The following is a 234,547-nucleotide window of genomic DNA, read 5'->3' as shown; positions in this document are numbered from 1 at the left end:
CTTCCAGCGCTCCCACAGCGCCCCCTGCCGACCACAACCAGGTACTGAAGGTCCTGCACCTTTCAGCGATCCCACAGCGCCCCCTGCAGGCCACAATTGGGACTGTGCTAAGGGACAGGAGGGTATTCATTTAGAATTCTTGTTGTTATTGTTGTTTTCTGGTTACTGTTTTTTTGCTAACATTTATATATATCTTTTTAATAAAGGGTTGTTACTTCTTCTGGTTTTTTTTTTTTCTTTTTCCACATTTTCCTCGAGTAAAGCCCCTTAATTTGACATTACAATTGCAGAGAGAGAGAGGAGTTTGGTCTATCTCATAACTCATCCTCTTTAGCAAACAGTCCAGTTTCATTTAAACTGCGACAGGTAGTCATGGTGGTGACAGATAGGCATTTGCTTCCTTGCAGTTTGACAAAAAGTCTTTCTATGATTTTGACAATGTTTAAGACATTAACAACATTTCAGTCCATCACAGGATCCTGGTGGACAACAAGCTGTCCCTGAGCCAGCAGTGTATCCCGGGGGTCAAGGAGGCTGATTATGAAGACCATTGCCAGCAGGTCAGAGTGGTGACCCTGACCCTCTGCTCAGCCCTGGTAAGGTGTGTCTGCAGTGCTGCGTCCAATTCTGGGCTCCTCAGGACAGGAGAGACATGGAGCTCCTGGAGTGGGTCCTATGAAGATGATGAAGGAACTAGAGCATCTCCCTTATAAGGAAAGGCTGAGGGAGCTCGGGCTGCTCAACCAGCAGAGATGACTGAGAGAGGACCTCATCCATGTCTGTCAGTGTCTGCAGGGAGGGATTAGGAGATGGACTGGGCTCTGCTCAGTGGTGCCCAGCAATGGGACAAGAGACAATGGGCAGGAACTGATGCACACAAGTTCCACCTAAACATGAGGAAGAACTTTCCTGTGGGAGTGACTGAGCCCAGAGAGGGTGTAGAGTCTCCCTCACTGGGAATATTCCTTAGCAGTCTTGATGCATGTGCCATGTGCTCTGGGATGACCCTGACTCAGCAGGGAAGTTGGACAAGATGACCCACTGTGGTCCTTCCAACCTGACTCATTCTGTGATTTACTTTGGTCCTTTCTATCTAAATGGAAATGCCATTTCTAACTTCAACAGCACAAAGTCCCTGACATTTTAAAGGATGTTAGCTAAATCCTGTTTGGAACAGGACCTGCTTGCTGGGAGATAGAAACATGTCACACAGTAACACTGCAGCACAGGTTTAAGGCTTCCAGACCATCTCTGGCTGTGCTTGCAGAAAACATTGTCTAGATGGAAGAGGTCCAAAGGAGAATGAGCACACAGAGCAGTTGCAAGTTGGTGTTATATGAAACATTACCGACAGTGTTTTTCCAAAGGGCCTACCTAAAAATTCTGTTTAATTTCACACAGAATATTCTGAGTTGGAAGGAACCCACAAGGATCAAAATAATAGCAAAGAAGACTGAGCATGAAACCGCTGCAGAAGTGAAGCTGAATATAATTGAGTGGGTAACGGGTAAGCATAAGCTGGTAGCACAGAAATTGTTCTCCAAGTAACTGTGTAACAGGCATGAGCAAGAAAGGACGCTCATCTCTTGCCGAACATTTTCCAGTATAAAGCCTCTCAGCATAGAATCACAGAATGGTTCAAGTTGGAAGGGACCACAGTTGATCATCTGGTTCAACCTCCCTGCTTAAGCAGAGTCATCCCAGAGCACATGGCACAGGATTCTGTCCAGAAGGTTCTGGAATATGTCCAGTAAGCGAGTCTCCACAGCCTCTCTGGGCAACGTGTTCCAGTGTTCTGTCACCTATAGAGTAAAGAAGTTCTTCCTTATGTTCAGGTGGAACTTCCTGTGTATCATTTTCTACCTGTTGCCTCTTGTCATTGCTCAGCACCACCAACAAGAGCGTGGCTCCATCCTCTTGACACCTTCAAACACATTATGGGTACTGCCTAACACTGACAAAGAGAAGGTTCTTGCACAAGATTGCTCTGACCACCTGCAGGACCAAATGTCTACACAAGACAAGACCCAAGCAAACATCTGTTAAGAAATTGGTTTTATCATAATTACAGTGGGACACTTAATTCAAGAAAAGATTGCCCTAGTAACACCAAGGAAGTAGTTAATGGCTATAACACTTCCTCACTGATAGAGGTGCACTTTTTGTCAAAGGATAATAAGGTGCACTTATTATCCTCCTAGATAGTGAGCTGGAACACGGATATTTCCTGTATTTCCTTATTTGCTCATAGTGGGGAGGAATTGTGCAAAGTTTATGATTACTCTTCACCAATTTCACAGCCAGTGAAGTTACTAAATGCCTAACAACGCTATTTGCAATAACATCATTGCACGAATTCTTCATGACTTATGTAACAAAATAATCCCTTTGAATCCAGAGAGTTGCGCGCAACACTTTTCTAAACATTTTTAGATGTGAAGCAAAAATAAACATGATCTTAAAGACAGAAATGAAAATTGTGAAGTTAGTTGTTTTCCCTTGGAAAAAGAAACCAACAAACCCTGTGTATTTGTTTAACACAGAGTAGATGTGCTGGACCTATGGAAGTCACAAAAATATCAGTTTAGTTAACATATGTAATAATGTGCTACAGATTTGAGATTTTTCAGGTCTTGAACTAGTTTTGTAAGGCAACTCCACTAAAAGAAATGACACATACCAAGCTACTTCAGGGCATATGCTCATTATCAGAGGAAGAGTGACAAGAGTGACAACCCTACGGCTGGATCAGGGGCTGAAATGATCCCAAACCGAGATGTGATTTCTGATCTCCTGGTGTTTCCCCAGGTAAATTAACACGTCACCCTCAGGGCGGCTTCCCCTCTGCAGACGGAAGCAATCTCTGATTCCCACAGGTTTGCAATACAGGGGTTCACGGCCGAGCTGAGCCGGGAAAAGCCGCAGGGAGAAGAGCGGCAGCGCTGTGTCAGCCCGGGTACGCGGAACCGAGCTCGGTCCGCCAGCGCTGCATCGGAGAAGGGGGAAACTCGCTCTGCAGCTCCCGGAGTCCCGGCCAGCTCCGCACCAGAGGGGCGGGAGAGGGCAGGGCAGGGCATCACATCCCGCCCCGGCCCTGCCAAGCCGGGGGCTGCCCGAGCTGCCGGAGGTGCTGGGAGCCGGTCCCCGCTGTCCTCTTCGCCTTGCCGGTAAGTGGACGGCGGACGGGCAAAGGGAAGAGAGAGCTGGGGTGAAGGGGAGCTGCGGCATCCTCGGCTGGGGAGCGAGAGGGGAGATTGGAGGCTTGGGGAGCGCTGGGGGCTCCTCGGTCCCCGCTCGTCCCAGCCGAGACAGGCAGCGATAGCGCTGAGCACGGGGAGGAGCGCTGGGGGGGAAGAAAGCAAGCAAGAGCAAAACAGCTCACCGGCACACTTCGGGTTTGACGCTTCCCAAGCACTGACTGAAAACACTTTGCAGAAGTAGGCTGCTCCTTATCGGGTTCCTGCCAGCTGGCAGCACAGCCCAAAAGAGCAGACGGGTCTACAGGCTTGGCGGCGAGCAAAGAATGCCACGTAGGGGCAAACAAAGCTGAGGAAAAAAGACAAAAGGTTCTTCGATACACTCTAAGAAGCTCAGCCAACTTTCTTCCCCAGAGGACACTTGTCCAAGCTGCAATCCTGGCAGCACCAAAGGGTGCGCCTGTCTGGCACCCAACAGCCCCAGCTGCTCAAGGGCTCCCGGTCCTGCCTACTGCTCCAGGAGCAGAGAGGAGCCCCAGGCCAGCAAGGGGCAGAGCATGAAGGTGATGTTCATGTGGAAGGGGAAAGGAAGGGAAGAGAAACAGATGGATAAGGTCCAGATTCTCCACTGTACTTAGTGGCCACACTGACCACTTGAATAAAGATGGTTAGGGTGAGTTTCTGTCTACCTGCAAAATATATTTACGCTCTTATTTTAAGCATTTTCCTCTTGACAAATGATAACTTTCCATGAAAGAGTACATGGTTGAGAGAAAGCCAAGGAGGGGTTGGTTCTGTGTTTTAAGGATGAATAGTGCCTTGGCTGAAGAAAGAGAAAGGTATGCCTGAATATCCTCATCCCTTTCTGAAGGAATTGTGCTCTTGCATGTGCGGAAAAAATCATAGATGCATTAATTTCCATACAGATCTTGTCCATCCAGCACACCTGAGGGGGGCCAATGGGAATGGGGGCTATAGTAGGGACGTAACCTGCTCTAAACCTATACCGTAGGCAATTCTTGAAGTAGCCTCCCCAGGCTTTCCTTTACAGACACTGGGTAGGAATGATGGAGAGGAATCGGGCTTCTTGGACAAGCTGCTTCTAAACTGTTCACTTGCAAGGCGCCAAGCTCTTGAGCTGTAAGAGACCTTGTGCTCCATCAGTGCATCTCAGTCATCTGTTTAATTCAACAAGAAGCAGCAAAACTGCCTGGAGAAAAGCTGGAGGTTATTTAAATCAGATACGTATTTTTATAAAGGAAAAAATTTGTATATTCAATGACTTATTGCTAAAATATGAAGGAATTCATAATACCAGAAGTTTAAAGAGATTGATAACTCAATATACATTCCAAATTAGAGACCCAAAAAATTATTTGTACATTAACATATCTAAGTGACCTGAAACCAAACCTTTCAGTAGCAGGGTTTACTTTTATTAACAGCACAAGGCCCACTAGGATTTCTTAATTTGTGCATTTTTGTGATGAAGTCTTTCATACAGCTTCAAAGCACCAGAAGTTCACTTGAGCTGAATTCAAGTTCATTTTGATAAATCCCCAAAGAAATTTCAGAGTGATCAGCCTCAACATTGAAAGAACTAACAGCTCTTGTTTTACATACATTATTTTTTACTTTTGTGAGTGGTGACTTACCAAGTCACTTGGAAAGAAGCAGATCTTTATATTTGAACGACAGGTGGAGTTACATTTTTAAAAGTTGACTGCATTTCTGATGCAGAAGCATTAAAGCCAGCTGGTTTTACAGCTCATCAAGGGTTGCAGTAAGTAGTAGTAGCACGAGGTGGAATTGAAAAAATTCTAAAGAATTTTTGCTATCCCTGTATGAAAGCTGTCCTGTTTTAGTGAGCTGGAATAATGGATTCCAAAAACAGAATAGATCCTCAGTGAAAAGGCACACAAAGGCTACTCAGCTTTAAAGGAACCACATTACTGGGAAATTCCCCTTGTTTCTAAGAGATTTTACAGCTCATGGTTTTGTTTACTACATCAAAACACAAAGGACAACAACACCAAAAGTGTCTTTTTACATACAAGTAATGGAGTAAAGAAGATAAGACTTCTCCAGCACAGCACATTTAAATAACATTTAAATATTGTTTTGCTGAGAGATCCCATTGACTACAAAGTAGATGATACAGATAATGTTTACTCTAGCAGGGAAAATTAATACCATATCTGGGCTTTAGGATTGCAGTCATGGTGGGGATTTCCGCCTTGTCTCTGTGCAAAAATAATTCATATATGGGAGATACTACCACAGGAATAAGACTTTAGTATGAATTAAACTAGAAAGTTGAGCCACTGGAAGAAGAATTTCATAGAAGTCTGAGCTTCTATGAGGGGATGACATATATTAACAATATGATGAACGACATATATTAACATATATTAACACATATTACATATATTAATATATATTAACAATAACAAAATTATTGTTATTACATTTTGAAGGCCAGAATATTCTTTGGAATGTGTCCATCATCTGTAAGTTTTTTGGTTTTAATGCTTATGAAATATAGGCCCATTTTTACAGAGAGCTTTAAAAAATGCCAACCAGAGTTAAAAAAGTATATATCTACCTCTTGATAATTTCAGGTTAAGGCACAAACTTAAAAAAAAAAAAAAAGCATCATAATACAGTGGTACCTAGAAAATTGTTTAATTAAATAGTTGGTTATACTGCTAAATACATGTATATATTACCAACAATGTCAACTTAGGAAGGTTCAGTATTAATATATAAAAATGAAGCTCAGCCCTCAGAAGACAGCAGCATGACAAAGCTGGGGGGTTGGGATCAGGCAGGACACCAGGATAAAACAGAAACACCCAGACATCCAATAAATTTCCAAGTCTCACTTCATACATCCAGCACTTGAAAGAAGTGAAGCTACACTTTCAAACTATCCTGGTTTAGGAGACACTGTTGGAAATTAAAACATGATATCAAGATCTCTGCCTACTAATATTGATTCTACTACTCCACACTGAATATAAAAACACCCTCTGCTCCTGGTATTCCACATCATGGATTAAAGCTGTCCATGATAAACATTCATCAACAGAAGTCTTAAATAAATAAATAAATAAATACATCAGCTCTCAAGTGGCTAAAACTAAACAATTTATCTGAGGATTCTCCAGAAGGGTTTCATTTTAAACTCTTATATATAAAGAGAAAAAGCAATAATATATCTGCATACAGCCAGATATTGGCTGCTACCAGGTTAGATGAGATTTTTAGGCTGCTTGTTGGATGATTTTTGGATGTTCATTATTCACTGATTCAAAGGACATGGTACTCTGATACATGAACAAGAAGAAATTCAAGTTGATTATAATATTCAGTATAACTTGATAGCTTTCTTTTTTTATATGCTCCTTCTGGAACTCACTGTTCCATTTGTGGGCTTCCCTACCCTCCTCTGTTCAGCTGTAGGGTTTTTTTTTCCTTTATTTTTCCATTTCCTAAGTTGTTTTCAGAGGGTTCCTAAACAAACAGCATGTAAGTTACTGCATTCACTGGTTCTGGTGAGAAGCTATGTGCCTGCAGCTCTATTCCTGTAAATTAAGGCTTTCTGGATTATGAATTGCATCCAGACCTTTTTTTTTTACTTTTTTTTTTTAGGTGTTTCCCTAGCCAAAGTTCTGTCAGTAACTGAATTGTCAGGGGATGTTTAATAAGTTTTCCTGATACTATTCCTGTAGATCTCATGAATCATACAGGTAGGTTTTTAAGTTCTCCTCCAGCTAGAAGACAGGCCTGAGGAAATATGAGGAAAGATCTGGTAAAGGTCAGGGGACCTGAAGTAGAGGACTGAAAAAGGAGACCATGAGAGCCTTGGCACTCAGTAGGATGTATTGAAACGCACAGGAAAATACCCTTGCTCATACTCTTTCTTTGCTTTCCATGTAAAAAGTAGTTTTCAACCACTGATTTATGTGTTCAGGAGTTACACAACACTGTTGAATATGCAGCAGCATTGGAACAATGAAAATTCAAATGAGCAGAACATGATTTGGAGCACAAACCTCGGTGCAGAGATATCAAAGACACTGATGCTCCGTTCTTCATTATGCATTGAAAAATAATGCTCTCAAACAATCAAATCTCAGCCTAAAAAAATATTGAGAACCCAGAACAATGTTATGGATTAGTAGCTACAGTGTGAGCCTGCATAACTCTGTAGTTCACTTAGGTTAAAGAGAAGAAAGATAAGAAAGAGATGACATGCAAAGAAATTAGTACCATAAAAACACCAAGGAAAAACAATTCTGAAGGGACTTAAACAGCATGTGAAATCTGGGAGTACTAATGATAAACTGCTTGTGGATAAGAGCATACCCATAAGTAACAGTGAATGTCACAAATGGTATCCAGCCTTTAAAGAAGAAAATATTGTTAGAAGTACCTTTTCCCTTCACTACTACTCACTAGCCTTTGACTAGTTAGGTAGGTTTTAGGAGAGTGTTTCAGCTCCAAACCACTCAATAACAAGTTGAACTTTGTGAAACTGAATTTGGTTTGGGTGTTTAGCTTCCTTTCTTGGTGTGGCAGTTCAAAACTCCCAAGAATCTAATTTTTAAGTTCAAGCCCCCCCTCCAACAGTTTGCTCCTATGAGCAGGGTTTAGTGATGGTATAGACTTGATATCTTTTTCACCCCATGTGGAGAGTTTTCAGACAAAACACAACCATTCGTTATTGGGGGTAGGGGAAAATATTTACAAAGGTTTATTTACACCCACATATATATTTACATTAAATTAAATTTATTCTCTTCTTCAATAAAAGTCCAAGAAGAAAAGAGAAAAGTCTTTCTATCACTTCTCAGGCCACAGTTCCTTCATTTCAGTTTTTTGTGGCACTGGTTAGTGTCCTTCATTTTCCTGAGGCAGCAGATTTACATATGGCAGTCAGGATTTTTGTTCTTACTTTGTGGAAATTTCAACCCTGAGCCCGAGCCTTTGGGGGATTTCCTTGTAGATCTTCACTCCTCTTGGGTTAGAACATTGAAGGCAGCTTTCAGTTCAGTCTTACCAATGCTCTTTTGCTCTGTCCCAGCTCGACAGCTTGATAGAAATAGCAACAGCAGCAGCAGAGGGCACGGCCACCTCCTCCGCATTCCGTCCTGGCTCAGCTCTCAGGACAAACTCTGGGTTTTCAGCTCCTTTCTCCCTCTCTCTTGCTGCTGCTGCATTTCGGGACTCCCTAAGGGTTTGGAAGTCCACCCCTCCTCTTCAGAGAGTCTCTGGTTTTTGGGAAAATAATACAGTCTTACCCCAAACCAGCTCTGTTGAGTTTACCTCTGTTTTGTTGCCAGCTCTCCCTCCTGCAGGAACATCTCTGCGTCTCTCAGCCGGCTTCACGTTATCTTGTTGCTACTGGCTATCCTTTGGCTTTTAGCCATCGCTGTCTCTGTTCAGGACTGCTCTGCTGCCACTTTCAGTGTCTTCTGCTGCTGCTGACAGTAAGGAAACTTTTCCAGCTCTTGATTATGGGACCTGGTCCAGTTTTGACACTATAGTGGGTCTCCCGTAGCCTTGGCTGGGGGCTGGGAGCCCTTGGCCCCCAGAGGGGCTCACTGGCCCCCTACCTCCTCATGGCTCAAATCATGGCTACCTCTCTTCTAAACTATCTTCACCACCTTCTCTTCCGTTTCTGTAGGCATGTAATTTCCGTAGGGCGCACGTGGACTATTGATTGGTCCAATAAGAGTATTATCAGTGGGGCAAACCATTACTACCTCAAAAAAGGTTTTTCAAACCACCACACTTGACATGACCTCTTCATATTTAGAAGGAAGTATTGCTTAGCACTAAATTGTATGTTCACCTATGCCAATTAATTAGGACATGCATGCTCATTTAATCAAATTATGCTATTGCCAGTCTTTCTGCTCACACAAGGATTTCTCTACACAGGAAAGCATTTTAGATGCACATTAAGCTTTACTTCTTGGGTACTGGTACCTCTCCTTTTTGAGCCAATATTTGATATTTTTCTGTATATTGCATATTATTAGTTATGTGGACATTTCCTAAGACTAATGTGTCTGTATTTTGGATTTAATTTCCACTTCTGACATATTACTGCTGCTCCCAGAATATTGCCTTCCGAGCAGCACTTTCTTGGCTTTAGTGGTGGGTTTTTGAATACAGTAATGAACACCTAAAATATACTTCCAGGTTCACATATGCTCAGCATCATATAGGAACCATACAGTAAAAGTTGTACTTCTTGTCATCCTGGGAGATCAAATAATCAACTTGATTTAAAAAAAAAATAAAATTCAGAACATGGAAATACAGGAACACATAGCAAATATCAAAACCAGAATGAAGTTTTCCCTTGTTTCAGGAAAAAGAACTTTGTGTTCTGGTTACTACTAATGAGAGCAAGAACTTCCAGAGGAGTATTTCTTCGATCATTCTTTGCTCAAGAACTGGCCCTTACAGTGAGTCTAAGTTTGGAAATTGAATTCTTGTGTTTGGCAGTGCCCAAGAACAGAAACAGAAGACTGAAAGGGAGGATGCAAAGTTAGATTGAGCTGAAGTTAAACACCTGGGTTGGATTAGCTTTATTTCAGTTTGTCCATATAGACAAGTCATAAGCAGGTAGAAAATTAAGCTCTTAATGTCAAATGACTTCAAATCATCATCCTTGTGTAGCCACAACTGAAGTAATAAACTCCTCAAACTTTGCATTGCTTGAGTGTGAAGCTGCATTTGTACCAAAGCTCCATTTGTACCATAAGCTTCCATATTTTACAGAAATAATTTGCTTTTGACAGGTTGTTATAGTTTGTCTAGTTCCCTTGCTGTGATGTGCATTCATAACTGTGTATAACACAATATCTCAATTAATCTGCGAAGTGACTGAGTACCCAGCCATGCCGTGGAAGTACCTATCAAACTCTGGGACTGAATCCCCTCCATGAACATACTGTGAAAATAGCACAACATGCTATTTTAAAGTGGAAAGAGTATAAGATCAGCAAAAGCACATTGCTACAGTATTGCAAACAGAACTGCCTATACAGTTGTTTTGAGTTTTGGGGTTTATTAATTTTTTTGGTTTAATCGCAAAGTTTCGTATTATTGTTATTACAGTATTTTTAAATGACCCCCGAGAAATGTCTGCAAGGCTGCACTCCTGCTCTAGCCTAAGTTGTTTCCTCGGGGGATTTAAGGATAATGGCACCCATCCTTGTGGAGAAACACAGGGAGGTATGTTCTCCCGACCCTTCATCCATTTCTCCTTTGGGTTGCTACAATTGCTTCTGGGAAGTTTAAATTCTCTTTAGATGTCAGAAATGTCTTACTCTTTGGGCTTTGTGTGCAAGTTTGTGCCATTATGGCATACCTAATATATGAAGCCAGGGCCAGGAATTGTCAAGAATGCGTCCAGAAGCCCACCTCAGCAGTGGGAAACCTCGAGTAGCAGGGGTTATGGGAGGATATGGGTAAATTCTCGGAGAACTTTTCTGCTCGAACAACATGGAAGTTCACCCTTGAACAGCTCCTAAAGCTCATGAAAATAATGAAATCCATGAGGGAGAGAGGTTGTGGTAGACCCATGGAGAGGCAGCTCACAGTTGCACGTGGAGTTTTGGCCACTGCCCACCGGCAGCTGCTCGGTGTGGTGCAGCACTTCTGTGCAGCAAGGGAAAGGAAAAAGACAAGAGTAAAATGCCTGATCCCATGGGGACTCAGGATATGGCCAAACCAAAAGAACAGACCAAGCCAATGGAGGTTGCCTCTATCCAAAAAAGGAAATATGAGACCAATTGACCAGTTGATGATGGCAGGGAGGCAGGACCCTCACAAGCAGCAGGCCCAGAGCCAGAGATCATCACAGAGGCCTTGTCATATAACAACCTCCGGAGCTTGTTATTTGTCACTCAAATGAGCCCATTCTGACCTGGATGATCCGAGTTTGGGACTCTACAGGTAAGGCCATAAACCTTGATGCAGTGAAGCAAGGTTCTTGATGTCTATTGCCCAGGGTGCAAGTATCGAGGAGGTGTTTGTGAAAGAATCAAAGTCCCTTTCTCTCTGGACATGACTTCTGACCTGTGTGAGGGAGAGGTTCATTTACAGAGAACCCTTGCAGGAGCACCATTATTCAAAGGGCTGGAAGACCATAGAGGAGGGGATCCTACACCTGAGGGAACTGGCACTGTTAGAGGTACTTTTTGGATGGGACCCTGACAGAGTTAGGTGGACACCACAGATGTGGTGGAGCCTCACACACATGGAGCCATCTGCACATGCCAGTTACCTGACACCATTGCAGGCTGGGGAAAACTGAGAGCCAGGGAGCTCTACAACAAATAAACTTCGGATGTACGACAGCATGATCAATGGCCCGCTACAGGCCTGCATCCCCAGCGCAGAGACGTTGATTGAGGGCCTCAAGACACTACACAGGCAAAGGATGGACAATAAAAACTGAGAGAGAAGATTGAGGTAGACTATTTCCATGTCTTGGCTGCAGGAGCTGAGGAAAAAAAACCTCCAAAGCAATTTAATTGGAGATGAGATAAGAAAAGGATTTAATTAAGTAACAAGATGCCCCTCTGTACAGATGTTACAATTTATAATATTGGTTGTCCAATCCCAGGTTTCATCCACCCACTGGCTTTTGCCCTGGTCCACCCCTGGCCTGCCCGTGGGGAATTGAGGCTGGGGGCTTTTTGAGACCACTTCTTCATCATCTTCATCTTCTTCAGAGCACAAAGGGTACATGGTCACCCAGTTTTTGACTGTATCCTGCGGTTCAGGCCAGGGTACAAGTGTTCTCTAAACAAAATAGGCCTACTCTTAAAGAGAGACTAAACATTTTCTACTGGAATTCAGGGGATATTGATATGAGAGCATGGAATGGGGTGATGGGGTAGGGGAATGTGTAAGCTACTGTGCTGAAGGGTGAGTGAATAAGGGTTGCTGCTTCTAAAATCTACTTCTACTATATAGAAGATTTATAGAACTACTTATAAAGCTGGATTTTGGGGTTCTCAAACCATGACAAAAGCTTATAAAAATTAGGAAAATAAGAAAAAAACAGATGGACCTAAAGGCATCCTGTGGCACCGGTGTGAACCAGACGCCTCCCAGCTAGAGAGAGAGGACAGACCTCACAAACCAAGGTGTGGAAGTCCTAGAGGACCACGGAGAAGACATGAGGCAGTGGAACAGGAAACCCACCCGTGCTCCAGCAGCCTGAGTACAGGAGCTGAAGGAGAGAGAAAAAGGGAAGTCAATGAGAGTGAGTGCAGTACTGGTATCCTATGGGCAGGGATCTGACCCACTAGAAAGTACCTCCCATATGTATTCACAGGGAAAAACATGTGATTGACAGAACCAAGAACAGTTTTAGGGGATTTTGTTCTGTTACCTACATTTTTTAGTAAAGAACTGTTATTTTCTTTTCCACACCTTTTCGACTGGAGCCTCTTAATTTCAAAGTCATAATTACTCAGAGGGAGGAGCTTGGTTTTTTCTCATATCCCACCCTCCTCAGCAGACGTTCCTGTCTCGTTAAACTGAGGCAGTGGTAAAATGAGCATGTTTGTTCTCACTGCACAAAATTCAAAGCTGTTTTTCCTTCCCTGTTCCCCATTCCCCCGAGATCCAACAGCATCACATATCCTTAGTAGTTACTCAAGGATATCAGACTGCAAAGCAGAGAGATGATTAAAGATGGGATACAGTACAATATTAATCCAACGCAATGAACAGTACACCAGTAAGAGGGAGGTGGGGGGAAGGTCAGCACACCAGAAGAGATGGTTATTTCTGACAGAGACCAGTATTTTCACAAGCAGACACAGTACAGCATCTTGATCAAGAGTTGAGCTCAGTGGTGCCTCAGATTCAAGTACTCAATTTCCTCACAAAGTTCACAGGCCTTGGGATCCATGCGTGCAAATAGGGATAGCATGGCTATATTGATTTGTGATCTTCATGCTAAAACTTCAGAAGGCTCTGGAGGTCTACAGTTTTTGCTGGTAGAGAGCTAAAACTAACCAGTTTCTTTCCTATTGAACCAGGCCCCTCACCCAAATAAAAGCCTAAAGATCAGCAATCAGCAAAATCTGTGTTGAGAGTAGCATGTAGTCTGCCAATCTGATCACTGCGTGAGGCTGCAGAACCAACTGCTGTGATTCTATAAAAGCTAAAACCCAAAAATATCAAATACAATCAAGTCAAGCATCATCTACAAGCCTGAAGCTGAGCTTCCACTTATATTTTCTAAATTTTCAGCCAGCACAAATGTTTTCTTGCTCTTTGAATTATGCTTCACTTTAAATATCTCCATGTAATATTTCCTCAATTAAATAAAAGCAGAAGTATTTGTCTGCAATCCTGACAGCCTGTACCCTAATATCCAAATACACCAATTAAAAAAAAAAAGAGTGATAGTACAGTAGAATCACTGGACTGAAAAGAAAATAGCCCTACATAAGCCAGTTACAAATTCAGTGTATCATATTTTCATAATAATAAATACTTTTTTCTCCTTGAAAGACTTCATAAAGTAACTCAGAAACGTCAATTGTCCTTCACAATAGGCTCTGCATTCCATTTTTTTGTTGTTCACAAGGTCTGCTTGTTATGCTTAGAACATCAACATCCAAGTTAGAGAAATAAGGGTAAATTTAAAATCACAGAACAGACCATTCACAGGGTACTGCACACTCAGAACAGCTGGATAAATGAATTCAAGGAGCCTTCAGCTAAAGTATTTTAAAATCATTTGTAATGTGTATTGCTAGAGATAATTGAATAAATGTCTTAGGAGCGTGGATGTAACCACACTCTATTCTGCTTTGTTCTTGCTCTAAACCTATACAGCCTATTGAAAATATTTTTTAGACAAGTGACAGAATAAGGAGGGATAAAAAGTGCATCAATTACAGCATTGGACCATCGAATCTCCTTGGAAGTGAAAGTGAGGAGAAGGCTTCAGAACCAGCCTCCTTGCCCTTCCCCTGCCCAAGAAGAATACCTTTCCCAGTCACCACTGGCACACTGAAGGCCTGCATCATTTTGCGGAGCATCCAGCTCCTAAATCAGCATGTAGATCTTAAACCCAACAACTCAGACAGCAATTTTCTCTGCAGTCTAGTCTGTAAAGTAGATTTCAGCACATCTGCTACATTAGTTCTGGCCTCATTTATTCCCCAAGACAGCATTTACTTCAAGAACGACTGAAAATCCTCTGCCACCAAATGCACACAATGCAAGTTAATGCAAAACAAGACAGTCAGATGCCCAAATCTGTTGTTAAGGAGTTTCTCCACACAAAGGAAGAGTCATAATAAAAACAAGGAATGAAAGTATTTGTAAGTCAGACTGGCTTGTTTGTTCACATAGTAAGAGATTTATTTATAACTCTCACTGCCCTTTAAAATAGGTATCTGAGGGGAAGAAGACAATCCAGCAGGACTGACAAACTTTGACTGGTCAGACACTAAAGCTTCAGATTACGTATCTTTTCACTTCAGACTACCTAGGAGAGACAACTCAAGGACAGACGAAATTCAGTCTTTCCTTTGATAGTGGAAGACACTTTTCTGAGGAAAAAAACCCAAACAAACAACCAAAACCCAAAACAACAAACTTGTGTCCTCCCTGGACTGAGACAGTGGGAACAGCAGGCAAGTTATCAAGGTTTTTCATCTACTTTTTATCAAAAATATTCCTTGAATATTGGCAGGCATTGAATAGGGAATGTTTCCTTACAGAGAAATAAATGAGTCTTTCGAGAGGGAAATTAATCAAACCTGTAGCACGTTAAAAGTTTCAACACCTAAAGAATAATTAAAACAAATCACTAGAAACAAACAGGTTTCTCAAGTATAACATAATGAAGACAGGTCATTTGAAATCAAATTTTAGCTTCTAACTTGAACTTAGTCCGATGAAAAAAAATTCAGCTCTAGCCCAGCCCTTTCCTGTTGGAGCTGTAGTTTCTTAAAAACTCATCCATAAGAGATATGCTGGCATCTGTTTCTAGAAACTTCCTCCTACTTAGTCAGGGCTTAATAGATTGCACCTGCACTAATGAGTCAGTAAGATATCCACTCAGCATCTCCCAGTAGATATAGTTCCTTATAACTGTGATACAATAACAAACAAACCATGATTACTGGTTTTCCTTGTAGAAAAAGCTCTTTACAGACTGTAAAAATTAGAGAGGCATTTCATGGTGAGGTCAGGGTTCAGAAATTCCAAAAAGCAATCCAAAACCTTAGACTGACTGTTTTCTTTAAAATCTGTTTAGTATTAGTGAACTTTGTCTTGGTGTAACTCTTCAAACATTAAAACCCATTTATTCAGTATCATTACTGTTCCTCTACTGGGAACTGAGTTACAGATAAGGAATTAAACCAGTAGCTCCTGAACAGGGGTACATATACCACAAGCAGCTTACAGACACTGCCAAATGGTGTGTGCCTCAAGGAAGAGCAAGGAACTGCTATTGCAAATCACAGGGGTGCCACCATGACTAACTGCTGATGATATTTGGTACCATCACTACTAATGGTGATGGGAGGAAGTTTAAGAAGGAAATTTGTAGACTACAATCTTCCTTAGAGCACAGAAGACGTGAGTGGTGAATTTCACAGTATGGAGAAAGGCTTATTGCTTTCTAATTAGCTTCCATTGGACAAAATGGTGTGGCAAAATGTACTAATTCCAACAAAGAGTGCCAAATGTAGCAGTTCAATATAGCCTTAGTGGGTAAGAGAGGGCAAAGGCTCTGAATACAGTGTGGTATTGGAGGGCACTGAGTAGTAACATAACATTTCTGCAAATGAAAGGAACTTCACTGCATGCTATTTTGTGTGCAGTCACCTTCACTTCTGAGGGGAACCTGACTCGTTTCTCTTGCACTGTTCTGCTAGTCTGCGTAGAAAAGGGAGATGTGGGCCCTCTGTAACTAACTCCTTGTTGAAAGGGTACGGACACTGATGAGTGCAGGATGTACAGTCTCCTGCGTTGGAAGCCTTCTTTGGCCCCCAGAAGACCCAAGAAGGACACCAGATTATTTTTCGTGTACACACATAAGTGTGGGACTATGGTATGTCTGATATGATGCCAAATGCCTACCAGAATTTAAGGAGAATTTCGCACGATCTGAAAAATCTAAGGCAGAAACAGCAGCAGCACATGTTGTGTGCTAGGAAATGCAAAGAGACAGTTGCAAGGACTAGATCATACAAAGGCAACATTGCATTTCTGCTCTACTTTAAGCATTTTGTGCCCAATTCAATCCCTTGATACAACTTTTTAATGGATTCAGAGGTACAGTTTGGCTTCAGATTAAACTAAAGGATTCAGAAGCATGTGCTGGTATATAACTTTCGTGAAAAGGGTATGGAGACCCTCCTCCAGTTATGTCTTTAGTGGCTTCTTTCTTATCAACACACTCCAAAACCTAAATCACTCAGAGCCTTAAAGTACTGTCTTTGGTGGGAGAATACTCCCAAAATCAGGGTTGTAAAAGATCATCTGTGAAATCCACAAATTGTTCAACAGGAAAAATACAGTGTTACTGTAAAGCTTTCATATCCTAATCCAGCTTCAGATCTACTCACTCTAGACTAGGGCAAATGGTTCTTGCAAGCTCATTTCAGTAATTAATACTGTAGGTGTTTTTTACTGGGTATAGTCCCACTCATAGCCATATTAAACCTATCATATAAGTGGACTTATTCCAATGGAAGATGTCAGAAGATCAAAGTCAGACTAGGTTGCTTGCACTGCATTGAAGTTTAAAAACCCCCTAATTTCAAAGTCTAGATTGCTTATCTAGAGTGTCTGAAGAAGTACAGACCAAAAAAAGTCTAAACAGAAAAAATCAGTAAGTAGTCAGGACATTGGCTGGTTTTAGATGTATGATGTTTGCCAGATCACTTCAAGCTGTTCCTCAATTTCACTTTAAAATCTAATAGTACATAGCCAGCTCTCCAAAAAGCTGAGAAGATAAGATACATGAGGGACTATGAATTGCTCAAATGATACTGTGATGAAAATTACATTATAAGACAGAATTATTATAAACATGAAGTACCACTTAGCATGTGTATTTTTTAAAGAGCAAGTGCATTACCCTGAATTTTTCTTGTTCTTAGCATTTTCAAATTATTTTCATCTCCTGACATAATTTTTGGATTCTTTTAGCTTGCATAAGCTCTTCCAAAACAGAAAAGTAATCAAGCTTTGTAATGTAATAAAAGACATTTTAATAAAAGGGGAGTGTGAGTTGAAAACTTGACCTTCATGCCTTCTTTGGAGCACAACTCCAGATCAAGTTCTGCAAGTTGCTTTCTAAATTCTACCCTATCTCACCACAGCAGTGCTAAGCAGAAAGTTTGGGAAGCAGTCAACAAAATTTACTGAATTCTGCTCTATGTTTTGTTCACAAAAGCACAGAATTGTTAGGGTTGGAAGGGATCTCTGAAGGTTGTCCAGTCCAACCCCATACGCATATATATTCCATATACAGTTCATAAATAACAAAGGAGAGCTGTCTAACCAGATAACTTTCTTTGCTGCTATTTTTAATGTTGAAGACTCAGTTAAAGTTGCCTTCTCTCCCTTTATTTTACCATATATTTAAATGAAAATACGTGAAGATCAGTCATTTCTTTATGGGGTCCCTGAAGCAATGAACATAATTCCTTGACCTGAGCACATACTGTACACTCACACCCAACGAGGAGGTCACAGTGTTTAGCTGTGGAAAGGACAGAGTGGGATATAATAATTTTCCATCACCAGACATACTGGTTTCAAATCCAAGGAGTAATTTCTGTTCTCATTCTCACACAGGAGATGCTTGAGGCCTCTGATCTGCTGACATCTGTGCCAGGCTGCCACTGAGGACCTGTACCTGACAGAACCTGAATATACAGAATACAAAATATATGGAATATACAGAATATACATAATATACATAATACAAAATATACAGAATACAGAATATACAGAATACAAAATTCCAGAGCACAGCTGTCAAGCTCACACCCCATGGTGTCCCTATTTCCTCTGCCTATGGATGCTCCTGCTTCCAAGGACACATCTCAACACCAGGCATTTGTAAGTAAAGCCTAAGGAAGAAGGGATTTGACCTCTTACAAGAAAGCACACAAACATTTTAGTTTCAAACCTGATTTCTGGAATAAGAAAGATAAAGTTAGCACGAAACACTGAATTATTGAATTTCAATATTAAACATTGATCACTGAATAATCTATTGCATTGTATTGTTTAGACCTTGTTTAGAACTCTGAGGATGAGAAATCCCATATATATCTCAGTGCTAGCTGTGTAAAAACTTTGGGCTAATATCTTTACAATCTGTTTCTTTCCTCATTCGTTTAAGAGATTTACCAGAACATAAACTCAGACAAGCTCTATAAAATGGCACAAAAAGTGTATCACCCTCACAGACATTTTTCTTCTATGTCCTGAAGACAGAATCTGGTCAATTGACCATACGCTCCAAGACTTAAAATATTATTAATCACTTTTTGGACTTTATATCAATGCATGAAGCTAGCAGTTGGGAAGTAGATTCTTAATAATCCTAAAAAATTCTATTATTTTGCGCTTGATTTAAAATAAGAATAGCATCTTTAAATGTTTGAAATCTGTGTAAGCCTAAATTGTGTAGGAATAGATTACTCATTACCTATAATTTGAATGATTGCTTCTGGCTGTTAACTGCTGTATTCTCAAACTATTAGGTGTAGGTTGTAAATCACAGGTTTGTTTAAATTTTTTAGTACAAAACACGTTAATATGCCTTTTACTACCACTTTAAATTGGTTTGCCAGTATGTAGTTTATGTTTTGGTTTGTGATCAGCTATTTACTGAGATATAATGAATTAAACCAGTGAGGACTGAAATTTCTTCTCCAGATTCTGGGGTCAGAAATATATAAAGCCCTATGAAACACCTCTGCAAACCATTTTGGATTGGTTAGTGGAGCTTGCTCCAGTACTTTTCATAGAACACATCTTTTATTACCTTGTGGGCCCCTTCCAACTCAGAATATTCTGTGAAATCTGTGAAACCTATATGTAAAATGTTGTAAAAATTCATTACTTAGGAAAGCCCTAAAACGGACAGTGATAAGGTGAAGCACAGATAAGCTTTATTATTTTATTTTATTTTAGTACTACAGTGATTAAGCACGTTTCTTTTCCTTTCCCTAGTTCTGGAAATAAAAATCACAAAGCAATCCAACACATTTTCATCCAGAAGTGTAAACCAAGAGTGACTTTCCAAGGCCTGGACATTGGCCCTGATTTTCATTCTGTGGGCCTATGAAAAAGATGTCAAAAAACACAACAGATAATTCAACTAACCCTCACTCAGCTCTTCTAGGCCTGTTCCTGGGAAGCATTTCACTGATCACTATTGTCATGAATATATTAGTACTATGTGCTGTGAAAACTGAGAAGAAGCTGCAGACAGTTGGCAATTTATACATTGTCAGCCTATCTATCGCAGATCTTATAGTTGGTGCAGCTGTCATGCCCTTGAATATTGTCTATCTTCTAAGTCCAGTGTGGCCTCTGGGCTTACCAGCCTGTTTATTCTGGCTGTCCATGGATTATGTGGCCAGCACTGCCTCCATTTTCAACCTCTTCATATTGTGCATCGACCGCTACCGGTCAGTTCAGCAACCACTGAAATATCTCAAGTACCGAACAAAAACGAGAGCATCGCTCATGATTTTGGGGATCTGGTTGCTCTCTTTCATGTGGGTCATTCCAATCCTAGGATGGCACCTTTTTGCTAACAATGGGGAAAGGAAAGTAAAGAAAAACAAGTGTGAGACGGAATTCTCTGAGGTCACCTGGTTCAAAGTGTTGACGGCCATTGTCAACTTCTACCTACCCTCGATCTTGATGTTGTGGTTCTATTATAAAATATTCAGAGCTGTTCGAAAACACTGCCAACACCGAGAGCTCACCAATGGATCAGATGGGTCTTCCTCAGACAAAAACTTCATACAGCGTAGCAAGATGAAGGACAAGGAAAATGTTTGCCTCCAAAAGCAGATCTTAGATGAGAACACCCCGCCCAAAGACAAGCAAAGCTCCCCACAGCCTGAAAATGCGGAGGCAGAACTTCATTTCAGTAATCCTGACAAGTCTTCAAAGGCATTTGATGGCAAGAGTAACGGGAAAGTCTTTAAATGGAGGTGTTTTCCTCTCAGCACTGTCCAGTCTGAGCGAGGCCTGGATAAAGCAGGAAAGAACTACATGTGTGCAATGAAAGCGAGTGCAAAAGAGAAGGAGCCCTGTTCACAAGACAGTGACTCAAGTGTTGCATCAGACGACCAGACTTACCCTGAGGTGGTACCATGTGGAGAGAACTCCAACCCTAACTCGGAAAGAGCCTGCGGTGCTCAGGAAAAGACTGAGAACAGGGATTTCAGAGGACTGACTTACCTGAGGAAAACCTGGCAAAGTCTCCATACCCATTCCAAAGGGAACATTCAGGGACTGCATGGGAACAGGGAGAGGAAAGCAGCAAAGCAGTTAGGGGTCATAATGGCAGCCTTCATGCTGTGTTGGATTCCCTATTTTGTGTCATTTATGGTAATAGCATTTCATGACCATGAACAGTTTTCAAAATTACATATGGTCACTGTATGGCTCGGCTATGTGAACTCCACCTTAAATCCCTTCCTGTATCCTCTTTGTAACCAGAATTTCAAGAAGACATTCAAACAGATCCTTCACATTCACTGATATTGCTCTGAATTTTTGAGCTCAAAAGCAGCTCAAGAGGTCAAACAAACATAATCTTCCAGTCTCAAAGAAAAACACCAAAAAAGTTGTAATTTATAAGCAAATGTTAGTAAAAGTGGGAAATATGCATTTAACAGTTTTACCCATATTTGAAGAGAGCTACTTCAGATCAGGAATCTGAAAAATTCATGGTCAACCTCCAAACTGTTGGACTGTTGTAAATCATTTACAATTTGAGATGGCCTCTTTCATCATGCAGAACAAAACTGGAGGTATAAATAGAGATCTTCAGTGATTATAAATTATTCAGCTACAGAAAAGGAAGAAATAGAATAACACTTCTGTGATTGGCCAAATATATTTTTCTCTTTCAACTTACTCCATTAAACACAGGAACATATTGCTTGCAAAGTGGGATTTGCAAGTGGAGGTACTCTGCATAGTCAAAGAACTTTCAACTGTTTAAGAAAGTCTACCGTATTTATTTAAAGCTTCCCCAAAAATCATAAACTTTTTAAGAAATGTCAAGTCATATTGTACCCTACTGTATCTCTTTGATATCATGTTTGCTCCATTTATACCTGTACACTGACTTTGCTGAAAAATTAGTATTTTTATGTCCTAGAAATTTTGCTAAGACTTTTCATGCTGTCACTATCTGTTCAAGAACAGTGTGCTGCTGTTTCCAGGCTTGCAGTTGATTATACATGAAGTATGTTTACCTTTTCTTTCCTTTATATTTAATTGCATTTTATAAATCTTGTTGTAAATGCTGTAACATATTTCAGGAGAAACTCACAATAATAGAATACTCTGTATTTGAAGAGATCTCAAAAAAAAAAACTAAGTACAAGCTACAGCTGAAATCTGGGCTGGCTTTTACATTACATGATGTTGCTCAGGGCCTTTGTCCACAACTTCAAATCATAGAATAATAGAATCTGATGCCTTAAGCCTCTAATGGTTTTTATTTTTCTAATACTTGTAAGTTTTATAAGTAGTGGAAGTAGATTCTAAAAGCAGCATCCCTCACTCCCTCCCTTTTCCCTTTCCCTGTAGCACCCTTGTTTACGCATTCCTTAACCCTCTTACCCCACTCTATGCTCCCTATACCACTCATAGCCCCGAATCCAGTAGAAATGTTTAGTCTTTTGTCAAGGCAAGGCCTAGATTGTTGGCAGAACAGCATATCAGGGCCTGAACAACAAAATGAAGTCAAGAATTAGGTAACTATGTACCCTTTGTGCTCTGATGATGGTGAAGGTGATGAATAGGGGGTCCCGAAATGCACCCCAGACCCATTTTCAGGGGGTGGACCCGGGGTGGACCAGAGTAAAGGCCACGGGGTGGACACATCTGGGATTGGATGGATGGTATTATAAAATGGAACCTCTCGGGCACAGGGGCGCGTGTCTTGTAACATCTTTAGCCTTGGCAAAATAAACCCTTTCTTATCTCACCCCTAATTAACTGCTCTGGGAGATTTTTTCAGCACCATAAATCCCATGGCAACAAATCAACCAGGTTGGAAAAGTCTTCTGAGATCATCAATAACAACCCTTGAATGACAAACATCTGTAAAACCAGCTTCATGTGGAAAAGCTGGGAGGCAGCCTTGACAGATGAGGTTCATTCCACCAACCATGAGCATTCACTTCCTCAGCCACTGATTTAACTAAGTATTGACTAATTCTCAGAACCAGGTATGCCCTGTTACACAGCAGAAATCAATTCCCTCTTCCTAAGTGCAGTCAAGTATAGATTAGTTCCTGTTATAAGTGATCTAAAGAAATTTGCTGTTCAAATAATGAAGAGTTAATAAAGTTGTTATATTGTGTTAGCTGCTTTGTTAGAATCACAAGTTAAGGTGTTGTGCAATCCCTAACCACACGTTCTGTAAGCTGCGGAATGATTTAACACAACGCAATGATGATTTAGCAATTTATATGTTAAAAGATGCTTGTTCTAAGCACATTAATAGAAACCAATATGGAGGGGTCGACCATGAGGAGCCCGGGTGATCAACCGTCATCCTGATGGAAATTTCCAGGACCACGGCCTAATAGAAACTAATGACTTTAAAATTATTGGTGGACAACCCTCAGCAACGGTGACAGCCTGCGAAAGGAGGAACCAACCCAGAGTTGGCCCGCGAAGAGGGAACCAAGCAGGATGCAGCCCGCGAAACCTCCACCAATGGACTGATGACGTGACTTTGGGGGGAGGTGACAACAGAGGGTATAACAAGTGCTGTTTCTGTTCCTCTTTGTGGACCGCGGCAGGAACTGAGGTTTCCTCCGGTTGCCTGGCTAGCCATTTTTCCTTGTTGGCATTAATAAATTTTTTTTTTTATTACCTTGCAACCAAAATTTATAGCCTTGTTACTTATCACAGTTCCCAAAGGAAGAACACACAGTCCCTCAGCATAGAATGGTTTGGGTTGAAAAGGACCTTAAAGACTATCTCGTTTCAACCCCCTGCCATGGGCAGGGACACCTTCCACTAGCCCAGGTTGCTCCAAGCCCGGTCCAGCCTGGCCTTGGACACTTCCAGGGATGGGGCAACCACAGCTCCTCTGGGCAACCTGTGCCAGGGCCTCACCACCCTCATATATAAGAATTTCTTCCTTATAGCTGATTTAAATCTGCCCTCTATCAATTCAAAGCACAGTACATAGTGTCATATATCATATGAGCCAACTTATCAGGGAGCTTCCAACGTCACAGAATAATGACACCAAAATAAAAGAAGAGTGTAAAGACTGGGGAGCAAGGAGGAGAATTGAGGCAGGCTAGATCTCAGGCCCTGGATTAGCCAAGTATATCAAGATACAATAGCACCTTGTTTGTGGCACATCAGTAAAGCTTTCATTCCTATTCTGCTTCTTAGAACAAGAGATACTTCTCTATATGAGAGAGGCATTTCAAGCAAACACTGCAGAGTATGTTAGCTTTAAGAGAAATCCCAGAACCAGATAACTTCAACAGCTAAAGTCACATTTGCATGTCATGGTGAGTTTATGTAAGTATTTTCCCATACATTTTAGGAATGATGATTAAAGAGGCATCCTGAAGTTTCCAAGTAAAAAGATTGTCCTCTGATTCATTTTGTTGTGATGATGTATTTACCATATCCTGAATGTTTTCTTGCTTCTGAAATTGCTGTTAGCTTAACAACAAACTTCTGATTGCACTTGGACTCCTTCAACTGACTATTGTCCAGAGTTTGGTGGGATGAGCAGAAGGGACATTCTGTGTAATACTTTTATTACATCAGGAGCAAAAAATGGTAGTTTAATGGCAGGAGGAGAAATTCTGAAATCTATGTTCTTAATTAAAGATCTTGAGCTACTTAAGTTGCTCTGTGCCTATTAAGTAAAGTGAATATGAGAAGACTTACAGTAACAGTGAAACACTCAGGGTGACGCGTGAATGATGCTCATAAATGCTGGACATAATACTCTAAATTCAAAGTATTATTATCCTCTGTCAGCACCTCAGTGTTAATAGTTGCATTTAAAGTATTCAATATTAAATGAAGCTCTAATATACCTACATTTTAATAAATTGGAAAAATGTGTTAAAGGAATAAACTTAAATTCAGTCCATTTCAATGTATCATACAAGGTTCAGAGATGGATTGACTTTGGTTTCAAGTTGCATTTCAGAAAAACTGCATTTAGGGAACTTAAATCTAGGAGAAATAAAGGCAAAATGCAGAGACAATATAAAAGCAACAAAATTTATACCAGAATTCAGACAACTTTTTCATTGCAGGAGGAACACCTACACAAGTAATAAAATACACATTCTTTTGGAGTACAGAGCAGCATCTCTTGAAACATATGCTCCAATCCCATGGCCTTGCACAAACAATTGCAGAGATTCACAGCCATTATGATTTTTTTTCTATTGTGATACGCAACAGCAATTGTAGCCAAAATGGATGGTAATCTAGATGATCCCTGAGGAAATAAAAAGGCAGCACACTAATTCAGCTACAGTTATTAGTGCACATTGCTGAAACATGTTTACCCAAGGGCTAGTCAGAGTCATCAAGAAGTCTGTTCTCTTGAACATGACAATTGTCTTTTCTGATTTTAAAATGTACTAATACACGACAAAACAACAAAACCAAGATAATTGAAAATTTTTCTAAAAATTATAATGATCATAACAAGGAAAACCTCTAGTAAAATTACAGAACGTTCAAACACAGCACAGCTAAACCCAAGCAAATAAAGTTGCCTGAATATTTTTTATCTCACTTTATCCATGATTTTAGTGCAAATGTGTTAATAATAAAGACAGGAGAAGTAATCATGGGCTTCTCTGATGTGACAGCTATAATAGATAATAGTAAAGTAGGAGAATTTTATTTTTTTTGGTAATATCCTATTTTAAATGCCAATTATCATAGTACCTAAGAGGATTTATCACTTTACTGTGCTGAATAGGCAATTCAAATGGCTCTGGATGTAAGAGAAGGAGAGGAAAGCAAATTAGGGTAAGGAGTGGAGAAGCTTCCTACCACGTGGGGCTAAGGCTCAAGAGAGTATTTCAGGTGTGGTTTCCCGTAAAATATTTCAACGTTTTCTAGTTAATAAACAAGGTCAGAGGACACGTAGCTTTAAGAGAACATAACAAGTGTCTTGGAATGTCTTGGATTGGAGTTCTATTGTGATTAAAGTGTGGTGAGAACAACCGACCCGGCTTTTCAGAGGCAGAAGAAGCCGTTCTCACAATGTTCTCTGCGTCAGCGGTGACATCTGGTGGGTAATGAGTGAATTCCGGAGTGCTGCATGGAATGCTGTGCATTGGGAAGTTTGCCATTTAGTATTTGCTTTCCCCCATATTATTTTCAGGAAATGTCGCCCTCAGTAAAGGAAACGTAAGTGTAGGGACACAGCTGGGCTTCATTCCATCATCTAAAAGGACTCCATTACATTTTCTGTGAGACCACTTAATGATGCACTTTGTGAAAGCACAATAACTGAAAATGACTGAAAGATTCGCTTAAAAAATGCATTTCTAATGCTCAGATATTAATATAGAAACACTGTAAACACTTCTGGACAGTTCTAGAGAAGCTCCTGAATTCTGCGGATTTTCCACTGTTAACAGGGATTTTAGAGGACTAGTTCCTAACCTGGCTTAAGTTCCTACAGAGAAGGTGTAAGAATATACTTAAAAATTTCAATGCAGGCAATCCCTCCATCAGAACAAGAGTTAGTTCACTTGTAAATGCCAAATTAAGTTTAAATGCTATCCATACATATTCACTTTTGCTTATTAAATACAATGACAAAATTATTTTCATCAAATTGTGAGTCCATTTAAGAATTAGAATATAAAAACAATAATTAATGTTGACACAGTGTGAAAAATAACTCCTGAAAATAAGTTTACCCTCCTGATATTGAGTTCAAAATTATCTTAAAAAAATGCTACATACCTGACATCAAAATAAATTGTTTCTCCACTGTCATCTTAGAGTGTAAAATAGAAACAAGAAAAAAAATCAAAGGTGAGATGTACATTTTACACCCCTGCACAGACATGAGTTCACATACCAGGCTATTACAAAATTGCATTTGTGATCTCCACCAGTTAGAAAGTACAAGGGATGTACATTTGTGTGTGGCAATGGTTCAAACCATTTCGACATCTGGTAAGTTTAAGTGTTACTATTTTTAACTGTAATTTTATCCGTTATCATTTGGGTTTGTCTGCAAAGATACCTTAAAAGGACTGCACAGTACCCACTGCTACATATTGACAGGTATCCTACCTGTCAACTAATTTCATCCTCACTAGACATGAATAATCCCTAGATCTGCACAATCTCTACAACTGCTGTGCAGAAATCTAACTCCTGGAGTCTGATTTAAGGTACCCTTCTCCTTCCCACTTGTAGCTGTGCATCTTTCATTAGGACCTGCCTCCATCCTCACTCCAGACTATCTCAGACCGCCATCCAACCCCGCTCCCCTTTGCCCTCCCCACGCCCTCTCCACGCCTCCTGCCCCGCCCCCGCCTCAGGCAGAGCGCGCCCGCGTGTCGCCATCGCCCCGCGCCGGGCGCCCTGACACGTGTGAGTGGCGGGGTGACGTCACTCGATGGAGCCGGCCGGCAATGCGGGAGGTGCGGAGCGAGCGGGGCGGGCGGTGAGGGGAGTGCGGGGCGGGTTCCGGCACTGATCTTCCGCGCCGCCCCACCGGGGTGCCGGCACTGATTCTCCCTCCCGCCCCCCGTGGTCCCGGCACTAGTCCTCTTCGCCGCTCCCCCGGGGTACTAGCACTGGTTCTCCGCACCGTCCCCCCAGGGTCCCGGCGCTGGTCCCAACGCTGCCCCCGCACCGGCCCCGCACTGCACATCGCCCGCCTCAGGGTCCTGCCGACCGCGAGCTCCCGCGCCCCTGGAGATCGCGGTGTCCCGAAGCCTCAGCTAGGACTGCAGTCGCGCAGTGTGCGGTGCCGGGGCCGTGTCGGGTGCGAGGCCGGGGCCGTGTCGGGTGCGAGGCCGGGGCCGTGTCGGGGTGCGGGGCCGGGGCCGTGTCGGGGTGGGGGACCGGGGCCGTGTCGGGGTGCGGGGCCGGGGCCGTGTCGGGGTGCGGGGCCGGGAGGCGGGGCGGGCAGCGCCTGCCGGCTTGGTCAGTGTTTCGGCGGGACGGATGGCCGCCGTTGCCAGCGTAACCTTTTTGTGTGTTCATAATGGCCTTGGGCACGAGGAAGAGTTCTTTGTCCCGAGAATGGGCTTGAAAAGGGGCATGAACCCAGAAGCAGCTTCTCTGAAAATTTTTTACTCTTCAGAGAATAATTCAGGCAATAGTGATCTTCTTTGCACAGGTACCGTTGACATACCCACCTCTGGGCCGCTGAATAAAACATTTTGGAGAAAACCCTACACATGTTAGGGGACTGTGTGAATTCGGTTTAAAACCTGTAATTTCATGATAGTTTTAAATGCTGGTAAACCGGTAATCAGACTTTTACAACAGATTAATTATGTCTGTCAAGGGAAAGACCAATATTAGTAAAAGGCCTGCTGTGTTTTTCACTTAACATATTACTCCATGCGATCAGTTTTAAACGTCTGCACGTTTAAGAGCAAGAGCTAGAACTTAGGCTGGTGATAGGGCATCTCTATTTGGGGTTAAATACTCCCAAATTCTGTGACTGGCAGAATATCTAAGGCATACTGGTAAATCTTTTTATTTCAAGCACAATTTTCAACTGGGCCCTTTTGTAACTCAGGGTTGTTCCACATATAAAGTTTTGGATATATTTTTTCTACTTCTCTTTATTTATTATATTTTCCTAGTCACTTGTTACCTTTAGAGGCCGTGTGTGAATTTCTGCATGCAACCTCCACAAAATGTATACATTTCGTCTTCAGTCTTCTAAAATTTTTTGCACAGATTTACCTTGGTTTGCTGATATTGCATTAAGAATCCATGTAAGTGAATGTTTATATCAGAATACATTAAATAAGATTTTCAAGAATCTGTACATCAGAGGTGATTGCATGTGCTCTTCTGTTTGCATGTGCATCACATAGTGAGATCCCCTGTTTGTATTCCCTAAGTTGCACCATAACTCTTGAGATGCTGTAATAAAATAAGGAGGGTGTTACAATTATTCTAAGTGGATGCTTTTAGGCTGGTATTTTCGGTGTATGTTACTCATGTACATCTAGGTACTGTCACTGGTTTCTTGGTCGTGTAAAATGTTTGACAGGACACTTTAGTCTTGGGTGTGTCATGGGGGGAAAAGCAAAGTGAAAACGTTACCTGTTTGAAAAGTTGAGAAAAGGCTTGAAGGAAATTCAGAATTTTTAGTTACAATAGAGCTTGTCTGGCAAGAAAAGTGACAACTTGATCTTGTTTCAGAAAAAAAATGGGGATAGGGAACTTAGTGGATTCATATTGACTAGGCAGCTGTTGAACCTTTGAATAAAAGTTTTATTATGGAAGCCTTGGCATCGAGCACCCTGGAATCTGACTCTTATTGCTAACGTCTCTATGACAAATGATTGTTTGCTTGTTTTATGATAAGCTTTCAGTGACATACAGTTGCAAACAAAAAAATTATTAGGGCTTAAAAGCTATGTAGTAGTAAAAGTTAAATGTTTGCTGATTTATGTTACTTCTTATACTCGCAGAAGAAGAAGTTTATAAAAATGGTGAGAAAATTCCATGCAGTTAGTTGTGATGTCTACGTTTCTAGGAGTTGCAAAGGTTCAAGAAACTGATTTTTTTGGTGTTAATAAAAAGAGATAAGCTATTGAAGTTCACACTGCCATGCATTTCAGCTGCTGCTAAAAATTAAGGGAATGTTAGAAAAAGGTGGTGGAGAGGGAAGACAAAATGGTGTATTTGCAGTATGCCAGTTACAGCAAGACATCGTGACAGAACTGAAACATGTAGCTTTCACCATGATAGATATGGAAAACCTCAAACCTACACCCAAAAAACCACATTCCACAACTTAGCAGCAAGTAAAGAAAGCAGTTACAGTAAAAGGAGAAGCTAAACTGGATAAATTGAACATAGAAGGCATAGCTGGGTTACACTGAAGACTGTTTAAGGAAGTGTCTTGTAAGGAAAAGCATAACTGCCTTTGACTCAAAGTCGGATATTTGGCAGTTATTAAGAAATTAAACCCACCACTCGTTCCTTTCCCCCTGTTCCAAAGAGAGCGAAAGAAAAGCTTGTAAGCTCAGTTCATTTGCAAAAGTGACTTCACAGGATAGTAAACTTGGAGCAGTTCAATTCAATCCAAACTTCAATACAGCAAAACTATAGTTGTCTGTTGAGATTGGTGTTAGAGAACACAGCTGTGTTGGGAACCTTATTTTTGACTTTCCTGCTTTAAAATCCTAGCGTTGATTCACGTGTAAAGGTAACAGGGGTATTGTGAAGGATCAGTAACAAAAGCCAATTGCACAGGATTACATTATGCAAGCTAAAAAATAGTCTTTAAAAAATATTTAGTTGAAGGAATCATTTCAAGGTCATTTGAGTTCAGGTGGTTGATTTGATAAGCATTGGAACAGAATTGGAATCAATAACTGTTGACCTCCCTTCTGGACTTGGAAAACAGCAGTTGCTGGCTTGGCAGATGGATGTGCTGTGAGAGAGATACGAGCTTATGTTCATGTCTTTGTGAGGAGTTTTAAAACTGATATTTTAAAATCTTAGTTTTAATGTGTAACAAATCCTTGTTTTGCAGCATTTATGCTTATCTTAGATAATCACAGGCTTTCTTCACTTTAATCCAACAAAATATGTTAAAAAGTAGCTGTGAGTAGTCATAGGTGATACACTCTATTGAGTATATACTTATCAGGCATATCTGCTCTTACAGAATTCTGTTTAACAGTGATCATCAGCTAAAATTATGGCCACTGCCAGTGGTAAGGTGCACCATCCTGTAGATCCTGGAATCTCAAAGCTGCAGTTTGCTCCCTTCAGTAGTGCCTTGGATGCAGGATTCTGGCACGAACTAACCCAGAAGAAACTCAATGAATACCGACTGGATGAGACCCCCAAAGTTATCAAGGGATACTATTACAATGGTAGGTGGAAGCTGCACATCTTCCTTAGCAGTTCAGGTTTCTCCTGTCATAGTCTTCTAAGTATTTGTGTAACATAATTTAGGTGTTTGGCTGAAACATTAGAAAATATGGCTGAATGAGCTGAGAATTCTTCGTGGGTAATTTATAACTTAGGTTAACAAAAAAAGGGTAATTCATCTGTGTATTTCAGTTTAAAAGAAGCATCTTGCTGCTTTTTGTCCAGGTGATCCTTTGGGTTTGCCGGCTCGCTTGACATTGGAGTTTAGTGCCTTTGATATGTAAGTACATACTGTGGTTTACCTTAATTCCTGCATGAAGACACTTTCCTTGCATAACAGTTACACGTAGGTATGTAATATTAGACAAACTCTACATGAGAATAAATATACCTTTTCGCGAACTTTATAACAGTGGAGAGACTGCTTTCAGTTGCAAACACTAGCTCCTTGTGTCTGAAGTAGTATATTGATCTGAACGGCCGAGTTTAAAATACGGTGGTAAGTCTCAAATTCACTCAATGTTTGTATATATGTTTATAAAATACCACTTTTCCCATTTCTTCAGTTTTTCTGTGTAAAGAAGGCTATTTCAGTCATCCAATTTCAAATTTTTCCTTAGATCTTTATTTACTGAGGGATTCATCGTTGCAATCAGAATTTCAAAATAGTTTTTACTATCCCTGGTTGTTACATTGCAGTCTTTTCCAAAATATTTTAACATTTCTGACTGGAATTTTGTAGTTTTACCTTCATCTCAAAGTGAAAGGTAAATCAAAGTTGCCTCAGTGTACAGAGCTGATATGGTTTGAAGCTGGCTCCCTGCCAAGTCTCCAAACCTTACCACAAGAGTTCCCCTCCCCCCCAAACCTCAGGGAGAAGAGGGAGAAAAAACAACCAAGAAAACCCGAAACGAGAGAGAGACAGCTAAAGTGATATAAATATATTTACACTTATATTACAATTATATACAATTAAAATATATACAATTTCACAAGGGAAGGGGAAGGGGGAAGGGAAAGGGAACAAAACCAAAATAAAACATATATATATCTCCCAATCAGTAGCCCGAGATCTAGTAACTAAAGAGTTAGCAAAGAAATATCCCACCACTCTCCTTGGGACAACCAAGAGTCGCTCCGGGACGATCGCTGGCAACCTCCGCCTCCCAAGGTCGACAAGGCCTCACCAGGCCTCGCTCCCCAACACGGCAGACTCAACAGCAGGGAACCTGCACCTCCAAGCTGCCGGAAGGAAAGAAAATGAAGGCCTTCCCTCCTTTCTTCTTATAGTCTGGTTTACGTAAAAATCGTAGGGAATACTGGGTAAATCTGGGCCCTTCCTTGGTTACAAACTGGTCACCAAGGAAGGCCTAACCCAAACTACCACAAGAGCAAAAACGAGATGAGAGGGAAAATATTTTTTGTTGTGGTTTTAATTTCCAGCAATGCCTAAGTTAGTATAACTAACATAGGAACAGATGTCTTCATAGTTAGTGTCTTGCTTGTTTTAAAGTGGTGGATTATAGATTGTAAATCACAGTGTGCCTTGCTTGGTGAGGGTGTTAGGAGCCTGCTGAGGCTTTGTGCATTTTGAGATAATTTCCTAAGAGATATTATCCCATTAATTCTTACGTAAGAATGTTTAGGTAAAATACTGAAGACTTATGCAGCAAAGTGCAATTGGAAGACAGCTGTGACATTGGGAACAGGAATTGCAGGTTAGGAAAAAAGGGATGGTACCATGGTGTTTGAGCTCACAACCATTAGGACAAAAATAAAATAATGAAACGTCCACTTATGTAGCGTTTAATTGTTCCTTCTACTATAGTAATTTTCTGTACCTTATGTAATCAATTTAGGGGATCATGAAGAAGTGCCTTTTAGCTTTAAAAATTTTTGGAAACTACATCATGTGTATTTATGATGTAACTTAAACATTTACTGTATTTAAATTTTAGCAATGGCCAGAAACCTATCAGTTTGGGAGAAGAATGTTAAAAAGGAGTCAATGATCAGATCTATAAATAAGGGAATATTGTAAGGTTTTACCTAATTTATCTCAAAAAACCCCTCTGTATTTGCAAACAGCAGTTTTTCCACTTAATCTTTTGTCTGCTTTAGACTTTCTTTGGGACATATTTTAAACATAAAATTTTAACTGAGTAACTCTTTATGTGAATACAATACTGATGTCTAAGTTTAGCCTAAATTTTTTTTTCTAAATGAAAATCACATTTGTCATGGATAGCTTATACTTGAACAGAATTTTTAAATCCATGTTTTAGTGTCACCTTGCTTAGAGACAATACAGATGCCTCATCTGTTTTCGAAGTCATAATGGAGAGGTGTATTTGTAACCAGTCCATATTCTATAAAGCATTATGATCATAAAATTGTTTTTATTCGAGGTGTTGTTGACTTGTGTTACTGTGCCTCATCACTTGGTAATTTCAGGGCAAGTTTACACCATAGGAAGCTACTGCTGCTATCTCTGATCATGTTAAAGGTATATCCAATTCCTTCTTTTATTCAGGAATGCTTCGATACCAACCCGTTGCTGTCCTGCTTTTGGAACGTTGTATAATACCAACACTTTTGAGACGTTCAAATCCTGTGATAAGAAATCACTTCTGGAAAAAGAAGCAAATGAAGTAAGACTAAAAAATCAAATCACTGGTTATTTCCAAATCCTTTCTACCAGTTGAAGTGCCTTATAGTCTCTGCTCCAAGTATTGGAGATACTCACCCATATAAGTAGCCTCAGGATCTAACTTATTCTGGTAGGAATAGTTTGATGTTTGATTTTTACTGTTCTTTACAAGACTGAAATAAAGCAAGAAAAAGGAGGCTGTCAAAGAGGCTGGTCTGCTTGCACTGTAACTAGCTAAATTTAATGTCATGGCTTGGTAAGAAGCGAAAGTCAAACCAAAGGCAACCTTTTACTGTTTGAGACACTTCACTTTGACCAACCCTTGATTCCTTTAATTCAATTGATTGTCTGCATGCTGGCATTGAGTAGCAAAATTTTCATGCATCTCTTCACTCAAGACTGAATTTTTTGTGTTCTTGCGTCTTATCTTTAAGATCCTTTTTGCACAGATAACAGTGTGGATGAGATCAGTTAGGAAAGGATCACAGTGTATTACTGGGAGTGGTAATTTCCAGACTTTAAAGGTATAGCTTGAAGAATTAAAGCTTTCGCAGCTGTTCTCATGCTCTCTTGGTGTTTTGTTTTTCTGCCCTTTCTCTTCCTTCTTGTCCATCAATGACAGATATGGGAATCCATAAAATCTGGAGCTGCTCTTGAAAACCCCATGCTCTTGAACAGGTTCCTACTGCTGACATTTGCAGTGAGTAGAGATAATATATCTCATATTTAGAGCATTGTAGTGGAAATGATGAAGTGGTTTCTTTTAAGGAGAAATGCTGTATTACTGTTACCATATCAATGTCACCAGGATCACTCTCAGACACCTTATAATGTCTGAAAATATTTTTAAAAAAACCTAATAAACCACTCTGATGTAGAGCTATCAAATATTTTAGGATGTGTTCTTTAAAAAATGCTGGTGCCATCTCATATAGTTTCTACAAATCTGTTAGATTACCTGATGGCTTTATACATATAAGTAAAAGTAGAGCAACTGTTTCATGTTTCACAAATTGGAAGTTTTAATAAATGCTCCAGTTAATAAAAACTGAAGGATTGTATGCACATTATCTCTTTAAATCTTAAATAAAAATGTATACAGAGAAGGGAAGTTTTCTAGTATTTTTTATGGTTTTCTAAAGTCATGACACAGTGCCTTATGAGGTAAAGAGAACCGTGTTCCTGTGATTAGTATCATTGACCATCAATTATAATTAATATTCCAAACCATCATTTAGTTTGATGTATATTTTTATTATCTAATTTTACATTTCTTTTTCTAGGATTTAAAAAAGTATCACTTCTATTACTGGTTTTGTTACCCTGCTCTCTGCTTCCCCAATGGAATACATATAATTCAGAAGCCGGTGTGTCTTGGCGAGAGGTTCTCATTAAATCAGGTATTCAGAATGGTGAATGTTCTGAAGTCTGTAGTACTAAGAAATTTTGTGAGCTGCAAAACTTAGTATTTTTGGTTAGCATGTACTGAATTAATTTGAGAACCTAATTTCTTTTAAAATCTTCACTTTTCTTATTTCCAAGTGGGTGTTTTGTTTACCTCTTTTTTTGTCATTGTATATAATCTCTCAGTTTAACATTACTTCACCTTTGTTCATTTAGATGAGGCAATAATGATTCAGGCAATGAAGCAAATAATGTGGCAAACACTTCTTAAAGTGGCAGTTATGTTAATTTTTTTTTATATACAGATCAATGAATATATAGCTATGTATTTGAAACCCATTATAAAAGAAAAATACCTAACAGTCATGATCCAAAGACAGAGTTTTAACTAAACACTGAAAATGCACCTAGTGAAATAAATTAAGTAGGACTGGTTTTTTCCTAATAAGAAAGGGACAGATTTAGTTTCTAAAAAGCTTCTCTGACTATCAGGATGAGATTTTTATCTTGGTTTAATTCTTATTGCTACATCAGTTTGTGGCAATGATAATAATGCTCCTGTTTAAATTTACAGTGATAAATGCTGTTTTAGCAACTTAATTTTTTAATCTCTGTTACTGTCGTTAAAACTGTTGGTTACAGTTGTCTTTTTGCTTTTAGATTCAAGCACTTCAGAAAGCGTACGATGAACTTTGCCAGAAAGAGGGGGTTACAGCCCTGCCTTATTTTTTAATCAAGTATCATGACAATTCTGTCATGATATCTCTATTGAAAAAGTGGGATAGTTTCTTTCAAGACCAAGGGGGAAAGGTAATGAGAATTTTAAATCTTTTTATGAACTATAAATGTTTAATTTTCAAATGGTTTGAAAATTGTTTGTGATACTGAGCTGGGCACAATGGTACCATCTTGAAGGTTGGCTTTACAAGTGATTTTTATGCTGGTTTTCCTTTAATTTATTGTCTTGCTGACATGTGTCCCTTCACTTTTTGATCATTCCAAAGTGAGTACAGAATTTTGTTTTGAAAGCAAGGCTTCAGTTGATGGGCTTCTCTCATAATGGTGTTTTTAAGCAAAGTAAGGAAGGTGCATTTGCTGGAGTGAACATTGAATGTCCTTAAAGAGGCCAAACTAAATAAATGTCAAAGCTGTGGTAAATGCTTGACTGAAATCTATTGTAACTATATAATAAATATTTGTAAATATGCAAAATGTGTGTGTAGGCCTTCCCTGTCCAGAATTTTTACATTAAATATGCCAGATAACTTTTACTGTGAACTGAATTAATATATGTATGAATAGATGACTTCTCATGCAGATCAATTTTATTTGCAGGTGGCGGTTGGAGTTTATGATCCATGTAATTTATCCCAATATCCAGGATGGCCACTGAGAAATTTCCTGATCCTGGCAGCCTATAATTGGTATCTATTTTATTCTTTCACACAAAGCTAATGTATTAGTTGATACCAAATTAGGCATTTTTCTCCCCATGGCACTTTACTTGTATCACCCATCTGAGATTTTGCTTTTACCCTCGACGTGCCTCACCTCGAGTGATTCTGATTTTGTATATTATTCTGGTTTTTACTTCTGTGAGTCACAAGTTCCTATTAATCCTAATCCTCACATGAATGCATGTGGCTGGAAATACCTGCTTCAGACCTTGACAATACCCTCTAGGTGCTTCAAATATTGTTAAAAGTATTCTATGAATTTATATCATTTATTAGTGTCAAGTAATAGTGGACATCAGTTTTGAAAATCATATATTCTTAGGTTTTCTTGTAGTGTACCATCTTGAATTTTTTTTGAAATAGACAGAAATAGACAGAAGATGGGAGACAGGACAGTTTTACGCTCTGGTTTTTGGGAGAAAAAAGTATAATTTAAACTGGTTTTTGGAAAAGAAGTATAATTTAAAGGATCAAATAAATTTGTGTTGCTGTAACAAAATTGTAATTAAGCTGCACTGGCATAATTTTGACTGTCATGTTTTATTCCAAAGCATTCAGGAGAAGATGTGCAGGATTGGGTGTGTTTTCTGGGCTACCAGTGTGCAAAGATGTTGTAAGAGCCAAGGGGTTTGCATGTTCTTGGGATTCATCTTTATGAAATGGTGTTTAAAAGAAGTCCCTCTTCTATTAAAGAAGTTGCATGTCTGTCTCTATTATCTTTTTTTTTTTTAATGACAGGAGCAACATTCTCCAGACAGTGGAAGTGCTCTGCTTCAGAGACAGGACCATGCAAGGGGTGAGGGACATAACACACAGCATTATCTTTGAAATAAAACTTCCAGAGAAACCCCTTGGCCCAGGTAATCCAGTTAAAAAAAAAAAATTCCTATTGTTTTTCTCCCTCTTCAATCACTGCAGAGACAGAAAAATAAAATAATCATACCAAGTCATTGCTTATACTAAGTTATTTCAAAGGGATTTTAAATTGTTTGAATTTCTGTCAAATGTCTACAAAGGAAATGGTTCTTCAACAAAGAAAGAAGAGAGCATATTCTCTTCTAATTTTTTCCTACTTTGTGTTTCTGATTTAAAAACAAGAAAAGTCCTCCTGGTATCATATGAAATACAAAAAGCCCAGGCAATCAGTATGTTCTTGTTAAATTTGTACACCGTTCCTCAGGTAGAAAAAAATGCATATAATAGTGAATTTATATGGTGTAAACTTTCTGTATATTGCTAAAACGGTAAAAGCCTGGAGCAGAGTGAAACTGTTTCTTCAATCCCGTAGTGACATATCCAGATGTATTTTAGAGCAATACGTACGTAACGCTCAAGCATAATTTCAGAGTTAAAGGACAGTATTACAACATTACCTCATCCAAAAAGTTCTGAATGCTTTATATATATCATTTTTATGAATTGTTTAATTATATATATATATAATTCTCCACTGAATTCACAGGTAGTGTCTAGGGAACGTGAAGAAATGATTGAACTTGGCAAAATTTACTGAGTTCTGATTTATGAATTTACTGAACTTGACATTAAAGATCTGGAGGCTTGATGGGGAATGGTGCTGTCTCTTTTAGGTTTAAAGCAAGCTGAACAGGCAAGAGCAGCACAAGGGACACCTGAGGGCAAAGCACTTCTCTGAGAATCAATGCTTTCAGGTGATGAAATCAGTAATATTTGTGTAGCAACATGCACTGGGTGGTTAAGATACAGATTATTTACTTAAAAGTTTAGCATTAGTGTTTTTCCAACAATGTTAAATCCAACAAAATTTCTTTTTTATATCCTGTGATATTAAGGCTTTCATTCTTTCTTTTGTTTTTTTCTTCTTTTTTTTTTTCTCTCCATATGTCAAACAGATTGTCCAAAAGCTGTTGGTTGGGAAAAAAACCAAAAGGGAGGCATGGGTCCAAGGATGGTGAATCTCAGTGAGTGCATGGATCCAAAAAGGTTTGGTTTTTATCTTTTAAATTCCAGTAGTTTTCTTTACTTGGGCTCAATCCATAACAAGTTGAAGTGTGAAATGCAAGGAGTGTCTGTCTCTTAGGTCAGAATATCCAGTACCATATACACTGGGTATTGTTTTGGCAGTCCTTTTGGAGGGAAGAACCTTAATGGAACAGTGCACTGCCTGCAGCAGAAATCTTTGCCATTTTTAACTTCAGCTTAAAATTTCAAATGCATTGTATTTAGAATTGAGTGAGATGTAGGCCATGGTGTTACAGGCCTGTGGTTTTCACTGAATTCTATAACCTGCAGGTTGTTAATGATAATAAGCATGGAGAAAAGTTCAGCCTTTGGGAATTGTTAGAGTGTGACAGGAAAGAGCTCAGGAAACATGACTTTAGTGATTTTTATCATTCAATAATGGATTGAAAAGAGTTACAGGGCCTGTTGGCTCATCTGCTTTCACTGGCTGCACCTGTGTTCTTGACTTGGAAACACTGTAAGAGTGTGCTGATCTAATGATTCAGGTTAACCTTTTACCCATCAAGCAAAGGCATTTTTGTCTTGCAATTGTGGCAATTCTCAGTATGTTCATACTTCCTTTGAGAAAGTTCATTTCAGGACTCTTAATTATAGGTAAATGTAACTTCTTTATCTTATGCATGTTCACTTCTGTTATTTCCTACAGGGGATGTTGGTAATATGCCAGCCGTGACAGTTGCCATCTTAAATCCTTGTTGAACAAATAATTTAGTGGATACTGCAAAATTTTTTATATGATGTATAAGGGAACGAAACTTTTAGGAATCTGAGAGCTGTGATGACCTGGTTGAACAGAGTTTTAACACCCTGTGTTCTGATGAATATAAAAATCCGAAACTAGCTTGAACATGGATTTCCTACCTCATTTTCCTTCTAAAACTTCCACAAAGAACTGACCAGATTCTTTAGGGGATAAATGTAATATTTCATGTTAAGGGCAGGTGTAATTGCATACGGGAAACCAATTTAAAGAAGAAAAAATAGTTGATGGGCAAATGATCTCAACAGGAATCTTGTCTGACACACTGTTTTTATTTTCATGCTTGCATCAGTTTTGTTACTAAAATTTTAATTTTGGATTGTTACCTGTTTCAGAAGCTCTTAGAGACCTGTTCAATTCCAAAGGAAGTATGTGGCTTTAGTAGCAAGTCCAGAGTGGCCAGCTGACACCTTTTTAGTATATCCAGGCTTATGAAAGAGAACATTTTCGTAGCAAAATTTCCTGCTTAATAACCATCTTTTCAAATACCTACAAGTTATTTCTTTTAAACTTCCACTATCTTTCTACTGTTTCTTCAGTAATGATTTATTCTTCTGTTTTTAAGCAGTGCAGTCACAGCTTTTCTAAGAATATTATTGGGCCAACACGTTGGTTACAATAAGAGGTTCCTAGGAAACTGAGTATCAGGAACTGTGTGTGTATTTATTTAGAATGATTTTTGGCATCTTCTTTTTGTATGTTTTGCATGTGTCATGAGTGAACAAGGACCATAAAAAAAGTTTTTCCACTGTCCTTGCCATGCACCTTATTATTAGGTAGAAATATGCTTGGGAGACTTTTGTTTGTCGTATTACTAATGTGTTAAATTGCCAAATTCTTTCTCTCCTTTAAAAAATTAAGTCTTGAACTTCTCCAGTTGAAAAACAAGTAATTGCTCTGTTGGAGAAACACAAGAGCATTCAGAAGTGTGTTGCTATTTTTGTGGTCTAGGTTAGCAGAATCATCTGTGGATCTTAATTTGAAATTGATGTGCTGGCGTTTGGTGCCTACACTGGATTTGGAAAAGATTGTGTCTGCCAAGTGTCTGCTGCTAGGAGCTGGTACACTGGGTTGTAGTGTTGCAAGGACCTTGATGGTAAGTCCTGAGTTAATCTTAAAACTAATCTGCTGTTTCTTATAAATTCTGTGTTTCTTTTTTTTGTCCAGCTGCCATGACACATAAGAGAAAAGTTGTATTCCTGTGCATTAAAATACACATAATGCATAATTACTTGATACTATAAATTGCAGGGAAGAGGTAAGATCTGTAGCCAAAAAGTTCTGCTAATAGTAGAATAGGAGAAAGTCAGAGAACCGTGGCAGAATAGTACTTGTTTTGAATTTACATTAAAAAAGATTGAACAAGAAATTCTCATTAATTTTAATAAGCTATAAATACGCAGTATGGGTAACAAACAGGAGGAGCTGGAAGCCATTGTGCAGCAGGAAAGCTGGGATGTGGTCACCATCAAAGAAACATGGTGGGATGACTCCCATGACTGGAGTGCTGCCATGGGTGGCTACAAGCTCTTCAGAAGGGACAGGCAAGGTAGGAGAGGTGGAGGGGTGGCTCTATATGTTAGAGAGTCTCTTGACTCTGTAGAATTTGAAGTCAGTAACAATAAGGTTGAGTGCCTGTGGATCAGGGAAGGCCAACAAGGCTGACATCCTGATGGGAGTCTGTTACAGACTACCCAACCAGGATGATGAGGGTGATTCTACAAGCAGCTAGTGGATGTCTCAAAATCGCCAGCCCTTGTCCTTGTAGGCAACTTTACCCTGCCGGATGTCTGCTGGGAACTCCACACAGCGGAGAAGAGGCAGTCTAGGAGATTTCTACACTGTATAGAGAATAATTTCCTGCTCCACCTGGTAAATGAGCCTGCCAGGGGTGGGGCCCCACTAGACCTGCTGTTCACAGAGAGGGGCCGGTAGGAGATGTGGTGGTCAGAGGCCGTCTGGGGCACAGTGACCATGTGTGACCAAGAGAGTTTTCAATACTCAGGGATGCAGTGAAGGCCATCAATAAAACTTCTGCTCTGGACTTTCAGAGGGAAGATTTTGGTCTATTCAGAAGACTAGTTCACAGGGTACCTTGGGAAACAGCCCTGGAAAACAAAGGGGTCCAGGAGAGATGGACATACAAGTCTTGATAGCACAGGAGCAGCTGTCCCAGTGTGCCGAAAGGCAAACCGGCAGGGACGATGGCCAGCCTGGCTGAACAGGGAGATTTTAAAGGAAATTAGGGGAAAAAAGAGAACTTACCAACTGTGGAAAAATGGGCTGGCTACTCATGAAGAGTTTAGGAATATAGTTAGGTCATGTAGGAAGAAAATTAGAGAGACAAAGGCACAATTTGTACTCAGTCTAGCCATGGCTGTTAGGGATAACAAGAAGTGCTTCTACAAATTCATCAAAAGCAAAAGGAGGGGCAAGGAAAACCTCTGTTCTTTATTGGACATGGCGGGGAGCACAGTCATCAAATATGAGGAAAAGGCTGAGGTACTTAGCACCTTCTTTGCCTCACTTTTCAACAGTAAGACAGGTTGTCCTCGGGACATCTGACCTCTGGAGCTGGTAGACAGAGACAGGAAGCAGAACAGCCCCCTGTAATCCAGGACGGAACAGTTAGCCACCTGCTGAGCCACTTGGATCCTCACAAGTCTATGGGACCAGATGGAATCCACCCAAGGGTGATGAGGGAGCTGGCAGAAGAGCTCGCCAAGCCTCTCTCCCTCATTTCCCAACAGTCCTGGCTCACTGGGGAGGTCCCAGATGATTGGAAGTTGGCAAATGTCACGCCCATCCACAAAAAGGGCCGGAAGGAGGACCCAGGAAACTCCAGGCCTGTCAGCCTGACCTCAGTGCCTGGCAAGGTTATGGAGCAGATCATCCTGGGTGCAATCACACAGCACCTACAGGATGGACAAGGGATCAGACCCAGCCAGCAGGGGTTTAGGAAGGGCAGGTCCTGCCTGACCAACCTGATCTCCTTTTATGATCAGGTGACCCGCCTGGTGGATGAGGGGAAGGCTGTGGATGTGTCTGCCTGGACTTCAGCAAAGCCTTGGACACCGTCTTCCAAGGCACACTCCTGGAAAAGCCGCAGCCCATGGCTTGGACAGGGGTACTCTGTGCTGGGTTAGGAACTGGCTGGAGAGCCAGGCCCAGAGAGTGCTGGTGAACGGGGCTGGCTGCATCCAGTTAGGATCTGGTCACTAGTGGTGTCCCCAAGGCATCAGTGTTGGGCCAAGTTCTGTTTAATCTTTTATTGATGATCTGGGTGACAGGATTGAGTGTACCATTAGCAAATTTGCAGATGACACCAAGCTGGGGGGAATGTCGATCAACTGGAAGGCAGGAGGGCTCTGCAGAAGAACCTGGACAGGCTGGAGAGTTGGACTGATTCCAATGGGATGAGGTTCAAGCAGGCCAAGTGCCGAGTCCTGCACTTGGCCACAACAACCCCCGGCAGCCCCACGGGCTGCAGACAGAGTGGCTGGAGAGCAGCCAGGCAGGAAGGGACCTGGGAGTGCTGATTGACAGGAAGCTGAACATGAGCCAGAGTGTGCCCAGGTGGCCAAGAGGGCCAATGGAGCCTGGCCTGGATCAGGAACAGTGTGGCAGCAGGAGCAGGGAAGTGATTCTTCCCCTGTACTTGGCATTGGTGTGGCCACACCTTGAGTACTGTGTCCAGCTCTGGGCCCCTCAGTTCAGGAAGGGCATGGAGCAGGTCCAGAGAGGAGCAGCGAGGCTGGGGAAGGGACTGGAGCACAAGTGCTGTGAGGAGAGGCTGAGGGAGCTGGGGTTATTTAGCCTGGAGAAGAGGAGGCTTGGGGGAGACCTCCTCACTCTCTACAACTCCTTGCCAGGAGGTTGTAGCCAGGTGGGAGTTGGTCTCTTCTCCCAGGCAACCAGCAGTAGGACAAGATGGCACAGTGTAAAGCTGTGCCAGGGGAGGTTTAGGTTAGATGTTGGGAAGAAATTTTTTACAGAGAGAGTAATCAGACATTGGAATGGGTTGCCCAGGGAGGTGGTGGAGTCACCGTCCCTGGTGGTTTTTAAGATGAGACTGGATGTGGCATCAGTACCATGGTCTGGGAACCATGGCAGGGTTGGATCAAGGGTTGGACTTGATCTTGGAGGTGTTTTCCAACCTGGTTGATTCTATGATTCTATGATCAAATTCACAGTGAAGCACTTAAAGTAACTAATTATGCTGATAATTGCTTTCAGGGATGTTTCAGGTTTTGAGGGATTACTGTTAAATGATATATTTGGACAGACTGTATTTTCTGTTCTTCGATTTCTGCTCGAGTACAAGGTTCAAAAGCTTTCGTAGCTTGATCTTTCTAGAAAAAAAATGGACAATGTGTCTGGCATTACTCAAAAGTATTTATCTAAGGCTATTGTACTTGTCATTATTTGAACTCCTTTCTCATTTAGGGCTGGGGAGTCAGGAAGATCACATTTGTGGACAATGCAAAGATCTCCTACTCCAATCCCGTGCGGCAGCCGCTGTACGAGTTTGAGGACTGTCTGAGTGGGGGGAAGCCCAAGGCACTTGCAGCAGCGGACAGACTACTGAAAATCTTCCCGGGAGTGGTAAGATCAGTATTTTACAACATATTGATACATTGTTTGGAAGAAAACCAGGGACTTTAAATTGCTATTCCACGTGCTAGTAATTAAACATTATTATGAGTGAGGAAAAATGCTACACATGTGATATGTTGGTTACTGACAAACCTGCAAGCATTTTACTTGAGATACTCCATAGCTGTTAAACTTTATTGAGACAAATATTTGTAATCATGAAATATAAGTAAACACCATCTGAATTATCTTGTAGCTCGTTGATGGTGAAGTAAAATGTATTTCTGTCTAATATGTCCTAAGGAACTTTCTGCTCCTAAATGTGAGATCAGACATATTAATTGTCCATTTATGGGAGCAGGTCTTGAAACTGTAGTAAATGTATCATTGAGATTCTCTATTATGTTTTACACTTAAAATTTGCAGTCTTATTTGCTGTAGTCCGAAAGTGGGGGGACCGTGGCACTACACGAGTCCGGGACACAAAGGTGGGATGCAGGTAGAATGCTTTATTCACTCGTGCACCCGGTCTTTCTATCAGCTCGGGAGGGGAAGGGGCCAGAACATAGGGCAGAGCATGAGACAGACAAGCGGGGGGACAAACCAGGACAGGGACACGGGCAAAAGAGGGAGGAACCAGGGAGAGAAGGGGTGAATGGAGGCTGTCCCCTCTCTGCAGCTTCTCCAGCCAATTGGCAGAGAAACAGAGGAGCAGGGAGGTGAACAGGCCGGGACATGCACGGGAAATATAAATTCTGGGGAAGCATACAGTGTGTATATACATAATAACTGTAAAGTCTGTATCATAAAGTCCTTTCAATCACTGTACATCTTTTTCCACTTCTGAGATTTTCCCCATTCTGATTCCTGGTCCTTCACTCTTATTTAATTGATTTTCTACATTAGAAGAAAATAAGTTAATGTTTAACTTCCAGAAAAGTAGTTGGCCTATAATTTCAGAATAGACACACTCTCAGCATCCTCTATCATGAAAAAAAATTTTTAGACTAGTTTGGCATGTGATGAAAGTCATTCAGCTGTTGATAAAACAGTGTTTGTTTTGGAATTGAGACTGTCTTAGAATGGGTAGCTATAGTTACCAGAGCTCAGCTGGCAAACTGTGTAGTGAGAACACTTACTATGCAATTCTGTGTTTAAAGTGCTACTATGTTACTAGTCATAATAATGTTAGGAGTTATGAAAAGAGAAATACAGATTATGTCATTGGTGTTCAGCGTTGTGAACAACTTTACAGATAATTTCTAAACATTTTTACGTTCATTTAGTTTCAGCCAAGGAGTGCCCTGTGCTTTTATTCTTCTCTCTGTGTTGACCCTGTTATTATCCTACTACTATCATTTATGAAGTCAGCATTGCTACTAAGTAGTAATTCAGTGAATATTTGATCGCCAGTATGAAAAAATTCTGAGCATTTCAATTTCAGAACTTTTGGTAAGTAAATCAGAAGAAACTCTCTGAAAGTTTCAAGAGCTTTATTTAAGCTTGCTGCACTATAGTGTTGCTGTTACTTGGTGATACTCATTTAGTTATAGAAATATTAAATATCAAGTACAGAAGAGAAAGCATCTGTGCAGTGTCACACAGAGCACTAACAGGTTGCCCTCTAGGGCATGTGTCACATGATTTCTCACTTTTTTTACTTGAGAACTCAAAAACAGGAATATTAAGAAAGCATGAGTACTTTAATTAGAGGAAATAAAAGCTGTTTGTGGAATCCTGACTGGTACAGTTATGAGTTTTCTTGTTAGAAATAACCAAGAAAGCAAAAGACCAAACTATACCGTGGAATTGTGAGACTGTGATGAGGCTTGGGAAAAATAAAAAGGAAAAAGAAGTTAAAAGTAGCCTGGAGAAGAGCTTCTAGTAATAAAGGGGAGCCAATAACAATGCTTTAGTGAGCCTGTATTGATGATGTATATACATATATATTTGCTATACACAGGGAAAAAACCAATTTTCCTGTTTGGTAATAGCATATACAATGTGCAACCTGTACTGTGTGTAAGAAATTTTTCCTCTACTATACACCTCAAATATTCTACATCTCCCACTGTTTTTGTAGCACAGTATCCCCATTAGTGTTATGCATTCCCTGTGTTTTCCTCCTGCCATGGATGTGTCACATCTGATCAGCCTTCAGTGGGACTCACACCTGGTTTCATAGCTTTTTGGCACAAGTGAGGAGAAAGCAATTGCACAGTTCCTGTGTACCCACAGGATAGAATGTTTCTAATATTTTTTTTTTTTGTCAATCTCATTCCTGCAGTAGAATTCATGGAGAAGAGGGATCCTGTTTGAGGATCTGTAAATAAACAGAGAAACTACATGCCAGCACCAACAGGATTTAACAGGGCTTCCCAGTAAAACCTCTGGTTCAAACAGTTCATATCATGCTGGCAGCATGTGAGTCGTGAGGTTCAAGTGGCAGGCCAAGCACAGGGACTAACAATAAGTCTTTAATTAGTCAGGGTAAAATCTTGGTGCCTTGGAATGGTTTGGACAGTGAAGCTGCTGTAGCTGGAGATGTTCGTAGTCCAGTGACTGCACTGGGCTTCTCCACACGGAGCTACAGCTGTTCCTGCACACTGTGCTTTGCTTCTTACCAAAGTCCAGGTTTATCAGTATAAATGTCTTTGAAGAAAAAAGATTAGTTGTCCTGGATTTTGAGCCTTCTCATTTCTCTCATACTGAAGGAGTAGCCAAAGCTGTCTCTTGCTGTTTGGAATCCCTCCTTTCCGAGGGAATCCAATCAGCAATGCTGGTTCTGAAGGCATTTCTGAAAACTTGGGTTTACGTTTGCAGTCTAATTTACTTTCTTTGATTCAATTTTGAGTAATATTTTGCATGTAAAATGCAGTTTCTCCTGGTTGACTTTGAAATGCTTGACTGCTCTCTGTGAATTCTGCTTTATTTTTTAATTTTACATCCTTTCTAGTTGGAAGAGTAACCACCTCATCATTGCAGATGAAACAAGAAGGAATGCTTTGGCAAGGAGCTTTGATTTGTTTCATTCCACTTCTAAGATTATCATTAGCTGTAGCTTAGAGTTTTACTATAGAAAAGAAGAGAGGCCTTGGAAATAGCAGCATTTATGGATTCACAGCTTTTCTTAACAAGTAGGTAATGCGCAGAGTCATTCATGTAGCTGTTCTGTGGAATTTAACTTTCTTACCTCTCTTATATAGTCATTTCATGAACTATTCAGGCATGGAACTCCAGTGTATTTAGCATCTTATCATCCTTTATTCTGTACTGCCTGAGGGGGCCACTTTATGTAGATACTTCTCATAGAACAATTTAATGATGCCAACACCCCATTTCTTAATGTTGTATGTACCTACACACTTCTGTTCAGGTTTAATGTATTGAACACAGTTATATTCTAAGTGATCTGAGCCATGGTTTAACCAAAAATGCAGAAAGTTAATAGAAGTGAGAATAAAAATGAGAGAGAATGTTATGGTAGCATCACAAATTGCAATATTTTGGCTGTTGGCTTTAAAAAGAAATGCAAAAAACCCAAACACACTAGAGCCTTTACCACAGCTTTGGTCAGCTGTCAGTGGAAGAGTTGAAAAGTACGTTATCTTTTATGGTTTTGCACGTGTCAACATACTTCTAAAAAAAAGGAGTTCTGTGTGATTCTATGACTTTATGGGATGGTAACTTTAAAAACTTTTTTTAGTGTGAAGGTGTTAAAATCTAAGCTTTTTTTGTGAGCAGTCAAGCAAAATTCTTTTTGTCACATAGAGACTCCTGAGATTTTGGAATGAGCAAGATCTGTCTTCAGGGATATATGTGTATTTATTCTTCCTTAAAATAATATTCATGTGGCATCCCAAGCTACTCTTTGAGCTCTTTTTGCCAGCATTTGGCTGCAAAAGTGAACCTCAACCACTTTTGCTAGTGACTGGTGTCTTATTTTCAAGGGACAGTTGAAACTATTGAAGCTGCTAGACTTGTCTGTATTCCTACAGCTACAGTCACAGGATTTTTTTTTCTGAATCTGCTAAGATTTTTGTATTTTACAAACCCGGTTACCATATGCAAGTGGTGTTTAACTCGTTTACTTGTTTGTGTTAATTTATTGAACAAAAATCAACCTCCTAAGTCACCAGCAGTGTCAGTTATGCTTATGTAATAAATCAGCACTTGTGTTCAGTATGACTTAATGAGTTATCTATAAATACATTATTCATGTACAACATGGATTAAGTTTTCTGTTCCTACCACAGCTTTTTGAGGTTATAATGACCCTGAAGGTAGAACCTCCTTCAGTAATTACCCAGTGTTGTGCTGGTGATATAGAGCTGTTCTCACTGGGAAACATCTCCCTGTTGGTAGCATGCTGGGTCACTGTGGGCTCTACTTTCCTGCCCTTGGAGGTGGCAGTGAGGGAAAAAGGGAAAAAAAAAGGTATGTCCTTTGGTGTGGTTAATACAGATATTACTGAATTTTCCCCAAGCTGCTATATGTGCCTTGTTCTTTTTATCATCCTCAGGGATATTTGTGACGTTTAGAATGTATATTCACCCTTCTGGTTATTTGCCTCACCTGGCTTTATGAGTTGTGCTTGTAGTCGGTCTATACAAAAAGCACATTCCACCAACCTTCCTTTTCTCTCTTCCCATGCAATTTTATCTTTGGTTCATCCAGCTTTTAAATTTTGTCTTTTAAACTGTTGGTTGCTTAGGGCACAGTGACAGGCAGAGAGGCTTTGGCAAAGCTTATGCTTTAACATATATGAAGATCCACTTTTCTCTTACAACAGATGGCTGACAGATTCTGTTAACGTATTTCCAAATTAATGAGTTAATTGTTTGCATTGTATATGCATTGTGTATGTGCTTATTTGGCTCAGTGTTTTCTGCTTAGTATGCCTTGCCCAAGTAGGGGGTTGGAAGAGGAACATGTTTCTGCAACAGGAATACACTCTTTTCAGCATCTGCACAGTACAAGTCTCCAGACAGCCAAGCTCTAGAGTAGCAAGTCTCAGAAGTGCTTTTCTTCTATATCAGCTTCACATATGACTGGTTGAATTACAGTAAAATCACTTGAGACTAAGGAATTTAAAACAAAGAGCAGAATGTGTGATACTTCACGTGCCTTACTGTAACTAAGTCAGTATTCCATATCAGAAATGTGAACTGCATCCTGTGAACGTCACGTATGAAGTGACTGCAAAGAGAATCCAAAACAAAGATTTTATACATGTTTAACAACTGGATCATAGTCACATGTAAATGAGATTGCTTGCCTTTGTAGTGAGGATGTTTGTAATTTCTGGATTAAGAGCAATTCAAATACCTTCCTGTAGTGATTTGCTAGGCCTAAAAAGACCTTCTGAGACACATAAACAGGGTTGGTCTGCACTCGTGACCCAAACTAGTCTGTTTGCACTGAGCAGCTCTGTTCTGGATAAATACAGCAGCTGAGACTCAGAAACTTAAGCACTGCGCTGTCACACAGAGAGATGTCAAGAAGAAAGTTGCCATTCTGCCAAAGAGTAATTGAATTTGTACTCTACAATTTTGTATTGAATTTTATACTAATTCTATTCAGTCACAAGGTTATCTTTTTAACCTGTTGTTTTCTGTCTGCCTCCACCTAGAGCTCAGAAGGCTATAACATGAGCATCCCTATGCCAGGCCACCCAGTGAATTTTTCTGAGGTAACAATGGCACAGGCTCAGAAGGACGTGGCTAAACTTGAAGAGCTTATTGATACCCATGATGTTGTTTTCCTACTGATGGACACTAGAGAGAGTCGATGGCTTCCTGCTGTCATTGCAGCCAGTAAGAGGAAGGTATTGTACCATTTCTTTTCTTTCATTCTTTCCTTAATTTAAATAGATTTCTGATCCTGAACAATAGTCTTGTATGTTTATGTAGCTCAAATGAACTTCCCTTTGCCAGTAGAAAGATTGGTGTGTCTCTTTAGTGCAGACTTCACTGAACTATAACTTCAGGTGTGAGTGGGTGTAACTTGATAACTTAATCAATTCCTCCTTAATCCTCCTGTCTTCTCTGCAGTTTGCACCTGTGGTCTTTCAGCAATCTTTTAGCTGTTTAAAAAATCTCAGAAATGGCATAAAGAGTGAGTTTGCAAAGCTGGGTATTGAACTGGAAAGTACCAGCCTACTCTTCCATATGTGTGGTGGTTGGTAATTGTAAGAAATATATGCAATTTTATATGCATATTTTATATGCAGCCTGTCTGGTTCAGTCAGAATAGGGTTGTTTTAATGACCTCTAAAACCTCCCCCCACATTTGCTTAGCTAACAGTGCCCCACTACGTTTGCCTTGCAGCATTCAATTCATGTTCTGATGACAAATTTTAAAATTTCTTTGTGACACTTCTCTGTTATTCAGTGGCATACTGTGTCTGCATCAAAGTTAGTTGATTTGATAAGATCACTCTGATATGAGGAGATGGAATTCCCTATCACTGAATAAGCACAGCAGTGAAATCTCAAGGTGTCCAAACTGAAATGCTCAGTACTTCGTGCTGACATGCATCTAATGAGAGCTCTGTTTCAAATGCAATTTTGTATGATGACTGCAGATCTGAAGTACTGCAGTTTGGTCCCCAAGGTCTCAAAAAAGGCACATGGAATATGAAGAACCTAGTGAGTGAGAATGTGTGTAAAGTGCATAAAACCAGGTATGTAGGTAGAAGAAAGAGCTGGTTGTCCCATATAGTCATTCTTTGATATTCCTGCAGTCCTCTCCCCAAAACAAGCATCTTAGACCCCTCAAGTGTTAAATCCTCATGTCAGATGTTAAACCTTTGTTCCTCTTCAGCACTGGAACTTGTAAAATTTTGCACCTTTTTTTTTTTTTTAATGCGTACCAAGAGACACTCTTTACCCAAACCAGATGATTCTGGGTTTTTTTGTTAAGGGTCAATCAGTTAGATTGAAATAGTTGCGAGCCAGTAAACTGAAAAGAGGAGAAACAGCTTATTGCAGTGGAATGTTATTAATTTCTGGTAATATCAGCCATGCCATGTTACTGATATTTCGAAGGTGGAATACCATATTCAGGCTTTACAGGTAGATGTAATGAGAAGATGCAGTCTTTTAATTGCTGTAGACCTGGCCATGCTGCCACAGATTCAACAGCATGGTTCTACTTTAGAACTGAGGGGAGAATAAACTACTACGAAAGAGACTATCCAGAAATTATTTGAAATACTGAGAATGATGATACAACTCACAGGCTTGCTGCTAGGATGGCTAATTCTTCATAACTTCCCTCAGAGTCTCTCTTTTAAATAATTCCTGTGTATAAGAATGAAAAATTACGAACTGCTGCACTAGAATTTCTGTCAAAAGTATCTGTATGTGAAGCAGTGTAGAATTTTCCTTTAGATTTTACTGGCTACAGTCATTATTTTATTAATGTTATGCTTATAACATACAGAGCTCCAGATTACCCTAACACTTGCCAAAAACCAGAGAGAAAAGGGAAAATGATGACAGTGTAACTGTGTCATAGCTGCTTGTGCTCCCCACGTGACTAAGCATATGCATATGAAGACCATAAGTAATCATTAATTGCTTTCCTTACTGAGCAGAAGTGGGGTTTTTTTGGATAACAGATGGTGTTTCACTGCTTGAAGTTCCTGTTACTTCTTTGTCAGCAAGTGTGCATAGGTTTGTGTAGCAGCAAGTTGGAGTCATTAATTTGTATCAGATTTCCTTGAAAGACACAGAAAAAGGCGAAGTTTTATGCCTTTCTGAAACAGACTTTTATTTAGGTTTTGTTTCTTAGAAGCACTTGATAACTGGAATTCTGCACCTTTCAGAAACTTTACTGTTTATTACAAGGATGGTAGATATGCAGTTAATGGGTAGTTCATCTATCTACAGCATATGGGAGGTTTTGACATATACAGTTAATAAAGCCTTGAGGCCTTTTATTCCCCTCCCTTTTTGGCTCACTTAAAATCTCTTGTTCTCCCTTTATTGTTCACAGTTGGTCATCAATGCTGCCTTGGGATTTGACACTTTTGTTGTTATGAGACATGGCCTAAAGAAATCAAAACAGCAAGAGTCTGGTGATTCGTGTTTCAGCAATGCTGCTGGTCCTTCTGATCTTTTGGGATCATCACTCTTTTCAAATATCCCTGGCTATAAACTGGGCTGCTACTTCTGCAATGATGTTGTGGCACCAGGGGATGTGAGTAGAACTTTATGCAGCTGGTGATTATATATTTCTTCTGTCGTGACTTGAATTTTTTATTTCCTTTAAATGAAGTTTCATGAAGGGATTTGTTTTATGTTGATGTACATGGGATTAAGAAATGGCTCATCTTTTACTTGGAAGATCAAAGAAATTAATTGCACAGAACTAAGGTTGTTTTGTGTATCAGGACAGATAGTTACTTTTGAGTTACTTTTTTTCTTTCCTTTAGAATTGTCTGTCTTTGTAGTCCACCAGGGATCGGACACTGGACCAGCAGTGCACAGTCAGTCGCCCTGGATTAGCCATGGTAGCTGGAGCCCTTGCAGTGGAATTAATGGTTTCTGTTTTACAGCATCCAGAAGGGTGAGTCATTTCTGCACTGGTATTATCTGAGAAATAAGACAAATTCAATAAAATCTTTTGAGAAGAAGGAAGAACACACCAAGTACGACAATTCTGTAAAGTGTAGTGTTGTCTGTAGATTAATGTAATCTATAGGTCACATCTGGGGACTCCTGGTGGTCTAGTGGTTAGGATGCAGCACTCTCACCGCTGCGGCCCGGGTTTGATTCCCGGTCAGGGAAACTCCCCCGGGCAGATGGAGCTCGTCAGCCCTGTAAGGCCATCCATCTAAGAGAAGGTCACTCTAAACAAACCTACGAGGACCTCACTGCCACTGTCCAAGCTCGCTCGACCCTGGCAGATGAACCTTAGGATTAAAAGGTGGACTCAGATCAGCGCACACTGTGTCTCACCTAAAAAATCCACTGCGCAGGCTGGAAGGGTAAAGACCTTTCCCAAATCTTCATTCACCAAGACTGACCATACATACACAGGTCACATCTACTGTATTAGTGTAATTTAAAAGTGTCTGAGAGAATGGATTCATCAAATCTTGAGTTTTTCTTTTTATTTTCTCTCTGAGTTTAACAGTAGAAAAGTATTGAGAAGAAAATATTGCTGTTAGTGGATCTTGGCATTCCCTTGTTGGACAGTGTCTGAGTGTAATGAACAGCTGTTGTAACTATCTGTGTCACATGAAGGGCTTCAAGATAAGCCACATACTGCAAACCTTAATTAAAATTAAGTGGGTTTAATACAGTAATTATTCTGAAATCCTGCAATCTTGAAATCGAGGCTTTTTTTCTGTCTTTAAAATCTGTGAAAGAAAAAGTGCCATGAGCACGTTAGAAGTCTCAGACTGATTTATATCCCCATGGTGTATCTTAGTTACTCTGAAACAGACTTTCCAGATAGGTTCCTTTCCAGATTCTAAACCGTGAGCTGTAACAAAATGCCTCGAAGCTGACTGGAAATTTTGACTCTGAGTGTACTGTCTTTTTCTAATTTTCCTTCTTGAATTTTTGGCAGCGGTTATGCTGTGGCCAGCAGTAGTGATGATAGAATGAATGAACCCCCTACTTCTCTTGGACTTGTTCCTCATCAGGTAAATAATTTGTGAATAAATGCTTTTGTTTAAGACCTGGGAACTTATAAAAGACAAATGTCACAGATTTTGTCTCCTTAACAAAAACATGCAATATGCTGATTCCATTCCTCAAAGGACCGACTCTCCATGTTTGTTTAAAAAAAAACATATATGAATAATATTAATCCATCACACAGGCCAAGGTAGTTGTGTTCCTGGCATTGTGTCTGTCCTCCTTGTGGATGCACAGATTCTGCTATGTACATAGCAAGAATTTCTTTGGAGCAGGCAATATGTGAATAAGGCAACCTCTGACTGTCATGTTCCCCATCAGAGGTGACAATATGATCATTTCAAAGTGACTTTTGTTCCCTTTTTAAATCTCTTCGGAGTATGAAAAAAATTCAAATCCAGCCAACTCACAATTATTATAGTTCTCCAAAATATTCATGTATTTTTGGTACAATACAGCACTTTTTTCTTTTACTCAACCCCAACTCTAGTTACAAATGTGCTAAGGATAAAGTTTTTTCAAATTGCTGGATAGACTTGTTCTTATTTGTTATATTATACAGTCCTTCAAGAAACTGTCTCCTGATTTTACCCACAGTCGTATCCTCTTTGATATTGTCATTGGGAACTAGAATTATTCTGTGCCTCTTTCCTTATGTTGCTATCCGAATGACTGTTTGTATGCTTCCATTGTATAAATAAACCATTTGTTTCTGAGCAGTATTTTTAGGTTCTATTGTTTTTTGTGGGTTTTTTACACTAAGAATGAATCTTGATTCAGAAAAACATAAAACTACATAAATGTCTTTGCAGCATCCAAGTATCTCGGGGTCTGGGCTGTATAAAATTTTATGTAATGACCAGTATGCACACTTGGGTCATTTTATGCAGTGGGGTGCCCTAGGTTCTCCCTGGGTTCTCTCTCTCCAGTAAGTCTGGAGTCTCTTCAGTTCTTTCTCAGGAGTCCCCTGAAGTTTTTCCCCTTTTTACTGTGGACACTCAGCTTGGGACTGGTCAGGAATATCCAGTTCTTGATTGACTGGTTCAGATCCCCTCAGTACGAGGCTTTTGTCCATGCTGGCACTTTTGATCTCATCTAGAAGGGTCTCAACAATTTTCAGCTTTGGCACTAATTGATGTTTGTTGCTTTCCCAGTGTTACTTAAACTTAGTTATTCCCATATCCTATAGTGTTATCTGTAGTTCCAATGCTAATGCTGTTGTCAGTCAAGTCCAGCCCACACAAGCTGCTGAGGGAGGTATTTTGACCTCTTACATCTCAGTAGGAAGCAGAATCCAAATCTGAGTCTTGTTCATTTGCTGATCCAGGTACTGATTTATCATTGGAGAAGTTTTTGCTTTCTTAGTTGACAAACTAATGTCTGTAATTATCGGGATTAATTATCTGTTATTGTCAGAATGCCTCCTGTGATCATATGGAATGGTAATATGAAAGGCATTTTACTCTTGCTAGATCAGTTTGTTTGGGAAAATAATTTCAGTAATTTTAACAGTTGAATCTTTGAGTCTTATACAGTGATTTTGTTCTCAAATAGTGGATATGCTCCAGACCTCCGAAAAACACATCTGCAATTTGAACTTTCTCTTAGCACCTAAAAAGGGATAGTGAAGAAGTAATTTACCTTCCCCCAACAAAAACCAAGGAATATTACATAATGTAGTTAATATTTTTTAGAATATTTCCTAGGAAACTTTAGAAATTATACTGTTTCTAGTGGAAAAATAATGGCTTCTCAGTTCACGTGTTTCTGACTGATGAGAATATCAACTGTCCAGTCAGTGCTTTCTGGTTTGGTTTATATCCCTGTATGATTTTACTTGTGTTCTATCTCTGTTTTGGGGTATGCTTTCAGATATGATCCATGTCAAATATGGATTTTAACTGGAAAACTATTCATAGAATTGTGACTTCTGTCAATCCTATACCTGTTTTCACATTTATATTTAGTGACTGTTATGAATGTCTTCTCTTTTAGACATGCTAACACAAATACAGCTTCAGTTGGTATCAAGTGAAAACAGATAATATTTTTTTCAAAGAATGTGAAATCTAATCCTTTTACAAACTGCTGGTTTCTCTTAGCAGTCAGCCATCTAACCAACTGGGGAAGTGCAATATTTTCTCCAGGGGTCTATAGTTAACTGTTAGTTTTTGGGGAGGTGTTTTATGTTGGTCTTTGTTCACTTGGTGAACCCAATACTGGGGAAAAAGGGGGATAGTAATTAATGCAGCAGTCTTCTTTTTGAGAAGGTATTGCTTGGCGGATAAAAAGCATTGCACACTCATAGACTCTTGGACTGTCATAAATGAACTGGATTTATTTCCAGGAAGTGACTTGGAGTTCCTTGGATATTGGAAGTACAGAACAGTGGTACCAGAAAGGCTTCATTCTGTTGTTTTATTTTCAACTTCCTTTGTGTAAAAAATGGCTGTATTTTTGTGTTCTGATATCATGTATGGCTTGGCGTTTCTGCAAAAATACCTTTGTATTAATACTAGTTATACTGTTTAATAGTATAAATTGCTGTTGGCTTCCCAGGTCTCTGCCATTCCAACTCCATTAAATGTGTGGAGTGTATGTTGGATGGATTTCCATAACAGACTTCAAAATTAAGGCATTATTATTTGTATTACAGAGTTACTAAAGTTCTGTTCTTCATGACATCTCTTCATTGTAATAGGCCTATAAAAGCACAGAATAAAAAGGACGATCAATACTCCAAAGAGTTCATAGTCTGAATATTCAAACATGCTGCAAAGTGTTTGGTCTGGAATTTTAAATTCACCTATCAGTACTATCATATTAACATTACAGTTTAGTAATGCACAACAACTGGATTTTCAGAGTATGTTAGAAATGGGCAATAAAAGTATGTTTAACTGGTTATACCATGACTTTTTATTTTTGATCAAATTTTTGCACTCAGAAAAGGCAAACTGCAGGTGGTGCTGTGCCTCTATTTCTGGCTAAATAGTGTTGCATTTAGATAGTTGTGCCTTTATTTGCATATAGAAAAAGAGTAATATGTGTTAGTATGAATTTACTACAGCTTTTACTGAGGGTGACTGTTAGAATGTTATATACCCTAGTTATAGATTGTGTATCTTCAGTTCATGTTGAATTCTGGAAGTGTTTTAAAACAGTATTGTAATTTTCTTTCCTCTTCTAGATCCGAGGATTTTTATCAAGATTTGATAATGTTCTTCCAGTCAGCCTGGCATTTGATAAGTGCACAGCCTGCTCAGCCAAGGTAAGTCTAAGTTTGTCTGTGCTTTATTTATATGTCTTGCTCTGGGTCAGTCTTGGAGTACTGTGGACTACTTTATGTTTGACTTTTTGTCTGTCTTCCTTAGGAATTGGAATCGCTTCAGCTTGCTTCAGCTGAAGTTCTTGTGCCCTCCTACCCTTCTTTTTTTGCTGTTTTCCAAGTTTCTTTGACATCACCTATTAGCATGCTATCTCCATGTAAATGTTCTAGTCAGCTGAAGAATCCAAGAAGATAGTGGATTCTGAAACATTTCTGAAAGGTTTTTCACATAAATACTTTCAATATCTTTTAGTTTTGTGGGAAGGAATAAGATTAATATTGTTTAAGAAATTCTTTCTGATGTCTGATAAATACAACTTTTTAGCTTTCTGGAACTTAAGCAACTTTGTGTATTTGTAAAGATATTAAATTTCTGCTTTGTGATACGAAACAGACATATAAAGAACAATTGAGAGAAAAAAATTGCTTCTTAATTGAAGAGACTGTTCATTTTGGTGCTGGTGTTGACAGTCCTGAGTCAGCTCACAGTTTGCAGCTGTTCCTTGTCTCTGTGCTGTGTCCTGCCAGAACAGTGGGGCAGCTCTTGAGTTGTCTTCCTGTACTGTGGCCTGGAAAAGTTTTCTCTCACAAGTTTTCTATGGCCATGTAGTGCAAGTTCAAGAAGTTTTGAGTGGGATATCTTGATAGGAAGTTTCAGAGGTTTTGACTCGTGGTTTGGACTGCTTGGGAGTGCCATTGTTTTGGTTCCCTTTTGTGCACCTTGAGACCGACTGCAAGAAGTTCTTTCTGTTCTTTTCACTGCACTTACCCTTCTTTCAAACAGCCATCAAAAACTCCTGGGCCACTGTCATTTTTTTGAGAACTTGCACAATATCTTATTCTATAGTATTCCTCTTATTCCTCTGGGCTACCTGGGTTCATTTGACAAGTTTTGAAGGACGCTTAATGTGCATTTCTCCTCAAAAGCTGAAGCATTAAACTTGCACATTTCTAAAAATAACAACATTTTGGTCTACCCTTTTGAATAGCTGAAAGCTCAACTGTAGCTAAAATTCGATGGTGGAACCTGAGGAGTTAAACTGTTAGAATAAGCTTATTTCTTTTTTTTTCTTTTTTTTAATCTCCAATCCAAGACATACCAATATATGAAAACAATAAAAATGTACACCTATATAGATAAATGCAAGTATCAATTTTTTGTTAGCAAATAATTTCCTCTCGGAGGTCATTTAAAGAGAGCCCAGTTTTACGTAAACAGACTTGATGATTTAATAAAAACTGGCTTGGATTTTAGCAGCTGTTCTATTCCCAGAGAGATCACTTTTCATGTGGTTTGGGTATTAAATTACTTCTGTGCTGAAAAGGTTGCTTCATTGGCTCACATATTTCCTTACAGTAGAAACACAGGCTTTGTTTACTTTTCTAACTTTCTATTTATTAGCACAAGAATATGTCACCCTGCATTTTGTGGAAATCTGATGCTATTACTTTGAAATGACAAATCCAATTACAATTTAATTTTAGTCTGTATGTTGGTTTGTTGTATGGTGGTGTTTTCTTGGTTTGGTTTTTTTTTTTTTAGTATAGTAATTTAGCATAATTTCATCCTGCTCTATGTCAGATTTACTGTAGATTCAGACTTCTAGCACAGAAGTGGCTTCGCTGATATAATTGAATTTGCTGGCACCATATTCATTTTTGTTCTTTCTTACGTCAGCATTCTCTCTCTTGAGCTCTTGCCACTCCGTTACTCCTAAAACATAAAACTAATAAATTAGGAATTTTTAAAAAATTCCAGTACATTCTTAAGCCATCTAGTGTAGCTGGATGACTTAGGAGAAGCCGCTAATGATCTACAAGTCCTTTTTGGTTTGACTCACAGTCATTACTTCATCTCGCTGCTTTTGAAGCTGAGGAGACCAGACGTCCAGTAGCCAACTCTTCCATATCCAGAATTGTCCCGAACAGGCTGCATGCCAAAGAAGCTTCCCACAGGCAGTTGTTCAGGAATTTTGGGATGGTCGCAGCAGGAAACCATTCTATTTTTATTCTGGACCAAATTTTCCTTGTGTGATTTCCCCTGCTGTCTTATTCTGGTTCTGCAGAAGTGTGTGCTGGAATGTCAAATGTCCTTCCTCGGAGCTAAGGGCACTGCCCTGCCAATGGAGCTCTGAGGAGCAGGGAAAGCTCTTCTGGTGCCAAACTGGTTCTGTCCCTGAAAAGGGAGAGCCCCAAGTTCTTTAGGGTCGGTATTTATTTGTAACAGCTGCTTTACTTACAGAATGTGAATATTAAGCTTATTACTGTGCTAATTAAGCTGTCTGTTTACCCTTATGGGAGCAAAATCAGGATATTTGCTCATAATATTATGGTGAGAAGCACTGGAATTCCTTAAAAAAGCAGAGTGGTCCTAATCCTGTGCCAGTAGACTCTTGCAGACAACTGGCTAAAACCTTGACACATGAATGTTAAAATATGTATTTTAATGCAAAATTGCCAGTGTTTATATTTTAATGAGGGTAATGAACATTTTCATGTTATTGCTTCCCTTGTTGTGCATCGCAAAACAAACAAGGAGGCCTCGTAGAGTCAGAGTTTAATGTCATTAAGGAAAATTGCTACCAACCAACTTGGATACACAGATGCCCCCTCTGTTTTTACATAGATCTCACATTTCCTCCTGAGATAGGATTTATCATCCATGTGCTGGAAAGCTGGCTTGTTTTCGTTAAAGATATTTTCTCCTTCCCCTACTACAATCATTCTCATGTAATTATTTCCAGTACGAAATTTTAAAAAATCACTGTAAGTATGTCTACTAATTTTCAAGTTCTTTCTCAACTCTCCATTCAGTGTGCTGAAAACTTGAGCTGCTGATGTAGTTTTTTAACCACTGAGTAATCTCACTGACTTAGCATTAAATGTTTTTCAGTTTCATTGCATGTCAGGAAGGGACAGACACTGGGATCAGGGATGGTATTCTAGGCATTATGTTACAATTTCTGCTTTCAGTCAAGATAGTCCCCTACACTTACAAATGTTTTCCCCTTTTAACATCCCAGGAATACATTAAACACTTTTGCCGTGATGTTTACTGAGTGCCTGGGTTGTGAAAGTTGCTTGTGAGTGTTTCAGTTTTGAAATCTATCATCATGTAGACTTAACAATGCTTTCATTGTTCTCATCTGCTGACTGCTGTGCATGCATTTTTACTTTAAACTGTTCTGATCAGTTATGACAGTAACTTGCAGTATTCAACTTACTGGTGTTTTTCAGTTGACATAATTTTAATTTTGATTCCAGCAAGTCCCCTCATATTTGCCCCAACTGCACTGAGAAAAACATTCCTGTTTGCTTTCTCCCAGTAGTAGCATATTGTACAATCTGTCAGTGAAACTCTTGAAGCATTTTATATTCTACATTTCTCAATTCAAGTACTGTGCTGATGTTAGAGATGTAAAAATCACGGGGGGGAAAAAAGCCTTGGTCTTTTCCTGTACTAAAAAAAGCCAACTCTTACAGAGCTTGCAGAAATGATAAAGGAAATTAAGAAAAAACTTTGTCCTTCAGGAATTAATGTTTCAAAAATTTAAAAGAATGTTTTAAAAGAGCTAATTCTGGAGCTGTGCTGTAACATTGAGTCTGCATAACCAAGTCCATTTATAACTTTCCTTATTTCCTGAATTTACATATGTTAACATTTGGCTCATCCATTTACAGTGCAGCCTCTGTAATATTGGGCAGATTTCATTCAGACTCGAAGAATGTCTCATAGGTACACCTAGGCATATTTTCAACATACTGAGTTAAATCTAGTACTTTTCTTACTTTTAAGCTGGCATAGAAATTTGCTTTATGGTAAATGAGTTACAGAAATTCATCACTTTTGCTTTTGCTCTTTGAAAAATGTCATTTTTACTGGGGGAAGCAGGAGGCAGGATTATCTTGCCCATAACTTTTGAAATATCAGGCAGCCTTTACCTCTCTGGAAATAAATTTTAAATTAAGTGAGAGAATTGAAATAATTTATCTTTTCAAAATTAGTCACGGTGAGGATGTTTTACTGCTCGTTACCTGAAAGGTGTGCATTCTTCAAAATACTGCCTAGTCTTACTATTTTATAAATACTGAATTTTTACAATAAAGTCAACAAAATATAATATAGAGTATCCCAAGTAAAAGGATACTTACAGAATGAAGCTGTGATGTGGACTGAGAATGCCACATCACACGCTAAGAAATTATGACCATTATGGTGGAATTTTGTTCCCTTAGAGGGCAGCAAATGTGATAAAGAACCTCAGAAATCTTAAAAGTTACATTGCCCTGTTTTGTGGACAGGGAAGAGAGTGTGGAGGCTGTACAGACAGGAGAGGTGATCATTGAAAAATGGAACGTGTATGTATATATATATATATGTAATGGGACAATAACAACACTGAATCTAATAGGGTAAGAGAGAACTCATTATCTCTGTCCTATATCTGAGAAAAAAATGTATGGTTTTAATGAAGTATGTGTAGGTGAGTGGAGAAGTTACTCCTTGCTTAGTCCATCGTGATGGCTGGGAACATCATGGCTAATCCTACATGAAGACAGTAGTGCTGAACTTGCACAGAACAGCTCCTTGTGAAAGGAAGGGACATGGGGAAAGACAGAACATATTCATGTCAAATCTTAAATCGTGCCCTTTACCAAAATTCAGCAAGCAGGAGACTGTCATGTGTTGGCGCTGCTCTGGCTGGATTGCGAGTGGGGAAATGGTGGGTATTTTGCACCAGCTGTTCAGAGGTGGTGGATTCAGGTTGATCCATGTTTAATAGATAACATAAGTTGTTGACACCAAACAGCCCCCCAGTGTCAACAGAAGAGAGGATTTCTAAAAACGAAGCAAAACTTTATATTATGCTTTATATTAAGGTACTGAAGAGAAATAAGGTTATTTAAAAACTCAGGCAGCTCACAAGGATAGTTTAGAACTTTAACCAATGCTGCTGCTGGCAGCATTTACTTGTACTCTTCTACCCCACCAGACATGATGATGTTGGACGTCTTTAACGAACAATTGCTCCTAACCATTCCGTTGTTTCTGTGTTTCAACTTCTAACATGTCTGTGAAATGGCTTCTTAATCAATTTACTGTTACATTTTCTTCGATTAAGATAAATCTATCACGTATAAAAGAATTCAGGAGACTTTTTTTTTCTCTTTTTGACTACATTCTCTGTTGTAATTTAGTTGGAGTTACAGTGGGGACCAATTTCTTGCTGTTATTACTTAGGTTTCTTTTAAGGAGAAGAAATTGTGCTTCTCCACAGGAAATTGAGGAGACATTATTCCATTTCAGATTCTCTTGTTAGTGTATTGATCTGTATTAATTGACATTGTTTATACAAAGTGAAAGATCAGTTTGTGTCTTGTCATACTAAACCACCCACCCAAATACTTTCACATGGGTGAGGATCTGTTTTGTGTTCAGGGCTCTGAGAGGAGGATGCGTTTCATAACTTCTGACTTCAGGAGAGGTAGATCTTTCCCAAGGTAGCAGCTGGATATGCAGTGTCCAAGCGCTTGTTTTGAGTGTGGGTGTTTGCAACTGTCTTTAAATGTCGAAAACTGAAGGTTTGTGTCTTTCATACTTTGCTGAACAAAACCGGTTTTTATTACCCAGCCCCCAATCCAAAGATAATTGTATTTATTGTCTCCAATCCACTTGTCTTCATCAGGTAAGACTTCTCAGCATGGCAAATGAAACCATTACAATCTTAGGGAGTGTAAGTACAACTTGACATAGAAAATAACAGAGTAAACCACTTTCCTTCCCAGATCATTCTGGTTTGGGGTCTTGCCTTCACAACACAAGGGAGTGGATAGAGTGCAGGTTTACTGCAAAGTGTTTTAGGAACCATTCTTCAGTATTGTGTTCTTTGCACTAGAAGTTCTGAACTCTGCTGATTAAATAATTAAGGAGGTTTCTTGAAAGGGAAAGACAAAAAGGAAGGGAGAAAAAAAGAACAGAGAACATAAAATTCTGAAATTCATGTTATTCTCTCTTCCTTTTGCTCTAGAAAATAAGCAGTTCTGTTGTTATTACTTCTGGTTTTGGAGTAGTAAAGTTACTAGATGAAGAATCTCTTGCTAGTAAATAGGTAGCATGTTTTTACCCTTCAGAGAAGTAAACAAATTATTTTGTTGTTCTGTATTTCTTTTATTTGGTCAATTTGTTGTTTCCTGATGTTTCAGTGAAACAGCATGTCCATTCATGCTGCTGTGGCAATGTACCATGTTAGATGGTAGAATCAAAGTTATGTTGCAGAAAGTCCCAGAGTTCAGTCCAAGAAGCAGCTGGTGTGACTGATTGGTCCAAGACATTGACTCATTTGCTTGTTTCCAAGTTAAATAGCATTAAAAGTAGTAAAAATATGTTCCAGTAATTGTTCAGTGACCTTAAATGGATGTAAGATATTATTCTAAACAGTCCTGAGTGGGAGAGAGAATGGTTTATGAAGTCCATTAAACAGAAGTCTGTATTATGTGAACTAAAAGAAAAAAATGGAATTGATTGAAGTCTTGAAGTGAAAATACTTATATTGTTTCTGAACCATGAATAAAATTAATTTTCCAAAGTAAGTTAAGTTTAACTTACTTTAAAATGCTGCTTTTTAAGGGGAAGAAGAAACCTGTCACTTGTAAAAACAATGGATTCGTATTTCTGAAGGTTGTATTTCTGTTGCATTTAAATTAAATTCTGTGGGTCTTAGAAGATTGGGGTTTTGTTGTTGGGTTTTTTTCCCAATATTTATTGTTCCTTCGATTCAGTTACATTTTAACTACAATTAGTACAAAGTAAAGGTCTATCAATCTGGAAAAAGACAGCATCATTGCAGTTTTCTAGTATTAACATGTTCAATACCTAACTGTGCCTAGAATACCATTTGTAATAATTTATTCTAATGGCAACTACGGAGTGCCTTGTCAGATCTCTGTAAAGCTGCTACAGAATTCATTTTCTGTCATTTTTTGTTTAAAAACAAAACCGAACTAAAACACTTTGACTTAAAATATCTAATGCCTCCTATTCCCTTATTTATTGTTCTGTTATTCCAAGGGTTCAATGCATATTCATAGACACAGTAGACTTTTATATTTTTAATTATTATAATTGTTTCTTTTATGTTTTTCTGCATTCTTCTCATTGCAGTCTTTGGCAGGAGTGGTCTACATCAATGACTGTTTTCTTTAGTTAAACTTAAATCATCAGCCTTGCTTTACTGGAAAGCAGTTGTTTTGTTTAGAAAAGCCCATGCAGGCATTGTTGAACAGTTAAAGTTAAGTTTGACTTTTATTCAATTTTTCCACATTTCTACAGGGTTGCCCATGTCTGTGTCTCTGCAGAATTGCTTTTGTTTTCTTTGAAATTGGAAAAGAGTGAAGAAAATTTAATTTAAAAAGATGATGAAACAGTTCAAATTTATGAAATCCACTAAATACAGTTTTGAAGAAAATACTGCTGTTCCTCCAGTGTGATTTTGCATAGATATTGTACACATCCAGATAGTGAAATCCTCTGCTCTGAAGTAACCTACAAAATCTGGGGTTTTAAGCCTAGATCTGAAACTACTGAGCAGCTGCAGTTTCTGTTTGAGGCAGTGATAGTTTTGGGTGCTCAATGTCTGACAGACCATGCCTTATTGTTGAAGTGCTGATGGCCGGGGAAAGCTGGATGGAATAAATGACTTTATGTGCAGTACCCAGTGCTGGCTTTTGGCTTGCTTAAATCAACCTTCAGAGATGGACAGCTCCTGTCTTTGTATAATCAAATTGTACAGGCAGCCAAAGCAACCTTCAGCATCAGGCAGTTGCTTTTCTGTGAGAAGAATCATTTTCTTAGATGTTGGGGAAGTGCCCTTGCTTCACTCCCAGCATTAGGGAATATCTGCTGCTTCTGGACTGTCCCTTCAAGGCAAACCCCAGGATTGTGCTCTGGATGTCTGTCCCCATACATGGGATGTGTTATCCAGCCCTAAATTGTCAATGCCCTCGGATGGGACTGGGGAAAGAGAAGGGCCTTTTGAGTTGTTGTACAATAGATGGTGACTAATGCCAGAATGAACTGGAGCCAAACATGTTGTAACTGGTGAATAGCTAATCAGCATAAATTCAGGGCAGGAAGCAGAATGGGGATAAATAAAGTTGTTAATACCCATCCGGTGTAAAACATGGAGCAAACAGGAAATGGCAATTAGGTGACTTAAAGATATACCAGTGTGTTAAAAGAGGTCAGGACAGATGATCTAATGGTATTGGCTACTAGAAAACTCTTTTGTTCCTCTTTCTTCATCTCTAGAATGGAGATGTTTATTTTCTTATGCTCTCTGTTCCTCTCTCCTCTTACCTTTCTATTTACTAATGCTTTCAGGCAGGGAGTGCGTTAAACTTGTATGCTGTGCAGTAGAGTCCTTGTATTGACTGGAATCTGCAAATGCTGTTATGTTTAATTGGTGAGAAATATTTTAGAAAGGAGCTAAAATAAAAATCTTGTAGTTTTGTCTGTATTATTACTCTATCAATTCGTATCAGGAAAAATGATTACTTTTGTATAAAGCCCATCAAGGTCATTTCAGAAAAGCTCAGAATGCATGCAACTCCCAAGAACTAAATGTTGGCAAGGTCGACATATCTTAAAATTCTAAGAACTCTACTTTTTCTCCTTTTTCCTTTGTTTCTTTTTTCAGGAGAAACTGAAAAGTTCTAAGCAGAAAAAAAATCTTGTTGAGACCTTTTAGGACCAGTTCTTCAGTAAGTTAGTATTCCATTTTCTGTCCACTGTCATTCAAAATTGCTGTAGGAAATAGCAACAGACAAAACACATTTGTCTGAATACATTCCTACTCTAAATTAAAGTAGCAGTCTGTTCCTTAAATGATTTTTCAGCACATTGTACTCAGATTAGGTAAGGTTTGAGACTGATTAGCTCTCATTTTTAATACTGATTATGGGAAGGTAAGGAGAGAATTGTGTATGCAGAGGGTGTTTTAATTATTTGGACGTGAGCCAAAAATGATGCAATTTTTGCCTTGTAACTTATAACTGTCCTGTGTTTCCAGAGTAGCCTTGTTCAGAGTGGGCCTGGAGTGCAGCGTTTTTCAAAACTTTTTTCTGTGATCTTGTTCTTAAAACTTAATCATGTGTGAATGCACTTGGAGTATTATCTAAAGGTGAAGTGTTTTAAGAATCAATTTTGAGCTCAGGTAACATTATCAGATTTTTTTGTTCCAATATCATGAACTGAGTCCCTGAAAAATTCATTACCTGACTTTCACAAAAGTGCAGTTTTGTTGCATTCTTTTTCAGAGATGTATTACAGCATCACCTTATTGGACTTTTTTTTTACAACTTCTCAGTATCAAATGACAATAAAAATTGAGAACTTCATGAAAAGGCAAGAGTCTAGGAGATGAGGGTTTCTTAAGGCAACCAGAATTATGGGTCTCATTTTGAACATTAGCAGTGCTGTGCAACTGCCTGGGCCCAAGGTCCTGATGGTTCAGCTTATTGTCTTCTCATTTAAGAGGATTCTTCACAGCATTGTCATCCTTCACTAAACTTACCGTTTTAATAGCAGATACATTGAACTTTGAAGAGGGGACGTGGCAAGACTTTTACGTGTCTGTCTTATTTTCCAAGTAGCTGTTGAAACTGAAATATCTCTTTTTTCAAGCTACACGGTAGTTTTCTATTCACTCTGCTTTGCCTGCAATAACCAGATAGTTAACAGTGTGCAAAAATATATGTAGACATGTCAAATTTCTAAATAGAACATTAAATATTGTGATTTTCTTGACTCTGAAATGTTTAGTGAAGTATCTGCCCCCTTTGAAAGAGGCAGGACAGGGAGGGAAGTGTTCTGTCATCTTTGAAGAAAGTGTTTAAAGCCAGGAAGAGTGTAAAACACAGCACCCCTCATTTTGGAGGTGGGCTATGCATAGATCTTTCTTAGTGTAAACAATCCATCTAGTTTTAATAATAATTATTTTATTTTTCCTGGAAAGTAAACAACACTGTTTCAAACTCTGCAGATGCAAAATGCCTAGGAAAGAAAAAAGCCAAAGCAAATGTAAATACTGCTGAAAAGTTTTAAATTTCTGTGACAGAAATAAGGCATAATCCATGAGCCGGTTTTACATCAGTAGCCAGGTTCTTTGGGTTAGGAGCTTGTTTTTTGTGTGTTTACTTAACCAGATATTAACTTTTATGCTATAAAGCAGTGCTGGAGCCCGATTCTCTTTCTGGATGTCTTTCTACCCAGCAACTGAGACTTCTTTGTGCAGAATATTGTTAAAAAGAATATAACACAAAGGCTGCACATCTGTTTCCCGTTTCAAAACAAGTTCTTTTACTCTAGGTCTGCATTTCTTTCCTCCTACCATGAGATTTGCTTTTTTTTCCTTCAGTAAACAGATGAGTATAAAAAGGTTGCTCATGAAATGGGTTACTGGGTATTGTTTACATGGGAGACTTTGGCAATACATTAATTTGGCCCTGTTGTGATAATCCACAGCATCCACAGCTTCATTTGTTCCACTAAAATGTGGATTCTCCTGTAGCTGCTCTGAAATAGAGGACATGGTACTTTCCAGTTCTCCTCCTAAGCTCTGACAAATGACCTACAAGTAAGAAAAAAGATAAGAATGCCCTAATAAATCTTTATTGCTCCAGCTTTCCAGGCCTGGTGCTAGAATTATACCCTTCTGGTTCTTTTTGTTGTTGCTGTTTTGCAGTTTTTTTCGTCTTGAGAAAATTAATTGCTACATAGTGACATATGACTGGGTAGGGACACTTTTATTCCCAGGAAAAGTTCATGCAGGATTGTTCACATCTGCGACTAAATAGTTTGAGATCAATAGTAATAAAAATTAGAACATCTCTCAAGTATTTTCCTTCCATAAAGCTGTTATTCTGAATGATCACATTGGTTCCAAGTGTAGTGTCAGCAGCAAAGAGAATTGTTCAGAAGTGCAAAAGCAAGCTCATGCCAACTTATTAAATCTGGAAATATTTTTTAGAATTATTTTGTGTCCATTTGTTATCTTGACTGGCATTATTCCTGATGATCCACAGAGTGTCCCTATGTGGTCTCCTGGCATAGGAATCTGAGATGAATTTTATTTTTCCTCATGCTTTTTTCTTTCTGAGGTCTGTTCAGTGGCTACTGAACAAATATATGCAGTGTTACATTTATCAGAGAACAGCTGCTACTGAATTTGTGTAGTAAAGGTTAAAGGTGTTTATCCTTTTTGAGGCATTGTAAAGTTTTAATTGTCTGAACTGGGAAATAAAATCCCTAAGGGTGACAAAATGTTCTTTGAGTCACTGTGTATATATTAAAAGGATTTCATTGTAATGTATGTCTTCTTTAATGGTACCACCACTGCTCAGGCAGCAGAGTGCTGCTGCCAGGTCCTTCTTTGGCTCCTTGCTATGAATTGGGCCATGTGACTGGGATTTCAGATTTAAAAGTAGTTAACAGATACTTCTATTCAGCAGCCTGCTCCCATTATAAAAAGCAAGCAATTATAATCAGCAAGTACATTTTTCAGTAAAGCTTTTCAGGTTTCTCTGGTTGCTAGTAGAAGAAAAAATATTCTTTTTTTTTGGACTTTAAGTGTTTCAGATACTGTGGCTATACTCAAATTTGTTATCCAAACCTAAGTTTGCCATTGCAGCACTGTGGAAAGTCACTGCCACAGAGCAGGATGGCACGATGGGGTTGCTACAGGGAGAAAATAAACCAGGGCAGTTCATGCAGAGGACCCTGGCACACTGAATTCATGTACTTACTGAGGAAGCAGTACCTGGAAATTCTCACTTCAGGCCTGAGTCACAGGTTTTTTGGAAATGAGGATTAAAGCACAGTTAGCTGAGTAACAACATCAGCCAGATTTAAAGGCTGTTTGATAAATGACTTGTATGTAGTAAGGTTGCACTCAATTCCTGCCTCTGCTCATAAAATTTGCATATCCCAAGATAGTTTACATCTTTAGCAAGTTTTACCTCTGGGAAGAGACCAAAATATATTAATGTTGTTGTCCCTGCATTTCATGGATATGCTGTAAAATTTTAAAATAAGGCTAGAGTTTGTGTATAGGCTGGAAATGGTTTCAGTGTGCCATGACCTATAACCTGGCCTGCATCACCAAAAATCTGCCTCCTGAGCTCTGGATTGTGGTTCCAAACAAATGGCACCAGCAGCACACTGGAGAACACTGATAGCTTTTGGGGGATATGCACAGGCAGGGCTGTGAATACATTCTAAGCTTAGAAGTTGGCATCTGCATACAGTATTTCACAAAGAGCCAGATGCAAGAGATTTCTGCACTTCAGTTGGTATATTGTAATTTTGAAACACAGAAGAGTCATTAAATGTATGTGTCTATCCACGGTGCAATTTGACTGGGATAATGTTAAGAGGACACATCTCAAATGAAATGCTGACGTTGTACAGTTCTCTGCACTGCATTGTGAACGTTCAGATTACTTTGTTTCTCTGGAATAAAAAAAAACACAAAACACAAAGAAATGCCTCTAATAATATTTTAATATCTTTTTTCCTTTCCTTTTTTCTTTTTTGATTTCTCATTATGTTATGGGTCAATGAACAAATACACAAAACCCCATGTATGGCAAAATAAATAAATAAAACGTGAAGAACGATTTCTGCTGATTTAGTAAGAGAACACTAAGTGCTGGTTTTATCTATTTTAGGAGCATAAAGTGTGGTCAAGAAGGTGTTTGCTATAGTCACCTACATCTGTCTTTTTCATAGTTGTGTTTCTGTTGTTTCTCTTTGTGTTTTTTTGAAACCTAAGAATGCATTAGATAATTTTACTGCTAAAATGGACATTTTGCATGAAAATCTGAGTGAAGATCCTAGTCTGGTTTTATCAGTAAACTTACAATTCTGTCAGCTAAATATGAATATGTTTTTAAATGAGTTTGAATTCCTGTAGGACTCGGTGTAAAAACTCACTGGATGTGTTTTGCTGAAAAATGCTATCGGGTGGTGCAAGTTTCCACAGTTTTAAGATTTATCAATGCAAAGGTTATTTGAGACAATTAGAAATTGTTAAACTAGTGAAGAATAAGATTGTTGAGAGTAATTTGTGAAGACCAGTTGAGGAAGTTGGAGCTGTTCAGCCTGGAGAAAAGAAGGTTGTGTGGAGACCTCAGCACCTTCCAGTGTCTGAAGGGGCTACAAGGAGGCCAGAGAGGGACTGTCCATCAGGAACTGTAGTGACAGACAAGAGTGAATGGCTTCAAACTGAAAGAGAGTAGGTTTAAATTAGATATCAGGAAAAAATACTTCTCTGTGTGGGTGTTGACGCCCTGACACAGATTGCCCAGAGAACCTGTGGCTGCTCCGTCCCTGGAAGTGTCCAAGGCCAGGTTGGACAGGGCTTGGAGCAACCTGGGCTGGTGGAAGGTGTCCCTGCCCATGGCAGGGGTTTGAACAAGATGAACTTTAAGGCCCCTTCCAACACAAGTCATTCTAGGATTCTGTGATTTGGATGAGTTAGATGAATTCATAATGGAACTCTCATTTCCACTCTTCTGAAAAGCTTGCCTCTTCTGATCCAGGGTGATCCTGCTGATCCTTCTCCTGCCTGTCTAGCTCTGATGTCATTTGTATTTCTCCTTTGTATTTAAATATTGTGTGGTTTTGAGGTCCCTACATGCATCCTGCTCTACTACACAAACCTCTGTAGGAAGAGTTACTTTGGAGTCTATCAAGCTCAGTTGCTTCATCTGTAAACCTGGTGACAGCAAACCAGGGTATTAAATAATCAATGGTAGAACCTGGAACAAAAACGGGGAAACAGCAGATACTGTGTTGCTCAATCATAAGTTCCTTCCATTTTCTGGCTACCTGCTTTCACAAAACTTGTGGAATCATCTTTATCTTTGAGATTTTTCTTCTGTTCCCTTAATCTCCATCACACTGGATTGAAATCAGCCTGGCAAATAGTTTATCTAAGCTAAAGCTGTGTGAAGTAAAATTCTTCATGGTCAGGGGATTGAAATGAGCATAAGCTAAAATCTTCCTCACAGTTCTTGTAGGAGTCTGTAAAATTCTCCAAATAAAAGATAAACTGTGAAGATTAGAGCAGAAAAATAGAGACTGCTTTAAGATACAATAATCTCAGAACCATGAATCACTGGAGACTGGGAGGATGTTGGACTTGGACACCAAATTGGGGAATTTTTCAGTCTGTCCCAGCATGGTTCTGTCCCTTCAACTGATACATTGTAACAGTCTTTTACTGTGTTTTGTGTAACTCAAATGCTGCTTTCGTGACTTTGCAGGGAAGTGTTTCTTCTTGCCATATCATCTGTCTTGTTACAAGCTTAAAGGCGTGTTTAAACCAGGAAATCTTAAACCCCACTTCTGTTCCCTTTTGCCCTCACCTTTCCTCACTTTAGGAATAAAGTTGAGGAAATTTTTAGCTGCTTACAATATACAGTCATTTTCTGAGCATAAGAAAGTTTGTGCTTTTATTTTGTGAGCAAAATATGATGACGAATCATGTTATGGGTATTATATTTTAAATACTTTTCTGTTTGTTTATTTGACAGGTCCTTGAACAGTATGAGCGAGAAGGGTTTAATTTCCTAGCTAAAGTTTTTAATTCTTCACATTCCTTCTTGGAAGATTTGACAGGTCTAACTTTATTACACCAGGAGACACAAGCTGCAGAGGTAAGAAAATACAATTTGGATTTTAAGAATTAACCATGTGATTAAATGAATCGCTGATAGAATCAAGCAGTGGTATTTGATTTACTCAGTGATTTGGACATTCTCTTAAATTACTTGTAACTTTTTGTATCCTGGGTTTTCAGATACTGCTTTTAAAGGAAACAAGGGACTTGTGTTATGTGGTATAAGGAAATCAATTACCATTTTAGGTCAATTAAAATGTAATTATTATACTGCTTGAGGGATTGTAGTATGGGGAAAACAATACTGTTTGTCTAGTGACTAAAGTTGGAATGTGGGGAGAAATTGGGGTATGGTTTTGATCTCATGGGCAATAACACTGTCTAAAGAGTTGTGATAGCTGAGTGTGTTCCATAAAAAATGAAACAGGTATCAGAATCATAGAATGGCCTGGGTGGGGAGGGACCTTAAAGATCATCTAGTTCCAATCCCCCTGCCATGGACCTCTCACTAGATCAGGTTGCTCAGGTATCTGTTTTAATATTGTATTTTAGTAGTGATTAGTGTTCCCTACTCCATCTGCCAATGTCTATACCACTCTACATCATAATTTAATTTTGGCATAGTCATATCACATGGATGTTTCTGAAGTGATTATTGAGTTACTGCAGCTTGTGCAAATGGTGGAGCTGTTTTTTCAGCTGCAAATGGCTCAACAGTGTTGCTTAATAAGGTTGGGGGGGGATAATGATAACTTGGCTCTCTATTTTGTGTTTTAACCTTTTAAAATAATTGGAACAGGTGCTGGAAACATTAAACTGTAAAATACCTGATGCATTCTTAAATCAACCTGGTAATACCTAGAAAATATTTAAATATTTATATGAGAGGGATCCAAGAAAGGAGAAGAAACACCATTTAACATGTACCACTTATTAACAGTTAGAATAACTGTGGTCTGATTGCCATGCCTGACTTTTAGGCTGCTAATGTAAAATGTAAAACCAATTACAATTGCCCTAGTTAGTAATGTATTATTTTGCAGACATCAGTCAGTAAATTTCTTTTGCAGTTTCAGCGTGTCCACGGGTGTTTGTTTATGAAGTTTTAGATACTTTCTACAAAATGTAGAGTCAGGTGTGAGTTTATTGCAACTTACTGAAGTTCAAAGTTTATAATAAAAATGGAATTAGGGTGCTTTCAAAAAATCTTTTGGTTCAGCGCTGAGGTTTATGTGATGAAATCATTACTCATACGTGGAAAAACCGACATACAAAATATTTGTAGAGCTAATGCTTTCAAATTAGCCTAACTGCCATAAAACCAGTGACTTTTCTTGATTGCTTCCCTGTAGTATTGGTATATTTTTGTAAAAATTCATCTGCTTTATCAGGATTAACTAGTACAATAGTCTTGATAAAGTCTGTGTTTATGAAGGTTAAGGTCTGATAGGCAGATTATCTGCAGATTCTGGAGCATGCTTGCTTGCTTCGGATTAAAAGACCTATTCTTTCGTTGCATTTTACCGCTGTTGGCTCTTAAAATCAAAGAGGTTGTTTTGGGGTCTCCCACTACCCCCTCAGTACATAATTTGGGGCAAATTTTAATTTTTTTAGATGCACAAGAGAGTGCTTTTAATATATTTTCTGCTGAATTATTCTTGTATTTTGAGCTCATTTTTCTCACCCTGCAGTTGGTGAGTGTGAGGTCTGCAAAATGGGTTTTCAGGTTTCTGGCTACTTTGGAGCTGCTGTTGGCAGAATGTGTTCTCTAAAATGGAAGCATTAGATTTGTTAAGGTTGGTGCTCCTTAGATTGGTCTGAGATATTCTTGTTATGTCCTAAAGACTGCAGCAAAAGTACTGAGAGGTTTCATAAGACATTTATGACCTCTTTTGGTGAATAGAATATTTGATTGTTCTGTTAAGGAGTTATGTGCCTTTCAGCATGCAAACTCTTCGGAGAGATTTTATAGGTTATTGGTGGGTTTGGAGACCATAAAAATGGTTTCTAGTAACTGAAGATTTTCCTTTCCTCCAGTTTAGTAAAATTTCTCCAGTGCTATTTCTGCACTGTAAAGAAAATAGACTTGTAAAGTTAAATGTCATCCAACGTCGTATTTACTGCAGTAGCATCATAATCAGGTTGTAATTCTGTATGCAAAATCACTGATATTTGACTGATAAATTTGCATCTGATAGGGAAACAACTCGATCTTGTGCTTTTTTAAAAAGGATTGCTCTTAAAATGTTCATCCATTAAGAGGATTTAACTGAATGTTTTGCTTAGAGTGTTTTGTTGCAGTCAGCAAAACTGTCATGCTGGTCTTAAGCTTCAGCATCTTAAGTGAAATCACACACTGAAACTTTTTCTTGTTTTTTTATTTTAAATTCACCTAAATGCTTAGCTGCTTTCATGATGTGTGTATGTAATTGCTTTGATGAGAAATTGCTTCTAAATTTGAGTTGCTTAAAAGAGATTCTGCATAAGTTATGCGAGTTCCGTAGGAGTGACAGAACAGTTTTGGATGGCCTGAAGTTTCCATAAAAACTCTCCCTCCCTACATTATTAGCACAGACTGCATTTTCACAGATTAAAGCAATACAACTTGCACTAAGATATGGGAGACTTTTCACTTACTGAATATCTTTTTTACTTTCATTGTTCAGTTTCCTGTTCCAGAGCTGGACTGTTGACCCAAGTATTAATGCCATCTTGACATGCTTTACCTTGTCTTTTTAAAATGACTGATAAGAACATAATCCTAATTCAACATGCAATCAGAGTAGCAATCATAAAACAGATTTAGTTTGTGGTTTAACTTTGATACTTATTGCAGGAATTTTAGTTAATAGAGCACTTACTTCTTTGATGTGAGATGCATCAGGAAATCATGAATGTTCCACGTGACTTCCTTCATGACAATTTACTCAGTAATATTAGCAAGTGTTTCTATTCTATCTTGAAATGACAGTACATTTTAGGCATCTGCTTTTTCCACATCTGGCTTTCATTTTGGTTCTGTGGAACTTTTTTGATTCTTTTTTTTTTTTTTTTTTAATACCAGTTAGATATTTATGTACAGCTTCAGCAAGAGACTCTGATGACACACATGGCTTTGAAGGCCAATAGAATCTGTGGGAAACTCCCATGTCAGCACTTAGGTATTGTTTCCACTGGATACAGTTCATTTAGGGAGCTGCCCAAGCTCATGTAAAAACTGCACTTCTGTTTTCCAGATCACTTTGTCTCCTTGTTCCTAACCTAAACTTTTAAACTTGACACTTGTTCAATGTGTAGTCGAGTTTAATAGCTGGGCTTAAAATAGAGACAGCCTATGGATCCTTGAATTATTAGTGAGAAACTGGAGGTGTTGATTTGGAGACAGAACAACCAAGTGGATGATTTCCAGTTCAGAACTTGGCTGGGCTGGATTGTTGCATGTCAGTACATCCCTAACCCAGCTGGTTTGTTCCCCACAGACACCAGATTTAACCCTGCAAAGGGTAATGCTGTTTGCCAGGGTTGAAAACTCTTCAGATTCAGTCTAAAATTACAGCTTTCCTGATATTCACTCTCCTACTCTGTGTTAAAGGTTAATTTTTACTGATGTGACACTTCTGGAAGTAAAAACTAACACAGTTATAAAGCCCATAGCCAAGATTATTCCATAGTTGTGGAAAAACCATTCCCATTTGTAAGATTTTCTAAGAAACTTAGTTCTTTGAAGGCTGCTCGTTTCATTGTTGCCCTTTTCCTCCAGAAATAACTGCCACTGTTTTCAAGACCCAATTAAACACAGTAACCAAGCTTATCTTTGCTGGGACTTATGTAAGTGCTCTTGAAATCACCAGGAGTGAAGCATCTTATTTGAAAGGGATTGTCAATACCAGGAGTGATAATAGTGGGAAAGGGAAATTTTCGCATGAATTCACTGTAGTATGAGCAGTTGAATTTCTGTACAACCATTTTCCAACTGTATTCATTTTCAGAAGTACAGAAGCCTCATTTCTCTCTGTTCCTAGTAAGACCCAAATGTAACTATACTTTCTCTTCCTTTGGATTTCAATTCCTAAATTACTTGAGTCCTTTACTGTACTTACTGCTTTCATGAGGATGAAAGAAGATTACAGAATATATACAAGAAATAAAATTTTCACTTTGTTTTATGATCGATTAAAACACGAGAAGGCATAGAAGTCTTGTCATCTAAGGGGGTCATAAAGAGTTTTGGAAAAAAAATCAAATCCGGACCAGAGTTCGTATTTCTGAATGTGGTTATAAAGGTCAGATATTGGTGCCAGCAAAATAATGTCTGTGTTATTTTGCTTTAGTAATGTTGTAATTCAAGTTTTTTGTCTCTTACAAAAAGTGGGATCCATAGCATCTGTAATTTCTATGACAAGTTCTTGTGGTCAGTGAATGAACCCTGTTTGTTATTTGCAAAATCACTTTTCTATGCTGGTTTACTGTATCCTGAGCAAGGGTAGGATCAATTTAAAAAAAAAAAAAAATTCATGCTAGTAAAATACTCAGAGCTCTTTGACTAAGAGAAAACACAGAAAACCCTTTTTGATTCTGTTTCTGCACTTACTTGACATTTGTGCCTGACCATTTTTTCCGTCATTTCTTGAGGAACAAGGCTGAGCTGTATAATAGGCAACTGGTATTAAAAGGGAACTTATCCTAGTTTGGATGAAAATTCAGAATTTCCAGTGTGCTTTGCTATTAAAAATATCCTGTTTGTTTCTGATTCTGCATTATATTATGCAATGTATTTGATGTCGAAACAATAACATATGAATAGCCAAAAAAAATCCCAAGCAAACGGAAAAACCCAACTGCAACAATATTGTAACAGTAAGTTCTTTAGCTTAACAGGTTTTTTCTGTGAGCCAAACAGTCTTCAGAAGTTAATTTTACTTGATGTTACGAAAACTTCCTGAAGAAATCACTATTGATGGGTAGACAAAAAATAATATTTGAGACTTTTCTGTGTCTGTGAACTTTTTTGTTTTCATGTTTTTAATCTGGTGCATTTCAGGAGAAATTCACTTTGACAGATTCAGGCCTGCCCTGGAATTTTTTTCTGAAGAGATTAAGAGATTAATTTAGTTTTTTTCAGGAGGTAGGTTGTTTTTTTCTGTCTTAAGTTTTCTCATGATGTCGATTAGTGTCATCATATTTCTTCATTCATCAAGCAGTATTTCCCAGATCTTCAAATAATGGTAATTTTTTTTCTGAAAAAGAATTCCTGTTGAACACAGTCCAAGTGAGAAATGAGTCTTGGTTAGAGCAGATTTTAAAATGTGTGTAAATGTGCAGCGCCTAAAATAGATTTAGTTAGTCTGTCCTTCACACACTGTTCTGCTGAACTGATGGTATTTCTGTTCCTGACATTTTGCCAAGCGAGGTAATTGTTACATCAACACAGAACAGTTCAAACTGAGTTTTATAGCCTCTGAACGAGCCCCAGAATGGTCTTTAAGCTGATACCTTATGTTGCTGTTTGAAGATTTTAGAAATACCTGTGAAGTGTTGCCTCTGTTTGGTACCAAAACATGATCTCCTTGTCTTTCCCCTGATATCTTTACTGATAACTTCAATTATTATCCCTTATTATCATCAGCAACTGGTGTGCACAAATACTCATATGTTTCATGATATGTTTGAATAAATAGATATTCATGCCTTTAGGATGGGGAGGGGCATTTGCAGTCATTTTATTTTGGGGGAGCCAAGAGGAAGAAGGGGGAAAGACGGTTGCTTGTAGGGTTGTATGGAAGGGAAGATGTCAGGGATGAGAACCAGCCAACCCTCTGAGCTGAGTCAGAGTTACAAACATCTTTTCATCAAACAACCCTCAGTATTGTTCGAATTCTGAAGGGATTTTAAGCGAGGGCAGCTATAAAAACACTACCCATACTACTACAAATGAATAAATCTGCATTGTCATAAACATCCATTATGACATCTCAAAAATATGAAATGACCTTATAAAATGTTTTTACTTGAAAGTTTTGACTTGTAAATGATGGCATCTTTCAGTAAAAGGCACTACTGCTTAGCTCCACAGATTGATAGATTTGCTAGACTGGTACAGTTATTAGTCAGATTAAATGAAACTCTGCAAATTCAAATATAAGAATCAATTCTTGAGGGAAAAGATAGAGAAAATGCTGATTTATTCAGTATAAAGAATTTTTTTTAATTTAAGCTGATGTTGCTATCAAGTTGTCTTTGTTGTTTGAAATTTCAGACACATGGAAAAAAATTTGACAAAACTACTAAAAAATAAAATAATGGCATTTAGATTAGCAACAGATGGAAGGGTTTTTAGTATTTTTTCCCTGTATTAAACTGTCAATTGCTGTCATAGTGCCAAAGCATTGATAGGGTTTAAATCTCTATATACAGTGTCACAGTAAATCTCACATAACTATAAAATGGAAAATGCTGCTGTGAATAAATTTATAATTTCATGAGTTTTTATGTGAGAGGGAAGAGCTGTGAACAAATAGCTGTACAAAGCCATCAACCTCAGTACTCCAGCACCTTTCCAGGTGCTAGGGAACTGCTGAAGCATAAATGTGTACTTCATGTTCTTCATGCTGCTAATGCAGCTGGTGAGCACTGGATTTTTTGTCCTCTGTCTAAACAGTATTGATCAGCAGAGCTTTGTACTGTTCAATATCAGACATTCTCTACCAATAGGACTCAGTGTCTGTGCTTTTTGACGTTTCCTGTTGTAATGATAACAGCTCCTCAGGTACATTTGCAAGGGTACACTCATTTTCTTTATGAATTGTAGTAAATGATATTAAATTGTACTTTGTTTACGATTTTAGAGTAATTTTAGTTAATGATGAACATAGCACCCCAAAATTTGAAGTGAACTCCTATACTTGAGCTGTAAAATCTGAAATAGAAACTTGCTGATGTCTCTAGAAATGAGTTGTGCCTCTAAGGAACTTGGTACACCTCATTACATTTCCATAAGTCAGAAGACATAGCCCCAGTTTTCACATGTAATGATCCATCACACAGAGTTGGCATCAGTATGACAGAACAGCTTCAGTATTCTGGTATAATTTCTTTGGCAGTCTCTGAAAGTGCAAGGTGACGAAGTTGTCAATGAGTTCTGTACCTGAAATGGCTCATCCATTACTAAAAATGTTTGTTAAATTAGGATTATAACCTGGTGGGTTTTTTGTTTGGTTTGGTTTTGTTGTTGGGGTTTGGTTTTTTTATGTGTGTGGGCTACCAATTCTCTTCTAGAAAGATTTTCAGACTTAATTGGAAGGAAAAATCACCAGTAAAGAAGGGAGAAGAAAAAGAATTTAGAGGTTAAATTTCTTTCATTCCAATACACTTTGTCACAATGAAGAATGAATACACTTTTCATGATGCATTCTATTATTCTTCTGTGAAGAATAAGAAATTACACAACACAAACATGCTGATAAACTTTGTTTTATAATTAAGAACATAAATTGTACAATGTGCAGCTTAGTTCAAGAGAACAGTTGCAGAGTATATGAGTCCTTGTAGATCATTCAAGTCAAAAAAAAAAGGAAAAAGTTTGCTGTTGGACAAATTACTCCCAGATGCAGGTTTCAAGAAGCACATATTGTTGTAGCCTTGCCCAAAGGTGCTGTGAATGTCTTGAGGCAAATCTTCCTCAGCATTTCCTGAATTGTTGAATGTTGGAGTGTTAATTGAGTTACTTGTATTATGTCTGAGTGAGCTTTTATTGTGCTCAATTCATCTTATAGGCTGTTAAATGTTGTCCAAGAGTATTTAATTGTTAAAAGTGTTTGCACTCTTCTGACAATCTATATTTCCTCTGGAAATGTCTCTCAAACTTCTCTTAAAGCATTCAGAGTTGTGCAAGAGAATTTGTGCAGTCAGTTGTCACACATACTAAGGGCATTGGTGTTTTATTATTGCCAGCATCTAATTTAGACTACCTTTCTGCACAAACAGTTATGGCTTCTTTTCTAACTCTGTAAGCTTCTGACTTTCCTGTAAATATATATATACCTAGTGAATGGTAATAAGTGAAGTTGATTGCAATGTGAAGAGCAAAAAAATCTATATGATTTAAAAATCATATAGATTTAGCACAGCTTTTCTCTAATGCCAGCAGTTGCTAATTCATGTGACCATCAGAGGAAATTAAGCATCACAAATTTTAATAACAGAATATGAATTTCAGACGTACATCTATGTGGAAATCTCATATGGAAACCCATTTGTAAACTACTTGTCAGCTTAAATTTTTGCAATGTCTTAGGGTTTCTTCCTTTATGAACTACGGCATAATTTTACCAGCATGATTGTTTAAAGATTTGCATCTGTGTTGCTACGGTAATGAAAATATTGTTGGCTGAATTTTGGTTGACACTAATTTTGCAGAGATTTATAAAACAGGCAAATTTGAGTAGCCTTGAGAATTAGTACTAACCTAGCTTTTACTGGCCTGAATTTTCTTTCTGTTTGATTCTGAATATTTTCCTGGTGTTTGCACTTTAATGAACATCTCTGCAAAGTGCTGGTATTTCCTTTCTGTTACTGTATTTCAGGTTCTCTTGAAGTTTCCTTATTACGACATCTTTTTCTTGAATGCATTATAACTTGGCTTCCAGCTGAAGTCTGCCATGCAACATAGTTTTTTTTGTATGAAATTGGCTGGAGTACTGGAAAGACCACCTGATACTTTGGGATTGAGAAAAATTAATGACCAATTCCATAGTTAAACCCCAGATTTGATTCCAAGATTAGCCTATTTGTGCTTGAGAAGATAAGGATTGGTTCTCTCTTATCACTTAGCAGTGACTTCCAGTTGATTTAAGGTCAAACTGGGTGGAAAATCATGTTCTTGTAAATGAAAGTTGTGTCTGACCTCATGAAGAGACATCAAAAAAAGTCTACAGTGTTATGCATACAATAAAAAATTTGCCCAGAGAAAAGGGTTTAAGTTCAGAGAGCATCACATTTTAAAAAAAGTTTTAGGATAAGCTTCTGTTTTCTTGCTCTCTCAACGTCTAAAACCCCTGCTCTAGGTATTAACTAATTAACATGCTTCAAATTACTGATGAGTTGTTGCATTCTCTAGGTATTGAGGCTGGGACACTGAAACTATATTTATATTTAATATTTCATGAAGCAAGAGCTGCTTGTCAGTTACCGAGTTTGTTGTTATTTTTGTATACTTTTTGTTATTCTACAGGTCTGATGATGATTTTTAGCCATTTAATTGTTATGCAGCAACCTTAAAATAGTGCAGTTTTATTGGATAAGTATGAATGGGAACATGCTAGACCTTAAAATCTGACAACATACTCTTTAAATTAGGTTGAGCTGCAAGCTCTGGTAGGAAGTGAAATTAATTCATGGTTAAGATGTGATAAGGATCAAATCACAGATCTGATTTTAAGTCTGTGTGCAGCAGTTCTGCTGACATCTCTGTGTGTGAAGGTTTACATGCAGATGTCTGATTACTGAAGTGTAAAATCTCATAAAATGGCTATTTAATGGCATGTGACTGTCTAAGACAATAAGTGAATTGACTCTATTCCAGTTAAAACAAAAAATTAAATATAAAACTAGTCTAGTTGGAATGAACTTAAAGCAATGAGATTATGGAAGTAAATTTGGAGAAATACTCTGTATGTGCAAGCACATCAGTACTTCGTCATCTTAAAATAGGGGTTCTGTTTAAGTACTTACTGTACATAAAATAAACTTCTGTAATTGTAAAGTACTGACCTAAGCCTACCAGGCAGTGAATTGGATCCCCTGCAAGTCAGATGTGAAATCAAATAGGTTAATCAGTAAATACAAAAAGTACATGGTTAAGAAAAAGATACGAACTGTGATTTAGATGGAGGTAACTGCTAAGATGCTTTATTTTTTTGTAACTAAAGAAAGTAAGTCACAGAAACGGAAAAGGGATGCACACATAAACCTGGAAAGAGTTAAGTAATCACTTTCCAGCCTCTCAAGGGGATAGGGGCTAAGAGATACAGTTTTAAAAGTCTTTATGTTGTTGAAAAGTTATTTGTCTGATGTCTACTGAGACAGTGTGCCAACAACAGCAAATCCAAAATGCAAGTTAAAAAGATAAAACTACTACTGGAAGAGAATATGAAGGCATAACAAAGCTTTTTAGAATTATTACAGTGCAACAGCTGGTTTTGCTAATGTTTCTTGGTTATATATAAAAAAAAATCATCTAAGTTTTAATTCCCTTTGTCTTCTCACTTTGAGTAACTGCAGTATATGAATTTTGCCTGCCTATGACTCGTTCTTCCCACAATACTCTTTCTTTGAAAAACCCTTGTGAAAACATGCATTTTGTATTAGTTGACTTAGTTGGCATCTGTGTAGGCTTTTTTCTTCCTGGGTGAGTGATTTATATGTACTAATCTCTGGGTCTGCCTCTGCCGCACATTGTGCATGTGAGAACAGTGGTGACCCTGTGCTGTACCTGTGCTTGCTGTGCTGGCAGTTCTGAAAGAGTGCAGTTAGCTGGGACAGTGTATCAAGCACCCAAACTGGTTTAATCTCTTGCTCCACAGGCAATAATCTCATATGTAACAAATTCTGATACCTTGTGCACGTTTTCAGGGACATGCAGTCATGAAATTGAGGCTCGATTTTAAATCTTAATAGATTTGAAAGGATAAAGAACAAAGAAGACATAATTGCAAAATAAGATGTTATTTCCGGCCTCCAAAAGAAATGTCCTTGCATGAGTTTGGTTCACTATAAGAAATATGGAAGCTAAATGACTGAGGTTCATTCAGCTGAAGAATTAAAGAGCATCTGTTGTAGCTTTTGTATGTGAGTGCTGGGCAGTCTTTTTTAACTGTACCCCTGTAGGCAGCCCTGGCATTATTCTAAAGAACAGCCCTGGCCGTATTTTCTCTTGCTGCTTTCAAAGGGCTTCACATTTTCTCTTCTGCCCCAATGGAACAGGCAAGCTTCTGTGAGAGAATTCTATCCTGAATTCTGTATCCTGTGTGAGTTTGTCCAACTGTGCCAGCACACATCCATCACAGCAGCACGTGTGGAGATGGATATGGGCAGCATCCTCTCCAGCTGTCTTTGCTTCCCCAAAGGGAGGGGTGGGTGAACTGGATCAGCCTTTGGTTTGAGTCCAAACTGTAAAACACAAGCTCCCATGTTTAGATGGGTAATGAAATACTTTAAACTCTGCCTGCCTTGGAATTACAAGTTCTTTGTTGGCTGGGGCTACTTTATTTGATACTTCTGCTTTCTGGATTTAATCTAGAGTTTAGTATTTGGATCAAATTGTTTAATGCATTTAATATGCAATTTAATATGGTCTAATGTGTATTTAATATGTAGATTTATGCCTGCAGATTATATTTGGATTACTCAACAAAGTAAAATCTTGGTTGTAGCTGAAACATGTTGATAAAAGTTCAAGCAGCTGACTGTGAATTTTCTTTTTATACAGTGGAAATTAGAGATGGTTATGGGAGATTTGGGAAAAAAAAAGTAATACTGTTAAATATAATTTTAGTTACATTGAGGTATAAAGGTCACAAATTTTTTACTGAGTGAGGTTGAATTCAATCAAGGTTGGTCATTTTTTTAAAAAATGCCATTTTTTGTAGTGTAGCATTAGTAACACGTCATAGCTGGTGGAGGATGCTACAGGACTTTTCAGGACAATATTAGAAAAAAGTTAGTGTATTTGGAAGACTGCTAGGATTTAAGCTTACTTATGAAAGAGAAAAATGCTGTTTTCGTGAAGAAATTTCTAAATTGAAGAATGAATATTTTGACCATTGAGTCTTTTGTATTCCAAGGAGAATGGTATTCCCAGTTCTAGCATGAAGTATGCAATCCTTCATTCTGGTTATAAAGTGGGATTTTTCTTTACTCTCTTCAGTTTAAAAGTGAAAGGAAAGAACTTAATGGCAGAGAAAATTGCCTAAAGAATAGACTGCCCATTTAGAAATGTTATTTTAATGTGAAGGGATAAGGTAATAGAGTAAAGCAATGACCAGCAAGCTGCAATGTTTGACTCCAGTATCAATAGCAACTTCACAGTCCTGATCTTCATTGTACTTTTTTTAAAAATTGCATATCTGTTTCAGGAAGAGTATCAGGAATACTCTAATTTCATATATAAATATGGGATCTGATTAATACTTGAGGCATGCAAGGGAACTATAACATTAAGACTGTTGTTACTATAGTGAGGTGCTATTACAGACGTCACAAGACTTGTTATACAAGGAAACATGATTTCTTTGGATTAGAGAAGTTGCCAAAGGCTTGAACGATTTATAGGTGCTGCTGCTTTGAGTTATATATAACTTCATTATTTATTTTTTTTAAAAAACATTTAGATCTAGAATTAATGATCTAGAATTAATGTTGATGAAATGAATTAGCAAGTTTGACAGCTTTTAATGACACCGAGCAAATGAGGAATTTCATTGGAGCATTCCTTAGCTCTCCAAATGGCTAGATAATTTACAGAAAATCATAAATCCAGCTTCTACACAGAGAAATGAAGCTAATATCCCTTATGACTGAAGTGAGGTGCATTAGAGTTGACATGGTCAAGGTCGTTTTTCTTAAATGACTTATTATTCTTACACAAGTGGAGGAGGAAATGATCTGTCATGTTGTGGGCATGGGACAGAAAATGATGAGAGCATCTGCAAAGATGTGAGGAGGAAGCACAGATCATGCTGTGATGATCTGAGCACTGATCATGTGGGTCTGAGCAAGGCAAGAATTGAGTCCCATGAGAAATGGTGCTGTCCTGGGGCCCCCAGGGGTCCAGAGGGGCTATACAGTCCAAAGGGCTCTGGAGCTTGCTGTTAATGCCAGGTGGGCTGAGTTGGTTTTAAATATTCTGAGTTTAAGAGGGGCATCAAGGAGTTTAGAAGGACAGGGATTGCAAGCCCCAGGCAAAGAGGAAGTGGGGAAATGTGACTTTAGAAACAAAGGATTGAAATTGGCTTTTTTTTTTCTGCAGCATCTCCAAAATTTAGTCACGGTTACTGTAATGAGAAGGGACGATGAAATACAAATGTGTAACAGCACTGGGATGTGCTGGGCTCCTGCAAGGTCTCTTTTTGGGTGAATTAGGAGTTCAGTGCATATCACATCCATTTGATCATTTCATTACTCTCAGCTGTATAAAATTGGCAGTATTGTAGCATTGCTTCACTAACCCAGCTCAGAGACTAGTGTGACATCCAGTAACTTTTTCTAGACAGCTGCATTCCATACTGTGAAGTCTGTAGTACTGCAGAGATGTTTCCAAATGATTATTACTTAAACAGCCAATTAATTGCAAATTATTTATTGGGTTCTTAGAGTTAGCACAGCAGACATCATTTGCTCTTGTTACCATGACACAGAATTAGTGGTGTGGGTATTAATGTGAGTGTCAGTAAATCTGAATGAGAAATGAGCTATAATCAATGATGAAAGGCTTTTAAGTTTTGAAGTAGTCTTACAACATTTGTTTCTTACAAGCAATACCATAAAAAGAAAATATGTAATGGCAGAAATCGTTCTTGAGTTCCCTTTGACTCTCCTTCTTTAATGGAACTCAGGAATTTAGTTATGTAAAAATATGACTAAGTCTCTTTTGCCTTTGAGGTATAGACCTGGATGAGATCCAGTATGAGATTGGATATCAGTAAATTGGAAAAGTTCTTTCCTAGTCTTTTTAACTTTGTATTTGGAACAAAACTACATCAAAAGCTGGAATAGGTTCCTCATCTAATTTTTCCATGACCGGGTGGGGTTTTTTGTCTTCAGATAGTGTCTGATTACTAAATTAAGCTCTCAGCATCAATAAATCATTCCCCTGCAGAGTAAAATCTGTAATTTTTCATATATGTTGTCTTTTATACCTTTGAAATATAACTCTTAGGGCTGTGGAGCGAATCCCTGGGTAGATACAGCAAAGAGGGAGAGAGTAGAAAGGAATCCCAGTGCATAGTTTGTATAGTTTGTTAGGGTGACATGCTGAACATATGGCAGAGTATTTGCAGGTGCTGTATGAACTCCTGGGAGCAGTGGCTGGTTGGGTTATGGAGTTTATGTAATGAAGAGTCAGTGTGGTTCCTGTTACAGCCCAAATGAGGGTTTTTTCAGAAGCTTAATATGTGCTGTGGTGTGATACATCTGTCACTCCAGTGCAGTTACACTGCCAGGAAGTGTAAGGAGGTAGGGAAGCACAGAGGAGCATCATTCCTGATCCTGTATGAGCAGTGTTAAAAAACAAACCAACCCAACTTGGCGTTGGAATCTGCATTCATACTGTTTAGAGGATAAAGCAGAGTCTGCAGAGCCAAGCACGTGGAAAGAGTGTTCAGGTCTGAAGTGTTTGTACTGCCTCGCCAAGCCCGTGTTCCAAATGGCATTGGAATAGATTAGCTTTTAATTTCTCTTAATGTTATACAGGACATCACAGAGTCAAAGTCTTAAAATGCAAACAGTCCGTTTGTTCTGTGTATCAGAGAGATGGGGGACAGAAGGGAAGAATGGAAATAATCTGCTACCCATATTATTATGTTAGTGGAAATTAGGCAAAATCTGTTAGTCGACAGAAACAACAGCTGGAATTTATCTTGTCGTGCAAGCCTTCAGCTAATTTTTCTCAGTGTATCCTACCCAAAGGTATTTTTAAAACTGAATGAAGACAGTTCTTATTTTCTCCATTGTACTTTTATTGACACAGTCACAGATGTTATTACTATGCAAAGCACTATTATTATTTTTTTCTCTTAAGTACTTTCCCAGTTTCCCTTTCACTGTGACAATTTTTTTCATTGTTGTTGGGAGATGGAGCTATTTCATTCATGGGCCACAAATGTTTTCTTTTAAGTATTTGAAATGTCCCATCCTTCTATTGTGCTTTTCCAGTTTATTATAAAATGCTCCAACCCTATTCTATATATTTTTGTTTAAACCTTCCATTCCTGGTATTTTTAAAACTGTATGTGTGTTGCTTTAGTTTTTCAAGATGTATCATCACTGTCATTTTAGCAATGAAATTCTGCTGTCTCAATCACTTACTTCAATGTGATCTTTCTTTGTATTTCAGTTTATCACAGCACTTTCTCTCATCTCCTCTGTCATCCATAATTTCTCTGTTTGATTCACACCTGCTTGCAGATCTACTTTGTATCCTCTGTATGTTTTATTTTAATTGGGCATCTGCATGACTTGAAATAAAAATGTTAGTCTTTTCATCTTCCAGATTTACAAAATTATTTCATATTATTTAGTAGTAAACTCTTGGAATAAACAGTTGTAGATTCCTATTATTTTTTTATTTCACTGTAATAGTAGCTGTAAGTGGACATAGAAATGCTTCTAAAAAATTTACTTTTCAGTAATCGACTTGGTTTTCCACCAGAATGTTGTAAAAAGTGCTATTCATTAATGGTTCTTTCTTGCACTTCTGAGCATGTTGTCATGTTAAAAAAAAAATCAGAATTTTTCTTCTGTCGTTTTTTTCTTTCACAATAATCTTGGTCTGTAATGTGGCATTTATTCTATTTATGCTTGCAAACACTTTCATTTTAAAAAACTACTGGACAACTCTATTGAATTCCATCAATAATACTGTGGTGCTGTTAACTGGTTGGTATTTAAATTTATTTTTTATTTTAATATTTAAATGTATTCTTACATTTAAAGGACTGCATTGGTATTTTATTTGTTTCTTTAGCTGCTCAGTTTGTCACATGACAGATATTGTGCTTGCTGGACTCAGCACCATTGCCTTGCCTCAGCGTTTGCTCTGTTCTCCCTATAAACTCAGTTTAGTAGTCTGGTTGATTTTCCATTCCTCTTGTACAAACATGCATCTTCCAATACTTGCATTCACATTGAGCAGTAAGAAATTGTCAGTACCTGTTTTTCTTGACTGCTAAGTATCAGGTGTAATTTAACAGTCATTTTTGGGAAGTATTCTTTCAGCCCATTGCCCCTTATCAGCAACCTTCCTCAGCCGGGTGTGCCTGGGTATTATTCTAATACACAGCTCTTGCCAAGGCCTGTTACCTCCTAGATTTTGACAGTTAAGCATCAAAAGTTACACTTCAAACACTAATATTCATATTAAAAAAATACCTTGTTTAATCTTTTTTTTTTTTTTGCCCCTAGCTCCTTCACGCCTCAGACCAGTATTTGAGGTAATGCAATTTCCTGAAAATTTAAGGCTATCCACATAACAATGCTTATGGCCTAAGATGCAGAGCATCCTCTACCTTTTCTGAAAAAATATATATATTTTTTCAAAAATAGATATCTACCCTCATTAGTGTTGAGTTCAGACGTGAGCAAGTCCATCTGTTTCTGGCAGGGTTTTGTAGAGGGCTTTCTATACATTTTATTTGCATGTATCTCCTAAATAATGCTGTTATTTCACCCAAATTCCATGAAAAGAGTGCAGAGCAAATGAAAAAGCTGGACTAAATTCTTTGTATTGCAGTTTATGGAGTCTTTTGTATTAAAACTGTTGTAGATCTCTCTAAGAGATCAACAACAGTTTTAATACAAAAGACTCTTTAGCTACAAGCCAGAGCATGTTGACATTACTAACAATTTCCAAGTATGTTTTCACCCCACACACACGAAAAAGAGGAGCCCCTTCAGGTACCATTCCATGTCCAACTCCAATCTCTCCACAACTTTATGTGCTGAGCAGAAAAGCCAAGTAAGTGAAATACAAGGGAGAAGTTTGTCATCATTGTTCTCACATTGACTCCAGCACATTTAAAGTCTAGTTTTTATCTCTGGCAACTGAGTATCTGTTCACAGAAAAATACTGGAAGTTCTTGGAATTACAAACATATCGAGTCATGAGCCAAGTTTTCCCTGGCTAAGGAGTGACAAAAACTGCCAGTTGATCTGAATTTTATGTGATGTTTTTTTCTGTTGAGAACTACTGTTCACTCTGAGATCATTAAAACTTATTGCAGCTAGGATCCAATATTAGATTTTAATCATTGTTCCAGAGTTAGAATGTGAATTCTCATTATGGAACATCAATGAGTTCATAGCTGAAGTTGTTCATCTTGAAATTTTACAATTAAATTAAATTTTATCCCAGTATATTAGTAATTTTAGCAGAATGTTCTAATCCAAAATGAAATCAGATGTTCTTCATGGAAATAGGGAAGTCCAGACAATGGGTATTGTATTTAGGTTACCAGACTTGTGGGGGTTTTTTAATTTTATTTTCATTGTTTACATTGTAGGGAACACTCTTTGCTCATTTTAAGGAGTAAAGCTATTAGTTTAAAAACATTTTTTTAAAGTTTGTATCCAAAAATATTTCTCTTGAGTTGTATAAAACATTAGGTCTTCTGGAAATTCATTGCCCTCCTGAATGGACTCCTGGTGAGTGAGGCACTTTTATGACTCCCTTAAAAAACAATTGCAAGCATTCCAAAAATAAACAATACGTTGATTTGGGGGGATGTTTTAATGAGTATTTTATAATTATTTGTTCTCCCATGTTTATTTCAGTATGGTATGTTTTAATTTTCAACTTGATTTTACTGAGAATTCTCTTGTAGCAGCAGAGAGAGTAGAGCTTTGGAGCAGGAGCCAATGCTGTTTCAATTCCCGTGTGCAGAGATAGGACTGAGTAGGATATTTCACTGATTTCCATGAGTTCTGGAAGAAGAGCTGGAATAGTTCAGTTACATAGGCCAGCTGCTTTCTACTTCTTTTTGCATTTCGCAATTAGGGTTTTTTGCATTGGCAGTTTTGATCTCATTTCCTAAATTAGTTTTTCCTTCTGTGTCTTTCATTAATAAATTTCACATGTGATTTTCTTTTGTTTTATTTTTCTTCTTTTGGGGCTGTTTTTGATGAATAGTTGACCATACAGTTACATTGGATTTGGTTTTTTCCTGCCTGGGGTGTAAATTATTGCAAGTGACAATTCTTATTTTATTGGCACAATAAGCCAGTCATTCATTAAATATTCACAGAGCAGCTCTTGGTACAGCAGAAACCCTGATGTTGATATTGCAGAAGAGCTTTATTTGAAATATTGGGGTTAAGAGGGATTTCACGTCATTGGATTGCTTGATGTCCCAAGGGAACAGCAGTTGCACGCCCATGAAAGCTCTCCTTGTTACTTTTGGACAAGATTTACTTTTTACTGCTGAATCTGTAAATAATCCAGGAGATCCTGTTATCACCAGAAGTACAGCTTTTTTTTTTTCAGTTCATGTTCAGTAGCTGCAGGACTTTTTCTGATTTTAATTCCTGGCAATAACATTTTGTTCACCTTGAGTGAGCTCATGTGGAAGATGATAACATTTAGAACCTGAAAAATGTTGTGCAGCCAGTATGAACCCAGTTGCCTGGGATTTCAGACAGACTTCTCAGTCTTAATTTCCACTCTGTCAAACCTCTGTGTGTGTCACTTAATGTTCTCAGCAAGTTTTTCCTCTAGTCCTTTCATCCATTAGGTAGAAACTTTGCAGTGCTGTGCTGCCCTGGGGATGCAGCAGACCTTGCATGGCTGCAGGAGCAGGAGGGGGCTTAACAAGGACAATTGAAACACCTTCTGGATCTGCACATGAGTAGCACAAATATGAATAGTGGACCATGTTGACATGAGTACAGAGACAGAGACTGATCAGATTTTGAAGGTCCTTTCTCCTTTAAGGGAGCGTGGCAGACTTTCAAGGTTACTGCTGTTAGAAAATTATAAACTAGAAACATACAGATCAAAGATATGCAAGAACATAAAGACATTCTGTGAGAAACCAGATCACTTCTCGGTTCTCCAGAACAACACAGGGACAGCATCAGAAAGCAGCGCTTACAGATCTTGTTCTGATATTCAGGAGGCTCAGGAAGGGACATGGATGCTGTGGAGCAACACTACTCTTCTGGGATTTGCTGTCTTACAAAGCATGTTACAAACCTACTTGCAAGGATTCCTTATTTTTTTCTCTGAATCAGTATTTCTAACTGTGACAGAGTGATTTATGTCATGGCTCAGCACTGGCTTGGCCTCAGCAGAAAGATCCAAGAAAGAAATGGATGTAAGCATCAGCGCAATAGTAAGTAGGTGTGTTCAGAAGGTGAAATGAAGCTGGTTTAGTATAAGTTCAGTCTTGACTGGACTCTGTGATTTCTAATTAATTGATGAATTTTACAGAAGTTTTATTTCATTACATTAAAAAACCATTGCAAAAGATAAATATTTTTATTGTAGAGAAGCTGAGAAATTATCTTCTCTGTGTATTTCTCCACTCTGGGGTTTCTACAAAAGTCACAAATGCAGAAAGAAGGTCATTGAAAAGCAGTCTCTTACTGCTTTCATGCTCTGTTAAAAATGGTATTTGTATTTTTTAGTTGCTAAAGAATAATTTTAGTTTGGGGGATTTAGAAATACTCTACAGTTTACTGGGTATAACTGCCCTGAGTGTCAGGTGATGTTATCCCGACTCTTGGAGTGTGATGCTGCTAAACAGGCAGCAGGATGTGTTCCCACACATCCAAGGACAAGTCCAAAACCAAGGAAGTGGAACTTACTCAAAATGGGAAATTTCACATCCTCTCTGCTGACTGGGAGATGAATTGAGGAAAACTAATGTTACTAAGTGGCGTGTCAGCAGTTCCAAAGGAATTATTGGAGTGGGAAGAAAACTTGGATGAAACTTGGTAGTCACCTGTATTAATAACACAACTCTGAAACTAAGGACCTTTTCAATTTTTAGCTGCAATAACTATATTTTCCTCAACTGCATCTTAAAACTATGAGTATACTACTCTGAAATAATGTTTATATAGTTTTGAAAACTCGTTTAAAATTTTATTGTGCAACTCTCCAAATATTTCCACCCCAAAAATCCCGGCAAGTAGATTTCTTGCTGCTAAACTGTTCCACACTTAAGTCAAAAAAAGCGAGTGGATAAGTGAATTATCACAGAGAAAGCAGCATATTCACATTGTATTTTCCTCCCAAGTTCTTCACAGGACAAAATGAACGTGCAGCCTCTGTTTGAAATAATTAGTCGTGGTTTACTGGGGGAATTTGGTACTTTCATGTTGTACTTGCTTTTGATCAAAATTTTCCTCCACTGCCTTATTTAATTCTGGTCATCTGGATTAAAAGGCTCTCTTAAATACAGGTTGTAACTTTCTCATTTGGAGTGCACTGCCATAAAATTCTGTCAGATTTCCAGCTTTCTTCATTAAAGCTTGCTTTATTATGGTTTGTCATCCATTAAATGATTGTTATGCACAATGGTTACTTGATTATAATTTGCTGAAGCTGGGAATCAGTTACAGCAGTAACCCAGTTCTGTAATTAAAAGAGAACATGTTTATACCTGCTAGGATCTTGAGAGTGAGGAGAAAACCCAGTTGAAAGGCAACAATTTCTGCTAATAAGACATTTAAGCACTTTAATCTGACAGTATTTTGTACTGTGTTGTGGAAGTGTGACTTTCTGCATAATAACTATATTTGAACCAAAATTCCTGGTTGTGACAGGGATAAAAGGGCAGTTTCATTTGTTGTAAATCTTCTCACAGCTTTTATTTTTGTTTTGGGTTTAGAAAAGGGATGTACATGTCTGTTAGAAAAGAAGCAATTGGGGATCCTTGAATCCTCTCCAGGTTCTGTTTCTGCTCTTGTGTGTTTTTTGTTGGGGAGCTCAATCTCTCTTTTATTGTTTTTTACACCTGTAAAGTTTTGAAAAATTATGAGAAAATTACCAGCTTTAAAATTATTTTATGAGTTTTTTTCATAGCTGCTTGTGTCATTTACTTTTGTATTTTTGTTGTTGTGGAGTTGCAAGATACCTAAGTTTGTCTTGGCTGTGTAGTTGAACTGTTATGGACAAACAATAGCATGACATAGTTGATGGTGTAATTGAATCTGATTCTTAGCAGTATGTTACTGATAACCCAAAGTATATACATGATAAACTTAGAAAATATTTCTTTATAACTTTGAAGTTAAGTAGCACAGCTTTGCAATACTTTTTTCCCCCTAATCTGTGTCTCTCCTATCTCCTAACACTCCATCTTTGAGATGCCTTTTAGAAAATCTTCACCTAAAAAAGGTCTCTGAGAACTGAATCTGGATGTTTGGTGAGATGAAGCTGATTAATTAAATAATTTCACTTCAAATTTTGCAGGCATCTGTTTGGCTGAAAACAATTTCAGCCACAGCTGAAAACTAGAGATGCAAACACTGTGTGTGCAACAAATTCCTGTCTTGCAATTACCTATTAGTCTGCAGGGAATTGTTCATATAAGTAGGTCAGAAATGTGCTTTTTAATATCTCTCAAATTGGGTCTCTCAAAGGAAATACAATTTGCCTGTTGCACTGAAAGAGATTTTATTGTAGGCTGTGGACTAAACAAAAAAATTGAAGGAAACTTGCAGAATTTAAGTGCTCTTTCCCAAAATTTCATCACAATTGTTGATGATGTCATCAGGAGTTTTCAATCTCACTAAACAGGTGAGGAATAGAAATGAATAAATCCAGTACCTCATAATTCTGTCTTTACTCAGCATAGTGAACCCTGATGTTCTAGTGAACATACAATTGAGATATGCAAGTTTTTTGAGGGTAATTTAAATAATTTTGAAATTTAGAGTTACCTGAAAAATCCCTTCTCCTTTCAAACAAATCTTATATTTTTACGAGGGTTTTTTTTTTAAGCTTTGTTGATTTCGGAAAAAGTAGAAGGCGTTTCTTGTGAGTCTAATCTTCTCAATGGCAAGTCCTTGCACTGCCTTTGCCAATAGTTGATTTCATATTTAGTCCAGTTTTCTTTTCACATATGTGAAATAACAGTTTGGCAAGTGGTAAACAAATTATATACTGTGAAGAAAAAAGGCTTGTATTTTTTTTTAGAGTGAAAATATATTTTTTATGAAATAATCCTTTCATTGAAGTGAATAATTAAAGCTAAAATAAATAAGATCTTATAAGAGATTGTACAGTAATTATATAACTTTTAAGAAGGAAGGGTTCATGGTAATGAAGTATTTTCACTTTACTAGCTTTTTCTTGGAAAAGTACAGTGTCATGTGATGATGTGCCACAAGGTGTGAGAGTAGTTTGCTGGTACAAAATCCAAACATCACAAAGTGCTTTCCAAAGACCAGATGTTTATCAGCTGTGTCCTATGGACTAGAGCAAAATAGTTCTTATTTAAAGTTTGTTGTCTGGTTCTGCACTGTAACTCCACGGTGGGCATTCATACAGGGTGACTGGTGTATGGCCTAGAAGGGATTTGTGTTTGGAGAAAGAAAATTGTTTATGTGACTCCATAGTCAATAACCTGTTAGAACTGTGAGGAAAAACCAGCTAGAGCTATTCCTAGTTCAGGAAGTGCTGGGCATGGCTGGTTCACTATGGGCTTCTTCAACCCTTCCTTAGAGAATTAGTGCACCTTTGGTATTTAGAGAAGCCTTCCTCTTCACTTAGCAGTGTTTTTGAGAGTTATCTGGGTAGAGACACGAGGAAATTCCTCTCATTAAGGCAGTAGTTAAAATGCACAGTGTACTGGGTTTTGATAGTTTTGAACCTCTTAAGAATTTCACCCACATGTCCTATTATATTGAATACAAACTGAATCAATTCCTGTGTCCCCAGAGTGTTTATCTGACACCCAGGGACATTCTCAGGTGATATATGTTACAGTATTTATGGCATAATGTACTGTTGAGCAGCAGCTGATAACTGGTCTCTGGTTTAAATGCAGCTGCGTTGCTCTGCTCTGCTCGTTTTCATCAGAATTATACCAATATTCTCAGTGTGTGTCTGTGTGTGTAATTTTAATATAACCCCCCCCTCTGTTCTTACTAATTAATAGATGCATTGTGACATAATTGAAGGGCAGTTTCAAGTGGAAAAGTAAACTGCAGCTTGTAGTGCTTTCACCTGTTTAAATATTGTTTAGCTCATTCTTTGCTGGATGCAACATGTGCTTTGGTTCTGTACTCTGGTTTCCTATGGTGCCACTATACTCTTGCAAAGCTTAAAACAATTAATATTTTTTTTTCTTATTGTAAGTAGAAGATGCAATTATAGATATTTTATTCACATATCTGCCTGACCGCTTTCATAGAATGACTAAGACCCTTAAACTGATTTAGATACCTAATGTTACCTAAGTAACATCATAATTTCAGGGGCAAAAGGGAAAAGTTAGCAAGGCTCATTTAAAAAAATAAAATAAAAAAATAAAGAAGGCAAAGCAAAACCCAATCTCCGCTTCCTCTGTGATAGTTCCAGTTCCAAAACACTAAACTAATTATGTTGAAACTGAGCTGGGAATGCATTCTTTTACCATTTATTTCTATTGTCCAGAAAAAAAGAAATGCTTTTTTCCAATAAGCTTATTTACCATCTATTTCAACATTGCTGTGTTATCTGTGCCCAATTAGAAGTGCATATGTACTTGATTTGATGTGGGAAGTTACAGTCTGACAATAACATAACAAAAATTCATGGTGAATTAAATGATATTTTAGTTCATTTTAGTTCTGAAATTTATCTGACAATCTATAATTTTAGCAAACAACAAGAATGTTTTTATATGAACATGCAGGATCTTGTTGCTAATCAAATATGTTAAGGTCACTCCTATGCAAATATTGTAAGGGTTTGGATGGTCTTTGCACAAAGCCTTTTATCACAAAGCCCTTTGCTGAAAGAATTTTCTTTCAGAAGTTAGAATCAAATATTTACTGAGGGCTGTTGCTCTCTGAAGAATGCTCATTCAGCCTTTCCTGTTGTGGTGCATTGATAATAAAGTCAGGTTTTAAGGCATGGTCTTTACATGATTGTAACTCTAAAGCTAATTTATTCCTCCAGTTCTTTCCATAGGGCAGGCAGGATTTGCTTGTTCCTGTTATTTGTATTGAATTTAGGTATTTGTAGTAACATTCGAATACTTAGATTAGAATTTAAAGGTATTTAGTGTCATTCCCCTTTAACGTCATAAGGTACAGTTATAATATGCAGTTACTGTGCAGCCACTGTGTCATTTCAGGGGCTGTGTTTTGAACGATTTAAAACAATGCCCATATTTGCAGTTACCTTTAAAAATACAATTCCCTTTCATTTGTTCTGATGAAGAAGTGGGAAGGGAATTAGAGTAGATTACATCTGAAGTACTTACATGATGCTTACAGTACAATTGTATCTTTTTGAAGGATTAATTTGAGCAGTGAAGCCTCTGGGGTATTTCACAATAACTATCAGAATTTTCACACACACTGATCTTCTCTGAGATCTTGAACTCCTTGAAGTTACTCAATGCCAGTCAATATCTTTGGGTTATGAATTAGTTTTTAATTAACATAATTGAATTTTGACAGAAATTCATGTATTGACTTCTCGAGAGCTCTTGCTTGTGTTGCAGACTTTTCCCAGGTATCCTCCATAAATTCTCTTGGGAAAATAAGAGAAATTCAAACTTTGTGAACAAATACACAGGTATTACAAAATTTGATTCCTAATTATGTTGTCTTACACTTGGCACTTAGTCTCATTTATCATGTCTCAAGTGTAGTTGGTTTCACAGTGTTCTTCCTCTTCACAGACAGAGGAAGAAATAAATGAAAAAAATGGTATCTTCAGCAAATGGAACCCCAGTATTGTCACTTGTGCTTTAGGCCACTGACTAATGCTGTTTCTTAGGGGACTCTATCAACATTTTGCCAACTAGGAGAGAAAAAAAAGAAACTTTAGCAGTGAAGAGGTAGGTAAGAAATTACCTTTGTATTTATTCTATGTTGTGTTTTGTTGTTAAGGAAGAGATTTGAAAAATCGAAGTATCAAAGCTGTTCTGGAAGTAGTTGAAATCCGTTTTTCTCCATTTACCAGTCAAATGTCATTCCCATGTATTAAAATACTCATTTCAGATATTATGAACCGTGGGATAAAAATAGCACTAAGTGCAAATTTGGACAGTGGCTTTTGTATGCGCTTAGCTCCTGAAGTCTGCTGCTGCACAGTGCTGCCACTGACATTTTTGCTGCTGTTATTTGAAGGGGGATTTTGTTGTTAATATTTCAGCAAAACCGATAGGGCTTCATGTCTGTTAAGCCTTGTATTGTGATTTAAACAGCGTGGTTTGAGTATTTAGAAACATTAGGCAAATAAACTAAACCTGGAAGAAGCAGGTTAGCTCGGGCTCTGAGTGATTGCTTGATACAAGGGACTCAGCATTTTCTGAGTGCTGATGTTATAATTCATCGAATATTTGAATAAGAGCAGAAGAGGAGGGGTTTGGCTTGGCTTCCCAGATGTCTTCCAGCTCTTCAACAAAACAGTAGCCCTTGCTTGTCCTTGTTTCCATGGGTGCATAAGAGTCATAAGAACGCAATTTAAAAAATCAACCAAGTAAGGACATACAACTGGAAAATAAACTTCGTGCAAGACTTGCAATTAAATCATGAAAAATTTTTGCAGAAGCATCAGGCTATAGTGTTCCCTGAGATCCACGGTGTGGGATTAACCAAACCAATGTGCAGCAAATGCTTCCCTCCCTCCTCGTCCCCCCCTTGCTTTTCTACAGCAGTTTCAGACTGCCAGGGTGTGATGGAGGCTCGTTCTGCTTTGGTTTGTCTTTTTAAATTGTTGACCAAGTACCTGTGAATGGGAACTGTAGCTGTGGCTGCAGTTGGGAATGTGGTATAAAAATGGAATTCTTTGTTGGAGGGCTTGTTTTTATTTTGTATCTCTGCCTCTGTATTATATAAGATGCTGACCTAAATCTAGGATATTAGAATATATTTGCAGATGAAAAGTTAAGCTTCTACTGTATGTGGTGGTTTGAAAATTAGGAGGTAAAACCTTCTTTGAAAAAGCTCAGTAAGTGCTGGATTTTGGAAGTATTTATGCTGTCATGCTGTGTTTGTTTTAGTTATCTTAAATAAAAAATATATAGCAGTCAGAGAGTTGTTCTTTAATGTGTGCAAGTTGTCATTTGGGGCATTTTTGTAATTGTGTTGGATATTTTAATATTTAAAGCAAAAAAAATTCTAATATCATTTGAGTGTAAAAATCATCTTTTTCCTGCCAGAAGGAAAATAATCTTAAACTGTCAGCCTGTCTTTGCTTGTTTGGACTTGGTAATCTTAACTAAATGAAACAACCTCTTAACTGTTTGTTTTGACTGAATTTTTCCTCATAGTCAAAAAAGTAAGATTACACCTGTCCATTGTTTCATTTACTGTAGTGTTTATTATGGTACTGTTTAGAGGGAAGTCACAGCTTTCAATAGGTATTGAAACCATGTTTCTGATTAAGGTCAAGGTTAAACTTAAAGAAAATAGGCACTTTGCAAAACAACTCTGCTTATAAGCGATACAGGTTTCATTTGTGTGAGGCTGAACAAAACTCATTCTACTGTTGTGAAGAAAACACCTTGGGCCATAAGCATTTGTATTTTAAAAAATAAAACTCTTGTCTTCAGTTCACAAGAATTTGGTGAGTGTCGAGATTTTGACTTTAAATTGCCAATGCAAACAGAGGGACCTTTATTCTGAGGGGACTTTTTGTAGAATCCTGAGGAACAGGTTGGTTTTAAGTGATTTCATTCCACCCTTTCACACTTGTATCTGATGTAATTTAAAAAAAAAAATAATCTCCCAAACCCAGTAAGGGCACTGCACTTGGAACATTTCTGTCTTTCTAAGCAGGCAGTGCTGTCAAAGGTGGGAAAGCAAAAGGGTGAAGATGATGACATTATCCCAGACTGAGGAGACGGTTTAAAATGGGATGAATTTCCTGTACAGTTATGTGCAAATTATATTTGTGACACAAGTAAATGAGACCTCAGGAGAGAATCTTGTATTCCAGCAGACTCCTACACAATGTTCTGGAGACCTGGAGCTGTTTGGGGTTGACAGGGGAGAGCCAGTTTTGTCTGTTCTGATACTTCAAGGGTGTTTACAGAGAAAATGGAGCCATATCATTCCTGGAGGTGTCTGGTGACAGGGCAGTCATGAGAAATTATGATTTGGTATGAGGAAAAAGGTTGTGGGTTTTTTTGGTTTGTTTTTTTTTTTTTAATGAGGTTGGTTAACCAGGGACAGAAGAAACTTATGGGGTCTTCTTTCTTGGAGATACCCAAAATTTAACTGGACAAGGCTTGAGTCTCATTTCCTTGACTTTGCTTGGTGTGGGGGTTACAGTAAATGACCACCAGGTGTCCCAAACTTATTTTTTCTCTAATTCTAAGCAAAATTATAATAATTCTTAAGAAAAACACACATGATGCATAGCTCTGTCACTGTGTGCTGGTCTTGTGTTTTGCTAAGCCTGCATTTCTGAAAGCTTTAATCACATTTGAACTGCACTGAAGTCTCATATTGAGCTCGTGTTGAGCCATGCTTTTTACTTAACAGAAATAAGAGTTGCCCCTGATTGTATTGCTTAATTAATTTGCAGTATAATTTTCCTGAAGATAATTTGAAAACTTTTTAATTCATTGATTTGAATGGAATTGATGGTATAGAAGGGGAAATGGTTTTTCTACAGTAGAAACAAGCTAATTCTGCATATGACTGAACATTCAGAAACATTCTAACGTGGCTGGTTTTGGATATAGGACATGATACTAAGAAGACAGCTATTATTGTCCACATCAACTATTCATAAATCCTGCTTCTGAACTTGGGGCTCTGTTGACACATGCAAGAAAAAAACAAAACAAAGTGCTACCTTTTTGCTAAACTTCAGCTTTATAATTATTAGATCTATCTCTGGTCTACCAGACCTCCTGTCTTGCCCCATAGCAAAGCTGCTGTTTCTGTTTTGTCAGAACAAGCAGTTTTCGAAAATAATTGCTGTTCTAAATTAAATATAAAAAAAGTCCTGCTGGACAATGTTGTTCCCGTATCTGGCTTCCTTTTTGGAGAAGTAATTTCTGCTCACAGTTCTAGTGGTTTCTGCTACCAGGAAGAGACAGGGAATTTTTATAATTCTTACATTCTACTCATTAATTGAATATATTGTGTATCAGACTGAGGTTTTGTTGGAACTTGGCAGGACTGCTCAGCTCCCAGATCTCTGGATGTAGAGCTGACCATAACCCTTTTTGTTCATGCTTGTCATCAATTTTTATGCAAGGTTAATAACTATGTACCATAAACCTGGATTTTGCAAAACTTTACCTTAAGGATGATTGTGCTAGACCACGCTATTGTTGGGTTGAGACAGCTCGTTCCTGTTTTAATGCTTTCTGTCCATAGACACAAATAGCTTAAAACTGTGTTGAACAAGTCCAAACTATGTTGAAACCATGTTTAGTAATAAACACACAAAACCAGTTTCAAACAAGTTGAAAATTTTATAAGGAGGCCAAAGGAAGTTTTGCTGTTGACTTTCATACAGTGTAATAAGGTTCAAGCTTTTCTTCATCAGTGTTATGAGAAATAAAAATATGGGTTTTTTTATATAGGTGTATCGTAAAGTTGTGAGATGTCCAAGTTCCAAAAACTGGATTTAGGAACTTTTTTGGGTTTCCCTTTCAAAGTCTCACAACACAAATAATTGAAAATTGGTTCTAGCTACAGCTGCTGGAAATAGGTTATAAACCAGATTACTTTGTCTAGATCAACTGGCAATGGAGCTTTTAAAAATACAACTGGGTGTAACTGATGGATGACTTCTTTAAACTGTAGTTTAAGTTATACACAAAACATTAAAAAAAATAAAGATTATGTGTCCGAGGCTGTAATTTTTTTGTGTCTCAGTAGGAAATGGCTTTCAGATTACTTGGAAGACTTGCATTCAATAATCAGTCTGTGTATCTAAGTCCACTGCATATGCATATATTCATTTAAGTACTGTGACTCTTTTATAATCAAGTAAAATAGTGAAAAAATCATCATTTTCTGAACTGATTTTCAGCATGTGTTGCAGTATTGTGTTTTGTACTGTTGAACTCTCTAAATCTTAGAAATAGTGTTAAAATGAGTTATTAATGTATACTGTAGGCTTGCTTAAGCTGGGAATAGATATGCTGTTTTGTAGAAACAAATATAATTGACTTCAGCTGCTTTTAACTATTTGCCTCAGGCTACTAAATTAACTTTTCCATTCTCTGAATAGTTACCCTGACAAGAAGTCCCTCTTGTTTCCTGCTCTCAGTTCTTGCTCGACTATGTGGATTGAGCTGTGTGACTTAACATTAAAATGAGGTGGTGTGAGTTCCTTCCCAGCTGTAAAACATATCGCCCTGTTCCAGGAAACACCACCCACTGTTGTTTCCAAGACTTTGCAGGTCTTACGTACATTAGGTAATTTAATTGTGATACAGTAATTAAAACCAGAAGTTCTTTTGCTCCCCACAAAAAAACCCCCTGTATTATGTTTTTTTATAATATATATACAAATTTAAAAACCAAAGACGTGCTGGTTTAAAAGTAAACTGGCGGAAGAAATGAACGCAACTCCAGAGAGGTTACAAGTCACAGTTACAATCTATTAAAAAAAAAATTACAATAAATGCAATGATACAGGTAAAACTACTTTTAACCCCCAAAGACAGATGTATAACCCAGCACCCTGGCACAAGAACAGAACAGTGTTTGTTGTCCCCTGTGCTGAGCACCCACGTGGTCCCCCTGGGTGCAAAGTAAAAGGAAAGGAAACCTGTTGGTCCAGATGATGGTGACAGTCCTGTCAAAGTAATGATCACAGTATTCTTAGCTGGGATGAACAAATCCATACCTGCAGCACTTGAATATTATTTACTGATTTCTTACTAACCGTCAATTTACAGATGGTAACTTTTGGGGTTGTTTTTTTTCCAAATCAGTGTACACCTTTGACAGATTGTTTTAAATTTTGCATTTTAAGGAAAAAAATTGGTTTTGGTTAGTTCTCAAATAAAAACCATTTTCGCAATGGAAAGGAAATTTTAAGATGGGTGAAATATGAAGAATGAAGAATATATGCTAGTCTTTGTATATATGGTAGAGGCAGTAAAATGTGTAAACAGATATTTATAGAATATTTAGAGCTTTCAAAAAACTGTAGAAATTGAAATTCTGGAGAATTTGTGCAGGTAAATACTGCAGCAAGAAATAAATAAGATTACAAGGAATGTTGGACATCTGTTAATCTTTTAAAAACATGTTCATGCAAGACTTCTAAGAACTATGGAGTGGTTGTGCAAAGGATCTGCTTTCAGTTGATGTCTTCACTTGTGCACTCTGCAAATGTGTCAAATTGTGTAGATATGACAAATGGTTGCTGCCTTTTATCTTTTCCCAGGAAGGCCTCAGCTATCCTTACACCTCAGTTTCCAATTCTATCTGTGGTTCTAAAAAAAACCCTATGAAAACAGCAAATTGTGATAGTATGTTGTGTACGGAAAAGATAAGAACATGGTGATAACAAGCCACAGTGGAAAAAAAGTCTTATTTCCCACTCTAATTATTAGCTAGTACTTTTAGAAAGTAGTGGTAGTAATACCCTTAGCATTTCTTTTGACTCCTTGTTTTTCATTGAAGCAATAGAACTAATTTTTGAAAAATAAATATTATAGCTTATCTTGAAAGGGATTCTTTCTCAAGGGGAAAACCTTGGTAAGTTCATGAACTTCTTCCAACAGTAGGATCAAGATCCTGATGTGCCAGATTATCAAAGGCATTATTACATTGGTGAAGATGAGAAAGAAACTCTGAATAGTATTTCAGTACTGCCAAGTCTTCACAAGCTTCTGATTCAAATGCTTGCAGTAACAAGAATATTGTATAATGAAATCTGTAGAATGTGTTGCAGTGCTGTGGTGCCTCTGCCAAGGAGCATCAGTGTGCATTTCAGCTGAAAAAATATACCAAATACTGGGATGTCTGAGTCTAGAAATAAATATTTTGATTGGCCATATCTTTAAAATGTGTTTCAATTAATTTTATTAAGACTGTCGTTCTTCCAGAACTGCTGAACAAACACTTTGGGATCTGATCCTTCATCATTTAGATAAATGCCAAAATTCCAGTTGACTTCAAAGAGAGCAGAATTAAGATCTTAGTCCCCAAAAGACACATTCTGATTTTATCTCATAAACGGGAGGGTAACGTGTGATAGTTTGACAGAACAGAAACAAGTGCCTGAAGGGAAGTGGCAGTTGGGTAAGTGAGTCTTCTGCATTAAAATCACCACTGAAGGCCTGTGTTAGTTTGTGCCAGGGAGGCAGCCTAATATTAAAGATGTTGTCTCTCATTAGACATGCAGTTAAGCAGTCAGGTACTAGCAGCTCACACTTACCAAGCAAACTCCTTCATCAATCCAATTGTCCAAATCATTGGTTGCTTCTAGCTTTTTAAATCTGTGATTCTCCACCCTGAGTTGGTGATGTGAAACAGTCAACTAGTGATCATATAGCTCTGGCAGTCTAAGGAATAAACACAGCAAGGTTTGTAGAGAAGGAAATTCTTGTATTAGATGTACTGACGTAGTTGGAAAAGCAAAATAACCTCTTGATGTAGAATATTTACATGTCAAGAAAAAGCTGAAAAGTTTCAGTTAACTGGAGCTGAGATTGAATAGCAAAGTTCCTCCTTGGCTTCAGCATCATCCAGTCATTTCCATTTTCCTTTTTTTCCCCCTTAGGAACTGGTGTTAGATCCTGTTTAGTTTGTTCCTCAAAGGTAGATGACTTTCCTAAGCCATTTCAGAGTGCACATTCCTCCCCGGCTGTGTTGGCCATCTCTCCAAGCAGGATGAGCTGCAGTGTGGGAGCAGGCAGGGAGTGTGTTGGGCTGGTGGCTCTGCCAAAGCCGTGCTTGAATTTACCAGATGACTGACAGAGAATTAAGTGGTCAGGCTTAAATGAGGAATGTGCACTCAGTGATGGTTTGATTTGATGGAAAGAAATGGATGATTTGATGGAAACTGTCTTGTTGTTGATAACTGGATGCTTATCATATTCCAGGCAGCTTTGGCTGCTTTTGATTTGTCTTGAGACTATTGGCTGTAATACACATTGTGGAATTTTTCGATTAAAAAAAACCTGCTTAAATATAGCTCCTTGTTAACTTCTTCTTTCCAAATTCTCTGCATCTCCTATCCCTTCCTGTATCTTACTTTCTCTTCTGAATCAATGATGGCAGCTATACCCATTTATAATTTTCTAATTAAACATAATTTTCTCGCATTATACCAAGCCAGGTACCAGGATTTTTAGTTATACTGATTCACAAGATCATTATTTTGCTTCTGCATGTTACTGTTCACAACTTAGTTAATATGTGGCATCTCTAAGAAATTATCCATGTAAGAATCATGAGTTGAAGAGAAAATCATAGATATTTAACACTTTATTGGTTGATATTCTGCTCAAAATACTCTGAATGTAGAAATATGTCAATAATTAGGCAGAGCATCCTGTTTGCAGGAAGATGGAAAGCCAGGAGAGGTGCCAGCAGCAGGGAGGTGTTTTAAGGTGACTTGATGGCATCTGTGGGCAGCAAATGGGCCTTTGATGTACAGCCTGAACTCCAGAACAGATCTGTGATTGGCTTGAGCTGCCTTAGCCAATGATGGCATCGTGGCAGGAGGCCTGCAGTGCTACCTAATATAGTTATTTAATACCAGCGAGCTCTGCAGGAAAATAGTTATAAGTAATGGCAATTATAAGTAATGGCAATTTTAATGCTTTTCCTTTCTGCTGACAGTGCCTGTGTAGCTGTTTGATTGCTCCATGTAGAGCAGGAGAGGGGAGCAGGACAATGTCCTTTGAAGCCAGTCCAGTATTTGCAGGAACATGTAACACGAGGCTGAGCCTGACTTTAACCTTACCAGGTACTAATGAGGGCTGGACTCAAAGTTGGCTACTGGGGCTCAGCTTGTGACACCTTGCTCTGGTGAGTGACAGTGAGAATATATTAATATAGTCAGGATATAAGAGAATTGGGAGGTTGCTTGGTTTGTTATGTTCTTTGGTTTTATCTTGGATTTGGTCTTTGAGGTTTTTTTCAATTGGATTTTTTTTTTCAGGAACCTCAGTGTGGTTAATTGAAAACAATTTTGTTTAACAGACCTTAGCTCTACTAATTACCTCTTTCTATTTTATGATTATTTAGGAGAAGACCTAACTTTAGTAACGATAGTTAAGTCTCCCACACTCAACCTGTGGGAGACAAACTTCTTCTCTTGCATTTTAAAGTCAGAGTATACAGGTATTTGTGGAGAAGATGTGTGTAGCATCAGAAGACCTAACTTTTAGGGCTTCTCGTTTTTGGTGGCTGGCTTCTTTCTAGTTAAACAAATAAACAACAAAAAAAAGTTCTCCTTTGAGCCAGAGATGGGAATTTCATTCAGCTGTGAAGACAGCTGATGTGCCTTGGGGCAAAATGTGGGAAGAAAGAGATGGCCATAAAAGGAGAAGCACTAGGGAATAAAATAATTAAAATTGCCAAACAAGAGCTTATAAATAAAATCTGTGAAAGCTTACTGTACATAAGCAAAAATCCAATTTAAGAGTATTGCATGCTATGTTGTGTCTTAAAGGGCTCATCCAGGTAACTTACTGGGTTTGCATTCACAGTCTTGTTTTGGGCTTGGTACTATGTTGGAAATTTGTTGCCGTGTTCCATAAGGGTATGCACATCATGTAGATATAACATATATAATTTTAAATTGCATTTGGAGTTTTCTTCAGGGTATTTTCAATATATTTGTTAGAGCATTTTTTGTTCATAAAAAATTAATGACAGCATGAGGCAAAACTTAAAAATTCAAATTGGCATTGCAGTGCTGTGAACTCCCTTTGAATTTTGCAAATTCCTGAAACATGTTCTCTATAAGTCTTATGTCTCCAATTATAAATATTTCTTCTTAGGTAGGGGTGTAATTCCTCAAAATGAAATAAGTTACTCTTTAGACTTTCTATTCTGGCTCTTGGTGAACTTATGTGCATTCAACCCAGGCCATTCTATGATTCTCTGATCTTGGTCATGGTTCTAATTATTGTATTTGAAAAGTCTTATTTGGGTGTAACTTGGACATTGTTGTATGTTCCTTCTGTGGTTCTGTGATTCTTGGGAACTATGATAAGCCACTACATTCTGTTGAGGTTGTATGTCTGTCTGTCCCTAATTCTAATTTATATGCTATTAAAAAAGGTATTCTCCTTCAGAAACAGAACTTTTGTTCACTCTTTGAGGGGAAAAAAAAACTATCTCCTTACCTTGTATGTACAGGTCAGCATAAAGCATTGCATTTTGGCTTTCTCTCAGGAAATCATCTTGCTATATTTCCTCATTGGTTGTTTCTTTTCACTGTTTCTGAAAAAGGCAAATGCTGATTAAAAGCATTTGAATGTATATCAAAGATGAAGAATTGTTTCCAGGGACATGTCTTCATTTTTATGTTGCAAGAATAATTATAATGAATTCGATTTGTAATTGCTGTCAGAGCAACAGTTCTAGTCTACTCAACATACAGAAGGGTAAGAAATATGGTGGAATAAGTCTGGGCTTCAGCTGGAAAGAAAAACTCTGTTCTTACTTGCCCAGTATTAAGTGCAGAGTTCTCTCCTGCCCCCCCATTTTTCTTCCTCCCCCCACTCCTGTAGCCACAAGCACTTTGTCATGTTGACACTGGCAATTGAACTGTCTTGCTTTGAGAATGAAAGAACTACTTTTATCATTTCTAATATGCAGCCTAGGGCCAAAACAGACAAAGCAATTTTAAAGGACTAGGTTCAGGAGGAGGCTGGAATTCCCATTGTACAGCCCTTGGGAATATGACTTCAGTAACCAACTCTGAAGCAGTTACTTATCACAACTGGTTCTCTGCCTGTGCTTGGTCAGCTGAGCTCCACACTGGTGGATTGTGATGAGCTCATGGCCATCAATCCCCAAACAGCAGAAATGGTTTGTTATGCTCTGGCTTATTAGAGCTGTCAGGATACACCTATATTGTTTAATCTGGTTCTTAAACTTCAAAAATGGTAATATTCCCTATTTCTTAAAAACATTGGTCTAGATCAGTGTTTTGACACTTCAGAGGAAAACCTAATTCTTCAGCAAATGTGCCATTAATACTGATGTCTATGTTACTTTCTATCAGTAGTATCTGGCACTGATACCTTTTCACATCGGAGTTTTCTCTTTTATTTACTTTCATGTGGCACTGTTCCTCCTGTTTTTGTCTACATGTTTTACCTATGTTTTGCATTAAGAACTTTTTTTATTCTAGCACCTTTGTCCATTATATTGTAAGTCACCATAAACTTTTTGATGTTTTGATCCATGCATCTTGTGACCAAACTCTAGCTTGTCTTAAAAATGATTTTGCTTTATATCAATCTTCTTTTGAACTCTCCTCACCACTGCTGTCAGCTTTCTGACACCTTTCTTTTACTGCAGGATACTTTCAGTCTGGAGTGATACTAGAACCCCAGTTAATACCTTTTTCATCTCAGTTTCTATGAAACACTTCTAATAAATCTCCTTTAACTCATTTTTCATAGAGCTGTCACCAGTAATCAAACGTAGAGCTGTCACCAATAATTAGACAACCCATACATGTTTATCCTTCAGTCTCATTGCTACATGATTTAAGGTACTTCTAATTTCCTTTTTTTATGGATGATAAATCAGGTTGACACTGCCATTTTCTCCAAGTAAGAAATACTCCGTTTATTAATGTAATCATGCCATACTGTATAAGTCAAGGAGCATAACTCTATCACCCCTGTGACATAATCCTGCTTGTCTAATGTTCTTTTAGTCTAGTTACAAGCATGAAGAAATGCAATGGTTATCCCATTTCCCATTGTATTTTAATAACCCTTGACTCACTGCATAATTTTTCTTAAGTTTTTATGGTACTTCTAGTCTTTGTGTGAACTTTTATAATTATAATAACTTGGAACTTATTCTGCCTTTTGAATGATTTGTTTGGTTTTGACTTCTTTCTTCTCATTAGCAGCAATGCCATAACTTTAAAAAAAATTCCCCAAATGAAATAATGCGATGTGCCTACCCAGCTTTGTACTTAATCTCCATATGAATTTCATTTTTCCTTGGTGTGGGAAAAGTTCTAGTCTAGAGATAAATCCCTTTTTGATTGACTGCTTTAAATAAAGGGACAGAGTAGCTGGAGAGCAGCCAGGCAGAAAGGGACCTGGGACTTTGGATTGACAGGAGGCTGAACATGAGCCAGAGTGTGCCCAGGTGGCCAAGAAGGCCAATGGATCCTGGCCTGGATCAGGAACAGTGTGGCCAGCAGGTCCAGGGAAGTGATTCTTCCCCTGTACTCAGTGCTGGTGAGGCCACACCTCGAGTGCTGTGTCCAGCTCTGGGCCCCTCAGCTCAGGAAGGACATGGAGGGGCTGGAGCAGGTCCAGAGAAGAGCAACGAGGCTGGGGAAGGGACTCAAGCACAAGTCCTATGAAGAGAGGCTGAGGGAGCTGGGGCTGTTCAGCCTGGAGAAGAGGAGGCTCAGGGGAGACTTCCTCACTCTCTACAACTCCCTGACAGGAGGGGGGAGCCAGATGGGGGTTGGTCTCTTCTCCCAGGCGCTTCTCAGTAAGACAAGAGGGCATGGTCTTAAACTGTGCCAGGGGAGGTTTAGGTTGTATATTAGGAAGAATTTCTTTACAGAGGGAGTAATCAGGCTTTGAAATGGGCTGCCCAGGGAAGTGATGGATTCTCCGTCCCTGGAGGTGTTTAAGATGAGACTGGATGTGGCATCAGTGCCATGGTCTGGGAACCACAGCGGGGTTGGACTTGATGATCTCAGAGGTCCCTTCCAACCCATCTGATTCTATGATTCTATGAAACAGCAACTGTCTCTAAACTAATGTCACTAATGTTATCACTGCCCCAGATTAGAACGTGGAGACATCGATAGAGATATATAATTTCTTTTATTGAACCTGATCTGTTAGGGTTTTTTTCTTGTGAAAGGCAAATCCTGCTCTGTTATTTAATGAGATGTGAAGCCGGGACAGTTTTTTGACCTGAAGAGTTTAAGTTTAAACTATTTACTAAACATATTCTTATATATTAGTTAAGAATTTGGTAAAATACATATAAATAGTGTGTGTCTGTGTCACCTGCCAGGCTTAAGATTCTCCAGAATGCAAACTTAAGCTGAAGGGAAAAGTGTGTATTTCCATACAAGTATAACAAATCAAACAGAATGAATACAGCTTTGGGCTGTACTGTACCCTCACTGAGTCAGAGAGGTCCAAACGTAAGATTTGTGCTAATTTGTATATGGTTTTGTTTAATATTTTGCTGATTGTCTGGACATTAACCCAGTCTTGTGGGGCAAGATTGACTCACATTGCATAGGTCATGAAGCTACCCTTTACAGAGCTCGCACTTCACTGATGATTTCATAATCAGAGTACAGATGCATCTTAAACTGCTTCCTCCAATAAAGTGACAGAGGTAAAAGGGAGTGTATATGTTGGAAATGGAGGTACCGCTGCCAAAGCAGGGAAACACTGTTTGGCTGTTTGTAGAGCACAAAACCACACTTACTCCTTGCATAGTTATTTACATGAGATCCACCTCCTTGCTGGTTTTAAATATCATTTTGCTTCATGCAGCATGTTTTGTAGGGGAATAGCTTCTGGCTGTTTTGGAACACAGATTAAAAACCTTGCTAGAATATCTTAGAAAGAATCCTGCGTTACCCATCCCATCCTTGCATAAGTGAAGGAACCATTTGAATTCATCTCCCAGTTTGAGCTGCTGCCTATATCCTTTGCCATTCCTGAGGTGTTTTAGATCTGTCATTTCTATCCTCAGTGGGCACTGCAGCTCTGAATTATACTTGTTTTGAAATTTCACTGAGGCATACTTAGACTCTTACAAAATCCCTCCAGACATCACTGTGTGTTGACACTGCACGTCTATGAGGACGCTGAGATTGTTTCTTCGATTGCTCATTTTGAGCTTCTATTCAAAGATTCCTTGTGTGCCCACCAGGTGTACGGCCAACCAGGGGAATGGTGTCCATGTGTGCAGGGTTCTGGCTGGAGGAAAGGCATGTAAAAACAGCCTTTGAGAACCAGTTGACCGATGTGGAAACAGCCTGTGCAGATGTGTTGTAATATCCTTCTCCCCTCAGCAGACATGACTAAACAGACTTTGTCTGCTCTGAACAATTAAGATGTTTGCCAGGGTGTGCAGGGCCCCATGCAAGTTCCAGCTTGCTCCCAACTACTAGAGGACTTTTTCAATTTGTGCAAAAATACTTTAGCTGTTTGTGTTCTCTTCATTTTTGGTTTTGCTCAAGACTTCTGACTTTTCAAGGAATGCTTTAGTCTTTGACACTTCCAGTCTTCGGATTTCTGTAGGTTTTTTAATTCCCTGGAAGCAGTGCTTCACATAGCCCAAAAAGCAAATCTTGCTTTATATGAAAATGAAGTAAGAATACCCAGCAATGTTTATTCATGGCCATAACAGTTTTCCTGTCATCATGACTTACTGAAAGACTGAGAATCTCTACTCAGATTTTTGCTTTAATGTGGAGACTCTTGAGTTTGAGTTTAGAGCTCTTGCGTGATATCCCCGGGATGCAGATGGAAATGAGGACTGATGCTGTGCAACTGATGTCAGGGCAGCTTTTTGCCATTAAATTAAATAAGGTAAGGAACGGAGAAGTCACTAATAAAAGCTGGGAGAGAAATAAGATTAGGTTTATCATGCTGAATAGTGTGATCAACTCTGGCTCTTGGCCCAGGGATAAGTTATGATAGGTGGGTGATGGGACTCCACTGCCGCTGAAGGTGTGGTTTCCAGTGGGACAAATCTGTGCTCTTCTGAGACCAGTTGGAGAGTCATTTGTCTGCTGAGTTAGGCTGAAAAGTTGGATATATGTAGTTTTTTGAGAAGGCTTCATGTTCTTATGTCTCTCATGTCTATTTGGTAATTGGAGAAATCATCTGAAGCGAGTGAGTTTGAAGGATTGAATGCTGTTCAAAGAAACCATCACAGAAAATGAAGCGTACAGATCCAAACCTGAGATACAATTGTTAATGGGTTTGGATGGTTTTTGGCCCCTCAGTATTGCTGGTTAGTGTTATGGAACTTTTTTTACTGTTGACATTTTAATTGAGCTGTATAGTACAAAGACAAATGAATATAAAAGTTTCCATGAGCGGCTACTTCCTTACCTCAGCAACAGCACTTAGAGCAGTAATATTTAGGAATCAGGTTAGTGGGAAATGAGTACATCAGGCTAGGACAGCTAATCATTTAGTCCTTCAGAAACCTTCTGAACTAGAAAACAGTTCCATGGCTTTCAAAACAATAATTATAAAGGATGTTTTTGTATTAAGTATAGATTATTTGTTCTGTATTAAAATAATTAGACAGTATTTGCTTAAAACTTTGCTGCCTAGGTTTTTTCACTGGAAATTGAACTTCACCAATTGAGCAGAACGTGAAAAAGAAATGCCAACCCCTCTCTCCCACAGCAGTCTCCCCTCTGTCATGAGCAAATAAGCCTTTAAAATAAATAATATTCAGTTAAGTTGCTGAACTCATTAGAGGATTTAATTTTTCATATATAACTAAGTCATTTGAGTAATGTAATGATGTTGATACAACTGAATTTATAACACTTAACTGCCAGTTATTCAATATAGTAAGAATCCTAGAACATGGAGGCTGGAAGGGAGTTCATGGTCATCACATCCAGGTTCCTCCTCAGTGCAGGGCTCAACCCTAGGGCAGTTTGTCCCAGTGCCCCACCACTGTCACTTGACAGTGTCTCCTCATTTCCAGACAGAATTTTTCTTGCCGCAGCTTATGCTCATAGCCTTTTCCTCTTTCTGTACATGCCACTCTGATGGCAGGAGAACTGGAATGAGATGATCTGTAAGGCCTCTTCCAGCTCAAACCGTTCTATGATTCCACACCTGATTGTTTGCTGGAAGAGAGGGAGGAAATATTTTACTAGAACTTACAGAAGTATCTAACACATGAGCTTTATAGACTGTTTACTCACTGAATTTCTTAGTAAAGCTTTCTGTTCAATGCTAAAAGCTAGTTTAAATCAAAGTTCAGCAAAGCAAATTTTGAAAATCTGTCTTCATAGAGGTAATTCTGTACTTTGCTGTTAGATACAGTAACTGAAGAGACTTACTGGATGATATTTTGTCTTAGAGAAAGAAGGAATTGCTTTTTAAAAGACAGTTGTTCATTTAGGTGCAATATATGTGACTAGAAGATTCTTCCTATTTTCCCAAAGTTTGTCTTATCTAAAGAGTGCACTGACAGAGCACTAATTTTTAAAAATCACAATATTTAACAAGCATATTCTCTTGATTATAACTGTGTCTGGAATTATCTCCATTATCTAGAATAGTGTATAAAGGTTGCCTATGCCAGCTCTTGTTGACTACATAATCTTACCAGTGGAATAAACAGCTCATGACTTTGAAGATGAAGGAAAACTTTACTTAATGTTTAGTTTATTAACCAGACCATGGATCATTATATTGAATGTTGTGCAGAGGGGCAGAGAAGAAAATAGCTCCTGCTTTCAATATCCTGTTTCAATCCCCCCCCCTCAAAAAAAAAAAAAAAGAATTGCTGTCTTTGGTAGTTTGAAGCAATACTCAAAAATTCTACTTCCGCAACATCCCATCACTTGTTTCTTTGATTTCTGAATGTGATTAATTCACCTTTCGGGAATATCAAAGAATAAGTTATCAACTGTTAACATATAATTTTGGTTGAGAATTGATCCCCTGTGGATAGCTCAGTGTGGGAGAAAGCCCCACAGTAGCTGATAAAACAGATGAGTGGAAACAGAAATTTTACTTAATGCCAGAATGACATGAGGTCTGTTACTGCAGATGGGAAAGATTTCAAAGGCAGAAATGAGTGGTTCTGAGCTAACATTTCCCTGCTATGGAGCTATGGAGAAATCAAGCCTCATTTATGTCTTTTGAAACTCATTTTCTTGAATGTTGTAATTTTTGAAGTCTCTTCAACCACAGCCTGGGTATGGTATGTCTCTAATTCAGATTTAGCTCATTAGAAAATACTTTCTGTTACCTATAATTAAACAAACAAACAAACAAAATAGGGGAAAACGTCCATCTGTACTGTATAGGAAATCAAAATCTCAATTCTTAATCACAATATAAATTTTTTAGACTGTTATGAGGACAAAGGACTCCATCAATAGAAGAGAAATATCAGAGCTACATAAGAACTCTTAAATAAATTTTGTGCTAAAATAGTAGCACTTGAAAGGTTAATCCAAGAGACATGGTCAGCTTTGCAGAGAATACAAAATTCACTTTTCTGAGCTCCCAGTGAGAATGCTTTGGTGGAATATTGCTCCTGGGAAACCGTATTTTGTGTTAGATGTGTTTTGTGTGGTGGTTTGGGTTTGCGTTTTTTGAAGTCTCTGCATTACACAAGAGGTGAATGCAGTGGTGGCATTTTGTAAGAATATCCCAGTGAGCCAAAAAAATTATAAAGATTTGGTGTAGAGTCAGACAGGCTAAGGATGAGATCATTCCACATGGAGCTGCAAGTGGGAATGCAGCTCATCACTGAGCACTGTGCAGCAAAAGGGTCCCAGTTTGCACGGGGCATGATCCATATTTTGGGAACAGGATCAAAGTAAAGAGATTATCAAAATAATTCCTCTAAGATGTTTATTTTGGATAAAATAATTTCAATTTGAAGTCCTACAGTGTAGCTATTCAACACACTCATATGTTTCTCAAATTTAGACCCAAATGTTTCATAACATTGGAATGGTTTGAGTTGAAAGGGACCTTACAGATCATCATTATAAGAGTGCTCCTCGGATTTTTTTTTCAGTCTAAAAACAGGAGTTGCAAACAATAACTTAATGTTTCAATTATTAATAGAATACCTTTTTTGTTTGATTTCTCCCACATCTTCAGTTTTCCCCTATGCAATATCTCTAATCACCTGTTCCTTTTCATGGCTGGGCTTCGCGGACGAAGATTTGGGAAGGCACTACCCACGCTCGTTGTAAGCGCGTTGGTGGCTAAAAAGGCCAATATGAGATAGACATGTCCTGTTGCAAAAGGCACAGCAGGAAGACTCCCCAGGTGGTACACTCTGGAAGGCACGATTCTTTCTGCACTGTCTTTTCTCCTCAAGGGTGATCCTGCTGCGTTCTCAAAAGCGTCAGCAGCGTTATAGATAGTGTCTCTCCAGACCTCCCGATTGGAGGCCAGAGTAGACCAGTTATGTTGGTCAATATGGCCAAGGCTGAGATGTTGTTTCAGGGAGTCCTTGTATCTTCTCTTTGGGGCTCCTCTCTTGTGGCAACCAGTGGCAAGTTCACCATAAAGCAAGATCTTAGGCAGGCGGTGGTCCTTCATCCTGGAGATGTGCCTTGCCCAGCGCAGCTGTGTTCTCAGCAACATGACCTCAATACTTGTGACTGCTGCTTGTTCTAGAACAGATGTATTGGTCACATAATCTGACCAGTGGATGTTTAGGATTGTACGGAGGCAGCGTTGATGGAAGCGTTCGAGGAGTCGCAGGTGGTGGCGGTAGATGACCCATGATTCAGATCCATATAAGAGAGTAGACAGCACTATGGCTCTGTAAACACTGATCTTGGTGCTTTTCTTCAGGTGTTTATTTCGCCAGACTCTTTTATGGAGTCTTCCGAAGGCACTATATGCCTTTGCTAACCTGTTGTCTATCTGTCCATCAATCTTACCATCCGAGGAGATGAGGCTACCTAGGTAATTAAACTGCTGGACTGATTTGAGCTCTGATTGGCCAATGGTGATATGGGGATGATGGAAGACTTCCTGAGGTGCAGGTTCATAGAGAACTTCTGTCTTCTTTAAGCTGACTTCCAGCCCAAAGAGCTCAGCAGCGTCTGCAAAGCAGGATGTTAAACGCTGCAGAGCTGCTTCTGTGTGAGCGACGAGGGCGGTGTCATCAGCATAAAGCAGCTCCTGGACAGATGGTTTAAGGTCTTATTGTGGGCCTTCAGTCGCCTTAGGTTGAAAAGGCTTCCATCAGTACAGTATCAGATGTAGATACCGTCCTGATCATCGAGGTCTGCCGTGGCCCTTTGCAGCATCCTACTGAAAAAGACTGTGAATAGGGTTGGTGCAAGAACGCAGCCTTGTTTCACACCACTGGTTATTAGAAAGGGCTCAGAAAGTGCATTGCCATATCTGACTTGGCCATGCTGATCCTCATGGAGTGAGATGATCATTTTGAGGAACTTGGGGGGACAACGTAAACGTTCCAAAATCTGCCATAGACCTTTTCTGCTCACAGTATCGAAAGCCTTGGTGAGATCAACAAAGGTTACATAGAGACCTTTGTTCTGTTCCCTACACTTCTCTTGCAGTTGTCTGAGAACAAATACCATGTCTGTGGTGCTCCTGTTGGCTCTGAAACCACACTGACTTTCAGGTAGAATTCCTTCTGCTATAGTGGGTATTAGTCTGTTCAAGAGTATTCTTGCCAGGATTTTGCCAGCAATGGAGAGCAGAGTAATACCACCGGTAATTTGAGCAGTCTGATTTAATACCTTTCTTCTTATACAAAGTGATGATGACTGCATCTCAAAGGTCTGATGGGAGTTCGCCTAGTTCCCAACAGCGCACCACAAACTCATGAAATTTAGCATGGAGTGCAAGGCCCCCATGTTTCCAGACTTCAGGTGGAATTCCATCAACCCCAGCTGCCTTGCCGATTTTCACCTGCTGTATGGCCTTAAGGATTTCTCCTAAAGTGGGGGCAGTATCCAATTCGTATTTCACCAATTGTTGTGTGGTGGACTGAATAGCTGAGTCTTGGACTACACGGTTGGTACTGAAAAGAGTCTGAAAGTGTTCAGACCATCGATTCAGAATGGAGGTTTTATCTGTCAGAAGCGTTTGACCATCAGCACTGTGTAGAGGGCTTTGGACCTGGTGTATAGGCCCGTATGGTGTTTTCAGGACCTCATAGAATCCTTTGTGATCACCCATGTCTGCACATAACTGAGTTTTTTCAGCTAGACTGATCCTCCACTTGTTCTGCATGTCACGGAGTTTCTGTTGGAGCTTGCTGCATGCAAAACAAAAGGCTGTTTTTCTTGCATGACAGGATGGCAGTGCAAGGTGAGCGTCGTGAGCGGTTCTCTTCTTCCTCAACAATTCCTTAACTTGGAGTCTTCTCCTTGGGAGACTGCCCTTTTTAGATTTGATTTTGAGATTGAAGTTGAGTTTGCAGCGCACAAGCCGATGGTCTGTTTGGCATTCTGTGCTGGGCATCACGCAGGTATGGTGGACATCGCGGACATCTTTCCGTCTCACCAGGACATAATCGATGAGGTGCCAATGCTTAGATCTGCAGTGCATCCAGGTTGTCTTCAGACTATTTTTCTGCTGAAAGATAGTGTTAGTAATGGTGAGCTGTTGCTCCACACAGAATTCCAGCAGAAGTTGACCATTATTGTTGCAGTGTCCAACACCATACTTGCCTAATATTCCTCTCCATGCTTCAAAATTCTTACCTACTCTGGTGTTGAAATCACCAAGGATAATGATCTTATCATCTGCAGGCACATTTTGGGTAAGGCAGCGCAGGTCAGTGTAAAATTTATCTTTTTCAGCAGGGTCAACTTGGAGAGTTGGGGCATATATACTAAAGAGGACAACGTGTTGGTTGTAGTGTAGTGGAAGGCATAGGGGATAATGCGGTCAGAATGACTTGATGGCAGATTTTTGAGTTTAGGAACAATAGAGTTTTTGATCATGAAACTGACTCCTGAGAGATGTTTTTCGGTTCTGGGCTTACCTGACCAAAAGAGTGTGTAACCAGCACCATGTTCTCTGAGGCTTCCTTCCTCGTGAAGGCGAACTTCACTGAGAGCGGCAATGTCGATGTTGAGACGAGACAGTTCATGGGCAGTTAGGGCAGACCGACACTCAGGATGTCCACTATCCGCAGAATCGAGCATGGTTCTGATGTTCCAACGTGCTAGAGTTAATTTAGGTACACCCTTGGAGGCAGGTGCATGCCTTTGTCTTTTGATCTTTGTGCGACCGCATTGGAAGAAGATGCCCGTTGGCTTGTGGTTAATCAACCCGGTGAAGGTGGAGATGAGCTTTGTTTAGGCCGCCTTATCTAGGCCCCTCTCCGAGTGGAGCAAGCAGTGCTGTTCTTAAAAAGGCTGCTTGGTCATTCAGAGTGCTGCCCCAAGAGACTGTCATCTCCGGTCAGTCTCAAATGACCAATATCCTGAACCGCCTGCATGCAGGGTTGGGTCTGTGGCTTCCAGTGCACCTTTCACCTGCCATTTCGACCCTCACCCGACGCTACAGGACTTTTTGCATGTGGGTAGAGCCTTCAAGCCTGCGCAGTGGATTTTTTAGGTGAGATGCAGTATGCGTGGAACTGAACCCACCCTTTAATCCCAAGGTTTGTTGCCAGGGCTGAGCAAGCTTGGATGGTGGCAGCGAGGTCCTCAGGACGTAGGTTTGATTAGAGTGACCTTCTCTTAGATGGATGGCCTTACAGGGCTCATCATCTGCCCGGGTTTGGGATTAGAGTTGTCCTTCTCCTAGGATGACTGCCAGAAGGCTAACGAGCTCATCCTGCCCAATAATGTATTAAATCTGGCCCTACGGTTTTGACCTGTCTGGCATGGGCGACCCTACCGAAGGCATGGACCATCACCAGCATAGCTCGCAACCACATAGGGGTACACAGGCTATGTTCGTATTAGAATGATTCGGGCAAGTCTTTCATTTCTTACTTTACTATCACCTATCTATATACAATCTCAGGGAGATACTCAGGAACAACCCTTTGTCCTGTCCACCCTTTCAGGATGTAACAGCGCAAAGCAGATATATCCAGAACATGCTGAACCTGGGCAGTAGCCGCAGGTGAACCAGAAACAAACAGACAAACAAACAAACCAGCCGTTCTGGTCCCCGTACCCATCCAAGGCTGGGGTGCCTTTCAAGGCCCCAGCCTGGCCAGGACCCCCATCATTCTAAAAGAACCCACTATCCACCCTGACCTTATCCTTCCCCACTGTGTTACCACATAACTTCAGGTGCACTGCTCACCTGCACCATTTCATACAGGATTGCCCCGTTCTCCAACCCGCCAGTCGGAGGAGCCCCACAGCCCGCTCAACACCTTTCCCCTCTCCTCCCCTGCCTCCCCCCCCTCCCCTCCAAACCTGGAATGGCAAACCTGTCTGTGCTCCGAAGCTCCCCTCTCCTCTTCTTCGGGGGCGCAGTACCCGCCGGCAAGGCTTTCCCTCTGTCTCCTTTCTCCCGCTGTGGCTGTGCCCGGGGGCCGAACCGCGTGCGCACAGCGCGCACGGCACAGGGGCCTCCGGCCAGCCCGGGACCCCACGCAGCCCGTGTGGCAGCCCGGGGCCCCGTGCAGCATGTGCAGCGGCTTCTGGCCCACCTGTTCCTTTTAATTTCTTTTTATTATCAGTTCTTTAAAGAATTGATTTAGAAACTGAGTAAAATGAATCATTTTATTCACTAATCACGGAACACCTCTCCTATGGAGATAGTCTGAGAGAGCTGGGGCGGTTCAGCCTGGGGAAGAGAAGGCTCCAGGGAGATCTTAGAGCCCCTTCCAGTGCCTAAAAGGGCTTATAAAAAAGGGAGGGAGAGGAACTTTTTATATGGGCAGGTAGTGACAGAATAAGGGGCAATGGTTTTAAACTGAGATTAAGTTTGGTTTAGACTTTAGGAAGAAATTCCCTACTCAGAGAGTGGTGAAACACTGGAACAAGTTGCCCAAAAAGGTTGTGGCTGCCCATCCAAGGCCAGGTTGGACGGGGCTTGGAGCAACGTGGTCTACTGAAAGGTGTCCCTGCCCATGGCAGGGGGTGGAACTGGATCTTTAAGGTCCCTTCCACCCCAAACAATTCTGTGATTTTAGGAGTGTAATGTGATTTAAAATGTTTATAAATGAATATGACCTCAGCTTTGAATATTGTCCACAAAGGTGTCACTTGTGGCGTGTTGTCCAAGTGCTCCTTGGTCCTGCTCCTCTTGGCACCGAAGGGAGAGCACAGCCCGATGGAATGACAGTTGTGCTGGGGCAGGGTGCTCTGGGGTGTGTCTCTGCTGGATGGTGAGACATGGCAAGGCTCATGCAGCCTGTGGGAATCCCAGCATGAGAGGATATCCCTGAGGACCCTGCAGTATTTGACCATTCTCTGTTTGAATTAAAACACTTAATTGTTCACAATTATGCAGAAAAACCTCGTAGGTGTATTCCAGTATTTTGTTTGGGGAGAAGAGGAGGTGGTGAAATGGAAAAAAAAAAGGGATATTTAAGATAATGTAAATTTAATGCCACAAATAAGTAAAGTATGTTTTCATAGTGCAGGAGATCTGTTGCTTGTTTTAAGGTGAATTTTACGGAAAATTCCTTTAACAGCCTTGGTTTGTATTCCCATTTTGGAAACATACTAACTAATATTGGCTGCCTGCAATCAAGCTTTTAAAAGTAGCTTCTCAGGGTTGGATTAATGCGTTCTTTCTGCAGTCCCGTTGATCCCATAAACTCAGTATAGTTACAGTCCTATAATAGGCAAAAAGATCAAAGTAATCCCATAGTGGGGGGAAAGAGGAGCTGTTTGGCTTGTAAGCTTTGCTCTAGCACATCTGCCATGTCCCCAGCATTCCAGAGCTCCATGATGTACCTCCTGTTCCTGTGACACCAGGGAAGTGCTGCAACAGGGCTTTGCTAATCCTGACTGGACTTGAAATAACAGGATTGGTTTGTACCAGATAGACTAGTTTGCAGGGGGCTATGTGTATTTCTCTTCTTTTTCAGAGCACTGGGTTACAAATTATAAAGTGCAACAGAATGGGTGGGATTTGGAATTGATCAAGAATTTGCTGCACTCCAAGAAACCAATTGCTGGTCGTGCTGTCTTCTGACAGCTTTGTGCTACCAGTCTGCAAAAAGGTTCACCCACTATAAGCAGCTTTTTAAAAGATTGCTTTCTTACTGGGAATGAAAAACCAACAGCAGAGCAAGTGGGCTTCCACTTTGTTACAGCAGGTCCAGTAGGACAGATAAAGGAAGGGAATATGAGGGAATTAAATAAGGAGACTTGATAGTTAGGACACAACTGTTTGCAAACCATCTGCTAACCCAACAGATTTTGAAATTCTTTGATCGAAAGCAATTTCAAAGCAATTTTGAAGAAGGCTTACAGAATCCAGAGTCATGCAAGACCCCTCAAGCCCAAAATGTCTGCACAGGATCATCAGAATTCTTGTTTGTTCAGTTGTTTCTGTATTAATGGAAGTTTTACAGAAATAAATCTGACACTTGGACAAATTTTCAGCTGAATCTGGGTAGAATTGAAGCACTGTTACCTAAGTCACTGCATGAGGTTTGAGTGAAGCTGAGGCTGCCTCTTTTATTTAGAAAATTGTTAATGTATGGGCATAGCAAATGTACTTGTAGGGGTCTGTTACTGCTGATGCACCTTCTGCTTTTTCATGTTAGTTTTCTGTCCATTTGAAACAAAACTGAACCTTAAATCTGATCTGCCTGCTGTATTTCTAGAACATGATTACCTTACCTGTAATAACTAAATTTTTACCTACTTGTGCTTTTATACCAATGCTTTTCTGGGTAATATTATTTTTATATTATTTGATAAACATAATGGGGAAAGTGACAGGTATTATTATAATAATAATCATAGGGGAAACTGGCATGTAATATTTTAATAAATATTTATTTTAACAAAGCATTCATTAAAATAATCTATAAAATATACAATAATACTGTATAAAGTATTTATCTTTCCCAAGTTTTTGAACTATCTAACATGAAATAAATCTGATATTCCGGTATCTTTTGTGCATTTAATACTGCCAACCATGTTCCTTTATTCATTTACTTTCAACTTGTGTCTTCCGAGATTATTTTTCTAACTATATGAAAAGCATTCTTTCTGCGTAAGAGGAGAGAGGAGAGAGTTTTCCATAACTTCTGGATGCCTCCTCCACAAGATAGAAATGTTGTGCATACACCACAAGTATCTCCATGGAAGCAATGATGAGATTAGTGAGGTCACTGGATATATCAAAACTTTAATGAATTAATATTTTGATGGCTTTTCAAGTTTTGTATTACTTATGTATTGCAGACAGTGCAGGAGAGGGTCTGTTTACGGTAAAGATGTGTACAAAATACACATGTAAGATGACATAACGGCATATGGGAAATGTGTTGGGTTTTTCTGCGAAATGTTATTTTCTGATAATGGGAATTGAGCTGGAAAGGATCCCTATTATTGGAATAATGCATATCTTGCTTGCCTTTGCCAACTACTCTTCGTGAAGGTGCAGTGTGGTTGATCCAACAGGAACATGCCATAGGTGTAGGATTGAAACGTGACCCGTATCTGAGTTGGGGGACCTTCCAATAATACTTTTTATTATTATGGGATTCTCTGTCTGCTCTGAAAATGTTCTGTGCTCTTTAATCACTCAGTACAGCTTCAAGGATTTCTGTTGACCTTTTTTGTCCTTCTAGAATTTGGGGGTGTTTTTTGAAAAGAAGAGGGAGATTTTCCCAGTTCTGGAGGGTATTCATCTGGCAATCTCCTTTTGTGATATGATCTGCAAAGGCCGATCTTAGTTCCTTCTCCCACGCAAAATCTGTCTCCATGTGGGATGATGGATGTTCACACAGGGTTTCGGAGCTCACCTCCAGCAGTGTGTCCCCTGTCTGACCAGGCAGATGGTTACGATTGGAGTTGCTTTTGAATATAAGGGTTATCTGGTTTTTGGGTGAATAGAACTGTGCCTTTATAGCTCAGCAGCTTTAAACTGTTGGAAAGACTGGAAGTAGATGAGTGTGCTGTTCCTGCCAGGAAGGTGTTGCTCTGTCAGCTATGGGCAGGGGCTATAAAGAAGCATGAGGAGGAGGACGAGGAGGAGGAGGACATATTTATGGATATGTGGTAGGTATGGGCTAATCTGATAAAAATGATCCTTGTTTCAAGAGATGATTTAATCTTATGTTTGGATATAAAGTAAAACACTGGAGCAGGATTTTTAGAGAGACTGTGAAATCACAGAAATATTTAAAATTCAGCTGAACAAACCATTCTATGAATCTATGGTGATTCTATTCACAGGACCTGAGCAACTTGATTTAGTTGATCCTGCTTTGAGGGAAGGGATGGACAAAATGATTTCCAGAGGTACCCTCCAGTTGAGCTTGGTCTCTGATTCTGTGATCCTGTGTTAGAACACTGAGTGTACCTTAAATACCATGTTCTATAATCTCTTTATTGTTTCTGAATTATTTCTGCAATTCACTTGAAAAGTTCCTGTAGGTAAACTGCTGCTTATTTTTAATCAGTAACTATCAACTGTTTGATTGTGGGTCACCTGAGAGCTCATTTACAGGCCTTAGACAGCAGTTCTGCATCACCTGTGAATTAAAAAGATGCAGTGGAACATGGCAAGCTATTGATTTACAGCAGAACAAATAAAGTCTGTGCAGTTGGAATGGCATAGACTCAGGTGTATAAATTGTGTTAATTGTTGTGAAAGATCCATTTATGTTTACAATCCAGATTTCCAGTACAAGGGTGCACAACCCTTAAAAGTATATGTGCTTTTACATGTACATTGTCAGGTTTTTTGCAGGGTTTATAAATGTGATGAAAATAGACTTACACACAGCTTTATTTTTAATGGAAAACCTGGACACATCAAAGGAGGAAGATGATAGCAGAATTTGAATGTATACTTTTATATACTATAATGTTTAATTTTCATTTCAGTCAAAGGGTTTATGTCAGATCTAATCATTACTATGACAATATTTACATTAATTGTGGCTTCCTTCAAACAACTGTTCTTTTTGGATAGTTGCCTTTTGGTGATAGTAAAATGAAGTTTAAAATCCTACACAAAATAAAATAATGGCAGTCATCAAAAGTGCTTGTGGGGGTGTGTTTGTTTTCACACTAGTTTGTTTTCAGTTTTTAAGAGCCTGAAGAAAAGATTGAATAGTAGAAACTATCCTCTTAGGTACAGTCATTCCAACAACTCAAGTGCTATGCCCTGAAAATGGCCTTTTCAGCTCTAAAGCACTTTAAGGTGAGAGAAATTGGTCTTGTGTTTGCTGCTTCTATTTTTTTTTCTTTTTTTTCCTTGTAAAACAAGGAACAATGGAAGGAAGTGTGTCTGAGCCATTCTTATACCAGAAAAACCATAGTGTGCATTTTTTGTATTTTTTTTGTTGTATTGTTTCGTTAACTGTTAGTCATGTTCAAACAAAATTCTTTTTATGAATGTTTTCATATAATATTCGGATGAATATCTGTGAAAGCTGCAATAAAACTAGAAGGTACTAAATACTATCTAGTGCTGTTATTTGTGTATCTGTTTGGAACGTATTACTGGAGATATGAAAAAGGCTTTCTAGCTAAAAGTTTATTTGTAAATAAATACTTTCTTTACTGTTTACTTACCTTTTTTCGGTTTGTTCTTAAAAATAGCTTTCAAAGTGTTTGGTACCTTTAGATGCTAGTTCTATAAGATATTTAGGCAAAGGTCTGGTTTCAGGTGTGTGAGCAAAACTCAGGTGCTCAGGAGCTTCCTGCATCTGCCTTTTGCCCACCTGTTGCTCAAATGTAGGTGGGTCACACAAAGCCCATCTTGGAAAAGGATATTTTCAGAGAAAGACTTTGATCCCTCTTTCCCAGGCTCCTGGAAAACTGGTGCTGGATAAAAAGGATACAAAAATGGATAAAGAGTAAAGGGACAGCAAATAAACCTCAAGGCATTGATAGAATGGAGAACATCAGAGGAAGCAAGAAAGCAAGGAAATGTCCTGGAGGGCAATGTCAGGATTCTTAAGCAAACTGCAGCTGCCAGGATAGAAATCAGGAGGGTTGTTTTGAGAGGGTAACATTTGAGTTTTGTATGAAAAGTGAGACCACTCATGGATGGAGCTCTGAGTAACCTGATCTATTGGAGGGTGTCCCTGCCCACGGCAGAGGGCCGGAATGAAGTTTTTAAGGTCCCTTCCAACCCAATCCATTCTGTGATTCTAAGTATTGTACATCTATTAAAAAAAATTGTATGCAAGAGGAACTTGAAGAATTGTTGCTGTTGACTGAGATCAAAATGAGAATGCCCCAACACCTTGATAAACTGTGGTTATGGGCTGAAAGTTTAGAATTTTGGAAAGACTGTAAGGGTAAATCAAACATCAGTCGGGGCACCATCATTGAAAAAAAAGATATGAAGTTGATGGATTTGATTTTATTGCAAGATAGTAAACCATTCAGACAGGAAAGCCTTTGAGGGGAGAGACAGAAAAACAGAACTTGTGGAGGTACTAGGAATGCCAGGAATTTGGCAGCCAGGTCAACTAGCTAGGATAGGACCATTGTGTAAAGGGATCTGGAGAAATTATCCACTCTTTTCTCTACCTAATATTTGAATAAAGCAACTTGAAGAAAGAAATGCAGTTTTTCTAGTCCTCGAGTTTGACCTTTTTTTTAAGTTTAATTTGTTTCTGTGCATTTAAGTTTGCAATTTGTGTGTCAATGGAAGTAACAGGTATCTCATGGATAGTTCTTCAGATTATAGCCAAAGCTGACTCTAGCTGTAGTTTAATTATAGAAAGTTAGAAGCCAGTTCTGAAAAAAACAAACATGGGGGAACTACTGTGATAGTTGTAGGATAAGGTCTTGCACTGGGAGCACAGGTGGATCCTTGTTTTAAGTGCATCCCTTTGGTTCTTAGACAGCGAATGTACCTGACCGTGGAGTCAGTACATTCTGACAACCTGAGCAGGCTCTGACATGCAGTCAGGTCTAAATTCTGAACAAAGGAAAATGCTCCTGTTGGTCTAGAGCACTCTTCATGTTGTTTGTTCATTTATGGCTTTTTTTTTTTTTCCTGTGGGAAAGGGGGATGGGGAAGGAATTGTTGAATATGCAAAATGCTTGAAGTGTTTTGGGTTTTGGCAAGATGAAGGGTAATGCTCACTGTGCAGCCCAAGATGAAAGGAGCGTGCTGAACTTCATAATTATCCCCCTTGGTCTATACTGTAAAGTCTGAAAAAGTTGCAGGTTAGAACCTGCAGGTATTTAATGAATTTCAAGGTGCAATTTCATTTTTTGGGCATTCCTGAAAGATGCAGCCAGTAGACCAAGAAGAACATGGAACAGGTCATGTGAGGTATGTTCGTGCAGCCTGCTCTCTGCAGTTCGTTTCTAGTACAAGTACATTTAACCACCCATGCATAAGCTGTAAAGTAATTTAGGCTGCCCAAAGTTCTGATGTATTGTCTTTGTGGCAGAGCATAGAACAAGAACATGTTTAACCTCATATGTATCAAAAAGCTCACATTTTATAGCTATAAAATAATTTAGTTGCTTTAAATTTAAACAGATGCTCGAGTATATTCTTTTTTTCATTAAATTTCCTGTTTGTTTCTAAATCACAGACTAAGATTTGATAAGCCTTAATTGATCTGGGAAGCCATGTATTCTCATGATACTCAGCTGTGCTGTTTGATTGATGTAACATTTAATTTTCAGCCTTTACCTCTGCCCACGAATTTTACTCTTTACTCCTCACCATATCTGAAGCATTTATTAATGTAGTAAACACTGTGGTTTACATAATAAAACTATTCCAGATCCTACTAACCAGAGTGTTTTGGTACATGGGAATGTAAATGTATCTCAGTTGTGTGTAGAAAATAGTACGTGTGGGGGTTGTTTGTTTGTTTGGCAGTTTGGAGGCAAGAAACTTTTAAGAATCCCCTAAAGGTGCATTTATATTTCTTGCAAGTTTGTTTATAAGATCAACAGTTGTTATCTGTTTGAATCACATATGTTAATTCTAAGATGCAAAGCCACTACCTGCCTCACTAGGTGAACACCAATTTTGGAACCGTTGTGGAAGTTCAGTTGCAGGTACCAGGTGTTACTGTTGTATGGAAGAAATGCAAAACTCTCTGTTCAGTGGGATTTATTGGATGCTACAGTCTGGAACTGTGTAAAATCAGTCAGTGGGAACTTGTGAACAGTTAATACACAGGGCTTTTTTTCACCCCTACTCTTCCTATTACTTAAGAAAATAATGCTTGTAACTTCAAGAAAACAAGTGTGGGAATTCTGCTCTTATCCTGAATAGGCATAATTTGTATGTGAAATTTAAGAACTTCTACAAAGAATTTTGAATATAAAAGCACATATTTGAAGAAACAGGTGCATTCAGATAATCTGCCCAGAATTGTGCAGGCTGGGGTGGGGTTGACAGCTGGTTTATTATCTTGCCATTTTGTGACTTCTCCTGTCATTGCCTGTAGCTGCGTTTGGGTTTGACTCACCAGGTGTGCTCAGGACAGAGAAATGAGAACAAAATGCAGATTAACAGCTTGGTTTGGATATCAGATTCTTGCCATGACAGTCATTTTAGGTGTTAGCTTTCATGGCTTTCTGTATTTCATTATTTCCCCTCTTAAAAGGTTCACTTTGCATAGTCATAGTCTATTATAGCTTAAATGTCTTTCTTGAAACATATAGTTGCTTTTAGTTAAGAGCCTGTGATAATTTAGCTGTCACTATTGACATCTCACACAACTTCCTTTGCACAGTACCCTGTAGATTTTCTTGAAGTTAATTTGCAGTTGTTAACTTCTGTATTGAATTTTTCCCTTTTGTTTCATGTTTTCTCTTCCCTCTGCATGTCATTTATTAAGGTACCTCTAATTTGTTCTTTATGAACCATAGTAAAATTTGACACACAATGCTGTGTCCCAGTCCTGGAAGTGTTCAAGGCCAGGTTGGACAGGGCTTGGAGTAACCTGGGCTAGTGGAAGGTGTCCCTGCCCATGGCAGGGGTATGGAACAAGATGACCTTTAAGGTCACTTCCAACCCAAACCATTCTATGGTTTGATGGTTCTGACTGCTCTGATTGTTGGATGAAGTGTAAACTGTCTTATAAAACTGTCTGTTCTCCTGGAGGTGAAATAATAGCATAGTTTTCAAACATTTTAAAAAAAAATCCTCCTCAGTCCAAGATGTTTGAGTAGTGGTTAAATACCTGTGAACATCTGTTGCAGTTGTTTTGCAAATATTTTTTTTTGTTAAAAGCCTCCTAGAAAAGAGCTGTGTTTGATAGGAGAGAATTTGATTGTCATTCTTTTCACTTTTTTTAATGAACCTATATTCCTAATAGGTTGTGGATTTGTTTGGGCTGTCAGGTTCCCTGGGCCCTCCAAGGGTTGCCTGTCATACACCAGCAAACTCAGGGAAGCACTTTGTGCCCTCTAGTTCCAAGAAAAGCCCTGGCAGTGCCATTGGAGCTGCTTGCTGGGTTGGGCAGGGTGACAGAGCAGCACTGCACAGGAGACAGGAAGAGCAAAACAGCTCTTCAGGCTTTGCAGGAATCATGGAGCTGTCAGTTCCTGCACGGAAGGATTTGCCTATCACAAAATTACTGATGTAGCTGGTACCTGAACAGCCTTTCTCTCTACAAAACAAATAACCCAAGAGGGAGTGTGCTCTCCTGCTCACCCCCACTGCTTGGATCAGGACGATGATGGGACGGCTTGGAGTGGAGGAGCTGGATCCACTCCCTGGGGATCTCTTGTGGAGATAAAGGAGACTTTTTAGGGCTGTCAGCTGGCTCCTTTCACTTTGCCTTTGAATCACCTCATGGTGTATTTTTAAAAGTATTTGTTGTACTGCTGTGCCTGAGGTGTGTTTGTCAAGGTTGCAGTCTACAGGCTTTGTTTCCAGGAGATTGGAGTAGGCCAGACAAAGAGGGACTATCTGTCTAAACTTGGGATTTCTGCTTTTCTCTGGCTTGAATCATACCATAAACTCTATTTAAAGATTTTGGGGTTTGTATTTATTTTCCACATCCTTGACCCTGACTGGTGAGCTGGACATTTGTGTTTGCCTTGGCAAGCTCCAAGCTGCTCATCTAGGGCAGGATGAAAACTTTTTTTTTTTCCTTTTGTAAACAGACTGTTCCTTCAGTATTTTCCATTAGGATTTACACCACCATTTTGCAACGCTTCTAGGAATCAAGAAACTCTCGCCATTCGGAGTTTTCATTTTACACAGCTTGGAGCAAAGCAGCGAAGTGTTTGATTTTATGTTTTCCAAGTTTGGATTTGAAGAGCTTTTTTCAGAATGTTTTTTAATTCCAGAAATACTATGTTTTTTTTCTTAAAGAGATTTCTTAAAACTAAAGGTCAATAGGCATTGTTGCCTGTCTAGAAACAGGACTATTTGTATTTTTTATTGGTGTGTCCAGTGCAATGAGAACAGTGCCCCATTGTCCCAGGCACTGTATACATGTAAAATACTGCTTTGTGCCCTGAAGAATTCACAGCCTAAATAACTTCACATTCTGTTATGGGGGGGGTTCTGATGTATTTTAGTGGTCAGGATGTAAAATGAGAGAATAACTCAGCTGGCAATTTTATGCCAACACACAAGTTATGTTTTGGAACAAATTAACTAAATTTCATTTTCCCAAGGACACAGGACTGCTGCTCATTTTGTCAGGTGAGAGACTTCCTCCTCTTCTGAAAACTCTGTACTCTAGAAATTGCATTCTTCATACTCAGAAAGACTTGTCATGGTACTCCAGCAGTATTGCAGATAATTTGGGCAAGTTTGAAATGCCCCAAGTCACAGATGAAGTTTTATGTATTATAAGCTTAGTATTATGATATTTTTAAGTCCAACTCAAAACTGAGTACCCATGTTAGTCCTGAGCCTGAGCCTGCCAAGTGGAAGGAGGGTATTTGCCAGGAGCTAAACCTCCGAGAAATCATAGTCTCTTAAGTGCCCCCCTGTTTCTCTGGAAGAAGAAGCTTGTGCTATATATTCAGAATACGTTACTCCCCGCAGAATAGTTCTGCTAGCAAGTCCCTGTATTTTCCCTCAGATCTGCTGCCTGGGAACTGCTCTGAATTTCCAACATTTACCTTAGTGTGTTCACAAGGGTACCAGATTCCTTGATGGTCTATGCAAATACTCATTTCTTTCCCTCATCTATAACCTCTTACCGAACAAGGGCAAGTTGGAAAGTAAAAGTACAATCCTGTTGTACTGCAGAAAAAAATCTGTAGTTTTTAATTTTTTTAAACAATAGAAAAGTACAAATTTCCATATAACTTCTTGTCTTTAAACTGCTGTTTATGAGATTAATATTTGAGTGTAAAGTGAAGTATGGGATGTCTTGAAATTTTTCTGCAATGTTGAGTAGATTATGCTGGTTATTAAAAGTTATTACTCACATTAAGTATGTGCCAATGAGTCAGCAAACCAAAACAAAATGTCTGGTTTTTGGTCTAAGTCTTACTGCAAATGATTCTAAATAGCAAATAGCTGAAGTGACAAATGCTGAAAATTATATGTTTAAAAATATCCCAAGATGACAAATAATTAATGGTGTGTAAGTTGTTAACAGAACAGAAGAACACTGAATTTTATGGAAAGCTGCATTGGTGCTAGTTAACAGTTCATAAAATGCTATTCATTCTTCCTTTTAAAGTAATTTAAATAGTAATTTGAATTTATAAAAGTATATTAAAAGCATATTTCAAGTCCACAGACTAAAATTACACTTCCTTTTTGTTGCAGATCTGGGACATGAGTGATGATGAAACAATCTGAAATCAGCTGGATAAGGAGGAGGATGACCTGGACTGCAGCCCTGCCTTTATCTGTTACCTGAGAAGTTAATGATTGCTTACCCATTCTGACTGCTGCAAATACAGATATAATCCACATTTTGACATTAATAACTTCACCTTAAAAGCAGTCTGTTATGGACAGAACTCTCCATGTTTTCATTTTTATTTCGTAAATAACTAAAGCAGTGTGGTTATGTTTAAACTCAGTCTTCTTTTTTTTTTTTGTTAGTTTCTAAATATGGCTTATATAAAATACACTGCTTAAATAAGGTGGAGGTTTATTTGTCCCAGGTTTTATTTTGCTTGTCAGTGGACACGTGGAAGCAGCATGTCTTTTTTCATCTTTCCCAAATTTGTGCCCCTTTAATTGGAATCTGTTGTTACGACTGAGCATGTTCTGCTACTGAGAATTAAACTTCATCTTTAAAGGAGGGTGGGAGTGGGGAAGAACCCACACCTCCCGCTTCCACCACATTGCTTTTGTCTCCAAGCACATATTTAGAGTACAGTTGTTCTTGATGTGTCAGTGCAGGTGTTATTCTCTGTAAAGATCTCATCATTTCGTGCTATGGCAACAATGTAGTTTGACTTAGTTTGCACAGAAAAGACCAGAATGCAATTTTATGATGATGAAGCTTTCTTGAAGTTCAGAGAAGGCTCTGTTCATATAGTAAAAAAAAAAAGTGTTTTAGGGGGTGGATCACTGATTCAGTCAAAACTTCTAGAAAATTACTTAAATGAAATAAGAAGTTGGTATTCTGACTTTGCTGTTCTTGGATGTGGACCTCCAGTAATTTATAAGTGTTAAAAAGGAGCAATTGTGAGATTTTTTTTTTTTATTCATTTAAGTCTTTCCATTTTTACAGCATCAAGAATGGTTCCAGAGATTATGGCTGAGCACAAACAGTAGTTTGAGAATCCTCAAGTTTAACAGATAACTTGAGGAAAAGGACTTTTAAAATATCAAAGTAAATTACTACAAAATTGAATCTATTGCTTTTAACATGGAATAGGTTTTAGAAGGATATTTGAAATCTCTTTTATAGCTTTATATTGTGGGGTTTATGGGCTAACTCACTAAGAAAAAATGCAAATTGCCTTATCTGCCAAGCAGTCTCTATTTCCCATATATATTATGAAAAGTAGTTGCTCAATCCAATTATTTAGGTCCTTAAAATAAGCTCTGAATATTTTTTGTAGGGAATTTCACAGCTTCTCTCTATGCCACATCAGAAGTTCATTCAGGTCAAGGATATCTGCAACTCCCATATTCTGACCGTAAAAGAAGATTTATTGAAACATGCTGGGGTTCGCACCAAGTGTCTAAATTAGCAATTATTTGTACTTATTTTAACTATCATATTCATATATTTACATGATTTTTCATTTAGTGTAGCGTCTAGTTTAATTAACTTCATTGTAATATAAAAATATATATTAATGCAATATATTTTTGAAAGGCTAGTAATGATAGCAATCTGATCTTTTGGAGGTCAGGCACTGAACACTGAGATTGATAACATTCCATGTAAATTTTTAAAGCAGTTTGTTAAATTGTATAATTAGTTTGGAGCTCAAATGACTCCCATGTTGTTATCCATGCCATTGTCCAGCTGGAGCCATGGATTGGTAGCAGGGTAGTTTAAAGGGAATAATCTACTTTTTTATCTTTTGGAGTTACTGACCCTTGGAGCGTAAATGTCTTTGCTGAATCTGGTTATCTAAAACCTAAAAGCTGAATCTGATAAGCATCTATAATTATTTTAAATGTCTGAAACTCTGCTTATCCTGTTAAAGTTACCTTGTAGCTTTTCATTGGAAGTATCTGTTTAAGTGCAGAAGAACGCAGGAAGGTTCAAAACTCAGGGTTAATGTAATGTTTCCTTACCTCTGTATTTTCAGTAACATACAGCTCTCTGAGACTGAGCTGTTTCCTGCACATATGCTCCCCAGATGTCTCTGATGTTCAAAAACACTTCAGTTGGACTTGGAATAACTTCCGTTTTCTAACTATAATGTTGTTTTCTTTCTCCTTTTGGACCAGAATTCCTCTTATTTTGCTTTTACTCCATTTCTAGGCATTTACTGAGTGAGAAATTGTGAGAATCCATTCAAATGAATGAATGCACATTCACATACTATTAGCAGATAAACACATTTACTTGCTGGCTTGTATGCACTTAATGACAGGATTTCAACACAGTCCTCAGCTCCAGTTATTGCTGGTTAATGGAAGAAGCTAAATTTTCCCTTTCTTCATGAAGGAGGTAGGATTTTAATGTTATTTGTGCTGTCATGACGTCAGTGAAGAACCCAATGGCTACTGTGGCTTTTCAGGTGTAAAACAAATCTGTTGGGAAGAGGGAATGAGTAGTCTCAGAGGAACCTACTCATCTTCCTAAACTATCTAACAGAAATGTAATGGCATTATAGGACTGTGGGGGTGGGAACTGTGACACCTACATATCTCATCTGGGACCATTCAATACTGTTAGTAAAAGAGCACAGATCTCAGTGGAAAGCTGTTGACGCCGCCTTTGTACTTGAGTATTAAAGAAACTCACGGAATTATATCCTCTCTTTTGATGTCACACTTGTGCTGACTGGAATTTTTCTTCAGTGTCACCCCTTCGTCGTGTTTGCTGGCTGGAGTTTGGATTTTGTTACATGAATGTGCCACATTCACTGAAGTGAGGAACTTGAGATTCTGTGTGAGACTTTTCTTCCTTAAAGCCCCCACTTGCTCTCATCCTTGCTTTCACAATCTGCTGCGTCATAGTCTGTCAATCAGGAATAAATTTCCCTTAGGCCTTTGCCCTTTATGTCCTATGTAAATGCTCCCACACCATTAGGTCCAGGAGAATCATGGCCAGTACCTGCTTCAGCCCACACAAGAATCTGCTCATGGAGCGTGAGTAGTTTGGGTCTTAAGCCTTCAACACTGGGCTCTGTAAGGGAGAAAAGGCACACATTTGAAAATTTCACTTAGGTCCATGAAAAAAGATTCATGATAGCAGAGACTGGTTGGTTGAGAAAGTCATCAGGGAGTGGGACCACAGGAGTTCTATTCCTGGGAAGCTGATGACGCCCAAGAGCTAAACAGAGATTCTGCTTCAGTAGAAGTCAACAGCACAACAGGTATTTTGTCATGTCAAAGAAAAATGTAGGGACTGCTCAGGCCTTAATATCATTGAGCTTGGAAAAATGCTTTTTCCTTCCTTATATTCTGTACGGCTTCAGTATTGTGTCTTCAGAGAAGTCTTCAGAGAAAACTGTGTCTTCAGAGAAGTGATATAAACTAAAATTTCTGTTTTATCATCTTTGATATTCTTATCTCACTTCCTGTATGTCCCTGCCCATGACGGGGGGGGTTGGGACTAGATGATATTTAAGATCCCTTCCAACCCCTTAGAACTATGATTCTAATTCTGTTTCTTTGTATAAAATTTGGCTGTTCACCTTAAATATATGCATCAGAATTATTAGCAAAGTGTAATAATTCTCCCATATATGAGCACTCTATTTTACTTTCTCACTTGTGCTCTCATAGATAACTTTTACTGAAAGGGGTATTATGTATTTCTGAACTTTGCACTGTAGAATCATGGTACTTGTTTCTCCCTCTTCCTGAATTAATTCTTCCTAAATGTATGTTAACTATTATATAACTATATGTAATTATTATTGCTAATGGAATCATAGAATCATTTGGTTGGAAAAGACCTTTAAGATCATCAAATCCAGCTGTTGCCCCAGCACTGCTCTGGGACCATGTTGGGCCATGAAGAGTTCACCCAGTTCCTGACTCCCTGTTGAGTTTTCTTTCACTTTTTCAAGTCACATCATAAAACCAGTGGAATTCTGAGGTTTGACTTTGCCATCTAGAATTCTCATTAAGGCCAGTAATGTGTGAGGTCACTGAGCTGCTGATACCAGCTTTTCTGATGGTGATCAAGAACAACTGTGCATGTTTCTTACAGAGTCCTGGAGAGGTGTGACAGAATCCATGAGGTTATTTTATATAGTTGCTTATGCAACGTGGTAAACTTTAGCTGACTTCCTAAGAAACAGTCTGGAAGATATCTTGAGCCTGTTACTATTTTTCTTCTGAGTCTTTTGACGTGGCTTCATTAATTCCTTTTCTCTTTTTTTTTTGTAATTTAATTTTCAGTGCAGATGATGTGCTTGTGCATATTCTAAGTTTCAGAAGAATGAAACTTTCCCTTAAGAGGGTGTTATGCACCTTTTCTCTCTTAAAGCACCTGGATTAATTGTTTTACAAGACAAAAATACTACACTACAAGGACTTTGGACTGTCCCACCCTGGCAGTGTGTAAATTCCTAACCTATGAAAAACCTGCCTACCTGTTCCATTTCAGTTCCAGCTCTCCTTCCACTGCAGCTGCCTGGACCTCTGCTAGACCTTAACAGTGTGTAAAAATACCGTGGCACCACACAGGTAATGCATTAGGTTTGAAAATAATCTAGACTGGCCCTCTGTATTGCCACTTCAGCTTTCCAGTGTAATGGAAACAGTTTGTTGACATTGTTTTTTTTCCTCATTTCACTTTTATTGATACCCTTTTGTCCCCTACTACTGACAGTACTTGGCAAAGAATATCTATGGGGTTTATTCTCAATTATCCTGGGTCAAACTGTTGTTCCAACCTGGATTTTTTTTGCAGTATTCAAATCATGTCACGATAACCCAAGTGGGCTGTGGCTTGTGCTCATTTCTCCTCTGTACAGGAGCTGACAGTCAGAAATCCACATTCTTCCACCAGCCAGCAATTCTATCCAGGTCGTAGTGAAGTCTCTGGCATGAGTCACTTGAGGATTTTAACCTGGCCAAGGAGGTTGGCACAGGGAAGAAGAACTGAAGCTCCTCCCCAAAGAATTAATAGCAATACTCTCCAACAACAATGATGTTAAGTACCTTAAGGTATTCCATGTCTTAGGGCAGCAGTTTTTTCACCTAATTCCCCAGCCCGGATGATCTCACCCCAGGGTAAGTATGCAGATGACGACTCGCAGCCCTCATAACAGTATTAATATTATCTGCCTGTTGTGATTTCACCACAGCATTTTTTCAAATCCAGTGGGATTATTTAGGACATTTTCTAAAAGAGTTTCAAAACCCACCAGTCATTTGTCAGAACTTTGCAAATGAAGTAGCAGAGGCTCTTTCTGTTCAATGCTGTCTTGCCATTGAAGCTTCTTGCAGGCACTTCCTTGGCAGCACAAGGCAGCTTCCTTGGGCTTACAGTTAAAGGGGCAATCAGGAGTTCTAAAAACAAACATGTTGTGTTTCCTGGCTGGCACTCTCCTTCCATCTCCTGTAGCAGTGTAAATGCCTGTTTCCTCACGTTCTTTGAGTGGATGTTTATACAGGACATTGAATATAAAGTACAATGGGCTCTGTCTCTGGAACTGAAAGGCACATGCACATGCTCATTTCATTTTAAATGCTAAAAATTTCAAATTAGTTTTCAACAAAATATCTAAGCTAAGAGGGAAGGACAGAAGCATATGCACAGCACTGTACTGCTGCAAATGAAAAGCACAATTTTTTAAAAATCAGTCCTTGTAACTTCTCTCCCATCCAGTTACTCTTTGTTCTTACATTCCTTGGCTGTGAATCGCTGCTTCTGTTGCCCTCAAGCATCCAAAAATCCAGGCTTGTGTGTAACTTCAGTTTTCTTTTTGGCACCAGGACATTTGATTTTTGCTAGATCTCAGCAGAATGATTCATTGTTTCATTTGTTAATGAAATTCACTACTAATATTAATTACTAATGTTATGCACTATGGAAATAAGAGAAGAGAGATGTTATTCTGGTTTGTTTCTTACAGAGAAGGTCAGTAGTTTTTTCCTTAATTTCTCCTTTGGTCTAATGGTCCTAATGGTTTTCTAATGATGCTCATCTCTTAAGAAGCTGCAGTTGATGCATCCTGGCAAGGCTGTGCTGCAGGATCTGGGGCATGTGAAATGCAAGCTGGCATCTTGTTGCTGGAATGGTTTTGCTTTCTAAATCAAATGAACGTGGGCTAAAGCTGCCTGGAAAAATGCTGCTGGAATTGTTTCCTCGTCATGTCAATAGGCTGGGAAGGACAGCAAGGCCTGCAGAGCTTCCACATCTGCTGCACTGAATGCATTTGGACTCTGGTTTTTGGCAGTTTTTGGTGTCCTTTCCATCAGCTTTTTTCTGTCCCTGTGAGTATCTTCCCCCCAACCCCAGTGCTCGTGTCCTCACTGCTGAGGGAGGGCTGTCAGCGAGCACCCAAATGAATTTCTAGTGACAGACTTCAATTAGTGACGAGGAAACCTCTAGCAGAGGGAGGATTTGACTTGAGGTTTTTCCTTTATCTGTGAGTGTCCTCATTTCATGCTTCCAAGTCTGACTTTTACATGGTAATTCCGTAGGTGTTGCCACTTCCTCAGGAACCTGTGACTCAGGCGCCCTATGAATGCAGTGACATCACCAGCAGCTCCTGTGGAATTGCCAGTTTCCTAAATGGGGCTGTTGGCTTTGCTTTTGAGACTTGCAGCTTTGCTTTGAGGGTTTTTTTTGTCGGGGGGAGGGATTAGGGGTTTTAATTACTTAAGGCAGCCTTGCCATTCCAGGGAACCACACTGCAAGTGTTTTAGCCTTTTGAATTGTGGAAATTGCCAGTGTAGAAGTTTACTTAAAACAGGAGATCCACATTCATATACCAGTTATTTATGAATGAAATAATTGTAATTAGGCCTTCGTAGAGGTTCTGTTTTTATAAATCAGTCTTAATTCACTCCTGGTTTAGGGAGGAGTGGAGACAAGGGGAGGAAAAGGTCTGAGCATACTTTTCCATTGTTTTTTTGGAAGCAATGAAACAAAAGACGTGTGTTCATACTACAGAGTGTGAAATGACTCTCAGCAAGTGTGTATCTGCAGCACAGCAGATTCAAGGCAGATTTCAGTGTTTCCTTTCCAGTGGCAGTGCTTTGTAAGTCCATGGCTGGAACAGGAGGAGCTGCAGTAAGTTCTGGTTCTGTGGGGAGTGTCCCTGAAGCCGGCAGGAGTCGGGGTGGCAGCAGGAAGGCAGGGGCCACAGGCAGCTCCTGCAACTGTGTGTCCTTGGCCACGAGCCCCAGCAACGTCACTGCAGGCAGGACCTGGCTGGGGAACTGCTGAGAGAAATAATGTCAGGAATTCTGGTCATCAGAAGAATGTGACGAGTTGGATGTCTGTCTAGGTCATGTGTTCATGGTGTTCTTGTACAGGCTATAAAAGTGTTGGTTTATTTTTTATTGCTGGGAGCAAAGGATCCCCGTCCCTTTGTTTAAATAGTAGCATTTTGGAACTTCACAATAATTTGTGCAGCAGAGGCTTTACGTGTGACCTTTGGTTGTGCTTGGATCGTGTGGGTTCTCACTGAGCAGGCAGTGCTGTTGTGGTTGTACTTAAAGGAAAACTCAGAGAACATCCATGTATGCAGGGAGGTGGCATCAGTGGCTACCACAGATAATGGTCTTTCTTCTAATGATATCAGTCCATGTCAAAATTTGGCACTATTGAGAACCATGTAATTAAAGTTATTTTTCAGATGACACATTAAACCAAAGTCCTAAAAGAAAGTTCTAGTATCTCTTTCTACTTTCTTTCTGATAATTTATTTTCTTTCTTTCTATTTTTTTTTTAATCCTACCTTCCTGAAGCTGCTGTTGAGTTTCCTCTGGGCCCTTCATTTTCTAAGTTACTTTGTGCATACTTTTAACTAAAAACTCTCACTCAAGTTTTACCCAGTGACCAGTGGCTACTGGAGCACTAGTTGTTTATCATTATGGGCACTAAACTGGGAGTGCTTTAAGTGATAACATTGCAATTATTTGATCACACAAATATGAAGACAGTTTTCCCCTAATTAGAATGTTTGCTGTTTCGTGCCTCTTGCATGCAGTTGAACACTATTTGTCGTTTTCCTTGGGGCAGTAGTTGGGATGAGGGAGCTGTAAAAGCTCCTGCCCCACGAGCCATGATGGAGTAGCTGATGTCTGATCACACTCTCCAAACTCCTGGTACCCTCACATGGCCAGTGCTCCCCAAAATCCTGGGCTGGGGCATTCAATTACTTGCTAACTCTGTTGTGTTGAACAGGAATTCAGTCGAGTTTAGCAGTCAAATACTACAAACTCCAGACAGACTTCTTTTAACCACTGGTTTTCAAGGGAGGAAGACAGCAAGTCAGCTGGTGTGTGTCCAGTGTTGCCCTGTGGCTGGACATACTCTAGTTTCATTTTCAAAAATGATGATGTCTGTTAATTAATTTAGTTTCCTGTTGATAGTATTTGGCAATGTCATTAAGAGATTCAGATAGATAACTTCATGATATCCGATGCTTAAAAGGTCATCTGGGAACAGAGAACAACAACATACCTGTTGATCTGAGATACTGGAAAAGAATGTGACTCAAATGTCACTCGTGTGTACAGATGCCACGGGGACATGCAGCAGAACATGTTTCAGAATATGACCAAAATCCTGGTTTTAAATTATTTTGTTGATGTAGTTATAGGTGGTTGTGGCTTTAGAAATTTTGTAAGCCAAAGTGTTATTGTTATTTTCCAGCTTTCACGGTTTGGAATTTTTAAAAACATTGATTATTTAAAGGAACTTTGTCCTCTCCATAATAGTCGCATCCATGGGAAGATGGATTGAGGCAGAGGCCTCAGGGGCTGTACCCCAGGCCTCCACGGAGGCCAAAGAAAATCTCAGTTTGCATTAGTTCAGTAGAGACTCTTGCTGAATAAGGGCCTGGTGCAGTGAGACCAATCTCTATGGAGTCAGCTGGGCAAGAGAATAGTACAGGTGCTAGAGGTGATAAAGCTTTGTCTCACCTCTGACATTGTCTATTAATGCCTTTTAATTGAATTTGGATAAGTTGTTCAGGTTAGTGGAATTCATTTGCGTCAATTTTTGGATGCCAAAATTTGGATGCTCTGAACCACTTTGATGATGTCTTAAACTGGGTTTCAGAATTCTAAAAGGAGTCTGTTTTGGAATGTAAAGACAATCTTACATTAATCATCTATTTCTAAAACTTATGTGTGTAAAAGAGGATGAAATAAATCTGTTCTTAAATTTTAACTGCTTGCTGTTTCAGTTTTGCACTTCCTTGCCGGGCTGTACTGGCAGAGGTGCTCCCCAGCACGGGCACTGGGATTCGTGTAATAAATCAACTAAAATAGAGAGGAGTCACCAAAGAGCTTTGCTGTTCCTGGGGAAAAAAAATAACAGAACAGGAAAAAGTTACTTTTTTAAAAGGAGTTTCTGGTTTTGAGGCTTGTGGTGTTTGTTACCAGTCTTGTGATGTTTGTTACCAATCTCCCTGCCAGAAGCTTGACTTTGTCTCACAGCAAGTGCACGCTGCTCCCAGAGAGATTCACATCCACAGTCAGCTTGGGTTAGCATGGTTGGAAATGGAGTAATAGAGCTCAGCAACCCAGTCTGAGAGTGGCTGGAAATAACACTGGCTGTATTCTCCCAGGCCTGAACTGTCATTGAAAGTTTCTATCCCCAGAAAATAGAGGTTTGGATTCATTTACAAAAGGAAGGTGTGCACTGACTTTAGTGGAACAGAATTAAGAAGCAGGTAAGAATTGGACCTGGGTTTTTGAAATTTTCTTATTTAACAAACATTTCTTGATTACTTCTGGCTATATATTATAAATGTACTCCAGAGGAGAAAAAAAACCCTTCTTTGTTCATTTCCTGAGTGAACTCCAGAGAAGTGTTCATGAACTAAGTACAAAGTGTAAGTTGCCATGACCTGTAATTTGTGGTGTTAGTGACATCTTTGTGTTTTACAAACCTTTCACAGTGTTTTCATTGGCTGTTTTCCAGTTAAACTTTTCACTAAAAAAAAATACAAAACTTCCATTATGAGAGAAGAACAAAATGAAATGAAATGATTTGAAATCCTCGCCCATTGCCCCAAATCTTTGTTGTAGTGAAGCTCCAGCAATTCTTTTGTCCTACCATGCTAATGTTTTTATTTCCTCCTTTGTTCCAGTTCTAGATGGGAGATATGAAGGGGCAGAAGAGGAACCTGGAGGAGAGGCAGGAAAGACACTGTATAGAGATTGGCTTCCTGTCTAAGGCTTTAGGAACAATGGACCAAGACTGCTCCAGTTTGGGAGCTGTCCCATTAGAGGTATTGTCATTGGACATTCCTTCTAAGAGCTTCAGTTCTTCTCCTTGGCTGCTGACAGATCTTGGCACATCCTTTTTTCTGGCCAGGGCCTGTCTATCTATGGGGAGTTCTCCTGAGGCTTAGCATCAATTTTCTTCTATTGTGGAGCTTCCACAGTATTGTGGGTTGCTCCAGCTTTCATGGAGATTAAGTTCTACTCCTCTTTTGTCACCCAGCTTCTCTAGTGCTCTCAGGAAGGAGAGGAATGTTGTTCTGAATTTGTACCTACAGAGCAATTAGACCAATAGACTTACTTAAGCAGATTTCTTAGCCACAAGCAAAATAAATAAATATATATATGGAAGCTTCGTGATGTGATCTTGTATCTCAGTGAACAATCCCTTTGCTCCCTAAACACCATCCCATGTGAAGTTCAAGCAGTGTTTTGCTTTGAGGTTATAGTGTAGCTAATTCCCACATCATGGCTGCAGAGTTAAGCAATGGAGGTTTCCTGAGGAGAGAATCTTTGCTTTTCATCAGTCTGCCTAGTTGGGCAGATTAGAGCTTTCACAACTCTCAGAATGTTGCTGGTCTCTCAGCGCTGGGGTTTTGTTGTTTTGTGTTCCGTCAATTCCCAAGAATCTGTTTTCTTTTTTCTTGAATTTAAAAATGAACACATCTGTTTTGTGGCTGTGTAAAAAAGACATGAAAATGTGAAACTAAATGGCTCAAGGACAGAATTAATTTCAAATCTCATTATTTATAATAACTTGATTTTAATTTTGCTTCTGAAAAATTCGAGTGAAACATTTTCTGAGGTCTGTGAATGTGTAACACAGTTGTGGTGAGATATCAGTGTTACCACCTTACAGTTTTTCATAGAAGTCAAAATAACTGATGGCAAGAAAACTCTCCAGGCACTGCAGCACTCTAATGTTGTTGTGCCTGGGTGTCTGTTCAAGGCAAACAGCCACAGAGCAGTAGAGATTTGTATAAGCAATATAAAAGCAATATAAAAGCAATTGTCTGTATCTGTTCCTTGTGTTATAAAGGCAGAAAACCAATTTTTGAATGTCTGGGGAGCAGTGTAAAGAAGTCCCAAAGTCCAGATGCGGTTGATGCTCCAGCAGCAGGATCCCATCGTGGCAGCTGTGACACTTCCTTGCCTCTGTACCCCAGCATCACATGTGACATTCTGGGCAGCTCATGAGGTTGGATACTCTCAGTTTTCTTTTTGTTCAGCTCTGGAAATCAGCACCCTGAATATAGATTTCTGTGCCATCAAGGGAAGAGCTTATTTTATAATTTAGAACAGCCAGCTAAAAGAACCATGTGTTCAGTTGCAGATTTTGGAGCCTTGGGCAAATTTTACTTTTCTAGTCACTGGTAAGTGATTAGTTTTAAGCACTTTCTGCCCAGTTACTGCAACTTTGCACAGGCAGGAGGGATGTGTGAGAGGCTGTATTGCTCCACCTGAGAGCTGGACTGGTTGTGCCATGGCGGAAAGGGAAGGATCCTGCAGGAGCTACAGAGAGAGGAGTGATGTATAAGCTAATTTAGCTTTGCTGCTAACACTGACTTTTCTCTTAGGGGAAAATGCATCTAACTTGCTTTGGGAGTGTGTCACAGAAGGACAGAATGGAGAGAAGATGGGATCTGTCATGGGGCAACTGTTAAAAAGAATGAACTTTTCATATAAATAGGAGAATATTTCTTCTTGCCTTCATTAGCTTCTCTTTCTTTAATGAGAAGCTAATGAGTGGATCGCTACTGACTTTAATCCTCAGCCTTTGCCCAGGCATTTTTCACATTTCCTGTGAGAATTGGTAGAACCATAACTGCATCCAGAGTTCATCTGTACCAGGGCAGAGCAGGAGGAGAATCCCACATTCTTCTTTCCTGTATTTCCAAGTAGAAATTGTTTATATGTTGGATGAGTCACTAAAAGTTACAGACATGTCAGTGAAGTCACCGTTTGGTTTACTGCTGCTGATTTTGCATCATCCTGAAAGGTCAGAGCCTGTCCCATATTACAGGCTTTATTTGTAAGCCTGGCAGCAACAAAAGCATATTTTTTGTTGTGAGGAAATCTGCTGAAAATCTTTAAACCAAGAGCCCTGGAATCCCACCGTGCTCTGTGGGTGGTGGCTTTGGAGGGGTTTTCTTCATTTCTCCACCTGAAAGCTCTGCCTTAGAGCTCTCCCATTACACTGAACAGACCAGCAAAGAGAGAGGGTGAATTAGCAAGGCACAAACTGAGAGACGAGGGTGCAAAACAAAGCTTTGAAATAGCTTGATTTAGGCAACATCTTTAAAAGCTGAAGTGCATTTTACATTTATGTGGTTGATCATTCTGAAGCTGGTTCTTAGGCCGTATTCATCCAGCCACATCTTTATTATAATAAAGAAAATGTCTTCCTTGCTTTCAGATATTACTTTCCTCTGGCCTAGCTAATTCCACTTTCCTGATGTGTCATCAGGGCTTTCTTAAAGCAAAAGGTTAATTATATACCTATGTATATAATTAACCTGTGTTTAGGGGGTCAAAATGAGAATATTGCCTACTTTTTAAGATCTAGGTTTACTGGTTGCCGTTTTTACTTTATTAATTGGCCCTGCAAGCTAAGAAATTACTTCTTTTAATCTTGATTTTATGGTTCATGGGGGGAGGTGTGAGAGCCACTGGGAAGGAGAGACTTACAAACAAGTGACAAAAGGTTGCCATTGAGGTAAAAAAGACCTTCACAGCAGAGGATGACTTTATTTTTAGCAGCTCTGAATAATGAGAAGAAATTATTATCTTCTTCAATTAGATATCTGTTCCCATTAGTTTCTTTCAGCATTTTCATTCGTAGGAAGGGGCAGATTGGTGGCAGAAGGTTTTCACCTTTCTTGCCTGCTTGAGAGGAAATTATTTATCAGTCTCTAAAGCATAACAAGCTGGAGCAGCTGGAACAATGTCAGTAACTACTCACACCCTGAGGAAATGTGTGATGGATAAAAGTAAAACCAAGTTAACTCAGGGTACGTCAGGGAAAGTAAGAGAAAAGACTTTGCTGCTGCCCTAAGCCCCATAACAGCGCTGTGCCACCTCTGGTGCTCCTTGAACACACATACTTTCTTCTGGGGAAGTTAATAAGCTGAAATTTTCTGTAGCTTTAGCAGAAGCTCAAGAACTTGTCACTTGAAAGGAAAAGGAAAGGCCCTCATTTTGATCTGTAAGTATTGTTACTTCTTTCCATTATTTTCATCTCCCTCTTCCCCTCCAAAAAGAAAAAAAAAAAGAAGGAAAAAAGAATTCTACAGTGTGACAGTGAAAAGGTTTGAGTTTAGGCTGAGAAATTTTTTTTTTTAACTAGTTGAATAATTTTTTTTCTCTGAAAGCAAAAAAAAATTCCTGTGTTTTTTATACTTTCATTTAAATACCTGGAACTAATATAATCAGAGCGGTATATTGTGTATATTTTAACACACAAGCCACATGTCATTAATGAAACTCGACCCATGTTATTTTACTACTTTGGGAAGCAGGAGTTGGAGCTTTGTGTTTTCCTGGAGTAGAAAAGTAGCCTTGATTCCCCATGATAGCAGACACTCTCATAAGGATTTCTGTGTGCAGAGTATTTCCCCAAATGGAATAAACAGTTTTAAGATAAGCAGCTTTCTATTAAACATGGCAGGCATTTGGCTGACACAGCTTTGTGTTGACAGATGCCTTTGTGTCTCTTTGTGATGGAGAGAAGACAGATGTTCTCCTTGGCATTTAAGAAAGCTGTTGCTTAGCAAAATAAAATGTAAAATTAGGCTGAACAGTGCAACAGTGAGCAGTGAAACTGGCAGGACTACAAGCAAGAAGAGATTGAAAGAGTTTCATGTGACTGAAGTAGCTCTTGCTGGAAGTCAGTAACTGCTTTGTCATTATGTAAAATTAGCCTATGGGAAAAGAAATTCTGGTTTTTTCCAGCTCTGTTACAATATAAACTCATGCCAGTGAATATCCATGTAGGACTAATCCTATGCCAACCATTTTCAGCAGGCAGGGTATTGATGCTGAAGTGATACAGAAGTTAGCAGCTGTAAACCCCTCAGTCTGTGCATTGTTGACTGATGAACTGGGCTCCTGATTGTGTCACAAAGGAGAATATGAGATTTTCTTATTGATGGCTGTAGGATGGGGACAGAGCCTGCCTTCAGCAGGACCCTGTCCACTCTGAGCACCAGAGGAAGGAGCAGCCCAGGAGGAGCCTGCACTGGGAATGGTCTGGTGTTTGGTGTGTTTGGCCCTGGTCCCACTGTCTCTGCAGTGTGGGTAGGTACATTGCAGAGGTGGATCTGGAGAGCTCTCATTTCTCTTTGAGCTGGGTCCTGTCCATGTTAAATGTAAACCCTGTATGGAGACTTCATGATGGTCTCAATGGAGCACTTGGTTCCCCTCATCAGTGCCTCAGAGCTGGTCTAGTGGGATCTGTGTCTCCTCAGTCAGTGTTTACTGGTGTGGAAGCTTCTGAAGAGCTCTCCACCTCTCACCCACCTCTGGAGACACGTAGTGCTGTTGCCTTATGTGTGTGACAGGAGAGTACCGAGGGAACACAGGAGAGCCTTGTCTGAAGAATAAGGCAGCTGCTGTGGGGCTGTATATAACTGCAGCTTAAAAAAAATTGTCTCTCTTGGCTGCCTTATACCCAACAAATACACTTGAGAGAGCTGCTACACAGAGAGGGGTAGAATGTTCCCATGGAAGGAGAGGTTAAAAATTATTAAATTAGTATAGTTTCTATCATGAGCCCTTCAGGGATAAAATGTGTTTCAACAAACCACATAATCCAGCTGTGAAAAAACTGTCTGCTAAAGGAAGAGAGCTGGAGCCACGGTGTGTAGTGTGCTTGGGTCTGTACCTGTGCCAGATGAGACAGGGAGCACGTCAGGAAGATGCAGAGTGGTTTCCTATTTCACTGTTCCTCAAGGAGGATCTAAAGAGAGTGTGAACGTTCCCCTCAGCCAAGCCCAAGTGAACCAGTTTTGGTGAGTGCAGCTCTTGCTCAAATAACACTGAAAATACTTGAGATGTGTTTTGCCAGGGTACCATGTTAAGCAACTTGACACACTGGCACAGGGTGTGGATGCTGGAGAAGTCCTTCATTCACAGCTCCATGGATTGTCTCTCCCACACAGCGTCAGGAGTTGGAGCAGCCTGAGCAATGAGTGCTCCCCATCCTGCCACTGCACAGAGGCTGAAGGACATTTCTGCATCTCTTCTCCACTGACCAGTTTGGCCTTGCTGGAACAGCTGTTCTCATCCCCAGCAGTGTCTCAGCCCTGGGAGTGTCCCCCCACTGCAGTGACAGCTCAGCTGTGATTTGGGAAGCAGCTCCTCACTGGTGCAGTTACAGCCCCAGTCTGTGATGGTGAGCTGGTTACAGCTGCGAGTTCTGTGCATGTGCCATGTGAAGTCTGACAGTTGGCTATCCTGGGATAAGTGCAGCTGATTTAGGAGCAGCTGCAGCAATTCCCTGCTGAGCTCTCTGCAGCCATCTGACTCTAGAGTGCCCTCATCCAGTGCAGACCCCAGCGGGAGCAACTTTGAGCCAGGTACCATCTATAAACTCCCTTTGCTGCTGTGTGTGGTTTTAGAGGACATAAACATTGTGCAAGGTCCCTTCCACCCTGCTGGGCAAGCCCAGTCCATGGATAGGTCAGTGGTCACTTACTTATCAGTGACACCACTCACTGAGGACATAGAGACATCATGCCCAGGTATATGGTACACACATGATTATGTTCTATTGGGTCACACCAGCACTGGCTATCTCTCTGGCCTCTGGATATATTTGTATGCAAAGGTAATTTTCACAACCAATCCATCTTGTAATGCATAGAGATGGCACTCACTGAACTCTGCACAAAGATCCCAACTCAATCCCAAGGGTATTTGTGGTCAGGTCTGTTTTCTAAAATTAAAATTTTGACTTAAATTAAATTAGCAAAAATACGTGTATGTGTAGGGGTGAGATTACAAAGGCACAGCTGGAAGTTGCCTCTCATTTAGCTCCTATAAAAAAAACCATTACAAATACTGTGGGACTTAATGAAATGTGTGTATATGGTCTGGTTGTGTGTGTATGGCCTTGTTTCTCCTGGCCATGGTGCCATCCTCCTGCTTAGTAATTAGAAATATCATGTGGTAGGAAAAAAAATTACTGTTTTCTTCCTTTTACCATGTAGAAAATGGAACACATTGTAAGTTACTGACCTGAAAAATAGTGATGCTCTTTGGCATGTCTCATGGACACCCCCCCCCCCCCCCCCCCCAACCCCTTTGGTGCAGGGATGACTTTTTCCTGAAAGGAAACCCGGTCCCCTTGGAAAGCAGACTGTGAGGCTTGCGGGGCGTGTTGTCCTTGGCCTCCATCCCACACACCCTCACAACATGGATTTAGGCCTCTTTCCACCAGAGGGATGTGTTTCAGGTGTGTTAAACAAATCATTCTGGAAGGGGTCTCGCAGAATCTCTCCCACCCCAAGCCCAGCCATTGGACAGCCAAGCCAGGCCTGCTGTGTTTCCAAACCATTTATGCCCCACTGCTCAAACAGGAACTTTGCGTCTTGTTACTTTTAGGGGCTCCTTTTTTAATTTTGGAACCCCCTCTCATGCATTCAGTGTTGATAAGCCCTCTGCAGGCTCTTGCCTGGTTCACCGAGCTTTCTCAAACTCAGGTAATTAGAACACTTGTTTTTAAGGATTAACCATCTTCAGTTGATGAATGAATGATCTGCCATTAGAATGCACCTTACCTGGAACACGAGATGGTGGATGTTGACATTTGAAATACAGTTGTCTTCTTCCTGTTCTCTAGGTAACAGGAAGAAGAAGCTGAGGGACAAATGAAATGGAAGAAAATCGAGACATTGGTTATTTTATGAATGAGGTAGAAATGCAGGACCAGCTGGTGTTTTCCAAACCAGTCCCTGTTCAGGAGCAGCTGCTGGTGAGCTCCTCTAGGTGCAGCACAGCTGCTGGGGCAGCAACAGATTCTTTTTGTTGCTGAAAAGATTTTTTTCTTGACAAAGTCTTGTAGGGACCCCCCTGCCAAGGCTCAGGTGAGGCTGTGGCAGCCCCTTTGGTAGGGTCACTGTCCTGAACAAGGTGGGTTCATTGGAAGGAGACCAGGACATGACCAGAGGCTTGTTTCTGCTTCCAGCTCCAGAGGCACAGACACCAGTTTCCTCTCTTGCCAAGCAATACAGAGGCATAGGAACACACCTGTGATTTAAGAGCACTTTATTGTTCTTTAAGGCTACTTTTAAGTACAAAAAAAAAAGATGGCCTGCCAAACCTTTTTTTTTTTCCAGGTGAAACAAGGCCACAAAAGAATGGTATATTACAGATTTACAAACACAGAGAGAATTGTTTAAACTGAACTGTAGATAACCTGGCTCTGTGAAGAAACTTCACCACGTCTCATGATGGTGAGTTCAGTTTAGTGTCCTTCTACCTCCCCCCAACCCTTTGGCTTTCGTGACATTGCTGTGTCCAATAATATATGTTTTACTGGACATAGCACGTTAAATCTTTATTGCCCTCAAATCCATTTACCTATCTCAGATAAGTAAATGTAACCTTGTAAAACAGCTATTATTGAAAATATTAGCTTTAAAACCATTATCTTACTTGTGTTTACAAAGAAATATAGGAGTCACATTTTCCACAGAGTCCATCTACAGTATTAGTATTGACTGTTATACTGCTCAGTAGCCTCTAGCAATAACAAATGAGTGGCTATTAATGCTAATGCAGTGTTCTCATAGAATAACTGTGTTCCTGCACTTTTACTGTATTACAGACAAATCTACAACAAAAAAAAAGATCAACTTTTTTCTCCAACCAAAAAAAAAATAATAAATGAATGATTACAATAAAGGAAAGGGAAAAATTAAATAGCTACATATCATTAACAAATTAATTGTTCCTCAAAAAATACCTACAAATTTCTCTGTACATTCTTTACGCACAGCGTAACGATGGTCTTAAAGTTACCTATATAAAAAAGTGTTCTTTTAACAATCTTCCTACAGAGAGTAGGGTACTGAATGCCAAAGCAAGGAAGCGTTGACTACCCAGTAAGATGGTAGTGAAATGTGTAAAACTGGGGGCTTAGATGTTGGGGTTTTTTGTTGGTTTTTTTGTTGTTTTTTTTTTTTTTAAAGAAAACTGAGCAGCCACCTTCTCACCAAGAGCCAATCTCCCCATCTCTTTCTACCCTGCACCCTTTCCAAATTAAATAGCTTAACTTTAAAAAAAAAAAAAGGCATAAAATAAAAGCCACAGTGGACCCAATACTGTAACACAGTCCATAATACATCACGTGTAGTTCATCTTCCAACTAGTTCTCATTTTCTACACTGAACCAATTGTTTCAGGTAACCCAGTATAAAAAAAAAGCCCTAGTTGCAACTGTATTGGGAAGATGGAATGTACGGGGGAGAGTAGTTACACTTAACAAGAAAAAGAGAGGCTCTTAGCACTAGCACAGCTGTAGTTTCATGCCTGCCTCTACTACCTAATTTCTAGTTAGTAGCTATCAATATAGCAAATGATAATAAATGCAGTAATACCTGTATAAAGTCTCTACTGGAGGAATGTTTGCTGCAACTTGGCATCGGTTTAGGAATAGGCTTAAGAAAAAGGAAAAAAAAAAGACAGAAAGAAAGATCATGTGTCACAAACTGTAACAATCTGTTGTCCAGCCAAGATCCGTAACAGTAGCAGTTCCTGCAGCTAGTTAAGGGTAGATTACACAGACTTGGTTTTAGGAAGCAGATCCCTGTGAAGCAGCAGTGCTGCAACCAGGGAGGGTGGCTGGACCTGCGCAGAGCTCAGCATCCTGTGCCAGCAGCCACCAGCTCCAAGGGTGGCACGAGGCCTGTCCTGAGGCTGCCCTCGATGCTGGCTGCTGCTAAAGTGAATATCAAATACAAATACCATAGAGTACAACTGTACCAGCAGTAAGTATATCTAGGATTGTTACTGACAAAAATAAACTAGTTCTGAAGAAAAGCTAATAAGTATTATGATTCTTACTGTCTATACATTAATAGATACCAGCTATTTTTCATAAAACATGCATCATTAAGCACTATGGAACCCTCCAACCTCAGCTCTAGTCTAACAAACTGCAGTGTTTAGGAAAAAATGCCCGTGTTCTGTAAATTATGCAGTCCAGTTGCAAGCACTAAGCACCTCAAATCTAAAGAGAGAAAGACCTATAACCTGTATGAGACTTCCCCTTCCAAAGCTGTTTTGCTTTAAGAAAAATCAAACTGATAGAAATGTCATCCTTAAACCCTTTTTTCAGCAGTTTGCCCTCAAAATATTAGCCTCTTCCAGAAAGTTGCTGTGCAACTTCTGTCCTCCTCCAATAGTGCAAATCATACTTAACAGTTCTTTTCAAGTATATACATACAAAATTACTTCACAGAGGGAAAAAAAAAAAAAAGCAATCTAAGCAAACCAGACAAATTCTAGTCTTAAGAAGCTAAGAAAAGCAAAAAGGACTGGGGTCAACCAACTAAGTGTAATGGCTTTTGTGGATTAGCGTGCATTATTTTCTTAAGGGGCAGCAGATTTGCATCAGAGGTTTCTTTGGTAATTGAGGCAGGAAAAAAGGATGCTACATCATATGAATCTTAATGAAATAGTTCCTGCTATTGTCTTTAAGGGCACCCTTTCACAAAAAAAAGTGAGTACACAATAACGTGTTGAAAACTAACCTCTCCTCCCCCAACACTACCTAAGCACTGTTCAAAGCTCAGTCAAACCATGCAAATTGACAAAGGGAAGGGTCCTCTCCTCAGGAGACCACGGAGGGTGAGTGATTATGATTGACCATGTGAGAGGAAGGGGAAGACTGGCCCCGCCGCGACGCTGACTCAGGGCTGCTGGAGACGCCGTCCTTGGCAGCCTTGATCTGCAGCCACGTGTCCCCCAGTGCTTTGGCAAAGTGGTCATCAACTGAGCCCGTGATGGACACCGAGTTTGCCACTGGCTCAGGCTCCTTGTAGTTCTTGCCGAGGCTCCGGCGGAAGTGCTCCTCCACCACCGGGTCACAGGCAGTGGTGGCTGTGGGGAAAGGAGGCACAGGATGTATTAGAACCCTGGCACCAAGGGCTGGATCCACAACCCACATTTTCTCCTGTATTTCTGTTGCAAAACACAGGACGGTTTGGGTAGGGAGAGACCTTAAAGCCAATCTTGTGGGCAGGGACACCTTCCACATGACCAGGTTGATCCAAGCCCTGTCCAGCCTGGTCTTGGACATTTCCAGGGATGGGGCAGCCACAGCTTCTCTGGGCAACCTGTGCCAGGAGTCTCACCACCCTCACAGGGAAGAATTTCTTTCCAATATCCAACCTAAATCTACCCTCCTTTAACTTAAGGCCACTTGTCCTGTCACTACAAGCCCTCATGAAAAGCCCCTGTCTCAGCACGAGGCCAGGCTTCCTTACATCATTAGGGGACTGTTAGTGAATGGGATGGGGAAGAAGAAATGAAAATGAAAAGAAGTAAAACTGGAGTTAAGTATTTTTGCATTTCTGTGACCTGCAACAGGTGAGCATTTTACATATAATTATATTCTCCCTCAGCCTACTAATAGCTACAGCTGCAATTCTGTGGAAACCCTCTCCCCGAACAATAACATAGAATTTATCTTTAGGCTTAAACAGAATTGAAGATGTAAATGGTTCTTTAAAATCACGTCCCAGTCAGGTGTGAGGCGCCCTCATTCTAAATTACGTGCCAAGAGCTGACCTCAGGGTTTCATCTTACTTCACACACTTGTGCTTGGAGTAGTCAGGAAACTAAATGAAATCATTACCTTTGCACTGGGTGCATTAAACTGATGTAATACTATTAAAAAAGGAACAAAGAACCTGAAAAGACAGGTTTTGTACAGTAATTCCTCAGACTAAATATGGCGGAGCTGCAGTTTTACATTTTAGAAACAGTATCTGTGTCTAAATGAGAATTGTCTTTCAGAAAGCACTTGGAACTGTCAGGATCCATGGCACTCGCATCTGTGCTACAGCAAGGTCTGACCGATCCCAAAATAAACGTGAGTGTCATGCATAAACGTCTTCACCTGACAGGAGACAAATCTTTTCTGGAAACCCAAGCCCATGTAAGTGCAGCTGAGGTCTCCTGCAGCTCTCCTGAGACCAGTAACACCAGTTCATGAGAAAACTTGTAACAGCTGAGGTACCTATTGACTGATTTTTCAAGAATCTAAGGGTCTCCTTCAGCTTCTAATTCTAATTTTAGTTAGCACTTCAGCTTCTAAATCTAGTTATCAACAACACACTGAGCTTTACAAAATCAAAAAAATACTGCTACTAATAATACTAATACCCTACTACTATAGACTTCTAGGTTCCTGCCTACATCACACTGGTAGTGTTCCATGGACACATCCAGGTTGACGAAGACCCACTGCCGTGACCTTTCAGCAATGCTGTGTGTTAAAGCTCTGCCTCAGCAGGTAAAGAACTTGACATGAAAGGGCTATGCTTCCCCTGGGCTTTCCCACTCTGCAGTGGGAGAGATGAACAGAAATGGGCCCAGGTTTCCCAGCAAGTATTGCCTGAACAGATTTCATGAAAAGTACTGATTGCATAGAAGGCAGAAAGTTAAAACTTCCTGCTTGGGTTGCTGTAGCAACTGCCCTCCAAAGCTTTTTGTGTTATCCATGCAGAGGTGGGTGGAGGGTATGGGCTTTGGAAGAGTATTTGTAGCTGCAGGAAAGATTTTTGTGACTGCAGCTGAATAGTAAGAGTTTACTGGCTATTGAAAGACTGGAGAAACTACAGCTCCTAAAATATGGTTCCATAGTTGGATCTGCTGGCCCTGGCTGCTGTTTGTCAGATGGACTAAAATAAACATAATGACTTATTTGTCTGTGTGGGGTGTTTTTTTTAAAGCAGCTTTTCAAACCAAGAAGAAAGAGCACCTCTTCCCCGCCTCCCCCCCCTTACTTTGAATTGGCACTTTCTTCAGTGGCACAGGATTGATGGTTAGAAAGTGCCTGTCCAGGGAGAAGATATACAAAGAGGCGTCCATTGTTTCACCTCTTTTTTTATTCCTGTTAATACATCAGTGCCTGCACCAGCTAAGGTTGGTGAGCCCCTTCTGTTCTCCTGGGATTCTGCTGAGGCCGTGGGGAGTTTGGAGGTGTCACTTACTGCTGGAGAGTCTCCTGTAGGCAGGCCCGGAGCCGCAGCCGCTGTGGGCGATGGGGCAGTGGGAGAGGCTGCAGTTGCGGTTGTTGGCAGAGGCACAGGTGATGACAGAGGGACGGTTCTGGGGGGGACACACAGGAAAGCTGTCACTCACTCAGGCAATCAGCCACAGCAGCACCGATTAAACCCATGAACTATGCAATTCAACAAAGCACATTAACCCCCCCAAAATATTCAGCTTTAAAAAAAAAAATAAAAAAATCCGCACTTAAAATTCCAAAATTCCACCGTTATGGAAATAAAGTGGTGAGCGGCCACACAGAAAAAGGGCAGTGTGAAAGCGAATAATTACAAGCATTAAAATGATTTTACAGTGACTGTTTCAACCTCACAGACATTCCATATGCAACACTAAATGTCAAATGTCAACACATTAAATTTCATCCTATGGCCACACATCTGTGTCATTCCAGGACTCAGAAGGGCTTTGCAGATTTTACAGGTATTTGTCATCTTGGTGTTACCCAAGTTTTTCATTCAGAAGTTGAGTTTTCCTAGCTCTAATTCTCTATTCTATATTGCAGACACAAAGCAGTAATGTATAATTTGAAGAGCTCCTGAGCCAGTCTTGACCACAAATACTTTCCTGTTGTAATTAATCTGCTCTCCAGCACTACTTAATTAGCATAATCTTTTTTCATTCTCAACACATGCAAATTTCCCAAAATCTATATTACATCATCATAGCTCTGCCATCTATACTTTGTACAAAGTGTAAACATAAAATACTCTTTTTATAGTTGTTTACTATGTAAATATTACATTGAAACAAGGCGTTGGAAAAAGAAATGTCCCAGTTTCTCCAAGTGGCTGAAGGGAAAGAACACAGGTATTGGAATAGATTTGCTTTGCATCTTTGGCATATTTTCTGATACAAAGAGTCCATTATACTCAATGGAAGTTAATTGTTAGGTTTTCAGAAAAAATTAACAGAATTGATGTAATTTAACTTCTTGTCCATTTTACAAATCTGTGAAGCAAACCCACAAAAATCACTGCATTACCCTGACACAAGGTCAGTGGGGAAGAAGGGAGTTTTCCTTGTTTGGTGGTTCTTTAGGTAGAGTAAGAGCAAGGCCAGTGAAGTCTTGCTCTTACCAGTTAAGAGCAAGAGCTGTAAAGTAAAAGAGCTGAGCTTTTCAGGGAGGTTTAACACCATTTGGCAGGACAGGACACAACAGGAATTTTACACAACAGGCTAGCTACATCTCACTGCACTGACAACAAAGTAAAAAAAAAGGAAATAAAGAAAAGAAAGGAAGTATTTGATTTTTTGGAAGCATTTCACATGTGGAAGTATTTATTTTTCTGTACAGGCTAAGATGTTGTACCTCTTCGAAGCGTTTTTTTGAGAAGGGTATGTATGCTAATCTTTTCAAAAGAGTATTTTTGACATGTAAGAGGTGGGAAGTAGAGACAGACTCATATATAATGCCTCAGGAATCCATGTGCCAATACCATGAAGGATCCAAGAGGCAGGATAAGGCATCTTAGAGAGTCCCCTGCTGTGGCTGTGTGTGTGTACAGAGCACTGAGCAGAATACAGGCACTTGTATGAAAATACTGAGGTAAACTGAGGATTTAGTAGCAGTGAGTACAACGGAATACAGAATAACCCCGCCCTGCTGAAAATAAGAAGGAAATTTTTCCCCACCTGCTATTAGAAACAGAGTAAGATGAAATCCCGTTCAACATGTTAAGGTGAAAAAAACCCACAAAACCAAACAATGAATCAACCTAAGGTTTCTTTTTATCACTAGACTTTTTATTTTGGATGATTTCTATTCCGTGATCTTAGCAAGGTCTTACCTCAACATCCTATTTTCCCAAGAAAAATGACTGTAATCTAATTCAGACCATCAAAGATGACAGGGGAGAAGAATCCAGTACTGGGCAGCAGGAATCAGCCCAGGTCAGACAGAATGTCAGTGGTGCAGCTGCTGAGCAGGGACACAGCAGTAATGCTGTCAAAGGGCACTGGTGTTGTCACTGGTGTCTCTTCTCTTCTGTCATCACTGATAACCAAGAGCCAACCTGCACTGAACAGTAGCTCTGCAAGCTACTGCCAAGGGGTGTGAGAGAGCAGCAGTGCAAAGTTGGAGTTTGGCACAGCAAAATGTGAGGGACTTGTGTACACAGCCAACTCCTGTGGAAATCCACAGGGGATGGGAAGTTGATGGCTCCAGTGAAAAGCACGTGAAAAACCATCTACTCCACGTGTTCACCCTTTGCAGGCATCATTGCAGGAGGGAAGGAAGGATGGATTTGGGTACATGGGCCAGTTTCATTTCTCAGTGCTGCAGCTCATCACAACTCAATTCTCTTGCTTTGTCTCTCCACGACTGACGCGAGTCTGACACTTAACTGTTCTTGTAGACCCTGCATAGGCTCATCTTCAGCACTTCTGAAGCAAAACAAGTGCAATGTGCAAGAAAGTCAAGAAACAACCAATCAACAAAAAACCCCCTCCAATAACCACTCCAGCATATGGAAATAAAGTACAAAATAATCAAAAACAATTACTTGGCTTTAGGAAAAGTCGTTATGACTTAGTGACACAACATTGCTCTGAACAATGCAGCTTTTGGCTGGCTAAAACAACTAAGATCGTTCCAGCTTCTTTCACCTGGAACATTCAGTGCAAAATTTTCCCTTATGCCCTTTTTGTCCTGCACTCATTTTTCAGCAGTCCTGGTGGGAGAGAGCCGGGACAGAGGGGAGAGGAGCACACATGGATCACCAAGAGGGGCACAGGTGATACCCTCTACCTGCAAATTGCATCAGTCATTGCCTAGCAGGTATACTGGGACTTCACTGAACCACACACTTTGCATTCCCAATTAAAACACATGCGTCAGGGAAAGCAGAAAGGCCAAGAAATCTGTGACAGATACATTTACACAGCAGTGATATATTCACATTACACACGATGAGCTGTGACGTTCACTGCGTGTTTTTAAAATACATTTTGCCTGAGGAATAGTATCTCCTCTCTATTGTAATTCACAAAACATTCTGCTTATACCTGGGAGTCCTCCCTGTATCCACAGCCAGCACTCTCCACCCACACAGCTCCTGCCAGCCCGTACCTGCTGCCGTTCCACAGAAGTCAGTGTTGGTGTGATGCCGACTGTCCTGGTTGCATCCATGCTGGTTTTGGTCAGTGCTAGAGGTTGATCCACGCTCAAGCTTGGGATTGAGGCATACATGTGATTGGCATGAAGGCTCATTGTCGGGGCAGCTGCCCTCTCGATGGGGCTGCGACTCCTCTCCCGGTGCTCCTTCCGGTAATCCCCATTGGAAGTCTTGTTTCTAAGGCAGGAAAGAAAAAAGGCCTTACTGTTGTTCCAAGCTCTTCTGAGATATGCAACATCAAATCCCTGTAAGAAACACCAGGAAATGCGCTTTGCTTGAGCTGCGGGAGGTGTAGAATCAATCCCTCAGTGAGGTACCCCTGGTCTATCCAGCCTCCTCCCTGCAAAGTGAAGCCAATCATCCCCATTTGCAACCTCTGGCAGCCAGCATTTCTCTTCACTGTAGAATTTCTTCAGATATTCATTCAGATGCACCGAGTTAAAGTGACAACTTTTTTAAGATCAGATAACTCCTCATTTAACATACTGTTAATCCCACTCCCTCTCCTAACACTGCAATATTCACTGCTGAAGCCCAAGGAAAGTTTATTTTACTGAAAAGACACAGTTGATATCAGCAAAAATGCAGTGAGTCAAGGCAGGAAGCAAAATCTTCAGAGCAGAAAATGACGGAAAAGCAAACTACACTGCACTTACCTCAGAATCATTTAATTACAACTGCTCTTTCAAAAGAATAATTTCAAACTACTCCTGAAAAGTAAATCACAGTAGATGTGCTCACATAATTAGCCGATCATTCATTGCAATGGAAATAAAGCTGGGTTTGTATCTAAGAATGAGAGACTTCAGTTTCCATACAGCAATATAATTGTCATTAAAGGTAAACCAGTGGCTCAAGGGAAAGGCACTTCACTCATAACCCAGGGAAGTGTGGGTATCACTGGCAGTCTGGGGAGAACCAGTGTTGTAAGAGTTCACACACTTGCAGGGACTGGTCACTGAGTTTCAAACTGCAAACTCCATCAATCCTTCCCATAGGAAGGCACCAGAGGAGAAAGCTGGCTTTGTGCAAAATAAAACCTGTCTTCAGAAGATTATTGAAGTACTAATGAAGTGTCCTATGTGTCCTGTGTATAAGTGGGTAAAATCCAAAGTGGTTTTCCTTCCATTTTTTAAAGCATATCACAGCAAATTAATATGCAGGAGCAACCTTTAAAAATGTTGATGAATATTAGGCAGAGAGAGAAAAGGAATCAATTCAACACTGAAGCTTTAAGTTCAAAAAGCTAATGCCTGTTTCAATATCTGAGGAAATGTCTCCAAAAGGAAGGCTGAGGGGAAAAAAGCCCTGCCAGTCAAGGGACCCCAAACAGGGTGTGGGGATGTCCTATGGTGATCCTGTCCTGGATCCTGGCCAGTCCTGAATCTTTTAGCCTCACCAGCATTCTATGGCCAGGGATTCCGCAGTCTAAACGACATACTTTGTCTCTCTCCTAATACAAAAATCGAGGCAAGAGCAGACCAAGGTTAAAAAGAAACAAAAAGAGCCCGTGAAGAAAAGGTACTAACAAAGTCATTGCTCCCTGCTCATCATCTTCATGCCACCCCCAAGTTCATCTCTGTTCAACAACCTTTTTTTCCCAATGTAATACTTTATTCAGATAAAACCTGTTCCCATATCTTTGTGGCCCCTCTCAGGTAAGAGCTAGAAAAGTGATCATCTTTCTAGGGATGAGGATCCAGATTTCTGCTGTGTTGAGAAACTTCTCGCAGTTCTTCAGTGCTATTGTTGAGCTTGCTTAAGAGTCACGTGGTTGTACAGAAATCTGCTATTGCTGCCTGAATCAAATTTCATTTATTGTGGTAAAGATAGGGTTAATATGATAGCAGGCAACCAGTGACTTGAGAACCTCAGGACACAGCCCTCAAGCAGATTCCCCTGGCATGCTTAGGAGGGAACAGCCAACAGCATAACAATAGGATTTGTAACCCTTTGGATCCCCCTGCTCTGCCCCCCCATCTCTTTCAACTAATTCCAAATTAGCAGCTGCAGGTCAGCAGAACCAACCAGCAGATCCAGCCTCGAAGGTCTCACAGCTGGTGCTCAAGATGGTCCCTGAACACCCTGTGTTTCCCAAACCTCTCTGCAGGCTGGATTTGGACAGCATAAAGCAGCTCAAATCCAGCAGGAATGGCTCTCCCAGCCTCGGGCCTGTTTCAATTGCACTGCACTGCAGGAGCAGCGCTCAGCAGGAAAGTTTGGAATTGCAGTGCTCTGAGCTAATGACTGATGCAAATGTGAGTTAATGGCAGCGCCGGGGACTATATTTAACATACAGTAGCCTCCTCCTGAATTACAGTACGGAAACAGCTCCTGGACACAACCAAACCCTCCTGCCCCACCCCAGGAAGCAAGCGGGGAACTTCAGAAATAGCACAGCAGCCATGAGATATCCTGGGAAACAGCAACACGGAAAGCCACGGCAAAAATCACCGTTTAAATGAAGGCTGTGTAGGGATGGCTTGTTCTCTGTCCTGCAATGAAGAATCTTTGGCGGCTGCAAGCCAAATTCTTCCTTTTCAACAAAATATTATCTGGTCTACTACAATTTAAATGACCATTTGGAGGTTGCAAAACCACCTGCAGCTCCAGCACATTCCTACTTTTCACTCCCTCAAAGAAAAGAATAATCTCTGTTCAGAATTTTTCTGTTTTAATAAGCACAAGTTGATTTTCAAGGGAAAAATTTAGTTTCCTCCACCAAAAATACTTGTAAAATGAGTCAAAAAAATGTAGCTACACCAGTTGTTTGGGGGTTTTGTCTTATAACTCACTTTTCAACAACTTAGTGCTGCATTTACTGGGGAGTGGGGCTGTCAAGTGACCACGGATGAACAAACTTACTGAAATTCCCAAGCAAAATACATTTTCCATTTTACACAACAGCACCTATTTCACTCATCCTCACTTTAAATAAAAAGTCACAGCCCTAAATAGGGGTGAACTGGTAGTTTTGCTGCCCTCAAAACACCCAAACCAACAAAAAAACAAACAAAACCCCCAACTCTTAACAAAAACCAAAACACAAAAAAACCCCAACAACACTTTCCTGCAAAGATTTTTGGAAGGGACCAAGAAACTGGGCAATGAGATCAGCCTGGTGCCAGGAACAAGCACAGCAGGCAGACTTTCCCTAAAGACACCTAAAATTATTGAGTTATCTCAGCAATCTCAGCAGGCCGCACCCCAGCCCTGTCTGTAAGCAAATAATGCCCTCTTCCTAAATTAGAACAACTCCTCTTCTGACCAGGGAACTGTTTTACACTCCACTTTTCAAAGATCCTCAATTCATCTACCTTCAACTATACAGTCCTTGCAAAAAAAAGAAAAATACCTGAAGCTTCTACTTCCACATCAGATATTATTTTTTCTGAGCCCAGCTGGAAATGTTACAGCACTGTGCAGGACAGTAACATGATAGCTCTGCCCTTGTGAAAATACACCAGCACTTGTTAGTCCCTCCTATTTAAATACAAACAGCAAATCCTACAGATATCTGACTCCACTTGTAACACAATTGTACTTAAAATTACTTACAGGGTATTCATCAATTTCCCATTATTAAGTAATTTTAGTTTAAAATGACACTTTAGAAATAATTTTCTATTAGAAATGGAAAATTTTTTACAATTTCAAAATGATTAATTATTATTATTGACAGAAGTCATTCTTGTTTTGCTATTAGACACTTTATCTGAGGGGGCAGCAAAACTGCATGTGTGTGAAGATAATTACATTTCACTGAAGTCCATCAGCTTAAACATTCCACGTGCACTGAACAAGGAGAAATGCATCCCTTAGGTCAAACATAAGGGCAGAGAATTACAAAGAAAGATTTCTGACCAAGTTTGAAAAAGAACCTAAAAATATATACCACAAATAAAAATCTAGCTGTCTAAACAGCTTTGCCATCCCCAGACTCCATCTTAAAAACCAGCATATGAAACCCTGGGCTCCACATGCAGTGGGGGAGATGCCAGTGCAACTCTACTGGCTTAAAAAATAGCAATTCCCATGGTGAGACCATCAGTCATATCCACCACCCTTCCTCCCTGCTAACACAGGTAATTCCAGCGACTTGCAGGTTTATTTTAGCAAAATTACAATTCCAACCTAAAATTAATTTCTCCAACACTTGAAAAACAGACAATTGTTTCCCATGTTGCTTCCCAATGAATCATAACCCGGACTCCAGCACTTACCAAGCATCATGTGCTCGGGTGGATGTCATACCAAAACCACACACATCCTGACTGGAATTCTGCTGCAGTCTGGTTCTAAAGAAATTTCTACTGAAAGCAATGCTCCAGCCCTCCTCAGAACCAGCTCAAAGGGACTCGAATGCATTGTTTGCATTTTTTGCTGCAGACCCTTTAGCCACGGCTGTTCTGTTCGCTGGCACTGAGTGGGGGGGTAATTCACACTCTGCTACGGAAACAAGAGAACTCTGCCAGCTGCTTAAGGAAAAGGGAAAAAAGAGGCCCAGTGAAGGGGACAGTTTTGCTTGCACTCACTTTCAGCCTGCAGATCCTTAAGGAACAGTTGCCAAAAGCATTACTGTACCTCCAAGAGAAGAAATCACACTCTCTTTGGCAGAACCAGAGCTCTGACTTGAAATGGTTGCACAGGGGAGTGTGTTGCACAAAGAACAACTATGTAAAATGTTTTCTTTACACAAACACAATGCATAATATTGCTTAGGAGTAAACTTCCATTTGTGTAACAAGTCAAATATGATTTAAATATTTTTAGCATCTTTGTAATATTTATTTTCTAACATCTTTTATTGTCTTTATTCATAAACTCTGAAGTCTGAAAGAGGACAGCTGCTTTTGTTAAAGATTACTTAAGGATTTATAATTCACTGTTACTTAATATCTGCTCCACATGACGGGGATCATTTCCTGTGAAAGTATCTACTTTTATCTACATTACTTGTGTTACTGTGAGGTGGGAAAACTAGAATTTATGATGGTATTTCAAAATACAATGATGCATATGCATAGGGAAAAATCCGGAGTGTTCTTTACTCAGATTTTTTTAAGCAAGCCGAATTGACTTAAAAAAACCCCAACAACCCAAATAAAACCTGAAAGTAATATCAATTTGCTCTGTCAACCAATCACCTGAAGTATTTATAACACGAAAAAATACCCCAAACAGCCCAATGCCCTCTTCAAACTACATCTCCTCTGAATGACTGTCACCTAAATATATAACCCTTTCCTATCCCACTTTATTAACTTCATGCTTCGCAGTTCCTTCAAGTAGCCTTTTCCTTTTATGGCTCAGTACTCCATTCCAAAAAGCCTTCAAAGAGGCAACTTGCAGAGATCATTGTCTTTGCAGGAATCACTCCTGCCACAGAACCTGGACACACGACAGGGTTTCCCAAGAAAGTTAATGAATGTCCTCCCTTTTTTTGCCACTGCTGATATTTTAACATTATTTATACAGTATCTCCATCCCTGCAGGAAACCTGGCCAAACTAAAGCTCATGTTTTTGTACCAACGCACAGGTCAAGCTGGTAACTGCTCTCCCGGGAAGGCCTTTCTGGAAGCAGCACCGGAGCATCCCTGTCTCCTGCTCTGGTCCTGCTGGGGCCAGCTGGCCATGGAGGGCTCTGCCACAGGTCTGGCCTGGCCTGGAACATCCTCCAGCCCTTTGCCCATCCCAGTGTGGTTTAACAAGGATAGAAACAAGCAGTTGAGCCTTCACTTTCTGCTTCAGGCTACAAACAACTCCTGAGAGCCACCCAGGATTTCAAGCACTGCCTTGAAGCTTCTCCGGCCACCAGTAATTAAATTAAAGTTAACTCCTCCCAGAAAAGAGCTTTTTGTTCTTTTGAATTTTTAACTTGAGCACCAGCCCCAGTCTGAGAAATTAAACATCATATTTATACAAGTTCTCTCAGAGTCCAAATCACACATGCACCAACCACACCAATTTTCCCTGCTCTCCCTACTCCTCTGTAGTTGGAATTCTGCAGTTCCTTCCCTTAAAAAGTTTCAATTAATGATACTTTTTTTCAGCTTAGTGCTACAGCTGATGGAAAGACCTTTGAAATGAGAAGTCTAAACCATTGAAAATACTCTAACAAATAGGATAATCTTACATATAAACAAACACAGGTCAGACTTTCTATATTTATCCTCATCAAAACAGGATTTTCAGAGATAAAACCTCGGACAAGATTGTCACTTACAAATGGAATCAACAAAGAGGACAGATTTCCCAGTAAAGTAATCAATAATAAGCTGTGAAATGCATAAAGGAGTGTCCCATTACTGCCCGCACCAAGCACAAATTTTCAGATACAGATGAGCTTCTCTTCCTGAAGGTTTAATACTCACAAGTATGAAAGAATGCAAGAGAACCACAGGATGTAAGAACTCAGTCCAAAGCCAAACCCACAAAACTGAAATCTAAATCAAATGTACAGTAAAATCAATTAGCACAACCTCAGATCCTACTTATTTTCTCACGGGAATTTTTTCTTCAATATTTGGCCATCTTTGCTCCAACACTCGTAGGATTGTTTTAAAAGGTAGCACTGGTTTCTTCGCAAAACTAATCACTCATTCCATCCATAAGTAAAATGCTGGGATTCATTAAATGAAAAGTTACATAACTGCTGGAACACATGTACATATACAATGCATAAACACTGACAAAGTTACCTCACTGCAATAGGTACAGGCTGCAGGTTACCTGTAATTCAACCTTCAAAAAAAATGGGGGGAAAATTGCCCACTAATCTCTCTGCTCTGCAGTGCTACTGCCTGTTTGCTCAACTCCAAACCTACTCCAACTCCTGCATTTAGGTCCTCATTTTGCTTGGTACACCTGATGGCTCATTCTAAAGTTCCATAATTTTTTGAAGAAATTAAACCATACCTGAGATGCAAACAACAAAATTTGAACACATAGTAAATATCCAGAAAAATTCGGAAATGGTAAGGGATGTCATTAATTCTGCTGAGGCAGCTGTAAATATGAATTAGCCTGTTAGGAAAATTACATAAATTTTAACAATCATTAATTGTTCAAAGAGTGGAATTAGAGCAACAGAAAGTTCCAGCATTTCAGTACTACCACAGTAACAAGTGTCTGGGTATAACTGGTTATTGCAGTAAGTTTAAAAAATTTCCTAAAATGTACAGTGATTTCTGGAGTATAAACATAATCCCATTTCACATCTTCAAACTTTGGTTTAACTCTTTCGAGGTGGGAACCAGCAGCTGAGTACAGCTGCCACCAGCTCTGACTTAGTTTTCAAGGATTGAGGACAAAAAGTATTCATCCCTTAGACAAAGAGAAGAAACTTTCTGGTCCTCTAACCTGCAAAGGGCTATCTTTGGCTTCCCTCTCCCAAATCTGCCTAGGAACAGCACAGTTCTTGGGAAAGAGACAGGACAAGTAACTAACCTTTGAGATTTATCTGATTCAGCCACCACTCCAGAACTCCCTCTTGAAAGAACAACAGTAGCTTCAGTTGCCTTTGGAAAATCCTGCACAATTGCACTAGAAAAATGCTTAACAGAAGAACTATTTCTGCCAGCTGTGAAGAACAAAAGACAGAAGAAGCAAACATTTGGGAAGCTGAGAAAGGCACTGCAGAGGATGTGGTCTGTCTTTATGAGATGCTGCTACTGCAGTTCAGAGAGCACTTTTTTGGAAGGTAGTTTCAGTGAAAGTGAAAGACTCAGACATACCAAAGCACGCCAGAAACTCAATCCTACAGCTGCCAGTCAGGACCCACAACTAAGATTTCATTTCTAGCTCAAAAGTAAACTCTACAGATGTCACCATAGTAGCAGGGTACTTGGTGGCACAATAACCTTATTTTGAGACAGTCAAACAAAGCTGGTGAAGCACAGGGAGTCTGTCAGTGCTCACTTCTGGAGAGCAAGGCAGGGTAATGCAGATACTGGGATCAACAGAACAGGATCTAGAAAGGCAAGTCACTGTTGCAAGGGAAACTAGAAGTGTCTGTGCAGAAATCCGAATTGTTTCAAGTCCATAAGGCACTTTGAATGCTTGGAGGGGAGAACTTCCAGAAAAGCAAATGATAAAAAAACAAGGTTAAAGAGACACTCCAAACTTTCCCTAAAGTTTCTAACAAGCAGGAAGGAAAATTTGACAGGACAGGGAAAGAGCAAAGAGGCTTCCATGCAAACAGCTCGAAGGTCAGAGGGGTTACTGTAAAAATTCAGAGGCAGCTAAAAAGGGATTCATTTGTACCCAACTGCATTGCCCACCCAAACACCTCTGGCAGACATTTCCTCCCACATTCTACCAATTCATGAGCTGGGTCACGTGCAGCTTTTATAATTCAGCCATATTAACATCCATCCTTTTGAAGTTCAGCTTGGCACACGTAACAAACCTTTTATACCGAGTCACTGGAAAATACCGTAAAAACTATTTATAGTCACACAGAGAATCCCACAGGCCAATGGCAGAGAAAGGCTGCAACAGAAAATACAGCAGTGGGTCATGTCCCAGTGCAGCAAGATCAGCCACATCCACGTGTGCTCAACACTGCCAGGGAGCATCAGTCTGTTCTGCAGGCTCTAGGAAAACTCAGTGGTGAAGTTGTGCAGGACTGCCAGAGGAAATAAAAAATGGCAGTCACATTTTCTTAGAGGATTCACTGGGCTGCTCCTCACAATATTTTCTACTTTTTTTTATTTGGAAAAAATATTTTTGTTTATCACTCAATGCCTGTCATGGAACTGTTTCTGTAAAAGTGAGCACCCGGTTAAGTCAGTCTGTGAATCCCTAATTCTCACCAGTTTACGGGATTTTACTTGGTTCCATCATCTAAAAGATGCACCAAGTGAAAATCTTACAGTAGAGGAGCATATAAAAATTTTTTTTCAAAAAGATGATGTGGGAAGTAAAAGATACCAACAACATGAGAATGGCAGGTTTATTTATTAAGAGTTTTAACAACACAACCCAACCTCTGAAAATAAGGTCACAGTGCTGGAATTAACTGTGCCAAGTTTCCAGCTTCAGTGGGTCTTATGAGAAAGAGGGAAAAGGGCCTGGATCCTTAAAGTTTATGAATTGTGGTCTCTATCCATCAGATACATACTATAACATTAGCTGATGTGCAGTGGGAAAAGCAGAGAAAGTGCAATAAATCACTTTCATACAAAAATTTCAACAACTCTCAAAGAACCCCCAGGCTCTTCAGGCCTTTAGACTGAGAACAGTGTATAAATAAGTGGTTTTAAGAAATCAGATTTTTTTCAAGGCTATTTTATAAAAGGAATAAACACTTCATTAGAAGTTTATTGAAACTCTTTGTAATTGCTAATAAAATCTGAATTATCAAAACCTCTAGAAGCTCTATAAATACAGTAACAGCTTCATTGTATATTGCACAACTATTCTTACCAATATAGTTGTCATAGGTTTGAAAAGAAACATTGAAATCCATTTCTCCCGGGCTGGGGGTGGGGGCAGCGCGGGGAGTCCTTTGTCGGGGGCCTTTTGGGGGTTTGATCCGGGACAGGACTGAGCAGGAGCCCGGTTTTTGGCCGCCTCCTTCTCTTTTCCTGAGAGGAAGTTTTTCCCCACAGGACACCTCGCGGAGGACAACTGAGAGAGAGAGAAACTGACCCATCTGAGAGCGAGGTATTCTGCTTTCGAGACTGCCTGTGGGAAAAAGACTTTTTTTTTTTTCATTTCTGACTGCCAGCACACGTGGCTGTGAGCACCTTCTGAACTGTCTGGACAGTCCTGCATTCCCCCCCTCCCCGGGTTGCTGCGGGTTTCTCCCCCCCCCACCTGGGGATTTGGGACTTTGTTTTGTTTCTTCTGAAAGTTTTTGATTGCACCATTTGTTGTTTATTCAGACTCTGTTAATGCAAAGCTGTTTCTTTTCCTTTTCCACACTTCCACCTGAAGTCTCTTAATTTTTAAGTTGTAATCTTGTTAAACCAAGACAATAGTAAAACAATTCCTTTGAAAAGCTGATAACCAAAGCAACCCCAGCAGCAGTTGCATGTTTAGAGGGCACTTCTGCAGCTCAGGTGTTTGAGTTATCCATCACACTGCAATCAACAGTATCCTCTCACTGCAGCTTCTGGTTTAAAGAAGACTTTAGTTAAAAAAGCAAACCACAAGCAAAAATGTTCGGGGATTTTACTCCCTTTCCTCCCCTCTCCCCCCTTTTAAAGTATTAGTTTGTGAATAATGAAAGTTACTGATTAAAAATGTGACTAAGAGATTCATGAGGCATCATTCGTCAGTCATGTCCACATGGCTCACACACATATGGTACACATTACTCGGACAGACAAGGACTGTAAAAGCAGGACTGTGACAGGAACATCGGAATCAACCACAACGTGACTGCACTGTGAGACTGTTCCTTACGGAGCACAGCACATGCGCACCACCTCAAACACAACATGCAGCAGTAACTGGAGCATGCCAAGCTCCCCCCAGATGCTCTGAAGGCTGTTCCCATGGCTTTCCAAACCCACCCCTCTCCTTCCTCACCAGGTATCCTGCACTCTGGTCAGTAAACCAGGCGTATCCCATCCCCCCTGCACACATGGTCCCACAGGTACAGCTGCTGCTGTTCTGGGCACATCCTGCTGTGCTTCAGGAACATTTACATTGGGAATGAGGAGCTGCAGTTTGTGTACAGCACCAGTGCAGTTAGGTAAGAAATGCAGAGGCAGCTCAGTATGAGCTGAGTGGTACAGACATGGGATCCACCCATACAGAGATCCACCCACACTGGATCCATCCACATGGGTGTTACACCCACACAGGGGTCCACCCACCATGGGATTTATCCACATGGGGGTCCATCCACACCAGGACCCATCCACACAGGATCTATCCACATAAGTGTCCACGCTCACAGTATCCACTCCCATGGCACCCATTCACAGGTCCATCCATACGGGTGACCAGCCACACAGGACCCATCTACACTGGATCCGTCCCCACTGGATCCGATTCAGCACCACAGCGCGTGGATCTCAGCAGCATTCCCTCCCTCCTGGGAGAAGTGGTCCCGTCACTGAGGTCAAACCCTCCAGACTGCAATGGTGGGGAAGCCCTTTTATTTCCCTTCTCGCTTTCTTTTGAGATAAACCTCAAACGCAGCCCAGCCCTGGCCCAGTGCAGGGCAGGATCTCCCCGGACTCCGGGCATCGCCCCCGGCGCAGGACACGACCCCCGGCCCGCCCGTCCTGTCGGCACAAGAGTCCCCCGGGAGTGGCCCTGGTATCCGACGAGAGAACCATCAGCTCACTTCCCCAGATCATGTTTGGGAATCACAGCCATGTTTGTTCAGCCAGACCCGCTGCAAGGAGTTAAACCTGCTGGGCTGTGCCTGCCGCCCTCCAGCACCAGCACTGCCAGCCCGGGGAACAAAACTACTGATTCAACTAGAAATTCACGTAACGTTTGATTCCAAATCTTACCCTCACAGAGTCATTGTCTATAGCAACAGTGTCCACAACATTCTAATTCTCAAGAGTGCAACTTTCTAGTAAAAGGTACATCTGTCAAACTGCAGGAAACATCTGGGAAAATGGTTAAATAGAAAGAAGTGAGATTAAACCTTTGTTTCCATGGGGTTGGGATATACATTTAGAATAAGCTTGCAAAGGTTCTTTTCTTGCCTCTTGCTTAGATATCAGGCTTTTGGATTGGTGCTGAATTTCACCCCATGACAATATATGATAGTTCACATAATGTAAAATTTTACTTTCACCCTGGGGTAAAAATCCAACACCAGGGCTCAAGGGATTCCCCATTCACTAAATAGTTGGATTCCATGATCCTTATGGGTCCTTTCAAATTAGGTGATTCATGTTCCATCCCTGTGTGCACAGGCATCCAGGCACCTTCCCTAAGTGAGTGTCCAAACCTCCATATGGGTGTTTGGACCCCCTGTGCAACACTAACACAGTTTTTCCCCTCACAAGGCATCTTGGAGTCTTGCCACACTATGGAAGGGTTATGCTTCTTCACATGAGATGTAAAATGAAAGTGGGAAACATGATATCAAAGCAGAAATCTGGAGCTCACTAACAAACCCCTTCTGTTTGCAAGTGGAGGAGACACCTGAGCTAACATTACTTGATTTTTCAAGTACTTCAACATATACCCAAATTTTGACAGATAGGTCTTTTTGCAAAGGACTGATAAGCTATCAAGCAGATTGCTTTTAGCCCTGGAACTGTTCATAACAAACCTTTTACACGTGCTTGAACTGAAAGGGAGTGGAGTGCATTCTGAAATTCCCCCTTGGCTAAGAACTGTAAAACTCAGTGTTAAATATTAACTCAGGTATGGTGGCTTTTTCAAGTCCATCTCTGAAGGTTCAATTAAACATATATTTCTTGGAAGCAACTGAACAGTGATTTTGTGTATTGTGCAATCTCCATTAAATTATTAGTAAATAAGAAAATACATCTGATTGATTCAGTCTATCATTCAAGCAAAGAAAAAAAAATTAGGAAGAGCAGTTTGAAACCTGCCTTGTGATTCTTTACCCACCCAAGAGTAACATTGTATCAGTTCAACTGGCAATAGAGTTCAGATTCAACAGGACTGATTTGAGAGGCCCAGGTAAACCGTAAAATACTTCAAGAGCATATTTGCGCCCGGAGGACTGAGTGAAGATGCTTCACTCAGCAAATGAGAAACACTTGGGGTGTTCTGAATTGTGTGCTGGGGTTTTTATCCAATTCCAATTTGTCACAATAAAGTGATAGTGCAAACATATGTCTTAATACCATATGAAGTCTGGAACCCAAAAAGGATCAGTTAGCAGCAAAGAACTTCTCTGACAACTCCCACACTACCTCTGCAAGCCAGTTCTGCATCTTTTCAAGCCCTGCTGGAGCTGGAGCCCCCTCTACAATGAGGACCTGATTTTCTGCAGAACATTTCCACTCTGGGTTCTCAATCAGGCTCAGGGAATGGTAAGGAGGAAGGTGACAGAGCCCTTCTCTAATGAGGAGGGCCTTGTTTTATTGAGTACTTCAGATCTTAAGGTTTCTGGTTTTGAGCTACCACAAGCTTGAAGAAGATGCAGCTGACCCTGCTCTGAGCAGGAGGTTGGATGAAATGGCCTGTTCTAACACAAATTATTTTGTGGTCTCTGAATACAGGTCACTTTTAGGACAGATTTTTTTAAAGGCTGCCCTGGTGATTTCTACCACAGTGTCATTAAAGTGCACAGATGCCACTGGATGTTCATGGTAAAAAATCTGTGGTGTAGGGCAGCTTCCACACTGCAGGAGTCTTATGAGTGGGACTGACATGATTCTTCTTTGTAACAAAAGTGAAGACAACCCAGAATTTGAAACAGAAGAGTCTGGGTCTGGACGGTTTACGTCTGAAACTACACATCATTTTGCATGACACATTAAACTACTTTATTCATGTGCAGACCTTTCTTCATTACAAGAAAAAGCCGAATTGTATATTCCTCAGACATCAACTTAACAGCTGCAAACATTTTGCCATAAGGTGATTTCTGTATAGAAATTAATTTTCATTGCAATCCTAATGCCAACAAACCAAACAGGAATCCCAACAAGCAGAATATACTCTGTCCACAAGCCTTCTTGTCCCAAACCCCAACTTCCAGTCTGATGTACTCCATGAGTAAACAAAAATAATGGTCACAGTAGGAACTCAAATGGTTATTTCTCTTTAAAGCTCTTCGGCCTGGGCACCTCTGGCTGATGGAAGGGGAGCTGGGGACTCTTAGGGCAGCGGCGCATCCCGCGGGCAGGGCTGTGTGTGCCCGGCTGGGACAAGGCAGTCTTTGTATTCCCGGGGATTCGGGAACCTGGGAGAGAGTGGGAGGGAGAGTGGGAGGAGGAAGAGAACCCGAGAGGAGGGAGAGAGGGAACCCGCGGACACGCTCGGCCATGCCTGGGCAGCGCTCACCCCGCCAGGCTTCCCCAAACGCACCCCGGAGGTGGAACAACGTGGCCACCCTGCCCGCACACACAGAGAGAATTCTCACTTAATCCCAGTTCCTGATTACCCTCCTGTAAATCAGAGTGATTTTAGTGAATTCATGGGAAAACAAAGGCGTGTTTCAACCCCAGGCTCAAAACAAGCGCACCTCTACTTCACAGAGCACCAGAAAATGAAGTGCGGTGCAAAAAGCACTTTTTACTTCAGCAAGATTAACTTTAGTGAGTGCATTTCAAGTAAAACATCTGAGGAACACACCAGAAAGTGTGAAATGCAAACAAAGGAATTCCATATTACCTGTGGAAGGAGTGGAAATACTCCTTCTCCCCAAGGAGAAGCTCCCCAAGGAGCTTATGGGAGTATACAACCTCTATCATCACAAAAATACAAAAGCTTTATAAGTATATATAAGTAAGGAAGATAGCACCACATACTGATTTTTAAAAATTAAACCACAAGGTCTCAAGTATATTTTATTATCTTAAAGCTGAGAATCATCTCCTTTGAAAACAGCTTTTGATAAATTGTTCTTTGCACAGAATTTCCATTACCTATTTCAGAACGCCAGGAGGTTTGCCAGGGCATTTGATTCACTCTGCTCTGGACACTGTACTCCAATAGTTGTGTTTTTCCACAACAAAAGTAAAAACACTCACAGATGATACTTCAGGGAGTTACACCTGAGCAGGGAATATCTCAAAGCCCTCCATTTCCAAACAAAAGGCTGACGTAACTGGATTTCTAATAAAATATTCAAAGCCTTTAAATGGATTCATTCCCACTGAAGCACAGTGGGGTGCCGCTACCTAAGAGTTAAGATCAAATTGCTACTGAAAGATTCTACCATTTATAATGAACCAAAGACACAATTCCTGTCCTATTTAATTACATTTCCAACCACAAGATGCTGGTGTTAAGAGGATGAACACACAGCTGCTTCCCAGTTCCACCAGAACCATCACAAAGACCCAAATGCCTGACCAAGAGCTGCTGGAGGTTATAAAGACTTCTGTCTTCTAAGCACTGACTTCCAAATGAAAGTGGTCTGCCCATCTGGACACTGGGAATCACTGGAGGCATTCACACACCGCTTTGGGCAGAGATGTGCAGCCTGCAGCCCTCATATTGATCATGGCAGCTGTGCCCAGATTTTGCATCACCAACTCTTTCATCCTATGCTTTCAGGGGACTTGGTCCTGAAAAGGAGACTGAAACTTATCTTTATAGTTTGAGTCACAGAAATAAATGTCTTTGCTATCACCAAAATATTGCGCCATCTAGTTACATTCCACGTTACACTCCACGTCTCTTACAGATCTGGTTTTCTAAATTAAATGCTGTCATACTTTCTAGAACCTTCAAGTCACACACTGCCATTATTGTGTTCTATAAAACACCTATTTCCGCAAACCTACTGGTTTTTTCCTTATTGTGAAAAACTCAAGCTTCTACAACACACTTCCCATCTCCAAACCAAAATTTTTAGGACAGTTCCACAGAGTTTGAGTAATCCATTTCATTTGTTAAACCAGAACATCAAAATCCAAAAAAGAGGGAAAACATTCAGAAAAAAAGACTTCATTGGCTGTGGAGGCAGGGAAATAGGAGTAAAATTTAAAGAATGTTTGTGAACTTTTCTGATATATCTGAAATACACAGACATTCAGCTATTTCAGATGCATCACAAAAGTTCCAGTTTCTGTAATATTCCATTGAAAGTACATTTTTCCTATGGTCAGATCAAACTTACAAAATAAAGTAGAAAAAAAGATGGCCTCATGGATGCTATTTTAGGTTATGATTCATTTGCAGTAGATGGTTTATTTAAACACATTAAATCACATGAGCTCTGGACAGAAAACCATGGTTTTTTATTATAAGAAGATGCATGTTTCATGTACAAAATCACAGAAAGAATCCATTGAGTAGAACCATAAAAATATACCATACTGGAAAATATTGGATAGCTTTAATGTATATCTAAGGGATCATTGAAATAACTGCCTGTATCTTTTAGTTTTGAACCTTGGTTGCACAAGAGTCTGCTGGTTCAGACTTCATTATTTTTATGGCCTCCACTGTTATCATGTATATATGTGCCAGCTGTGTTTTATTTCATCACTAGAAAATTAGTTTTTTAAAAAAAATACAAATCACACTTTTCCCCATAAAGTTGCATAATGTTTCAAAAATGCCATAAATCTCCTCGGTTGTGTAATGCATGTGTGCCACAAAGCACAGCACACAGTTCTTTCCAATACTAGCACTCTCAGCTCCAAAGAAAGGCTACAAATAGTTAAATTTTTAGGCAAAAGAAGGAGGTATGTTGTAAAGTCTCTTTCAGCTTGTGAGCTTTTATTGTTTTGCATTACTTCAGTGCTGGATTCCTGATTTGTAACAAATTCCAAGAGTGCAGACTGCAGGTCCAGCCTCTGACTAACACTGTGGTGATTTATTTGAGGATAAATACCTCTGTCCACATCTCAGGGCTGCACACCAGAGTCCACAGCAGCGCGGAATGCGCGGAACGCCGGGGCTGCAGGAGCTGAGGCAGCAGGGACAGGCATCAGGCTGCTGAACCGCTCCATGCCTTCCTCCAGTCAAGAATGAAAGGAATTCTCTAAGTCTGAACTTTGTGCCAACTACGCTTGCATTCCCAGGAATGAGAACGAAGCAAGAATGGCATTTGCTGATTGCCCAACACGTGCACCTCACTCACCTACACGACACCTTACCTGTCGGACACATTCCACATCTGACTGTCAGAGCCGTGCAATCCCTCAGTAATGTTCAGCAACAACTGCAGTTTGCCCAGTTGTCAAGGCAGACCAGGGAGCAGCTGGCTCACAAGTTCCTGGCCTCAAAAAAATGCAAAGCATTTGTGTTTCTCCTCCTCCTGCCTCCCCACCCCCATCTGCACAGAGCGCCCAGAATGGGGGGAAGTGAAAGGGGCAGATAACAAAGAACAACCGAACAGTACTTCAGGAATTGCAAGGTGAATACGTGTGTTTTACTATAAATAGCTGAGCTAATTCCTGTTACTTCATGCTGTACAAAAACAAAAGAAAACAAGAAACCCCATCTAATCGCAGCAGCTTTTAGGCAGATCTCCCATACAAGCTGGAACAAAAGGAAAATCCAGGGCAAAGTTTTTAGCCAGGGCATGATTTGAGCACACAGAGAGATGCAGAGGATAACCTTAAATAGCGTGGCACTTACAGATGTGGATTGAACATCCGACTCATTTTAGAGACGTGGTCGTTTTCACAGTCTAGCTCCTCGTCCCCTTGGTCCATGCTGAGCTTCCTCTTGTTGGGGCTGATGGGAGGAGGGCCCGTCCGGTGGTTGGTAAGCGCAGGGGACACGGGAAGGGGCTGCATTCGGGGCTCACCTCTCAGTGCTGCCTCACCTAGGGGGGAACACGGCAGAGAGTGAACACGGCAGGGAAAAGACAGGTGAAATAACATGCTTTCAAAACGTGCTTGCAGAAAAATTTCCCCAAAATTTTCAAAAATTTCCCAAACTGCATGGGTACGTTCAACATGGTTGTACCACAACAATGCTTTATGCTGGGACAAAAAGTTGAGAAAAGGCAGCATAAGAGAGGTGGGAGCTCACCCCAGATGATCTGAAAGGTTGAGCTAACTCATCTTTGCAACAGCTTTTTTTACTCAGAAACATTCCTTCGCACAGGCTGCAATTCCAACACCGAGTTTTGATTACCTCACTCTGCAAACCATGACTGCTCACAGCAAAATAAGCTTTGTTCCTTTTCTTATAGTTGTGGTTATAAATTCCAGGGCTACAGTTCACATTTATGCCAAATATCCAAGATATAAAACCGAATGAACGTTCAAATTCTCAGATGATTCCCTTTACAAAAAGCTGTCCAAAACAAGCTTGTCTGGTATAAAACCATGCAAGGGAAAAATCAGGGAAAAAAACTGGAACTTGCTGGTGCAAGTTTTAAGTACTTTAAAACTGTGTTTTTGGAGCTGTGAACAAAGAGCACAATTCTTCAGCACAGGAATCACAGAATTTCAGTTGGATAATGCTAATTTCCATCTGGGCAGTCTGGGGGTAGGCTACTGAGTAGATTATAAATTTTTATATAATCTAACACTTACCAGAAAATGCCATTCACAGCATATGAGAGCTGTGTATAAACAATTTCAGCAACGACAGAGTTGCCTTTGCATAAACACATTGACATATCATTGCTAAACAGGCGTTAAAGCACGACCACAGCACTTTTCTAATTTCAATTAAATGCCTCAGTACTTGCACCAGCTGAAGCACAGTGCTGCACTTCATCAGCACTTACAGACTTTACTGGAACTCACATCCTTACAGCCACAGGCCATATTTAGACCTTATAGGGATTTAAAGATGTTAAAAAAAATGCTTTTGGGGCTTCATCGGGGGCCTGTAGAGAGCTAAATTAATCAGAGTTACCTATTCTGGTAATATCTCTGAAATAGCCACCTTTGCTAGAGTTTAAAATTTGTATTTTTCCTACACTGCCAGAAGCATTTTGTTTTCTACACAGCCATAATTTCCAGACCTAAAATTAGGATCAAGTTAACTCCATCCACAGCGCTGAGGTACCTGACAATGGAAATCTTTGTATACCACCACACATTTTCACATCAGCGCCGAGGCAGATGATTTATAAAATGCTGCCCTAATTCCACACATGACAAATGCCATTTTGTTGGAAAAAGGAGTGAGGAGAAAACCTCCTGAATGTTTACCAGTAAAAATAAGCATTCTGCCAATTTAGTCAGCATAATATAAACTAGCAAATACATGCTGACCTATAATACACCACAAGCCATGATTTCTATTAAAGATTCTGGCACCAAATCTAAATAGGAACTTTCCATCTCAGCTCTAAATAGCAAAAACTGTGCCCTGCTGCAAATGCTCTAGGACAGACATCCAGACCTCTCCTGTTCCAAAGAGCCAAAGTGTTAATTGAGAAGCCCCCACAACTGCTCCAGTGTCACAGAGGAGCCTTTATCACAAAGACCTCTCATAGAAATAGTCTTCAGACCAGTAAACTTTTTAATTCAGCCTTTGTATCTTGCCAGTAGAAACCTTCACCTACAGAGTGTTCACATCCTAAACTTTAAAAGTAAACCACATCATACCAGTTCCTCTCTGTGAGGAATCTCCCTCATTTATGTCTTTGAAAAATTTTAAGTTAATATCAATGTCAAAAGATAAAGCTTTCACCACCTAAAGTGAAACAGTGACACTGTCTTCCCACCCACTTGCGATCACTCTTCTCCCTGCAGTATCTCTGATCACTTCTGAGGACTCAAATACAAAATTCCATTACAGCAATTACAAATTCCATGTAGGCACCTAACTCCTACTGACTTCTGAGCAACTCCTGACAGGAACACAGGCAATTTAAATATCCATGGAAAGCTAACTGAGGTGTTTACAAAAAACAAAAAATCTCTAGATGTTGTTCCATTGACTAAATTAGTCAATTTTTTTTTCCCCAAACAGCAGGCAGGAGCCTGATATTAAATTACCACAATGGGATTTTTTTCTTTAAAAAAATAATAAAAATTTCCATTTCTTATATGGATGGTGAGAACAGCATTTATATATTAGCATCCAGATTGAGTACAAAATCTGGTAAAAATGCTATTGCATACTAGAAGAAAACCCATTTTAAAGAAACTTCGCAAAGAAAGGAACAGCTTCAAATTAAAGCCTGTCAAATTTGGTAATGCATTTGCAGAGAACACCAAGGCCTTCAGTTAAACACAGCAGAATCTGACCAGCACCACAGGGCCATTTGTTCAAAATTAATCAAATTACCAACACCTTGAACAGGTGGGAGCAATGTGCAGGTTGGAGCAGTGTGTCTCTCACAGGACAGACTGACAGCCACCAGTGAGAGGGTTCAAGTGGCCAGTGCTCAGCATCTTGTACAGCCCATCCTGCCAACACCAGACAAGCAGAACAATGCCAAAGATGGGTCCAGACAGCAGGGTAAGATCAAGAGGAAAAATCTCTTTACATTGTTCACAGAGATAAACTGCTTATTCATATACTGAATTTGTACTGCACCATGAGTTCTCATGAGGCCTGTACATTTGATTAGGGCTAAAACTGCTTTTAATTTAAGACGGTGACTTCTTTCCCCACTACCTTCCTCCTTACCAAACTTGAATTTAAAGCAGAGAGGGAGAAACCACAAAGGAGACTACTGCCCCAAATGCTGCTTTAGGGACTAAATTTGTCTCCCCCAGCTGACCACACTCCATGGAAACCAGACTAGCATCACACAGCTGGCAAGACAACACTCTGATAGAACAACTGTGTTTTATAAAATTCCCCAAGTCCAAACTCCAGTCTTCAAAATTCATTACTGTGATGGCTTGTGTCTGCCCTGCAACTGAGAGCAGAGATAGCAAACACATTTATTGTGCCTCTCATAATGCTTCTCTTTGTCTCAGTCAGCAGCTGGTGTAAGGCACTCCAGATCTGTTGCTTTCAGATAGTTCTACTTACAACTATTCATACCAGTCCCTTCCCCCCCACCCCCTCTTTTTTTTTTATTAAAACTGTTGGGCAACACGATAAAAAGCACAGACAAGCTAAACAAAGATAACACCGTGACGTAGTGTCTGCCTATAGAGCAGCAGCACTCCCAGTTGACTCAAGTCCATGCAGTCAGCAAGAATGTTCTTTATTTTAACCACTTACCAGCCTAAACTGAAAGTGGTTCGAATTAACACATGCAAACTAAATGTTTGTCAAACCAGCATGACTCTTTTCAGTCCTACACATCACCAGGACAGCTCTCTGTAAACAGTGGATCTCCAGCTCTGTTTGCCTTTCTCTCACAGCTCAGTCAGCAGGATCTGCATCCCCACCTGAACGTCCACGCAACACAAACATCACAACAGCAAAAGTCATGTTTTTACAAGTGTGGATTTGATAGCAAGACACCAGAGAAGTCTTAAATGTGTCTGAGAACTCCAGGAGTTACCAAGGACTGGAAAAAACCCCCCCACACTATTTTGGCAGCTAAGCTTCCTTCCTCTTTCCCAGCAGCTCCGTATGGGCTGCACAGAGCCATATCCTATCCCCCCTCCCAGCTTCCTCTCTCCTGCTGGCTGCTATTAATGCACAAAGTCTAAGTGTTAATTACCACTCAGAAATGAAAGGCTTCGTCTCTCCAGCTGAAGACTGACATGATACAGACCTTAAGACAGATTGAAATAAAACTCCTCGAAAGAAAATTCCAGCACTGCCCTTGCCCGTTTTACTGCTGTGTTCTGCATCTGATAAATGGATTTGTTCACGAAAGTAAATTCCCAACAACTTTATTGGAAAAAAATTAATGAATTCCTCAGTTGTGGTGTTTGTCACCAAGACCTTGAAGGTCTTGGGAATTATCATGACCTCAGGCCACTCTATGAATTAATCAAATCGTGGGCAAGAGCGTTTAAGAGACTTTAATTAATGGGCGTTACACTTTTAATTACCTTTTCCAATACCTGCAGACAAACTCTCAGTAGTAGAAGGAGCTGCCTCATGTTCCTAGGGCCAGATTCCCAGGAATGAACAGTACATGGAGATCTTCAAGGGCAGTTTTCTCTACTGATTCAAGACCAAAATTTACCTTTGTGACATATGAAGCACTTCTGCTGAAAAGCCAAGATAATCACAAAAGCAATCTATGTGGGAAAAGGATAATATAAAATGAAATTTACATTATTTTCTATTCCTGTATTCTAACAATCATGAGGAGATTAAATCACAGGTAGACTGGAATGAGTTTATAAAATACTGTATGTTTTTTTCCACTATCTTAAACACAGAAGTCAGTCTGTGTCAACATAAATTGGGATAAATGGCAAAAAAAATTCCAATTCATGTACAAAATAAAAAATCACATGATTTGAGATATCAAATACCAAGTAGGGAAGTCACCACAAATTACTCAATTCAGCAAGTCATCAAAACAAGTTATCAAACAGAAGAAACTGCAATACAGCCCCAGAGAATCAATGTGCAGATTTTGGCAGCTGCCTAGTTTAGGTGTTACTTCACAGCATACTGTACAGCAAGAGAATTGATATGCCTGAAATTGGGAAATTCCCCAGAAATTAGATATGTGTGAAACAGACAGTCTTAAAAATGTGTAATTTAAGGCAGATTTGCTTCGCTTGCTTGAGCAAAGACAACAAATTAATCCGTTCAGACTCCTCAGTAAGAAATCTTTGGTTACCATAAGAGACATCCTAAGAAGCAGTTACAAATTATAATATTTATATAATTGCTGAAAATCTCTACAACCTCCACTCAGACAAACAAACAAAATCCCTTATGTGGAATCATCACTTTTTACCATTACTTTATTGCTGGGTTGCTTCTTCAGAATATATGATTTAAGCTGAGCTTAAATAAGACATAATTCTGGGAAGCAGTCTGTCAAACACTGTAAAGAGAGTCACAGTAGTTGTATTTCCTTTAGAATATATTAAACAGGCCTATCGGGAGAGCATAATAAAACAGCAAACTACAAAACAACAAAAAATTAAGTATTGATGGCAACAGAATGGCAAAAAATGCTGCTATGAAATCAGATCTTGGAAATATTTTTTATCATAACTAATGGATTTTTTTTTAGCAGCCAACTTACTGATTCCCTTACAGGTTCCCTTATTTGAAACGTATTTTACAGACTTTCTGGTATGATAACAAAAAGGCTAATTTAGGAGACCAGAAAGTTACATACACATACAGAAAAATCGGCAAAAGTTTCTTCTCCTCTGTTTACAAAACATATGAAAAACACTTACTCCTGGAACCAAGCTCTGGCTACCACTGTGCAGAGACCTGTGTGCCAGAAAACCCATGGCCAAAGCCAAAATACAGTCATTAAATCGACTGTTCTGTCCTGGCTCCTCCATCTGGCCATGCCTGCCAATGAGGGACACGTCACGCTTGACGTTGCAAGCAAAAACATAAAACAGTGACCTCTGCGTTCAATCACCTCCACCCACTTCTCCTCCACTTCCTGTAAAACCTTGCACAAAGGAGCCCCAAGTCAGGTACAGTTGCACAGACTGCATATGCAGTCTGCATACAAGCTCACTTGAGGATCCTTTCCAAAACACATACTGGTGTTCAGAGCTGAGCAGCACAGGTTAAAGCAGTTTTCCACTTAACAGGTCTTGAAAATGCTGTATTATATACCAAACACTACATTGCAACAGACAGAAAACAGTCAATTTGCCCTCTCAAAGCTAAGTATAACCGTATTTGCTCCTTCAAAGGTACTGTGAGAAACTGCCTGCCTCATCTTCTGTTCTCTCTGATCACATTGTAAAAGCACAGCTGTACCAAATAGCATTGCACACTCTCGCATTAACTGACTTGTATGGATAACTGCTTAGTAGTTCTACAAACCACTTCACAAACGTATAAGATACGTAAAAGGTCCCTGCTGACCACTTAAAGACTGAAAAATTCTCTCTGCTCTATCAACCAGGTACCAGCTGAGGGAGTCTCTTTGGTAAGAAATGGATGGCATGGAAAGAAGAAGGGCAGAGGTGCCACAAAGAAAGCAGGATGGAATAAATTTCAATGCTTTGGTCTGGCAGAGCTCCTTATTATTTCCTCTGTCAAACTCCAATTTTTCACACCTCAACAGTTGTGAATGTAGGGCTGTGTTCAGTTCCAGCCCAACAATGAACTCAGGCTTGGGTCTAACTGCAGAGCATGAGATTACTTCATAAATTTGCAGATCTCCCTTTAAGATAATGTCCCATTTAGGTAACTCCTAAAAAACTCTGAAAAAATGTTCTTTTATTCTGCTTAGAGTACCTGTACTCATGTAAACTATAGCTAAAATCAGATTCCAATTATCTGGCAGACAAGATTTAAATTTAATCAAAGCTAAACTACACCAATCTCCAGGTAAACAGCACTGGAGTAGCCTACAACACTAGTTAACATCAAGGTCAAAAAGATTCCTCTCTGTTCAAGGCAGAGGATGGGTGTTGGCTCAGGAAGCAGGGAGCACTCCCTCGAGCCTTTCTGTCAGCTCTCCCAGGAAACGCCAGTATCGACCATTTAAAGTCAGTTAAGAAGGACTAAAAATCAACACAGTTATTATTTTATGTTTGCCCAGTGCATTACAGAGGCTCCTGAAGAAGAATCAAGCTCTGCACTAAGCCCAGCTACTGAGTGGGGCCAAGTGCAGGAGGCAGCAGTTTGGGCATCCCAAACACAGGAGAGGAGAAAAGAGAAAGGAAAGCAAAGGGAGAAGTATAATTTACATTTTCTGCAGAAAACGGTACATTTCACATTATTCTGTTTGCTTACTAAACATGACATTAGTATTTACTGGGCAGCAAAAGATACAGGAGCCATTTAATTCCCTGGTAAAACACAGTGCATTGTTAAGCAGTCCTGGTGCATCCCTACATCACACTGTATACTGGTACTGAAACTCAGTCATTGCAGTTTATTCAGTGCTGGGCAATGTTTTGTCCCCAGTGTGGTTGAAATCTTTAAAGATTCTAGACTGTGTGTCCCATGAAGAAAGATGAGGCACTGCATTTCCACCCTGGAACGTGGCTGGAATGACTCTGGGACACACACACACACACCAGAAAGCAGGAAACAAACACCACAGTGAGGGTTACAGTAACCATAACATAGAAAATAATTCCAGAACACTGAACGAAAACTATCACCACGCAAAGTTTAAATAATAACCACAGCATCAGAATGCAGCTCCATTTAATTTATTTGTAGAACAATTATACATCATTCTCCCACACAAGTTGAAGATGTTGCTTTCCAGATCTAGGTATTCTACCTTTAGTCACACTGCTAAATGACTTACTGTGTTATAGAAAAGACGGCAAACCTAAACTGATCAAAGACCAGCCTGTCTTTCAGCTGAAACAATCAAAACTAGAAGACCTGCCATCTGTTTCAAAAGTAAATTAAAGTCACAGCAAGGTCACAACAGAAGAAATTGGATTGGGGGCTTGAGCAGTATTTCAATGTATTAAATGATACCTTACAACTATATTTTCATGAGATGGCAAAGACAAATAGGAAAATCGATTTATGAAAGCTCAAATTTGAATAATTCCTCCTGTCAGTGGATACTCAGGTCTGAAACACCCCCTTCTGCTCCGATGGCTGATATTTCATGGATATGATCCTGTAACACAAATTAAACTTTATTGCACTGGATAATCCGTGCTCCTCACAGATATGAGGACAGTCGGTATGTTCTACAGCAGCCATGCTTAAAACATTAATTCTGAGATGCTCACTTGCAATGGGGTCATGTTAAAATTAAATCCAATAAATCGTGCACTGTTTCTTTCATAAGGATTTGAAGAAAAAGGTACTATGTAAAGGTAAAAAAAATATTCCACTTATTTCAACTATTTTTATTTTTAGAAATACTACAAGCTTTTATTGTTGTTTACTATAAACATGCTCTGAACACCTTTTCTCACATTATTCTCCTTTGTCACATGTGGAAAAATTCAGAGCATTGAGAAAATGAGCTGTGAAATCTGATACTGCACTTTCAAGCAGTTTCGTTTATTCCCATATTATTTTCCCCCAAATTCCCTACCTGGAAGGTAAAATGTCCTCAAGAGAGCATAGAAATCCTTTAAAATACAAACACAAAAGCAAATGTATTCAAAATGTTAAAAAAAGATATGCACAGGTGGGTGGCTCCTTTCAGAATGGACCTGGAACGAAGCTGGGCCAGTGTTCAGAGGACTGTGCTGCTGCAAGTCCTGCAAAGCTTTGTGCCCAGTTCCCTGAGGGAATCCCCACGAGAAGCAAACGAGTGACCAAATTCTCTCCCTAAACTGAGCTGAAATGAGCAAATTACATTTGCCCTAATAAGCACAGGAAAAACTTCAATTTCCATTTTGGTTTTGCTACCTGATGGCAGCCCCTGTGAAACGGACCCGTGTGAAGGACACAGAGCTCCTTCAACCACAGTGCACACAATATCGAAGATATTTAATCCACAGAGCATCAGAACAATTCCAACCCATCTCCCACAAAGAATCCATTGTAGAGAACAAAATCCCTTTGTACTTCAAAGTGGGCTCCAAAATCCCTTCTAGAGAGGGAAAGCAAGGGAGCAGTGACGACTGTGCAGGGCGCTCAGGCACTCTGAATCCAGCAGCAAACCACAGGAGCCATTCAGATGAAAACAAGATCATCTTTTGACTGTGCTCTTTCCATGGAAAATGAGGAGGATGAGTCAGTTTGCCAGTTCCTCGTGTGCAGGGTTGGTCTGCAGCTGATGGCAGGAGGCTGAGATACAACTCAGCCACCGCCTGAGCCAGTGAAAGAGCAGGATTTCAGCTCGTCACCAGCACTACAAGGGTGGATAACACAGAGCCTTCAAGCCACTGGCTCTGCATTATTTTGAGACATAACAGTGTCCCTCAGCCACTGCTCACATGGAGTGTTTTAATAACCAAGAACTTGTGAAGGCTTCATCTTCTGGAAGAGCCCAGAGAACAGTGCAGCTCATGAGATTCAGAGGAAAGGATTTCAGATAATTTCTCCAGGGTGTTGGTATAAAGAAACATACATAAAAACTGTAAAATATTAGCATTGTTCCTGACGGGACTGTCTTCCAAAACGAACAGACAAACAGGCATACACCACCAATAAGGAAAATGATAAAATTAATTCTGTGCCTCTGACATAGCAGTTCTTAATCTTGGGTTCATGACATGCAACTACAATGAGTAATTTTATTGGGGAAAATAATGGCTATGACAAGATCTAAGAAAAAAATTAGGTGAACCACAGAGCACAAAAGCTTGAAAACCGTTGTTCCACTAAAGGACTCAAGTTGTGAAAAACCTGATACCAGAGAATATTATTAATTCCTCCCCAAAAGGACTGAAGGTAGTGGGTCTGAATTAACACTCCCACCCACTCCGAGGGTCAGTGCGGCTGTGGAGGGGCTGACTGCTGGTGGTTGTCAGAGGGATAAAAGGCAGCCAGTCCCACGGTGCCAGGGAATGGATGGGAGCATTGCCTAACTCAGAGCCCAGCTGGTTACTCCACAAGAAGGAGGCTGGGTTATGAGGCCATGTTGCAGGGTCACCTAATGTCAATGTTCTCTCCAAGGGAAGCGAAGGCAAGGAAGATAGAGGGAGGGACTGTGTTTCCTACCAAGAAATTACAGACTGCCTGGCCAGCCTTTCTCACAGTTTTCTGGGCACTGAGGGTAGGTTTTCCAGAACTCTTGGAAAAACAAGGAACGAGCAGAAATTCATATTTGTGAAGTTATCTTGAGAGTCATGGGATTGGAAGGGGTAAACACTACTAAAGTTACACTCTGCTTCTCAAAGACATTTAATCAGGGCTTTGTCTTCTTCCCCCTACACCTACTAGTCCTTAGCTGAATCTCCCTTTTGATTAACTTAACTCCAGGCCCCCAGTCTTTTTGTCTTAAAGCTGCAGAAACAACTAATTCCCGACAAAACACAAAATGGACAAGGAAGTGCAGATAAAATGAAAGTAACCAAACATGTCAGTTGTGTGTTTGTGATCCACTACTCACATCTAGAAATCAAACCTGTCACTGCATTACTATGATATCATTCCCCAGTTAACTATCTCTTAAATCCTTCCCCATCTCACTCGAATGACATACATCTTATGCATTTCTGTAGATCTCTACCTCCTATCACACATTAAGGATGTTCCACCCCATAATTAAGCAGCCACTTTATTAAATACCACTGTGAAGTTTTTAATGGAACCAAATGGCAATTTTGGGGGCAGCGAAACATGCATTAATAAAAAAGTTTGGAAGCACTGCTTCAGGTAATAAATGGGCTCTCAGCTTGCCTGTTGCTGATCACAGTTTGCTGATCCTGCAATGCTGATCCTGCATTGCAGGATCACAGTTTGACTGCTGTTTCATTGGAGTTTCTCATCCCAACTCATCTTCTGAAGGGAACACAAAATTACCTGCCGGCTCCCGTGGGCACATTCCTTTTACACAACTCAACAGACCTAATCTAAAAGAAGAGACCTATGAAGGTCCTGTGGCTCAGACAGGGGAACTTAAAATTCTTCCCAAAATAAAATCCCACTATTGTTTGTAAGGGTTCATTCCTTGCATCAGCTAAAAACACTCAACTACTTACACTGAAACAAGTGCCATCACCTCAGTTTAAATGAGGTCCACTACAGACGAACCACAGTCACAATATTTTATTCCAAAAGCTCTTGCTTTCCCTCCATGATGGTTGAGTACAAAGCAAGGATCTAGTTCATATGATATCAGTCCAAGTTTCAGAGTTTTTATCTGCTTAGCTGATCAATGACTATTTTTATTTGCACATCTCAAACAGGCAAAAGCACTTTTTGTTTACTGGCAGGTCACAGTAAGGTTTAGCAGCCATGGCAAAATATTACAACTGAGGTACTTTGAATGTTGGGGTCAGCTTTATCCTTGACTTACGTGAAGTCAGCCATTTACAGCTCTTTTTCCCCCTCTGTAAGTAAGTTCACTCTTTATTTCATGGGGGAATCTAAAAGTTGAATTAACTATGCTTCTGTGAGAACTAGGACTCTGCAGAGAGGGTTGAAAATATATACATATATTAAAATGTTTGTTATCACATTTGTTTCTAAATGGACCCCCTGAGAAACACTTGAAATCAAATAGGGTAGTGTTCAATTTACCCTGCTACAAAGAAAAAGTCAGAACATCCACAGATTAGTTATTAAGGCAAACATAAAGTACCTCAAAGCAGTTACAGTCTTATATAGCTGGTCTTTTAAGGATTTTTAAAGGAAGATAACTTTTTAAGTTGCTGTTTTTTCTGGCTGATGAGCTGAGGTAAATACATTGACTATGTAACATAAATGAGAGAAGCATTTTCTAAAATACAGAAACCAAGTCAAGACTCTGTAAACATCCTTGTTAATGCTGGAATTCCTGGTTTTGACACCTCTGGTAAATAGCTCAGTGTGACGCCTACGGCAAGACAAGAGCAAAGCATTCCCCTCTTTAACTGGTTTTAGATTGTTCAGCAGGAAAAGTGTGCACGTCAGCATTCTCCCAGCTGGCTCAAGGAGATTTAATTTACACCAACCACAGAGTGACTGCGACTGCTCTCTGAGATGCCACAGCATGAAAACTGAAGGGTGGGGGTTAAACAAGCAGCAATGCACACCAGATGTCTGAGGAGGACATCTGAAAGAGCCCGAGCACAAGGAAGCATATTAAAAAAAAATCCCCTTCAATGCCATAAATATTTATACTAAATCTGAGAAACTGGCCGAGTTCAAACTTGTCCTACATGAATCATACAGCATTTCCCTCGCCTCATCTTCATTTAGTGTGTTTGGGATAAAACCTCCACAAAGGAAGTGCCATAGTTATGTCAACTTCTTTTTCTATATGCTAAGAGCACTTTTTGTAGAGATCCTACTCTAGAAGATATTACCTCCCAAAGAATATAAACAGAACAACTAAATACTCCTACTTTACTCGGCCAGCTCTTGTGTGGCATTTACTGACCTTACTAGATAATTTAGATTCACAGAAATAGTTTCCTTTTGCCTGGACAACTTTAATTTTCTTCATAGGACCACTTAATTACAATTAGCAAAACATCACAAAGAAAACAATTCAGTAATCTGGAGCCAAGAGACCGTAATTTCCTGAAAGGGTCTGCTCTGAAAGTGTCCAAACCTGCTAATTTCACAAATACCTGAATTTACTTTCAGAAGTAAGACCTACCAAACATTAGCAATTAAATAACAAAATTGAAAATCCCAATACCAACTCTGAAGTGCAACCACAGTGTGTTGATGCCATTAGTAAAACAAGTACATACTCACTTATTCCTAAAAGACAACAGCTATTTCAAAAGATCCATTTAGCAGCTTTGGTTTTCACTCTTCTTATGCAAAAGATTGCTGGGCTGGCCATTTGGTAGATGGTAACTATTGCAAATCAGCTGTTCTGAGATTTTTAGTCAAACAAAACATAATAAATGTTCCAATATTGGATTATATTCCCATACCAAAGTGCCATTCCTATCCTGGGCAAAAAAATGGTAGGCTTATGTACTAAATCTCTCTCACATCTACCTACAAACCACGTTTAAAGGCAAAAAAACCCCTATTTCTGTATGCTGAGGAATAAATATTCAGTCTCACAAACAAGGGAAATACAATGCTGAGTGGTCTGCCCTGTCAAATGGGTTTCCAGGAAAAACTACTGCTTTTTAAACACAACTGGGTCCAAACTTTTCCTGGGAGAGCAAATATATTTCCTGGAACTTGCTAGTGACATTTGGAAGAATAGCAAGAAAGTTATACACTACAGTGCCTGATTCTCACAGCTGACAGGGAACACTCCAAACTGCTGAGGAGTGAAAAAGTACATGTCTTTAAATAATCAGAGACTCTTGTAACAACGTGTATTATGAAAAGAAGTAAATAAGCTGGCACCTACCTGCTGAAGACACCCTTCTTTTCCTCCCCGTGTGCCATAAAGGTTTTAATATTCCACTTTATCCAAAACAGTACCTACCTCCGCCCATGTACACCACACTGTGGATGAGCTTTTCCTCCAAAGACAAAATGAGGCACGAAGTGTCACACAACACTTAGGGAGGGAAAAGCTGGACTGCACCAAGTGCTGCTATGTTTAACAAGTTCTGGTTTTTAACACTAGCAGCAACAAAGTTTAAAGGCAAAGAAAAAGAGGAAAGCTACTTTAAAAAATTCTGATGCCAAACAGCGCCATGAAATTTAGGCAAGGAAACATTCCAAACTCTTGTTTAAAAAAAAAAAATCTGATACCAAACAGCGCTGTGAAACTTAGGTAAAGGAAACATTCTAACATCCATTTCTCAGTTTTGTCCCCACCACCCTGAGATTTTCAGGACTGACATTCCTATTAAAACTAGAGTTCTGAAGATCTTTGATGAAGACCCATCACCTCACTGAGGTTTCTAGATGACTGACTTCTTTGGCTAGAACCAATGCCATGGTTGTCCCAGGAACACCATTACCTCAACTTCACCAAGGTTACACAGGAAGAAGTTGTACAGAGATCTTTCCTAACAAGGAAAGGCCTTTTCTAAGGGAATGGCCTGAAGTGGTGTCAGGGGAGGTTTAGGATGGATCTCAGGAAAAGGTTCTTTCTCCAGAGGGTGGCTGGGCACTGACCAGGTTCCCCAGGGCAGTGGGCACAGCCCCAAGGCTGCCAGAGCTCCAGGAGTGTTTAGACAACGCTCTCAGGCACATGGTGGGATTGTTGGGGTGTCCTGTGCAAGGCCAGGGGTTGGACTAGATGATCCTGATGGGTCCATTCCAACTCAGGAAATTCTGTGATTCTCTGATCTAAAGTCCTCCAAGCTTGACTGCCCCTACAATCAGTGCCAAACTACTCTTGATATTAAGACTCTCCCAACTCCATCCATCTGTAACATGAGGTTGACAAGTGGACAGAGATAACCCTAATTAGGAGCTCAACTGCCTGTTCAGTGCACTGGATGATCCATCTCTCCATCCCGTCAAGGCTCTCAGGATACACACCAGTGCTCACCAAGCTCCACACACCTTTAAGTTCACTTGTAGAGACAGGGCATGAGAATGTCCTCTCTCCCTCTCTTAAGAAAAGCTGTCAGATGAAGCACCCAGGAAAATCTGCCTCCAGGAAACCCAAAGGGAGCAGGGTGGTGTGCATGTTACTGCAATCCCAGCCTCAGTGCTCACCCAGCAGCAGCCAGCAGCGCTGGATCCCAGAGTCAGTTGTCCCCCAAAGGCAGGGCTGTCACCCAGAGGGAAGGGAACAATGGCTCTGTGTGTCCGGCAACTGCTCCGTGCTCATTTGCAAAGCAATTTCCAGGGAGATGATACAGACTGCATGAGGAAGGGAAAACTGGCTGGCTTTAAAGAAGGAATTAAACCAAAATCACTTCTGATTCTTTAGCGCAGAGAAAGCATAATACCATTTTTGTAAACACGTCTCCAGAAACTTGTGTTCACCACTACCTTATACTATTATCAGGGAGAAATTATAGGCTCTGTCCTGCTGGATTACTGTTAGTGTAAACAGCTTTGCTAAATTGCTTGGCACACTGTCTGCATGCAGCATGTTCAAACTCTGTAGCCTATTCAGCCAAAATCAAATATAAAGGCCCATCTGTATTAATCCTCAAGAAGAAATTAATAGACAGCTATTTTCATGCAAAGCAGAAATTTATAAAAGGCAAACCCGATACATATGGATGAACTTTTCCATTCATAACTTTAGATGCCACACAGTGAAGACTGTTGTTTAAGGTTTATTTTTTCTCTAACAGTTCTCCATACAATACAGTGCATTGTTCAAACTCTGGAGCAATTTAAGCTTTTTCAATGTCTCCTAAAATCCCTGGATTTATATCCAAAGAGACCTGGCACTGTAACAAATCTGACTTGTGAGTAAAAAGTTACAGCCTTTAAGAAAAGTGCTCATTAACACAGCATTTAACTTACTGCTACAAACCTCACTACCTTTTATCTCAGAAAAAAATGTGTTGCCTATCTTATCTACTGAAAGCTGTAGGATAACACTCTACTATATTTACGTTTTTAATTTCCTTGTTTGAATTCTCAGTACAAATGCTGAACTAGCATCCAGGGTGAGGAGAACAACAGAACTCCAGGGGGAAAAAAAAAAAGAAAGCTTGAGTATGACCTAAATCTATCCTGCCTTTGATGAATGAGGAAAATAAACTGAATTTTGATGTCAGTACTGAAGAGGATATTCCCAACTTCACGTTAGGAGGAAATGAGTAAGAAAAGCCCAACTGTGAAGTTGAGGCTCTTTCTTTTTTCCTGAAGATAAAAGACATTGAAAAGGCAAAACTCACAAAACCCACAAAATGTTCTATAAATGGGGAACATTTTGCAGGTGCATCTTAATTTACATGGTTTTGAACAGAAATTTTGCACTGAATTACAAATAAGAACACTTAGTTCACCATGAAGGAGATTTTTATCCCGTTCTTAATAGAAGAATAGTACTAAAGTCATTTTATATATTTAGAAACTAAACCAAACAATACGAGAAACTGATGTTACAAACCCAGTGAAAAATGCAAGGTCAGCAAAAACAGCTGACTGAAACTATTCTTTAGAACTTAAGAAAACACATGACATTTCATTAAAAAGCAAATGAAGTTTGCAGAATGCATGTGGGACTCCCCATCTGATACCAAACATCTGAACTGGCCTTTTGGGGAAGACAAGACACATATTTAGAATGCCTTGCAGTGCCCTGAGAAGACACACAGCTATGCAAGCTCAGTGCTGTGGCCAAGTAATGCTTCATTGTTATAGGAAGGCAGTGAAAAAATTATGTAATATGCCACTAACTAATGTAAGCTGTCCTGAAACCAGAAAGGGGTGTTTTTCCAAAAATCTGGATCCAATTTTCTTCATTAAAAAAAAAATATCTAGTCTTCTGGACTGTCCAGAGAACTCTGTATAACTATTTCAAGTACTCCAAGTCTTGTAACATGCCTGAGGGATTTCTTAGCATCTTATTGCATTTCTTTATACCTTTCCCAGTACAGCATTTCCAGCCCTGAGAACGTACTAATAACCCAAAGCATTTGAAACTGGGAGAGAGAGGAAGACAGGAATCTGCCTTCCAACACACAACCATCTGTACACTCCCTCGGATAAACAACAGAATGAAACAAAGCTGCTTGGAGACTGCACCTCCTCATACATATTCTACTGGAAACGAGGAGCCAAGACTTGCTGGACAGAGTCAAAGAGTCGGATCACCTGAGATTTGTTTTCTTTAACTCTGAGCACTCCATTACCTCACACACAAGGCTCTCTGAGAAAGAATATTAAGCTGACTTTGAGTTTCCATTGCAAAACAAGATGCAGATGTTCTACCTCTGAATACACGCCCAGATCAAGTGCCTGTCATTCGATCCGAAGCCCTGGGAACGCCAGGCTGGTACAGAATGGTTCTGCTCCCTGGCCTTTGCACCTCAGCGAGGACAGCAGCCTCCCAAGAGTTTTCTGATGCCTATGAGCTCATTAGGAAGAAAACAATGACATGAAAGCACTACTCATTAAACTGGCCATTGTTATTAACTGGTAGCAAATGTTTAGTGGGAGAATATCAGATGTATTAATACTACAAATCAGCATCCAGATACCAAGTCAACAGTTCTCTATTTCTTCTTTTCTTTCCTATTGCACCAAATATATATTTAATAAAAGTACTTGAAATGGTTGATCGTTGCTAATATAACTGTCCTTTTCTCATTGGTGAAGACTAAACATTCTTATTTGATTGATTTAAAATCAAAACAAAGGAAAACAAAACTCAAATGTTCTGTTCTGTGCAACTTGTTAAAAAAACCCACCATGTTGTTAAAATTCAGATTTTCCTCCAAAAGCACTAATCAGAGTTAAGATTATCACGGGGCATCACAAGGTGCTCAAAGTCAGTAATAAGATTAAGGAAACACTCAAAAGAGCACAAATTATAAGTGTAAAATAATCCTGAGGAAAGGAAATGGCTTTATTCTGTGGTTCAAAGCTATGGACCCCCTTCTCACCTCATCTCGAGTTATAATCCTTTTCCTGGCTGTGGCTGCTTTAATTACACGAGTGTACAGAACTTCCCAAGTGTTGAAGCTAGAAAGTCACCTCTAGAGATCATCTAGTCCAAACCTCCTGCTCAAAACCAGGACAGGATGCTCAGGGCCATGTCCAGACAGGTTTTGAGTATCTCCAAAGACGGAAACTCCATAACCTTACTAGGCAACCTGTGCCAGTGCTACAGCAATCTTACAGTAAAAAAAAGAAAAAGGAATAAAGGGTAAAAGTATGTTTGAAAAAACAGTCAACTTCAATTCAGGTTTCATCTACAAAGCCATCAGGTAAATCTACAACACACCGTTACCTCTTAAATGTTAACAGAACTTCTGATCTCCCGTTTCTCCCCCAGCCTCAGCAAAACGACGCTTTTCTGTCCATGAAGCAGATCTCATTTATGTTAACATCATTTACATTCTTCCCCCAGACTAGCCAAAATCAGAAATTGTTTTATGAACTAAACAGCACTTGGACAATATTTCCATATTTGCTGGAGCGTGATCACGAATGGCACAACTTAGCAACCTCCCAGAGGTTCCTGGGAGTTTCTTGCACCTACCAGCCAAGGAAGACTATCCCAGTGCTGGTATTAACTCAGTAGCCTGGAGCTTACAGATAACAAATTGCTATCTGTGACTCTTGCTGGGTAAGAAAAAGCAGGACTCATCTTGGGTTGCAAATTATACTCTTTTATTCCATGTCAAACTAAAGGCCCACCAAATGCACATGATGGAAGAACTCTTCCTGTTTCTGTGTTCCAATACATTTCTTATCCACAAGGCGCAGCTACAAATCAATGGCACAGAGTTCCAGTGGTTTGTGTCAGAGATGAAAGATTAAAATCAGTAGTAAACCTCATAAAATGATACTGACACATTTCACCAATAAGCAAAAACAACTGTTTCAAGAGAGAATCTAAAGGAATAAGGAACCCATCTCACCTCCATCCTGCGGCATATAGGCCCTTCATTCTTTCCTCTGAAATTCCAAACCTATTTTCCCATCATACAATGCATTTGTATCTTATCCTTCTCCAAAAGTACTTTTCAGGAAGGCACCTATTTATAAGTGTGACATTCAGTAAATCCTAATTCATTGAGTTTGAAAGGATACTTTGTTGTCAATATAGTTACTACTGCGGCAGTGCCTTTGAAAAGACAAGATCCATCACTGCTGACACAACTCACTTATAAAAGAAATAGTATGACAGAGGCCTGGAAGATCTGTAGGCATCTCTAAAACACCCTTTGAGTTCAGTGCAGATGTTGCCAGTATTTATACTTTTTAAGCCACTGGGATATAAACACTTCACTATAAACACCACTGAAGTTTTGCTTTTCTTTTCTTCATTTTGTGTGTGTTTATTTTAGTGTTAAAAATGTTAACTTCAAGAATAAGAAAAAAAGCAACAGATGTTTAAACTAAACAAAAACTGGTCCAATAGAGTATATTTCTTAAGCTGTTCTTTTGCTTTTGAACTATTAAAGCTAAGATCCAGTTAAATAACAATTACTGGAGAAAAGGGTGGGGGGAAAAGGGGCTGGAAAGAATCTTCCATAAATACTAGGCATAATTACAATGAATTGAACTAATGAGCCAAAATTACAGGTCAACAAACTTAGTCAACAAAACACTCAGAAACTACATAAATAAAGTTCTGCATACAATGCTATGGTCTTCATCAGAAGTTATTGATTGTTTCCAAAGAAAATACTGGTTACTGTACAGAGTAATGAAGAAGTTAGTTTCCTGCAAGTTGTTTTTCTTTATTTATTTTCTTTAAAACTAGTTTTCTTGTGCTAATAAAGAAAGGATAAGAAAGAGGTTGGAAATTCAACTCCATTGAACCCCAGCTCTATATTTTTCAGCTCAATCTTCTGTAAAAGAGCTTTATTCAAACGAATATATACCTATTCATGCAGGAAAGAAAAAGAAGAAAGAAACCAAAATAAAAAGAAACAAAGATATTAACAGTTTAACAGGGAGCCACTCCACTTCCTGAAGGGAAGAAATGTGGCCATGCTGGCTTAGTGATAGAAAAGACTATTTTCTAAAGTGAGATTCAGCTCCCTGTGTTCTGGCCTGGCCTGGCCTGGAGTATGAACAGATATCTCCTGGGCCTATGTATACTCTATATTATTTCATTCCTGACAACTACAGCAAGATAATTTTCCAAACGAACATGGAGAATGTTTCTGCTGAATCAGAAAGAAAAAAAAAAAATTCGCAGTGCTTGTGTGGCTACAGCAAAAACAGTTCTACTGCCAAGTTGAATTAGCTCTGTGGTGCCTTTCTTTCCAGGCAAAGCCAAGCCATAACCGCTTCTTCGAGACGCACGTAGAGAAAAACTTCATTAGATTAAGAAACTGATTTTGCCCTGTTACCTCAGGCGCCTTCCCAACAGGGCTCTGAATGCTGACAGTGTGCAGAGCAAGCGCCAGCCTACCCTGGATGGAGGCGACACCAGGGGAACTCAGCGCCGGGTTCCAGGAGCACAACCCGCGTTGTGTAATTCCCGGCGGGGGCCGGAGCGCGGGGCGGTGCTGGAGGAGGAGAGGAGGGGACGGAGCGGCCGAACAATGGACACGGCCCCGAGGGGGACACGGCGGGGCCCGGCCTGGCCACCGAGCCGTGCCGGGCAACGCCGAGGGACCCACGCGGGAACTCGCCCGTCCTCGCACCGCTTCTCCCACAGCTCCGGGAGCGACGGACAAACCCCCACCCGCACCGCGGGCCTTCGGTCTGAGCAATCCTGCCTGTAGGAAAAAGTAAAGTTGCCGCTGGAAACTCGTCTTGTAAAAAAAGAACAGAAAAACCAAATGAAAAGAAAGAAACTCCTGCCCTCAAAGCTCTGACAACAGCCCACGGGGTGTCCCATACCGCCGATCTCCAGAGGGAACACTCCCGCTGACAAACAACAGCAAACAGCGCTCGGCGAAGGGATCCATTCCACCCCCCGTGGAAGGGAAGCGCTGCCTTCCCGTGGAAGAGATCCATTACCCTCCCGTGAAAAGGCACTATTACCTTCGTAGCACAGGATGCCGATATTGTTGTTCATCTTGTCCAAGTACTGGTAGTTCAACAGGTCCATCCTCATAAACAGCATTTATCGAGCTGGCGGAGAGGACCGGCTCGCTCGCTCTGGCCCGGGCTCAGGGAGGGGGAGGCGGCCGGGCAGACGGTGCCGAGGCTTTCCCGGCTCCCAAACTCCAGCAGCGCGAGGCCCAGCCTTGAGCGGGTCGGGACGGGGAGCGTGGGTTCCACCGCACACGCTCCTCTGCCAGCCCGCCGAGGGGTAACACGCAGCGGGGAGGGGGGGGGCTGTGCGAGGGCTTCCCAATGCTTTTTTCAAGTTTGTTTGCTTGTTTGTTTGTTTTAAAAAAAGTAGAAAAGCAAAGCAAACCCGTCGGGAAAAGGCGGCAGGGGAGAGAAGGGAGGGCAGTTCCCGGGGGGGGGGAACCCGCTGCAAGCGCCGGCGCTGACAGCGGCAGTGCCCGGCACTGCCCGCCGGGGCCCCGCTCCGATTCCGACCGCGATCCCGATCCCGGCCCGCCTCCCGCGCACGCGCGGCCGCTGGGATGTCGGGGATGCTTTGTGCACCAGATCAGCCCAAAAAGCGCCCAGTGTCGGAGCTGAGGCGGGGGGGCTGGAGGAGGAGGGAGGGCCGGCCCGGGGCCGCGTCAGAGCGGCGCTCACAGGAAACACCGCCCGCGAGGAGGAGGCGGCGGGTGGAAGGGGAGGAAGCCGCAGCCGCGGAGCTGAGGGGCCTCCTCCGGGCAGGGGCACAACCCAGCACACGGCAACTTTTGGGCCGGATGCTGATCTTCTGTTTAAAACTAATCCTGACTCTTCAGCTCCTGCTTCATTCCCTAGCACCGTCTCACACACCCCAGTGCCTTACCGTGAAAAATAATGCGGTTCTACAGCAACAGGACAGAACATCAGCCCTGGAATCACGGAATGCTATCACAGGAATGATAAATGGAATCACAGAAATGAGAAAGACAATTAAAATTAAAGGCGCGTGGTACAGTGGCCGTTTCCCCATGTATATAGTTCATATATATAGCTTTAAAAGGTTTCTGTCTATGCATATAAACAGGCACTGCACACATTGGTGCGATTCTGTCAGGGCACAGCCACATTGGATTTTTTAAGGGCTGTTAGCGGCTAAACATTCTGGGCTCTGGATCTTTAACGGCTGCCAAAGCTCCAGTTAGATGACAGAAATGATGGAGATTGGTGCTGCAGCCCTCTCATCTCAGGATGTGGTCTCTCCCTCTGCACTCCCAACCTTGATCATAAAGACTCTGGCTGCTTATACAGATGTGTGTGACTCATCCTGAGAGGGCAGAACATTTGCATGGGGGTAAGCATGTGCTATCCCTATGGGCATCAGTCTGCATTTCCTGCAGCCCATCAGCACCTGACCTCTGGGCTGATAGGAAAGACAAACACTGGGGAAGTTTGGTCCAAGACAAACAAAAAAAGCTAATGGAGTCCTAATCTTCCCTCTGCCCTCTTAGGCTTGGAGGCTCATCCCTGCCTCTCTGGGATGGAGAATCTTCATCATACACATGAGAGCAGACAGTGAGAACCAGTAAAACATTTTCATTTCCACCCTGAAAACTTCTTCCCTCTGTTAGAGAAGGGGAAGATACGACATGACAGAGGCAACTCGTGGAGTCCCATTTGGTGATGGCATTTTGAAAATTACTGCTTGAATGCTCTGGGTATTTCAGTAAACAAGGTAGCTAGTTTACTTAAATTTACTACTGGTATCTACTGAATCTTCTAAGGAAGACTGCCTAGAACCTAAATAAGGTTTCTCCTCATTTGAGATACACAAGGCAGTCCTGTGTGTTACCTACCTAGGTGCTTCAGCTGAAAGAGAATGGCCACTAACAGTGCTGAATTCAACAGAGCAAGAAACAAAGCCCCCGAATGGCTGGGGAGCTGAAGGTTAAGAAGCCCTTTATTGATTATTTATATACAAGAAGGGCACTCTCCTAATTGGAAATGCTATTAATCTACACTACTTTAACATGGTGTAAAAACTTATGGGTACTTAATGCTGAGGTAACAGCACTTTTCTTGGATGGTACCTAATAAAAAGGTTGCAGTTGTTTTTTCACCTCACAGGATTTGTTACTGCAAAAGTTGCAACCAGGCAGACCAAAGTACCCCATAGTATTTTCTAGAAAGAGAAATATTTTTTAATAATGAAAAGCTCATTACGATATTTAAGTAGGGGCCTGGAAGTTTTGCATAGCAGACCACATTGTGCATACTCAAAGATATTCTACACCATTGCATCAAATTAAACCAGCCACCTAATAAAGGCAATGAGAGATCTTAGCCCTTTAAGATATAAACTGCAATAAAAATCCCCACCTACAACGCTAACAAAAGAGAGGCGCATTTCTTCACCATGAAATGCAAGTTTCTTACATAAGTATACAAAATATTTTGGGGACAATATTTTGATATGTACAGTTTTTACCATAGAGAGCACCCCTGAATTTAAACTAATGCTACACTTTTATTGGATACTTAGGAAGGATAAGAAAAGTATTTAATTTTTCCAATTTAAAATGCTTAAATCTTTCTGAGAGGTGCAGGTGACAAGGAAGAAAAGAAAACACTGTTTTTCTACGCTCCTTTAGAGCACAGGCCTACAAGACAGGGTGTGCACACTGTGTTAGCTACACACGGGCATAACAGTTCCAAGGCCAATATGAATTCTCCTCTATATTCAAGGATATATATTTCTTCAAGCTGTTTGGAAAATCATGGTTAGGTGTTGTCTACAAACCACTGAATACTCAGTAGTGCTGTCCAGACACCAATAAATAAGTTAATTCTTCTTTATGAGACCAGTTGTCACTGGTGTACAGGTTTTTAGGCAGTAATGATCACTGTTATGTGAAATGGCTTTCAGCAGCACAGCACACTCTGATTGGACTTGTCAAATGTTGTGTAATGAACAACTCAGATGTTTCACAATAAATAATAATAAACTGGTACCAAACACTGGAAGCTTTATGAATTTCTAAATTAAAATATCTACGCTGAAAATAGTGAAATAATAGGGGGGGGGAATTATCAATGTAAACATATCTCTTATATTATATTTTAAACACAAAATCCATTCATAGGAACCCCTTCTTCAAAAGAAAACTTATCAGCGCAACAAATTCAAGTCCAGCAGACATTAAATACTCCCAAGGTCACTATAAAGTACTTGGTTCCTGTCAACAAATCATTGATCCAGATTGCTCTAAACAGGTGTTGATTGTTCATCAAACACTTCACCCGTCTGAGAGACCCTCCACTGAACTCCAATCAATAATCAATGCATCAGCAGGTTGGATGGAACCTACACTGAAAAACAAGCTATTAACATCCCCCAGGACCTTTTTTAGTTCCTTCTTCTACATATTGATCGTTGCAAACACAGTTACGAGCTGTAGTATCTCTGCTTCATGCTAGCTGGAGTACTTCCCACAGGATTGCACATTTTTTCCTTCTGTCAGGCAGATAAACACCCAGATCTATAGATCAAATGTTAAAACACCAGAACTTTAACACAACAGCATCCCCTAGAGGTAAAAGGAAATCCACAGGGCTTGGAATCACTGGGGACTTCACATGGGAGTTGATTCTAATTATCCCACATAGCAGATAGATAGTGATCTTCTGGTTCACTTTAGTACAGGAAAGCAAATTCAGTCTTCACACAAGAATGTCCTATCACAGAAGTGTACTGAAGCAAGGAGAGCAAAATACAGAAAAAAAAAAAAAATGGTTCTAACGAGTAGAAAAATCACCATTGTCAAACCCAGGTGACTAAAAGTGTCTTTTGCCAGTTAGTCATAGAATAGTTTGGGTTGAAAAGGACCTTAGAGATCATCTAGTTCCAAGCCCCCTCCATAGGCAGATACCTGCACTAGTCCATGCATTAGAGTGGAGTTTGAAAGATTTCTATGCCCTTCTACAGTTCTCACAATAAGAAAATACCAAATTCTCTCTCGGAGCATACAGTGGTGTGAAGCACCTGGAGCAGTGGACTCAACCTTCTCAGCTCCACACGTTTTCCCTGATCTGGCTTTTATTCAGACAGACAGACCAATGTCCCTCAGCAGCTGGAGCACATCAGGGGCACCCTCACTGCATTTTTCCCAGCTTCTTTTCATCTGAACACATCTAGTCCATGGCCGAGACCCCTCTGTGATGCAGATCAAAGAAGGGCAATCAGGAGGTTCACTCTGAAAGCAAACATCTGGCCCAACAAAAGCACTGCTGTGGATGTACCAACAGCTGAGGAGAACCACAAAGCATTTTTCAGATTTAAAAAGAGCTTGAGAAACTTACCTTTCCAAAGTGTTACAGTGCATGTCATGAGTGTTATTGAGTCACTGGTTCCTAATGCTGATAAAACTTCTCCATGATAAAAACACACAGGCCTGCCTTATTTGAGCAATAATAGGACTTCATATAAAACTTACAGAGCCACAGAATATGCTGAGTTGGAAGGGACCCACAAGGATCATCAAGTCCAACTCCTGGTCCTGCACAGGCTCATCCCCAAGAGTCACCCCCTGTGCCCCAGAGGATCATCCAAACCCTCCTGGAGCTCTGGCAGCCTTGCTGCTGTGCCCACTGCCCTGGGGAGCCTGGGCAGTGCCCAACCAGCCTCTGGGGGAAGAACCTTTTCCTAATGTCCAGCCTAAACCTCCTCTGACAGAACTTCAGGCCATTCCCTTGGGTCCTGTCACTGGTCCACGCAGAGAAAAGATCAGTGCCTGCCCTTCCTCTTCCCCTCATGAAGAAGCTGTAGAATGCAATGAGGTACAACTGTACTTATTCGCTACTTGAATTTTTGCAGAGAAAAAATCCTTAATATATCAAGTCTATAATATCAGACTTGACAGTAAGAGTTTATATGGTTTTGACAGCACTTAAACATACACTGAGCTGCTTTAGAACAAATGTTTTCAAGCAAGCTACCACCGAGCTCTGCTGTCTGCCTTTCCTTCGCTGCCCTCAGCCAATGGACCACTGCCCTTCCCACCCTCTCCTCCCTCTTTATTCTCACACTTGGCTGCTGCCTCAGGCAGTAGTGCTGAAGAGATTGAGAAAATGGCTTTGGTGCAGTTTTATCAGCTTGGCCTCCATACCACACAACATCTTTCAGTGGGAAAATGGCATCACTGGACAAGAATGGACACCACAAAAGAGAGACAACTGAAATTTCAGCCTTGATCATCAGTAAAGAACAGCTATTTATACAGTGACCGATTTTGCAGCTGAGAGAAAAAATAGTCTTTATAGAGGTGAGACACACTGGTGTGTCTGTGTGACCATGCAGTGCTGTTCAGTATAATTCCATTTTTGAGTGGACAATTATCTGCTGCAGCTCCTGAGGTCAGGACACTGCATCTACTGATACCTCAATATGCACCAAGGAGGTAGTGGAGGAATAAAGCACTTAAAAACAGGTTTTACCTTTTTTCTTTAACTAAGAAATGAGCAATTTTGAGTTGCCAGCTGCTAGGTGGCGATGTGCCTGAAGAAAAAAGGTTGCTTTTCTTCTTCCGTGCACTCCACTGCAAAACTGCTGCGCTTCACACCTCAATTCTTGTATTTCAGTTAGAATACATTTCACAGGGAAAAACAAAAATTCTCCTTGAAGCAAGATGGGTTGTTTGCTTTGAAATACATTCACATTTGATGAGAAAACACATTTAAAACGTTTTGAACACACAGGAAGTTCAGAGATGCATTATAAGAAAAATGACATTTAAAGTTCCTTGCAAGCAGCTATCTCACGGCTGTGCCTCCAACACCCACAGAGAGCAAAAGACAACTCAGCTCTGCTCAGTGAGTCAGATACCACAAAACATACCAACTTTATACACTTCTTATGAAGCGTTAAGTACTGACAACTGCACCAGTGAACAGAAGGTATCAAAACACATATTCTTTCAGATGTGGACTCTTCTTTTTTTTTTTTTAATCATAAAGGTACATTGCAAATAGATTTTAATCACAAACTACCTGCTTCCTTTCACAGCCTTAAAAAAAAAAGAAAAAAGCCCTACCAGTTAGACCATCTCTGAATAAAGTCAGTGCTTGTCTTCTTGTTTTACCTGTCCTTCGCTAGCTGAAGGTTTCAAAAACATGTTAGACATTATAGAACACAAAAGATGTTGCTATTATCAGTGGAGCTTCTCAAAAATGAAATAGTAGACTTACACCCAATATTAAGTTGTAACAAAATTATTTGTATATTCTTTCGTTATTGTCATACCCTACCTTACTCAATATTGCTTCAAAACCCCAAACACAGTATTATCTAGTAAGGAATTCTGTTTATGACTGTGTATGTGTACTGGACTCACAAACTGCTGGGTAACTTATGTTAGGAATCACTCTATTCCAAGCAGGACCAAGCCAGCAGACACCCTGGCTCCTTTTCCCACTGAATAAAATCCCAGAGAAACCAAAAATATAGTGATACCCAAGAATATCTGGAGTTGCAAGCTCTTCTAGGGCCCGGGAATGGATGGTAATGGCTTGTCTGGACTGGCAGCTGGATTTTTATTATTAGTTTTTTAAAAATATCTTGCTGTACTGCAGATCTCATTCGGTATTAGTTTTTTGAAGACACAGATTTTAAACAGCATATCGCTGTGAATGTAAATAAAAAATTCAGATCACTTATTTGTAAATATTTAGAGATTTAGAACCAGCCATTTCATATCAGATCAAAAAACTCTGAGGCACTTAACAACTCACAAAGCTTTTTGGTTAATTAAATCCTGTCCTCATCAGCAAGAACCCTCTCCCTCTACCTTTCAGTTCCCCTCTCCCCATCATCCTCAGAAAGCCATTTGCCTTCTACCCCAAACTAAACACACCTGCTCTCATACCACAGCCCATGGCAATTGAGGACAGGGTGAGGGGACAGAAAATCCAGGGCCCAAGGCAGGGCACAGGTAAGTCTCATCTGAGCTCCCACTTGGGTTTGGGGGGGTTTTTTGGCAATAATGACATTTAGCTCCATGGGTGACTATATAAAATGGGCACAAAGGTCCTCTGTGAGGCCTCCAGGAGCAGCTGCTGCTCCAGCAGGTACTTTGTGTCTCCAAAAAGACACAGCTGGCAACTGGAAGGAGCTCCCATCAGTGGGATCAGTGGGATCACACTGACCCAGGACTTGAGCCGTGTCCTTCCATCACCTTATGTTCTCTGGCTGTGGCACAAAAGCTGTAACTCCTGGTTGTTTCCAAGCTTAAAGTGCTTTTAAAAGCTTTTAACTGATGGTGAGCAGGGGCTTGGAAAGCACACGATCTATTGCTCCTTCTGACCTCCAGAACTATTTCGCACCTGCCAAAGGCCATGGGGCAGTCGAGGGAATGAAGCAGAGGATCACTCCAAATGCTACCAGGTGGAACACAAACGAGAAAACTCAATAGCACCTGATTTATCCTGACCTCATTCCCTGAATGCATGCTCAAAGGGAGCAGCAGGCTTGAGATCAGGTTTACCAAGAATTTTTTTCATTTCTGAATGGTACCTTGCAATTCACAATTTGCTGGTGTTTTTATCTCTTTATTCTCTTAAGCTGGGCTGACAACACTTCAATAATGCAGCTAGAATACATAACAGATAAGTGTAGTTTATCTAGGCTGAAAAACTGTTATGTGCTAATTAAAAACTTGATAATCTTTCCTGTTATTTGCCTGCTAATATAAATTTCTGAAGGGTTGATGATAATCATAAACATAATTAAACTTGATCTACAAAGAATCTCAAACACCACTGGAGCCTCCAGATGCAAACAGTGAAGTCATGCCCTGCTACTGTGCTAACAGGGCAAAGGAAACACTTCATGTTCTTCCAATATGAGAAATGAGAAGATAAAAAAATGAGAGAGTATTAAAGAAAAAAGCCAATTCTAAACCAGCTTGATGCTGAGGCATCTCAAATACTTTTAACTTAGAAAAGTTAGGAGCCAGCCCATGTTTAGAGGTTAGATTTCAAAATTACTGTGCATATCCCTCAGCTTTGGGAAGAAGCAAATCCAGTTTCCAGAACCCACTAATTACAGGGTTTAGAAATAAAGCAAAGAGCTCTAAGATTACTAAAGTCTTTGAAAACATTTCCCCTTACAGCTTGTTTGGTGAGACATAAGATATATATATAAATACATATATATACACACACACAGGGCCTAATTGAGCTTTGATGTCGACATATGTAGATCTGTGGAGCTGACCTTACTTGCACACAGACTAAATATTACAGTAACCCACGTAACAGCCTTATAAATGAGATAAAATCCCAATGCTATCCCACGTAGCAAAATCAATCACGACTTTTCTTACAAAACAAATTTAATTTGGCTTCTAAATGTTAAAGCAATTACTTATCCTAAATATTAAGATGAAAATATTAGTAAGTACCTATGACAGATCCCAATTTTATAACTTGCAATCTACTTCATTAACTTAAAATGAAATTTCACTGAAGTTCTAAGACTATTCCAACCGAAGGTCTTATTCTCTAATATTTTTAAAGTATTTGACCGCAATAAGTTGGTTTTTACAACATTAAGAAAATAAGAAAAAAGAACCATGAAGTGTTGCTGTTGCATTGTTGTGCTGATTTAAAAGTTAACCAGCAGGGGAAACCAACCCAACTCAAAAGAGAGATTACAAGTCAGAATAACAATTTAATAAAATAATTCAATAAGTACGACCACAGGTCCTAACCCACAAAGCCCAAATGTACAACCCAGCACCCCGGGGCACAAACAAAGCGGTGCTCCCTGGGGCCCCCCCCCCCGAGTCCAAAGCAAAGGGAGAGGAGAAAAAACCTGCTGGTGGGAGAGCTGCTGCAGTCCGGCCAAAGTGGTGATTGCAGTCCAGACGAGGGTGGTGGTCTCAGTCTGGCTGAGAGCGGTGAGCTGCAGTCCTCCTCTGGATCCCACGAGTGGTGGAAAGGTTCTGAAACTCCAGGTTTATATATTCTCCAGCTCAGGCAGGAAAGCTCAGTCCCTCCCTCAGAGCGGGGAATTCCATAAAAGGATGCTCAGTCTTTCCCTCAGAGTGGGGAATTCCACAAAAGGGTATGAGGACTGGAATATTCCCCCACCTCGCAGGCCTCTACTGACAACAGTTTCTGGGAAATGGCATGGAAGGCTGTAGAATACACAGTTTTGGGCTACACCCATCCAGTGATGAATCGGTCCCAGCTGTTCTAACTAGGACATTATCCATCCCTTATTCTATGCCATCCATGTCATGCCCAAATTAACCCCCTTAAAAACTATGTCTCCTTAAAACTATATACACTTATATATATATATACAATGAAACATTACAGACCATTCTCACTCAAAATTAGGTCCCCTTGTGGTACACAACGTGTCTCCCCATCTTTTTGCATTACCCACCAGGTGGAACCAGGTCCTTGAGCAAAAACAATCCCTTTGCTTGAGGTGGGACTAATCCAAACAGTCTTCCCTAACATTCCTCTCATATGCACCACGGGGACTTTATCTCCATCTACAGTATGCAAAGGTTCTGATTGGGCAGGGCCGGCTCGATTGATGGAGCCTCGGGTGTTGACCAACCAGGTGGCCTTTGCTAAATGCAGCTCCCAGTGTTTGAGAGTCTCCCCACACAGTGCCTTCAGGGTGGTTTTCAGCAGTTCGTTGCACCGCTCAACTTTTCCAGCCGCTGGTGCATGGTAGGGGATATGATACACCCACTCAATGCCGTGCTCTTTGGCCCAGGTGTCTACGAGGCCATTCTTGAAATGGGTCCCATTATCAGACTCAATTCTCTCCGGGGTGCCGTGTCCCCACAGGACTTGTTTTTCGAGGCCCAGGATGGTATTCCGGGCAGCAGCATGAGGCACGGGGTATGTCTCCAACCATCCAGTACTTCCTTTTACCATGGTCAGTACGAAGCACTTGCCTTGGCGGGTTTTGGGGAGCGTGATGTAGTCAACTTGCCAGGCTTCCCCATACCTGTACTTCGACCACCGTCCACCATACCATAGAGGCTTCACCCGCTTGGCCTGCTTGATGGCAGCACATGTCTCACAGTCATGGATGACCTGTGAGACAATGTCCTTGGTTAAGTCCACCCCTCGGTCACGAGCCCATCGGTATGTTGCATCTCTCCCCTGGTGACCGGAGGCGTCATGGGCCCATCGAGCCAGAAATAATTCTCCTTTGTGCTGCCAGTCCAGATCTACCTGAGAGACTTTAATCCTGGCAGCTCGGTCCGCCTGCTCGTTGTTACGATGCTCCTCATTAGCCCGATTCTTGCGTACATGAGCATCTACGTGACCGACTTTCACACTCAGCTTCTCTATCGGGCCAGCGATGTCCTGCCACATCTCTGCCGCCCAGATGGGTTGCCCTTGGTGCTGCCAGTTGGCCTTTTTCCATTGCTCCAACCATCCCCACAGAGCATTGGCCATCATCCATGAGTCAGTGTAGAGATAGAGTCTTGGCCACTTCTCTCGTTCAGCTATATCCAAAGCCAACTGAACAGCTTTAAGCTCTGCAAACTGACTTGACCCGCCTTGTCCTTCGGTCGCTTCTGCAGCTCGCCGTGTGGGACTCCATACGGCTGCCTTCCATTTTCAGTTTGTCCCTACAATGCGACAGGAGCCATCCGTGAAGAGCACATATCGCCTTTCATCTGCTGGTAGCTTGTCATATGGTGGGGCCTCCTCAGCCCGTGTCACCTGCTCCTCTTCTTCTTCAGAGGATAGTCCGAAACTCTCACCTTCGGGCCGATCAGTGATAATTTCCAGGATCCCAGGGCGATTAGGATTCCCTATCCGGGTTCGCTGTGTGATCAGAGCGATCCACTTACTCCATGTGGCATCGGTGGCATGATGTGTAGAAGGAACTCTTGCCTTGAACATCCAACCCAGCACTGGTAGTCGGGGTGCCAGGAGGAGCTGCGCTTCGGTGCCGATCACTTCTGAGGCAGCTCAAACTCCTTCATAAGCAGCCAGGATCTCTTTCCCAGTTGGTGTATAGCTGGCTTCAGATCCTCTGTATCCCCGACTCCAGAAACCCAGCGGTCGTCCTCGGGTCTCCCCAGGTACCTTCTGCCAGAGGCTCCAGGAAAGGCCATTCTTCCCGGCTGCAGTGTAGAGTACGTTCTTCACGTCCTGTCCTGTCCTTACTGGCCCAAGGGCTACCGCATGGGCAATCTCCTGTTTAATTTGTTCCAAGGCTTGTTGTTGTTCAGGAAATCATTTTTCTTCCGTGTCACAAGGTAGAGAGGGCTTACAATCTGACTGTACTCGGGGATATGCATCCTCCAAAAGCCCACGGCGCCTAGGAAAGCCTGCGTTTCCTTCTTGCTGGTTGGTGGGGACATGGCTGCTATTTTGTTAATCACCTCCGTTGGAATTAGGCGGCGTCCATCTTGCCACTTCACTCCTAGGAACTGAATTTCCTGAGCAGGTCCCTTGACCTTACTCCATTTAATGGCAAAACCAGCTCTTAGGACAATCTGGATTATCTTCTCTCCTTTCTCGAAGACTTCCCCCGCTGTGTTCCCCCATACAATGATGTCATCAATGTACTGTAGATGTTCTGGAGCCTCGCCCTTTTCCAGTGCAGTCTGGATCAGTCCATGGCAAATGCTGGGACTGTGTTTCCACCCCTGAGGCAGTCGATTCCAGGTGTACTGCACACCTCTCCAAGTGAAAGCAAATTGTGGCCTGCACTCCGCTGCCAAAGGAATGGAGAAAAAGGCATTTGCAATGTCAATGGTGGCGTACCACTTGGCTGCCTTGGACTCCAGCTCATACTGGAGCTCCAGCATGTCCAGCACAGCAGCACTCAGGGGTGGTGTGACTTCACTGAGTCCACGGTAATCCACCGTCAGCCTCCACTCTCCGCTGGACTTACGCACTGGCCATATAGGGCTATTAAAGGGTGAGCGAGTCTTGCTGACCACCCCCTGGGTCTCCAGGTCACGGATCATCTTATGTATAGGAGTCACAGAGACTTGGTCGGTGCGGTATTGCCGACGGTGCACTATTGCTGTGGCTATCGGTACCAATTGTTCTTCAACCTTCAGCAGTCCCACAGCAGAGGGGTCTTCTGAGAGACCAGGCAAGGTGTTCAACTGTCTAATTTCCTCTGTCTCCACAGTAGCTATGCCAAAAGCCCAACGAAGTCCTTTTGGGTCTTTGAAATACCCAATCCTCAGGTAATCTATGTCAAGGATGCACGGGGCCTCTGGGCCAGTCACGATGGGGTGTCTGTGCCATTCTTTCCCAGTCAGGCTCACTTCAGCTTCCAGTACAGTCAGCTGTTGGGATCCCCCTGTTACCCCAGAAATAGAGATGGATTCTGCCCCTACGTATCTTCATGGCATTAAAGTACATTGTGCGCCGGTGTCCACTAAGGCCTTATATCTTTGTGGCTCTGATGTGCCAGGCCACCGAATCCACACTGTCCAATAGACTCGACTGTCCCTCTCCTCTACCTGGCTAGAGGCAGGGCACCCCTAGTCCTGGTCATGGTACTCATTGTGCTCTTCTTGTGAGTATGACCTGGAGGTCCCTTCAAGAGAATCAGACGTATCATCATTCCTGTACCGTCTGGAGTCTTGCCCACGAGAGACTGGAGCAGCATTTACCCTTGAAGAGTTCCTTGTGGTACTTGTTCCTCTTTTCAGTTCACGTACCCGGGCTGCTAAGGAAGAGGTGGGTTTCCCATCCCACTTCCTCATATCTTCTCCATGCTCATGGAGGTAAAACCATAGATTGCCACGTGGAGTGCGTGCTCTCTCCTTAGCTGGGGGACACTGGCTTCTAATAGCAGAGACTCTTGTTTGTCCTGGTGCGATATGGAAGATCCCTTCCTTAATTTCTTCTCTTAGCTTCTGGTGTCCCTCTTCAGTCTTCTCTTCCAGGCTTCGGACATGTTCAGCTAGTTTGGTTTCCACAGATGAGACATGGGCTCGTAATGGGGCGGTGACAGTGTCCGGCTGAGAGCGGTGAGCTGCAGTCCTCCTCTGGATCCCACGAGTGGTGGAAAGGTTCTGAAACTCCAAGTTTATATATTCTCCAGCTCAGGCAGGAAAGCTCAGTCCCTCCCTCAGAGCGGGGAATTCCATAAAAGGATGCTCAGTCCTTCCCTCAGAGTGGGGAATTCCATAAAAGGGTATGAGGACAGGAACATCTTCCTATTTCGCAGGCCTCTACTGACAACAGTTTCTGGGAAATGGCATGGAAGGCTATAGAATACACAGTTTTGGGCTAGACCCATCCAGTGATGAATCGGTCCCAGCTGTTCTAACTAGGACAATTGTTTAAAGCAGCATTACGAGAAAGAATATGTTGTAGCTGTATAGGATTTACACACACACATACACACACATACGTGCATGTTATGTAACATGCATGTGGAATGTTAAAAATTGTACTAATTCCGCTGCCTACTGCAGAAGGTGCCCTCACTGTCCATAAGTACAAATTCACAGGTCTCAGAAATAGAGAAATAACACTCCCATCAGTCCCTGTATAAGGGAAAACCTCACAAAAAGCAGTCGAGCTCTTCCTGTTCCAAAAAACAACGATCAGCTTCAAACATTCCTGCTTTCCACCCGTGAAAAGTACTAACAGTGAACAGGAAGCTGAAATCCTCCTTTTTCCAATGGATCAAAGTTACCATTTTCAATTCTACAGGTTCACACAAGGCAAGAAATTTTTCCTTCCAAAAGGGTAATTTTTAGTCTGATACTCAGAGGCTGCTGGAAATTCTCAATCAAAACTTGTTGTTGTGCATTTGATGTTTTCACTTCAAAATGAAACAGAAACAAGGATTAAATAAATTTTTCACGATTTGCATTAAAAAGACACTTATTTAATTGTTATTAACTTCCAGCTTTCTGACAAACCCACCAATTCTATATTTACATGTATTTCCTGTAGCTTCCCTGCTTTTCTTAGGGAACACAGTGCTCACGAGGATCACTCACCACCTTTAATAGAAGGGACCATTGCACAGCATGGAAAGTGTAACAGCAACATGGGGCTTCCAAACTGCAGTGCTAAAAATGCCATTTTAAACCCAAATGTTAGGTGTTCATTTACCATAAAGTCTCCAAACCTCCCCTCTGATGAACACTGCCCATGTGTCAGGTTGTGCTCAACTCTATTCAGTGCCTCTCAAGCAAGACAAATATAGCATCCCCAAAACTTCCTCAGCCTTTTAAAGTGTATCCCATTTTATCATTCTCTTTCACTTATCTACAAGCTTCTCTGTCTCCTTCCAACCATCTCAACACCCTTATTCCAGATTTGTTCTCCAACTACCCTAAATTCCATCCTTCTCTTTCTGCACTAAGAACCTACTTTTCTCATCAACCCCAACTTACCCAGAGCCTCCCATCCTCCCTCACCACAAATTCCCAGCCCTCCCCACCCAAAGTGTAATACTTCATAACCAAGGCTTTAAAATCCCCTCTGCCTGTTCCCCTCCAAAGCAGCCTCAGCTCCTCTGCTTCTGGTTGCTGCCAGCCCTGGAGCCACAGGACAGGCCCAAGCACGCACAACACCAAAAGATACACAATCCTAGGATACTGATACCCCAAACATGAAGTCATAGGTCACACTCTTAGCCTCGCACTACCTTCTCTCTCTTTGTCTTGGTCCTTTTCCTCGTGACCTTTTATTTCCTTTCTCTTGAGCTACAGGTACTCTCAGCTACAGGAACAGGGACTCAAGATAAGCAATGTTTGCTTCTACTAACCCAGTGACACACCATCTTCTTCCCAAAGTGCTAGAAAAAGAGAGTCATCCTGGGTATACTGGAGTTCACATACTCCTCCTTCAAGAGGAGAGGGCAAAAAAGGCATTATTTTGTAACAGGACTGGTGGCTAAAGAGGAGATGGTCCCAGCAACTCCTTCTGATAAAGACTCCACTGCAGATAAAATTCTCCTATAGACAGATCCCAGCTCCTAAGCAAGGAGAAAAAAAAAACAACAGTGGTGAGCTGAGCTAATTACATGAAGTCATATTATTGCCAAAAGTTCTGGGCTTGTTGTTTCCAGAAGTTAGAGAAAGTGAACTGTCATATGAAAACAATTGCTCGGGCTGGGCCAGGACAATTAAATAGGGAGTCACATCGCTGCCCTGAACTGCTGATTTGTTGAGACAATGATAAATGAAGAGGCAAATAGACACAACCTGCACTGACAAGCATTTAAACCATGCACAAAAGTATGATACTGTATCCTTAAAATCAAAGGCTCTCAGTTTATGATCTTAATATTGAGCATAACTGAGTTTATGTCAGTCTTGGTAATTGGTCTGGAAGCAAGACTGACTCCAAGGCGTGTGAGCAGCCCTGACTAAATGCTCCATGAGCCACACGGCACCAAAATGCACGCACACACACACACACACACATCCCCCAGGTGAAGTCTGGTTTTGTCAGCACTTTCAGCCGTGATTTTGTTTTAAAAGAAGTAGCACCAAAAAAGTTACAAAACAAAAAATAATACAACAACAACAAATCCTGAGCTGGAGACATCCTACTATTTCCATGACATGCCTTATGAAACATATCCTATGTTTAAAGGATATCATAGTGATTGTAAAAATCAAATACTGACAAGTTAAAATATACCAGGAAAGGGATTTTTGGGGTAACCCTGCTTTGCCACTGCATGATTACACTTGCTTACCTTGCAGGCTCTATTCCCACAGGACCTCACCACATTTTGTGTAAAGAAAGATTTACTGGCTCTGGTCCTGAATAATGATTGAATTGAATCATATCAAAAAAGTGTTGTGAATATTAATTAAAGCTTTGTGAAGCTTTTTGGCAGAACAGCGACAGGTGTGACTGTGGCTTTGTGACAGCACAGTGACAGCCACACAAAAACCTACAAGGACTTGAACAATCCTGCCTGTTGGGCTTTGTTTGGACCGTGGGCAGAAATAAAATTTAAGTTCCACACTAAGCAATGCAGAAAAAACCACCCAAATATCAAATAGTTCTTTCACTGTCCCTCTCAGCAAGTGAGACTATGGCCCTGAGTGAAAAATAGCTTATGATCAAGAGTGCTCTATACCCTGCATTTTTAACAAAGAAGCTGAATTTAATTACCAACTTCAAAATTTCAAAACTTCAAAATTTCAACATATAGGATCTCCCTAACAGGGCAAGTTGCAAAGAACAGAACTGCCCCCCAGCACTGTTCCACAAAACTAGTACCCACAGAAGTTAAGAGTGAGGCTGAACTCCTCATATCCACCAAGCAGGCAAATGCTTCCCAGCCCTCCTGTGCATCCCGTTTTCCTCCTGTCCCATCGCCCTCCTTCCTGGGCTGCCTTATCACCTGAGCCTCCAACTCCCACGTCCCTTTTCAATGATCCTGGACTAGTACCTGCTTGTCCCAAACTCTTGCCTAACCAGTCCCAGATCCTGTATTCTTCTGCCAACACGCACTGCTGCCTCCCAAAGCACGCCCTGCACTCAGACAGCTCACCTTGCTCTGCTTTCCCCTCTCTCTGCCCGATCTCACCCCTGAGGAGTTCAGTGTTGGAGACACCAGCGCCCAGCAGCTCCTTCTCCCATGCTGCCAGGACCAGGATCCACAGAAACATCCAAAATATGGGCACCGACACCTCTGAGCTTCTCCTTAAACTGATTCTTACAGGGGCAGTAAAAAGTACAGAAAGGTCAGCCTTCGAATCCCCCCTCTAAAACAGATCACCAAAATTAATGTGAGTGTTTTATAAATAAGGAGAAAATAATTCCTGGGGTTTCCCTATTATTTCCTGCATTTTTCCCTATCTTATTTTTGGCAATAGGTAACTCACTCTGAGTGAAGCTACAGGTTCTGTATACACGTGTGTGTATCTATAATGACTTCTTAAACCAGGTTCATTTTTCTCAATACCATCATTGCCTCAGTTTATTAAAACAAAATTAATGTGAAATACATTCCCACATGCATGCTATTGGCATAATTAAACATAAACAAATATAGAAAATCCTAGCAATATACATCTTGAAGAGAGTTGATGACCTTGTTTCTCTTTTTTTTTTTTGGTGGAAATGCTTAATTTTATCACACACTTTATTCAAGTAGATACACTACTAAATTATTCTGTGTTCTTATAAGTTCTTATACTTTTGACAATGGTACTTAGTGGATTAAGAAGAAGAAATGTAAAACCACTTAAAACAAGACAAATTCAAATTATTCTTATTTTCCAATTTTCCATCAAGAAAAATTCAAATTATTCTTATTTTCTACCTACAGACGCATAAATCAAATCCTCCATGAAACAATCTTAAGAACCTGTATCAGAAACAGCAAAGCAAATATTGCCACCAAAATCAATGCAGGGTCTAAAGTGGAACGGGATTAGTGACACAATTCACCACACCTCCCATAAGTCATAATGTATTTGTCATACCACGTTAAAAAAACCCTGTAATGTCTTTGCACATGTTTGTAGCCTACGAAGTACAAATTCGCAATTAATAGAGTGGAGCCAGTAAGTAAAACCAGTGGACATTTCCCCTTTTCCCAGCGTTTTATTTCTCTGAGCCCCACCTTTGCCACCATTTGGGGAATGGGTTTAAACGTCCCAGTGGCAAAGCTGCATCTAAAAGAAAAAAACAGCCCAAAGAGGGATCTCCACACAAAGTCTGAAGTGTCCCTGTGGAATCAGCTCCAGCCCCAGCTCCAGCTCCAGCCCATCTCCCCATGCCCTGGCTGTGCCAAAGGAGCCGACAGGAGCTGTTCCCTGGAGCTGGAGGGCAGGGTGAGCCTGCCTAGCTGGAGCCAGTGCCCAGCCCTGCTCCTCCACAGGGCTCTCACACCCTCCTGTCCACACCTGCCCTGCACGGGATGCAAATCACCCCCAGAACCGAGGAGTCAAACCTATGGCACTGGAGCTGATCATTTCCAAGTATTCCATACATGTGTCTTAAGGAAAAATCAGCTGTAGCAGAGCCATGACAGGCCGACAGAACAGAACCCTGAGTGGCCCAGAACAGTGTTTACTTTCATATTCTGAGTGTTCTAACAGACCGTGTAAAGTGAAATAAGGAGACTCTGCTCCTAAAAAACTGGTATCGAGCAGTGACCTGGCCCCTTTTTTCCCCGTGTTCTTTATGTTGCAAGTGCATGATATTGCAAGGTTTTGCAACATTGATGTTTTTCTCAAAGCCTCATTTCTCCCATGGGCATCTGAAGACATTGCACACATTTTTTTTTCAGCTTTTAATTCTAACGGATTAAAAAAAAAAAGAGTCACGTAAATCAGGGCTCGAAGTGAATCCATGAGCTCAAAACTTGAAAGTAGTTAAAACTTTTTTAACTGAACATTTCTGAAGCCCAATTCCAAAGTGCTAAAATGTTTGGGTTTGGCAAAATACAACAACTTTTAAACGGTGTGGATGGATAAAGACTGTCAAAATACATTTTTTTCTTAGGCGTCTCATTCATCAAATGCACTCAGTCATGTAGATATCTTCTATTTCAGGAAAAATTCACCATCTTAAGCTTTCTCTGAAGTCAGATACCTGGACATCCATAACAAAATTGACGGAATTACATATTTTCCAGTTACTTTCCACAAAGAGAAGAAGCAATGGACCTAAACTGAAGCCATGTGATCGGGACTTTTATTTTTCAACAGGTTAGTTTTCTAACATGTAATACAGACAACGTATTAGAAATACTATGTGCATAGAATTTCCACCTGCAAGGAACCTTGCAAACGTGAATATATTCTGCTTCCTCCTGAGGCAAGGATCACACCTCTGTCACAGCTGGAGAAACCCAGGCAGGAAGATGAGATTCACCTGAAGGCACAGAAGCTAGTCAGATCCTGACTCTCCTCCCGGGCCAAAGGCCACACCTTGCTTTCATCCACTCTCATAATTACAAATAAAAGAACTCTTGGTCTGTATATTCTTTTCAGGCAGAACCTGTCTGACCTGTTAATTTACTGACAGTGTATTTAAAAAGTCACCAGCCAGCAGAGAACCTTTATTGAAAGAATCCTGGTGCTGCACTTGTAGAGTATTTACCTCCTTTTCCTTACTCTGAGCTGTGCTCATTCTGCAAAATACTCTCTTTAGTTTTGTTGATGGGGGATATAAACTCAAATTCTTCTAGGGACTATGAGAAAGATTTGAACTCACACATAAGTGAAGCAGCACTTACCCTCTGCAAAGTCAGTCAGATTCTTTAAGTGAGTGAAGCAGCTAATTCCTGTCTGTACATCCCGATTTGCAAGCCCAGCATTGCAACAACAGGCCTTGGGAAGCTGGTTGAACTGCATATCTTCTGACATTCTTGGATTCTTGTGAACCTTTGCACATCTCACTAAGCACAATCTGCTCATTAACTTCAACTAAAAAAACTACAGCCTGACTTTGGTCTCAGAAAAGTGTCATTTCATAGTTTCTTTGTGTATAAGATACACCAAGATCAAAAAAAAGAAAGCTAGTCAAAATGAGGACTCCATATCCACAAACATCACAATAATTAGAATTAATTACTGTTCATGGGAATAAGCATTGACAAGACAAGCAGCCTTAGAAAAAATCTGCAGTGCAGATGATGCCAAGATCAAAGTTCACCTTACAGACTTAGCAGCAGCAGGATTCAGCTACAAAGGGAAACACACTACCAGTTATATCACATATACACACCAACACAGCTCTCCCTGGGCACACATCACTTCCACAGGGAACAGTACATTCATAGGGCCACCAAAAGAACAAAAACGGTGTGCTGAAGCCATGCCAGTAGATTTTCCTAAATGAATAATTCTTCCAACTCCAAAGCCAGTAAGTGCTTTATACTTTGTCAGGCTGCAGCAGATAGGCCAAATGTAAATTAATGTCAGTAATAATACAAAATAGCAGATCAACTGAACTGCCAGTGTATAACAACTGACTAACGCATCATCCCTGTCAAAACTGCTGCCTGATTTTTTATTTTTATTGAATTTTATACCACCATGAAAATCCCTCTCTGAGCTATACACCTTCTCAACCTTGCTGCCGTTTTTCTCTGAACACAAATGTGTATGAGTGGAACATGAATTTTCAAAGTTCAACGCAATCTTCACAAACTGGTGATGACTCTGCTGCCACCGTGGTCACTATTCTCCGATCATTCTTATTTTTGATAGGCAGCAGTAGATTCATCTTTATACACCATTTTCTCCTCAGGTTTTCCACATACTGAACAAATACTGAACACTCAGAGCTCTCACAGTTTGGTAAACTGAAGCGTCTCTCCAGTTAGACAAATACAAAAGACAGCTATCACATTACAGAATGATATTGGAGCAATATCATTTCTGTTGGGCTAATTTAGGCTTTATTCTGTACTCCCAGACAGGTCAACCAACTCAGGCTAAATCCTACTTGATTTAGGTTTCCTTTGCTTCCTTGAACACTGAGTTTCTGTCAGGAATGTATGTCTGTGCAGTAAAGACAATCTCGAAGAAACCAATTAGCCACACCATTCTGCACAGCAGCTGGCTTGGAATTCAGTATCAGGAATGCTATCTGAGCATTGTCAGAGGTTATCAGATATCCAACAGCTTGCAAAGTTTTTAGGAAAAAAAAGACTATAAAAAAAAGTGATACAACTCAGTTAACTGTGTTGCATAACAAACGTTCAAAATACATTCTGCCTCTTCGGATGCCAGGGCCAGAAATTGTGCAATATTGTTTACTGTAAACTCAGCACAACAGTGATTGTGGACACACAGGTCTGAGTGCAGGATGTCAGCAGATGACAGTGAGGCCTCCCAAGTGCAATAAGCACAGAGAAAATCTAATAGAAGCATCAAGTTCTTGTCTTCACACATGTGTCTACTCCTCTAACATTCCAATTACAAAGTTTATTCTTCATCTCGGTCTGCAACTGCAGTAAACCCTATGAAGGCTTGAATCAATTAATATGGTTGTATGTTAATGTTAATCATATGACTAAACTCACTAAACTGACACTACTTTGTCATAAGGGTCTACAGTAATTCTACAAAGTTGGTTTGTGTATTGGTTTCCAAGTAAAATTGATAAAACATCTGTACACAGCCTAAAACGGAGAACAAACTGGGAGGGGATGTCTCTGTTTAAATAAACAAACTCTGGTTCCTTTGCAGTTGTGGAGAATCCCACTTTCCTCAGTGGGCAAGAAAAGGAATCAGAAGTAAGTAACATCCTCAGCAGAAGTGCTGACTTGGCAACAGTTTTCAGAGGGAAGCATCTCTGACTGCCAAAGAGAACCCTGGGCATGGAATCGGATCCTGTGCCCACAGTCAACAGGGAGCACAGGGAGGCACAGCCCATCAACTGCCTTTCACTGAACCCTCTTCCCATGAACAAACACACTGATCCATCCTCCAGGGGTGACTAGCACTCCTTTAAAGTTTAGCCTAAAGCCTCTGGCCACCCAGACAATTCCTGTTAAAAGCACGGTCGCACCTCCCCGAAAGTTTTTCTGCAGGATTGTAAACTGTAGTTAGGAATCAAGCTGGACATTCCAGTTACTTGTGCACTTTGTACAAAGCATCTAGTGTTCAAGAAACAGTGACAATTCTTAAATTTAGTGAGCTCTGGGGTGAAAGCTGGCTGGAACCTGGCCATCTATAAAGCAAAGGCATCACAGTCCAACGTGGGAACTGAACAGTCACCACGTCACACTGTATTAATTTTATCCCTCATATTTGTCTAACACTGCACTAGTACAGCCTGCTGTCGTTGACTTAAATCATAAATTCAATGCCTGCTTTGCAGTATAGTGACAAAAACCAAACCCTACAGTCTGGAAAAAACAGTATCAGCTAAAATATGACTGTAGCAGACATTAGAAAATAATGTTGCAGCTCTTAAAGGTTCTCTTAAGTTGTCGATTCCTTTTTCTCCACCCCCCCTCTAACCTCCACTTGAATTCCATACAGAATTCTCTGTGCTTTTCCAACTTTCTTCTTGTACATTTACTTCAGAATGACCTGAATATAATGCCTTATAACATATTTATAAATCTAAATACTTATGAACTATAGGCTAAACCAACAATTCACACCATGGCAAAGAAATTGTGCTAAACATGCTAAGGATGCACTAACACAGGAAAGACTTGTCATTTCTTCAGCCCCATTTTCACCATTTCTCACCTCACCTTCCACTCTCTGTCAGCAATATACCTTTAAAAGAGAAACTATCAAATTGTAGAGAGGTACATTTCAGTTAAAGCTGATGACACAAACCTCTGTTCCACCGTTCCAGGGATACCTTCTCAACTGAAACAAAAGTACATTCCAATTATTTCTTCCTATTCCAGCAAAATGTAAAAGAGGCTCACATTTTAAAAAAATTATTGGTTAAAAGCATTAAATATTTTAAATGTGTCACTACATTAATACATTCAATTTCAGTGCCATTTCTAGAAATTAATCTCGGTTACTTCCCAAATGGCACCATGTGGATTTCCTTGCAGCCATACAAAAGAAAGGACACCAATTCATGTTGAACATGGAATGTAATTCCAACACTAAGTTGTACACTCATTTTTAGCCTCCAATCTATTACCCACACGTGCAAAGAACAAAAGAATAACCACACACCACTTCCATAATGGAAGGTAGAAAGAAAATAAAAAACAAGACCTCAGAGAATGCAGAGGGCTAACTGAACTGAGGCTTTAAAAAAAAAAAAAAAAATCTTCATTTATACCATAGCTTCTATTTCTCATAGGAAACATCAGTTATTCTATAGTTACTGGAGAAATTATTTATCTTTTTTGTGTGATAACAGTCAAAAGAAAAGAAGTCACCAAGTAGCATCATTTGCATAAGTATTTTCCACTTACTTCAGTGACCATGCAATTTCAGCCATAAAATGAAAATTATAACCTCTTTCCAATTTAATGGAGAACGGGAATCCAAAGAGGAAAAGTAAGTAAGACTTTAGTAACTAAAAATATATCTGGAATCAGTTTTGTCAGATGGAAAAGCTCTGTCCCAGATGAAACCAGGACAGAATCCAAATGGAGAAATACATAAAAGGTCTTCCACAAAATTCTTTCTTTTGTAATTGACACACGTTCATTATATTCATAAAATATGCATGGAATTCCATCCTACACACAAGTCTGCTAAAGGGGTGAGCTGAGTAGACCTTTCACTGCAGCCCACTGTCCACTATTTCCTACCTTGCTGGCACATCACCTTTCAGCTCTTTGTAACCATCACTAAGTCCCTCTGGAGGGGAATGTCCGATCTCTGCCCTCTGTGACCAGTGACAGGACCTGAGGGAACGGCTGGAGCTGTGCCAGGGCAGGGTCAGGTTGGATCTCAGGGAAAGGTTCTTCCCCCAGAGGCTGGTTGGGCACTGCCCAGGCTCCCCAGGGCAGTGGGCACAGCAGCAAGGCTGCCAGAGCTCCAGGAGGGTTTGGACAACGCTCTCAGGGACAGAGGAGGATTGTTGGGGTGTCCTGGGCAGGGCCAGGAATTGATGGTCCTTGTGGGTCCTTCCCCCTCAGGATATTCTATGATTCCACGATTCTGCAGGTCATCTCTCCTCACATTCCAGCCAGGACACCTGCCCTGAACCTCCACTGGGAGCAGCACACACAGTCTTCCCTGGGCAGGTCCTACTTACACCAGCCCGAGATCACCTGAGTGACCACTGCTCTGTTCTTCCAGAAATTCTCTGCCATTCCATCTAAGATTCTTCAGGTTTATCACAATTATCCCATGCTGGACCCATATGCTCATAATTTTACAACTAGTACAACACTGCGAGGCAGCAAGTGTATATCCATCCTGTGGATTCAAGTGACTTGAAGTTACTTGAGTGCTACCAGAAAGCACAACCTGCTGTTATTAATAACTGAAATATGTAAGGAGAGCAGAAGGGCACATGCTTGAACAGATTAGTGGTGGTTAGGAGTTAATAGCCAGAAGCAGTAGTAAAGACCTACATTTTTCTATTGTCAGTCTTCCTCTCATTACTAAGTAATATTTGGGTATGACTGAAAGCAGAAAGACAGTGGCATTAATGTGATGGTATTAAGGTCAATGGAGCAGCTCATAATACCATTATGCCCTATTTCTGAGAAGTAAAAAGAAAACTGATTTTAGAACAGACCTGCCAGATTATCAGAAGATCAGACAGGCATATACAAACAGATGACCGCAAAAAAAGAGTCTACCTAGGGAGATCTATACTGGAAGCACTAACAATACAGGTACATAACAATGCTCAAGTTATGTGGGTGTATCAGTTTGCCTCTGCTCTACCTATAGACACGGAGATATTTAGTCTTGAAGTCTTACAAAAATACAGTACTTAGAACTCCAATGATTGTGCCTTACACCATTCAGAAAACCAACACATTCTAATTACTCATATAGTCTTTTTATTTTGGCACTGTCTTATCCTTTTAAAACATGCTCTGCCAGTTGTTATGAAAGTGGGTATTGTGAGATTTGGTTGAATAACTAAGGAAGTGAAAAAGAAATTAATGAAATTTCATTCCTGATGTCCAACTACATTCCAGTTGTGAACTATGCTGGCACGCTCTGGGAAGCACAGAACCAGCCTGGTCAGAAAGTTAAAGTGACCTTTAAAGGCAAAACATCTGTTGAGAGTCATGAGAAGTTCAGTCCAAAGGATTAAGGCAGCTGAGCCCTGGCCCCATGGAACCACAGGGTAGTCATGTAACCAACTCCTGCTGTAACTCAGATAAAATCTCTCCAGTACTGTAGACAAGAAGAGTCAGACAGCTCAGAGGTTTCCACTGAGATTAGTTAATTATTATTGCACTAAAAAAAGAAAAAAGCAACAAACAACAGTTAGATTTCTGCAAAAAGACTGAAATTTTCCTCCACAGAAGACAGTGGAAAGCCCATTACTTTCCTTCACATTCAAACACTGACAAATGACATTCTTAAGCCCGTGTTATTCATGTGTTTTATTACAGAGATCAAGAAATTATTGATTTATAACAAACTTATTAGGGACTACTATAAATCCTTTAAAGTATTTAAATGCATAATGTTTAACATATGTAAAGATAATTAGATATTCGACTGTACTTCTAAAAACAGAGCTCATCTTTTGAAATAAAAGAATAGTTTGGGTAGGTGAATATAACATAAAATGATGTCATTATGGTAAGTGCCAGCATTCTGTAATCAATCAATCAATCAATCAATCAATCAAGAAATTTTCTGAGATACCTGCACAGTGAGGTCACGGATTTCAACCAGAGCCAACACTGCTCACCTTGAACATACTGGAAATCTAGACCACTATTGGAAAATCACTATATTGTCTAGTGATGAGATAACTCAGGATAAAACCAATTGAAAGAGGTCCTCATAACTTGGAGGTGAGTTCAGAGGGGAAAGTAACATTTTTGCCTGTTTATATAATCAAATGTTTTCCAAGTCAGGCTAAGCAAGAAATGCATTAAGATACAAAAAGAGACAGATGGAGCTGTGGATGAACAGCCACTGCTGTACAACCCAGAGATATCCAGCTCTAAAGAAGGCAAGTAAAGGCTGGAGATTCACAGCAATAAAGTTACAGCTGTAATACACAGATGTTTTCACACAAACCAAACAGACGACATGGACATGACTCAGAAAATAAAAGCAGTTTACTGCCACAGTTTCAGGAAAATTCAGCCTAGTGTGTGTGCTAAAACTGTTCCATTTAAAATAAGAATACACAAAAGGCTATTTCTGTCCAACTACTGTTTAGAATTTCTCTGCCTTACAAAGCAATAAATGTGTATCTAAAGCAAATTTATTCCAGTGTTATGAAGTCATTATCACCTAGTATAATACTGTTGTAGTGGATGCACAAAAATACTCTTGTAATACAGGGTATTACACCTTTCAATGAGTGTCATTAAGCTTAAAGTCAGAACAGAAGAGGGAAAAAAAAAATCAGAGGAGGGTAATAAATCATTCTTCACTCTTCAATTTGCTAAATAAGAAGCATTTCTCCTTTTAAGCTTAAGGATGACAAAAGTTTCTGTAGTCACATTGTTTATAGCTGTGCTGCAGATTTGTAGCCAGAATTCTGCTTACACAAGTAATAGATTTTTGGTTCAGCAGCAAAAGGGGGGGAAAATTGAAAGCAAGTAATTTTGGTGTTTGCTTCTTGGGGGATAAATATGTTCTCTTCAGCCTGAAGCAAAGTACTGCTGCTTTTTTCAATTATTTTTTTATTTTATTTTTTCTTAAACAACAGAACAAAAGGCAAGAGCCAGTAAAACAGTGTGTTAATTGACAGTATCCCCTTTTTATTTCATAAACCATATAATTAGGACACTCATCTTGGATTGGGAAACCTATGTTCAAATCCCTCCTCCTTCAGGTCAGAATTTGAATGGCACAGCATAAATTAAGTCTGGGATCCCAACAAGAAAAAAGAAAATACCAAACAGATGCTCATTAACTAAGAACTTGTATATTGCTTTTTACAACAGATCTGTAAATATTCTATGCTCATTTCACCAAAGACTATGACTGAACAAGTAGTAAAGACTGTACAGGACCACCTCAATTTTAACAAAATTCTAACTGGCTTTATAACATTCAGCCTGGTTTAAGACATGGTGTTAGAGAGGCAATAAGGAAGCTGCAAGTGCTCTATTCTAACCCTTTCAGACACAGACAAAGTGCTGAAATAAGTATCTAAAAAACAATTAAATACGGAAAAAACAGTAAACAACAGTAAATATTCCAAACCCAAAGTATTTCAGAAATATTTTAACTCTTTTCCTCACCAATTCTGCCTTGCCAGCTTTTCATGTGTGGCACTGTCATTTCCAAGATTGACCCAACTCTCTGTACTCTTAAAGACATGGAAAGGACATCCTGGGAAAGCACCCTGCATTTCCCAAGTCAGCCTTTGTTATTTCCAATTAACTAAGAACTTTAAAAAAAAAATTAAAATTAAATCAACCAAATAATACGTATCACGTGAAGAATGGTCAGATTTTCACATGCCATAATATACTGCCAAGTTGGAAACCCCAGTCCATTTCTGTAATTCCATCCATCACCAGAAAATTCAATGGACAAAACCTAATGAGTGAATAATTTCCCCGCATCATTTGAAAATTCAGTATATAATAAATACATGTTATGGTAAAATAGACAAGCAGAGCACCCAGTTCCAAGCCCAGCATTTCAGAAATGCCAGTCATTTAGGAGCACATGCACCAACAAGATCTGGATAGGTCTGGATGTGCTCGCACACTTAACAACACGGTGTTCAGTCAGCTGTGATTTTCAGAGCAATGGTTGCTATCTGATGGCAAATTCCACCCTGGTAAAAAGATTCCTTCCTCTCCATTTGCCAAACAACATTTAAACACAGCGTTCCTGTAAACACCATTTACTTGGAGGTAATGCCACCAGTTACTGCAAATATTTTATCACCAATTAGCTGAAAAGGATTCAGAAAGAAAAGCCACGTTGTGGCTGCCACTGCTCAGGAGCTCTGAGCAGCCTGGGCAGAAACATCTGCTATGCTGAAGGATGTTACAATAGGTTTACAAACTGTAGGCAGTTGAACCTCTTGCAAATGTTTTTTAAAATTAATTTGAAAAAAAACATGTAGACTGTTTTGTCCCTGCAGGCATTACCACCACTCCATTGCCTATGCTAATGGCATTCCCCTGCTATTAAAATACATCCAGGCGCCAGGCAGACAATTGCCCCATTTTCCAGCCTATTTAACAAGCTGAAAACATAACTCTACTCATTCTTTATTTCCTTGCTACAATAAACTTGGAGGAAAAGAGGGTGAAACTTTCTGTGGGTAAAAAGAATTTTTTTTTTTTAAACAAAACAACCCAAACGAGTAGTTATCCTACTTAACACTCCTAATTTCAGGAAAATCCTAAAAATAATGAAATGGCCCTGACACTATTTACAGGAAGTTATCCTGTGAAATACCAAGTAATACAAAGAGCTAAAGGATTTGGAAAAACAAAAACCAGAAGATCAGGAATTCACCCATACTGATATTTTTACAAAAAACCAGACTAACTGATATTTAAAACAGACGGTATTAGTATTTTCTGTATGGTTCATGAATTTAAAAGCAGAGCACTATGCATGTTATTCCTCCGAATTTTAATTATTTCAAGCTGTTGGTGTTCAGACACAACATCAGATGATTGAGGCCACATCTCAAGGATCGAACCACTCAGATTTCTCCATCACGTTATTACTAAGCTGAAACATCCCATTTCCATACTTTTCTCCCATCCAGTACAAAAAAGGATTATTTATATCACAGGTTCTGCTCCAAAACTAACAGGATTCCCCTCTTCCGCTGTCATTGATTAAACATTACAGAAAGACAAATAGCTGATAAATCCACTTTAAACACCTCTCATAGCTGTTAAGGGACTACAAATGTAGATTTTTGCTGATGCTGTTCCTTCGAAATTAGAGCTTTTCCTTCAGAAACTTTCAGTTCCTCTCTTGCTGGACACCACAGACAAGCTCTGACCACAAACACAGTTGCTAAATCATACAAGCAATTCAGTTACTTAACTACACATTAATTTCTGCAACTAAAAAATTCAGTGTATTAAACTGAGTTGCAGAACACCAAAGTCTAACCCTACCTCTGATTTTTAAGACCAACTCTTTGTGTCTATGTCCTAGTTAGAACAGCTGGGACCGATTCATCACTGGATGGGTCTAGCCCAAAACTGTGTATTCTACAGCCTTCCATGCCATTTCCCAGAAACTGTTGTCAGTAGAGGCCTGCGAGGTGGGGGGATATTCCAGTCCTCATACCCTTTTGTGGAATTCCCCACTCTGAGGGAAAGACTGAGCATCCTTTTATGGAATTCCCCGCTCTGAGGGAGGGACTGAGTTTTCCTGCCTGAGCTGGAGAATATATAAACCTGGAGTTTCAGAACCTTTCCACCACTCGTGGGATCCAGAGAGTGGGCTGCAGCTCATCGCTCTCAGCCGGACTGCAATCACTACTTTTGACCAGACTGCAACAGCTCTCCCACCAGCAGGTTTTTCCCCTTTCCCTTTACTTTGGACTCAGTGGGGTCCCAAGGAACACCACTTTGTTCATGCCCCAGGGTGCTGGGTTATATATTTGGGTTTTGTGGGTTAAGACCAATTGTTTGTCTGTATAATTGCACTTATTGTATTATTTTATTAAATTGTTATTCTGACTTATAATCTCTCTTTTGAGTTGAGTTCATTTCCCCTGCTGGTTAACTTTTAAACCAGCACAGTCTATCAAATATCTGCCTCTTCTCTGAACCCACAGACATATTCATCCAATCATCAACCTGGCAGAAAGACAACCAAATCAATATTTTAATTTGCCATAAAAGAAGAAACAAACATCCATGTGGAGAGTCCACCCACACTCATATAAGAAATTATCACAAAGTACTTCTTACCCTCCTCTCAACCCAATAAGGGAAAAGTCCTTCTGAAGAAGTCAAGTTCTAAATGAAAGTTTGCACTGGATTGGTTAAAAGAGACATCCAAGGGTTGCCAAACCCTGATTAAAAACCCCCAAACTTCAAAAGCCCTGAAAAACAACATGCATATAAAATACTGTTAAATGTATTTACAGAATGCAAAAGAAAAGTCTGCGTTAACATGGTTGTGTTTCCCTCAACATAGCCAAGCAGGATTGCAGCAAGTATTGCCCCACAAACCAAAAAACGTTTCACTAGAGGAGTCCTGAAAGTCATAGGAAGGAATATTTTTAGAAGCATCACATACAACTTTTTCATTATAAAGTAAATTTCTATCTGGTCTAAATTGGGGAAAAAACAAGATTTAGTCAGCCCTGCTGGCAATGGTATCTTAAGGTTATCCATAATGACTCCCAGCTTGCCCTGGTAAAGGATCATAATCCAGCATGATACACTTCAAAGCAAGGAATTCCTTAAGGATACTTTCCCTTTGAGCAATTTCATGGTGCAGCTGTGAGCTTCTGTAATAGACAATCACCAGTTCATTTCCTGAATATTCCAAAAGTGACACTTTCAAGGTAACAACAGTGTCCACAGCAGCAGACTCTGCCCGGACTCCTGGCCATGTTTTTTGCACACCAGCAGAGCTCAAGGGTTCAAAAGAAGCCTTGTGGCATCAGTGTCGTGGTGCTACAGAGAGAAGTCGGGAATGGGAGTCTGGAGCTTCCATCCCTGCGCCTGACTCTCTGGGTAACGGGAAGCAGCCCCATATCAGGACAGCAGAGCTCTGCTTCCTGCCCTCGACACTGTCGAGAACCTTTTCCCAGGTATTTGTACAGCACCAAGAACTACAGAAAACATTCACATTCTCCACACTGTGGCAGTGAAAAAATAATGACAAACTCCAGGAATAATGGCAGAACAATAAACACAAACCAGATTAACGGTGGTGTACTAAACTGCTCCATGTATTACACACAGGATTGGGGATGCCAAATAATGAATACTAGCATGAACAAAAAACAGTTTACCACCAAAGCAGTCTATATGAGAATTATAGTTCAGTACATAAACATATTTTAGATGTCAAAAGAACTCTAAACATGCTCCAGGATGCCCTTACTAAACCAATTTGATTCCTTTCCACCCCTAAAGCAAACATTCCATAAACGAGAAGCAATACTGAAATATCTCTTCATACCGCATGCTGCTAAGACCTTTTCCATTTATTTCTTTGGTACCAGAGTTCCTATTTTGGATATATATGTGCAAATAAAAATACAAAGGGCAAGTCACATGACAAGATTATGTTCTCCTGGAAATATTTCATCTTGTTCCAAGTAATATTTGCTATATAATATTTATCATTCTTGCTACAAGCACCGCAATTCCTCCCACTTTTACTGTGAACTGGTGAATGGTGTGAACTGGTGAATAGAAAATACTCAAGGACTGTGACATGATACTGCTTCTTCATTTCTGTGCAAAAATGCCACCACTTTAAACCATTTTTCTGAAGCGGATGCCAGGAAAACCTCAACCCCCCCTAAAAGCAAATCTCAAATGAAACAGATCCTTGAGACTTGTACTAACTGCATCATACAGCAAGTTCCATCCAATTCCTCACTTTCAGTCAGTCAAAACCCCCTGAGGCCCTGAAGTATTTTCAGTGCTGATGTGAGTGCTCCCACAGTAGGATTTTAAAACTTCTGCACACACTGATATTAAAACCTTTCTCTGGCTTACTGCCCATAATTTGCTATAAATTTACACAACAAACATTAGTGGTGTAGGTGCAAAGTCCTGGTGATGCTGGAAATATTTCATCATTAATATCTCTAACACACATAACATTCAAGTCTAATTCTACTATAAATATTGCTTGTTTTGTATTTAAAGACAATAAGTTTACAGAATTAGTGTCCTCTTCAAGAGTCCTAAAGAATAATACATTGTTTTCACCTCTGCCTTGAAGTGATACATATTTTAGGATCAGCTATCCAAAACAATTAATCAGTGCATATTTATTAATGATGAAGTGACAGCCAGCACAAAATTCCCACTTCTAACTATTGATACCAAAGAAGAACAGTGAAAACTGACTTGTAGGTCTTGTCTACACAAGAATTTTATGACAAAGCAGATTAGGGCAGGGATTTTAAAGCACAGTAATTCTTCTGTACTAGAAATATCAACTGTATGGTCTAATTATTTGAAGTGCATTAAACAAAACCACATAAGAGAAACTGTTGCCAAACAATAACAGTGTTCACAGGCAAGAAGTGTGGAATAGCAATTCCAGGCTTCCATACACCCAGGGATGACACATGTGGCTGATCCCACCTGTGCAAGAAGCATGGCTTGATCAAAGATATTTTTTTTTATTTGTGTAGTTCTTTATCAGTTTTTCAAAACATAAATCAAGACTCAACAGGTATGGATTTGGTACAAGGCATTAGGTTGCTAAGTTCTTAGCCAGGACTTCAATGTGCCATTCATTAGCTGTTTCCAAACCTTTCATTTCCTTATGGACGTATATTTTCTCCTGTTTGCCAACAACAGATTTTTCACTATATTACCCTGAGAGAGTGAGAAATGACATATTTTTTCCTCATTCTTTCCCGTATTCTTAAACTGGACTTAAATATTGGAGGAAAGTGTAAATGTTACTATAAAATCAGTACAGGTGAGTACTCACTGCTTACAACACATTCTGCAAGCACAACTCCTTCTTAGTGTTTTCCTTCACTATTTTCTCAATAACAAGATTATGCTTTTAAAATACTGTTTATAACTGAAAGACCAGTTCCCAAATCTCTTATTTTTACATGAGATAAATACAAAATGATAATCTCCTTACTGTTTGAACACTTGCTTAAATCTTACCAGCTTTCACTGTGGTCTTCTAAAACCAGCCAACTTGAACCCTGAACATATGAGAAATCAGTATAACCCCAGTAAGAAGTATAGGGAAAGAAGAGGAATAAGAGTAATGAGTATCAAGCATCTCATTGTAAACGATTTCTGCAGTTTACAATAACCCACATTCAATAATGTTTATGGCCATGATAACATTCAAAAACCAGCAAACATGCATATCATACAGATGGTTACTTCATCTAAATCCCACTCCCGAAGTCCTGAAAAGAACCCAGAAAAACCTTACAGGTGCCACTTATAGATAAAATAGTTGCACATTACCTACTCCAGCACTGAACATCTGCTCATAAACAGCACAGGTTTCCTGTAGCCTTTCCTCTACTATTGACAAGTCAGAAACTAGTGACAAGCCTTTAAGATGTCTGGCTTATAATGACATCATTGTCATCTATTGCTCAGCCTTTTTTTTTTTTTTTTAAGTACAGATCCACTGTACCATAACCTTAAATAGCTGTTTCCATCACAGTGGTAAGAGTTACAAACACAGAATTGCAGTAGTCATTTCTTCTCCCTAATTTACTTTTTCCATGACACAGCAGTTAACCAAATGGGGTTCATAAATTTTTGTTGCTAACAAGTGCAGAATGATTTAAACTGGGAGCTGTTGAAATACAGTCTATAATATAGTTCATGAACTAAACCAGAGATGAGACTGAAAGCAACACCAAGTACTAATGTATCACTGAGGTTCAATCTCACTGACCCAGGTGCAGCTGGGAAAAAAAAACAAACCAAAAAACATCAAGGTCATATTTGCTTAAGAAACCCATGACCATTCTGGGAAATCTCCACTGGCATGTCCGCGCTGCAGCTGGGATAGAGTTAATTGCCTTCCTAGTAGCTGGCATAGTGCTGTGTTTTGGATTTAGTACAGGAATAATGTTATAGAATCATAGAAGCCCAGAATTTTTTGGGTTGGAAGGGAGTTAAAGCTCATCCAATCCCACCCCCTGCCATGGGCAGGGACACCTTTCATTATCCCAGGTTGCTCCAAGCTCTGTCCAACCTGGCCTTGGACACTTCCACGGATGGGGCAGCCACAGCTTCTCTGGGCAACCTGTGCCAGGGCCTCACCACCCACACAGGGAGAAATTTCTTCCTAATATCCCATCTAAACCTACTCACTGTCAGTGTGAAGCCATTCCCTTTTGATCTGTCACTCCAGGCTCTTGTAAATAGTCTCTCTCCATCCTTCCTTTAGGCTGTGGGCTCCCTTCAGGTCCGAAGGGATAAATACAATGCTGACAACACACTCCTGGTTAGTTGTTGCTGAGCAGTGCTCACCTGAAGCCAAGGACTTCCCAGGGTCCCGGGCTCTGCCAGTGAGGAGGTGCACAAGAAGCCAGGAGGGAGCATGGTCAGGACAGCTGACCTGAACTGACCAAAGGGATATTCCACAGCACAGAATGCTGTGCTCAGTGTAGAAACTGGGGGGAATTGGTCACTGATCCCTGCCTGGGGACAGGCTCTGCATCGGCAGGAGGTGGTGAGCACCTGTATTGTGCAGCGCTTGTCTTTCTTGGGTTTTATTTCTCTCTCCCTTTTCATTACTGTAATTATAATATTTTATTTCAATCATTAAACTGTTCTTATCTCAACACACAGGCTGAGATATTTTTATTCTGATTTTATTCTGATTCTTCTCCCCATTCCAGCAGGGCAGGGGACATGTAAGTGAGCAGCTGGGTGGTACATGGGTGCTGGCTGAGGTTAAGCCACAATAACATACATCTCCTTCATTTCTTTAAGTGCTGAGAAGTTTAAAAGCATTTGTTTTAAACAGTATGTGATTTGTCTATAAACAAAGATATATGTGTTCATACAACATATAAGACAAAGACATTTTAATATTACTTGACACTACAGTGAGTGCCCACAGAGATAAGAGGATCCTTCACTTTATAAAAAAATTATTCCTGAACTCCTGGACATGACTGGCATATTGGAAACTCTCTGTAGAACTCTCTGTGTCACACAAAGTGTACGGGGATACAGAAATACAGACAGGACCACTGCTAGAACTCCATGAGCAGCATGCCAGGCACTTCACTGGAAAGCTCAAGGATAATTTCTAATTTCAAGACTAACTTCAAGCTGTTAGTATCCACTTTAACAAAGGGTGAAGTCTGGTTGGTGCCATTTCCACTAAAGCTGACACAAAAAAGTGCAACTTCAGGGACTGCTCTTCTCTTCCTCTCAGCAGCTCTTCTTACTACAGCTTTTTGGTGTGTGATTCACACAAGAGGACAAGCTCAGAGATAGCACAAGTTAGAAGCTGCAGAGTGGCATAAATCTAATTAAGTCTAAGTGGTAAGACTAAAGGAATGTAAATTAGAACCAGATACACATCAGCTTCCTCACATGCAAGCTGCACTGAATCAGACTTCCTCTGGATTCTCCAAATCCAGCACAATATTGCTACCCCATGAAACTCAAATTCAAACTAGAGTCTCAGGGAATAGTTAACCAAAAAGAATGCATTTAAGCTGAAGAACATTGAGAATACATATTCATAATATATTATAAAATGTAGGCAAAGCAAAATAGGTTAAGTTTTTGACTTTTCTGCAAATATATGTTAGTTTGCAATAGAAATCCCCCAGGCCAAATTCACAGTTGAAACTGTTTCCTCAAGGAGTTCCATCGCTGTTCATTTTACCAGCAATAGTCAATAACTGTGGCAATCAACTAAGTCATCCATCTACAGTGAGACCAACAAAAACTTGGTAGTTATCCAGCAGAAAAGTGAACATGAAAGAACAGTAAAACCAAAATTCATTATAAGGCTAAAAGCCAGTAACACAGAAGAGCTCATCAGGGTATGGAACCTTCATTTCATGGACTTCTGAAAGGGTGAGCTACTGCTTTCTTGACTATTTGAATACACACAAAAAATCTGGGACTTGTTATCCAAATATACTGTATTTTTTTACTTTGTGATTACTTGAGTGAGTTGATTAACAACAGTGCATCAATTATTTTATTTTACATCCAATACAACTGCTTTTCAAAAACACATGGAGAATAAAGGAACAAAGATCAAAAGAAGAAAAGCTGAATTCATCTTGAAAGGTGATTTTAGGCACAAAAGCTACACACAAAAGCAGTTTGAAATCCAAAATACCATTTTGCTAGTCAGCACCTCTTGAGGCTGATAGCCAAGATGCACACACTCCCTGAGTGCTTACACTACTCAGAAAAACCTGGCCAAGACATTTATCAGTGAGCATGCAGGTAACAATCTGATCTACAAAGCAGCACTGCAGTTTGGCAGAACTGAAAACATTATTCTAACATTAGTTAACCCACCTGAAACTCTTATCATGAATATTAAAAGCAAAAATATTACCCAAATAATGGGCTGCCACTGACATCATTATGTCAAAACCCTGTTATCACCTTTTACTGGCAGTGAAAGGAAAATGAAGTGCTCATTACTAATGATAACAGTCTACCTGGTAGTTTGTATGAACTGAAATCTTTGCAACCCACTCATGCCCACACAGTTCTGTGTTCTTAAATGAGAACAAGTCTAACCAATACCATTAGGGAGGGCAAGTTTTCAAACTGGCCTTAGTTTGACATAGTACCATCACAACTTTTTGTCTACTCACAATGCATATGCAATTGGGAAAAGAGGGGCACCTTCACGTGAATTGGTAAGTAATTTTAAATAACAGGAATGATTCTGTCTTGCACACTAACCGATTTAAATGCAACATATTGGGTTTGCACCTGAGGAAGACAATCTCTGAAGGGTTCTTGACATTTTTCTACACATCTTGACATTTTTCTACACATCTTTGATTCAGCAAAAGATTGATAGAGCCAACATCTAGGCTGACACACAGTGCAAATGTAATGATCTGGATCCAGCAAAGCAGAGAGCTAAATTGCAGACTTACGTTTCTCATCATCAGCGTGTACTAGAGATGCTGCTCTCGACAGCACATCCAATGGAGTCTCCATTCCTCCCTGGATCCTGCAAAATTCAGGCCCAAAGTTACAGATAGGAAACTCAGAATCCTTAACATACCAAGTGCTGCATCACCTGTTCAGAGCATACATACATCAGGTTTTACAGAAGGAATGAAAAAGAGCATGACAGCAAAAAGAATCAAAAATCTAAGTTTCTGCTGTTCTTTTCATGTTGTACCAGCACAGGACTTGTTAAAACTAAGTAATTGCTTAGTTTTGAAAACAGGGAAACACTGGAATTAGCTTTCCCACCAACTACTTGCCCAAACAAACCAGAAGACCAAATTCTCAAGTACTGAAGCTGATGACTGCTGCTCACAAATGTTGCAGCAGGGTTATCTACTACATTTTGTAAGTGCTTTTTTGTCCCACATGCTGGCCTTCCATCCCAATAAAGAGCTACTTGAGATACTATCCAAAGATGCAACTCATCTGCAGTGAAGGTGACAGTTGGCCTGACTACCTGAGCACGAAACTGCTTTAGAGCCACAGGATTCAATAAACTCCATCTCCACACTCCTGTGTCCAAGGGAGAATCATTCAAAGTTTATAAGCCATTTACTAATGAACATATAGCTGAACTCAGGGTATGTGTATATACAACAACACAGAGAACTGTAACCTGTATAATTATACACCTCAATAGCTGCTTCTCCCCGGTTTTAGCCCCTTGCAACACATAATTCCCATACACAAAAAAATTAATCCTACCACATTAAAAATGGACATTTCAGCACCGTATCAAGCAACAGACTCTCCCATTAAAACCAATGATTGCACTGCAGCTCACATAAGCTTCTCAAAGCTTCACATAGATGGCTTCAAAACTAAAAAAGAAGTTCCAATAGGAAATTGCAAAAATATGAAAGGGAAATTAAGGAAGAAATAATGTGCTGTCAAGTTGCTTTTATTAAAAGGCCAGCAACTTATATGTGTTTTTAAATAAGAAGGCAACAGCATAGGCAGAACTGTTAAGAAAAAAAAATAGAGAAAGAAAATCTCGGAACAGCTAACAGTTTTGTTGGATTTCTTCCACCAAAAACTTAGCATGATCTTCTATCCTGAAAACTGTTTACTGTAACTTACTTTACAGTTTAATCTTAAAAAAAAAAAAAGAAGGTAGTGGCAACTACAGAAATCTCAAACACATGTATAACATGTACACAGACTTAACAACAAGCATATGTTTGGGAAGCAATTTCCTTGACTTTGCACTAAAACAATAAACTTCACTGTCCTCCCTCCCTCTTCCTAAATAACGTCAAAGATTTTAATCAAAGGTTTTAAAGCATAAGAGAAAGGATTTTGAAGTATTTGTAAGTTTAAAAAATATATTTTTAAGTTTAAATAATTAAATCCAGTAATGTTTCCACAGAACCATACAAGAGAAAAACTTGAAATAACAAAGCATAGCACTCGAGGATTAAAACGTCCCTGTCATCATCAGCTTTTGCTCAAGAACAGTATTTTAACTAAGCTGTAAGTCAATTAACTCTTTCATTTAAAGATAGTACCTGTGGGCAAGAGCTTTTAGAAAACAAGATCTGAGCTTCTTATTTTACTATTAAATATTTCTTCATATCTTGTCTGGCCACATTCTCCTCCAAACCAAAGCAAATATTTGGCAGAGCGTGTTTGCTGGAGAAGCCTTCAGCATCATTCCACTTTGATCCCTTAGACCTTGATGCTTAGTTTCTTTCCTGCTTTTTGTTTTCTTGGACTTCAAAATAACACTTTATTTCTCCCCAGACTGTTGATTACTGACCCTCTTACACAAATTCCTCTAACAGAGTGAAAATTCAGTCAGAAAAATTACTAAAATATGTCTGATCAGGTGATGCAGCTACTCCAAACTGAAGGTTAACTCATGATTTAGTGCTAACTTTGTCTTAAATTTCAAAGACAGCAATGCAAACCCTTTTAGTCAACTCTTTAGGAAAAGAAAAACAAAAAACCAAGCACCTCTTGATAAAGAACAATGCAAAGGATGGTAAAAGGTTTTTTATTGACAACAAATTGCCTTTTTTCTTTAAATTTTTCAGTAAATTTCAAGTAATGGGAGTAGCAGATGCCCAAACCCTTTCCGGAACATGTTCCTAGTAAAAGAATTAGCTAGTGACAGAAATCCACACTGGGAGAAGGAAACAGGAACCAGGTCTTAATTCTATTCAGGAAATTAGACACTTCAAAAATAACTTCACTAAAAGTGGGCTCTATATAATTTTGCACCTTTGTATATTATTCAAGTCCATATCATGAGAGAGTTGCTGAGATGCTCCTCTAAAATTAAGGTCTTGTGCAGAATACTGAGCTCATCCAAGAGCTGGTTTGAAGGGAGAGCTGCAAATCCCACAGTGCAATACCAAGTATTCTGGGATTTTTTTAAACACACTGAACACGTTCACGGTTATGAAAGTTACCTTCAAGGAGATATAAACTTCCAGATTATTTTCCAAACAATATTAAATATCCCTCTATCTCTAAATTAGACTAACAAGCCAGTGATAACACTTTAGAAAGTAATAAAGATTGCCTATGAGAACAAGAGAGGAGGGATCTTCTCTTAGACTGCTCAAAGCTTAAAAACCTAATTTGATCTGGGCAAGGTCAGCAACTGATACAGCTTTGCCAAGGCTGCCTTCAGAGAACAGCCCAGCCATCCTCAGGAGGAGTCATGTTTCAGAAATAAAGACCAGGACACTTTCCAGGGTTCCAAAAAAAAAATTAAAAAAATAAAAAAGCGAGTTAAAAAGCAGACTCCTGACAAAATCCAGCTAATTCTCTGTGTGACACAGAAACCTGTGTATGCAGAAACCAGCCTGCATTGATGTTGGACTTTCATGAGTATCCCCATCAAAAACCAACTCTGTCTTATGTGTAAGTACTGCTCTGCACCCCGATCTGGTAAGGGAAAACAACTGACCAGTGAAATACAAGAACACAATTGAACTTCCTCTGGCTAAATCTGATTTAAACTATGGAAACAGTTTCCCAAATATCTTACTTGTTACAATCCCTTAACTGTTAGATTTAAAGAGACATGAGCCAAAAGCACTTTTACAAACATTCAAGATATTTTTATCTACTGTAATTTGAAATATTAGTTTAATATCTTACTCAGTCCTTTTATTTATCAGCTACTGCTCCCATTCAACATGCCCTACTCTGTTCTCTCACCTACACCGCAGTACAGAAATATTCTGGAAAGTAGTAAAGACACAGAATGTAAAATCAGAGGTACAATGTCTGGAAGACAAATAAGTTACTAAACACTGATCCACCTGTAATTTTTTTATGCAACACCCATTAGTGTAACAAAACAGCACATTTTTCCCCCCCCCTCCTTTTCACATTTTTGAAAATTCCAGGTACACATGGAATACTCTCAGCAAATGTCTTCTAACTTTTTTTTTTTTTTTTAAGACTATGGAGAAATTAAAGCTTTTGAAAATGAAGATTGAAGTGATTTCATGGATTTATACAGCACCTTCCAAGCATCAGGAAAAGTATTCATGGAAAAATCCTAAAGTTGCTTGTTTGAAATTCAGTAAACAGCACCAACTCACTCAGTCTGAACAGAAAGACAATTATTTAATCTCACCAAAGTTATATTCAGGGTACGTCAGGAATGATTTGAAATAAAGAGAAGAACTTTATATTTGATTTTTTAAAAGGGGGAATAGCAAAGAGACAGAAAGAAAAGAGAAACATGTAAGATGATGTTTGGGCGGTACTCATTAAGGAGATACGATGGCTTTTGTCTAGGATGGACTTTACCTTGGAGTTGAAGTAACAAGTTAGATGATAGAAACAAGGACAAAGAGTGATGAGAACAACAGACATGCTGGGCAGGTAAGGAAAAAAAAATCAGAAGAATTTTGACCCAGTTTGGATATGAAAAGTCAAAGTGAAATCACAGCCATGAGGATGATTGGATTCTAGGTGTGACTGACAGAACAGCCACTGCAAACACCTTCCTAAGGAACACCTGAAAGAGTTCTCTCAAATGTGTCCAGTGTGAACTAGAGACAGATAAGGAGAGAAAGGCTGAACCTTCTAATGATTGAGAGAAAAGTCTGGTACTTGAATTGCCATCTGGTGAAATTATAGAGATAACTTTAGAGGGAGAAAAGGAGGGTTCATAAACAAAGCCCATTGTAACAATGACAAAGTGATTCAAAATGACAAGACACTCTAGAAACAATCAAGACTAAAGTGAACCGAGTGTAGATAAACACAAGTACAGGGAAAACAAGATTAATTGCAAAGTATGGTCAAACAGGTCAAAAGCAGCTCCTACCTGGGGAAATACAGGCACAGTCCTGCCCAAATTCATAACCCATAGAGAGAGACTCAGCTGATTTCCATGAGAGAGAGTAAAACTGAAGAGGAAATCCAGGCACAGCTTATCAGCACAACCAGTAAGTCCACAGAGGAAAGGAAGATAAAGCAGCAGTTTGATGCAAAATAGGTGAATACCTTTTATTTTATTATAGGAGAGAGTAAATCAGATTTGCAACGTGAATGAGAATAATGATGAGCACAGTATGTGTCTCAAATAGACACAATAAATTCCTTTAACTGCACTTAGATCAAAGCTTCTACTTGTTGATATATAAATCCTGTGTTGAGATACCCATGTGAAATGTTAACTGTAGGTACTCAGTGTAGGTCATGACTACGGTTAGTACTGCTCATCTCCTGCATTTACAACCCATCGTCCTCAGAGTGAGTTCAGGCCAAGTATGGCCAAGGAATCTTCAAAATATCACTTTCTTTAAAAAAAAAAATCAATTTATTTATTCACTACTTTGAGTTTTTTTAACCATGGTTGTTTTGCATGTGGAAAAAGTGTTTGAACAGGCAAATCTTCAGGCAGAAACAACAATTTAACTCATCACACAGAAAATTATAAGCTTAAAGCAGAGCTTTGGCATTTTACCTTGTGCCTTTTGTTGCCTTGTTGCATAAAAACTCCTTAACAAAGTAACATTCTGCAAAGAAATGAAATTGAATTAAAAGCTAACCTAAGAAATTAAAGGTAGAGAAGTCCAACCTGACCATGTCTTGTATCTATCTGCAAGACCACTCAGTCCATCCTACATGTTACACACTCCGCTGCAAACCTATTATGAAACATTTAACTACAGCAGATAGAACTGAAGGTCCCTTTTATAATAGAAAACTTTCAAATGTTTGTGAGAACAAACAAATTAACTAATGCAATATGGAGATGCTGAGAAGGTTATCAGAGCTACATATATGTAAATAAGAACCTGACACTTTATTGTGTGAATGCTCTTAATTAACATGCCCCCAAGAGTCTGTATAATGATTTTCTACCCTGTTTTAGCATCCTGCACCAAAACACCCCATTCTTGTTCCCCGCAGTATGCTGGGGATGCTGGAGATCCAGCAACAACTGTTCCAGCCCAATTATTTACTTAAAAAATGCAAACCCTAAGAACTGATTACTGCTGATCGCATCTGGGGAACACATAAGACAGTCTGACATTGCACTGCTACAGATTGAATAAAAAAATATCTCTACAAATGGAATATACAAGATACAGAGTCAAAAACCTTCCCAGTGCCCTTGGGACTCATTCTAGAAGGTTTCACCTCTGCTACTGATGTGACCCCAGGGATTTTCCCTGTAGGAAAAGCACGCCGTGCAGGAGCCCACGTGTGAGCCGGGGACGGCAGGGACGCAGCGCCCGCTCGGTCCCGCTACTCGGGACACCCGGGGTAGGGGCTCCTGGGGGGTATTTCCTCCCCGTTCCATTTCGCTGGGACCTGCGGCACCTCCAGCCGGTGAAGCCAGTCCCCGCCGGGACAGCCCGGCTGCTCGGGCGGGCCCGGCCCCGCCGGCAGCGCTCGGAGCCCCCGCGGCCGCTCCGAGGTGGTTCCGCGGCCCCCCCGGGAGGCTCCGCTCCGCCCGCCTCGGGAAAAGTCCCGCAGCGCGGAGAACGCGCCGGGGCAGCACCTGCGCCCGC

At 40.0% G+C, this 234,547-nt stretch overlaps 3 protein-coding genes and 1 long non-coding RNA gene across 11 annotated transcripts; 2 read left to right on the top strand and 2 right to left on the bottom strand.

Annotated features, from left to right (window-relative positions):
* Window positions 1–18,222: 18,222 nt before the first annotated feature.
* Window positions 18,223–21,933, top strand: HRH1 (histamine receptor H1). Its single transcript, XM_027666001.1, has 2 exons — window positions 18,223–18,335; window positions 19,458–21,933. The coding sequence occupies exon 2, from the start codon at window positions 19,569–19,571 to the stop codon at window positions 21,003–21,005; it is 1,437 nt and encodes a 478-aa protein (XP_027521802.1). The 5' UTR covers window positions 18,223–18,335; window positions 19,458–19,568; the 3' UTR covers window positions 21,006–21,933.
* A 2,771-nt stretch (window positions 21,934–24,704) lies between these two features.
* Window positions 24,705–26,984, bottom strand: LOC113958045. The gene is made up of 3 exons (XR_003531389.1): window positions 26,796–26,984; window positions 26,460–26,493; window positions 24,705–24,969 (listed from the first exon to the last, which is right to left on the bottom strand). It is a non-coding gene; the product is annotated as an uncharacterized LOC113958045 (long non-coding RNA).
* A 101-nt stretch (window positions 26,985–27,085) lies between these two features.
* ATG7 (autophagy related 7) lies at window positions 27,086–130,981 on the top strand. 5 transcript variants are annotated; one of them, XM_027665980.1, is made up of 20 exons: window positions 27,086–27,148; window positions 30,373–30,583; window positions 30,807–30,861; window positions 33,115–33,232; window positions 33,854–33,931; window positions 34,515–34,631; window positions 35,296–35,445; window positions 35,971–36,059; window positions 36,831–36,952; window positions 37,964–38,054; window positions 39,805–39,949; window positions 43,300–43,458; window positions 49,082–49,276; window positions 51,451–51,654; window positions 51,908–52,023; window positions 53,032–53,107; window positions 56,293–56,373; window positions 71,026–71,148; window positions 122,168–122,236; window positions 128,765–130,981. In XM_027665980.1, exons 2-20 carry the CDS (start codon window positions 30,406–30,408, stop codon window positions 128,795–128,797), a joined length of 2,199 nt encoding a protein of 732 aa, XP_027521781.1. In that variant the 5' UTR covers window positions 27,086–27,148; window positions 30,373–30,405; the 3' UTR covers window positions 128,798–130,981. The 5 variants fall into 5 exon arrangements, with proteins under 5 accessions (XP_027521781.1, XP_027521784.1, XP_027521782.1 ...); XM_027665981.1 differs by lacking the exon at window positions 27,086–27,148 and adding an exon at window positions 27,376–27,495; XM_027665982.1 differs by lacking the exon at window positions 27,086–27,148 and adding an exon at window positions 27,724–27,852.
* A 15,270-nt stretch (window positions 130,982–146,251) lies between these two features.
* Window positions 146,252–228,553, bottom strand: VGLL4 (vestigial like family member 4). 4 transcript variants are annotated; one of them, XM_027665988.1, is made up of 6 exons: window positions 228,479–228,553; window positions 171,629–171,818; window positions 154,368–154,590; window positions 151,222–151,339; window positions 148,915–149,104; window positions 146,252–147,660 (listed from the first exon to the last, which is right to left on the bottom strand). In XM_027665988.1, exons 1-6 carry the CDS (start codon window positions 228,540–228,542, stop codon window positions 147,567–147,569), a joined length of 879 nt encoding a protein of 292 aa, XP_027521789.1. In that variant the 5' UTR covers window positions 228,543–228,553; the 3' UTR covers window positions 146,252–147,566. The 4 variants fall into 4 exon arrangements, with proteins under 4 accessions (XP_027521789.1, XP_027521786.1, XP_027521790.1 ...); XM_027665985.1 differs by lacking the exon at window positions 228,479–228,553 and adding an exon at window positions 192,122–192,437; XM_027665989.1 differs by having other exon boundaries at window positions 146,252–149,104.
* Window positions 228,554–234,547: the final 5,994 nt, after the last annotated feature.

Source organism: Corapipo altera, unplaced genomic scaffold (assembly GCF_003945725.1).
Source record: "Corapipo altera isolate COAL_440 unplaced genomic scaffold, ASM394572v1 101, whole genome shotgun sequence".
Lineage (NCBI taxonomy): Eukaryota > Metazoa > Chordata > Aves > Passeriformes > Pipridae > Corapipo > Corapipo altera.
The sequence above is the reverse complement of the archived record's forward strand: the minus strand, read 5'-3'. Positions and strand labels throughout refer to the sequence as shown.

Excerpts from the sequence above, each read along its gene's own strand:
- VGLL4 (XM_027665985.1), bottom strand. The coding sequence starts at position 192,203 with ATGCTGTTTATGAGGATGGACCTGTTGAACTACCAGTACTTGGACAAG. Across the intron at positions 151,340-154,367 it reads CTTCTGTGGAACGGCAGCAG|AACCGTCCCTCTGTCATCAC; the intron begins GTACGGGCTGGC and ends TGTCCCCCCCAG. Across the intron at positions 147,661-148,914 it reads GGCGTCTCCAGCAGCCCTGA|CCTATTCCTAAACCGATGCC; the intron begins GTCAGCGTCGCG and ends CTTTTTCTTAAG.
- ATG7 (XM_027665980.1), top strand. The coding sequence starts at position 30,406 with ATGGCCACTGCCAGTGGTAAGGTGCACCATCCTGTAGATCCTGGAATC. Across the intron at positions 36,953-37,963 it reads AGAGAAACCCCTTGGCCCAG|ATTGTCCAAAAGCTGTTGGT; the intron begins GTAATCCAGTTA and ends TATGTCAAACAG. Across the intron at positions 39,950-43,299 it reads GTGTTGCAAGGACCTTGATG|GGCTGGGGAGTCAGGAAGAT; the intron begins GTAAGTCCTGAG and ends TTTCTCATTTAG.
- HRH1 (XM_027666001.1), top strand. The coding sequence starts at position 19,569 with ATGAAAAAGATGTCAAAAAACACAACAGATAATTCAACTAACCCTCAC.